Below are 283,699 nucleotides of genomic sequence, written 5' to 3'. Positions count from 1 at the left end.
TTTGTTTCTTGTCTCCTCTCCCCAGCGACTATCCACCGAGCGAGCCGGTCGTGGAGGCCCCGGCCAGACCCCCGCTTTCTGACGAAGAGGATGAAGAAGAGGATGAGGATCAGCCGGATGAAGCTCACTACGACTCCCTGGAGAAGACCTCGACTCTCGCAGAGGAAATCTGAGCCCCCCCCCCCCAGTTTGAATCAGCTGCAGGTGGCTCGCTGGTGCTCGACCGCACCGCCTCAGCTGCAAAGCTCCGAATCAACCACATCATCACTTAGTGGGATTAAATCATCAGAAACACGAGGAGCACTACAATCACCACATGCAGTAATCTGTGCATTAGGTGAGAGATCATGTAAATAACAAGTGTTTTAAACCTGATCTTCTAGCGTTGAAGCACATTGACAGTCAGAACAATATGAAGTTGATTGTTTAGTTGTTTCTGTAAAGTTCACACAGTGATGAACAGTGGAGGCGTTTCACCGTCGTCACTTTCAAATCAAGCGCTTGGTGTCAAATGAGGATTGAAAGTGTCTCACTTAGATTCCTGGATCCTTTTCAAAGCCTTGAATCTGTGACTGGACTCACAGGGTCTGTAGCTGAAGACCTGGAGACGTCTCTGTGCTTTGAGAACTCAGCTCTCGTCCCCGGCTGCAGCGCGAGGGCTTTCACGTGGGTAAGATACACGTCTCGTGAGGTTTTCACCTTTAGCCTCACGTGTTATTACTGATCTCAAACGTCCGATGCAAGAAAACAGAAGAGTCTGAACCAAGGTGGATAATCAGAAGTGAGAAGTTTCAGGAGGATGATGAATCAGAATGATGAGCACAATACTACATAGAACAGTATCTTCACTTAATTGTATACTTATACTCAATCTTGTACTCTGACATGTTAGATATAAGCAGCACTGAAGGTGTTTGTACCTTGAATAATATTATAATGTTCTTGTTCTCAGATTTCATTGATTAATGTTGATCTATATTGTTCTTAGACTAATGCTTTGTTAAATCTGCTGAAAGCAACGTTTCCAACTGAAATATTCACTGATTCAATCAGAGAAACGTTGTGATCTCATTTTGTTCTTTTATCGTGTTTCAAATTACTGTGGTGAGAGAAAAACTGAGTTACACCAATAAGTCCAAATTAGACTGAGCTGATATTTATCTTTCATAAAAATGAAATGATTGTTCTATGCAAACAGTTTTTAAAACGTAATCTTTCCTTGTTTTGAGATTTGTTTTCTTTCTAAAACCCAGAACAATGTGTTTACAGACACAGTGACCAGCTGCTCTGGATAATCCAGTTTTCAGCAATGACTTTAAAAACTGGTGTCAGTGGATTTAATTATCTTCAGTGTATTGTTTAAGCTATGATGACTATTAAAATGAATTGAGTATTTCAAATCAAGATGTAACGTAGATTCTCAAACAGGGTTCTGCAGAGAAACCGAACTGTCCCAGAATCTGCATCGAACACTAAATGTTTTGTATCTATGTCACGAGATGAACGCGCTCGGTCACATACAGATGTTGAGTGAAGTCAGAGGTTCAACAGACTTTAAACCTTCTACTCGTGAAGTTCAGAGCGTTTCCTCCTCTTTAATAAAACCAGATGTCTGCTCACACTGATCAAACCTACATCGGTGTAACTCTGATGAACGAAGACTAACTGAATCGTCTTTGTATCGTGATAGTAAACAAAGTGTTTTTCAATTTAATTCTGAGAATAAAAGGATCAAGTATTTACCCCCAGTGTGCTGTGTATGTTGTGTATAAATACTGCAGTGCTGGGATCACACTACACAATATATGTGTCTTTTAGAGGTTTCACTTATGTGATCATAGGGTCACAGATTCTTTCAGAGACTTTGGAAATTGGACCGGATCTTAGATTTCGGTCTGTGACAACTTGTGCTGTGCCTGAAGATGATCAGAGTTCAGTGTCTTCTCATCATGATTCATGAATTATTCTCTGAGAAATCAACGAGAAGGTTGAAAAATCTCCTTCATCCAACCTGTAGTTTTTTCTTGATCCTGCTAAATAACAGACAGAAGATAAAAACCTAATGAAGATAATGTAAGATGTGTAAAACAGACTTTATTTATATTTGATAGAAGGTACAGAAGGTAATGATGTGTCCAGGTCAGTGGGGGGGGACACATTACTGACCATGTTCCAAACCAAAACGTCTCCTGCACGATTATTTTTTAAAGATCAGTTCAATCTTCCTCGTCTGTCACCACCACACAAACTGGTCTCGCCCCTGAACCACAACACAGCTTCTCTTTGGCAAAAATAAACAGACATTGTTTCATACTTCCCCTCCTTCACAGGTACAGTACATCAATACTCTCCAAAGTATTCGTGGAAATACAAAAATATTACAGATAGTCGAGATGGTTCTATGCTGCTAACGTACAGAATATTAAAGAGGCAAACAAACACTCGGTCACAGGGCGTTGAACTTCGTGCTCCAGGCTCCAGAGCCTCGGAGAGGAATGAGACGACCACACGCTCCCTCCTCACATTTACACAGAAAGCAGGATCGTGACCTCGGCTCCGTCCTTCAATCAGCTGATCAGACACATTGAACATTGATCCGTCACTTGAAAACAGCTTTTTTAATATTTCATCCTATGACTCTCTTTGTTTCAGTGTGGCGCTCGCACTTGTCCTTTTTTAAATTAAATAAACCAAATTATTATTATTCAGAGGAAGCCATCGAAAAGCAGAATCATACAAAACTGCTCCGAACAAGCTCATCTCGGGCAAAATACAGCATCTGTGTCAGTAACAGTGAAGTCGGGTGTTTCCATTCAAAACAGATAAAAAGGTAGAAATGGGCTGAAGCTGTCAAATATCAGAATTTAATGTTCTGATTTACATATGAAAAATCCTGTTTGTTCAGACTAACACAGAGAAAAATAGACTTGTTGTAATACTGTTGGGCAGGTTTGAGTTTTGATATCGTGGCTTTTTGAGCCGAGGGAGATTATGAATCATACATTTGTCATCAATGTAATTCCAGTGTTTGTGGATATTGCTGCAAATCGCTGCTTTTCGGACCATGTTGGATTTACAGGATTTTTGCATCAATGTGATGAAGTTCTTTGTTTTGTCTGGTATTTAACTGGATTAACACAAACAGACATTTATATATTTAATACTTTAATAATATCAACACCCAATCATCTGCGTCTCCTAACACTATTGGCCTGGGTCGTTATTAGTTGCAGTCCAGATACTGAAGATCTCCTTTTGGAGCTGCGACATGAGAAAGGATTTCAGTGACCATGTGTCTTTGTCTCAATTCCAAATGCGAAAAATACTTCTAATGTTTCCTAGCTACTTGAAACCATGCATTGCTATATTTGAAAACTATTCCCTTCACTTCTTGTTGCCATGGCGACACTGTGCCTGATTTAAAACAGGTTGGTTGTGAAGGTGCTGCTGAGAGAGACTGAGCCACATAATCATGTAAAACAGCACTGTAGTGATTTCTATTATAAAAAATAAGAAGAGAAAATATCAGGTTGTCCACGTTCGCTCGTCTGTTTCCACAAAATAACATTCGAACAGGAGCCGTTCAGATTCCTGCGTGTGACCTTCGACTCTGCATGAATCCAAATATTAACATTATATTACTTGTGATACCTCAGAGATTCTCGTCCACGTTCATTAAGACAAGTGAAGCACTTTCTGATAAAAGTCAGTGGAGCTGTACAGTCTTGTTCAAAATGCTGATCCTTCGTCAAAAAGCCCCAAACTCTGTGACAGATGGACACGTCTCCTCCAGGGGGCGCCGCGCTCTCAGCATTACTCCCTGTTACAAATTAAGAAGTGAACCAGGTGGTGAACGTGATTTATTTCCAAACGCCGTCCATTTGTCTTTTTAATCAGAAAAAATTCAACAAACAAATGTCCCCTGCTTTCAAAGATTCTTTACATCCAGTATATATTAATATTCTGTAAAAGTTTTATATATTAATGATAATCTTTAAGTGTAGGTCAGTCCTACACGGTGGTAAGACTTTTCCAAAGTGTCCACAGGGTGAGAGGCACTGTCTTGTTTCTGAAACCTGACGTTATGAAATAATTCAGAAGTCATGCTAGAGGCCAAACTGTCGTCAAAGAGAGGCGGTAAAAATCCACAGCTCGTTACTCTTTGTCTCCGTCCTCGCTGCTTCCTGCAAAACACAGAACAGATCCATGTGTACAAGGGATTCTTACAGAAATCAGACTTCTACGTGTTTTATCTCATTTTGCTCTAATTCTTAGGCAAAATGTTGAAGCCAGAAACGGCTCCGTTAGAGTGGCCGGTTTCCCAGATTGGAATTAGTCTCATACACGATTAAAGTATTTTATTAAAACCAAACAAACCAAAACATGTTCAAACACGATTAAGAATAGATTTAGATTAGAGCCTCTTAATTACTAAAGGCTTAAAATCTGAGAGGAGCCAAGTTTGGATTCATGTTTGAAAGCTGAACACTTCTCACATGTCCAGAGAAATAAACATTCTGTAATTTCAAGAATAAAGTCATAATATTATGAGAACAAAGTCGTAGAATTACAAGAATAAAGTTGTAAATTTATTAATGTGTAATATTTAGAGAAAGAAGTTTGAACTCTTTGAGAGTAACGTTGTGAGTTCATGAGAAACACGTTGGTCCGGAGGAGACTCACCTCCTGCTGAGTCCATATCAGAGTCAGTGATGTGAGTGATGGAGAAGCGGGAGATGCTGGAGGGGGAGACGGTGAAGCGGGAGAACTGAGCGGCCGGTTTGGCGTCCGGGGCTTTGGGGACGGAGCGGGGGGGAGGAGAGTCGGATGCTCCTGAGGACGTTGGGAGAGGCAGGAGGGGGAAGTCGTCCTCCCACTCGTACCCTGCACCTGAGGAGACGGTAAGAATCGTCACGTCTTTATTCACGTCCACAGTATTTTATAAAAACCTCCGTGCTTGTACTCACTCTCTTCTGAGATGTTCCCATCAGAGGAGTCGTCGGAGGCGGTGACTCTCTCTTTGGATTTGCTGTGTGACCTCTGACCCTCGGCTCCCACAGGGAAGCTCTGCTCACTCAGCTCTTTAGTCGGACTTTCCTGGAGACAGTGAAGAAGAAAACTGTGAAGCTCGTGTTATATAAACTCAACATCACATCTGTGGATGCAGGAATTCTTTTTCACTTTTCCCCCCCAAAAAAATCCATATTGATTTGTTGATTTCTCAGATTGTGTGGGAATCTTTAGGGGGTTGATATTTCTTGTAGATCCAAATAAAAATCTGGATCTAGTGAATTTAAATGTGGTTTCATACGGCTGAAGGGTTTTGTTCAGTCTGTATTGAGCTAGAAACCTGTAACTTTATGTAGAAACCTAATGTGGCCTGTGGTGGAAATCTGAACTTGAGATCATAAAGTGTAAAGTCGTCTTTAAGAGTTTTATCTAAACACACCATGCAGGCGTCAGTGAGAAAGAAGTGCTCGTGTTGTGTGTGGGCAGGAGTTTGATCTGCTCAAGGGCGAACAGAGAGAAGAAAGGAGAAGATACGATCTCACTACAACCTGTTTCTATGCAAACAGACAAGAAGCAGAAGCATTCAGTGATTAACAGAGTTTGAAAAGACCGACAGGTTTGAACAAAGTAAGAAGGACAATTCTATCTCAGGCCTTTGTTATGAGGCTGGTTTCAAGTTCTCTTTGATCCTTTTCACAAAGAATGATTCTTTCATTTTGTAGAAACTTGATTAAATACAACTTGTATTTTCTCTCTTTCCTACTCACTTGATCGAACAGGTAGACGGTGACATCGTCAAAGAAGGACACCGTCTTCTTCGTGCGCTCCAGCTCCTCCTGCAGGTTCTCCTCTGTGAGCAGCGTTGGCATCTTGAGGAGGCTGCGCAGTTTGTGGGCCTCGCTGTCGTCGCTCACCACAATGGGCACCGGGTGGCACTCCTCCTCGCTCTCCTCCCCGCAGCTCTGCTCCTGCATGCTGTAGGATCGCAGCTCCTCATCGGACTCATCGCTGTCGTCTGTGTCGCCGTCCTCCTCATCCGCCTCTTCCCCATCGGCTGGAGACCCCCGGCCGTCTGTTGCAGGGAGCGGAGGTGGAGGGGTTGACGGGGGTGGAGGAGAGGAAGTGGAGAACCGTCGGGTGTTAGCCGTGTGCTGCAGGGCCACCTCGTCTTTGGGTAAAGAGTGCAGGGTTTCACCGGATGTCCTGGTCTGAAGGGTCTTGATCACTGGCTCTTCTGTTGGTTCTGAGTCTTCCAAGACTTCTGCTTCGTCACTTTCTACCTTAACGTTGTGTGAACTGTTTCCATTCAGGGCCCCAAGCGCCTCTTCCATGGCCCCCACCACCTCTGCTGCCCAGTCCCCGAGAGATGAGCTCTCGTCCTGGGACGGCCATTCGTCCAGTCCTCCCTCTATAGACACAGAGGGCTCCAGAGGAAGCCCCAACTCCTCATCTCGACAATCCTCTCTCAAGTATTCCTCCATCTCTGGTGGACAAGAGAATTCTGTTCCTTCTGTTGATATGTGCTTCACTTCAACTTTGATGTCTTTGTTTGCTGCAGCGTCTTCAAGTTCTTCCTCATCCTCACTCTTCCTTTTCTCTCCCTTCTTTTCTTCCATTCTTTGTTCATCTCTTCCTGTCGATGATGATGATTCTTCTCCTTCATCCCTGGACTGCTTCTCACTCTCGTAGTCTGAGAAGTACGCTGAGTCTCTGTACGGGGTTTCATCACTTAGTGGTGAAAAGATGTGGTCGCCCGTCTGAGAGGCTCCTGAGGCCACATCTTCACCCAGTGATGGTTCCCCCTCCTTGGCCTCCTCCAGCTCCTCGTCCTCCTCCAGGCTTGTATCTAGGGTAGGCTTTGCCAGAGGTTGTTCTCTGGGTTCATGAGGCTCTTTGGGTACAAACTCTGGGCTCTCGTTGTTTTCTGTGTCGTAGCCACTGTCCATAGCTTTAGGGGAGCTGGAGGAGGCGGGGCTGAAGCCTTCACAGGACCCAGCTGCAGATGGTAGATCCATGGAATCCATGGAATCGGGAGTTCCTACCTGCTTCTGCAGAGACTTGAAGGCAGGAGAAGCGCTCAGCTCACTGGACTCGTCAGCGAAGATGCCTGAGGTGACGTCGGTGATATCCTCAGTGATGTCATCCTCCTCCTCGTCATCATCGCTGCAGTCGAGGATGTCAGCGAGACAAGCACTGGAGCTGCCTCGGTCAACGCCGCTGTCTCCAGTGGGACTCAAGTCTGACTCCGGGTCTGTGAGGGCCACCATCACGTGCATGTTGTCATCAGGAGGCGGAGGGATCGTCATTGTCAGCGTCACCTCTTCTATTTTAGGTTCTGTGGGGTTTTGCATGATTAGGTTTTCCTTGATTACATCCTCCCTCTTCTCTTTGAGTGGGGAACCATTAGTTGTCAGGTCAATATACTGCTCTCCACGCTCCTCAGTCTTTATCAAGGTGGGTTTGGCCACAATGGGACCCCCTGGAGCGGGGGATAGATTGATCATCTCCTCGTTGCATGGGGGGTCAACGATCTTATCTCGGACGTAGTTGCTGTGACTGTAGCTGTTGTTTCTGACGAGCAAACCGGTGAGTGGGTCAACAAAGTGGGAGTGGCAGCACTCTCCAGACGCTGGTGCCGGAGTGTCGCCCTCGTGGCACAGGTAGATGTAGGTGTTGCAGTTGTCTGAAGGCACCATCGCGTGGTGTTTGCTCAGACTGAGGCAGGCACTGTTGTCTTTGGCCTGTTGCGGCTCAAGGTAGTCGATAGGTTTGGGTAGAGAGTGGAAGGCCAGGCTGTTCTCCTCTGGCCAGGAGTCCTCAATGTCTGTGCTTGGCATGGTGTAGTGGAAATCTACATAAGCGTCCTGTCTACAGCTCGCCCGTCTGTGGTGACCCGCGCTGCTGTGGCGGTGTTTTGAAGGCCACGTGTTGCAGGTGTGTCTCTCAACAAATATATCTTCCTCTTCTTCTTCTTCTGAATCGCTGTCTCTGTGCCCGATAAAGAGCGCCCCCTCTGTCTCCATGTTGATACTGACCGAGTGGCTGTTGTGCCTTGTGTGGCTGGGCATAGTCTTCCTGAGCGAGCCCATCATGTCGTAGTAACCCCCAGTCACGTTCTTTCCGATGATGGAGGTCTGACTTGTGTCCAGGTATGGATCTCTGTAGGCCTGTTGAGGTGGACTGGTCACAGTGCGGGTGACACCCAGCGGGTTCTCCAACTCACCCAGGGCCTGACGTAAGCTCCTCGACCCCCAGCTTTCCTGATGGTGCTCACTGGAGTGGTCACTTCCAATCAGATAGTGGTCGATTCCCAAAGGTGGCGAGTGCTCATAGTAGTAACCTCCGTCTCTGTCTTTATAGGACACATAGTGACTGGACTCCCAGGGTCGTAGGGGGCTGTTGTGCGACACTTGTCCTAAAAGCGGCTCCATTGTCAGGGAGATGGCCGGACTCGAGTCATTGGAGTCAAACACATCTGACTTATGGATGTCTGCTGCCCAATAGGGAGCCATGCCCATGTTCTTAGCTTGTGATGGACAGGCCATGCACTCGCCTGAGTCTGCGCTCCCAGTAAGGAAGCTCCCACTGCTGCCCTGATACTCTGGGCTGTAGGAGCACATGGTATAGTCCAGATCGATGTTACAATCCACTGGCTCTTCAATGCGGATGTAGTATTCATTGCTTACTGAGGGGCTATGGGCACTGAGGACGGGGAGAACACCAGGAGCATGGAGATGTTTTGATTGGTAGTATGAAGGAGTAACTGCGTGGCTGAGGCTCTCCATAGGGCAGCCACCAACAATGCCCCCTGGTGGATAAAATGCTTCCTGGCAATGATGGTTGACCTGACCCAGGGTACTGGAGGAGTCCTGGGCTCTATAGGACTGGTCTGCCCTGGCCTGCTCCCACTTGTACTCAAAGTTCAGGCCATGGCTGGTTTCTGTGACTGTTAGTATGTCGTCCCCAGACTCCGAGTGGTAGCCATCGCCTGCCGAAAACTGCTCGAGGAGAGGGAAGGAGGAGGAGGTGGACGAGGGGTGGTCTTGTGACATTGCAGAGGCACCGTGGTGGCTGTTGAATCCAGGACACAGCGAGTTCCAGCGCCTATCAAAGTCCTCCTCTGCCTCGCTGGCCCCCTTGGCACACAGGTAGCTGAGCAGCAAGTGGACTTCCTCTGCATTGGGTCTCTGATCCGGCTGGAGCCAGCAGAACTGCATCACTTCAAACCTGAGGGTCACGGAGATATGACAACATGTGAGAATATAGATCAAACTTGAAATGTAGTTTACAAAAACCTTAAAACTCAATTAATTTGTTGACTAAATTGTAATAACGGGTCTGAAAAGAGGAGACAATCATTTCCCAGCCGAGGGAAACGAAACCAGCAGGATTAGCATATTAATTAGAATCTGCTGAAGAAATGAGAATCCATTGAAGCTGGAAGGGATTTTAATTGTGTTGTTTGTTCTTCTCCTGAGGGGCCGTTCAATTTAAGGAAATAATTATATTATTTATTGCGCTGTCATGTTTCAACACAGTGGAGAACATCTATCTGTTGTTAGTGCTGCAGCATCACTTCCTTTGACTCTCGACAAAGGAAGTGACTCCTCTGAAAAACAAGCGAGTGAGTCAGAGTTTAGCTTCACTGGATAATTCACGAATACCTGGTCCTTAAAGATGTAGTTAGTTCAAACTACTCAGTCCAGGGTTTTCTCTATAACACTGTAAAGTCTTGACCTTACTTTGTAAAGTACCTGGAGATAATGTAAAGTATTTCAGAAGGAGCACCTCTGATTATGTTACACTGCTTTCTCTGTACAATAAAACCAAGGCTCTCTATTCAGTATGAGTAAAGTTCTTTATTATAATTATATAATATAAAGATGTGTTTGTGTGTGTGCGTCTCACCAGCGCTCAGCCAGCGGCACTGGGAGCAGTGGTTTGGGAAGTCGCAGCTGCTGCTCCCTCACAGCGTAGGTGAGCACCTGTCGGTCAGAGTAGTGTCTGTAGGGCTGGTTCCCCAACTCCAGCAGCTCCCAGATGGTCACGCCCAGAGACCTGAGACACAGGAGAACACGTCCTGCTGATTCAACGTCATCAATCACTCCACATCGGTACACATACCTATAAATATACCTTTAAACTATTCAGCATGCAACTGTTTCTGTGGGACAACTGATCCAATGTGTGTGTCTGTGTGTGTGTGTGTTACCAGATGTTGCTCTGCTGGGTGTTGTCTGCCACCAGCAGGTTTCCGTGCACCTCGTCCACGAGCTCTGGAGCGATCCAGCGCAGCGGCACGAACATCTGATCTGACGTCAGGTAGTAATCATCCTGAGAGGAGACAAAATATCAACAGCTTTAAATCTTCAGGGTCACTTTTCCAAATTTTCAGATTCATCCAAAAACTCTGAATAAACATAACAAAACAGTTTATCTTTGCTGATGTTGCCGTCTGCGTGTTTCTCTGATGAACGGACCTTGTACTTGTTGTGGGACAGGCCATAGTCTCCGATCTTCACTGAGACATCAGCAGTTAACAAGCAGTTCCTCAGTGCCAGGTCACTGGAGACAGAGGGGTTGATGGGAAGGGACGAAGAAGGAGGAGGAGTTAAACAACACACAGGCTAAACAAGAGATTGGAGGAGGCTCGTATTTCATGAGGCAGAAACATATTTAGAAGACCTGAGTGCAGACTGAGAGCAAACAGAAAGAATCCAGGTGGGTCGAGTGGTTCTGGAGACGAGGGGTCACCGCCTGCAACAAAATCACTGATGCTGGAGTCTGTCAGAGCACTCAGGCAGCACCAGGATATTGTTTCAGGAAGCAACCGACAAGCAAAAGGCAGATTTGACCAAACACAGCTTGATTCCAGTTTATAAATTCTAAAATGTGTGATATTTAAAAGCAGAAACATGTCGATACCTGTGAGCGTAGTTGTGTTTGTGCAGATGCAGGAGTCCTGAGGCGATGTCACAGGCCATCCGCTGAAGGATCAAGGGCTCCGGGGTCATGGTCTCTGCAGTCCTGCAGCTGCGGAGGTAACTCTTCACATCCCCCTGGAGGAGGCAGAAAACATCCGTATGTTACAACCTCTGACCACTGGAAGGCAGTCTTGTCATTGTGGTTAATGGGAGTCGGGTTGTGTAACGTCTTTGTGTTAGAACCTGTGGAAACTCAACCAACACACTTGGTTTTCTAAGTTACTGATTCTTTTTAGATTTTCTGGGATGAATTACCTTCACGTCAGTTACCTGCAGCTCTACAGACTTTATAATTCACACTGTCACAGTAATCACCCTGAATACAGAGGTTAAGTGCTGCCTGACAACGTTGAATGAAAAATCTGAAATTGAATTTCAACCATAAACAATATATTTGATCAGCAGCCAGTAAATCCAAAGCTCTGACTTGGCAGATTAACTGTTCTTTAAAAACGTTAACATCACCACAAACGTCAGAGTTAAATTTACTGAACAAATGAATCCTGAGGAGCGGATGTTGGATGTTCTGCTGCAGTTTGAGTCACATTATTGTAAAATGACTTAGTGGCGACTTTGGGCTCCGATGACAAAAGTTTACAGCAGCTGCCAAGAATGTTTTGTTGTTAGAAGTAATTAATTAAAAAATCCCATAAACTATATTTATAACGTAGGTCTGAAGCTGGATTTCCGTTCAAAGCAAAGGACCAGTTCTTTTATAAACTACATGTTTAATATGTTAGTGTTTGAATGAACAGATTTCCAAAACGGGAACACACACAACAAACACAACACAGTTTGTGTCGCTGCTCGTCTCAGATTAACCCATTCAAAGTACAAGAGCTGATATCTGTGCATTCACCTCAGAGGTTCAATGTGAATTCATATTGTTTTTGAACACACTCACTCACCAGTGGACAGAACTCCATCACCAGCAGGTAGGGCGTGACCTCGGTGCACTGGGCCAGACACTGCAGCAGAGCAGGGTGCTGCAGGAGGCTGCAGAGCAGAGGACCAGTTAACACACAGTCGGGTTCTGTGACCACACAAACATGACTACACACAGACACACAAACTGTACAAACAAGCTGTATAATCAGAATATTTTATAAATTAGCTCATTATTATAGACTGGAAAAATAATGAGGGATTGTGACTATATGAAAAGTTATAATTATAATTCACAATGACTGATTTACAATAAATGAAACTTCTACTTAACAAGAATCAATAAGAGAAAGCTCTTTCTTATGTGTCATGAAAATGAAAATCTCCAAACTGGAGATAAGAACAAGTCAAACTCTTCGTTTGGATCTGAAGTGAAGTTGTTTTTTCATTATTCCTGAGGAGCTGATACTGTTTTACCACAGTAATATTTTTTATCTGCTGCATTGAAAACAAAACCACGTCAACATGTACCGAAAAGGCTGCGCCTCCTCCAGGAAGTGCATCTGGTCCTGCACACTGGCACTGGACTTGAGTTCCTTCACTACCACCTCAGTGGTGCTCAGGCCTGAGTTCACCTCCCCCAGCAGAACCTGAAACAGCCCAGACGGAGACAGATACGCACAGGGAAGACGCACAGATGGACATTTACACACAAGCCAGCCGATGAAGCGAGGACGGGGGGGCACAAAGAAAGAGGTGAAGCAGCCATGCAGGAGTTCAAGGAGAGAGAGAGAGACAAACAGACACAGAATGAAAAGGAGGAGAAACAGAGAAAGAGACAGAGAAGAAGAGAGAGTGACACCAACATGTTATCTGGTTGTAAGAACAGGACACGTCATGGTTTCACCTGCAGGGGGCGACTACTCTGAAACATCACCAGCGTAAAGATGAACTGACAAGAGGTGGAGATACACACACACACACACACACACACACACACACACACACACACACACACACACACACACACACACACACACACACACACACACACACACACACACACACACACACACACACACACACACACTCTCTCTCTCTCTCTCTCTCTCTCTCTAACACAGCGTGTCAGACATCTTTAAAGACTCCACTCAACCACCTGCAGGTGGATTTGTCTTCTGAGACTCACCTTCCCAAACCAGCCATTCCCGATCTCTTTCAGGTAGAGGAGACTGTGGCGGCTCAGGTCTGTGGACTTCAGGAGATGGACTGATGAAAAGAGAAGAAGAGGAGGATGAGGAGGAGGATGAGGAGGAGGAGGAGGAGGAGGAGGTGTTAGTGATAAACATCCACCAGCAGCCTGTGGTTACGTGTCTTCAACCCAAATAACATTATGTCACATTAAAGCCAAATATGATTTGTCTGGTTTGTCTCACCACAACTTTGTTTCCATTAAATTCAATATGAAACATAATTACAATTATAATTATAAAAACTAAAAACAAATTTAGTTTGAGACCTGAAACTTATTTGATTTGATCCCACTGGACATCAAACACTGAAATTTGATCAAACTTTAAATTATACTTTAAACTTTAAAATGTCAACGTAACATGATGAAGATTTAACTATTTAAGATGTACTATGTCAGTTATTATTTGTAAAATATGAATGTGTCACTAACATGTAGGATAAACTTCACACTACATGTATGTGTAATGTGAAATGTAAAATACAGTAAAATGGGTGAATTTATGTTATGATGTCAAGTTAATAAGAAAACAAAGTATAGTTTGTAATATCTTAAAGATGATACAACATAGAGGTCACTCAGTTACATGGAAGAGAATCATAAACCTTGTTAATAAAGATGATTGACTTTAAAGGCCTTTAACTCAACGCACCACATCCAGCTGTTTAAGTGGCCGCAGTAGAATCCGTCCTCTGTCCGGTGGATTGGTAGAAACCTTCTTTATAATGAAACTTCCTGCTGTGGCAGTGGACATTGTTCATTCTCCACAAGTTGAGGAACCAGACTCGAGTCTTCGGTCTTATTCTGTCCTGAACCTCGTCCGGCACCGATCTGTCCGACTGTCCTCTGCCTCCCTGATGCATCTCTGACAGCTTCCCCGAGTCTCTGCTGCTCTGCTGAACTCGCCCGGCCGTCCTGCCCCAGCTCCGCCAAATGAAACGAGAGTGACGGCTCTGTCCCACCATCTCCCACCCTTCTCCATCTATTCTTTCTTTCTCTCTTTCTTTCTTTCTTTCTTTCTCTCTTTCTTTCTTTCTGTATCTCCCACGATGACACTTAGATTGTGGGTGCAGAGGCAGACAGACACATCTTTGTGATGCTGCGTTCCCCCTCCAGACTCAAACACAGCCTCGTCCCTGTGCTGAGGCCATATTGGACGCCCCCATCTCCTTCCCCCAGACTGGTCATTCCTGACACCCACTCACGCTCTCTCCGTCCCAAAGCAGAATACCCACCATTGTCTGGCTGCTTGGGGCAGCATGGCACCAGTTAGGACCAGTTAGTGCTCACACACTGGGGCTATTATCCACCAGCGTCTTGACATAAGAATGAACTGAGAGTTGTTGATAACAGCGACATACCTTCACCACCACGTTCACCTCAGACATTCACGACACAGATTGTACAGTGAGGGGAAGAGGAGGAGAATCAGCCATTTGATTGTCTCATATCTTTGTCTTTGCAAAACATCTAAAAATATTTCTATCAAATTTCCTGGGATTATTATTTAAGATATTTGAGGAAAATGTTTACTCTGCTTTCTAATTCTTATTTCCCTTGTGTTTATTTCCCTAAGACCCACTGAGACGAGCTGAAAATACCTCGACTACCCTGCTAAGTTCTCAGACGTCTTTACAGCCAATCCACTCACTCAATTTCCATTGTCACGGCCGTCTGGCCTTTTCTCGGCATCTCTCTGAAGAACGCTCCTGTAGCAGGAAGTCTTTAGTCAGATGCACAGCAGCTAAATCACTCAGAGACAAATGGAATTCCCATTACCCTCTCTCACTCCGGTGCATCCTGCTGCACTCTCTGCTGAGGTGCCGAGCTGCAGCTCCGGCCTTGGACCAGCATTTAAATTCACTTTCTGACATCTGCCCATTGTTTGTCTAACCCACTTAGAGGGGGGGGGGGACGCAGGTGATTGTTGTTGTTGTGCAGATTTAAAACTGTTTGTTAGGACGATGCACGTGAAACTTGTTTCTGCTCTAAGTGGATTGAAAGTGGAACTGGACTTGTTTCTGCAGCGCCGTGTTTTCACCAGTGTTCCCATGTCTCCTGTGGGGGTGTGAGCTCCATCGGTCTTTGCAGAGCAGCCTGCAGAAACAGAACAGCTGCATCAGGGCGGATCTTGGGGACTGGGCCCTGGACCGAGTTAAGCACTTACAGTACTGGTGTCTCAGTGGGAACTCCACCTATCCACATAGTCCTTCCACAGCCCCAGTGCTCGGCCGGATGACAGGAGATGGGAACATTGGCAGAAAGTAACCAGTCTTACTCAAAGCTGTTAAGTACTTTGTCTACCTCAGCTCTCAGGAATCAGCAGGAATTACAAATGCATGAAAAGCAAACTAAAGACCTTTTCATTACGGTATTTTTCTCATCATAATTACTGAAATCCCCTGATTTCACTCCCTTTGTCTCTTTACGTTTTAGTGCCTGAGCTACAAAATCCAAATAAAACACAGAACCTGGCACCAAGCAAAGATGGGGTCGATTAGTTCTGAGTAAAGAAAGACGGATTCTCAATGAAAAACAAAACATTATAATGATGTCAGTGGGTGAGGCTCCCTGAAGGTGCAGTAATAAATCCCTGACCTCTTCTCCAACACTTCTATTATTTACAGATGACAGAGCATGAGTTACCAGGCCGGTTCAGCCATATCACAGATAACAGTGAGACGTCGTGCAGATGGTTTAAGTTTTATTAGCTGTGGTTTTATCCGAAGATGTTTAACTATCATTGGGTTTTTCATTGAGCTGGAAATCCCCAGTGAAATTCCATTAACCTTCGTTAACTTTATCTCAAAGCTCCTGCAGATAAAACCCAAACTCTCCTCATGTGTGGATACAACGAGGAGTAACCAGCTCTTATCTTTTAGTCCTGGACTATCTGACGAATGCAAGTTGAACCAAATGGATGTAAAGTTTAACGACAAACAAGTTCAGTGCGTGGGCGTGATGCTGAAGCCTCACCACTCTTCAGTGACAGATTTATCAGGCAGCATCAGCCCATTCACACACAACGAGAACCATTGTGACCCAGCGGCAGAGGGAGAGAAACAAGGCGACCGAGGGAACCAGGGATCTTCTCACTGGGGTTTTGTGCTCTTGCATGCCTGACATACCAACATGCAGCAGTGTAGGCTGGCTGCCTGCACCACATTACGCAACAGGCAGATGTCTGTGGGAGAGAGTGAAAGTTGAAGAGCACAGAGTTCGTTCTGCAGGGACCTGCAGCGAGGGATTGTGGGATAGGTGGAGGCCCAGCTGGCCGAGGCCAGTGTCAGGGCGGTGCTCACTCCAGGGACACACTTTGACAAATGCCAGATACACGGCCCTCCTCACGGTTACATCACTCTCTTCAAATGCACATGCACGTGTGTCTCGTGCACTCTTACACAGCTTGTGCACGGTTTGCATTGGTTTCCACCAAAGGACTCGAAACACAAGTTACAAGAGCACTGACAAAACCATCAGGATGAAATCACGCTGTGATATTTGATCCTTCTTGATGGAGGAGAAAACGTGTGAATAAATGTGTTGTGAAAGATTTAGTGAGTGAGAAGATTGGTAACAGCAGTGGAACGACCCCGTTAAACGTTTTAACAATGTTCACTTCTCCGTGTGTGAGAGAGTTTTCATGATTGCATCACTGGAAATATCCTGGCGGTTGAGTTGTTTTCTTCATAATTCCCCAAAGAGTTTATTTAACTATAATTTCTTATGGTTTTTTTATTAGAGTTTTTATTTTAACCTGTTCTGAGCTGCACACAACATGAGTGTGTTCACAGGAGTCAGCGCCACGCGAGGATCCGTCTGACCCGACTCACCTGACCGAGCAGGTTGCTTGGCGACCGGCAGCGACACCTCGGTGAGGGGCAGGATGTAGACGTCGGGGCTGCCCAGGGAGGCCGGCGAGGCCAAGGTGGACATGTCTGCGTGGTAGTCCTCCCCGTCCACATTCTTGAATTCCTGGAAAACACAGGCACAAAAAAAAAACAAGCCCAGGAGGTCAAAGGTCATGCACAAGAACAGGTTGCTTTGATTAGACCGACGGCTGTTGGGCGACTGACTTCACCTGTAAGATCACAGACCTGGAGGGAAGAAGATGGAAGGAAACAAAACGCATATATACCATCATATGTGCATCGGCGTGATTTAGGAAGCAAAAGAAAAGGACGCACTCATAATTGGACGAGTTGATTTTGGCTCGACAAGTGAAGCAGAACTGAGATGAAGTGAAACAAGCTGTTCTGGCTCGTCCGGTGTTTCTCTGAGCTGTTTGTCCGACTGTTGGAACATCCCAGTGTAAACAGAGTCTGATTCACCCGCAGATTATTTACACTACGATTACAAATATCTAAATCCTTGACTTCACAATTAAGCCTGAAGATTGAAGTGTTGAGATACTTTCTGAAAACAAACCGGACGGATGAGTTTCAGAAAGTGACCGAGCAGAAAAGCAGGTTTAACTTCCTGTCCTCACACAGCTGCTTTTGGAGATAAAGATAACAGGAATAAAGAATTTATAAACAAACAAACTTTAAATATGAAACTATATTGATCTATAACAGGATTTAAAACACAAACTAACTACTAAACTCTTTATACTACGTGAAAAATTACAACTATTTTATGAAAAGGAGAGTTGCATCACTCTTTAAAAGCTGAAAACTTAATTCATGATTGTTTCAAGCAACTTCAGTTAAACTCGATTTGTTTCAGACTAACTTTTGTTGCGTCTGTTTTTAAATCACTGCGTGTTTCACTGAGGCCTGAGCTGGAGAATCAGTGAGGAGCCCTGAAAGAGTCTGTGTCTGCTGATCTGATCGTAGAGACACATCACAGGAGAAGAGGAGGAAGAGGAGGAGGAGGAGGAGGAGGAGGAGGAGGAGGGAGCTGGCTGCCTCCTCAGACCGGATGTCAGAATAAAAGTCTCTTAGTTTGGAGCTGGAGAGCAGCAGGGTCGCAATGCTGCGAAAAATGTGACCTGCTGCAGCCCTCTGCAACACCCACACAAACACACACACACACACACACACACACACACACACACACACACACACACACACACACACAGACACACAGACACACAAACACCTCCATCTCTCACTTCATCCTGTCCCCTTGAACGCTGCACCTCCTCCCACAGCCTCACATCCAAATCTTCACACGGCCCTGCTCGCCCTCTCTTCAACATGTGGTTTCACTCTTCACATCGACACACACACACACACACACACACACACACACACACACACACACACACACACACACACACGGGACAGAACAGATATCCATCACTTACATCCTGCTGCAGTCAAATCCAAACTAATGCAGCAAATGGAGACTTTTTCTTCTCGATAATATTCCCAAAAGTTTTTTATAAAAATCTGAACAAATGCAAATCTTCAAATCACAGGTTTTAGTGGAAAATCTAACATTTTGTGATCAACTCCCATTTTTTCAGGGCTGAGTAAAACTATTTTTTTTCAAAGTTTTCAAACTTCTCGAAACTTGCTGTGTACTTTGGATCTTATCTCATTATATAAAAAGAACCTCTGGTCCTGGTGAAGCCCAAAGTGTCTCTGCTTGCTTACCTTCCCCCAGAGTCCATCGTTGAGGATGTTACAGCATCTCAGTCGTTCTGCCTTCCTCACACACACACACACACACTTACAGTCACACACTCACACACACACACGTTGGGGTGGGGGGTGCAGGGCAGCAGGAGGGTGGTGGTGCCAGCGGCTGCAGAGAACGGCATCATCCCTCTGCAGAGACAGTCTCATTGTCCACAGAGCAGCAGGGAGAAGAGGCTTTGTAGCTGACCACTGACTCTCCCTCTCTGCCGCGGATGGAGGGATGGAGGGAGAGAAAATGAAAAGGAGGATGGGTGGGGGGAGTTGAAGGAGGAGCACAGATCTCCCAGTTCACAGGCGATAGAGAACCTGTGGTCGTGTCATGAGGGAGCGGAGAGAAACTGAGCCCCTGCAAAAAATGTGAGGGGGTGAGTGGGGGTGAGTGGGGTTCACATACTATACATGTGACATCACTCTCTCTCTTCCTCTTTCTCTCTCTCTCTCTCTCTCTCTCTCCCAGAAGCCAAAGAACATCTGCAGGGCAGTCCCCTTCCCCACAAGAACACACACACACACACACACACACACACACACACACACACACACACACACACACACAACACACACACTTATTCTTTCACACTGTACTTGTGAGGACCGTCCACTTTCCTCTCCCTCTCCGAGCTGGACCTCTAAACTCAACCTGACTTGGGTCTAATCCCTTTAATTCAATCTGTATCTGTTCAGTCTGGTTTCTTAGGAAACAGATTAATTGGTTTTAAAGCAACTTGAAACGTTCACACTCAAACTAAAGGGAACGAGTGAGAACAACCCATTGTTCTACATGTTGCTTTGTGCCTCAGTTAAATCTGGTTACGTGTTTTAACAACATGATTCTAGTTTATTTTACTCCATCGTCCATGAATCTTGCGGATTAAAGAAACTTGAGGCCTTGAAGTCAGACGGGTGTGACTGGGTTATTAAGAGAACTGGGGAAGTTGGATTCTACTGGTGATCCCAGTTAAAATCCCCAAACATGAAAGTGTTGTTTAAAGAAACAAGCTTCTGAACCAGAACTGATTTTCACAGACAAAGAACTGGTTTAAATGATACAGAACTACAGCAGCTTCTCTCACAGTCCTCAGTCTGAACCACGTCCAGCAGCGAGAACAGGAAGTTCCTCATCTTTCTGTTACTGTTTGAAAAACAGAGTTTTTCTCTGTCGACTCCTCTTTAACTTTTCTGCCCCCTGTTAGAAATTCCCTCTTCCTGCTCTGGGAGAGGCTGTGTCTAATTCCAGATGGGGCCCCGAGGCCGGATGCACTGTGGGCTCATGGGTATGCCCTTCCTCACGCCCTCTCCCCCCCCCCCACCCTGGCCCCTTCCTCGGACACACCCTGACAGGTCCGATCCGGGTGGTCCGATCTGCCGTGGACTCAAACCAGACCTGGGGCTCATCGTACAGTTTACATCCAACAGATGCCAGTTCACAGCCTGACAACAAGATCCTGACGACGCACATTCAGAAACACAGAGGACAGGATGTTGTGTCACGCGGCTGCAGACTCTCCTGTCATCACTGTGATTCATTAGAAATGGGGAGGAAATGAAAATGAAGAATAAAAGCTCAGGTTGTAAAGAGACTGAAGAGAAGAGAGAGAGTCATTATTAAATCAATCTTATCTTTACTCACAAAAGGTTTCATCTTTAAACGTTTCTACGGCTCCCTCCAAAGAGACTTGAACTATGTTAATAGATTTCAAGGTGAGAGTCAGTTTGGAGGAAGATGAATTATAGTGTTGAGAAGAAAAGCAAAGCGTTTAATGTTTTTTAATTTACCTCCACGAAGGATCGCTCAAAAACAAGTGGACGAACTTGTGATGAAACTTGGTGGAAGGATGTGGACTCAAAAGGAATCTTTAAATTCTGCTGTGGATCTGGATCCAGGTGATTGTCATGATTTACAGTAAAGAAAATGTGGAAATCATCACATTGGATGGATTTGCATTCATGATCCCCAGAGGATGAACTGTAATAACCTCAGTGATGCATTCATATTTTTTAATTGGTCCCATCGTGAAGCCTCACAGAGTCACGACTGTTCAAAAGACGACGGAGGTAAAAATAACTATGTTTACTCCATAAGGTGATGAGTTTAAAGTGAGTGAATCTCATTCACTTCCTCACACACACGCAGCAGCAGCAGCACCTTCACTCTCACATTCGAGTCCTAACATCCGGTCAGTGCACAAACACAATCTTCCTTGTTCGCTGCTCTATTATCTCCAGTCAGTGGCGTGACCCATTTCAACATGATGCTCGGAGAGGAGACCCAGCGACACACGCTGGTCCTGGAGGGCTGCAGGGCTGCAGGGCTGCGACCGCTCCACCAACACGGCCTGCGCCACCTTTGTCTGCGACTCTGTTTACTTCCCATCAACGATTTCTAAATATAAATGGAGGCAGAGCTTCCGTGCAGAATATAATGGACGTCTAACGAGAGGAGAGGGTAATGTTCTGTGTTTGGGCCATTTGGAAAAACGCTCACGGGTAAAGAGCGTTAAAGTGTGTGTCTCTATGCAAGAATCCATAAAGAGTGTGTGTGAGGGTGCACAGGTACGTGAGCACAGGGGCATTTACCTTAAAGCCGGCCTTGCCCTTCTTGCAGCAGAGGCAGGCCAGCATGAGGAAGACGAAGGTGAAGAGGCCCAACAAGGAGACGGCCACCACAGCCAGGGACGACGACCAGGACAGCCCACTCAGCGGGGCGCCATCTGCAAGACACAGAGACGGACACACACGGATATAAGCTGAGGAGCAAGAATCTGGTTGAATCATGTGAGCAGATGCACATTCAAGCACCAATGAGAAAGCAAATAGAGCAACGTGTTCTATAGAATCAGTTCTTATGCAACATGCAGTAGCTCATAATCTTTTCTCAGGAGGGTTTATATTTAATTTTACATGATGTGAAATATTCAAGCCCAGAACACAACACATCAACAGTTCTCTAATAAAACCACGTTTACATCAACTACATCCAGATTTTAAGATTCTATTTAAATCAAGATTCATGAATTATTCCACTCCTCCACAGAATTTCATGGAAATCAGTTCGGTTTAGTTTTTGTGAAATCTGCAAACCAAACAAACAACAACAGACCAAACAACGACCCATGGAAAGAAAAGATCTGTTGCACAATGTTCATATCCTGCAAAACAGTGACGGTGATTTGACGTTTTCTGTGAAACAATAAACTTGATTGTTTGATTAAAAGAAAGACGTTATGAGAGTTACGCCTCTCGGATGTTTCTTCTTCCCCTGAGCCTCAGTTTAACGTCAGCGAAGACAATTTTCTGACTCTGATGGTTTGAATTATCACCGATGTTCCATGTGCAGCCGTCCGACCTGCTAAATAATATCTTGTTCCCAATTCTGGGGGCATATTTGAGCAGAGGGTGATTTTTCTTTCTCACTCTGCTCCGATGCTCTGAAATGTAACGGTTACCATGGAGACACACTTGGACGGACAGCATGCGGGACTGCCCCAGCGGTACACACACGCGCACACACACACACACACACACACACACACACACACACACACACACACACACAGTGCAGCCAGTTAGTGCTGATCCTCTGAAAGCTGCAGTGCACATGGCTCTCAGTGAGCATCAGCCTCTTATTATAAATTGACAGAGAGTGAACACTGGTGTTTGGGGAGCAGCCAAAGTAGGAAGAGCAGAGAATATTCAAAAATGAAAACAACAACGTGCAAATTGACCAGTTAAAAGCAGGATTCTGGGCTCAGCAGAGTCGTCATCTGAATTTTACAGAATCTTTCCCTAATCTCATGTGAATAAAACCAGAACAATGACAACATGATGCCACCGGCGGCAGAGAGGGAGGACGAGGTGGAAAACGCCAACTTGCTAAATCGGTCAATAACCATTTAGTGTTCTGATGGGCTGGACAAGAACTTCAGGTTTAATTACTCTGTACTTGTCAAGAGGGTGATCACAGAGAGCAGAGACGTAGCCGCTCTGTGGTGGTTTATTTAAAGCTCCTGCCCCTGCAGCAGAGACGAGAGGCTGCAGCTCGTCATTAATATTTCAGAAACACGCTACACTTCACACGCAGGCAAACACAAAACACAGCAGTCAACACAACTACTACACTAGTACGTTATTATTGTTATAATCAATTGTATGACTGTGACATCAGAGAATCTACAATGATAACATCCTTGATCCGCCCCCTGATCACATCCTGGCACCAAGTTTCATGAAAATCCCTTCAGAGGTTTTTTAAATGTTATGAAATAACAAACACACAAACAAACATGGACATGAGGTAACTATGGTGATTTTCTATATTTATTCATATTGTCAACAATGATGCTTCCTCACATGTGCTGTTTGAATCCAAACACTTATACAGCTGTTTGAGAATCACTAGAAAATGTAAAGTGTGCATCAGAGACACATTTCTGAAGATTGTGAGAAACACTTCTGGTTTGACTTTCTACTGAAACACACACAATCTGTGAAACCTGTTGATTAATTTGATCCAATAACAGGAGCAAGGAAACACAACATTAATTTAGTTTTAATAACATAGTAAATCAAAGTGCTTTGTGCAGAATCCTCTAAGTTTCAAATCAAATCCTCTGGAAGCGATTGTCGGTAAACAGGAGAAATGTGGAGGAGAAAGAAAGAATTCACATCACATCTCACACCCGAGTGTTAGCGAGTGCAGCAGGTAGCGGAGGACAGGGAACATATCGGCGCAGACACTTTACAACGTTAAACGTTCTGACATCGTCTCTTTGCATCCAGCGGAAAGGAGCAGATACCTTGTTGTTGTGTTTCCTTCACTGTGTGTTTGTGTAAAATCAATATCATTGACTGCTGAGCTCCATGAAATATAGAGGCTTCACCCTCTCGCTGTAATGAGTCTGAATCCAAAGAGACAAATGAGTTCTGCTAAAAGGTCGTTGAGCTCAGGAAGGACAAGTCGCTCAGAGAAGATTCGACCCTGTGGCTGCTGCCTTCTCCTCCGGGCTCGACCTGATGCTTTCTGCTGCATACTGCTCTTCTCTGAGGGGGGGGGGCATCTTCAGAGAAGCACATCCTGATGACTAAATGATGAAAAGGGAGCGAGCATGAGAAGACGGGAGCAGAAGAAGAAAGGATGAAGAGAGAGGAGGCTGAGGAGCTGTGTGCTCTGCAGCTCCGCCCCTGGAGAGTCTCTCCTCAGCACTCAGAGACTCGTGGAGATGAAGAGCAGCGAGTCGGAGGCTGAGCTGACGGAGGCAGAATCTGACAAGCTCACGTGTTTGTTCTGCACAGAGAGAGAAGTCTCAGGATGTTTTTGCAGCTTGATGCTCAAACTGTCTGCACCTCAGCCGCTGAGCCGTCAGAGCAGCAGCTCAGCTCCCGGTCACTCATTAGCTCCGTTCGTGTGGAGGCCAGATCGACATTCGAGCAAATACACTTGATTAGGAGTTAAATGAGCAGATTGACACAGCCGCCACGTCTCTGAGCCAAAGACGGAGCGAGAACAAGACGCTGAGCTCGGCCAAGGCTCGGCTGGTTGCCTGGCAACCTCAAAGGGAGTTTTCACCGGATCAAGAAAAACCTACTTTACTATTTTTGTCTGAAATATAGACTGTAAATAAAACTTAAACACATGACAGCTTCCGTAAGGTGGAGCCAAACCATCTCAATCGCCCCCTGGTGGCAGGCTGCAGCACTAAACACACCTCCTCCATGTTAGCAGATGGGACATGGGACAAACTAAGAGGCCTTCTGTCATTTTAAGTATTTTTGTATAATCATCAAATTAAAATGATCTAAAAGTCAAAAAAAGCTAAACACAATTATACCTTACATTACAAAAGCTTGGTAAACAAATACCAAACCATAACAACAGTTTCTTTCCCTGCATCAGTAATTTAAAATATATTAATTCATAAATACACATATATAAAAAGATTTATGTATTTATATCTATTCACGTCATTTTAAAGAGCAGTTCCCACTCTTATTTCTTTCTTTTCTACCTTTATTGTTGAACCTTCTCTTGTACAATGAACAATGTCAACAAAGACTTTCTCTTCTACTAAAGCACCCTGAGTATCCATGTCATAAACCTTCAGTCCCATGAATATTAAATATTACGTCTACAATGTGAGATTAAAGGGATTATACTCATTAAAACGATTTGTTTCATGCACATTATACCTAATTCCTGGTTCCTCTACCAGTAGAAGCGCAGTAGAGTGCCAGCCGCGCCCTGCAGATGGTTGGGATTTGGGTCAGGAGTTTAGGAAACGCTGGAGTCACTGGGAGCTTTTTACAGTGAGATACACACATGAGCCAAACGGTGACAAAGACAAAGCTTCTCCCCTCGCAGCCGACGGTGCAGCTGCATCAGAAACGCTGGCAATGGTGAAATTAATCATCGCTCCCCCTCTGCCACACTTCTGCTGACACCGCACTTTTATCAGAGAGAGATACGGGGACTGGATGACAACAGGAGGACTCATCAGTTAAAAATAAAACAACAGAGGCGGAGCAGAAGATGACGGGGGCAGAAAACAGACGGGCGGAGGGGGGGGGGGCTGGGGACGGTTAAACAAATCCATATGGGCCGAACACATGTGAACTGCATGAAGCTGCTGATCTGCTCAGGAACAATCTGCTGCCAAAAAACAGACCCGGTCTGGTGTCCAGCTGCCGGTGCACAGAGGAGGAGGAGAGATCGTCCTTCTGGTCACTTGAGATAAAAGACGGACGTCTAAACACACGTGTAGACGACCACTGTGACTCATGTGGTTCGTCATCAGCTGTCTGAGCGTAACCACGACCAAATGTGAGCGAACAGCCGTCAGGGTTTGTGACTCCAGAGCAGGCTGCAAAGACACATAGAAAGAAAATCAGCTGGTTTCCATGGTGACTGCTTCATCCAAGTCCGGATTCACATCGTCCTCACAGACGCTGCGCCAAGAAAAAACACTTGTCCCTGAGAGGAAATCAACCTTTCTACCAACTGTCTCTGAAAGTAAAGTTTTTACACTCGTGGTTGTTAACGCTGCAAATAGTTCGATCTGTTGTTCCAACTCCTGAAGCTGAACTCACACAGAATCTCCTTCACTGACAAACACAGCCGGCGCTGAGGAATCTGGGTTTAACATGAGGCTGCAGATGCCACGTGTCGACGTCCAGGCTGCGGCTGCGGCTGCGGCTGCGGCTGCGGCGGCTGATGCTGTATTTGCTGGAAAATGTTTTCCCGGCTGTCAGTTGTGAAATGATGTGATCACGTCAAGATGCAGCAGAAAAACCTCAAAGCAAAGTTTTCCACATCTTGTGGAATCAACGGCACAAAGAGCAGAAGCGCGTCCGAGAGCAAAGAGAGGAACCTCCACGTCTTATTAGTGTTCCTAATAAAGTGCTGACTCAGTGTTTTCACACACACGAGGCCTTTGACATGAAGACACGGTTATATAACAACTCTCGATATGTCACCGTCAACAAACTCCCCCAGAGACACTTCTCCCTTCAAAGAGTCAAACGTCATCACTTCCTGTGTTGGAACCTGACGCCTTCCATCGTGTCTGTCTTCCTGTCTCTCACGGCGCCGTCTCTCAGGAACGATGCGAGATTCTTATAAAACATCATATTTCACAAAGGATTGGGAGGATTGTTTATTCATATCACGAGTGAGTCGGCTCTTCCTCCCATCAGCTGCTGTTACCCAGTTACACAGGAAGCTGGAGTTCAGAGGCAGGAGCCACGAAACTCTTTGTGTTCAACAGCCGTGAACCAATCAGAGAACAGGTCTGCAGATCCCCGGTGTCTCAGTGTCTCCTCCACCTGAGGCTCGTCTCCCTCCTCACAAGCAGCTCAGCCTCGTCAGGTTCATTCAGCATGGAGTCCCCGGGGGCCCACATCAGCAGGACGTCCCGCAGCGACACAGATTTAAATATATTTACTCAAGTAATGGAATCCAGTCCAGTTTGAGTTTGTATTCATTACTCGATTATTTCACTTTGAGAGACTCTGGTCGCTGGAGTTTAAAACTGAGATCATTATTTACTCTCTTTCTCCTGCTTTCCTTCCCTCTTTCCTTTTTATCTTCTTCTCCTTCTTTATTTCCATTACTCTCTTTTCCTTCTTTCACTCCTTCTCCTTTCTTTACTTCTGTCTGTTTGACATCTTCTTTTCTGTCTTCCTTCCTTCATTTCTTTTGATGCCATGCTTCCCCTTCTCTCCCTCTTTTTTATTGGTTCCTTCTGTCTTTCCCTCTCTCTCCTGTTTACATTCATTATTACCTTCTACCTTTTTTTTTTTACCCTGAATAGTTTTTCTTTTCTTAATTTATTTAATGTTTGCTGAGTATTTCTGAATTATTATGCTGCCTCAGTTCAGCTAAAAGATTTCAGCTCCTCTTCCTCCACCAGGGACATTAACTCCTGAGGCCTCACTGACGCTGACTGTGTCTGTTCAACACCTCAGTTTGAATTAAAATCATTTTTTAAATTTAAAACACATTATTTACACTCATTCATCAGCTGTGACATCCAGTTAAATCTGTGTGTGTGTGTGTGTGTGTGTGTGTGTGTGTGTGTGTGTGTGTGTGTGTGTGTGTGTGTGTGTGTGTGTGTGTGTGTGTGTGTGTGTGTGTGTGTGTGTGTGTGTGTGTGTGATATCTGTTAAAGGTCACAACACAGAGAACTGGTGCTTCCTCATCCCTCTGCAACATGAACATCTCTTCTTTGTTTCCCTCATCTCGACTTGCTCTTTTCTCTCCATCAACACTGTCCCTGGGGATGATGGGATTTCACTGTGTGTGTGTGTGTGTGTGTGTGTGTGTGTGTGTGTGTGTGTGTGTGTGTGTGTGTGTGTGTGTGTGTGTGTGTGAGAAACAGCTAAAGCTTGGTACTTATATATATTATAAACAGCACTTTTTTTGCTCTCTGCAGTTTCATTATGGAGAATATCACTGTGACGCTTTCACTTGTATTTATTTCTTCCTCCACTCCTCAGTCCACTTCCTCTTCCTCTTCCTCTTCCTCTTCCTCTTCCTCTTCCTCCTCCTCCTCCTCTTCCTCTTGCTCTTCCTCTTCCTCTTCCTCCTCCTCTTCCTCTTCCTCTTCCTCTTCCTCATCTCTCTCCCTAACTTCTCTCCCCACAGCACTTTCTTCCACTTCCCAAAAGCTGCAACCCTGTTTGCTGTTTGGACACTCGTTCATTCTCAGACTTGTTTTATCTGCTCCTGCATCTCTTCCTCCTCCTCTTCCTCTCCTCCCTTCCTCTTCCTCCTCCTCTTCCTCTTTCTGTCTCTCTGTTCTTCAGTCTGATGAATGTTGAGAGGCCACTGGAGCAGAACGTCGCTCCCTGTCCGACGTCCCCACCGGCCCCGACTGCCCATGCTCAGATGTGACATCACATCACAGATGCCATGCAGGGGCTATTATTACATAACACACACACAGACACACACACACACCTCATTACTACACACAGAGGTAACACATTCATGCTCGACACACTCAGGCAGAAAGCAGCATTACATGTTCGTGCACGTGAACCAGAAAAGCCCAGAGGACACGACTGAAACCTGAGAACATGATGCAACACAAGGTTTTTATGTAGAACTCCTGTTTTCAATGAGCTAATTATTATTATTTACCTGACGATGTTGAATTGTGTGTTATTTCCCAGGATTGTTGTGAGTCAGTTGTGTTAAAGGTTGTTGATGAAGTCTGGCGTGTTGTGTTGCAGCTTTGTGTTTTCATAAGAGAACTTTGTGAATTATTATTCAGGTTTTCTTGTAGTAAACAATATAAACATTGAAAGTTTAAACATTGAAGAAAACAAAAACAATATAAATGAGTTTCTATCAGTGTTTCACCATCAAAATAAGAAGAAAGCTAAAGTGACACCACACGTCACAAAGGAAAGTGAATATCACAAAGTTAATATCACTGGATAAAGTCAATTTATATAAATTTAAACTTATAAAGATGATTATTACACAGACTTTTAATCTGGAGGCATTTTCCTTGTTTTTACTGCATAAAAGAAGCTTTTAACTGTGTGTGTGTGTGTGTGTGTGTGTGTGTGTGTGTGTGTGTGTGTGTGTGTGCAGCATCTCTTCACAGACCTGACTGTCTTTTTAAGTATTAATGAGAGATGCTGGCCAAGCGTTCTCTTTTTGATGTGCGTCTGCCATGATTATGCGTGATCACAGGGTGGCGAGCCGACCCGCTCCAAAGTGCCCCCCTGTTGCGCGGCGGTTTCTAAGCATGGTTGCCATGGAAACACTTTTAGTATATCGTGCCGCCTCGTTTCAATGAGCGGATGCATCTGAAACGGTCGTGAACATTACGTGTTTCAAGTGCTGTCTGGAGGAGATGGTGCCCAAATATAGTTCCGCCTGTTCAGAGCCGGAGGAAGAGTTTGCTTCTAATATCATGAGGAAACATTATAAACATGAATTAGGATTTAATAACTGAGTCGATGTGGAATGTATTCTGAGGAAGAGGAGCATTGTGAATAACATTGAATAACAACTTTTATGGAGCGTATGGATGTAAAAGTACAAACAGAATAAATGTATAAAACACAGGATGATTTCCTTTTTTGTTCACTGTTCATTTGCCTCGTTGGTTTATTACATAACCACTTTGTATAACCAGTGTGATACTGGGCCAGTGTTCACGACCACAGAGACACGACTGATACTGATACTGATATTGAGCATCACTATAAAGAAGATAAATACTTTAAAACTGCACTAATCTGTGTATATATATATATATATTATTATCAATGTGAATGTGAAATCTTTCAGGAAGAAGGAATTAAGTTTTTTCTGGAGACGGACAAAGTTTGAAATCCCCATAACCGAAGCATCAGGGAGACACAAAGTTAAACTGGTATCAGCCGTCCCAGTGGCCACAGACCATCAGTCAGTCGAGATATTATGATCCGTCCTCCAGTTGTTATCTCTCCAGTTTCTTAACTCAACCTTGGCTCGTATGAATTATGCACAAATCTGTGCTGGAGAATCTTCCTCTGACTTTACAATCGTACAAAGTGACAAAGATCAAAACTTCATTAACAAATTAGACCATCAAATTACCACCAGGCTCCAATTTATAATCTCTGAGCTCTCGACCTGCACCTTTATAATTTGCTTCAGTTTCTGCTCTGATCATCAAAGTGTTCAGTGAAACACGAACACACTGATGATGACCGTTTCATTTGTTTGCTCCTCTTTCTGTTATGTTTCCTCTCTATATGCTTTGGTGTTATATTTTCTTGTGTCGCCAACAACAACAAAGTGGAAAGTGTGAACTGAGTGTGTGTATCTGGAGGATTGTTCCTGTCCAGCGCCGGTCCTGTGGGACTCGGCTGGTCCAGGTCGGGGTGACTGATGTTTTTAAGATTGGATGAGCTCATCTGTGAACGAGGAGCGGCCGAGGAAACGGACCCGAACCAGGAACTGGAGCAGATGCTCTCACACAATGTGCAACCACTCACACGTCCACCCACACACACACACACACTCCACAGACGCTCGCTCTCTTCTCCCGCTCTACATGGACCAACATATCAAATCCAGGGAAGTCTAACTCACACAATGCACGTTTTAAAATGTGCAGTGAGCACACGAGGAAACAAACTGCACCTCTGAGCTATGAGCATCTCCTCACTGTCGCTGCCCATCACAACATGAACCGAGCTCCTGCAGCAGCTTCACGTGCACGCTCGCTCACGTGCAAATTATTAAGTGGCTCATTTAGACAGAGACAGAGACAGAGACAGACGGACAGTCAGAGAGACACTGGTCTTATTCACATGCTCAAACCTTGATGTGTCCAAAGACTCTGAACTAAAGTGTGATGAATGATGCAGTGAGATGCGTTGCCATGGAGACGGTCTGTGGAAGTATCTGCTGTGTTATAGCTACTGACTCATACGGCAGCTCCTCAGGACGGGTGGGGGGGTCAGTGACCTCACAGGTCGACCTCCGAGCTGAACCAACGTGTTTCACAGTGGAAATGTAATTGTGTCCTTATTGTGAACGGTTGAACTCGCCTGTCATCGGAGAGATGTGTGTGGGTGTGGTTTATATTTTTAAAAATTTTCAATTATGTGAAAATTTCACAATAAAGCTCAGCATCCCTCAGGAGAAACATTCTAGCTAAGATTTATTAATATGACAAACTGTGTAAATATTAAAAACCATGGTGAGTCAGTTTTATCATTTGGATTTTGTGCTTCCTGTTCATCTGGAGACGAGCGTCCTCTGCATCACGTCATCTGAGAGTAAATAGAAAAGCATCCACACTGATTCAATATGTGTAAACAAGCTGCAACAAAGATATCAGCAGGTTCATTAAGTCAAAGGATCCAGTTTAAACACGAGGCTGGTTTCAGGTTCCAGTGGATCTGTGCCCAACGTGACTCACGGAGCCAGATGTGAGTGAGTGGACGTGTGATTGGTGCTCAGGTGGATCAGCTGATCTGCGTCATGGATCCAGGAGCTTCACATCTGACCAGCTCTTTTATCATAAAGAGATTTTCCTCTCACTCTCATTCCTGCACCAACATCATTTCTTCTCCTTTCTTCCTCCTCTCTCTCTCTCTCTCTCTCTCTCTCTCTCTCTCTCTCTCTCTCTCTCTCTCTCTCTCTCTCTCTCTCTCTCTCGTTCTGAACCTCTGAACCAATCACCCCATTTCTCAGCCATAAGCACGGCCAACAAAGAATCCCTCTAAATCACAGCTTAACAGCCTGCTGTAATACTGCAGGGACTGGGAGGGCCTCCATCACACAGCCACAGAGAGATGGAGATGGAATTACATGATGACACAGACACAGAGGAGGAACAACACAAGAGGAAAGTCTGAATCTACAGAGGGAAACAACAGGATCTAAATAAATCAACAGCCTGGCTGAAGTGATTGATTCTGCAAATGTTCTCCGATCGGAGCGGAGCTCATTCATCTGTTGACTGTGTCCTCGAGTCGAGTGATGAGCGTCTCTCGTGCAAACACACTGAACAAAGCAAGGATGATAACTGGATGTGTCTCTGACTGTGTTTCACTCCAAAGAAAATCAATTCATCATCAATGGCGCAGCTGAGAGGCCAAAAACAAACCAGGAAATCAAATCTCTCCTGTAGAACGATCGTAATTACATGAAAATGTGGAGGTGATAAATAAATAATGATTTCATCCAGAGAACAGGTTGTTTTTTAGGCTGTTTCATGTAAAAGGATCCTGGCGTGTGCGGGGGGGGCATTACCACTGAAGATAGAGTTTTGAAATGGCCGACATGACGTCTGGAGACGACAGAGAGATGAATGTGATAAAGATGTCCTGCTCTCAGGGAGCAGCAGGTGATGACACGACGATATTAATATTCTCTTATGGGACATTTTCAGCTTCAATGGGATCATTATGAATTTTGAAATAAACAAACAGTTAATAGACTAAATATCTATTGACACATTGTGTGTTGGAATATTCCATGAAATACAGGCACAAGTCTCCAGCTTTAGGAAAACATACAGTACATACAGTACATGCAGTACACACAGTACATACAGTACACACAGTACATACAGTGCATACACATGCAGGCAGGTTACACAACACACATTCCTGCCCACGGTTTTAAACTATTCTGCAGATTGACAGTTGCCAAGAAATGCTGCGACCCAGCAGCTCGAGAGAGGGAAGGTGAAGCTGCAGCAGCTGGTGAACATGGATAAAGAGCAGGGGAAGCACTTAACCCTTTTTTCTATAGAATACAATATGCTCTTTGTTTAAAATTATTAAAGAAAGAAACTCCACAGGGTCCTTGAGGTAAATCGCCACTTTCCTGCACATCCCATAATGCCATCAATCAGCCCTGCTCATTCATTTGAAATACTGTCCTCAGTGGCCGATACATGAAACTCTATTCATCATCACGTCACCAGACTCAGCCTGAAGAATTCACAAGATGAATAACATAAGATAAAGGTTGAATCTGAGCACATACACTGTAAAGAAATGGTTAAAACATCACAGCTCATTCTGCCCTGTTAGTCTTCACTATGAGAACTGTCCATGGTGCTGAAACACCAACACAGACGCTACATGATAGAAAACTACTCTCATTCTACTATTCACGATCTCAGCTGACTCACAGGATGAAGCAGCCATTAGCCCTGATGTGTATTCTGTCAACAACAGCTCTCTAAACAAGCTTGACTTTCCCTGTGACCGGGAGCTGCTAAGAGGGAGGCCAGAGCGTCGGGACGGAGGAGATGTGAACAGGTGACTGGTGTCACACTCCATCATCCAACCCATTAGTCAGGCCTGAACCAGAGCAACTGGAGCTGGCGATGCTAAAGCTGGCTGAAGGGCACTACTGCAGAAACCCTGCATCAGACAGCACAGCAGCAGAGAGGCTGGAAGTCTCTGCCTGGGCCGGACGATCAACAGAGACCATCACTGTGTGGATTCAGAACAAACAACTGCAACAATTAAAACTAAAGACTTTAAATGGAAAAGTCTCTCAGTGAAGATCTGAAGCAGAACATCATGATCTGTCAAGTCCAGGGATAACGTGTTGAAGTCAGAAAACCCTTTTTCCAGCTTGTTCCAACTCTCAAAGGATGAAGGAGGATAAACAACACATTTACAATCTCAAACTCCAATGAAACGTTTTATAGCATCAGCATAAAAACTAAACTTTAACTTGAATGTCCACATGAAAGACACTAAAACATTGACAAATGTCTAACTGATGTTTACTGGGACCTGCTTCTCATTACGACACTGTTTAACCTCCAGTCTGCAGTATAACAAACGGGCGTCTGTGTTTATTATTTACACCAGAACTTTGAATTAACTGAGTTCCAGTATAAATCTACGTGTTACAGTTACAAACAAAAGGATCACGTTGAATCGTCCCGGCCCACATAGTGACTCACTCTGCGTAGAGCTACGTTTCTGCGTGGCAACAAAGGGATGAAGTGAGTAGGCAGCGTGTCCTTCAACAGGGAGATAAAGTGCCTTTAAGAAACTGATCCCCAGATCCTGCAGGGCTGCAGGGTTTTAACGGCTCGTCCGACCTGCAGCGAGACTCAAGAAGAAGAAAAGACTTTCCCTCAAGGATCAATAAAGAATTAAACATCATTATTATTTCATTAAGATACCTTTGTATCTCCACACGGATTTAAAATAATAGTTTCTACAGTTTATATGCTTTTCTAAATCCACAGGGATGAATTTACGAGTGAGGAGAAGCTGAATTAATCACAGTGACGATCATGTACTGTCGTCTGATTGGTCAGTTTACAGTCACATGAGGTAAGTTAAGCTAAATAATTCACGAGAGACTTCTGATCAGTTATGCATTTATTCTTCAGTTAGTTGATTTAAGGTGAGATCTTTATCTTTATCTTATCTTTTTTATCTTCACGTCCAATTAGCCATCAATAAACAAACTTGTCTGAGAACTGGCAGTCCTGTAATTTGGACCAAATGAAATGATTGGCTGCTGTACCTGTCCGTCACAACCGACCTGCCTGCGCTCGATGCAGCTAAAGACGAGGCCGTTGTCAGAAGTTAGCGAAGTTAGCGAGTTAGCGAGCAAAGTCGTCTTCTCACAGTTGTTAGTGCACGTTCATGTGATTTGGGGGCGGAGCTTTGATGAGAGGGAAGATGGGGGTGACCTGCTTTTGCTTTTCCAGGATTAACAACATGAGCTTTAAGAGATTATTTTTTAGAAACAGTCATCGAGTTATTTAGTAAATATTAAGACGTCAGCGTTGCTTCTGTCAAACTGTGATTGAGTAAAAACAAAAGAGACTTTAGTATTTTTGTTGCAGCTCTTTTTCTAATCTTGCAGCATATCGCAGGTTATTTACTGTGTTTCAATGCAGATGTTCAACGAAACTATTTGAATCAATTGTAACATGCGAATGTTTTTGCTTCTTCATCCACAGGAACTCTCCTTCGTCACAACTGTTTGGAATTCATTTTAAAAGAGGTGGAGACAGATGAGTGAGAGTGTGTTGATCATAAATACACTTCTATGCAATCAGAGGCTTTTATATCCCATGATTCTTACAGACTACACACACACACACACACACACACACACACACACACACACACACACACACACACACACACACACACACACACACACACACACACACACTTAACAGAGAGTGCAGAAGCTATTAGCAATCAGAGACATCAGCCTCCCTCAAGACACTCTGGGCCTTTCAATACAGGAACGATTGTGTTTTGTAAAAGCTGCTCTGCTCAAACTGAAAACACTGCAGAGAAAACTCCAGAAAAACAACTTCTGCTAAACGAAGACCACCTCGGTCTCCTCAGATCCGAGTGAGCTGCCTCCGAGGTGAAGATCAGAGGAGGGAGCTTTTTAAAAGCTTGTTCAACTTCTGTAAATGGCAACAATTACATGTATGGCTTTGCTTGCCAAGGGAACGCACGTTATCCTGCATGCTTCCCTCCTCCATCTAGTGAACTAACATAAACAACATAGGATGCATCCACTCAATCTGCTTCCTCTCTTCCTCCCTCTCTCTAATTCCACTGCAGTTTCTGTCTCTGTATGAAGGGTCCAGCTGACACCTTGTACTTGATGAAAAGCAGCAAACTGACGCTCTCCTCCTGGTTTACCTGCTCCTGCGGCTCCGGGGCCTGGTGGTTCAGTGGAATCCTCTAGGAACGAAGGAGCCGAGCTTCCAAACACGTCCCCGTCGCCGTCGTCCGTCTGTTTTGTGCCCGGATAATTAGAGTGTGCTGCTGGATGAGCAGCCAGGAACCCACTGAGAAATTTGAAATGGATAATCTGCCCTGGGAATCCAGCCAGCTCTTCCAGTAAAATCCCTCCACCACCACCACCACCACCACCACTGATACCAAGCCCTGCCTTTCCTGGCCTGTGATGTCATCCTCTCCCCGCCCTCCACACAGCGGTCACCACAGGATTCAAGTCAGGACAAGTCTCTTCCTCCACCTCTCTCTCTCTTCCTCCACCTCTGTCTCTTCCTCCACCTCTGTCTCTTCCTCCACCTCTCTCTCTTCCTCCACCTCTCTCTCTTCCTCCACCTCTCTCTCTCTTTCCATCTCATGTCTTATTTTATGTGTATTGACTTTCCTGTTCCCTCTTCTCATTCTCAGCCTTTACATCCACATCTCATTATTGAAAATACCAGAATGCTCATTCAACAGAGTCACAAACTGTATCTCCCATTACTCTTCACCAGTCGATCAGCTGTTCAAACCAACAGAGCGAACATCAGGGAACACGGAGACCACAAAGTGTCCAAGGAAACCAGACACAGTGTGTGAGGCTGGATTTTGGGGAGATGTTTGCAAAGTGATGACGAAACATTTAAAACCTTTCTGCTTGATTTGAGGAGCAACACACGTTTTACTTTGAATATTTCGGTCCGTAAAAATATCAAAGCTTCAATGAAGACGATTAAAACCGGCCACTAAGTTTCCCTGGAAGTCGATCACCGTGCTGCTGCATCGGTTCCTCCAGGAGCCGACTCTCTACATTATACCCAGTCGAGCTCAGAGACAGTTAAAGCGGCTGATATAAAACTGAACAGCTGTGGACAGCTCGCTGCCAGAAATACTGTCGGCTATATCCTGCGTTTCCTCTTTCCATCTTTGCACCACAGATGGAAAAGTGCTACACAGTTAATTTTCAGTTAAAAATGTAAAACTGGAATGGAGGATTTTTGATGAAAGCAAATGTTGCCTGGTTAAATAAATGTGATTTGAATTCAGTGTCTGGATTTGAACATTTCAGTGAAAACGTACAGAGGTCCTGGTTCCTGTGATTCTCTGTAGCAGCAGAGAGACGAGAGAGAGGAAGAGCTTTGTTTTTTCATCTGGTCCGAGCCGACGGCTGCAGAGACTGAAAAACGCTGCAGCGGGAGATTTGTGGAATTCGATGAATGTGTTTTGAAAAGGGCAGGAGGGCGTTAGAGGAGCGTCGAGGAGCAGAGCAGCAGAGACGCAGTCAAGTGCCTCAGGATGAGGGGAAGTGGACGACATGTGAGGTTTCTGTTGACCACAATCATAAAGAAACTCGTCAGTGTCCTCACTTCAAGTGTCCACTCTCTCATTCTTATGGATGGAAACAAGATGCAAAGCCACCCGAGTGCCGCACCTTTTGGTTGCCATAGAAACCAACTGAAGCACAAGCCAGTAGCTGCTTATGCCGAATGATAATAATAACAATAATAATAATAATAATAATAATGGAGAAAACCAGCTATTTGCAGTGATCTCCACCATGTGAGAAACAATCTGCCTCCATCCATCATCTCCCACAATCCTCTTCTCCTCCAGCTGGAGAAATCTGCTCCCTTTTCTCACCTTTCACTTTTACACGTACTGCTCCTTTAACACAGTCCAAGCAAGCCACACAACACACACACACACACACACACACACACACACACACACACACACACACACACACCTCTCGTTCTCTTTCTTACCTTATATATTATATATCAGAACGCTCGTCCAACACATACAGACATAAAGTGTGAACCTGCAGCTTCCATCATGTGAACATCATGAACTCCAACATCACCTCTTCCTCCTCAGTGAATCACTTGTTCTGTAACTTGTGGTTATTGACTGAGACGTATTCAAACAGACAATGTGTCTGATATTGTCTGATTGATATTCGTAGGTTCAGATAAGACGTTAAATTTCATATCACTGATGCTGAGGAAAAACCACACATCTGCTTTTAAGGTTTTCTTTCCCATAGAATGAAGATTCATGGCTTTTAAACATTATCGCCACAGAATGCTGCACCTTCCGGTTGCCATAGAAACCACCTGAGTGACAGGCCAGTCGATGCTTATGCTGCATCATAATAATGAGCTTATTCCAAACAATGAGGAAGCCTCTGCTCCTCTATTCCCACAATCCCCCTGTTCCCCACCTTCCCTTCCACCTTTATACGTACTGCACCTTTAAACTGCTCAGCTGACCCGAGGAACAGAAATCACAGCTGAACTTTACATAAAGAAAAATACCAACACATTTAAATCACGATCATTTCCCCCTGTGTTGCTGTCATTCAAAATCAAACACACACCTAGGAGCTGCAGGTGCAGGGAGGGGGGTCAAATCATGTGTAGAAGTAGATGAACAGTGACATTATGTCCATCAGCCACCAAAAGCGTTTACATGAGACCAAAACCAGATGTCAGCGGATTATTGTGGGATGTTCGCGGCGGAACGTGTCCTCACCTGAGCTGAAGTGGGAGCTGAGGGCAGATCCGGGGCTGAGAGCGACTGAACCCATCACCAGCAGCAGCAACATCTTCACAGCGACAGAAAACCCGCAGGACGAGGAGGACGACGGTCTAAGCGACACTAGATCTGGAGCACGGCTTCATTCCTCCTCCGGGACTCAACGTGCACCTTCATCCCTCTGTATCCCGCTGAGGTTCGGCTCACGCGCACACGCATCCTCCGGTGTCCGGTCACTGCGGGGCCTTATTTATATTCTACTCCTCTGGATGTGGAGATTGTGGCTGCAGGAGAAGAAGATGAGGAGGAGGAAGAGGAGGAGGAGGAGGAGGCTGGAGCTGATCCAGAACCTCACGGCGCACGGCGCACGGCTTTACGCACACACCTGGAGACGCGGTCACATCATCCCGGGAGCTGAGACCCGCCGGCATCGGACGTGTGACACCTCCGGCACGTGAGTGGACCCGAATCAAGCGCTCCCTTCTGCGCGGGGAGCTGTCCGAGGTGCTGACAGCAACAGCGCCATCTTGCTCGCTAACGAGTCCAAACAGAAATGTGTGGAGCTCAGTCTGCAGGAGGAGGAGGAGGAGGAGGAGGAGGAGGAGGAGGCTCCGGATAGGCTGAGCTCAGCTGACTGAAATATACAGGCTGGAGCTGGAGAAGCAAGAATCTATTTCTGCAGCCGAACAGAAAAGACAAATCTATTTCTAATATGAAGATGAAACTGGCTGAGGGAAGATCTCAGTGCGTGTGAACCTGCAGCTTCATCTTCATCCTCAGATGAGAAGAGACGTGTGAAACATCCTCCCACACACACTGTGATGTAACACCGGGGAAACACACAGTGACTTAGCGACTATCCTCTCTAATCCTACTGTTCATACATGTACGGTGAGGCCCCCTCCCCCACCCGGCAACATTCATCCTCTCCCTCCTCCTCCCTTCATTCCTCCCTCCTCCTCTCCTCCCATCACACTGGATTCCTGGCGGCAGAGGGAGTCAACTTTTCCTTGTGGATCTACTATGATTGTAATTCTTCACCCACGCAGAGACGAAAATGTCACAGACCGAGCTGCCAGGAAAGAACAAAAGATCTGTCCAAGCACAAATCCTCCCTTCTCCCCGTGCACCCTGCCCTGCGAGGCACGAGGAGTTATGTAATGAGTCGTTTATTATTAACCGTCGTGAAGTCGCAGGGATTTGATAAAGTCTCCATTCTGACAGCGTGGCTTAAAGTGGCTGCACACGGAGAGCTGTGGTTCAAAGACACAATGAGACCGAAGCTCATAAAGAAATGTTCCGGCTGAAACATCACGACAGAGATGAATCTTTACAAACAAACAGAAATGCTCTTTTATATTCATGTGTTCACTTCCCTGTTTGTCAGGTCAACAGTTGACAGTGAATTCCTTCATGAATCCAACAGTCTCCTTATGAAACCACATTTAAATTCAGATCTGGATTCTTGTTCTGATCTGCACCAAATTACACACACTCAACTTTTTAAACATTTCCTTTTCAGCCAACTTCCAGGTTTGTTCTTCAGTGGTGAAGTGACGTGATGACCCTCCTCCATCCCTCCTCCTCCAGAGTGGATCAGAGCCGCTCCCGCTGTCCTCAGCTTGTATCAGTGACTCCATCAACAGCCGTTCTTCTACACAGGATCACAAGGGACTGGATCCTTTAAGTTCACAGTGAGCGAGGGGAGACTTACTTTCTTTGGGTTTGCCCCAAAGAAAGTTTTAAACAAAGTCTAAGGTTCACAAATCAAGAGCTTCATTTGTCCACTGAGACACTTAATGTTGCTTCAGTCTTTGTCGATGATTCTCTGAAACCTGGGACCTTTCTAACCGTTAGAGATGGAGGAACAGAGAAACCATCACAGTCAGATCTGAAACTTCATCACCTCCTTTGTTCACCATTAAATCTGTGGAGACGTGAGGAGAGAGGAAGGTTCTTCACAGTCAGAAGAAGAACTGAGAGGAGGAAGATGGTGGAAGCACGGTTACATACAAGTGTCTATTTTTGCACATCTGATGTCTCTGACAGGAATATTCCTCCTAAATATTTTCCCTCCTCCTCCTCCTCCTCCTCCTCCTCCTCCTCCTCTTGTTTCTCCGTCTCATCACAACATATCCTGCTCTCTGATACACTGTGTTGCATGTCGGCCGTTTCCCTGGAAACAGAAGGGAGGAGGTAAGAAGGTTTCTGGAGCGAAACGCCTGTCGAGGGAATCGTTGTCCAGTCGCTTCTCACACCAGACGTGATGAGCTTTAGATTAAATACAGTTTATTAATGTGCTTTTATATCTGTAACCTGCTGATTAAACCTGCAAAGATCAGATCAGGATGAAGGTTTTTCTCCATTTTGTGGTGAAGGAAGCAGAGATCTGTCTCACAGCCATCAGACCTGACTCCATCTCCGTTCTTATCCCATAATTCAGAGCGGTCCTCAGGGGCCCAGAGCTTCAGGCCCGACTCCATCAGCTCCTCCTCTCGAGTCCGGGTCACTCTGCACCCGAGCAGCTGCACCCGCTGACGTCTCTGCTTTCACTTGGAGGCTTGAGAAAAACTAACTCCGCCTTCTTCAGGACTCAAACAGAATCATTTATTTATACAGAGTTTGAGTCGTCTCAAGGAAAAAAGCAAAGATATGAAAAGCAAGAAAAATCATTGACATGGAGTTAATAACTTGATTGATACTAATGGATTTAATACTAATAGATTTAATAAAAGCTGCAGATCATCATGTCACCTGCTGCTCTGGCTCTGTTTCCTCCTCTGGACTGTGCAGGAGTCAAAGTGGAGGTTGTTTATGATTCAACATCGTTTCACACAAAACACAGTGGTGTTACACACACACACACACACACACACACACACACACACACACACACACACACACACACACACACACACACACACACACACACACACACACACACTGACAGGACGCTGCTGGGCATGTTCACACACCATTAGAAAGAGGCTGTGTTATTACACCACGCTGATGTGCGTCTGTTAGATGTGACGCCTCAGCTGAGCATGGAGTCAGTTTCAATTAGGCTCGTTGGATGAGACATCAGCAGCCAATCAGGGATCCTGATGAGCTTCATCAGCCTGTCGTCATTACAAAGATCTTTTAGAAGCAGAGGGACCGACAGGAAACAGATTAATAAAAGAAAAGTGTGTGACAGAGTCTTTTCACTTTTCATGGCTGAAAATATGTGGACGTCAAATCCAAGCCCGTGAGCAGCGTGGGCCGGACACAGGAAGCAGACTGGAGCCTGATCTCACACTCTGAATCAAACCCTGCACATGGTCCGACAGGCTTCAACTGGCCTGCACACATTTGTTCCTCTATAAATACAAAATCTCAGAGGAAAACATTTGCACACAAACTGCAAATATCAACCTGAGCTTCCAGGGTTGAGCTCAGTGAGGTTCACTGTCTGCTCGGCTGTGATCACTGATCCAAACACAATCGCCCAGAAGTGCTCATACGTTATTTAACGCACATGTTTGCACACACAGCTCAGTTATATAACTGTTTAGCTCAAGAGCCTCATTTCTATCAGCCGGCCCTCGGCCCTGTCGCACTTACATGTGAGTGTGAAGTGGACACATGTGATCACCTGCCTGTGACGCTGGCGTCTCTTCAAAGTGGTGATGACATGTGGGGAACAGAGCGGCAGCTGAGGGTCTCGGCCTCCTCTTCCTCAGACCCCAGGGACGGTCGGATGAACGGGTTGTGCATCTTGGAACATGCTCAGTATATATATATATATGTTTACTGATATATTTGCTGATTAGCAGTAAAATAAATGTACAGCTCAGGCTGATGGGGAAGTTTGTAGTTTTTTGATATTTGATCGTAAACTAAAGTTAAGTTTGTTATCATTACATAACATTTTCATCCTGAGAAACATAAATATGAACTGAACAGAAGGAAAAGTCAGAGTCATTAGATTCATCCTCTGGGGAACATGACTGATGCAAATGATATTCTGGACTGACCTATAAACTGAGAGGCTGATGTTACTGTCCATAGAGTCGTGCTGCTGGATTAACTCTACGATTACCATTAAATATATACAGTGTAAAAACATATATACACATAAATATACAGAGGACGATGGATTAGAAAAGTCTGAGTGTTTTATTGTGTCTCAGACTCTCAGGAGAATCTCCTGAGGATTTGCTGTCTCTCTGGTTCAGGCTGGTTCTTGTTCTCCTGTCAAACTTTTATTTGAAAGTTAACCTCGAGAGACGAAGCTAAAAGTCCTTTAGTGAGATGATGGAACTTGACGAGATGAAGGACGAACTGAAAGTGGCTTTGATATCTGCACGGTCTTGTGTTATTTATGAAATCTTGCAGCACTGATGTGTTCAGGAACGACTTGTATAACTTGGACTCTGCAGAAGTATCCCAGACGCACTGAACACTGTGAGTAACACTCCAGCGCCGTGCCAGGACTTCATGGCCTCTGCTTCACCCCCGCACTCGGGCGTCTGTCCTCCACTTCAACCTCATCCCTGATTGTCCTGGAGCATCAGGGGAGACGGGTGGTGTCTGCTGCAGCACGAGCCAGGACTTCAGTGGAGAAGGGCTCCGTTGGGGAGAGGGAGACAGGTGCAAGGCCACTGGTGGGTCCTTCCTTCCTGTATATAAGAGACAGACAGGGGGTCAGTCGCTGCAGGAGACCTTGGATCTGGTGAGTAGCACTCGGGATGTGTTGGACGTGAAGAGAAGGATCTGCTCGTCTGTACAGTCAATAAATATCTGCTAATGATTTCCAGTGTTTTCAGAATTGCTTTAAATAATCTTCAAATCATTTTCTATTTTGTTTTCTTGATGCTAATTTGTCCAACGAGCTGTGGAGTCGCTTCAGAACCTGGAGGAGCTCAGAGCTCAGCGGTTTGTTTGATGTGAGGCGTCTGTCTGACCTCTGGCCTGCGAACAAAGCTCCGCTTGATAAGAGACGTCTTGAAGTGCAAATGATGGAGTGAAATGTGTGAGCGTGAAGTGAAAGAGGAGAAGAAGAATGATGAAAGAGCCGAGCAACGCGCTGCTTCATGCACCTTCACAGACTGTTTACACCCTCTGCTGCGCTGGTTACACAACTGATCCGCTGATCCACTGCACACGTCGACTCACAACAACACACACGCCCAGACGCTGCGTGCTGACTCCTGACATGACGAGTCCTCTGAGGCTGACAGACATCATGAAGGTGGAGACCCAGAATATCCATGACCCACCTCAGCATGAGTAACTCTGCACTGACTGATCCCTGAAACATCCCAGTACATTTCACACCTTCTGATGCCATATGTGCACTTTTCATTTACATTTGTGCCTTCGACCTCGTAACTTGATGTTTTAGTCTGCACGAGTCTGTTTGACACCATCTATCCTTCCACCCTCGATTCAGATGAGGAGAAGGGGAGAAATAAGAAATATGAGAAATGATGGATAAAGGAAAGAAAAAGACAGAAGAGGAAAAGACTGAAGCACAGAAAGAATAAAGTAAAACAAGGAAACCAGAAAGGAAGGACGGCAAAAGTGAAACAAGGAAAATTAAAGAAATAGTTCAACGTCTTAGTAAATGCTCATATCATTTTCTGTTATGGTTTATCTCCTGATTGAAATCTTATTATAGAAACATCAGCTTGTAGGTAAACCTCATGAAGTAACAACAAGTCACCTTATTGAGATATAAGGTTGTTAACAGGTGGTTTCCCTCCTCTCCTCTCAGCTCAGGCCTCGACATGGAGGACGACTTTCGGCCGCAGGTGAAGAAGGTGGCTGTGGCCATGGGCGCTTCCCTCACAGAGCAGGATATCAGCCGCATGCCACAGGAGATGAGAACACAGGGTGACACTGTGTGTGTGTGTGTGTGTGTGATGCTGTCACACATTATAAAGTGACCTCAGGTGTGAGTCATGGTGACGGTTTCATGGCCTGACGACATCTTTCGTGATTCAGCAGGAACCTTCAACTACAGCAGCTTTCTGGATTACATGAGACGGTTCAAGACGTCGGAGCAGCGGGAGGAGGCCGTCAGAAAGGCCTTCGCCAAGCTCGACCAGGACGGCAGCGGATACATCGAGTGGAACGAGATCAAGTAGGAACCTTCACTGATTCTAACATATTTCTTTATCGTCAACAAATCCAATAAAAAGGTCGAAATCAACATGTTTTTTTACTTTAATGACGACTGATGATTCTGATCTTTATTCACATGTCACACGTTTAGTTTGATTTTCAAAAGCTGCTCCTACATTTCAGTGTTTTCATCCAAAGTTGTTGCTCTATCATCAGCTACAGCAGCAGGATGAGGACAGTGTGTGTGGGGTTTTTTTGAGAACCAGAAATATATGGATTTATGTCCACGTCCTCGTTAATCGCTTGTTTAAACCAAATGAATAAATACTTTGTTGCCATGACTCCTAGACTCTGGATTGATGCAGAGATATTTTACAGTTCTGCTCTAGAAGTAGTGGGAGTAAGAAATACTTCATATTTCTAAATAGGATTGTTCTTTCCGCAGGTACATCCTGTCCACTGTCCCGAGCGCAGCCCCGTCAGCTCCTCTGTCTGATGAGGAGGCCGAGGCCTTGATCCAGGCTTCAGACGCTGATGGAGACGGACGCATCGACTTCACAGGTGAAGGTTTGATCTTCAGACTCTGATGCACCGACCTGGAGTCACCACTGAGTGTCAGCAGCTGGACACTCGTCCTGGCTGAGGGGAAATGTTGAGATTCAAACTGTAGGACTGATTCAGGACATGAATAATAGCACACGCTTGTTTTACAGAGTTCTCAGACATGGTGACGATGGAGAAGAAACCCAGGAAATAGACGTCACAGAGTTTACTTGCTCTCCACCAGAGGAGAGGAAGACGCCCTGAGACCTGATGAACACCTGAAACAAGCTCCTCCACCTGAGCACCAGGGACTGAGGCAGCGAGAGGAGATGTGATATCAGAGCAGATTTCTACAAAGAGAAGAGAGTGAAAGTGAAAGTCTTGTCATTGAACCGGTCACTGGCTGTTTCCTGAGTTTGTGAGAACAGATTCTATATTATTACCAAAACACAGAAATGATTAAATCACATTGTTCTGGGTTTTATAGGGTCTGAAATGTTGATGCCATATTTAACAGGTACTTCATTTTCTAATAAAGACCTTCGGTGCTTTCTGGGGAGACTCTGGTTAAAGATTATTACTGTTCATATCATCACATCAGCACCTTGTGTTAGTGGAGGTGAATTTCACAATAACAAGAAGAATATTGTGCCAAAACTTTGTGGTGCTTGGATGGAGGCTGAAGACGCAGACCAAGCTGCACCGACCTCGTCTCACCACTAAGTGTCAGCAGCTAGTTACTCTTACTCTGATTTCTCTGCTGATGCAAATGTACTGTAAGAACTATAAATACACTATAATCACAATGAGAGCACTGGAACATGATGAACCGATGTTTATCATCAACCTGTGGCCACAGCCACAGATAACACATGAATAAATCTATAGATATATTTAATATGGAACATTACACGACAGTTTCCACACCTTCAGCATCATCCTGGAAAAACTGTTCCGCCCTGATGGGAAACTTTGTGCTGAAACTTTTCCACAACATGCAAAGCGATGATCTGACCCTGTCCCATCATGCATCTGTTCATATTCCAGTCGGGAACAGGCCTGGTCTCTCAGGCCGGTGGCTCCACGTTACCAACCAACTGCAGAGGGTAATTGTAACGTGCTGCTGCCAGACATGTTGGCATCGCTGCAAACCCTGACTCATGACTTGGTGAATGCAGCCCCCTCCCAGACCACATCCGGCTCTCTGCGCCTCCCTCGCCGCCTCGTACGGCTTCTCAGACGAGCTGAGGACGAGGAGAGGACGAGGAGGTCATGTGGTTCATGTGTGTTCCTGTGTGTTCTTACAGAGAGAGAGAGAGAGAGGCCCTGCATACCACACCTCCCTGAAATGACTCTTCATCAGTTTGTTAAAGACAAAAGGAAACATGTGTGACCTTCACGTGTCCAAAACTAAACATCTGAGTGCGTTTATCTAAAAGAATAGTTTTTAAAGTTTCTGCACACAGCTGCAATCGGACTTCTTGTGTTGTTGTGTTTGTCAGAAAGCAGGATTACACAGAAACTACTGGACGGGTTTCCACTAAACTTGTTGAAAGGGTTAGTGCAGACCACTTCCTCTAACACTACAGAACTGGGTGGCAGAGGTTTCATCTAGTTTTAAGAGAAGCACAAACATAACGTCAGCAGCTTCACCCTCTTACTGCGTCTCTGCTCCTGATTGGATCTTGTGACCAAAACGTCTTTTTGTGACAAATTATTCTCTCGCAAGAAACTTTGTGTAACTGTTTCTGTTGCTTATTGACAAATTATACATCTTGCATGTTAAGCTTTAATCTACTGTGAAGTCATTGAAAGTTACACAAGCAGTTAATTGGACCAGGAAGTGTATCATTAGTTTCTGTGTACTTCAATTAGATCTGTGTTAAATATTAACATTCTCCTTAGAGTTTTAAAGTACATGTCAGTTAATCAGGTCATGTAAAATCAAACAATGTTTTTAAAATCAAGAAATTAAAAAACACAAACCCATTGAGATAAAATCACAGTTTACTTTTATACAGATTTTTAAAAAAGGTAAAAATAAAAAACAGAAATTGCACAACAGAGCTTTTCCCTTCATCCCGCGACACGTCGTAAAAACACGGTTCATATAAAGTACATTTCAAATCAGATCCCCTGATTAACAGTGAGTCTTTGGTTTCTTCCCTCAGTTCTACAGTTTGTCGTCAATGCTCGGAACATCGTGAAAACATCTATTTAATGATAGAGTTCATAAATCTCACTGAACTGGGACCTTCATCGTCACGGCTCAGAGCGGAGTCCAGGTGAGGCAGCGTGAACGAGCACGTTCCTCCAGGCGAGTCCTTGGCGACGGCCTCGAAATCCAAACACACAGAAAAGGCCACGGACGTCGTCGTGGAAACGTCCTGAATCACCACCTCAGTTACTGGTTCACATTAAGAAGGCACAGAAGCGTGGGTCATCCCATCGAGGCACCTCGTACAAAAACGTGCTCAAAAGAGGAAAAACCAGAGAAAAATAAGTTAAGTCCCTTAAACAAACCCGCAGGTCCCAGAAAGCTTCCCGATCACAGAGGTTTGATTAGTGTTCCCATCCACCATCGTACAGTAAACACACGCAGAGAGAAGTGGGCACATGTCCGACCTCGGCCGGTCACTGCCAGCAGCGCTCCAACCGGCTATTTAGGGCCAGGAGATATTTTGAGCAAGTGGCCGACTGAGTTGCAGACTCGTCGCTCGTCAACACGCTGCACCACGGCAACAAGAAACTGAAAGACTGATCGTCAGTTAACTCCTGAACACGAGTTTGGTGATTTGTGAAGGAAGAAGCCTGATTTGTAAAAACAGATTAAAGCCCAAACATTGTTTGTTTTAGACTCTTGGCACTGGTTAGAGTCTGAATAGAAATAAATAGGTTATAAACAATTATTAAATATGACACAAGCCAAGCTGATGTAGCTGAGAGCACGTTGACACTTGTTTCCTGTTTTAATTACAGCCTCAGGGATAAAAACTGAAGTGAAAGGACAATTATGGAAACTGGTTTTAACAACAGACATCAAACCCAATAAATGTTTCTGTCGTTCCAGGTGGTTCTTACCACCCTGAGGTTTGTTAAGTGCTTCTGGTACGTTTGGATTTAACTAGTTACCTGATGATATAAAGACGTCTTGATGCAAGATGGCAGGGTTCCAATAGGATGGATACTTTATTGATCCTGAGGGAAATTTAGGAAGTAGAGACATGTCGTCCATCTTTCTTTGAAGTCTATGATCTGGCATCTGTGGGGATATCGCAATATAAATATATAGCAAAATAAAAAAAGTGACCTGAAGATGGCGCTCCATGAGAAATCAGTGGGTTTATCCTCTGGGGATCTTGAATATATGTTTGTTTATCCAGTTTGACTCTTCCTACAAATCACCAAACCCACGCTCTCTGGGATAATGTCATTAAAACGTTTCAGACACGTCTTTGATAAATTAAACTAAATCAAACAATCACAGCAGCTGACATTTAAAAAACTGACGTTTCCTTCATGAAAAGAAAACTTCTGCTACTTCGCTCAGTTCAGAGAATCATGAACCGACTTCCTGCCTCCTCGTGCTCGTAGCTTGACCAGAGACCCGGCGACGTCATTTCCTGTCGACCTGAATTCACTTGTGCATGTAGAGTCGCATGAGGCCGGCCTGGTGCAGCTGCTGCCACAGAGTCATTTCCATGCGCATGTCGTGGTTGACGTAGAAGCCCACCGGGTGGTAGTTTCTGTCGTAGTAGTGGTCAGAGTAGTTCTTATAGTCCGGGGTCATGAAGCCGTAGGCGCTCACCTGCATCAACAGAGGAAACGACAGTGAAGCAGGAATCTGAGGCAGATCAGTTTGTTTCATGTTTGGACTCGAGCTTATCAGCCTGAATCTCTGTCTCTCCCACAGCTGACGGCAGGAAAAGCCAGTTTTTACAGATGTTAAGATCTTACAAATTCTGTGGTAAATTACAGTTGAATCTGTGCTTGTAATCGAGGCTTCGCGATGTCAGACAGACAGAACGTGCCTCGACAAGGCCGCAACCGCAAACTGTCAAAACATTCTCACGCTCTCAGGCGGGCGCAGCCTTGTCCTGCGGGAAATAAAAGACAATGTACAGGGATGTACAGACTGACAGGAGAGAGGAGCGCTACCTGGTCGCAGGAGTGCAGCGCAGCCAACAGCATCACAGCGCCGGTCGTTGGGCGATAAATGCTCTTATATTTGGTTTTCAGAGTACCGGATCGAAGGAATCTGAAACAAACAGAAATCTGTCACGTCAGGACAAAGTGAAGAAAGATGAACTGAAACCATCGTCCTCTGTGTTGAAACTTTCCTCCCACACAGCCGCTGAAATGCAAGCCGAGCTTTTAACTACCTGCAGACGATTGGCTCACCTGTTCCTGAGGTAACGGGTGAAGTCGGGATGATACATCTTCAGCTTCTCTGCTGTCACGTCCTCTCCGAAGTACTTGGTGGGACTGTGGAGGAAACACAACGTCACTCAAAGATCACAGAATCCCCCGACACTAAGAAAACAGAACATGGATGCTGTGGTTTGCTCGGTGACGTTTCCCTCGACAGCAGCGAGCGGTGAGACACTGCACAAAGTGTGGATGTGGAAGTGAAACCAGTTTCTCAGTCTGTTAAATAATCAGATCCAACACTTGAGTAAAAGAGGAAACACAGAAGTGTGATAACATTACGCTGCACTTCTTCACATCACTCACACACTGTCGACATGCAACTCCACACAGAAAGACCCGGGCAGAGCTGGGATTCAAACCAGGAACCTTCCTGCTGTGAATGATATAAGTGTAGAATGTTTTCATGCTCTGATGTTCAGAAAGCACACGACTCTCCTGCAGCTCCTCTTTTCAGCCTCTGTCTCAAACACCTGGTTTTAGCTCCCTAACTTCTATACTCACAGAAACACGCTAGGCAAGAGAAAGACTGAATGAAAGTCACGTGTGTCCGGTGATCGATGCTCACTCTTTGGCTCGCTCACGCCCTCTCTCCACCGCGGTGTGCGTGGCTGCAGCCTTCACCAGCAGGTAGTCGCGGTCGTGTTCGGGCAGGAAGACGTATCGGGTTTCCTGTTGGAGAGCGGCAGACACGTCTTTTAAGTCATGATCTCACCACTGGGAGAGACTTCCTGTGTTGTGGTCCTGACCTGAGACAGCGGCGGTCCCGTGAAGCCGAGTCCTGCGTAGCTCCCCATCGAGTTCATCAACGTGTTGGTGGAGAAGGTGTAGTGGGTGGTCCGGGACCCCACATCCTGCTCAAAGCCCTTAATGACTGCCCCGTTGGTCCTGAACATCACAAACACAAACACACACAAACACACACAGGGATGAAAACAGGTTTCTGTGAAGTCTCCTTCAGTCAGAACAGCAAACACACAACAGTCCGACTGAATCAGATCGTTGTGGATCCACTTTTATTGCTTTTCAAACCAACTCCAGACCAGACTCCATGAATTTCATCAATTGACGATTATTTGGTTTATTTTATTTAGTGTTTCCACCCACATACAGAACATTTGGTGATTTCATGCAGGATCAGGTTGGAGAGTGAGAGTTGTACCTGAAGACGTAGTGATGACTGTCGATCTCCTGTCCTTTCCCTGACTCCTTCAGGATCCCCCCGTTCCCCACCACAGCGCAGCGGGTGCACTCCGATCCGTTGCTGCGGCTGCTCCAGTCGTCCAGCATCTGCCTGTTAGCGGAGGAGTTGAGGACGGAGAGAGCTTCCACCAGCGCTGCTCGCACAGAAAAACAGAATTCATCTTCATGTCAGGTCTTTGAATAATCAGGAAGAGATTTACTCTGCTGAACAAGAGATTTTTTAATTTATTTAGTTATTTCTTGTGTCTGTGTAATTCCGTCCGCCCTCAGATTCAGTTATTTGAAACTGGTCTGAAAGAAAGAAAAACCCTGCAGCTGCGCGTGGGCGCACACACACACACACACACACACACACACACACACACACACACACACACACACACACACACACACACACACACACACACACACACACACACACACACACACACACACACACACACACACACACACACACACACACACACGAAACTGCAACTGTCTCACCACAATGTGATGAGACCCACGTTTCCTGTGACATTTACCCACAACCCTCTCCATGTGTATGAATATCTATAACGATAATTTTAGAAAACACATCATGAAGGAACAGTGTCGGCTTTGGAGAACCTTCACTGTCTGTACAAGAATTTTGATATGATTGTATCATATCCTTAATGAACACACTGTAAAATCACCTCCATCGACATTAACACAACGTCTTACATACCGGTGGATACCTTTTGTATTTTCTGTGAAATTCTACATTTATTTCTCTTAGAATTTAGACCAAGGACCCAGGTGGAGAACACAAAGTCTTAACCAACAGAAATGAAAGATCCAGTGGAAAATAAAGAAACCAAACTCACTGTTGTAGTCGACCCCCTCCCAGCCATGAGCTCCCGGGTACTGAGTCAGACGCAGGTACTGGTCTCGGCTCACGTGATTGGCCCACTGCAGGACCGGAATATGCCTCAGAAACCGTCCCCCAAATTCTGTCTGAGCGACTCGGCTCCTAACACCGTCAGTGCAGTTCTGAGGAAGAGATAACGCCACCATGTTGTTATCAAAGCACCAACACACGTCTTATCTCCAGCCTGCAGGACTTCAGTTAGTGCACGTCCCACATGATCTGTGCACACGCAGCACCGTTAGCTCCACTGAGGAGGTCGAGCTACCTCAGTGTCAAACCTCCAGACTCACTGGAGGAATATTATCCAGTAATTACACGTCTGAGAAAGAACACGGCTGACGACAGGATGGAAACGGCTGATTGTATCCAGAGAGAGAAGGAATCTGAGCATTTATAGATTTGTGTGGAAACACTTTGCTGATGAATGAAAGATAAAACCGCCAGCAGGGGGACAGAGAGTGAAACTTGGAAAGTTTGATTGGGTTCATCTGCGCCTGGAGAATCAATTATTAATTTTCTCCTCAATGAACAGCTCAAAACCTTAAACTACACAAGATAACATTATACCAGCAAATGTAAACCTGTGAGAACTCTGGCCCTGCACAAAACAAAGTGTAGGATATTAAAAAGTATTAAAAAAAAAGTCATAAACTGCAGCTAAACTGAGTTGATCCATTAAGATCTGGTTCAAACAGAAGCTCAGCGTGAGCACGATGAAGAATCCACATGATGTGGCTCATCTGTGTGACTCATCGTTTCATTAACTTCTCTCTCAGGAGACTTTCACAGACTGTTTTCATTTCACCTCCTGTGTTTTATCGTCCTGTAATTTCCCACCCGACGATGCAACGTGTGTGGATGACGCAGGTTTAGGCAGCGCGGAGGTGACGGAGAAACAGCGTCAGCCTCAAGGAGCCATGACTCCATGTTCTGTGAAACATTAACGGAGGAGCAGACCCACCCAGTGGACGGAGGCAGCCGCCCTCTGACAGCAGCTCTGATGGAAACCAGGTGGTCAGCAGCTGCAGCCTCCTACGCCCATGATGCAGCCTTCGTGTTTATATACAAGAAAAGACTTCCTACCAGAATTCACAGATTTCATTACCTCCACCAAGGTTTGTTTGTCTGTCTGTAAGCAAGATGACAGAAAATCTACTGAACAGATTTCCATGAAAGCTGCGATATGAGTCGGTGGAACTCCTTCAGTGTCGGTGTGGACACAGGAGTGTTTTTCACCTTCTTTAAACTTGGGAGACAAAACGATTTCACTGTTGTTTTTTAAAAATAATTTCTGGATCTTGATGAAAAGAATCCGGCACATTAAGGGAACTGATATCCCGGAGTATGTGATTGAATGTAAGGGGACTGTTGGGCCTTGGTGGAGGTTCGAACATTAGGAGAACTCACCGTCTGTGCAGGGACGTCTTCACTCATGTAGGCGTCTCCGATGAAGGGAGGCTCAGTGGACCGTTGAGGCTTCAGTGTGGGGCCTCTGGTGCTGCCCCGGGTTCCCCCCACAGCTGCAGACCTGGACGTGGACCTAGCGGGTGCCTGCGGCTCAGCGGCTGTTTGAGTCTCTGAGGTTGGAGCCGGAGTGTGTGCACTCGTGTTTCCCTGCAGAGCGGTTGCAGAGGGGAGCTGTGGGTGAAGGGTGGAGGCAGGTGATGGACGGCTCCACCGCTCACTGCTGTTCTTTCTGTCCAGAGGCTCCTCAGAGTCTCGTGAGCTGCTGTGGGAGACAGAGCAACATGTGGCGTGAGCCCGGGAGGTCGATGCTGGAAACAACGCTCAACGTGCTGCACGCCCTTTAAGGAATTTATCAAATCAACTTATTTGGTTCCATGACGAAAGTTAAATGAGAAGAAACCAATCTCATTCTGTATGATAAACATAACTTAGGTTAGCAGAAAGCCTTAAAACAGAGGGAACTTTGTTAATCCTAATAATTAACAGGTTTTATCGTATGTGTTTAATCTCATGTAAATGATTAACGGGCTGCAGGTATAGGGATGTTTCCCGGTCTTAACACTAAACTGTGTGTTTACTCTGGATGAGTCACAGGGTGTCACCAGTTTCAGATGAAATATGATGACGACGATGATTAAAACCACTATCGGGAGGAGGAAATACTTGATTTGTTATTTTGGTGAACCAACTTTTAAATTAAGTTCATAACTTTCCACAAAATATAACAATAATAACATATGAGCCAATGGGAGGATCTGAAGAGAAGGAAGTTTGATTCATGGCTCAGTTTCTGCTGCTGAACTGATAATTGTCTTAAATACGAGGGTGGAGGCTGAGCTACGACTTCACGTCCGTCCTCTGTCCCCGTTTCTCTACCACATATCTGCAACTGCATAAACAACGAGTGTTTAAAAGATGTGAACTCAAGGTCCAATCACCTGTTTTCTCTGGAGCTTTCAGAGCTGAGGAGGAAAAGGTGGTTGAAAGCTCTACCAGCAGCCATTGAGTGGTGATGTACCTTATGATCTGGTAAAAACAAGGTCACGTTTGTGCTTCATCACTGAAACTAATTTCTGCCTTTTTTCTTCTTTGTTGACTTTGCTCTTTTGTCTTTTGTGGTCACTTTGTGTCTTTTTGTGGTCTCTTTGTCTCTCTTTGTGGTCGTTTTCTGTCTCTTTGTGGTCACTTTTGTTGTCTCTTTGTGGTCACTTTGTGTCTGTTTTTGTGTCTCTTCGTGGTCACTTTGTGTCTCTTCGTGGTCACTTTGTGTCTCTTCGTGGTCACTTTGTGTTGCTGGTCTCTTTGTGGTCGTTTTCTGTCTCTTTGTGGTCACTTTGTGTCTCTTTGTGGTCACTTTGTGTCTGTTTGTGTCTCTTTGTGGTCACTTTGTGTCTCTTTGTGGTCGTTTTCTGTCTCTTTGTGGTCACTTTGTGTCTGTGTCTCTTCGTGGTCGTTTTCTCTGTGCTCTTTGTGGTCGTTTGTGTCTCTTTGTGGTCACTTTGTGTCTCTTCGGGTGTGTCTGTTTGTGTCTCTTTGTGGTCGTTTTGTGTCTCTTTGTGGTCACTTTGTGTCTCTTCGTGGTCACTTTGTGTCTCTTTGTGGTCGTTTTGTGTCTCTTTGTGGTCGCTTTGTGTCTCTTCGTGGTCACTTTGTGTCTCTTTGTGGTCGTTTTGTGTCTCTTTGTGGTCACTTTGTGTCTCTTCGTGGTCACTTTGTGTCTCTTTGCTCTTTATGTCTTTCTGGTTTCTCTGTGTCTTGTATCTGAGCTCGTTGCCGCTCAAACAACCAACTGTCTCTTCATGCAGAGGCTCACGTCCACGTGACGTCTGACACAGTTTATTATCGGACAAAAGGGAAGCTGTAGTGTCAGGTGACCACAACGCTCAGCTTCGCTGTGATTGGCTCTTTATTATTAGACGAAGCAGATGTTGCTCTCTGCTCAGAGTGAATCCTCAGAGTCTGGTACCGAGACACAAAGTGGAACTAGAACTTGTTAACGTGTGAAGAGTTAGTGATGGATTTAATAATCAGAATTAAACTCCATTAATTAAACAACCATATGTTCAGTGTTCTCTGCACCTCATCACATCCTTTTGGACTTTGTTGTATATATTATAATTGATATTAGTTATAAATGTTGCACACCAGACATTTGAGTAGAATGTACATGAATCTATGGTCACACACTTTGACAAACTGTGTTAATGAGGTCGAGTTTCAATGTGAAAATGTTCATTAGACTTAAACAGGAAAAAAACATATTTTCTAAATGCAAAAGTCTCCAAAGTCCATTTCACACGAGGTTTACTGCCTCAGATGAGAGGACGACTCGGATTAAAGAGGAGCTGTTTAATGTGAAGACCTTTGAGCTCCCTGCACACAAACTCTCCATTTACTGTCTGAAACAGACCTTTGAGCAGCAGCGCCCCCCCCACCCCCACCTAATGCATCTTATGGACCTGCAGGCTTGTAAACCTGGAGCGCTCCCAGGTAATGATAAAGCTTAGATCCTGTTCTGGATAAAACTGCCTCATCAGCTGTCGACCAATGAGAGAACCGTAAAACATTTCATTTCAAAAGAACTCCTCAGTTTTACGTTGAGGGTGTTTTTGTCTACATCAGATGAACAAAGGAGGAAGTGCAGCCGGGTTTTCAGACTAAAGCTGAAGACAGACAGATGAAGTAAGAGGGAAAAGTGAACAGATGAAAAGCATCACTTCGACAGTTTCACAAACCAAAGCCAATGAGCGGCTCGGTGAGTCGTCACTAAGTCGTCTCTGGACAAACAACTCTCCTCATAAAAAATTACAGCAATGTCCTGTTCCTGTCATTAATGTAAATCCGGTTCCTGTGTGTGACTCCTCAGAAAACTGCAACTTGGTGCTAAATAGGACAGACGTTCGTGGAAAAGCAAACAACCCTGGTGTCTGTTATCAGCCAGTTTGTCACTCAAGGTCATCAAACCTACTTTCACTCATGTACTTCAACACTATAAACACGTTTCAAACTAATAGAGCCAACGCAGGTCAGTTTGCTCGTCAGGTTTAGTTTGTGAATTCAGTTGTTTAATGTTGTTGAATGAAGATAACCCTGATGATGTTCAGGTTCATCTCTGCAGACGACACATCTTCAACAGAAAGTTACAAACTGGGATGATGGAATTTCTTCTAAAGGAAACTATAATGTGAAATACGCAGGATCAGTGTTTTGGGGACTAAACGTCAGGATCTCTGTGGCTCTGCTGCCTCAATTTGACCTTTTTGCCTCAAGTTGTGTAAACTTGTCACCCACCTGTTCGGCTCCTGGCTGAAGCCATGGAAATGTCTCAGAGGCTCTATGGACCAGGACAGGGGCCCCTCCAGCTTCACACACAGGATGTAGACAAGCAGGGAGCCGGCGGTAAACCCGGCAAGGACCAGCTTGCTGTTGAACGCCATCCCCGTCAGCGAGACTATGACCCCGGCCGGCAGGCTGCGTGCCCTGCCCTCCGCTCCACCTGAAGGAACATGTGGAGGCAGAGGACGGAGGCAGAGGACGGAGACAAAGGAGACCGGCGAAGATGCTGTTTGCTCTGGTCGACCGGAGGAGCCAGGCGGGGCGTCAGTGACTGTGGGGGATCAGTCCCACAACAGGATCCGGGCTCCACTCTGGGCTTCTCTCAACACAGCTACAGTGGGAGGGAGAAGGAGAGAAAGAGTTGGAACGAGGGCAGAGACTCCGGGGGAAACTTTATCTCTCAGTGTCAACACAGTTTCAAATAATCCCTTTTTAATGAAGCAAAGTGAAAGCAAAGTGCTGGGTCACCGTCTTCACATCCTTTTACATCCTTTTCTTATTTCTCTCCTTTCTGCTCTCACTGTTCTTTCCTGACACTCAAGAGAAAAAAACACAAACTAGACTCAACTGAATGTAAAGTAGTCACACTGAAAACTCAAAGTCATCTGTAGCTGGTGCTCGACAACAAACGCAGGAAGCCACTCAGGCTATCTTACAGGAAACCGCCTTTTCCACCTCCCTGTGGAGGTCGAGCAGAAGTTCGGAGCCCCGGAGAACATTAACATACACTCTGAGCACCCCCCCTCTCCACGTCTCACCTCTTTGTAAGTAGTGTAATAAACAGAGCCTGAGGCCGGGAGCTGAAATCTGCTCTCTGAACTTCTCTTAACTCAAGTCTGGAGCTTCCATCAACCCCGTCGGTCCTCGGGAGGAATCACTGAATGAAACTGCGTGAACTAAAAACATGATCAGTGTGAGGGATCAGTTTCCTGGGGCTTTGTGAGAGTTGGTTCTTCTTGGAGAGAAGGAGTGGAAAAAATGTCTTGTTGCAGAGATCCAGTGATAAACTCAGCCGTCTCCGACAAGACACATGACAAAGACAACACAAATTTATACAGGGGTGATTAAATATCCTGGAACAAGACCCACAGCTAAATGTGAGTGTGTGGAGAGAAAACTCACAAGCATCAGGCGGCGGTGACAAACCACGACTCAATCCCCTCCTGTAGTCTGAACACTTTCTCGAGCCTCTGCCCCTGACCTCATGTAACAGGAGTAAACCTGTCCTCACAAACCACACGAGAACACAAAAGAATTCAAACAACTCAGTGTCCCCTCACCAGAAGAGGATCCTCGGTGGCCTCGCTCGTCCCTTCGTGATGGACTGCTATTCCTGTGAAGTTCAGGAGAAGCCTGCTGCTGCTGCTCTTCCAGAGTGGAGTGACTGCCCTGCCTCAGTACTGTATAGGAGGGACTATTGAGAAATGAGCAACAGCTGCTGGCAATTGGTCAACCCCCTCGACTCCAGAGCATGGGGGGGGAGACAGAGAGACACAGAGACAGAGGGAGGGAGAGAGAGAGACACACAGACAGAGGGAGGGAGAGAGAGAGAGAGACACACACCCCCCACACACACGTACAGAGAGAGAGAAAGAAAGAGAGCCACTCCAGGCGGCAGTAAAATTAGACATGAGCAGGCAGCTCTCCGGATCTCTGCTATGCTCACAATGTGCGGAGACCCTGAATCACTATAATGACAGACAGGAGAAACACGCACCGACTGTCGGGCGGCGAGCACCGACACGCAGCCTGGACTTCACGCCAAGAGGAGCCATCCATCCATCCGTCCGTCCATCCATCCCCCAGAGCCAAGTCACTAGTCTGTGTTTCCTCTCCGGCTTCCTCTGTGAAAGCGAAAGGAAACCCGCTGAAAGGGGAGACCCGTTTTAGTACGCACCACCAGTTACTCCAGGGTCCAGAGGAAGGGAGCTCGCTGCAGGGCGAGGGGGAGAAGTGGGTCAGCTCCGGACATTATTCCAGATGTTTGAGCTGAACCCTCCCCGAGGTGGAGTTACCTCGTCTCCATGACGGCAGCTGGTTTACAGGGAGCACTTCAGATCAGTCACAGATTAAACTCATTTCAACAGTTGAGTAAATCAGCTCCAAAGCAACACTTAGGCTCATGACTTCAACTCCTCAGTGATTCAGGACACCCTCTCATCGGCCCCCTCGTCTCGGACCCGTGAGTTACGACGTGAGGGAGCGAGGGGTGATGAGGGGGGGGGCGGACACAAGTAAACAATTGTCTGTTTTGTCCACAGCGAACAGAAAGAGGAACAAGTCTTCAAAACAAGCTTTGCTCTTTATTCTCTATTCAGTCAGCGTCATCTTCACAGGTTTCGAGCCGTCACCAGAGAAAACAATAAAAACTGGACTAAACAAAAACAGGGGGGGCACGTGACGAGAGAACAGAAAACAGCCCAGACGATGGAATGGTTCGAATACAAAATGTACAAATGACAAGACAAAAAACACAAAACTGTAAAAGATGCAGGAACTTTGTTCATGTGTGTATCCGAAAAAACAAGGTTCATCTCAGGTCAACAAAAGGGGGGGGAATGGTGGCACACGCACACACGCACACGCACACGCACCCTTACTGGCACTAGGACGGCATGCGTGAGGAATGCCAACTCTCCTCGCCGCCCTCTCGGCTCCGAGGCCCGTCCGCGGTGCCAGCAGCAGCAGCTTCAGGGCCTCGAACCCTCCGAACCGAGGGGCCCATGACTCCCAGTGGATCTCAGAGAAGAGGCCCCCCACAGAGACGTGCGACATGGAGCGACCACATCTGTCTTCTGAAATATTTGGTATAGTGTCCCCTGCGTTACCCATGTTGCTGCATCACATTATTACACTTCATATGAACCTTTACATTGTGGCTCGGACAACTTGTCCTGTCAGAAAAAACCCAACGTACTATAATTAAACCATCTAAAAAAAATGGCGTACTTATAAAGTCTCACTGTGACAGTTTATCAGCTCTGCCAAGAAACTAAAACATTTGAATCCTCGACCTTTCTCTGCGAAGGTCGTGTCAGAGGTCGTGTCCTCAGTAAAGAAATGCAAACAGTTCTTTATCTCGAGAGCTGTGAATGTACAAACACGTCATCGGCGCTTCATGACAACTGACTGGGACATTTGATGGAATCAGCCCATCACAGTAACAATAAACACAGTGAGTCTCAGGGAGTTGCACAAGAAGAACAAAGGCTCAGTAGAGAATCACAGGTGACGTGTATACACTGAGTTCAGTAACTAACCCAGAGTTCAAATTAACTACACTTTCATACAAATAATGAACATGGTGCAGCTTTCATCTTTTAGGTTCATGTTCATCCTAAAAGGGACAAATGTAAAACCACAACGAGGGGATAGAATGATGCTGAATCACTGACGTGTGTTGGAGGACTCTGTTGGAAATAAACATGCTCACAGGAAAATGAGGGGGAAATAAATAGAGACAAGAGGATAAATAGATTATGATACCAGGTGTTACCTAAAGGCTTTTAGAGTCACATCAGAACAAGGTCCTTCACATCGTGTTGCACCTCAATACCAGGCTTTACTTCCAGGTTGAGAGGTTCTCTGGTTTCAGCCCTCACTCACTTGCTTTGGACCTTTTGGAACTGAAATCTTATCCACAAAGACTTTGTGTGTCTGTGAGAGGAGCTTCACAAATCTTCATTCAGTGTCCAGGTGAGGAAACAGGAAAGAGCTGCATGTTCAGGGACGTGTCAGCTCCTGAGAGGATTACAGCTACTTTCTATATGTGTGTGAGTCTCCGTGTTGAGTTGGATGTGTTCTGTCGCAGGCCTCTGAATCTGCGCTCCCTTCACTGGTTACCAGTGGCTGCCCGCATCCGTTTCAAAACATTAGTACTTGCGTACCGTGCTGTGAACGGATCGGGTCCAGTCTACATCCAGGACATGGTCAAACGTTACACCCCAGCCCGTTCACTCTGCTCTGCTTCGGCCAATCGGCTCGTTGCTCCCTCACTGCGAGGGACAGCTGTCACTCATCAACATCACGACTGTTTCCTGTCCTGGCTCCTAAACGGTGGAACGAGCTCCCCATGGACATCAGGACAGAAAGTCCACACATCTTCCGCCGCAAACTAAAAACACACCTCTTCCGACTACACCTTGAATAAAAGTTTAAACTAACAATTCAGTAGCACTTACATGTCACTTCCTCATAGCACTTTGTAGTTTGGCTTTTTTGAGGAAATTGTACTTTCTGGATTCTTGTTGTTCTGGTTTTGTTCCCTCATGGCTGAATGCACTTATTGTGAGTCGCTTTGGATAAAAGCGTCAGCTTCTGACACAGCTCTGGTCACATGCCTGCTGCCCCCTCGAACCCTCCTACCACCCGCTCTGTCCCAGCTCTGCTTTCCTAATCCTATAAACATTTTCTATTCGCATTCCTTCTTCCCTCCTCTCCTCCTCTTTCTTTCTAACATTCAGAAACTTTCTCAGCCACTCTGTAATCATCTGCCTCCGACCTCAAACATGCCATCACATCTCTCTTCACTTGTTTGCCCTTTAAGGTTCCTACACATCCTATCGCTCTTTCTAGACACTGCCTACCAGCGCTCCACTTTCCGCCTGGCGTTGGTTCGTAACCTCCGACCTCTTAGTTACATGAAGGCGGGGGCTTGACTTGTTCCAGGCATTAGTTCATAGTGTAGCTGTGATGCTGACACTATGTGAGTCCATGGTCCCCTCAGCCGAGCGACCCCCCCCCCCCACACCGGTGCAGGCCTGGGCTGGTTTCAGAAACATCTGGAACTGTTCTCCGTGGCAGCTCTGTGGGGAACATGGAGGCGTTCCTGCTCCCACCGACCGCAGCCAGAGGGGGTGGGGGGGGAGTTCAGTCAGTAAGAAAATGCAGCAGTCAGGGAAGAAGAAGAAGAATGAGGAGGCCATCCATCTGCAGTGTTTTTGTTTGGTTCCACCTGGGCTATGGAATTCGAATTCCATAGCCCAGGGGGGGAGGGGGCCTGTACAGTGAGGCCCAGAGCATTTCCCCGTTTTGTAGTTTTCACATGAGGTAGGACAAGGTTCAGTCACTTGTTCAACCCTCTGAAGTTCCACAGGTTCAGTCTTGCAGGCAAAAACAAAAAAACATCAGGCAGGGGCGACACAGTGGTTGGAGCAGAGAGCGGAGGGGAGACGACCACACGGGTAAAAGCCTGGTCCGCCTGTCAGTCACTTCTCCAGCAGCTGCTTCCTCTGCTGTTCCCACAGGGCCTCCAGGTGATCCGCCCTCTTCAGAGCAGCCTATCAGAGGAGTGGGTGATATTTATAGAAGCTGTCAATCATCACTCCGTCGCTGTGTTTTCGTATCAGAGATCTTGTGACAGAAAGAATTCAGCCTCTCACCTCGTGCTGCTTCCGAAGATTACTGACCGTGTCTTCCTTCCGCAAGATGGCCGACTTCACTCTGGAAAATCATGAGAAAAGGCGTTAATTATGTTATAGGCCGTTTTCAGACATGACCTGTGGGTGAAGTCCGTAGATTGGCTACGGCGTTTACCCACAGGTAAAATCGGCCACAGACCAGCGGTGATACTGTCAGTAACGGTTCCACCTCGTTGTCGCTCCAAGAAGAGAAATCCTTTATTTCACATGATGCTGCTCCTCCTCCTTTTTGCCACGTACAACACAAGCTTTTAGAGCCACATTTAATTCCGTGTAGATATAAATCAGGTCCTTTTCAGGATTCCTCCAAAGCTCCATTCAACTCATTCTCTTAGAAAGTGGCAGAGAGCGGAGAGCTTAAGTTTCCACCTGTTATTCATGTTGAACTGTGTCTTTAAATTGGGTGCCAACATTCCTGTTCACACCTCAGACAGAAGACTGTAAGGAGCCAGTTGACCAACAATACGTCTGAAAAGTGTGGGGACGTCTTTTCTTCCTCACACAGAAGACTTCACATTGTCTGCCGATGCTGATTCACTGATTACTCAGTTATTAGTGGTTTAAAACTTTAAATAAACCCTATTTTTAGTGTCATGATCTTCTCGCCCTTCATCTTACCGTTGATGGACTTCAGCCAGCTCCTCCTCCTTCTCCCTGGTCACCCTCTCCACCTCCAGCCGCTGCCTGGCCCTGACCTCTGACACCTCAACTTTCATCCGGCGGTTCTCCTCCTCCGTCATCACCAGCCTGTCAGCAAACTCCTGCCTTATCACCTCTGCCAGGCTGCGGCGCTCGTCTGACAGCTTGTCCCTGGTCTGGAGAGACGAGTCAGATAAATTCCAAGTCTGAATCTGTTTTGTATTTAAATGTTTCCATTTACAAATGACAGGGATTTTCTCTTTACCTGTGTGATGTCCTCCATCTCCTGTTCTTTCTGTCCGAGCATGGCCTGAAGTCTGATCAGCTCTTCCTCCGTGACTATCTGCTGCCTCCTCAGCTCTTGTTGTTTCTCCACAGCCGTCCTCTCCGAGCGCGCCAGCTCCCTGAGCTCAGCCTCGTATTTCTCCCTCAAACGCTTCACCCTGAGAACACAGAGCAAAGAGCCTTTATTCACACACAGCCAGGACTTGCAAACAGAAAAAGAAGCATGGGACATCGGGAATTGACAGAGTACGTGGAAAGTATTCTTTATACACACTCGCCTGTTGTCAGCTGCCCTCTCACACTCCTCCTTGTCCTTGGTCGTTTCGTCCTCCAGCGTGCAGATGGCGAGTTCAATCTCTTTGTCGCGTTCTGCGCAGCGCGTCTTTGAGCTCGCGCTCACGGCTCAGAAGCCACGCCTCCTATAGACACACAAATACACTTGACGGCGGTTCTGGAGGAAGATTTAATTCTTTACTTATCAACCAACATCTGTGCAGTAGAAGTGACTCCGTTCTTCCTCAGTGGATCTGATCTACACCATCACAGTTTCCATCATTCAAGTGGAGAGTTGCAGGACACAAGTCGCTCTCACTCCACAAAGCTGGAAATGTACTGAAGTCCCAACAAGAAATGGAAAAAGACCATTTTTGTCAGCAAAGCTCAGCTCCGTTGTTTTTACTCTGCCAATTTCACCGCTTGTATTTGAAACCTCTCCCCTGACACAAGAATGAATAAACCAGCCAGATGCCTACAGGGCCCTATGAGCGCACTACTTCACATTTCCATGGTTGGACTCACGTGACTGTGAACACAAGAGGAGCCACTGAGTTGCATCAGAAGAGGTTTGGACAGGCTGCACAGACTCATGCCAGTGCATCAACAAACCTCTTTTCTCTTGTAGTTTCCTTCCCAGGTTTGCCTCTCGATGCCCAGTCGTTCTTGTAATGCCTTCATCTCCACCTGTTCACACAAACACTCCGTTAATGTGCTGCAGACCTGATAACTGCCTGAAGTTCATGTTACTCTGCTCAGTCCACACTCATCACCTGGTGCCTCCTCTCCTGCTCCTGTCTGGTTTTTTCCAGCTCTTCTCTGAGCGCCCGTGCAGCCAGAGAACTGTTCTCCTCCAGCTGCCGCTTCAGATCCTCCAGCTCCACTCGCTGCCTGCGAGACAAACACAAAGAAGAGCCTTGAAAATTGAGAACCACAACACTTATCAACATACTGTAACTCATCTGTAAAATACAGCTGATTCACTCAGGACTCTTTGGAACGTGAAAACATCCAGAAACAGGATATATTCAGTCCACTGTTATTTACTAAGTTTTGCAGACTGAGACAGGCAGTCACAATCAGCAAGTTTCACAGGGAAACATTATTAAATACTGCATTTATGGTTCTGAATATATACATAAAATGTATATATTCCAATGTTTTACCTTCAGTTAACACTGGCTCATTATGATTTTTTTTACTTTAAAAATTAAAAAGTGTTTGTTATATTTCCTGCAGGATTGCAGGGGAGACATTCAATATTTAAAAAGATCAGTTCTGAGGAGAATTCATAATAAACCAGTTTCTGTGAGATCTTGTTTGCTTTGTTTCTTCAGGTTCTCATTACAGACAGACAGACAGACAGAGAGACAGAGAGAGACAGACACAGAGAGACAGAGAGAGACAGACAGAGAGAGAGAGAGAGACACAGGAGAGAGAGAGAGAGAGACACAGAGAGAGAGAGAGACAGAGAGAGAGAGAGAGAGAGACGGATGACCTTTGACCTCACCGAGCAGACAGCTGGGCCAACCTCTCTTTCTCGTCGGACACCTCCTTGTAGAGACGCCTCCTCTGCTGCTGGAGGGACAGCTCCTCCTCCTGAAGCTGCTTCTCATACCTGACACAAACAAGGGACTCATTAACGAATACCCGCTAACAGCCTTTCATGTGCTGGACTCATTAACTCTGCTGGACCGTGTTTCTCCTCATGTGACCTGAAATGAAAAGTCTCTCTCTGGTTGTTTCTGCGTCTGTCTCAGTCTTTCTCTTTCCTGATTTCATTGCTTGAAGAAGAATGTTGAATCAACAGAAGATTGAAGACCATGTCACTCAGGTCTTAAAACATTAAGCTCAACAAAGGCTGCTTTGTCTATGGGATGTTTCATTTTGAATCGACTCTCCAGCTTCCTGTGTTTCATGCAGCTTCAGACCGACAGTCAGAATGTGTGGTTGGATGTGATGAAGGTTTTATTCATACAGCCGGTTATAAGCTGCCATCTCCAGTAGCCATCTCCCACCTCTGCTTGGCGAGCTCCCTCTCTCTCTGACACTGCTCCTCCTTCTCCTTCTCCAGCTGTACGCGGAGCTCTTCACACTGGTGGACGTAGCGCTGGGCCACCCGGTCGTCCGCCTGCAGCAGCTCCGCCTCGTGGAGCGCCCGCAGCTTCTTCAGCTCCTGTTTGTGTTTGGAGATCAGCTTCTGGATCTCCGGCTCCAGACCTGTGAGCAGAGGAGAGGAGAAGTGTTTACAGCTCACAGGATAAAACCTAATCCAAAAAGTAGTTTTTTTTTTAAATGATAAATTTGTATTTTCATGAGTCAGATTCCTGTAAGGCAGTTTTTATTTTTGGTCCACATATTGGTGAGAACGAGAGTAAATACAGCTCAGCGATGACTCAGTAAAGAAATACAAACATTTCTGACATGTCTTCTGAAATATTTGGTATAGTGTCCCCTGCGTTACCCATGTTGCTGCATCACATTATTACACTTCATATGAACCTTTACATTGTGGCTCGGACAACTTTTCATGTCAGAAAAAACCCAACGTACTATAATTAAACCATCTAAAAAAATGGCGTACTTATAAAGTCTCACTGTGACAGTTTATCAGCTCTGCCAAGAAACTAAAACATTTGAATCTGCGAAGGTCGTGTCAGAGGTCGTGTCCTCAGTAAAGAAATGAAAACAGTTCTTTATCTCGAGAGCTGTGAATGTACAAACACGTCATCGGCGCTTCATGACAACTGACTGGGACATTTGATGGAATCAGCCCATCACAGTAACAATAAACACAGTGAGTCTCAGGGAGTTGCACAAGAAGAACAAAGGCTCAGTAGAGAATCACAGGTGACGTGTATACACTGAGTTCAGTAACTAACCCAGAGTTCAAATTAACTACACTTTCATACAAATAATGAACATGGTGCAGCTTTCATCTTTTAGGTTCATGTTCATCCTAAAAGGGACAAATGTAAAACCACAACGAGGGGATAGAATGATGCTGAATCACTGACGTGTGTTGGAGGACTCTGTTGGAAATAAACATGCTCACAGGAAAATGAGGGGGAAATAAATAGAGACAAGAGAATAAATAGATTGTGATACCAGGTGTTACCTAAAGGCTTTTAGAGTCACATCAGAACAAGGTCCTTCACATCGTGTTGCACCTCAATACCAGGCTTTACTTCCAGGTTTAGAGGTTCTCTGGTTTCAGATTCAACTTTATTGTCATTGCACAGAGTACAAGTACTGAGACAACGAAATGCAGTTTAGCATCTAACAAGGAGTGCAAAAAAAAAAAAAGCAGTAAAAGTGCAGAGTATGTGCATATGAAAAGTGGAATATGTAAATAAATAAGATATGTACAGTAAGAAATAGATATGGAATATGAACAGTATAGATACAAGACTATGTTCTGTCACAGGCCTCTGAATCTGCCCAGCCTCAACCCATCTGGCTTCTGACACAGCTCTGGTCACATGCCTGCTGCCCCCTCGAACCCTCCTACCACCCGCTCTGTCCCAGCTCTGCTTTCCTAATCCTATAAACATTTTCTATTCGCATTCCTTCTTCCCTCCTCTCCTCCTCTTTCTTTCTAACATTCAGAAACTTTCTAAGCCACTCTGTAATCATCTGCCTCCGACCTCAAACATGCCATCACATCTCTCTTCACTTGTTTGCCCTTTAAGGTTCCTACACATCCTATCGCTCTTTCTAGACACTGCCTACCAGCGCTCCACTTTCCGCCTGGCGTTGGTTCGTAACCTCCGACCGCTTAGTTACATCTAAACTTTGGTTTAAGACAAACACACCCTGGAGCTGGTCACAGAGCTGTAGAGAAATACAATCAATTCTTTATCTCGAGAGCTGTGACAGTACGCAAATGTCATCAGCGCTTCCTGACAACCGAACTGGGACATTTGATGGTATCAGGTCATCACAGTAACAATAAACGCATTGAGTTTCAGGGAGTGGTTTTCAGAAAACTGTTCCACAATGAGGGGATAGAATGATGCTGAGTCACTGACGTATGTTGGAGGATTCTGTTGGAAATAAAAGTGCTCACAGGAAAATGCCCTTAAAAAAGATTTTAACCTTTTTGGATTTTTAAAAACAAAGATGTTTACATCCCAGATTTCCACGCGGAGGCTTCACTACCTTTCACAGTGATCTCTTTAATCTTCCTGGTTTTCTCGTCGATCCATTTCTCCCGCCGTATTTTCTCCGTGGCGCTCATTAGGTCCTTTAACTTCTTGATCTCCTGTAGAGGGAGGAAGGGTGGGGGGGGGGGGAGGGTAAGTTATAGTGGTGGGGTGGTGTCACAGTGAAGTGAAGTCATGAGGAGAACTAATACACCAGCATTTATATCATTTAAAGCAAGAGAGGTGGTTTGTAGATCTCAGATTAAATGTTTACATCATAACACAAACCACATCCACACTAACACAGCTGGAAACACATAGCATGTGACCTTTCATGCACACAGGTCGTGTGGTACAAACAGGAAGTAGTACATCTACTCTGCAGTTGGTTTCTAAGTTACAGAAAATAGAGGAACAGTGATGGTGAAAAGTAGGAGCAGAGATTTATTTACATAGATCGGATGTCGTCCCAGATTCAGCTTTCACATCATAACAATGACAAATTCAAGGGTAAGTTGAGTTTGTTAGAAGGTCAAATTGAGAAACACCACAAAGGAAACAAGAGGAAGACAAGACAATTTACAGAATAAGATAAAACACTGAAAGCTGTATATCTAGACCTAGAGATGAGAAAAGACTGGAGGGGACTCACATGCAGACACACTGTCCGAGAGATGTTGTGTGGGATAAATGAAATGAAGAAAGGAGTGGTGGAATGAGAGAGATGATCAAGTCAATGGGTGAACGGGTTAGAGGAAAATAAAACAAAGTTACCTCGCACAAGGGACCCAGAATTTGCCAAACCTAAAGCCAGGAAAATACAGACAAACCGACGGGGACAGAGGAAGACAGCGAAGAAGAGGAAGAGAAAAACAGAGAATAGACAGTTAAACAAAAGGCAACACGGCAAGAAAGCAAGACACACAAAGCAAAGCAGAGGCGGAGCGGCAGGAGCTGTTTGCAGTGGGAGATAAAAAGATGTTGATTCCTGAGTCTTCAGGGAAACATTAAATCACTGGTGTCATCCTCCATCTCACCATCTCATGCTGCTCCTGCATCTGTGCGATCTGCTTGGTGTATTTCTGATCCACCAGCTTCAGCTCTCCCACCACTCCCTCACAGCGCTCACTCAGGGACTTCTTATCGTTGATCAGCTGACGAGCAGATTACAAACCACAGTCAGAGGAAGATGAAGCGAGAGTCAGGAGACAGGTTACAGCTGAGATTCCACTGTACGCACCTGATCAATGAAAGTGAGGTGTCTCTGGATGGTGGACTCAGATTGTTCCTTCTGGAGATGGAGGTTCCTGTTCAGCTCCTTCTCTGTCTCATTCACATGTCTCAGCGTCAGCTCCCTCTGCTGGGCCTGACGCACACAACACAGAGACGATAAACAAACCTCCACTCAAAGGGTCGTCACTTACAGGAAAATACCGGGATCAAGAATCACTCTCTCGGTTTAAATTCAGTGCGAGGTGTGTGTAGCTCCTCACCAGCGCGGCCTGCAGCATGTTCACGGTGCGTTTCTTCTCCTCCAGCTCCAGCTTGATTCTCATCATGGAGCCGGTGACTTCGGCGGCGGTGGCCGACGCCTGCTCGACGCCGACCAGCTCCTCCTCAGACAACACAGCCTGAGAACACACAGATGGAGTCAGCACGTTTTTTATTGATGGGTTATTTTAATTTATATATGGCAAATATATGTCACTGGGATGGGGTCCCACTGATAAACCAAAGGAATGAAGAGTCGCTGTGTTGCTGCAGACCCTGACCTCTCTGTGTGATCCTGAGGTGACCGAGCGAGGTCTCTCCTGCTCAGACTTCTCCATCTCGTCGAGGAAGCTCATGATGCTCTGCAGCTTGGCCTCAGAGAGCAGGGCGCCCCCGTCTGGCAGTGCGGGGTGGTGGCTCAGCTGCCTGTGGCGCTCCAGGTTGTCAGTGGTCAGAGAGTTGGAGTCTCCGTCCTTTAGATGAGAGACAGTAAGAGTGCAGGTTTGTTTATTGCTGATTTATTAGATGAAAACCTTCAGACTGAAGACAAGCTCTTCATACCTAAGAACATTGACTGACCTCATCTATCCAGGCGTACTTCTCCTTGCGGTAGCACTTGGGCTCGGACAGCCTCTCTGGCTCGTCCTCCAGCAGCTTCAGAGTGTCCAGCAGCTCGTTGAGCGTAGTTTTAGACTGAGCTCTGCTGGACAAAGCTCCCTGACGCTGCTCCTCCACACTCACAGACCTCTGCAGAGCCTCCTAGAGTAACGACATCACACATACGTTTAACATAGGACCAAAAGGAAAAACTGATTTAATTAGTGGTGAGTAACTTTGATCATATCAGTTTAAAATAACGTACCTGGGAACACTGAGAACCTCTGCGATTGGAGAACGATGGGGAAATGGCTCTGAAGCTGAGCTCCGCTATGTCAGTCCCCACATTCAAATTGGTGTCTATGGAAACATTTGACCAGAACGTTTATTACAGGATTCTCTCACATTTTTTTTAAGTAACTTTAACTGCACATGAAGATGTTTTGGGCGTTTAGCTCACGGCGTTCCGACCTGTGTTCTTGGTTTTGATGTCTGTTGGTGACATCGGGCTGTTGTTGTTGCTCGGCGAGGCTGGACTTCTGTTGGTCTGGATAATCTTTTGTGGCTTCCTGCGTCCAACCACACCAACCGGCTTCATGCTTTCCACTTCAGCTGCGTGAGGCACCTCTGCCACTCGCTGGGTTCTTTTCTGTGGCAGCTCCTGCACCACACCACCAGAGGGAGACATTACAACACATCACAAAAGTGTTGTGAACCAAACTCAGTGAGATGTGATTGATTTACTTTAGAAACAATCATTGAACCCTGAGTTAGAGTTTACTGCAAAGTACGTACATCAGCCGTGATCACCTGCACGGCAGCGAGACGGGCCAGACGAGCTTTCTCTTTACGGATCAGTTTCCTGTCGTTCTCCTGGTGCGGCTGCTCCAGACAAATATCCTCCTCTGCTCTGTCCTCCTGCTCCTACAAGAGAAAAGAGGACTTTTTAATATCAGGAGGATGATACAGATTGTGATGTGAAGCATTAGGATTAAAGAGTTGTTTACCTGGGAACACTGAGAGCCTCTGGGATTGGACAGAGCAGGAGAAATGGCTCTGAAGCTCAGTTCACCTACGTCGGCCACAATGTTCAAATTGGAGTCTGTGGAAACATAACCATCAGGAGACCCGTCAGAAACAACAGATTTTTTAATAATTTAAAGATGTAATAACATGATGATGGATATTTAAACACAGGTGATACTGTACAGTGTGAAGTCCAAAGCACCCAGAGAAGAACACACCTGTATTTTTGGCTTTGGCAACTGTGGGCGACACGGGGCTGTTGTTGCTCGGCGAGGCCGCTGGACTTTTATTGGTCAGAGTAATCTTGGGTGGTTTCTTCCTCCCAACCCCACTGGTCGGCCTCTGGTTTTCAAGCTCCAGCTCGGCCGCATGCTGCACCTCTGTGACCCGCTGGGCCCGTTTCTGCTGCAGTTCCTGTACCACACCACCAGGGAGAGACAGGGGACAGTGTTATAGACCATAAAGTACATCCAAACAGTTCCACATGTATTTGATTACCACTGGAGAATCAGCACTTGGACTAGAATCTTTTATCTAACATGACAATTTCAGAGATGTTATTCAACCAATAAGGGTCGAACAAAAACCTCCTGAGCTGCATTATGGGAAGTGTGCCGCCCGTTGTTTTGGGGCTTGACACAGACTGAGGACTAAAAACTGTGGCCATCTCGTCTCTATTGCATCAGTTTTGAAAATATGTCTTCAGTAAATCAGAGGTGGGCACCTGGATGGCAGCGAGACGGGCCAGACGAGCTTTCTCTTCACGAATCCGTTTCCTGTCTTCGTCCCGTTTCTGCGGCTGCTCCAGGCGACTGTCGTCCTCCGTTCTCTCCTCCCACTCCTACGAGGAGAACAAACAGGTCTTGTTAATACTGAGATAAACCCAGTTGAGACTGTGCGGAATGAAAGGTAAGGAGTGCAGCAGCCTGAGGACAGATGGATACCTTTCTTTTACCAGCAAGGATGCGTTTGAGCGCTGCCTGGTTTGTGTGTCGTCTCTTGGCTCTGTACCAGCGCTGGATGGTGACTGCTGCCTGGTTCACCTGCTGAATAAACCTTCAAATACACAGAGGACGGCTGTGAGTCACAGAACAATAAAACAAAGAACATAAACAGTGACAACTCATTAATGGTTCCAACCTTTCAGCCTCCTCCTCGGTGACCTCCTTCCTCCGCAGCAGGACGGGGCTGCCGTGGAGGGCCAACACCGGAGATCTGTTGTTGGAACTTAAAGATGTTGAGGAGAAATTCTTCTGGGACTTGGTGAGGGAGCCGTTCTCCAGTGACACTTCATCATTTGCTGTGGCTTTCAGGATGTTACTGAGAGAAAACATACAAAATCAGATGAGATAAATAACCAACTGATCGTAAGCAGAAGAACCTTCTCATGAATGCAGCAGCAGAGTTTTTTTTTCGTGATGGCCAACATCGTACATTTGGCTTGGCCCTATTAATAAAAAAATCTCTAAAACCACGACAGGCATCCGATTATGCTGAGTGCACAACATACTTAAAGGACGGCTTCTGGTTGGAGCTCTTTGGCGTGAGTGGTTTCTCAGAATAGTTGTTGTGCAAGATGGTGGTGACAGAATTCCCCACAGCTCCCTTGTTGCTCCTGGGAAAAACAGAAAGGCACAATGACACCCTGCAGGAGACGATTTACAAACTCATGGAAGTCCCTCATGTGCTGGTATCACTTTTAAGTATTGAGAATGCCACTGCCATCTTCTCTCACCTCACCCCCCTCAAGGCATTACAGTAACCGACACTGTACGTGCTGTGACACAAGTTCTTATCATATTACAAAGTCAGCACACACGGTTTTCTGACATTTACGTGAAAAAAATATCCCAGTGTGTGGGTGGAATTCCTGAAGGCGGTATCAGCTGCCGTGATCCACAGGTATGAAACACGAGAAGCAGGCAGAAGTCCAGAATGCAGCAGTGCGGGTAGTTACTGTGCTGGTTTTGGACTTGTCCCTCTTGTGTCAAAGACGCTGCCCACCTGTTGTTGGCGGTGAAGGTGGCGGCCAGAGCAATGCCAGGCTCTCTCTTCTTCAGGCTGATGGGAGAGTCCACGCTGCCGGTGCTACGAGGACTCAAGTGCACAGGAAAAGCTCTGGGCTGGTCGTCCTTTAAGATATGAAACGTAGAGTTAATGCACAATGAGGCTTCAGGAGGTCGGCGGTTCGATTCGATTTTTTAAAGCAAAAATACAAAATGAAGGCTGGTCGCAGCTTCTCGGACGTGAGGATTTTGATTTCTATGTCAAAACATTTGAAAACAAATGTTGTCGGACAATAGAAGTGAAAGAAAACTGCAGATTAACTGATAATTGAATTAAAGAAATAATTGTGTCTGTTATCTTCCTCTTATCTTATCCACACAGTTTAATATGACAGCCAGCATATATATATATAAATGACAAAATAAGAAATGTAGTTGATTCAAGTACCAGGATGTTCCATGTGGTTCTGTCTGGAGACGCCTTGCTGAGGCTGGACAGTTTCTTGCGTCCATCCGAGCGGCTGTCAAACAGGGCCAAGTAGTCCCCGCTCTGTTCCTGACTGAGGAGCAAACAAGCCAACCACAGGTTAGGACCCTGTTATACTGAACTACGCTGTTTACTAGTAAATCAAATGATCACTGGTGGAAACAGAAATCTCCGAACCATTGATACAAGAGGAGGGTGAAATCTGAAAAAAAAAAATGTGGTATATGTGGGCTAAGAAAATAATTTCCAATGTGTCCTTATAAGGGGGGAGCAGCATGTTCAGGGCTCAGTTTCACACAACAAGGGCTTAGCAGAGCACGACACACAATTAAACATCTCAACACAAAGCAGGGACCTCGAGTCGAAGTGGTTAGTTGCAGCTTTTGTGATTAAATGTTGTAATGACAGCTGCAGAAACCGGTCTCATCTCCCCCCAGGCACTGGAATTCACTACAGCAGCTGACTGGTCTGTCAGGGAGAACTCTGCTGTGGATTCCATGTGAATGCGTGCACCCATATGTTGATCTCGATGGCCTGTCATTCATCTTTCCAACAGCCTGACACTCCAGCGCCTCCATCACGAGGCACAGATGTAGGGTGACCTCCTGCCTGGACTCTGTTGCTATCTGTGCTGCAGCCTCCTGCGCTGTGCAGGGTGTTTCTGTCTGGGTATTGTGGGTGAGTATATGTGTGTGAGTATTCGGGGGGGGGATCAAGCCAGCTGGCCCAATGAAAAGCAATCTGACAACACTATTCAGGCAGCACATTCCTCTACTTATGCTTTGGAAGAGAGAGATGCACGGGGAGGGGAGGAGGCAGTGGTGAGTGACCCCCAACGCCAGCCCTAAAGTCTCTGAGACTGGGGACGGGGACGGGGGGGGGATTGGGGGTATTCAGAATGTCTTTAAATTTAAAACCCCTCTGCACTGCTTCCTGAGAGGCAGAGAGGGCGGGGGGGGTAATGGCGGCAGCTGCCGGACAATAGAACCAGAGCGTGCACACTTCTCCTTTCACTGGCTCCTGGTGGAGGGGGGGGTAATCTGACCCAGAGGTCCTGGGCCCTCCCCCTCTAACCTGGGACAAAGCAAGTGCCTGCACCCCACGACCCTAGCAACAGGCGCCCAGCTTCCCTCACTCTTTATCAAGCAGAAGCTGGCGCGCCACAACTCTCATTGTCTGACCTGCTGCAGCTTCAGGGCTGCCAGCTGTTGCTCACTGACGAGCAGCAGCCTGGTTTAAAAGGCTCCGTTTACAACAAAGGTTTGTCCTGGTAACACGAGCACTGCCTCGGACTGTCTGACACAGATTACCTAAGATGCGCACATTCTTTTCTGTCATTTCCAAAAACATGACCTTCATATTTCAGAGACACGCATGCTGCTGTAAAGGTCATCTGGTGATTTAACTGAAGCTTAGGAGCAGGGTTTGGCTGGGACTGAAGATGTGGTGTCAATGTCAGTGATAAGGAACGAGGAAAAGGGTTTGACCCAAAGAAATAAGAGGAGATATTGATTGTCAATACAACCCTTGTGGTGAGCTGGTTACTGTGTTACGTGTTCATACCTGAGACTGATATTGGCCTGCTGATTGACCTGCGTGGTGCTGTTGGAGCGCCTCAGGTTCTTGATGGAGCGGGAGCTACCGAAGCTGACATCACTCTGTGGATTTAAAAAGCTTGTTAAAAGATTTTTACTCTTCCTATCAGGGAAAAACTAAGACTGAGAAGACAGTGCTGATTTCTCTCATTCCTGCATCTTGAATGGATTATCTAAACACTCAGAGACGCTCTGCAGCCAGCACAGGAGCACACATGTGGCAGTGCACGCTGACTCACCAGGGTGTTGCGTTTTCCTCTGCGTTCACCAGCCACAGAGACCGACACAGAGCGAGAGAAGCACTTCCCAGGCGACGCACTGCTGGGTCTCTTGGACACTGAGAGCTGGGAGCCCGACAAGCTGAGGTCCAAAGCATCTCTGGAGACACCTGTCGGGATGGATGAGGGGCTGCGTGTTTTATGCATCCTTTGAAAACCTGGAGTAGAGGACAATAGGATGGATGTCAGACAAAATGGAGATTCAGAGGGTTCAACCACAGCAACAGAGGGAATAACGGCCACTTTCTCCAGACTGACAGTTTCATGTGAACCACTCACTAATATATAATGATAAACAGATTTCAATAGAGGTGTTTTTATTTAATGAAAATCTCACTTGAACATAATATTAGTAGTCATGACATCATTTGACCGGTATTATAGTATGCCTGTTGTGTCTCGAGGCAGCTTGTGCACCCCTAGGGAATCCCTGATGTAGCTTAATACAAGTGACCACAAGGCAATGAGTGTTTTTCAGAATGATCACACATTTGTGACTGTGCAAATTTGTAGGAGATGCACTTGACAATTCTGACAGCGATCAGGCCTCATCCACTGAAAATGACCGTGAGACCGTCGTTGAAGAGATGAAGCAGCAGGTACCAGGCCAAGACTCTGATTCAGATGGAGCAGACAATACCTCAAACACTCCCGTTGATGTTGTTGAAGATGCCAAGCAGACACATCCACACCATGATCTGATAATGATGATGGCATAAGCGATCCAGACTACACCCCACCCTGTGATGAGTACTTTGAAGGTGTGATCAAAGACCATCCAGGACTCAAGATCAAAGTGTGGAGCGACGGTTGCGTTTATCAGAACCGCAATGCACGTGTGGCGAATGCATTCTCTGAGCTTGCAAGGAAATATGGGGGTACTAATAACACAGAAATACCTAGTTTAGCAGTGAAGGTCCATTTCAAGCTGTCCTTCTCGGAGGACTCTGCGTGGGAAGCACTGCCACAGAGGGTTCAGGTGCCAAACGAGCCGATAGCGTGGATAACAACGTTTCCATGTGCTCTGCCAATCAAGGAGAGAAGGTTCCAGGACCTCCAGTCAATGAAACACGTCATGCCCGTCGAGTGTCATCACTTCTTTGACAATTTGCCACATTAATAGGCATCAGTCAAGAACCCAGCCAAGAAGAGCTGGAGGGAGAAGTGAGGAGATGCACAGGCCTCCTCAGCATTATGTCTAGTTAGTTTGTTAGTTATGCTTTATTGTTGACAGAGTTGAAGGTTTAAAATTGCTGAAGTCACAAAGGCATGTTCAAAAATTTGCCTAAGTCATTTATTCCTCTTGTGTTGCATACTTGACAGACATTTTTATTAGTATGTCAATAGTCATATCCTTTTTGAGTGAAATTATCAATAAATATCATATATTCAATATTTGGTTAATTTTTTTCTTTTCTGAAAAACCTGAAAAAATGACTTGGTCCATTAGTTTAAGAGGGTGACGATATACAACACTGTTCCACGGAGTATTGTGTATATTGTATTGTGTAGTTACTTGTGTTTATATTGTAGTTTTCAACTGGTTTATAACCTCTACTGAGTTTGTATTTTAATATTTCCTCTTGAAAGCTGTAACAGTGTATTTGCACACAGGAGGACTAATAAAGGATCTAATATCTCATCTGGCATCACTTACACTTCCCTGTGCTTTACCAGCTGACTGGTAACCATGTGAGTCACTGGTGAAGCTGCTGAGCCTGGTGAGTGTTGCTGAGGCTGTGAGGTAACCAACCACAGCTCAGTCGCTGTTGCTAAGGTGTAAAAACACAAACACAAGGTTCACAGCTCCTGGAAACAACCATCTACCACTACTGTTAGCCCTGCTAGCCCTGCTAGCCCTGCTAGCTAACCCCACAGCACAGTGAACAAGCCTGTGAATGGCCACAGGTGAAGTAAATACCGTTACCTGCAGGAGAAGCAGTGGAAACACACACAGCTCTGATGAGCTACGCTAGCATGCAACACCTGCTAGCTAGCTAGCTGTGTGTACCGCGGACAGCACGGCAGCTAACACGGTCACTACACTGCAGCTGAATGTAAACACACGTTCATTCAGACACACGAGTCTCAAACACGACTCCTGACGTAACACGCGACTGGGACTCCGTCCCGATGAGGGGTCGAATCCCGGCCCCGGCTCAGCCCCGGAACTCCGCTGGGGGTCCCGGGACTAACGCGAGCTGCTGTTAGAGACACGTCCAGGTCCTCAAATGAATCAAGTCCAGTTTGTCCGGTAAACAACACAACAGCTGATGGGACGAACAGAACTCACTTCAGAAGCCGCGCGGCAGCATCGCGGATCAGCTCGTCTCCTCTGAGGCGTCACCTCCAGCCCCCGGGTGCTGCCCGCTGCTTCCGCTGCTTCAGTTAGTTCAACTAGTCCGGGTTGGTCCGGGTTAGTTCTCTGACTCTGCTCGGTTCTGTCGCTGGACTCAAACTGACGATCCGTGATAACGCGGATCATCATGTGGCGAAAACACACTCGGCCCCGCCCCCCGTCGCCTGCCATTGGCGGAGGGAAGAAGTCCGTCCTTGCGTTCCTGCTTCCGATTGGTCGAGATGATCTGCCTCACAGGGGGCGTGGCTCATTGAACCGTTTGGTTGACTTTACAAAAAGATGCTTTGATTTAAAATCACTTTTCACTTAATTAGAAACAGTAAAAAAAGTTCCAGCTCGTTTATAGATGATTTATTAAATGTTCCCTCAAACCTCAGTCACACAATGAACCTGATAAAACACGAAGAACACTTTAACAAAAAGAAACAAGGCCTCACATCTCCAACACTTTGAATATCTACATCAGAAAAATAGCAATTATTCAGAATGTGTCCCCATATATAGAATGATTAATGCATTATAAAAACACAGACTGGTTAACGGCCCCTGACTTATGTGGCTCTACAACTTAATATAAGACTATTGTGTCTCTCTGCATGTTTATTATTATTATTATATTTGTGATTTTATCTCTGTGGTCAGTGTTGCCTTGAATGCCTGTTTTGGTCGTTCTTCCAATGTATGAATTTATGATCTTATTTGAATTTAGATATTCTCTTATCTCACAGTTACAACAAACAATCAGAAATAACTCAGATCTCTGTAAAAATCAGCATCTATCTTCTTTTAAACTCCACAGCCGCCCTCCACACGTCAGCCCCCTGTGCCAGAGTGATCTCCTTCGGTAGAGACTCGAGCTCCAGCAGAGGTGGAAGGTGCTTCTCCTCCAAATGGCTCTCCATGGTGGACCTGATGCTGGAAACAGCAGGGAGGGAGAAGTGTTAGCACCGAGACCATTGTTTTCACCCCAAGCATTCCTATTCACTCCTCTGTCCAGCTGCCGCCCCCATAGGAGTGACCTGCGGCAGAGGGGATACAACTTAAGCTCCTTTCCCCTGACAGATGGCTGCCTGGAGGGTCACGCTCTCATCCTGGAAGTCAAAAGGCTCCACATCCCAGGGGAGCGCCCGGGTGAGACCTCCACACTTTACTCTGATTAAAACTGTCTGGAATCAATGGATTCCTTTGGACCAGGGTGGTAATCTCTGACGTGACAAGAGGCACACTCCTTTCACCCATGATCTCTGTGTTTTTACAAACACCCTTTGGAGAAATTTGTGTCAATACTGCAAACGTTTTAGGAATGTTTTACCATTTGGTGCATTTCCTCCAACAGAAACTAAACTGACAAAAGGTAAATGAGGTTTCCCTACAGATGGGTGAATACAAAAGGCTTGTGCTTACTCCCAGTTTGGCTGGTAACCCTGGTCAGTTACGGCATCGCTCGTCTTCAGCAGCAGAATCTCATGAAGCTCCAAAGAAAACGTGTCAACGTCTGTGACAGCGAGGAAAACCTTCAGCCCTTTCTTCTGGTCCTCGGACAGCTTCTGCTGGAAGCTTGGGGGCAGTTTCTGAAACGGGTCCTGAAAGAGAATCACGAATTTACGTTTAATCAATGTTTAATTCACTTCCACGACTGTGTGCATCATTGCAGAAACTGCCGCGAACACAGAATTCCTCAAACTCAGTTTTCATTGGGGTCAATCTGTGGGCGCCTGCCGTGTCAGTTGGCACACTTCCAACGGATTACAGCCCAGAAGCTTTAACTCTCTGTGGCGTTCGGGGTCCGTCTCTGGCAGCCAGCAGGGGTCAGGAGTGATTATGTGGTCACCGCGGATCGAGTTTCTCTCATGGATTTAACAGTTTCAGTCTGTGAAGGGGTTTGGTTTAAATATTTTCTCCATCCACATCCAATAACTTTATTTTTATTGATACTCACTTGTTTTCTGTTCAGCATGAGCTCGGATTTCCAACAAGTCAGGAGCTGCCAGGTGAATATGCTGTGTTCCAGTTTGCATTCTCCAAGACCCTAAAATAAAAAGTTTTTAAAAGGTCACAGCAAACCATCGCTGCTTTTTGTGCAGGTTTTATCTCCTAAACTGATCTTTTTTGAAAGCAACATATCTCTACAGCAGGAACCAGCTTCCATTCATTTCTCTGTGACTCTGGAACCTGAACAATCTGCACTTTCAGATACGTTCTCGTGGCAAGATGATGCAGAATTTAGAGTTTACACATTGGCTCAACTATACTAGTAAATTTTACTTTTCCACTGAGGTGGGTTAAATCAGCCATGCAACGTTCAGGAGCTGGACTTTCTACATTTTATGTAATATAGCAACAGAGAAGATCAGAGTCAGGTATAAACTGTTAAATTTGATTATTTAATATCTTATGTATAAGTGAAATTTCTGTTGTATTAAATATTCTATAAATGGGACTTTCATTGAGAGAAAGACAACAAGAGAGGGTTGTTTTAACTGTGCATTTTTTACAAGATGAGATCGAATCCCTTTCTTTGCATCGTGGTGTTGCAGTGGAAATAGCTGTGGGTCTGGAGGCTTCTACCTTGGCTACAGTGCTGGAAATCTGTCGGCGCATCTGCAAAGAATCAGTGAGGTAGGATGAAAGTTGACACTGAGGATCAACGACCATCTTGCCAAGGAAGCGAAGGCCGATCTCCACCACGCACGGCGTCACAAACATCTGTGTGCGGCGCAGCACCGTCCTCATGGTGCTGCACACAGAACCCTTCAGCGGTTCCTGCAGGACGGACAGGAAACAGTCAGCAGGGCCAAGGGAAGGAATTTGACCTCTAACAAAGTGGCCTCACACACTCGTACAGGGGAGACTCCTGTGAACATTCTTCAGCTGGCACCACTAGGTTCCAGATCACGACTGGTACTGTAACTAATGTTCTGAGGTGAGCGAAATGCTTTTACCTGACAAACCTTTCCTCTGACCTCGGATAGAACCACAGAGAAATCCTGGAGGTGTCTGTTCAGGTACCTCGACGTGTCCTGGTTTTAATCAAAGTGGAAAACAGTGCTGGTGAGAGGAATGTTTGGTTTTACCTGAGACGGACACACGGACACTGGTTATATTTAGATTTTACCGCTTTGATAAGAGGTTTTCCAGCCAGGAAGCGGCGGGCGAGCTGCGTTTGGATCCCCATCAGATCGTAGCTTCTGTCCGTCTCCGGCCTTTCTTCAAGGTGTAGTGACAGTGAGCTAAGACCAGAGGCAGCAGCTCTCTCTGGGTTGCACAGAGTCAGCTGGGTCTCGGAAATCCTCTCCAACATAACAATGTACTCACTGAGAAAAAACACGGTTAAATTAAAAACAGTTTTACTTGATGAACCCTGCGTTCGTACTCGTCTCATCACGTGACGGCTGCACTGACCTGTCCTCTTGGCGGCTCGCTCTCCTGGCCTCTCTCACCAGGCTGTTGTGAGTCTCCGACAGGAAGTCCACAAGCGTCCGGAGACACGACCCCGGTCCGTGTCGGGACGGCGTCAGAAACTCCACGGAGCTCTTGGTTGTCACCTCTATCTCACACAACTTCACGTCCACACCCAAGTCTGCTGCTACACACACACACACACACACACACACACACACACACACACACACACACACACACACACACACACACACACACACACACACACACACACACAGGAGAAAGTAAATGAATATGGGTAGGAATAGGTGTCACATTAAGAATAACAACAAATTACATAAAGTTTTTTTTACTGTTATTTTCTATTTAATTCTTAGGTGTCACATAATTCATCCAAATATATTGAATATTATATCATATTGTATAGAAGTTTTTAATTTTAAACAGAGGTTCGATGTTTGTGATTCTCATCGTGTTTGAACTGATCGTGACAGAAGTCACAGATTATTTCCTTTCACAGATCCACCTCCACAACATGAACCCGTGAGAGTTCACAGTTCTGGTGCTTACAGCTGTTTGCCACCTCCGCCCGGAGGCAGTTCCACACTTTGATGAACGTCGTCACTCTCTCCTGCAGCTTCCTCTTCTGGTATCCTGAGGACGACAACGACAGAGGCTCAGGTTGTGTGAGTGTGTGTCTGTACATGTGTGATGTTAGTGGTGGGATCACATGTATTCTTTCATTGATGTTGGTGCTTTAGTTTGTTAGTTGTTAATTCAGACACGTGTGAGGATGTGGTAGAGACCTGTGATAAGTTTATATGAAAACAAAAAGACACATTCAAATATAATGATAAATGTTCAGTGATAAATGAGACGTTGATTTACCTGCTGGCATCTGCTGGAACATCTGATCAATAGTCTGAGCTGCAGACGTCAGAGGAAACACCCGCAGCAGGTCTGACTGTAACACAACCAGCTCAGGGAGGTGGTGCAACTGTCTCACACAGTTTATCTGGGACACACACAGACACACACAGACAGACAGACAGACACAGACACAGACACACACACACAGACACACACAGACCACAACATATTCAATGAGAAAAACAACACAAGAGTTGAGTTTGAGGAAAACAAAACCTGTGGAATGGGATTATCGGTACCTTGTTGAGGAACTCGAGCAGCAGAGGTAAAGAGCTGCGTTCCTTCGCCCCCCCCACCAACTGAGAGAATCTCTCCACTGTCATGATCTCAGGAAGAGTCCAGAAGGACGAGCGATGTGTCGGGCAGTCGGAGGGGAGCGACAACATGTTGCCAGGATCCCCGAAGACCAGCTTCATCAGGGAGCTTCCAGCAAGTCCATCGTCATCACCGATTCTGTCCTGAGCTTCAGACAGACTCTTCTGCAAATCCTGGAGGAGAAAAGATTTGATCACCACGCCAAACCAAATGTAGTCACAGCATTTTAAGCAACAACAGAACATTTCTTACTTGAAGCACTGGGTTGATGGCAGCGTCACGGACGAGCTTCTCCCACCGCTGCCGTTCTTGTTTGGAGGACAGACCAGGCGTCGGACCGCGGGAACCTGAGATAACATTCAGCAGAGTCAGCGTTTCTTTACATGAGCAGAAGCACTGAAAGTGGTTAGAGACTCAGATTCACCTGAAAGGACCTCTGTGCAGACGCTGAGAACCAGATGAACTGTCACCGCTGTGTCGTCCAAGTTCAGATCCAGACTGCGACCCAGCACGCTCATGTCCTTCAGAAGGTGCTGCCACAGGAAGCTGAAAACATCCGTCGGCCTGGGCTGGATCATGTCCTCGACTCCCTGCAGCACAAAGAACAGCACAGCAGGAGGTTTACGTGACGCCAATCATAATACACTTGATGTGTAATCCTCACATCAGTTTGAGAGCAGGGATTATTGGTTACAGGTTCAGATTTTGTGATGCTTTCACTCTAAAGCCTCAAACTCAAACAGACCCTGCTTGTGCTCAGATTGCCAGCTCTCATATTCCTCTGCTCTTGGAGTTTTTAAAATACCTCGACCAATAGAATGTCAGGTGTAGTGTTGACAATGGAAATTGCCCCTCGCTTTTGGATGCATTAGCTTTATGTACTTCCATGCAGAAAATCTGAGTGCAAGCAGTTTGAGCAAATCCAAGCACAGGCAGATTCTTTTTGAGTGTGAGCGCAGGATTTTGAGTGAAAGAAAATAGTATTCAATAATAAAAATAGAGTGTGGTGCAGATTGAAGTGACGTCTCACTCTCTGGTTTCTTGTGGCTCCTTGAAGCATGGCGAGGTGCGTGAGCAGCCGCAGGATGCAGGACTGAGCGGACGTCATCTGTCTCTCAGGGGCTTCAGACCTGCGAGCAGCTTCTCCTAACACGTGTCCCGTCCGAGTCTGATCTCTTCATGCCACCGAGGAGAAACTCAAATGAAATCAACCGAAACACAAACATTTGGCGCCACACTGGTTAGTTTAACGTGTCATTACCTCCCATTTGCCTGTTGAGTGAAGCCGTGGACTGGGACATGTTTTTCTCCACCGATGGGAAGTCCACAGTCGGGGCATTTGGATAAAACCACCGGTCGACCACACTGGGTGAAAACACAGAAGCATATAGTGTATTCAGTTTTTAGAGACGATCTCATTCTCAATGCTTGATGCAAGGACAGGACAGAAAAAAGCTCTCACCTCTCCCACGAAGCAAACGTGTCCGTTGTCACAGGCTGAAAAGAAGGAGAGAGACATGAGAAGCTGACGAGAGAAGCAACGAGCAGCTTCACACTGTGAAACACTTACTGTACGACAGCAGCTTCTCTCCTGCCAGCCACTGTCGGGCTTCAGACGAGCGATCGTCAGGCATCGTCGGCAGAAAATAGTTCTAGAAGGAAAAAGTTGAATTATACAGAAATGAGATAGGAAGTTGTATTTGCTGCCGGCTGCCTATTATATATTCTTCTTTCAAGATGTCCTCCAGTGTCTACGCTGATATTATTTGTGAAAGTGATGTCATTTCCTATAGAATCTTCAAATGCTTCATGTCTCTAAAATCTGTACAACCTCAGCTAAATGTATGTAAATCAATAAACCAGAATAAATGATAAAATGGGTGAAATTGTGCTATGAATTAAAATAATACTGTTTTTAGTTGACGTCATTAAGAGCTGAAAGACAGAGGCCTTAACTTCCTGCTGCAAAAAGAATGAATCTTCTAACTATTATGGTTTATTCTAAAGACCATCTCCCCTCGGCAGTTAAGGGAAATCCTGTGGCGCCACCACCTGGTGACAACACATTTTACACTGTACTGCACGTAACGCAGTGATGTCATCATGGACGTACAACATGATGAAGTGAGAGACAGAGGCCTCGACTTTCCACTGCAAAGAGAAGGACTGAAATAAACTCAAATAACACTAATGACATAATAAGCATGAGATTGAATTGTCTTCATTCTTTTCAAGCCTTGAGCCAAGATGTGTATAATGAGACTGAACTCTGAGGACTAAACTGATCCTCACGTGTAAAACCCTACGAGGCAGCGTGAAGCAAAGTGTACGTGACGGCGCAGGACAAGTGGCGTCTTACTGTCGCGTTCTGCGGCTGGAAGGCGATCTGGTAGAGAGGAGCCAGTAACTTATTTCCACTGAGCAGCACAGAGGACAGATGCACCAGCAGCTCCAGGACGGTCCGTGTCTGAGGAGAGAGATTGTCGCTGATGCAGAGACGTGAGCCCGGTCCACCGATCTGATTCTGCAGCAGTGACGAGCAGAACAACCTGAACTCCATCGACTGGATGTTTATGAGGAGCGGCGCTAGTCTCTCCTTCTCCTGTACGTTCACATGGGGCCAAAACACAGTGAGTCAAAAAGAGACTGATGGCAAACACTTCACAGTGGTTCTACAGACATTTCCCAGTTTCCCAGTGAGACATTACAGAACAGCACAGAAAGTTCCAGTATCTGGCTAATATGACAAAAGGCCTTGAGACGTGTGCAGCGACCTGTGCTGAGGGCTGTGAGCTGACGTCAGATGATCTGTAGCGGGAGGTGACGTTTCTGAACAAGGCGAGAGCCACGAGTCTGATCTGAGAACCTCTCAGCTTCTACACAGGAAGAGGAGAACAGAGAAGAGAACCAGGAATAATTCAACTCATGAAAGAACGACAAGAGAAGTGAAACTCAGAATTTAGAAACAGGTCTAGAAAAAACATTCATTATTTTTTAAATCAACCTTTTTGTCTCTTTCATTTTGTCTCTTTCAAGATCATTTAAGTTTGAATATAATGGTAAACAACCATAAATATATAATTAATGACAATATAATATAGCACAGCTGTAGTTATATAATGTATAGATGCTTACAGCTACATCATAAAATGTTGGAATGTGTTTTATTAATCAAATGTATTACCACTACACAACATGTCATTAATAAACTGGTGTGTTTTCAGTCATGGCCTCTGTGCCCTCCAGTGGTCACTGTGACACATGACAGTGTGAACTGAGAGTTAACGATCGATGACCTCTGACCTTTAGTCGTTTCAGGAAGATGTCGGCTTTGTTTTGCAGCAGAACCTGAGTCACGGCGTCTCTCGCTTCTCGGTAAGACGTCCCACAGCACAGGAACAGGTCCATGGTGATCACCACCTGAGTGAAACAAACATTTTAGTGTTTGAGTTGTGTTGTTACGATGTGACAGGTAAGTAGTTCATGGTGGTTCATGGTAGTTCATGGTGGTTCATGGTGGTTCATGGTGGTTCATGGTAGATAATAGGTTTCTAAGTTTCTACCACGTAAATGTAAATGTCTGGGACCTGTACCTGCTGCCGAGGGAGCTCTGCGGGGAACAACCATCCCCAGGTGGGTCTGTTCATCAGGGACAGGATGCAGTCGATCCCAGAGCGTCGGTGCAGCGCTCGCAGCAGGTAAACCCTGAACCAGTCATTGGCACAGTACTCACACACCGCTCTCACCTGCTGCAGGTACTGATCCTCCACCTTTTCAACTGCACCGAAAGAAACACACATCACACCCTCATTTGTTTCCACAGAACAAATCAAATCAATCAAACCTTCATCATGAAGTTCAGTCAGCTCCACTCACCCTGAACTGGGATCTTCTCCAGGAGCTGTGCAGCCGAGCTCAGACATATTCTCAGTCTGGCCATGTCCAGCAGGAACTCTGCCGGCTCTGCTTCTCTGGCTGCAGCCTGTTTCCTGGCCAACCGGCTCAGGAATCGGATTTCTGCTCGCATCTGTCGTTCTCCGCTCTCGTCGACTTCTCTCGCCTCCGAGCACAACAGAGAGTCCTGAGAAAGATTGTAAAAACATGACACTTCAATTCTGGTTGAATATTAGGAGGTGTTGTTTTTATTACAGGCTATTCTATGGATGGATGGAAGGATAGATGGAAGGATGGAAGGATGGAAGGATAGATGGAAGGATGGAAGGATGGAAGGATAGATGGATGGATGGAAGGATGGATGGAAGGATGGAAGGATAGATGGATGGATGGAAGGATGGATGGATGGAAGGATGGATGGAAGGATGGAAGGATAGATGGATGGATGGATGGATGGATGGAAGGATATGAGCACCAGGGCTTTCTACCTGGAAACAGTTGACAAACAGCAGGTAGAGTTCTGTGCGGTCTTCTCTGTCTAGAAGTTTCTCCTCCAGATTCTTCAGGTAGAGTTCGATGTGAGTCTTTACCTGATCAAAGCTGACAGATGCACAACAGTGAACCAACATCAGCTGCTTACTTTATTCTGACCGTGTACATTTTAATTTCCATTTATTAATTCATATTTTGTACATTTCTAAGTACCAGGTGCATGTTTCAGTACTTGAATTGAAATTAAAGGCAAATTCTGAACTTTCTAATGTTGCTGGTTTTGTTTCTAAATGAGCAGAAGGTTGGAGCTCTAACTCCACCCGTGCTCGTTGGATTCATGTCCCCACCTGTACTGCAGCAGCAGCTTGGGGAGAACGGATCGAACCACCGGAGAGTTGTCCACACGCTCCAGGAAGGGACTGAGCTCTCTGGTCCTGTACACGTCTCCTGCATCACACAAAATAATGAACAATCTGAATGAACAATCACCAAATCAAAGCATCACACAGTTCAAACCCTGCGCTGCTTTCTTTTCACCGACCATTAGCAGAAACCACTAAGGAGAAGAGGAGCTCCACCACCCCGTCTCCAGGCTGCTGCCCCTCTGACAGACAGAACCTGGACACCACCTCCAGGAAGAAGGAGTTACAGCAGTTCCTGATCGCTGCTGAGTGCTGCTGGAGAGCGGCTCTGAGACACAAAGACATATTATTATTCTTTTTATTTTCATTATGAAGACTCAGTTTACAGTCTCAGTAAATAATGCTCTGAAAATTCTGCTTTAATATAAAAAATGATGTTTTGTGACTATCTACATAACTAAATACATATAATCTTTAGGACGCAGTTTCCAATGATGTATTGTGAATCACCACATTTCTACAAATACTGTTTATCTCTAACTCACTTGATGGTGTCAGAAACAGTCGGCTTGAAGTCGGGGGGAACGTCTGCTCTGCATTTAGGGCACGAACGTCTGTCCGGCTTAATCCAGCGCTGGAGACACGGCAGGCAGATGACGTGCAGGCAGGGCAGAGCTGACGGCTCGCTGAGCTCCAGCAAGCAAACTGGGCAGGAAATGCCAAACCTGTACATCACAAGGTAAACACTTGTTAAATCTTATATTGTAAAATCATTGAGTTGCTTAAAAGAGAAAAAGTGAGGTTATTTGCTGCGGTGCTTTTGGAATGAGATCAGATGCTCCTGTGAGTATATTGAAGTTTTGAAGAGAAACGTTTAAAAGCAGCGTCTGACCTCAGATCTCTGCTGATGCACTCGTTGCGGAAGGAGTTGAGGATCCGGATCAGCTTCTGCAACGTGTCCACGCTCCTCATGTCAGGTGACTCCTGCATCAGCTGTGACAGAGCCAGAAGAACAAAATCTGAAAACATGTCTGGACGACTATGTTTCCTGCCCTTAGCAAGAAAACTCCACTAAAGCTCACTTGAAATAAAGAGTGCATCAGCTAAAATAATATAAAACTAGGGCTACGTTGTAGCACTAACGGGCCCGAGCACACGCACGTTGAAGCCTGTTGCGGTCGGTGGAGAGAGCGATCAATGACCAAGCGCACGTCTCCGTGTTGCACGCGTTTTGCGCACTGCGGCAAGGACAAACGCTTCACTTCCTGCGTCCGTCACGCGATGTCGATCCTTGCCTGCTAATTGCTCATTACGGTCCACGCTATCAAATAGCACATCACACTGTGAACATTTTATGTAAATTGAATGATAGTTGTAAAACAAAGCTTGTTTCCTGTTGCCAGTAGGTGGCGCTATCAGTATTATTACATACAGACTAATAGATCTGTTCAAGTAGGGGCTCTGATGTAGCATTAGCAATTTTGTTTCAATTGGATAATGTTACAACAACTTAATTTTCACACTGATCAGTAGGTGGCGCTATGACCCTGAACTAATATTAATATATGGAGCTGTTCAGGTCAGGATTGTGATCATAGGTCAGTAGTTCGGAGCCGGTTGGATAATGCAGAGTGGATTTACAAAGTACTTCCTGTTTCATGGCGAATCAGTAGGTGGCGCTATGACACTGAGGAAATATTGACACATAGAGCTGTTCAGGCTTGGACTATAATCAAGTGACAGAAGTTTGGTGGTGATAGGACAATGCACACTGGAGTTATGACAACATCGTGTCCTTTGGCGAAGGATGATCCTTCGCCGCACCTCAATGTTTACACGGTTTGAGGAAATGTCACAATTCTGACCATGGTCCAATGACTTGACTGAGCTCTTTTGAGCTGTATATTGTAAAGCAGCCAGGAGCAGTGCATCAAAGTATAAAACATGTCACTTCCTGACGCCAGCAGCTGGCGCTGTGATATGAGTCAATATTGACACATGGATCTGATCAGGGCGGGACTGTGAATGTGTGAATGAGGTTTGAGGCTGATAGAACAATGCACAGAGGAGTTATAGTAAATCCCTCTTTTTTGGCGAATCATCAAAATTCTACGCCACGCCACGGTCACACCGTGTGATGAAATCAAATATACCGAGGTAGTTCATATCTCCATCTTGTTGAGATGACATTCACAGAAATTGAAGTTGATCTGATGAAAGCCCTGGTACAAGTTCATCAGAGTAAAATTGTAGAAAATGGCCGAAATGGCCACCAAAGCCAAAATGGTGGGCTTCCTGTTTGGTGTAGCATATCTATCCAAGAGACTTTTTTGTTTGTCATGAAAAGACACATGTCCCTATCGATTTTTGTACATGTCGGCCAATCGTAGTGCTGGGGCTGCACTTTAGGGGGCGCTAGTCAGTTGTTTTGCCACACTCATTCCTTAAAACCATCTGAATGTCTGCAGGGGGGGGGCTGTTGATACACACATGTAGTTTGAGTGAGATGGAACCATGAACACTGAAGTTACAGCAAATTCGTGTGTCACGGCGAGTTGATGAACTTTAACGCCACGCCACTGATATGGCGTTTGACGAAAAGTCACAGTAATCTTATGCCTTCATTATCAATGTCTTGAGACCCTTTTGACACAGGTTGACATGGTTGCGGTCAGTGGCTGAGGAGGAATACTTCCAAGTGTAAGACGTTCCAAAAACAAGACATTTTCTGTTTCCACCAGGGGGCGCTGTGATTTTAAGTCATGATTTCTGTGTAGATGTCATCAGGCCGGGACTCTTGTTTTATAATAATATAAGGAAATAATAGGAAAACTAATAAAAATTCTAACAATTTCAATAGGGCCGACCACCGTTCGGTGCTCGGGCCCTAATAACAATTTATGAAATGTTCATATCAATTTAAGAACATGTCAGACATAAAATACCTTCAGGGAAAAACTGCAGAGAAGCTTCTTCATGCAGCGAATGTACATAAATTAAAATGCTACATAAATGGATCAGGAGACTCCCTCTGGTTGGGAATAAACACAAAAAGACTAAAAGCATTTGACGTACGTTCAGGTGAAGGTTGCAGTGTTTGAGAGCCAGTGCTTTCAGTCGAAAGTCTTCCTGCTCTACTTCAAAAACGACGTGTTGGATGAAAGATGCAACAACCAGCATCCCATGCCACAGCAACCTGAGGACAGATTATAAATAAGCCTCAGAAACACAGGACATTGGTTTTATTCTCTCACTGCAGGTGTCCAGATTCACCTGATGGAGTCCAGATGTTGCAGACAGCCAGGGCTGCAGAGGGAGCTGTACGTCCGACCAAACGCTCGGTCGAGACAAGGCTGCAGGAACTCCACTCTGCTCACAAAGGACTCGCACTCTTGCAGCGAAGTCACAGTCAGAAGTTTCATCTGCTCAACACAGACGCCAAGAGCCAAAATGTCCTCCACCTGTCAGAGGCAACGCACACAAACTAACTAAACTGCCAAGAGGACATGTGGCCTGTTGGAGATGACGAGGAGGAGGAAGAGGTTGAACATGAAGCCAAAACCTTTCTCTCACCATTTCTTGGGGCTCCTTCTTTGACCCCTGCTGAGAGACATCGGCAGCTAGGTGTGGCTGCAGCAGGAATATGTGGCAGAGTGTGTCCAGTCTGGAGCCAAAATGTTTGGCAGCCGCCATTATCCAGGCAGGAGAGAGGTCAGGGATGGAGCCCGTGGACGTCTGAAGCTTGGACACGCAACCCAACATGGCTCTGGTCAACACCTGCGTGACACGTGGAGGGTTTGGACTATGACCGTTTCCCAAAATGTTTAACGGAAACATGTGACAGGTGATGTTCGTACCCTCCGCTCCTTCTTGGTCTTGATCTTCAAAGACAGCAGCAGGATGTCCTGCAGGTAGCGACGGTGAAACTCCAGCCGCTCCTCGTCTGAGAGCTTCTGTAAGTGAGCGCCGAGCCTGCTGTTGTTGAACGAGCTCACAAACTGGAGAACCCTCTCTGTGCCGCCCTCTTTGGTTACTAAGGAACAGATTTAAGAGACAGAGAAATGTATACTTCAACTTAACTTATATACTTAATTCAACGGAGTATTGGGGCCATAATCCCACGAGATAAAATATTATAATATTAAGAGAATAAAGTCGCAATTTAACAGGACAAAAGTCATGATCTTATGAGAATAAGTGGAACAAGATGCTCCACATTCCTCATTAGGACACAGGAGACAGACTCATCTCCTCATACTCCCCCTGTGAAATGACACCCAGCATAAAATGATGACTTTATTCTCTAAATCTCTGATATTCTTTCCCCTTCAAGTGGATTCAAGTGGCTCTAACTATAACTTCAGGATCTATTCCTGAGTTTTGGGTCCAAACCTGGAAGGAATTCAGATTCTCCCCACAGACTCTCCAGATGCATGGTGATGAGCCAGCTGAACGGAGCAGAGCAGGGCTGTTCTTCACCATCCACCATGAAGTAGTGCTGCACCAGCACCTCCTGGTCGGACTCACTGTAGAATATAACAATCAACACACAGAGCTGATTAGTTTAACATTTGAATTAATGGAATTATACAGAAATATGAACCCACCATACCTTGTTTTTTGAGGAGGTGTTAGGTCTAAGATCTGGGAATCGTCCAGGATGTCCAACCACAGTGTGGTCAGGCCGGGGTCGAGTGTTGGGTCAGAGAGCAGGTCCAGATTTGAATATCTGTCCATCGCCTCTAACATACTGGCCAGGATGGGAATCACAGTGGACTGAAGACAGCGCCACAGCGTGTGTCTGCCAGGTAGAGACAGTGAGAGTCAGTGAGTTCTGATGAAGGTTGACTGCTTCCAGATATTGGATATAAATCAGTCACTGATTAATTATCAGATAAATCGATCACAAAGGTTTCACTGTTGTTCAGGGAAATCTCTGCTGACACCTTCCACTCTTTGTGGCTCAGGGTGTAGAGCGGGTCGTCCTCTAACCTGAAGGTCAGTGATTCGATAGAAAAACTCCTGCCCACACAACATATATTTCTATACTACTACATTTATTATCGTTTATTTATGAATCTCCATGTGATAACACAAGATAGGACATTTTGATTGACTCCCTTAGAGCCACAACATAACTCTACCAATGCTGTACAACCCTCCGACTTATTGTTCTATATTTTAATATTACATGTTTTTCCCTGGGTGCTAGTTTGGATTAAAACAAAGCACAACACAGTGAAACCTTTCCAAATGGCTCTTTCCCCATAGTGTTAGACATTCTTTATAAATTCAGTTGTTCCTATATTGATGATTCTTTCCACACGTTGTCATTAAAAACCATTAAAGATCTTTTTAAAGACAACAACCTATGAACATGAATAAAGAGTTTGTGCCACATGAAGAGTTTTACCTCAGAGTTCCTCCCTCCTGCAGAGCCTGTCGTTTCTTGGCTTCTATGCTCACCCACTCCTTAGGAGCAGGCATCCGTTCCTCTCTTCTGGCCAAGGCCTCAGCCAGTCGCCTCAACAGCACCCTCTGAAAGTGAGCTTTAAGTAAAGATGGAGGTTTAATCACCAGAGACAGATGCTGACGGACGGTGTGAGTGGTATATATAAATTCAAATGAATAGTAGATATTTACCTCCTATGTGCCCTTGAGCACTTCCCAGTAGAGACAGAAGGAGGTGCACCCGCTTCATACTTCGTGATTCCACACCATCAGGGTCCCTCAGCAAACCCACAGCTTTCTGAATACATGATTTCACTAAGGCCAGACTGTGGAGCTGGGCTCTGTCCGCCTGCACGCAAAGACAATCACATTTCAATCAAGCAACAATAGGAATGAAGATGTGTTTAATTAAAAGTGAATTCCAGTTACATTTACCTGGGAGTCTTCTGTATTCCTCCCAGTTTCTTCCTCTTCATGGTCTGATAACGATCAATAACACAGTTTATTTTGAATTAGAAATTGTTGGAATGACAATAAACTGCGTTGTTTCCGTGTTGTGATACAGAAAGTACTTTAATTTACAGGAGGAGGGACAGTTACTACCTGACAGTGCAGGTTTGAGCAGGTTGCTGATGAGAGTTCCACAGAAAACCATCAGGTTCAGGCTCATGTCCTGTGAATCCCTCAGGTCGTCAATATGCACCGACTGCCACACTCCTTAGAGACAAAAGGACAAAACATGGCTGTGATCTTATCAAACCTTATGGAGGATTCAGTCGGTAAATAATCGTATCACAGAAATGATCAGAATCCTCTTAGTACTCACCTCCTTGGAAACCGATGTACTGAGACTGACTTGTGATCCTCGAAACCTTTACAATAAAAATCACCAAACCAGTCTGATCTTCCAGTGACATCAAGTAATTCATGGAGCAGTATCTGTAGGTAGAGTGAATCATAAACATGTTTGAAATCTCTGGAATTTGAACATATATATAATCAGATCTGCTCAGGATATCGACACTGAGCCCTACTTTGCTGATGCTATGAGCTCGTCACTGCAGTGGGATTCCTCCAGGTCCATCTGAATCAACAGGAGGTAAGGAGAGTGGCCGGCATCTTGCAGGAAGCCCCTGGCACGGACAGAGAAAGATAAATAACTGAAATAACTGAAATACAAAGCTGTGCTGCTGTTATGTGAGCGGTCGGTACCGTATCGTGTTGCAGAAGGAGACTTCGGTGTCAAACTGGTGGAGCGAGAGCAGGAGGATCTTCTCCATTTGCAGTCCGAGGGACCTGGCTACCACCTTGACATCTGATCTGGTTAATAAGCTGGAGAACGTAGTTACCTACACAAAGCAACAAAGTTGTTAGTGATGTCAACGGTTTGTAAAGATTGTAGAGAAAATGATGAAAACAAAACCGGAGCAGTGACCTGTGGCCTACCTCTAGAAACCTGGTGGATCGCTGGGTCCGGCTCAGGCAACCTTTCAGGAAGTCTCGGAGTGAGTGGTGATGTTGTTGCTGGAAGTACATCCTCTGGAGTTTCTCCCTCTCGTGCTTTGCTAAATCAGAATACTTGAGCCTCACCACAGCATCAGGGGTGGCGCAGTTCAACAAGAGGGATTTGGCTAAATCGAAGAGTTCCTCTTCATCATCAGCAGCAGACCCAACACTGTTTTCTGACTCCATCATTTCTTCCTCCTTAGACATCTCTTTGGTCTCATCTTGGCACATCTCAGTGGATTCATCATCATTCTGTTCCACGAACTCAGCTTCTTGCTCTTTCCCAGTAGCTTCAGTGTCCATTGCCTCAGTTGCATCATCGGCTGCCTCTATCAGTCCATTAGGACTTGACTCAATGGTTTCCTTTAGCTCGTCTTCTTCCAATGAGTCTCTGTTTTCATCCCGTCTTCCTGGACTGTCTCCTACTTTGTGTGCTCTCCGTTCAAGTGCCTGCAAGAGAGCGCTGGCACAGGCGTCGCCGTGGAAGCCAACAAAAATGTCAGACAGCATGAAATCCTCTGTGGCCTCACCTGAGAATGCCTTCACCCATTCCTTCAGTTTGTGAAGAGCCCTGTGTTGCCATGGTTCCAGATCAGTACTCCGATCCAGCCTGTGTTTTTCCAGTCTGTTGATGAGCGGCACAGGAAAGAACTCGTAGACCTTCTTCTGGTCCTCCACAACCACCAGTCTGAAGTTTGTGTGGACACGACATTTAACTCTGTGGGAACCAAGACCTAGATCGACGTATCGCTGTTTACTGAGGTAAACATAGTACTGATTCAGAGCATCGTACAGACTTTCATAGAGATTTTGCATGTTGAGCAGGATGACAGTGCGACCAGTCTCCATGCATATTTTCACTTGGTTCACATTACGGCAGATTTGGGCATATTCCTGGTCCTTTGGAAATCCTGAGCCAAAGATGATTTCAGGCTGTGTAGAGTTTCCTTTGGCAAATACTTGTTGCTGGAGGATGTGGAGAGCTGCGTTGTTGGTGGTCAGCAGAAGAAGGTAACGGCTCTCCAGGTCGGTGTCATGATCAAGATTCTTTCTCACCATTTGCAAGGTGCTTGGTCTGGGGATTTCTGTGGGGTTTTGGAGAACCTCTTGGAAAAATACCACAGGGTCAAAACCCTCTGGCTGCCCACTGAAGTTACACAAGATGGCCTCCACCAACTGTCCACCATCCGGCTCCTGTTGTGTGGATTTGACTGTGGCAAAGAGCATCTTGACGAGGCTGTAATAGTCCCTGAGACCAAAGAACTGATTCTTTGAGGTCTCTTTGCAGATGCTCAGGAATGCCTTCGCCAGAGGTTGGAAGAGGTGTGTGATTTTCAGAAGAATTGGAGTGGAGGATGAACAGATTCCTTTGGCAGTTTCCACAAGTTCATCCTCACTTGGATCCCATCTGGACACAAATATTCCTCTGTTCATCTTTGCTGGGTCGAGAGCCCAGTTGGAGATGCCAACAAAGCCAACCTTCATGTGTGGATCTGGTTTGTCATTGTCAATGCATCCATCCTCCAAAAGAGGATGAAGGGTCTTCAGGGGCATCTGAGGGGAATCTTCTGCAAGTCCAATCTCATCCAGCACCACCACTGATACATACTCCTCCATGTTTTTGTCCTTCTGAAAGCGGGCACAGTTCCTGAATGTCCCGATGATGCCCTCTGGACTCGAGTGAGGACTGCATTGGAAGGAGACCATGTGAACTTGCTTGAGCTTCTTGAATAGGTCACTGTGGGAGTTCTGGCCCTGCATGGCATCAGCAACCACTGTCTTTGCGAGCGACTTAGAGCTGCCTGGCTTACCAACCAGAAAGAGTGGGATCCTGAGTTCAATGCAAACCACCATGAGAAACACATTCTCTTTGAGTGCAATGTTTTTGGCGATGGTCTCCCTTGTCTTTATGTTCTGCAGGAAGAAGTTTTGACAGGATGAAATCTCCTCCTGCAACATTGTTGAGGAGCAGAGAGGTTCTGGAAAGTACCGACATATGACATCAAGGTAATTCTCTTTGGCCACCAGAGACGGGTAATAGCAAACACCAACTGCAAGAATCAGGCACTTCAGGGTTTTCTCAATTTCACTGAGATGAGAGCGGTTGTTGGACAGGAGCTCACTATGCTGGTAAAACCAAACTAGCACTTTCATTGACCTCTCCACATCCCTGAGGCTCACAAAACTGCACTCGTTTTTCCTGCTTCTCATGTATTTCTGGGAGACGGCCAGCACCTTTGAAATTACTTTATTGCAGGTCGCTGGCAAAGAATGGTCAGCAACTTTCTTCTGGACAATCTGTCTGATGTAGGAAAGTTCAGTTGAGTCACTCAGCTGACCAAAGTCCCACACCAAAGAAGCCATGCTTGGTGGCAGAGGATGAACCCTGTACACCAGCTGCCTCAGGGGGACTTTGCCAAGGCGGTCTTCTGTTTCATCCGCCTTCACCCTGTACCCTAACCCTGCCCGTTCCAAGCGCTCCACCATTTCAGGCGAGTGCTTCCTGTAGGGATTGCAAGCAGCTATTATCTTTAAGCCACTGCCTGCTCTCAGAGGGTTCCCTTTCACCGATTGGTCACACAGGATTTCCTTGATGGCAAAAATGGCCTCTGTGGTGTTCGCTTCATCGAAGAACAAAATGGTGTCCAGGTGGTGAATTTTGTGGTTCTGCTCAGCAAGTTTCTCTGCCTCCCTCACCTTTCTGTAGATCATCTCTGCTGTGGTGCCACCGTGTACCTTGACAAGTACCATGTTCTCCATCGGCCTTCCCTCTCTCTGCAGAGCACAGAGGAATCGAACTAATCTGGTTTTTCCACAGCCAGTCTCTCCCATGATGACAACTGGAATTCCACATCGGAATCTCATGTTTATGGCCAACATCTTCATCACATTGTCAGCAGTGAGCTCGTATGTTGGATCTGGATCAAATCTGGGGTCTGTCATTCCTTTCTTTGCACCAACAACACATGAGATCCTCTGGATTTTGTTTTGTCGGGGCAACCGATCAAAGTCCTCAGTGAGAGAGATCTGTTGCCGCTCTAAACCCTCAAAAAGTTTTTGTGACATCACATCTTGTATCAGGACCTTGTTGCTGTGAGGATCAACTGCACAGAGTGTGTTTTGCCACTTCTTCACATTAAAGCCCAGGAAAGACATCGAGAATCTGTCTGCATTAAAGAAAATGTATGGATGAGACTCATTTTCCCACCTTCTTGTCAGACGGACAAGAAGGTCGTCGCCGGAGCTGCTTTCAACGTGCAGCCTAGGGCTTTGATCAGATGTGTTCAGAGAAGGTGAGGCAAAATCTCTGGCCATTAGAATCATGAACTTCACAATGAAGCCCTTGAAACCAGGCAGCTGGTCAGCAAGGAAGTCTGGATCACAGAAAATGGATTTCTCACAGTCTTTTAGCTGCACGTTGAGGAACCAGGAGAAGCTCTTCAGCTCAGCCCAAGAAGGATCTTTCATTCCACAGTGGAGCAGGAAGTGTTTGAGACAATCAAGCGGATTCCCCAGTCTGGATCCTTCCTGGTAGGTAACACGATCCATGTTCTGATGGTTGTTGTAAAGTTTTAAGTATTGATAAGGTCTTTGAATCCCCTCACTGAGAAACTCCTGCTCATCCATGAGTGGATCAAGTGTTTGCTTTGTTAAAACACTTTGTTTTGCCAGCAGCTGCTTCACCTCTCTTGGAGGCCGACAATGGATGGTTGGCAGAACGTCCAGAAGTCCAAGGCTCATCTGTATGAACAAAATCAACACACATAATATTCAAATATATCACATATGAAATAATTTGGATTCTGAGTTGTTTTTTTAAAAATTGCTTGAAATTTATAAAGAACCATAACCCCATAAATTCACATTATAAAAGTTCTCACAGACCAAACTGTGATGATTTAAACTCAAACTTAAATGCTTTAAAATGGATTCAGAGATCTTTGAGCCAATATAAGCAGGTCAGTATAAATCAGTTTTTACCACCACATGGTCACTAATGCATTCTGCTCTCATGACAAAATTCATCCACTTATATTCTGGATGGAGTTTTGAAATAAAATAATATTCAGTTATTGAAAGCTGTGTTTTCACAAAGTTAAAAAGTTTAAAATGTCTAGTTTAATGTCTAAAGACACTTAAGAACAAAATGACATTAAAAAACACTATTCCTGACACGCATACTGAAAGGGAGATAGGATCTGGAAACGACATTGCTACCTCTTTAGTCTGGCTTTGCGTTGACGTCTTCAGGACCTCAACCATGATCAGGTGAGTTACATTCCTTCTCCACAGCATCCCATGAGTTCCACTCAAACAGCCCAGAACCAGCAGATGGAAAAGCAGCTCCTCCAGGCCTGAGCGAACCTGACAGGTATCGAACACAGACTCTTTAGCACAACCGCCAGAACCAGCTATCGGCAGAGATAAAGGAGTGAATACTTACTCCAGCGGTGTCGATGTGCAGAAGGACGGGGTCCTGCTCTCTCAGCGAGGCCAGTTTCTCTGATAGACTCTTAATCAACAGGTCGATATCGACACACGGCTCAATCAGTCGGATCCTGATGTGTTTGGTTTGAGAAGATTTCTGCTGGAACTTCTCAGCAAGCGGGGTCACATACAGGGATTTACCTAATGGCTTGAATGACAGACACAGTGCATTCTGTCAGAAACAAATCTTTGATAACATTGACACGTTTGTAGAAAAATGTAACCGCCTCAGTAAACATGACATTTTGCCATTGTGGATCGGATACAGGTTTAAGGTCTTTGCCCACCAAGTCACGTTTATTTATTTTTAAATGACCACGTTCACACAGCAACTCTCGAAACGTTTCTGTCACAGGTTCGATTTGCTCCATTATTCTCATCTGTCAAAGTCTCGAACTGAACCACTGACGTCCTGAAACAGACTTGGAAGCGACGGGAATGATTTCACAGCTTGATTAGAAGATGAAATTCTCCTCCTTCCTGATGGTTTCTCAGGATTCGATCAGCCCAAGTTCAAGAAACTGATAGAATCATAAAACACTTCGGACTATTTCAAGGTTTTTATTGGATGATAGATTAAAAATACCTTTACGAAAAATATGGACTTGGTGTGACAAGACCTTAAAGGTTGCAAATTCTATTCTCTAAGCGTTTTCATGATGGTTTACCAATTAGGGTTATCCTTACCAACTGCAGGGCGCAGAGATGACACCATCCAGACCGACAGCTGATCTGGAGAAACCTGTGCGACAGGGTTTTGTGGGAGTGCGTTTTGTGTGAAGTGGTGATGCAGATATTTCCTGGTATTATGTGACGTTGGACTCACAGCAGCCTGTACTTTGTCATTACTGAAGAAAGACGGCACGTATCTGTGTTGGTGCACAACAGGACTGACGATTACCAAACGATAACGTGGGCTGGCACTTCTCTCCAGGGCGTCAAAGAGCTCCCCCAACGCCACACTCACATCATATCCCAGCAGCCCTGGATTGGCAAGACAATATATCTTCTGACAGCCTTGTTTGGAGCCTTGGCCGAGCACCCGGCGGAGGAAGATCTCCACCTCCTCCTCTGTGGTCTCCTCTCTGCAGACCAGAACCTCGTCAGCAGACGGCAGAGGCTGCTCTGGACTCTCCATGTAGAACGACAGGACAGTGGTAAGAACTTCTGCGCTAGGACAAAGCAAGAGATTGGGCTTTCCCTCCTGGAGAATCGGTGGTAGGTTCCTGATCACGTGTTGCTGGTTCATCTCAGAGAGGCATGAGAGGAAGTGGGCCAGAGTGGAGATGTCCAAGTACTCACTGAGATACTGAGAGTTGTCTTTCTTGAATAGTCTCCAGAGGTTTTCCAGACTGTCCTTGTCGTGGTCATCATCACATTTCATCACACAGTCATCTTCATCCTCCGAGGAAAACTCCATCAAATTACGAGTCTCTTCTTCGTCCTCTTCAGTGTGTCCTGGTGAATCTGGTGTTAAGTCTGAAAGTTCTTGGTATTGATCTTCATCATCAGACCCAGATTCTTCTGATTCATCATATTCTGACATCAAACCTACTGCCTTTCTGTGAGCGCTTCTCACATCAGTTAGAGTGCACTGGGGCTTTATGGGGAAAAGTAAATTCCACAGTTGTTGAGGAACTGCCGCCCGCTGCTGACACACTTTGTGTATCCAGTAGCACAGGTACACCATCTGCTCTGACGTGTAGTGGTTCAGCAAGCTGAACTTTGAGCGCCTGTCGCAGATGAAGGAACGCCATTCTTTTTGACAGCTGTCCATAGAGTGAGCCAGTGTCTGTAGCTGCTCCGTCAGCTCCCCAGAGTACACTATCTCTTTACTGCTCAGGGACAAGAAGGTGACAGTGATGCACGGCTGCTGTTGTGGACAGCACTGGACCTCAGCACGCCATTCTCTGAAGAGCATGTTGCCAGATGTTTGCATCTGGAGAAGGATGGTGCCGAGTCTCTGAACGCCTTCAAAAACCTACAGGACATGTGGACAGAAGTGCAGGAGTTCATAAAGCACATGTTAACATGACCCTCAAAGGGTAAGGGGTATAGATGATGGATGGAAACGCCACTGACCTCTGTGAACCGGTTGACCTGTTCTCTGCCGTGCTCTCCTTTAGACGACATGAGCATCAGTTTGTTCTGCAGCTCCAGCAGCTCCTCCAGCTTGTAGCTCTTCTCCTCTCTGTCGCTGGTCACTTTGACCTGCACCATGTTTTGAAGACATCTCTGCAAACCAGTAGAAGGCGGAGAAAGTAAAGCTCTGTATCTCGGTCTCTTTGACTCATCTTTTAATGGTGGATTTCTCACTAACCCTCTCTGTGTTTCCATCAGACCAGCCGATGTGATAGACCCCATGTGCATTAACAGAAGAAGCCAGGGAGAGAGAGGACTGCTCCACAGAGCCGTGGGTCTCCTTCAAGTCTTGTAACCAGCTCAGCAATCGAGTAGATTCTCTCTGAAAAACCAACACTGTCACGACGCCACAGCAAAAGGAATTTATGTGCAACCACCTATAATGGAGAAATAAATACCAATTTGTCCGGTAGCTTCTCATCTCTACTCTGGGTGTCCCACACCAGCTGAGCACGCTTCATGAACTCGTCAAAACCGGCCTGAGGAGAGAGGTAGAAGAGCAGAGGTGCGTAGCCCATCACTGCATCGTGGAAACAGGCCACCTGGTCGATCTCGGTGTCGTTCTCTCCAGCAGATATGGAGGCCAACTCCACGTAAACCTTCACATCGCTCATATCTATCGAGAGGACAGAAATATAAACATCTCCTGCAAGATCCCAGGACAGTTTGTGTTTCTGTATCAATGTGGAGACTTTTCTTTTACTTTTGAGGTTTGTTTGGACCCAGGTGACCAGCGTCTGGCTCGCAGAAACTCCTCCAGACCAGATGTTCTGCTTGGTGACTGTGGCGAGCTGCTGTTTGGCACGAAACAGGTCGTCAGTAAGAGATGCCAGAGGCCTGTGCTTAAAGGCGTCTTCTTTCTGTTAAATAATCGAACATAAAGCTTCAGAGACAGAGTGAAAATCATAAAAACTTGAAATCAAATTTAGCACAAGATAATAAGACAGTTACCAGCTGGCTGAGGGTGTAAATTTGTGCAAAGTTTCCAGAAAGCTTCATTTTTTCAGCAATTTTCAGCATCGCACTGGCTGCGACCGCTGCCTCGTGGAGCTGGGAATACTCCCGGATCTGAGCGAGCCTCATCTCCACCCAGTTCTCTGCAGGTTGGAACTGTCTGAGTTCACAAAACATCTCTGACATCAGACTCAGCTCCTTCTTCATTAGCCTCCCGTCTCCCTGGTCGCCAGACTCCACCAAAACCTGATCAAGCTGCTTGAGCGTGACGTTAGCACGCGCTATGCTGACGCCAAGCTGCAGGAACTCGGTCAGCAGCGGATTCCAGATGTGTTCACAGACCTGTGTCAGGGAAACTACAACAGGAGCTGAGGAGGGTCGCCTCTCCGAAGCTAAGGACGCAGCCCCCTTCACCCAGGAGGAGAGGATCAGGTTGCTCTGATGCAGTTTGTGCATCTCGTCGCTCATTTTCAACACATTCAGACTGATGTGGTACCAGAGGACCTGGGGAGGACCCGTCTTCTTCACAGTCCCTTCAGCATCAAGAGACTGAACCAGCACCAGTTTGTTCAGGCTGATATTCTGAAGATCTGCGCCGTGCTGCTCCTCAAGAGTCGACATCTCAGGAACTGGTGGAATAAGAAACTCGTTACTCAGCAAAACCAAAACCAAACCAAAAGACACTTTGGAAAAATATCTAATCTAGAGTAATTCTAATTAAACTCACCTGTGATGCTTTCTTTAACCTTTGCTATCATCTTTATCAGTGTGTCCATCTGCTGTTTCCGCTGCATGAAAGAGTTCAAATCCTTCTCTCTCTGAGCCAAGACAGCACCTGCATCGACAGGAACGCTTCCAGCTGTGGTATTTTTCTTGTCTGTGGGAAGATATTAATGTTAGATATTAAATATAGTTAACATAGTAATCCAGGAAGGCTGTTTGAAGCTGATGAAGGTTCATACACTGCAGGTAGAGTTTCTTAAACTGCTCTTTATTTTTCAGGCAGGTCTGCAGGTGTCCCAGCGCCACGTGTCCTTGAAGCACAGACTCCACCAGAGATCGAACTGCAACCACACAGCTGTGGACGACCTGCCCTGCGGAGTCATCCACCCGGATCTGCTTCCAATCCCCTGGGCCAAGACAACAACACTGGTCTTTACACAAGCTTGAGAAGATAGGAAACAAGTTAGAACAATGAAATATGGACTGAAGTACCGTTTAAAAGCAGGTGGCTCATGGCCGACTGTGAATCCAGCAGCTGGAGCACAGGGTTGTCTCTGAATCGAGCTGCGGACTCGACCACGACAGCAGACAGGATGACAATCGGAATGTCCTTCACCTTGGGGCTGAGACTGAGCATCAGGTCTCCGGCATGGCCTCGCTAAAAACAAAAATGTGGTCTTAATTAGTCAAAGCAAGGGTTTTGAATGACATTGAAAATCTGAATGTAAAATGAATAAGCTCTCAAATTAAAATGTTCTTGGAAGAAGAGAGGAAGAGAAACCCTCTGAGGAGGAGGTCCAATCTGAACGGTACCTGGCAGATTGTCTTGATCGCAGACTGACACAGCTCATCGAAACACGTCTGTACATCAGTGTGGCTGCTCCTCACAGCTGACGCCGTTGGCTCAACGCAGCACAGCAGAACTTTAGCATCATCATTTGCCTGTTAAGATACTCAGCTCAGATGTGTTGTACAATAAACCAATGATGTTTAACTCTGACCTCAGATAATGACATCGACTTTACACTGAACAACACAGACCCACTGACCATGGAAATCCTTTTCCTCAGCTCTTTCTCAGGCTCTGAGTCCATCGGGAGGAAACCTCTTCAATAGAGCATTCCACTTTGAAGAGTGTGTCCCACAGCTGGTGATACAACACAGTCACTGTTATATTCAGTCAGTTTATGTTAAAACTGCTTCACCTGCATGGTTACATTGGTTCATTGTAAACTGAATCCATCATCGTTTTCTTGCAGCAAGAAACAAAACGTAATTAAATCCAGGTGAAGAGAGTTTAAACTCATATATTTCTTTAGTAAACTCTGGTAAAAACAGGTTGAATGATGACGAGCCTCCATAAACTACTGACAGTAATTCTGATTCACCGTGTACCTCAATTTCCTTCGGGTAGCTGAGAGCTTTAGTCGGCCCCACTAGGCCTTTTTGCAGCAGCTCCTCTCGCCACTCATTGATTTGCTGCTGCGCGGCACATAGCTTCTCCGAGAGCTGCAGCTTTTCGGTCGCCAACGTCTCATCTTCGGACTGAGAGACACAAAACGTTGAGTTACACTGAAGTATTGAAGAAGTGACGGATTATAAAAAAGAGATCGTTACCTTATTTCTCTGTGCAGTGTCCAAAACCTCGGCCAGTTTCAGGACGAGCTGGTAGGACAGGACCGCCGCCCGGTACAACGGGACCAGTTGCACAATCATGCACGTGCTCTTCGCCACACTGATGCTGCTCATGAAGGCCGCGTCGACGTTTCCAGATTCAATCAATCTACAGACGAAGAGAAAAAGTTGCAGGGAACGAAACCAGGTTGCATCGGTCTGAAAGAACGTTTCACCTGTTCTTACCTGTCCTTCTCTTTGTCGACCATTAGCAGAATATGATTCAAAGTTTTTGGAGTGTTCTGCACGTAGAAAAGACAAAGATCATCACAAAGGGTAATTTCAAAGAGAAGACAATGTTATTTAAAATGTTATTCGTAGGTTTTTTCACCTTCACAGTCTCCTGTAGTCTGTTGTTATCCCTCGTCTCTTCACATTTTCGGAGTCTGTACAGCAGACTCTGGATCAGGTGCTCTGCATGTATCCCTGTCAGGTCCGAGAATTCAGGAAGATCCCCCAATGCGAACAGTGACAGCCAGCCAATCAGGAGCAGAGGCGTCTCTTTGGCCAATGATAAGCACGACTGTGTCAAAGCCATCATCCTCCTGAGGGAAACAAATCCTATGAAGACTCACTTCATTCACCCATGAAGAAGGAAAGCTGAGGTGAAGATAGAGTCACCTTCTTCTGTCGGGGTAGGACTGGATTTTCTCTCTGAACTGCTTGAAACCGACGCCCTCCAGTCCCGACCAGTGCTCTTCCTCGACGGTTGGACCCACTTTGGATGCGGCAGCTCCCGACTGTCTGAGCCTGAAGAGCAGAGGAATGAGCAGGACGAGCTCCGACATCAGGAGCTGAGAGCAGTGGTTTATCAGACCCAACACGGTACTGAGGGGGAGAAACAGAGTGAAGACAAGGTCGTATCATCAGTGCCCCAGATCAACATGTTAACATTCCACAGCGTCAGGCAGGTTGCTCCCCGGAGAGGTCACCTGTCCATCACAGGGCCGGCATCCAGACAAACAACCATCCAGGCTCACATTCTCACCGACATGCAAACTAACCTGTGTTTAGAGTGTAGGAGGAAAAACCCACACAGACGTGGAGAGGACATGCAAACTCAAAACATAGATTCAATAAAGATGGACTCCACGACTCCACTTCCTCCCACTATTGAGAAATGAAGCCAAAATATCTCGGAGACGAAAGCCGCCATCTTGAGTCTGCACAGTTGTGTTCAGGGGATGGAGTCGCAGTACCAAGGTCCAACTGATTCACTCGACCAATCATGAGTCAGTCTCAGCTGTCATGGCGTACATCTCTAAATATAGTCTTCATTTTGAACCCAGAACACATTCTCCTCAGTTTGTGGTTGATGCTTTTAACAACTTGTAATGGAAAATTCCACTGAAGAATGCCTCTTTCTGTAACAGTGATGCCAGACAGCAGACGTTTCCTGTCTGCTTTCTGTTTTGTTTCCTGTTTATCACATTGTATAAAAACCTTCCTTTTTAACTTCTCGTGGTTGCACTCTGAGCCATGTTGCTGACTGTGTAACCCTCTGCAGAGCTAAAAAGTTAACCTCTAAGACAACTCCGGTCTGAGAAACTCATTATTTCAAATCTCATGATAAATTTCCACGACAAACTTGGCGTCACGAACAGGATCCCTTGAAAGATTGTCTGGACCCTAGAAGTCTTCGGTGGTTGGCCACCCGGGAGAGAAAAATCTTCTGCCTCTACCTCTGATATTTAAGAGACGAGAGGACCGAAGTGACTGGGGTTCCGGACCTTCTTCACAGGGATCCAAAGACCTCTCTTTGGTCATCTTATATCTGGTGAGATGTTGAAATTCAGATTTTTCATGACTGCTTAGAGGATTTCTCAAATAGAAAATCAAACAGACATAGGAAATAAAACGTTTATGGTTGTATTTGGAATGGGTGTATTAGTCATTGTCTCTTGATTATTGTTGTTAATGGTGTTTATCTGACCCATCCTCATGGCAATCATCCTAGTTGAAGGCATTTTTCCTGTTTTGCCGGAGAAAGAAACAAGAATTCGTGGAGACGTCCACGTCTTAAATTGAGTGTTCAAGGGAAATTGTAGATGTGCACGATTTCATACACTTAATTGATAAGGATGGGTAACAAGGGAAGTCAGGGACTTCAAAGCCCAGAAAGTCCAAATGGTGGGCTTTATGGTTGCAAGAGTGAGGACTGGAAAGTGTGACATTTCTTCCAATATGGTCCAGAGACTTTGCTTTTCCTCATAATGGATCATTCAGTGTCGACAAAATTAAACTCTTAAGAGAAAAAACAATAAAAAGGCCAAAATGTGGAAAGACAGAAGATAATAAGAAATGTCTTGAAATGTGGGGAAAAGAAATAGAATGTAGGGACAGAAAACCAACGTTTAAAAAAAAAAAAGAAGGAGATTAAAGGAACTGAGAAAGTTGAAAAGAAATTACATAGATCTCTGTATCCTCCATTTACAGGGTGTGGCGGTCCTCTTCTCAACACCTGCTTTCCTCCTCCCCAACAACAAAACCCTCCTCAATATGATGCAGTGACAAGATCAGACTCCACCAACCAACGAAGAGTCAGTCGCTGACTATCTGACTCGTCTGACTCGTCTGACTGTCCTGTTTGACCAGCACAGCGGCACCGCAACTGGGTGACCAACCGGGTGCTTATGAAACACATCTGAAACAGGCCTTCCTGAATGGTCTGCTTCCTCCACTATGGGTTATGCTTGAGGATGCTCGCTTCACAGAAGTCAGGCGCCATGATGAACATGAACATGAAAGACAAAGCTCAGCCAAAGAAAGAAGATCAACAGCTCCAGAAAGCACAGCTAACCATGATGCAGGCTGTGTCAGCACTGGTGGGGCCCCGTTCAAGATGGCAGCGAAAGCAGAGCCAACTTCACTGTACCAGGAAGAGAGGAGCGCGGATGGGACGTGGCCATGGGCGAGGCTTCCCTCGATGCCTCCCACTGGGCTGAGACGAGTTTTTCGTCTGCAGACAAAAAGGACATTGGGCAAAGGACTGCCCCCAGCAGCGAGAGGATGGGGTTCGGCAAGAACTTTCACTGCTGACTGAAATACAGGAAGTGAGGGGGGAGCGGGCGGAGACCTTCCGTGTTTTTTTGTTTCTTTTTATATGCTTTTATATGCTTTCTGTTCTGTTTCCCATTTATCAAATTGTATAAAAACCTTCCTTTTTAACTTCTCGTTGTTGCACTCTGAGCCATGTTGCTGACTGTGTAACCCTCTGCAGAGCAAAAAATGAAACCTCTAAGACAACTCCGGTCTGAGAAACTCTGAAAACTTTATCTCATGATAAATTTCCGCGACAAACTTTAAAAACATTTAGGAAAATAAAATCTACAGAATCTATCATTTATCAGCTGTGGTGAATAACCTGCTTAATGCAACTTACTGCAGTAGGTTTGGGAAAGATGCGAGCAGCCCGTCCAGGTTTGTCTTCGCCATCGCCGGTTCTGAAGACACCAGGACACACAGCTCCTCCCAACATTTCACTCCGAGATCGATACGACAGCTTCTGGTCACAGTGAAAACCGACAGGCCCAGAACCAGAGGACTGGTGCCGCCGCAGCTTCCTGGCAACTCCTCTCCTTTCAAGATCTGAACCAACATCTCTGAAATCATCTCTGAGGTCTGGAAACAAAGAAAGAGTTTTGTTATAGGTGGAACAATGGAGGTCAAACTTAGGGAATGTCTTAACTCTTCTTGCTGCACCCACCTGGATCATGGTGGGTTGTGAACTGTCGCTGAATTTCACTCTAAAATTGGCAGAACCGAGACTCGTCGTAAAATGCTTCAAGTGGTCACACAGGCTGTTGGTGCTCAGTCTGTCTGATGGAGACCAGTTCTGGAAGATTCTGCTCAGCAGCAGCTTGGCGGAGGCCAGCCAGGCGTCTGAAACCTCCTCACTTTTCGATCTCCTCAAGCCGACCATGTTAAGGCCAGATTTCCAAAAGCCTTGCCCCTCACGAAGACTAATTAGGCCTTCGTAAAGGTGCAGCTCTGGATGAAACGCAGACCGGTACACCATCAGGTCATATGAGACTGAAACCAGCAGTGAAATGCTGAAGATAAATGCTTCTTGTCTTACCTTTAATGTTGGAGTCTCGAGGAATAAAAACTTCTCTTATGGGGTCTTCCTTTATCTCTTTTTGTCTTTGCAGGACACCATATGCATAGTCCAGGAAGATTCCTCTCTGCAGACCGCTCTCCTCAACCGAAACAATCGCTTCGACCAGAAAGCATTCCTGTCCTACTCCACTAAACATAACAAGTTGAACATGTTAATCAGGACAGTGGGATGGAATTTGTGGGTTTGTCTGTGAAAACAGGTTAAAATATTAAAGGAGACACATTCTGATCATCTTAAGGTTTTAACAGTGTTTTCATGCTGTAATGTTCAGAAAACATTTCCCTCAGACTGTCCATCGCTGCAGCTCCTCTTCTCAGCCTCTGGCTCAAACACTTGGTTTTAGCTCCTGTCTCTTTAAGACTAAAGGTTAAAGGACCAACCCATTCTTTAGATGTTTCACCGCTACATTGCAAACGTGCCAACGTCAGGACGAAAGGAAATACGTGATGTTACATCGTTTGAAACGTATGTGTCTGTGTATGTAAAGGACGAATAAATCAACCTTTACCTGGTTTACGATGGGGGAGTATCAGTTGGTGCAGATTGCAGAAGTTTTATATTTGTAAAAAGAACAACATATAGTAAACATCACGAATACTTACACAAAGTGCGTCACTGTGAGAGGTAAATATCCTGAAGAGTGAAACAGAACCAGCTTGTCTAGCTCTTGGTTGAATCTAAACCTTTTGTTCAGCACAGCATAGACATGAAAGGTGAACATGGAGACTGCAGGTGGCGCTCTCACTGGGCTGGAATCACTGCGCAGAGAGAGAAATACACATTTACAATCAGGTTCAACCACTTGAGTCACAAACATCAGTGTCACACTCACCGTGAGCTCTGGGACCTTCTGGAGGTTTTATCTGTGGTTTTGTCAGCAGCCGAATTGGATGGTTTCTCCCTCTCCCCGGCTCCGGCGTACGATGTCGGTCTTGTTGGAGGTTGTGAGTGTGTTTCTTGGCTGGAGACTCCTGCAGAAGGACTCTCCTCCTTCGCAGGGTTTTGATCCTTTGCTGAATTGGACGCTGCTGAGGCTTTGTTGTCTGGATTTTCACGTTTCGTTGACGGAGTCTGAGCAGCGTCGTTGTCCAGCACCATTGGTTCAGGTGAGTTTTCGTCTCGTCTTGTCTCTGCAGCGTCAGACCTTGGTCCTTGTTCCTGGAACACACAGTAACGTACAGTAAAATCCAACTGACGACCACAAGACTGGTTTTAATTTCCTTCAGGGTTTTTAAACACATTAGAAAGTTGTTGTTTGAAACTCTTGTACCTTATTTCTTCCCTGGGATCTTTTGGTTGCATCACCCTCCCTCTCCTTGGCTTCCCGCTGGGATCCAGGGGCCCTTCCTGCTGCCTCCTCCATCTGTAGACTCTTTCTTTAGGGGCGTCTCTGCTCCATGTTTCCTGTGTCTGGATGTAAAAGTCAGTCACATCCACCATGTCTGCAAATCTCTGTGACACTGTTCAGACAAGTTCCTCTTCCTGAGGGACTTTGACAAGTCGTAAATAACCATAAAACCACTATGGCTGTAGATACCTGTTTTATTATCATCAATTACTCGTATGATTTTGATTAATTTAGACAATTTTATCATTTTAGACGCCGACACAGATTTTAGGAGTTAAAAATTCAGATTTGAATATAACTAACTTGTCACTATAAAGCTAAACGATTCTCCCTCTTTGTTTGAGTTTAATCTCCTGATGTATTTTACGCCAAGCTTATCAGGAACATGAACACTTGAACAAACATTGACAAACATTTATCTCACATCTACTTTTCTATTTTGGTCCCATCTGCTAACGTGGAGAACGCAGGGTTTATGACGTGTACTGCAGCCAGCCACCAGGGGGCGATGGAGATGCTTTGAGTTCACTTTGAGGGAATCATCATGTCATCCATCTTTAATCACTATGTCTATGGAAACTAATATATTTGTGATGATCAATAGATCACAGACCAAAAACCAAAGATATTCAATTTGGAGTAAAATAAAACAGAGGAAGCAGCAAATGATCACATTTTAACAAGTGGAGCCAGTAAAGCTTCAGAATCTTTTCTTAATAAATGACTTGAACAATAAATTATCAATAATCCATCAATCGCATTTTATTTAAATGGCCCATATTCACAAGTTGTCTCAGGACTTAACATCCTCTGTTCTAAACCCTAAAAAATAAGACGATTAAAAACTGAATAAAAAGTGAAAGTCACTGATTAGATATGTGACATAAAAACAGAGAAACTAATAACTAATAACTCTTATTTGCTTCTATGAACATCTGAGCTGATTTCAGACGATGAGACAAAGTTGATTTACTGAGTTTTGATCTGTTAATGACGCAGCTCAGTTTGAACCAGGATCAGAACTTCACATACAGAGTTTCACTGTGTACTCTGCACAGTGTAGTAGTACATTTACAGTATAAACAGATATTCACTCACCTTCTGGTTCTCAGCTGCAGATGAAATGAGCAGGAAACGTTTATAAGACCTGAGCCGTGAAACTGTAAGAGGACGTCAACAAATTAATCCACTAAAGTGAAACTTTCCAAATAAATCAGTTTTCTCTAGAATTTTACCGGTTAAATTACAACATTTGATTTTAAGTAAAAATTAACCGGTTCAGGTCTTTAAATCTTCAGTTAAATTCACTAAGTAAGAGATTTCTTCACTTTGATTTAGTGAGTAATTTATTGACGGTCCCTGAACTGAGTTTCAGTTTCATTTCTCCTAGAAACTCAACAAACATGAAACTTACGCAAACTCAGAGCTGCCCATTGTTTTCATGACTCAGCAGTTCTGTGCTTTTTAGTTTTGCATTTAACACATTAAGTGTATTTTCTTGATATGAAATCATTCCTACAGTTCTGACGTGTGATACATTTACTCAAGTGCAAATATGAGGAACTTATACATTTAGGCCTATTTGATTATTTTATTTCAAAACTACACATATTGTACTTTTCACGTTTGTGTGAGCGCTGACGTTACTGATGATGGTTTTTAAGTCAAAGTAAAAACTTTCAGTCTTAATGAAAACACAAAAACATGTGATGAGCTTGTGAAACATGCATCTAAAGAGATTTAACTATACGTTTGTTAAACCAGCTACAACAGTAAAAAGTGATCTACAAACAAATGCATCAGTTACAATAATCTTTAATAACAATAAAGATAGTGTTAAATCAAGATAAGATATGTACATGACCTCCCTACACTGAAACCATGGAGGTGGTGATAAAACAGAAAAATAAAATCTCTATGTAATGGGGTCAATCCTTAATAAAAAGCTTTAGCTAAAACAGGATAGTTTTAGCAGTGTTACTTTCCCAGTTATGCTTACATGTCATTGTAGATATAAAATCCCAGCTCTAATTAACCTGACAGGACGGCGATGCCTATAGGATGAGGGGAGTTGGCGAAGTTTATTTAGGACACCGTAGTCGCTCCCCCCCTCTCCCCTCCTGTGAGGACGTGTAGCGTGGGGCAGCAGGTGAGGACGTGTAGCGTGGGGCAGCAGGTGTGGACGTGTAGCGTGGGGCAGCAGGTGAGGACGTGTAGCGTGGGGCAGCAGGTGAGGACGTGTAGCGTGGGGCAGCAGGTGAGGACGTGTAGCGTGGGGCAGCAGGTGAGGACGTGTAGCGTGGGGCAGCAGGTGTGGACGTGTAGCGTGGGGCAGCAGGTGAGGACGTGTAGCGTGGGGCAGCAGGTGAGGACGTGTAGCGTGGGGCAGCAGGTGTGGACGTGTAGCGTGGGGCAGGGTGTGGACGAGGGGGCAGGTGAGCGTGGCAGGTGAGGACTGTAGCGGGGCGCAGGTGAGGACGGGGGCGCAGTGAGCGTGGGGCAGCAGGTGTGGACGTGTAGCGTGGGGCAGCAGGTGAGGACGTGTAGCGTGGGGCAGCAGGTGAGGACGTGTAGCGTGGGGCAGCAGGTGTGGACGTGTAGCGTGGGGCAGCAGGTGGACGTGTAGCGTGGGGCAGCAGGGAGGCCGGGGGCTAGCGTGGGGCAGCAGGTGAGGACGTGTACGTGGGGCAGCAGGTGAGGACGTGCGTGGGGCAGCAGGTGAGGACGGTGCGTGGGGCAGCAGGTGAGGGGGTAGCGTGGGGCGCAGGTGAGCGGGGGGCAGCAGGTGAGGAGGGCAGGGAGTTGGGGCAGCAGGTGAGGACGTGTAGCGGGGCGCAGGTGATGCAGGTGAGTGCGGGCAGCAGGTGAGGACGTGTAGCGTGGGGCAGCAGGTGAGGACGTGTAGCGTGGGGCAGCAGGTGAGGACGTAGCGTGGGGCAGCAGGTGTGGACGTGTAGCGTGGGGCAGCAGGTGAGGACGTGTAGCGTGGGGCAGCAGGTGTGGACGTGTAGCGTGGGGCAGCAGGTGAGGACGCCAATTGTTTGTTGCGGTAAGCTTCATTAACTGAAAGTCACTTTAAAGTAAATGAAGATCACGCAGAAAACGTTCGTAAACATTAAGCGCATTTCTGTCCATAGATCCCAGCGTACAGCTGTGCGCGTGTGTGTGTGTGTGTGTGAGTGAGTGAGTCCATACAGGCACGCTGTAATAATCTCAGCGTGTACACACAAACTAATGGGAACGATACTTGTAAGTAATGCGCCGGAACATTTATCCAGAGTCAACACTATTGTGTCTGTGACATTAAGTGTAATTGTCCTTTCCTGTTTTAGTACTTGTCGTCAAGACTTGTCAAAGGACGGCGTGGGTCTCTGCTTTATTTAAATTAATTGAAGGTATGGCATAACGATGTGTTTTATGTTTGTAAATGTTTTTAAGCATTTTGATAAACTTGTTTAATAATTGTGTGACCTAATATGACATGTTCGTTTCATAGGGCTGCCTTCAGGCAGAATATTTACGGTCACTGTTTTTTCCCACATTTAGATTTCATTTAGATTATTTGGCCTTGTTTAGATTTAGTTTCTTTCTGATTAATTGGTTTGATTTCTGGTTTCTTTGTTATATTTTATTTTCTTCTTTGTTCTATGGGTAATGTGCAATATGGTTGACGGGTACTGTGCAATCCTGGTGTAATGGGTTGAATATTGGTGAGTTATTGGCTCCGTAAACTAGAGACCCTCTTCTGTTATTTCATTGTATAATATCGCTTGTTGCAATCACACCAGTGTTGGGATTCTTAAAGTATGCTGTGCTTGTTTTATGCATGATATTTTAGCTTTGTTAAATTGGGTCTGGAGCCTTTAACTTCTCTCTTTTTAATCTGTTATTTATATCAAGGCCAGTACTCCATACTTTGCACATGATCCTGTGCTGTTTGATCAGCCTTTTTAAATCCTTTGTACGAATTGAATAAATTGTCTATTTCTGGAATCATCAGCCTCCCGTCCCGTTTATTCTGGATATATGTGGTGAACCCGATTGGCATTCAACTGTCACCCTAAACTTTTGATCACTACATCTATATAAAACATTGCAGCAAACAGGATTCTGATGCTTCATCATCGGTTTCCTCCTCAGTCCTGAGAAGCTGCAGGTTTCTGGATTTTCCGAACCACCACCCTGGTCCTCCTCCCCAGAGGTCGACTCCCAGCAGCCACCACGTCTCCCAGCAGGGCCCCCGGGGGTCTGGGTTCAGCTCGGGGCGCTGCAGGGTTCCTTCCCGACCGCACGCCGTCCACGAAGTCCTCCACCCCGTCAAACCTGACTGTGAGGTCGGCCAGACGCTCCTTCAGGGCGTTGAACTCCTTGTAGAGATCTCCGAGGGCGTCTGACAGGTGCTGGATCCTGAGGGAAACTCAAATGAGTGAGTGAATGAAAAAGTCATCCTCACTGACAGTCACAGAAAGTTCCCGGAGGAGAATCACCTCCCGTAGTCGGGCAGCACAGTGCTGTGGTCGTGCAGGAGCAGATCTTTGACCTGCGTCATGATGGCGTATTTCCAGTTGCATTAGGATTAAAGAGTTGTTTACCTGGGAACACTGGGAGCCTCTGGGATTGGACAGAGCAGGAGAAATGGCTCTGAAGCTGGTTTAGTTGAACTAGTTTAGTTGAACTAGTCCAGGTTAGTTCTCTGACTCTGCTCGGTTCTGTCGCTGGACTCAAACTGACGATCTGTGATAACTCAGAACATCACGTGGCGAAAACACACTCGGCCCCGCCCCCCGTCGCCTGCCATTGGCGGAGGGAAGAAGTCCGTCCCTGCGTTCCTGCTTCCGATTGGTCGAGATGATCTGCCTCACAGGGGGCGTGGCTCATTGAACCGTTTGGTTGACTTTACAAAAAGATGCTTTGATTTAAAATCACTTTTCACTTAAAAAGTAAAAAAAAGTTCCAGCTCGTTTATAGATGATTTATTAAATGTTCCCTCAAACCTCAGTCACACAATGAACCTGATAAAACACGAAGAACACTTTAACAAAAAGAAACAAGGCCTCACATCTCCAACACTTTGAATATCTACGTCAGACAAATAACAATTATTCAGAATGTGTCCCCATATATAGAATGATTAATGCATTATAAAAACACAGACTGGTTAACGGCCCCTGACTTATGTGGCTCTACAACTTAATATAAGACTATTGTGTCTCTCTGCATGTTTATTATTATTATATTTGTGTCTTTATCTCTGTGGTCAGTGTTGCCTTGAATGCCTGTTTTGGTCGTTCTTCCAATGTATGAATTTATGATCTTATTTGAATTTAGATATTCTCTTATCTCACAGTTACAACAAACAATCAGAAATAACTCAGATCTCTGTAAAAATCAGCATCTATCTTCTTTTAAACTCCACAGCCGCCCTCCACACGTCAGCCCCCTGTGCCAGAGTGATCTCCTCCGGTAGAGACTCGAGCTCCAGCAGAGGTGGAAGGTGCTTCTCCTCCAAATGGCTCTCCATGGTGGACCTGATGCTGGAAACAGCAGGGAGGGAGAAGTGTTAGCACCGAGACCATTGTTTTCACCCCAAGCATTCCTATTCACTCCTCTGTCCAGCTGCCGCCCCCATAGGAGTGACCTGCGGCAGAGGGGATACAACTTAAGCTCCTTTCCCCTGACAGATGGCTGCCTGGAGGGTCACGCTCTCATCCTGGAAGTCAAAAGGCTCCACATCCCAGGGGAGCGCCCGGGTGAGACCTCCACACTTTACTCTGATTAAAACTGTCTGGAATCAATGGATTCCTTTGGACCAGGGTGGTAATCTCTGACGTGACAAGAGGCACACTCCTTTCACCCATGATCTCTGTGTTTTTACAAACACCCTTTGGAGAAATTTGTGTCAATACTGCAAATGTTTTAGGAATGTTTTACCATTTGGTGCATTTCCTCCAACAGAAACTAAACTGACAAAAGGTAAATGAGGTTTCCCTACAGATGGGTGAATACAAAAGGCTTGTGCTTACTCCCAGTTTGGCTGGTAACCCTGGTCAGTTACGGCATCGCTCGTCTTCAGCAGCAGAATCTCATGAAGCTCCAAAGAAAACGTGTCGACGTCTGTGACAGCGAGGAAAACCTTCAGCCCTTTCCTCTCGTCCTCGGACAGCTTCTGCTGGAACTTTGGGGGCAGTTTCTGAAACGGGTCCTGAAAGAGAATCACAAATTTACATTTAATCAACGTTTAATTCACTTCCACGACTGTGTGCATCATTGCAGAAACCGCCGCGAACACAGAATTCCTCAAACTCAGTTTTCATTGGGGTCAATCTGTGGGCGCCTGCCGTGTCAGTTGGCACACTTCCAACGGATTACAGCCCAGAAGCTTTAACTCTCTGTGGTGTTTGGGTCCGTCTCTGGCAGCCAGCAGGGGTCAGGAGTGATTATGTGGTCACCGCGGATCGAGTTTCTCTCATGGATTTAACAGTTTCAGTCTGTGAAGGGGTTTGGTTTAAATATTTTCTTCATCCACATCCAATAACTTAATTTTTATTGATACTCACTTGTTTTCTGTTCAGCATGAGCTCGGATTTCCAACAAGTCAGGAGCTGCCAGGTGAATATGCTGTGTTCCAGTTTGCATTCTCCAAGACCCTAAAATAAAAAGTTTTTAAAAGGTCACAGCAAACCATCGCTGCTTTTTGTGCAGGTTTTATCTCCTAAACTGATCTTTTTTGAAAGCAACATATCTCTACAGCAGGAACCAGCTTCCATTCATTTCTCTGTGACTCTGGAACCTGAACAATCTGCACTTTCAGATACGTTCTCGTGGCAAGATGATGCAGAATTTAGAGTTTACACATTGGCTCAACTATACTAGTAAATTTAACTTTTCCACTGAGGCGGGTTAAATCAGCCATGCAAATTTCTAGCAGCTGCTGATTTTCACATTTAATAGAAATCAATGGAAGTAGAAGACAAAATACACGTTTTAAATTTGTCTATTTAATATTTTATGTATAAGTGACATTTCTGTTGTATTAAATATTCTATAAATGGGACTTTCATTGAGAGAAAGACAACAAGAGAGGGTTGTTTTAACTGTGCATTTTTTACAAGATGAGATCGAATCCCTTTCTTTGCATCGTGGTGTTGCAGTGGAAATAGCTGTGGGTCTGGAGGCTTCTACCTTGGCTACAGTGCTGGAAATCTGTCGGCGCATCTGCAAAGAATCAGTGAGGTAGGATGAAAGTTGACACTGAGGATCAACGACCATCTTGCCAAGGAAGCGAAGGCCGATCTCCACCACGTACACGGCGTCACAAACATCTGTGTACGAGCGCAGCACCGTCCTCATGGTGCTGCACACAGAACCCTTCAGCGGTTCCTGCAGGACGGACAGGGAAACAGTCAGCAGGGCCAAGGGAAGGAATTTGACCTCTAACAAAGTGGCCTCACACACTCGTACAGGGGAGACTCCTGTGAACATTCTTCAGCTGGCACCACTAGGTTCCAGATCACGACTGGTACTGTAACTAATGTTCTGAGGTGAGCGAAATGCTTTTACCTGACAAACCTTTCCTCTGACCTCGGATAGAACCACAGAGAAATCCTGCAGGTGTCTGTTCAGGTACCTCGACGTGTCCTGGTTTTAATCAAAGTGGAAAACAGTGCTGGTGAGAGGAATGTTTGGTTTTACCTGAGACGGACACACGGACACATGGTTATATTTAGATTTTACCGCTTTGATAAGAGGTTTTCCAGCCAGGAAGCGGCGGGCGAGCTGCGTTTGGATCCCCATCAGATCGTAGCTTCTGTCCGTCTCCCGGCCTTTCTTCAAGGTGTAGTGACAGTGAGCTAAGACCAGAGGCAGCAGCTCTCTCTCTGGGTTGCACAGAGTCAGCTGGGTCTCGGAAATCCTCTCCAACATAACAATGTACTCACTGAGGAAATGAAACACGGTTAAATTAAAAACAGTTTTACTTGATGAACCCTGCGTTCGTACTCGTCTCATCACGTGACGGCTGCACTGACCTGTCCTCTTGGCGGCTCGCTCTCCTGGCCTCTCTCACCAGGCTGTTGTGAGTCTCCGACAGGAAGTCCACAAGCGTCCGGAGACACGACCCCGGTCCGTGTCGGGACGGCGTCAGAAACTCCCCGGAGCTCTTGGTTGTCACCTCTCTCTCACACAACTTCACGTCCACACCCAAGTCTGCTGCTACACACACACACACACACAGGAGAAAGTAAATGAATATGGGTAGGAATAGGTGTCACATTAAGAATAACAACAAATTACATAATTTTTTTTTTTACTGTTGTTGGGATCGAGCCCAGGACAAAGGAGAGGCCTACAACACATTTGAGAAGCCTGACTAGAGTTCGTCTCTAACATGAGGCCAAAACCCCCAGAATGCTTTTGGGGCCTCCATGTTTTTTTTAACCGCCGCTGGAGTTCAAACTCGGGCCTTCCATTGGCTGAGAACCAACAGACCCCACGGCCCCACCTGGAGGGAGGCCGGACATTTCTCAGGTAATAAATACAGAGAACCACCTCAATTCATTGATTTTTCCCTTGCACCGAAGATAGGACCAGAACCTCTCCCGGTTCCTCCAGATGATCCAGACACTTAAGGGAGCAACCACCAAACGTTTGTATTTTTATTTTTAACTTAAGTTCATTCCCCTTTTATTTTTGTTAACTTCCCTTCTTTTTTTTTTAAACCTGAGCTTTATTTTGAAGAGACCGCGGCAAAATCGTTTCACTCGCGGGCCGAGTTCCACAGATTTTCTCCGGATCCACAACTACAGCTGCTCCTCAGCTGTTCAGACCTGCAGAAGGGCACGTCAATTCGCCACCAGGGCAAGACCATTCGCACGAAGGGCAGGACACATTCGCCAGAAGGGCAGGACACATTCGCCCGGGAGAACGAGACGAATTCTCTATCCGGCCCAGCTCGTTTCCCGCTGCCACCGCGCGAATCAGCTGTTCTAGAGGCCACGCACACAATTCACTTGTCTTCCCGGAACGCGCCGCTCGCGGACCAGCAACAAGTAAGAGGCTTATGTCTGGGCAGAGACTGGTTTAAACATTAGCGTGTTATTATTTGAGTGTATACTTGTGTTGGACCACCGAGTCCCTTTGTTTTGTGCCAGCGTGTCGTGACGAATCTGCGTTTCCGGCCACATCGCGGCACTGTTTACCGTTAGACCTATTTTGCGGAGATTTTAACCCACTAAAAGATCGGTACACAGCTGGACGGGTCTTAGTTAGCTTGGTTACCGAGATCTCCTCTGATCACTCTTTGCATGTCTCTCTCTCTCTTTTCTCCTAAACCCGCCTGCACACACGTTCCGACCTGCATCCACATAATTCACGTGTTACACCCGTCTGGGGACTTAGAGAGTGCGATCGCATCTCGACGCCATTCGGCACTTTGAACCACGAGATAGACAAAAGCCTTCCTTTGTTCTCCATTAACTGTTGGTCAAACAACGCGGTTAGACCGCCATCTTGAATTCGATCCTACGTCAAATCAAGTGGTTAGACCGCCATCTTAAATTCAGTAACACCGCCATCTAAATTCAGTAACACGACACCAAGCGGTTAGACCGCCATCTTAAATTCAGTAATACGACGTCATCCCCCGTGACTTCGTACGCCATCTTGACTCCCCCTTCTCTCTCGCACGCACGCGCGCGCGCGCACACACACACGTAGGTATTACGTGTGTTATAAATCGTGTTAAGTGCTAGTGTTGTGATCTTTGATATAGTGGATTCTTTTTAGGATAATAGTCATTAATTAACATTGATATTATCTTTAATAAATTCTATTGTATTTAAAGTACCGGTATTTTGTGATTATTTGTACATATGTAGGTGAATACAGCTGGAACATGATAGCCAGTGCTTGAACTTTAACCTTCACTGTTCATTTTACAATCATTAATAGTAAATATTGAGATTTTATGAGACTGATCTTTACAGATTGATTGTTGGTCCCTGATACCAGGGTGGTGCCCCGTCTTTGATAAATGTAGGGAGACTTCCAGTGCCTTGTTACGACACAAAACCCAGGAAGCTCAATCGAGTCACTCAAGCATGACGTTTCTGACTTAGAGGAACCATAACACGCGCGAGTGTTTTTTTCCCAGAGTTTTTGTGTTGGTAGACATGAGCCAGATACCCACATTAACCTGTAGAAGCACTAACAAAGTGGAATTTGCATGCTATGTCCCCTTTAATAATCATATTTTATGATTATTAATAATTAGCCAAAATCAAGTCTACCTACTATTGCACAACACTGTTATTTTCTATTTAATTCTTAGGTGTCACATAATTCATCAAAATATATTGAATATTATATCATATATTGTATAGAAGTTTTTAATTTTAAACAGAGGTTCGATGTTTGTGATTCTCATCGTGTTTGAACTGATCGTGACAGAAGTCACAGATTATTTCCTTTCACAGATCCACCTCCACAACATGAACCCGTGAGAGTTCACAGTTCTGGTGCTTACAGCTGTTTGCCACCTCCGCCCGGAGGCAGTTCCACACTTTGATGAATGTCGTCACTCTCTCCTGCAGCTTCCTCTTCTGGTATCCTGAGGACGACAACGACAGAGGCTCAGGTTGTGTGAGTGTGTGTCTGTACATGTGTGATGTTAGTGGTGGGATCACATGTATTCTTTCATTGATGTTGGTGCTTTAGTTTGTTAGTTGTTAATTCAGACACGTGTGAGGATGTGGTAGAGACCTGTGATAAGTTTACATGAAAACAAAAAGACACATTCAAATATAATGATAAATGTTCAGTGATAAATGAGACGTTGATTTACCTGCTGGCATCTGCTGGAACATCTGATCAATAGTCTGAGCTGCAGACGTCAGAGGAAACACCCGCAGCAGGTCTGACTGTAACACAACCAGCTCAGGGAGGTGGTGCAACTGTCTCACACAGTTTATCTGGGACACACACAGACAGACACACACAGACCACAACATATTCAATGAGAAAAACAACACAAGGGTTGAGTTTGAGGAAAACAAAACCTGTGGAATGGGATTATCGGTACCTTGTTGAGGAACTCGAGCAGCAGAGGTAAAGAGCTGCGTTCCTTCGCCTCCCCCACCAACTGAGAGAATCTCTCCACTGTCATGATCTCAGGAAGAGTCCAGAAGGACGAGCGATGTGTCGGGCAGTCGGAGGGGAGCGACAACATGTTGCCAGGATCCCCGAAGACCAGCTTCATCAGGGAGCTTCCAGCAAGTCCATCGTCATCACCGATTCTGTCCTGAGCTTCAGACAGACTCTTCTGCAAATCCTGGAGGAGAAAAGATTTGATCACCACGCCAAACCAAATGTAGTCACAGCATTTTAAGCAACAACAGAACATTTCTTACTTGAAGCACTGGGTTGATGGCAGCGTCACGGACAACCTTCTCCCACCGCTGCCGTTCTTGTTTGGAGGACAGATCAGGCGTCGGACCGCGGGAACCTGTGATGACATTCAGCAGAGTCAGCGTTTCTTTACATGAGCAGAAGCACTGAAAGTGGTTAGAGACTCAGATTCACCTGAAAGGACCTCTGTGCAGACGCTGAGAACCAGATGAACTGTCACCGCTGTGTCGTCCAAGTTCAGATCCAGACTGCGACCCAGCACGCTCATGTCCTTCAGAAGGTGCTGCCACAGGAAGCTGAAAACATCCGTCGGCCTGGGCTGGATCATGTCCTCGACTCCCTGCAGCACAAAGAACAGCACAGCAGGAGGTTTACGTGACGCCAATCATAATACACTTGATGTGTAATCCTCACATCAGTTTGAGAGCAGGGATTATTGATTACAGGTTCAGATTTTGTGATGCTTTCACTCTAAAGCCTCAAACTCAAACAGACCCTGCTTGTGCTCAGATTGCCAGCTCTCATATTCCTCTGCTCTTGGAGTTTTTAAAATACCTCGACCAATAGAATGTCAGGTGTAGTGTTGACAATGGAAATTGCCCCGCCCTCGTTTTGGGTGCATTAGCTTTATGTACTTCCATGCAGAAAATCTGAGTGCAAGCAGTTTGAGCAAATCCAAGCACAGGCAGATTCTTTTTGAGTGTGAGCGCAGGATTTTGAGTGAAAGAAAAATAGTATTCAATAATAAAAATAGAGTGTGGTGCAGATTGAAGTGACGTCTCACTCTCTGGTTTCTTGTGGCTCCTTGAAGCATGGCGAGGTGCGTGAGCAGCCGCAGGATGCAGGACTGAGCGGACGTCATCTGTCTCTCAGGGGCTTCAGACCTGCGAGCAGCTTCTCCTAACACGTGTCCCGTCCGAGTCTGATCTCTTCATGCCACCGAGGAGAAACTCAAATGAAATCAACCGAAACACAAACATTTGGCGCCACACTGGTTAGTTTAATGTGTCATTACCTCCCATTTGCCTGTTGCGTGAAGCCTTCGACTGGGACATGTCTTTCTCCACCGATGGGAAGTCCACAGTCGGGGCATTTGGATAAAACCACCGGTTTCCCGCACTGGGTGAAAGCACAGAAGCATATAGTGTATTCACTTTTTAAAGACGATCTCATTCTCAATGCTTGATGCAAGGACAGGACAGAAAAAAGCTCTCACCCCTGCCACGAAGCAAACGTGTCCGTTGGCACAGGCTGAAAAGAAGGAGAGAGACATGAGAAGCTGACGAGAGAAGCAACGAGCAGCTTCACACTGTGAAACACTTACTGTACAACAGCAGCTTCTCTCCTGCCAGCCACTGTCGGGCTTCAGACGAGCGATCGTCAGGCATCGTCGGCAGAAAATAGTTCTAGAAGGAAAAAGTTGAATTATACAGAAATGAGATTGGTGTAAAACCCTACGAGGCAGCGTGAAGCAAAGTGTACGTGATGGCGCAGGACAAGTGGCGTTTTACTGTCGCGTTCTGCGGCTGGAAGGCGATCTGGTGGAGAGGAGCCAGTAACTTATTTCCACTGAGCAGCACAGAGGACAGATGCACCAGCAGCTCCAGGACGGTCTGTCTCTGAGGAGAGAGATTGTCGCTGACGCGGAGACGTGAGCCCGGTCCCCCGATCTGATTCTGCAGCAGTGACGAGCAGAACAACCTGAACTCCATCGACTGGATGTTTATGAGGAGCGGCGCTAGTCTCTCCTGTACGTTCACATGGGGCCAAAACACAGTGAGTCAAAAAGAGACTGATGGCAAACACTTCACAGTGGTTCTACAGACATTTCCCAGTTTCCCAGTGAGACATTACAGAACAGCACAGAAAGTTCCAGTATCTGGCTAATATGACAAAAGGCCTTGAGACGTGTGCAGCGACCTGTGCTGAGGGCTGTGAGCTGACGTCAGATGATCTGTAGCGGGAGGTGACGTTTCTGAACAAGGCGAGAGCCACGAGTCTGATCTGAGAACCTCTCAGCTTCTACACAGGAAGAGGAGAACAGAGAAGAGAACCAGGAATAATTCAACTCATGAAAGAACGACAAGAGAAGTGGAAACTCAGAATTTAGAAACAGGTCTAGAAAAAACATTCATTATTTTTCACATCAACCTTTTTGTCTCTTTTTGCACTTACAAGTATAATTAATGACAATATAATGTATAGATGCTTACAGCTACATCATAAAATGTTGGAATGTGTTTTATTAATCAAATGTATTACCACTACACAACATGTCATTAATAAACTGGTGTGTTTTCAGTCATGGCCTCTGTGCCCTCCAGTGGTCACTGTGACACATGACAGTGTGAACTGAGAGTTAACGATCGATGACCTCTGACCTTTAGTTGTGTCAGGAAGTTGTCGGCTTTGTTTTGCAGCAGAACCTGAGTCACGGCGTCTCTCAACGCTCTGTAAGACGTCGCACAGCACAGGAAGGGGTCCACGGTGGTCACCACCTGAGTGAAACAAACATTTTAGTGTTTGAGTTGTGTTGTTACGATGTGACAGGTAAGTAGTTCATGGTGGTTCATGGTAGATAATAGGTTTCTAAGTTTCTACCACATAAATGTAAATGTCTGGGACCTGTACCTGCTGCAGAGGGAACTCTGCGGGGAACAACCATCCCCAGGTGGGTCTGTTCATCAGGGACAGGATGCAGTCGATCCCAGAGAGTCGGTGCAGCGCTCGCAGCAGGTAAACCCTGAACCAGTCATTGGCACAGTACTCACACACCGCTCTCACCTGCTGCAGGTACTGATCCTCCACCTTTTCAACTGCACCGAAAGAAACACACATCACACCCTCATTTGTTTCCACAGAACAAATCAAATCAATCAAACCTTCATCATGAAGTTCATTCAGCTCCACTCACCCTGAACTGGGATCTTCTCCAGGAGCTGTGCAGCCGAGCTCAGACATATTCTCAGTCTGGCCATGTCCAGCAGGAACTCTGCCGGCTGTGCTTCTCTGGCTGCAGCCTGTTTCCTGGCCAACCGGCTCAGGAATCGGATTTCTGCTCGCATCTGTCGTTCTCCGCTCTCGTCTACTTCTCTCGCCTCCGAGCACAACAGAGAGTCCTGAGAAAGATTGTAAAAACATGACACTTCAATTCTGGTTGAATATTAGGAGGTGTTGTTTTTATTACAGGCTATTCTATGGATGGATGGAAGGATAGATAGATGGAAGGATGGATGGATGGAAGGATGGAAGGATAGATGGATATGAGCACCAGGGCTTTCTACCTGGAAACAGTTGACAAACAGCAGGTAGAGTTCTGTGCGGTCTTCTCTGTCCAGAAGTTTCTCCTCCAGATTCTTCAGGTAGAGTTCGATGTGAGTCTTTACCTGATCAAAGCTGACAGATGCACAACAGTGAACCAACATCAGCTGCTTACTTTATTCTGACCGTGTACATTTTCATTTCCATTTATTAATTCATATTTTGTACATTTCTAAGTACCAGGTGCATGTTTCAGTACTTGAATTGAAATTAAAGACAAATTCTGAACTTTCTAATGTTGCTGGTTTTGTTTCTAAATGAGCAGAAGGTTGGAGCTCTAACTCCACCCGTGCTCGTTGGATTCATGTCCCCACCTGTACTGCAGCAGCAGCTTGGGGAGAACGGATCGAACCACCGGAGAGTTGTCCACACACTCCAGGAAGGGACTGAGCTCTCTGGTCCTGTACACGTCTCCTGCATCACACAAAATAATGAACAATCTGAATGAACAATCACCAAATCAAAGCATCACACAGTTCAAACCCTGCGCTGCTTTCTTTTCACCGACCATTAGCAGAAACCACTAAGGAGAAGAGGAGCTCCACCACCCCGTCTCCAGGCTGCTGCCCCTCTGACAGACAGAACCTGGACACCACCTCCAGGAAGAAGGAGTTACAGCAGTTCCTGATCGTTCTGTGCTGCTGGAGAGCGGCTCTGAGACACAAAGACATATTATTATTCTTGTTATTTTCATTATGAAGACTCAGTTTACAGTCCCAGTAAATAATGCTCTGAAAATTCTGCTTTAATATAAAAAATAGATCGTAGATGATGTTTTGTGACTATCTACATAAATAAATACATATAATCTTTAGGACGCAGTTTCCAATGATGTATTGTGAATCACCACATTTCTTCAAATACTGTTTATCTCTAACTCACTTGATGGTGTCAGAAACAGTCGGCTTGAAGTCGGGGGGAACGTCTGCTCTGCATTTAGGGCACGAACGTCTGTCCGGCTTAATCCAGCGCTGGAGACACGGCAGGCAGAGGACGTGCAGGCAGGGCAGAGCTGACGGCTCGCTGAGCTCCAGCAAGCAAACTGGGCAGGAAATGCCAAACCTGTACATCACAAGTTAAACACTTGTTAAATCTTATATTGTAAAATCATTGAGTTGCTTAAAAGAGAAAAAGTGAGATTATTTGCTGCGGTGCTTTTGGAATGAGATCAGATGCTCCTGTGAGTATATTCAAGTTTTGAAGAGAAACGTTTAAAAGCAGCGTCTGACCTCAGATCTCTGCTGATGCACTCGTTGTGGAAGGAGTTGAGGATCCGGATCAGCTTCTGCAACGTGTCCACGCTCCTCATGTCAGGTGACTCCTGCATCAGCTGTGACAGAGCCAGAAGAACAAAATCTGAAAACATGTCTGGACGACTATGTCTTACGAACATGTAAGACAAAATACCGCTCAGGAAAAACTACAGAAGAAAACGCTTCATACGGCGAATGTACATAGGTAAATGCTACATAAATGGATCAGGAGACTCCCTCTGGTTGGGAATAAACACAAAAAGACTAAAAGCATTTGACGTACGTTCAGGTGAAGGTTGCAGTGTTTGAGAGCCAGTGCTTTCAGTCGAAAGTCTTCCTGCTCTACTTCAAAAACGACGTGTTGGATGAAAGATGCAACAACCAGCATCCCATGCCACAGCAACCTGAGGACAGATTATAAATAAGCCTCAGAAACACAGGACATTGGTTTTATTCTCTCTGCAGTTATCCCGAATTCACCACAATCCAGGTCAGATGTTGCAGGTGGCCAGGGCTGCAGAGAGGAGCTGTGCGTCCGACCAAGCGCTCGAGGTCGAGACAAAGGCTGCAGGAACTCCACTCCTCTGCTCACAAAGGACTACGCACTCTTGCAGCGAAGTCACAGTCAGAGTTCATCTACTACTCAACACACAGGCATGGAGGCAAATGTCCTCCACACCTGTCAGAGGCAACGCACACAAACTAACTAAACTGCCAAGAGGACATGTGGCCTGTTGGAGATGACGAGGAGGAGGAAGAGGTTGAACATGAAGCCAAAACCTTTCTCTCACCATTTCTTGGGGCTCCTTCTTTGACCCCTGCTGAGAAGACATCGGCAGCTAGGTGTGGCTGCAGCAGGAATATGTGGCAGAGTGTGTCCAGTCTGGAGGCAAAATGTTTGGCAGCCGCCATTATCCAGGCAGGAGAGGTCAGGGGATGGGGCCCGTGGGCGTCTGAAGCTTGGACACGCAACCCAACGTAGCTCTGAGCCAACACCTGGTGACCCGTGGAGGGTTTGGACTAGCCAGGCACCCAAATGTTTAGAGCATGTGACAGGTGATGTTAAATACTCAAACTCTTCTTGATCTTGATCTTCAAGACAGCAGCAGGATGTCCTGCAGGTGGCAACAGTGAAACTCCAGCCCATCCTCGTCTGAGAGAGCTTCTGTAAGTGGCGCCGAGGAGCCTGCTGTTGTTGAGCAGGCTCTGAAACTGGAGAACCCTCTCTGTACCGCCCTCTTTGGTTACTAAGGAACAGATTTAAAGTGAAATGTGCTTTTAACCAACTTATATGTAATTCAGCGAATTATTGGGGCCATAATCCACAAGAGATAAAATGACCTAATATTAAAAGAGAATAAAGTCGCAGTTTAACAGGACAAAGTCATGATCTTGAGAATAAGTGGAACAGATGCTCCACATTCCTCATTAGGACACAGGAGACAGACTCATCTCCTCATACTCCCCTGTGAAATGACACCCAGCATAAATAGTGACTTTATTCTCTAAAATCTGTCCTTCTTGCCCTTCAAAGTGGATTCAAATCAACTCTAACTACCAACTTTAGGATATTCCTGGTTTGGAGTCAAACCTGGAAGGAATTCAGATTCTCCCCACAGACTCAGATGCATGGTGATGAAGCCAGCTGAGCCGGAGCAGAGCAGGGCTATTCTTCACCATCCACCATGAAGTAGTGCTGCACCAGCACCTCTGGTGAGACTCACCTTGGGAATATAACAATCAATAGCACACCAGAGCTGATTAGTTTGTATTTGAATTAATGGAATTATGCAGAAATATGAACCCACCATACCTTGTTTTTTAGGAGGTGTTAGGTCTAAGATCTGAAGCTGCGTCAGGATGTCCAACCACAGTGTGGTCAGGCGGGAGGTCGAGTGTTGGGTCAGAGAGCAGGTGCAGATTGAATATCTGTCCTTCGCCTCTAACATATGGCCAGGATGGGAATCACAGTGGACCCAGAAGACAGCGCCACAGGGTGTGTCTGCCCAGGTAGAGACAGTGAGAGTCAGTGAGTTCTGATGAGGTTGACTGCTTCAGATATTGGATATAAATCAATCATGATTAATTATCAAGATAAATGATCACAAAGGTTTCACTGTTGTTCAGGAAATCTCTGCTGACACATACTCTTTGTAGCTCAGGGTGTAGAGCGGGTAGATCCTCTAACCTGAAGGTCAGTGGTTGATAGAAAAACTCCTGCCCACACAACATATATTTCTATACTACTACATTTATTATAGTTTATTTATGAATCTCCATGTGATAACACAAGATGGGACATTTGTTTGATTATGACTCCCTTAGAGCCACAACATAACTCTACCAATGCTGTACAACCCTCCGACTTATTGTTCTATATTTTAATATTACATGTTTTCCCTGGGTGCTATTTGGATTAAGGCAAAGCCTGGCAGTGAAACCTTTCCACACGTGGCTCTTTCCCCATAGTGTTAGACATTCTTTATATAATTCAGTTGTTCCTGTTGATGGTTCTTTCCTGCGTTGTCCATTTAAAAACCATTGAATACTTTAAAGACAACAACCTATGAACATGAATAAGAGTTTGTGCCACATGAAAAGAAGTTTACCTCAAGTTCCTCCCTCTCAGAGCCCTGTCGTTCTTGGCTTCTATGCTCACCCCTCCTTAAGACACCATCCATTCCTCTCTTCTGGCCAGGCCTCAGCCAGTCGCACAACAGCACCCTCTGAAAGTGAGCTTTAAGTAAAGATGGAGGTTTAATCACAGAGACAGATCTTGACGGGCCCAGTGTAGTGGTATCCTCTCAATTCAAATGAATATTGATATTTACCTCCTATGTACTTGTAGGCACTTCCCAGTAGAGACAGAGAATTTTTCCAACTTCATACTTCGTGATTCACACCATCAGGGTCCCTCAGCAAACCCACAGCTTTCCTGAATACATGGTTCCTAAGGCCAGACTACTGAGGCTAGGCTCTGTCCGCCCTGCCATAGAACAATCACATTTCAATCCAAGCGACAATACGAATGAAGATGTGTTTAATTAAAAGTGGTCCAGTTACATTTGCCTAGGAGTCTTCTGTATTCCCTCAGTTTCTTCCTCTGCATGGTCTGATAGTGATCATTAACACAGTTTATTTGAATTAGAATTGTTGAGATGACAATAAAGCTGGAAGTTGTTTTCCAGTGGTATGATACAGAAGATACTTTAATTTACTGGGAGGAGGGACAGTTACTACCTGACAGTACAGAGTTTGGCTTAGGTTGCTGATGAGAGTTCCACAGAAAACCAAAATCAGGTTCAGGCTCATGTCCTGTGAATCCCTCAGTCATCAATAACACACCCGACTACCACACTCATAGAGACAAGGACAAAACATGGCTGGTCTTGTAGGCACTTATGGAGGGTTCAGTGGGTAAATAATCGTATCACAGAAATGATCAGAATCCTCTTAGTACTCTACCTCCTTGGAAACGATGTACTGAGACTGACTTGTGATCCTCGAAACCTTTACAATAAAAATCACCAAACCAGTCTGATCTTCAGTGACATCAAGTAATTCATGGTGCAGTATCTGAGGTAGAGTGAATCACTAAACATGTTGAAATCTCTGGAATTTGAACATATATATATAATCAGATCTGCTCAGGATATCGACACACAGGCCCTACTTTGCTGATGCTATGAGCTGCGTCACTGCAGTGGGATTCCTCCAGGTCCATCTGAATCAGCAAGTGGGGAAGTGGCGGCATCTTAAGGAAGCCCCTAGTACAGGACAGAGAAGATAAATAACTGAAATAACTGAAATACAAAGCTGTGCCTGTTATGTGGCGGGTGACCACGTATCGTGTTGCAGAAGGAGACCCGATTGTCAAACTGGTGGGCCCGGAGGCAGGAGATCTTCCCTCCATTGCAGTCGAGACCTGGCTACCACCTTGACATCACAGTCTGGTTATCAGCTGAAACCGTGAATTACCTACACAAAACTGCTCGGGGTGTGCGTAATAAGTATCACGGTTTGTAAAGATTGTAGAAAATAGTGGCTCAAACAGACAGTGACCTGTGGCCTACCTCTAGAAACCTGGTGGATCGCTGGGTCGGCTCAGGCAACCTTTCAGGAAGTCTCGGGTGAGTGATGATGTTGTTTGCTGGAAGTACATCCTCTGGAGTTTCTCCCTCTGGAAGTGCTTTGCTAAGTCGGGAATGCCCAGGCCTCACCACAGCATCAGGAGTGGCGCAGTTCAACAAGAGGAGGTGCTAAATACGAAAGTTTCTCTTCATCATCAACCTTAGACTAGCACTGTTTTCTGACTCCATCATTTCTTCCTCCTTAGACATCTCTTTGGTCTCATCTTGGCACATCTCAGTGGATTCATCATCATTCTGTTCCACGAACTCAGCTTCTTGCTCTTTCCCAGTAGCTTCAGTGTCCATTGCCTCAGTTGCATCATCGGCTGCCTCTATCAGTCCATTAGGACTTGACTCAATGGTTTCCTTTAGCTCGTCTTCTTCCAATGAGTCTCTGTTTTCATCAAATCTTCCTGGACTGTCTCTACTGTGTGCTCTCGTTCAAGTGCCTGCAAAGAGCGTTTGGCTTTGTCGCCATGAAGCCAACAAAAATGTCAGACAGCATGAAATCCTCTGTGGCTCACGAAGATACCTTCACCCATTCCTTCCAGTTGTGAAGCCCTGTGTTGCCATGGTTCAGATCCAGTACTCCGATCCTTTGTATTTTCCAGTCTGTTGATGAGCGCACAGGAAAGAACTTCGTGGGCTTCTTCTGGTCCTCCACAGCCACCAGTCTGAAGTTTGTGTGGACCCGACATTTTAACTCTGTAGGAACCAAGACCTGGATAAAGCGTGTAGCTGTTTACTGAGAGTAAACCTCAGTACTGATTCAGACATCGTGCAGGCCTGCCTTAGGAATTTGCATGTTAGTGGATGACAGTGCGGCCAGTCATGCATATTTTCACTTGGTTCACATTACAGCCAGATTTGGGCATATTCTGGTCCATAAATCTACACAGGCAAGATGATTTCAGGCTGTGTAGGTTTCCTTTGGCAAAGACTTGCTGGAGGATGTGAGCTGCGTTGTTGGTGGTCAGCAGAAGAGAGAGTGCATCTCCCAGTCGGTGTCATGATCAAGATTCTTTCTCACCATTTGCAAGGTGCTTGAGGTCACAAGGGATTTCTGGGGTTTTGGAAGGCCTCTTGGAAAAATACCACAGGTCAAACCCTCTAGCTGCCCACTGAAGTTACACCAAGATGGCCTCCACCAACTGTCACCATCCGGCTCCTGTTGTGTGGGTTGGCTGGCAAGAGCATGCTGACCAGGAACATAATAGTCTAGGACAAAGAACTGATTCTTTGAGGTCTCTTTGCAGATGCTCAAGGAATGCACATGTGAAGGGATTTGGAAGGTGTGTGATTTTCAGAAGAATTGGAGTGGAGGATGAACAGATTCCTTTGGTTCCACCGTTCATCCCTCATGGATCCCATCTGGACACAAATATTCCTCTGTTCATCTTTGCTGGTCGAGAAACCCAGTTGGAGATACCAACAAACCAACAACTTCATGTGTGGATCTAGTTTGTGGTGTCGTCATCCATCCTCCAAAAGAGGATAGAGAGGTCTTCAGGAGCATCTAGGGAATCTTCTGCAAGTCCAATCTCATCCAGCACACCACTGGTATACTCCTCCATGTTTTTGTCCTTCTGGCGGGCACAGTTCTGATATCGATGATGCCTCTGGACTCAGTCGGGGACTGCATTGGAAGGAGACCATGTGAACTTGCTTGAAGCTTCTTGAATGAGTCACTGTGGGAGTTCTGGCCTGTGTCAGCAGCACTGTCTTTCAAAGTGGCACAGAACACCTGGCCTGGCGAAGGAGAGTGAGATCTGGTTCATTAACTCCTGCCAGAAGCTTATTCTCTTTGAAGTTGCTGCAATATTTTTGCTGAAGTGGTCTCCCTTAATACCCCTCTTCTGGAAGTTGACCTGGGGAGTCAGAGGAGTATCTACTGTGTTTGTTAGAGACAGAAGGGTTGAAATTGCGATGTATGTGTGTCAGGAGTAAATTCTCTTTGCCACCAGAGGCAGGGTAATAGCAAACACCAGCTGCAAGAATCAGGCAGCTGGGAGTTTCTCAATTTCACTGAGATGCAGAGCTGTTGTTGGACAGGAAGGCTCACTACTTCTGCTGGTAAAATCAAACTTTTTCATTGACCTCTCCACATCCCTAGGCTCACAAAGCTACTCGTTTTCCCACTAACCTCATGTATTTCTGGAGGCAATGTACATTTGAAATTACATCCTGGCAGGTTGCTGGCAAGAATGGTCAACAACTTTCTTCTGAACCAATCTGTCTGATGTAGGAAAGTTCAGTTGAGTCACTCAGCCCAGTAGTCCACCAAAGCCATGTGGTGGCAGAAGGATGAGCCTGCCACCACCAGCTGCCTCAGGGGACTTTGCCAAGGCGGTCTTCTGTTTCATCACTTACCTGCCTGCCCAACCCTGCTGCCCCGTTCCAAGCTCCCACCATTTCAGTGAGTCACTTCCTATAGGGATTACAAGCAGCCTGTATCTTTCGCCCACTGCCTGCTCTCAGAAGTTCCTTTCACGTTAGATCACACAGGATTTCCCTTGATGGCAAAATGGCCTCTGTGGTGTCAGCCGCTGAAGGTACAAAATGGTGTCAGGTGGTGAATTTTGGCGTTATCAGCAGTTCTCCTCCCTCACCTTTCCTGTAGATCATCTCTGCTGTGAATTTTAGTGTGCCTTGACAAGTACCATGTTCTCCATGTTCTCTAGGCTGGAGGAATCGAACTAATCTAAGTTTTTCCCAGCCAGTCTCTCATGGTGACAGCAAATTCCTTGAATCTGTATTTTATGGCCAACATCTTTCATGCATTGTCAGCAGTGAGCTGGTATGTTGGATCTGGATCAAATCTGGTCTGTCATTCCTTTCTTTGCACCAACATGTGTAGGGTCCTCTGGTTTGTTTTGTGGGCAGCGATCAAAGTCCTCAGTGAGAGAGATCTGTTGCCGCTCTAAACCCTCAAAAAGTTTTTGTGACATCACATCTTGTATCAGGACCTTGTTGCTGTGAGGATCAACTGCACAGAGTGTGTTTTGCCACTTCTTCACATTAAAGCCCAGGAAAGACATCGAGAATCTGTCTGCATTAAAGAAAATGTATGGATGAGACTCATTTTCCCACCTTCTTGTCAGACGGACAAGAAGGTCGTGCAGACTGCTTTCAGCGGTATTGCAGCTGGGCTTTGATCAGATGTGTTCAGAAGGTACGATAAAATCTCTGGCCATTAGAATCATGAACTTCACAATGAAGCCCTTGAAACCAGGCAGCGTGTAGGAAGTCCCTGGATCTGAAAATGGATTCTCACAGTCTTTTAGCTATGATTGAGGAACGGAGAAGCTCTTAGCTCAGCCCAGAAGGATCTTTCATTCACAGTGGGCGGGAAGTGTTGAGACAATCAGCGGATTCCCAGTCTGGATCCTTCCTGCGTGATCTTACGATCCATGTTCTGATGGTTGTTGTAAAGTTTTAATCATTGATAAGGTCTTTGAATCCCCTCACTGAGAAACTCCTGTTTCATCCATGAGTGGATCAAGTGTTTCACTTTAACATTAAAACACTGTTTTGCCAGCAGCTGCGTCACCTCTCTTGGAGGCCGACAATGGATGGTTGGCAGAACGTCCAGAAGTCCAAGGCTCATCTGTATGAACAAAATCAACACACATAATATTCAAATAAATCACATTTGGATTCAGGGTTGGTTTTTAAAAAATAGCTTGAAATTTATCAAGAGGCATAACACCATAAATTCACATTATAAAAGTTCTACTTATATTCTGGATGGAGTTTTGAAATAAAATAATATTCAGTTATTGAAAGCTGTGTTTTCACAAAGTTAAAAAGTTTAAAATGTCTAGTTTAATGTCTAAAGACACTTAAGAACAAAATGACATTAAAAAACACTATTCCTGACACGCATACTGAAAGGGAGATAGGATCTGGAAAGCGACATTTTCTACCTCTTTAGTCTGGCTTTGCGTTGGCGTCTTCAGGGCCCTCAACCATGATCAGGTGAGTTACATTCCTTCTCCACAGCATCCCATGAAGTTCCCACTCAAACAACCCAGAACCAGCAGATAGAAGCAGCTCCTCAGGCCTGAGGCGAACCTGGCCAGGTATGAACACGGACTCTTTAGCACAACCATGAAGCAGCTATCGGCAGAGATAAAGGAGTGAATACTTACTCCAGCGGTGTCGATGTGCAGAAGGACGGGGTCCTGCTCTCTCAGCGAGGCCAGTTTCTCTGATAGACTCTTAATCAACAGGTCGATATCGACACACGGCTCAATCAGTCGGATCCTGATGTGTTTGGTTTGAGAAGATTTCTGCTGGAACTTCTCAAACAAGCGATTCACATACAGGGATTTACCTAATGACAGACACACAGATGCATTCTGTCAAGAAATGAAATAACATTAACATCGACACGTTTGTAGAAAAATTAAACCGCCTCAGTAAACATGACATTTTTGCCATTGTGGATCGGATACAGGTTTAAGGTCTTTGCCCACCAAGTCACGTTTATTTATTTTTAAATGACCACGTTCACACAGCAACTCTCGAAACGTTTCTGTCACAGGTTCGATTTGCTCCATTATTCTCATCTGTCAAAGTCTCGAACTGAACCACTGACGTCCTGAAACAGACTTGGAAGCGACGGGAATGATTTCACAGCTTGATTAGAAGATGAAATTCTCCTTCTTCCTGATGGTTTCTCAGGATTCGATCAGCCCAAGTTCAAGAAACTGATATAAAACACTTCGGACTATTTCAAGGTTACATTGGATGATGGATTAAAAGCCTACTTTGAAAATATGGACTTGGTGTGACAAGACCTTAAAGGTTGCAAATTCTATTCTCTAAGCGTTTTCATGATGGTTTACCAATTAGGGTTATCCTTACCAACTGCAGGGCGCAGAGATGACACCATCCAGACCGACAGCTGATCTGGAGAAACCTGTGCGACAGGGTTTTGTGGGAGTGCGTTTTGTGTGAAGTGGTGATGCAGATATTTCCTGGTATTATGTGACGTTGGACTCACAGCAGCCTGTACTTTGTCATTACTGAAGAAAGACGGCACGTATCTGTGTTGGTGCACAACAGGACTGACGATTACCAAACGATAACGTGGGCTGGCACTTCTCTCCAGGGCGTCAAAGAGCTCCCCCAACGCCACACTCACATCATATCCCAGCAGCCCTGGATTGGCAAGACAATATATCTTCTGACAGCCTTGTTTGGAGCCTTGGCCGAGCACCCGGCGGAGGAAGATCTCCACCTCCTCCTCTGTGGTCTCCTCTCTGCAGACCAGAACCTCGTCAGCAGGCAGCGGCGAGAACACTCTGGACTCTCATGTAGAGCGACAGGACGATGGTAAGAACTTCTGCGGCTGGGACAAAGCAAGAGATTGGGCTTTCCCTCCTGGAGAATCGGTGGTAGGTTCCTGATCACGTGTTGCTGGTTCATCTCAGAGAGGCATGAGAGGAAGTGGGCCAGAGTGGAGATGTCCAAGTACTCACTGAGATACTGAGAGTTGTCTTTCTTGAATAGTCTCCAGAGGTTTTCCAGACTGTCCTTGTCGTGGTCATCATCACATTTCATCACACAGTCATCTTCATCCTCCGAGGAAAACTCCATCAAATTACGAGTCTCTTCTTCGTCCTCTTCAGTGTGTCCTGGTGAATCTGGTGTTAAGTCTGAAAGTTCTTGGTATTGATCTTCATCATCAGACCCAGATTCTTCTGATTCATCATATTCTGACATCAAACCTACTGCCTTTCTGTGAGCGCTTCTCACATCAGTTAGAGTGCACTGGGGCTTTATGGGGAAAAGTAAATTCCACAGTTGTTGAGGAACTGCCGCCCGCTGCTGACACACTTTGTGTATCCAGTAGCACAGGTACACCATCTGCTCTGACGTGTAGTGGTTCAGCAAGCTGAACTTTGAGCGCCTGTCGCCCAGATTAAAGGAGCATGCATTCTTTTTGACAGCTGTCCATAGAGTGAGCCAGTGTCTGTGGCTGCTCACGTCTCGGCTCTTCCAGGTTTATATTTTGCAATAAGGGCAAGGAAGGTGACAGTGATGCCTGGCTGCTGCTGTGGACAGCACTGGACCTCAGCACGCCATTCTCTGAAGAGCATGAGCCCTTACAGATGTTTGCATCTGGAGAGGATGGTGCCGGTCTCTGAGCAGCCTTCAAAAACCTACAGGACATGTGGACAGAAGTGCAGGAGTTCATAAAGCACATGTTAACATGACCCTCAAAGGGTAAGGGGTATAGATGATGGATGGAACGCCACTGACCTCTGTGAACGGTTGACCTGTTCTCTGCCCGTGCTCTCAACACAAACGACACTTGAGCATCAGTTTGTTCTGCAGCTCCAGCAGCTCCTCCAGCTTGTAGCTCTTCTCCTCTCTGTCGCTGGTAGCGGCCTACCATGTTTGAAGAACATCTCTGCAAACCAGTAGAGCGGAGAAAATAAAGCTCTGTATCTCGGTCTCTTTGACTCATCTTTCAATGGTGGATTTTCTCACTAACCCTCTCTGTGTTTCCCATCAGGTGCTTGATGTGATAGACCCATGTGCATTAACAGAAGCCCAGGGAGAGAGGACTGCTCCACAGAGCCGGCAGATCCTTCAAAGTCTTATGCTCCAGCTCAGCAATCGAGTAGATTCTCTCTGAAAAACCAACACTGTCATGGCCTTACAGCAAAAATTTATGTACAGCCACCTATAATGGAGAAATAAATACCAATTTGTCCGGTAGCTTCTCATCTCTACTCTGGGTGTCCCACACCAGCTGAGCACGCTTCATGAACTCGTCAAAACCGGCCTGAGAGGTAGAAGAGCAGAGGTGCGTAGCCCATCACTGCATCGTGGAAACAGGCCACCTGGTCGATCTCGGTGTCGTTCTCTCCAGCAGATATGGAAGCCAACTCCACGTAAACCTTCACATCGCTCATATCTATCGAGAGGACAGAAATATAAACATCTCCTGCAAGATCCCAGGACAGTTTGTGTTTCTGTATCAATGTGGAGACTTTTCTTTTACTTTTGAGGTTTGTTTGGACCCAGGTGACCAGCGTCTGGCTCGCAAGAAACTCCTCCAGACAGAGAGTGTTCTGCTTGGTGACTGTGGCGAGCTGCTGTTTGGCACGAAACAGGTCGTCAGTAAGAGATGCCAGAGGCCTCTGCTTAAAGGCGTCTTCTTCCTGTTAAATAATCGAACATAAAGCTTCAGAGACAGAGTGAAAATCGTAAATACTTGAAATCAAATTTAGCACAAGATAATAAGACAGTTACCAGCTGGCTGAGGGTGTGAATTTGTGCAAAGTTTCCAGAAAGCTTCATTTTTTCAGCAATTTTCAGCATCGCACTGGCTGCGACCGCTGCCTCGTGGAGCTGGGAATACTCCCGGATCTGAGCGAGCCTCATCTCCACCCAGTTCTCTGCAGGTTGGAACTGTCTGAGTTCACACAACATCTCTGACATCAGACTCAGCTCCTTCTTCATTAGCCTCCCGTCTCCCTGGTCGCCAGACTCCACCAAAACCTGATCAAGCTGCTTGAGCGTGACGTTAGCACGCACTATGCTGACGCCAAGCTGCAGGAACTCGGTCAGCAGCGGATTCCAGATGTGTTCACAGACCTGTGTGGGAAGGCTGCTTAGAATGAGGAGGGTGGCCTCTCCAAGCTAAGGGCGCAGCCATGCAGGAGGAGGATCAGGTTGCTCTGATGCAGTTTGTGCATCTCGTGGCTCATTTTCAACACATTCAGACTGATGTGAACAGAGGACCTGGGGAGGACCCGTCTTCTTCACAGTCCTTCAGCATCAAGAGGCACAAAGATGGCGCAGTTTGTTCCGGTGTTTCGGTCGTGCTGCTCCCTCCGTCGACATCTCGAACTGGTGGAATAAGAAACACGTTACTCAGGAAAACAAAAACCAAACCAAAACACTTTGGAAAATGTCTAATCTAGAGTAATTCTAATTAAACTCACCTGCATGATGCTTTCTTTAACCTTTGCTATCATACTTTATCAGTGTGTCCATCTGCTGTTTCATGCATGAAAGAGTTCAAATCCTTCTCTCTCTGAGCTGGGACATTTCCTGCATCAAACCAGAGCAGCTTCCAGCTGTGTTATTTTCTTGTCTGTGGAAGATATTCATGTTAGATATTAAATATATGCTGTATTAATCAGAAGGAGCTGTTTGCAGAGGCCCCAGTGAAGGGATTTCATACACTGCAGGTAGAGTTTCTTAAACTGCCTCTGACACACTGCGACTTGAGTCTGCAGGTGTCCCAGCCATCCACATGTCCTTGAAGCAGCAGACTCCACCAGAGATCGAACTGCAACCACACAGCTGTGGGACGACCTGCCCTCACGGAGTCATCCACCGAATCTTCCAATCCCCTGGGCCAAGACAACAACACTGGTCTTTACAAGCTTGAGAAAGATAGAAACAGAAGTTAGAACGTGATATGGACTGAGGCAGCAAAAGCAGGTGGCTCATGGCGACTGTGATCCAGCATTGGAGCACAGGGTTGTCTCTGAATGTCCGGGCTACGGACTGTTTCCGACAGCAAGACAGGATGACAATCGGAATGTCCTTCACCTTGGAACTGAGACTACGCATCAGGTCTCCGGCATGGCCTCGCTAAAAACAAAAATGTGGTCTTAATTAGTCAAAGCAAGGGTTTTGAATGACATTGAAAATCTGAATGTAAAATGAATAAGCTCTCAAATTAAAATGTTCTTGGAAGAAGAGAGGAAGAGAAACCCTCTGAGGAGGAGGTCCAATCTGAACGGTACCTGGCAGATTGTCTTGATCGCAGACTGACACAGCTCATCGCTCACCATTCTGTGCATCCCAATGTGGCTGCTCCTCACAGCTGACGCCGTTGGCTCAACGCAGCACAGCAGAACTTTAGCATCATCACTTGCCTGTTAAGATACTCAGCTCAGATGTGTTGTACAATAAACCAATGATGTTTAACTCTGACCTCAGATAATGACATCGACTTTACACTGAACAACACAGACCCACTGACCATGGAAATCCTTTTCCTCAGCTCTTTTCTCAGGCTCTGAGTCCATCGGGAGGAAACCTCTTCAATAGAGCATTCCACTTTGAAGAGTGTGTCCCACAGCTGGTGATACAACACAGTCACTGTTATATTCAGTCAGTTTATGTTAAAACTGCTTCACCTGCATGGTTACATTGGTTCATTGTAAACTGAATCCATCATCGTTTTCTTGCAGCAAGAAACAAAACGTAATTAAATCCAGGTGAAGAGAGTTTAAACTCATATACTGTACAGTAAACTCTGGTAAAATGAGTTGAATGATGGCGGCCTCCGCAAGCTACTGACAGTAATTCTGATTCACCGTGTACCTCAATTTCCTTCGGGTAGCTGAGAGCTTTAGTCGGCCCCACTAGGCCTTTTTGCAGCAGCTCCTCTCGCCACTCATTGATTTGCTGCTGCGCGGCTAGCTTCTCCGAGAGCTGCAGCTTTCCCCGAGGTGTCGCGTCTCATCTTCGGACTGAGAGACACTGAAGCGTTGAGTTACTGAAATGTGTTGAAGAGATTCTACGGATTATAAAAAAGAAAATCGTTACCTTATTTCTCTGTGCAGTGTCAAAACCTGTTGATTTCGAGGACAGGCTGGTAGGACAGGACCTTGTCCCGGTTAGCAGGATGATTTTTGTCCATGCACGTGCTCTTCGCCACACTGATGCTCTGCCTCATGAAGGCGGCGTCGGCGTTCCAGTTCGTCAATCTACGGGCAGAGAAAAAGCTGCAGGGAAGCGAAGCCGAGGGTGCATCGGTCTGAAAGGCGTTTCACCTGTTCTTACCTGTCGCTTCTCTTTGTCGACCATTAGCAGAATATGATTTAATTTTGGAGTGTTCTGCGCGTAGAAAGAACAAGATCATACAAGGGTAATTTCAAGAGACGTGTTATTTTATAAATGTTTTATTAGTTTTCACCTTCACAGTCTCCTGTAATCCTGTTTTGGCCTCCTAGTCTCTTCATTTTGGAGTCCTGCTGTGACTCTGGATCAGGTAACTCTGCATGTATCCCTGTCAGGTCAAGGAATTCAGGAAGATCCCCAATGCGACAGTGACAACCAACCATTCAGGGAGGCAGTGGCATCTGTATTGGCAATATGAGCTGTGTCAAAGCCATCATCCTCCCTGGGGAAACAAATCCTGACTCACTTCATTCACTCATGAAGAAGGCTGAGGTGAAGATAGAGATTTACCTTCTTTTGTCCCGGTGGACTGGACACCTCTCCAGTTTCTGCACTTGAAACCCAGCCCTCAGTCCCGACTGGTACTCTTCCTCGGCTGGTTGGACCACTTTGAATCACGGCAGCTCCGACTGTCTGAGCCTGAAGGCAGAGGAATGGCAGGAGACGAGCTCCGACCTGCCAGGAGCTGAGAGCAGTGATTTTATCAGATTTAACAGAACTGGGGAGAAACAGAGGTAGAAGACAAGGTGGCGTGTCATCGATCTTTGAATCAGGCCGGTTACTCCCCGTCATGGCGTACATCTTTAAATATAGTCTTCATTTTTAACCCAGAACACATTCTCCTCAGTTTGTGGTTGATGTGTTTAACAACTTTAAAAACATTTAGGAAAATTAAATTTACAGAAACTATTTTTAACAGCTGTGGTGAATAACCTGCTTAATGCAACTTACTGCAGTAGGTTTGGGAAAGATGCGAGCAGCCCGTCCAGGTTTGTCTTCTCCATCGCCGGTTCTGAAGACACTAGGACACACAGCTCCTCCCAACATTTCACTCCGAGTTCGATACGACAGCTTCTGGTCACAGTGAAAACCGACAGGCCCAGAACCAGAGGACTGGTGCCGCCGCAGCTTCCTGGCAACTCCTCTCTTTTCAAGATCTGAACCAACATCTCTGAAATCATCTCTGAGGTCTGGAAACAAAGAAAGAGTTTTGTTATAGGTGGAACAATGGAGGTCAAACTTAGCGAATGTCTTAACTCTTCTTGCTGCACCCACCTGGATCATGGTGGGTTGTGAACTGTCGCTGAATTTCACTCTAGAATTGGCATAACCGAGACTCGTCGTAAAATGCTTCAAGTGGTCACACAGGCTGTTGGTGCTCAGTCTGTCTGACGGAGACCAGTTCTGGAAGATTCTGTTCAGCAGCAGTTTGGCGGAGGCCAGCCAGGCGTCTGAAACCTCCTCACTTTTCGATCTCCTGAAGATGTTCCAAAAGCCTTGCCCCTCACGAAGACTAATTAGGCCTTCGTAAAGGTGCAGCTCTGGATGAAACGCAGACCGGTACACCATCAGGTCATATGAGACTGAAACCAGCAGTGAAATGCTGAAGATAAATGCTTCTTGTCTTACCTTTAATGTTGGAGTCTCGAGGAATAAAAACTTCTCTTATGGCGTCTTCCATTATCTCTTTTTGTCTTTGCAGGACACCATATGCATACCACAGGAAGATTCCTCTCTGCAGAATGCTCTCCTCAACCGAAAGAGTCGCTTCGACCAGATAGCCTCCCTGTCTTACTCCACTAAACATAACAAGTTGAACATGTTAATCAGGACAGTGGGATGGAATTTGTGGTTTTGTCTGAGAACTTCAGGGATAAAGCAGGTTAAAATATTAAAGGAGACACATTCTGATCATCTTCAGGTTTTATCAGTGTTTTCATGCTGTAATGTTCAGAAAACACTTTCCTCAGACTGTCCATCGCTGCAGCTCCTCTTCTCAGCCTCTGGCTCATACACTTGGTTCTAGCTCCTGTCTCTTTAAGACCCCTCCCCCCTCCTGATAGAGCCCAGTCTGCTCTGATTGGTCGGCTGGTCATTTAACAACAAGAGGAACATTATCAAAACTTTATCTACCTACGACTCTGCACTGCCCTGTAGTGGATGAATAGTGGACCCTGTCCGGAGGTTGATTACCCCGACAGGAAGCTAATCTTTAAGTTTGGTTAGCATGGCACGTGATGAGGCGGGGAAAGCAGATACTGGGTTACTGGGATATTAAAGGGACATTGTGTAAAAAGGGGTTAAAGGACCAAGATGTTTCACCGCTACAATACAAACGTGCCAACATCAGGACGAAAGGAAATACGTGATGTTTAAATAAACCTGTATCTGGTTTACGATGGGGGAGTATCAGTTGGTGCAGATTGCAGAAGTTTTAAATTTGTAAAAAGAACAACATCACGTAAACATCACGAATACTTACACAAAGTGCGTCACTGTGAGAGGATAATATCCTGAAGACTGAAACAGAACCAGCTTGTCTAGCTCTTGGTTGAATCTAAACTTTTTGTCCAGCACAGCATAGACATGAAAGGTGAACATGGAGACTCCAGGTGGCGCTCTCACTGGGCTGGAATCACTGCGCAGAGAGAGAAATACACATTTACAATCAGGTTCAACCACTTGAGTCACAAACATCAGTGTCACACTCACCGTGAGCTCTGGGACCTTCTGGAGGTTTTATCTGTGGTTTTGTCAGCAGCCGATTTGGATGGTTTCTCCCTCTTCCCGTCTCCAGACACAGCTCCGGCGTACGATGTCGGTCTTGTTGGAGGTTGTGAGTGTGTTTCTTGGCTGGAGACTCCTGCAGAAGGACTCTCCTCCTTCGCAGGGTTTTGTTCCTTTGCTGAATCGGACGCTGCTGAGGCTTTGTTGTCTGGATTTTCACGTTTCGTTAACGAATCTCGACGAGTCTGAGCAGCGTCGTTGTCCGGCACCGTCGGTTCAGGTGAGTTTTTGTCTCGTCTTGTCTCTGCACCGTCAGACCCAGGTCGAGTCTTTGCATTGATTGTGTCGTCTTGTTCGGGAGCAGCTGAGTCTGTCTGTGTTTCCTTGTCCATCTGAACAACAACCGGAGTCTGCGTGACCTTGTCTGAACCTTTTGGTGTCATTGTTTGAGTCTCAACTGGCACCGTCCTCACTTCTTTGCTCCTCGGTTGATTCTCTGGTTTCTGCTCGTCCTCTTCAGCTGGAGGATCCACGTGAAGCGTTTCTCCAGGAACATCCTCTGGAGTCTGGCTGCTTGTCGTCGTCACAGCCTCCATCTTGTCTTCTTCTTCTGCGTTTTCACTCCTGGCAGCTGCTCCTGCGTTTGAGTTGTGCTTTCTCTTTCTTGGATTTCTCTTTTTCTTCTTCTCTTTGTCCTGAACTCTCCGGCTCGGTCCTTGTTCCTGGAACACACAGTAACGTACAGTAAACTCCAACTGACGACCACAAGACTGGTTTTAATTTCCTTCAGGGTTTTTAAACACATTAGAAAGTTGTTGTTTGAAACTCTTGTACCTTATTTCTTCTCCGGGATCTTTTGGTTGCATCACCCTCCCTCTCCTTGGCTTCCCGCTGGGATCCAGGAGCCCTTCCTGCTGCCTCCTCCATCTGTAGACTCTTTCTTTAGGGGCGTCTCTGCTCCATGTTTCCTGTGTCTGGATGTAAAAGTCAGTCACATCCACCATGTCTGCAAATCTCTGTGACACTGTTCAGACAAGTTCCTCTTCCTGAGGGACTTTGACAAGTCGTAAATAACCATAAAAACCACTATGGCTGTAGATACCTGTTTTATTGTCATCAATTACTCGTATGATTTTGATTAATTTAGACAATTTTATCATTTTAGACGCCGACACAGATTTTAGGGAGTTAAAAATTCAGATTTGAATATAACTAACTTGTCACTATAAAGCTAAAACGTTCTCCCCCTTTGTTTGAGTTTAATCTCCTGATGTATTTTATCTTTTTTTCTAAATCACACCAAGCATCTTTTGGCTGTGGACTGAAAATAAAGATGAATGAATGAAGCCCAAATATCTGGGATATGAACGATGCCATCTTCCACTGATGAGGTCATTTGGAACCAGAGTTTGCTCTGGAGTGATCAGGGAGTGAAGCCACAGTATTGATCCACCTCTTAACACGGGCTTGACCAATCAGGAGTGAGTCTCAGCTGTCAATCATGACGTCTCAGCTGTCAATCATGACGTCTCAGCCCATCTTTATACGATCAAATCACCAATTCAAACCAAACTTATCAGGAACATGAACACTTGAACAAACATTGACAAACATTTATCTCACATCTACTTTTCTATTTTGGTCCCATCTGCTAACGTGGAGAACGCAGGGTTTATGACGTGTACTGCAGCCAGCCACCAGTATTTGCTTCTATGAACATCTGAGCTGATTTCAGACGATGAGACAAAGTTGATTTACTGAGTTTTGATCTGTTAATGACGCAGCTCAGTTTGAACCAGGATCAGAACTTCACATACAGAGTTTCACTGTGTACTCTGCACAGTGTAGTAGTACATTTACAGTATAAACAGATATTCACTCACCTTCTGGATATCAGCTGCAGATGAAATGATCAGGAAACGTTTATAAGACCTGAGCAGTGAAACTGTAAGAGGACGTCAACAAATTAATCCACTAAAGTGAAACTTTCCAAATAAATCAGTTTTCTCTAGAATTTTACCGGTTAAATTACAACATTTGATTTTAATTACAAAATAATTGGTTCAGGTCTTTAAATCTTCAGTTAAATTCACTAAGTAAGAGATTTCTTCACTTTGATTTAGTGAGTAATTTATTGACGGTCCCTGAACTGAGTTTCAGTTTCATTTCTCCTAGAAACGCAACAAACATGAAACTTACGCAAGGGGCGTAACTGAAATCTCGCAACGTACGTAAACTCAGGACGTTTGTGTTGAAAGTCATAAAACTGAGTTACAGTTAATATATTTTTATTTTAAATGAATGTAGACTGTTGCTTCTTTAGTTTAAACTTTGTTGTACTTTACAGATGTGATGTCTAAATATATTATATTATATATTATCATGTTTCTCTCAGAAACAGAAACTTTTACCTGAATGTCTGTTTGTTCAATGAATTAAAATAACAAATAAAAATCTTATCAGGCAAATTTCAACTTTCTGTGGCTCAAAGCATCTTTATGACTTTTCTGTATTCAGACTTTTTGTATGAACACATACAGTTCTTTATTAAAAATCGATTGTGTTGTGTGGAAGATTCACTTCTACCTCATCACTGTGGTGAATGAAAACTCAGAGCTGCCCATTGTTTTCATGACTCAGCAGTTCTGTGCTTTTTAGTTTTGCATTTAACACATTAAGTGTATTTTCTTGATATGAAATCATTCCTACAGTTCTGACGTGTGATACATTTACTCAAGTGCAAATATGAGGAACTTATACATTTAGGCCTATTGGATTATTTTATTTCAAAACTACACATATTGTACTTTTCACGTTTGTGTGAGCGCTGACGTTACTGATGATGGTTTTTAAGTCAAAGTAAAAACTTCCCCCCCGTCTGATTCAGGATCAGTCTTAATGAAAACACAAAAACATGTGATGAGCTTGTGAAACATGCATCTAAAGAGATTTAACTATACATTTGTTAAACCAGCTACAACAGTAAAAAGTGATCTACAAACAAATGCATCAGTTACAATAATCTTTAATAATAATAAAGATAGTGTTAAATCCAGATAAGATATGTACATGACCTCCTCACACTGAAACCATGGAGGTGGTGATAAAACAGAAAAATAAAATCTCTATATAAAACATTCCAGCAAACAGGATTCTGATGCTTCATCATCGGTTTCCTCCTCAGTCCTGAGAAGCTGCAGGTTTCTGGATTCTCCGAACCACCACCCTGGTCCTCCTCCCCAGAGGTCGACTCCCAGCAGCCACCACGTCTCCCAGCAGGGCCCCCGGGGGTCTGGGTTCAGCTCGGGGCGCTGCAGGGTTCCTTCCCGACCGCACGCCGTCCACGAAGTCCTCCACCCCGTCAAACCTGACTGTGAGGTCGGCCAGACGCTCCTTCAGGGCGTTGAACTCCTTGTAGAGATCTCCGAGGGCGTCTGACAGGTGCTGGATCCTGAGGGAAACTCAAATGAGTGAGTGAATGAAAAAGTCATCCTCACTGACAGTCACAGAAAGTTCCCGGAGGAGAATCACCTCCCGTAGTCGGGCAGCACAGTGCTGTGGTCGTGCAGGAGCAGATCTTTGACCTGCGTCATGATGGCGTATTTCCAGTTGTCTAAGACCAGCGTGAGGTTGGCACAGGCTCTGGTGTTCGTCCTCTCTGCTTCAGGTGAGAAGGAACCAGAGGGAAACACAGAATCACTGCAGAGGCTGAAGAGCGTCTCCATCAAAACCATCAACACGAGGATCCAACCATTAAACCAGGATTCAAACCACAAACAGATGAATCATCAGGGAAGAAACTGATTTTAATCAGAAACAGATCAATGAGAAATGATAGCAAAGGTTCAGAATTCAGACCTAGAAGTAAAATATTATCAATAAAATCTACTGAAATATGAATAAATACTTGTTTGGTGTGGTTCAGGTTAAACTGACATGGACATCAAGAGCATTTGAACTGCAACATATATCAAATGTTTATTAAAAACCTGTTCACAGGAGGCTTTTTAAAAGTTAAAATAAAAAACACAACACGTGAAGATAATGTTAAAATACTGTTTGTGTTTGAAGCTCTAGTTTATGTGTCGACATTAATACACTGTTACGTAATATATTATATTATAACCGTAACAACTTTATTTTAATTTGACATTGAAATGTTCTAAAAATAACTTTTACAATATAGGTAAGAAGTTTGAAGTCTTCAAGACAGAAATCACAGAGACTGAGAAATGAGATGCAGGAGGAAGATGATATGAGGAGAGTTAAAGATGATCTTTTTCTCCACTCACCTTCGTTCCTGAGATCCACGTCTGCTTTGGGAGTTGTTTTCTGTCTCCGAGCTGCAGACAGAGTCACCACCAAGATGAAGAGGAGTCCAGCAGCCTTCATCCTTCAATCTGCGTCTGCACACACAAAAACACATTTTACTGGGAACTGCTTCCACGAAGTGAACGTAAACTGCTGAGTGACACCATGAAGAGTTACATCTTCAGTGAATATAAGAAGTACCTGCAGTGAAGTCAGAGAATCCTGTGTGGACGGAGCAGAGTCTTGTTATCAGATTATTATCTGAGGAGGGGGGGAAGGTCTCCAGAAGCCCCTCCCACATGAGGTCGGTTATCAGGATTTTACTTCAAGTTCAAACTTCGACAAAAGACAAAGACGTTCATCTTGATCTGAACTCAGTTTTCAGCACTGACACACGACTGTGTAGTTCTCTCTAAACGACATTAAGCAGCAGTAACAGATGAACAGGCAGAGGACGTGTTCACAGACCAGGGATCAGTTCTGAAGGAGCTCCAGCCGACGTGTTTGATGTTTCACATTCCTGCTCCTCATCTGTTTCCCATCCAGAGGGGACTGACCCGGGAGGAGACTCAGGTCCACTCGACTCCACCTGCTCTCGTCACTCACGTTTAAACATCTGTCGTATGGAGGCAAAACACCGACAGAGGTGGAGATCAGCAAAATCTATTAAATATATAAAGAATAAATCACTGGAGCTCAGCTGATGTGGATTATTGGAGGTGGAGGTCGATACTGATATTTGTGGGTAAAACATGCGATAGTCTGATATATATATTTATTTTAAAAAAGGTCAATGATTTATAACCCTTACGACAAACAATCGTAACTGAGGTTTGATATTTTTAAGTTTAACCATAAATTTTATTATTAATGACCATAAATAGAAAAGCAGCCAAATAGATAGAATTTAAATTAGAAAAAATGTATATAATCTTTCAGTAAAATAAGTGTTTGTATCACACACATGCTGATGTGATGGGATCATAGTGACTGTTTTCATTCGGCCAACAGATAAACCGGTCGAACTCTAAAAATCAAGGGTTGTTTAAAGTCTTTGTGTGGAAAACTGTTTGTGTTAAAAGTCTAAATAAAAATTACCCACTTCTCATAAACCAGTCGATTATTTGTATGAAGACGTGAAAGTGACGGTGAAAACCCAGAAAGGCTGAAGTCAGTAATCGGACACGACAGCTTCACGTGTGATTGTTGAACACGTTTCCCACTCACAGCATTAATCAGCTGTTCTAACAGGCTCCGCCCTCTGGTTCCATCAGAACACCACTGAATCTAAAATGCATCAAAAACACAACAGAGACATTTTGTGCAAAAGGAATTTTTGATGTTTATTTCATTTTTTTTTTAATTCTATTTTGTTTCAAATCCGGGTGAACAGCACACGACTCAGCGTCCTTTAACTCAGCGGAGCGCGAGGACCTGCGGTAGCTCCAGGAGCGAGCTCGCTCAGCAAACGGGTCCCGGACCAGTACAAAAGGAAAAGGTCGCTGCCGTCCGTTACCATGACATCGGAGAAGATGCTCTCACATTATTCACACAGGGGCCAAAAACAATCCAAGCATTTTCAATCTACAATTAAAATATATTCTCACTTCATCCATGGAATTACTGTCAAGCTCTGACGAAGAAGCACACGTCTCATAAATATCTAAATGTGCAGCCCATGACCCGCCCACTTTACTGAAGAGGCCCGTTTCCCCGGAGACGACGGCCCCGGGTCAACTGGACAGGTTCTAGAGATTCACTCGGTTTTCCTTCTGGAGGTTCAGTTAAGAAAAGAGCCACAGTGCAGAGTTACGTGATGTGTTGATATGTTTGAGTCGAATTCAGTCGACGGCAGTCAGCAGCGAACGTATCGAGGTCGTGGATTCACATGATTCCAGATCAGTCAAATGATGCAAATATGGGAAACTGCCATTTGTTGTTTACTTTTAGAATCTGTGTCATTTGCTATTTAAGAATAAAAAAAAAAACACCAAATTGGTTTATTTGTGATTCCCTCATATTAAATGAGAAGTAAAGTCATTTTGGTCACATTCCTCAAATGCTATTCATCTTTAAAACTACACACTTTAATGCAACACTATGTAACTTTGACTGAGCAACAGCGCCCCCTGCAGACACACACGGGCTCCGTGTAGGAGCGATGACGAGGTTCTATCAGTCTATCAATGTGTTTGAGATGTTTCTGATCATTTTGGACGAAGTGGAGACAAAGGAAACATTTTGCTGCCACGTGTTAATGATGTTAAACCAGAACTGAACCTAAACGATTCAAACGTTGAAGTTTTGGTCCCAATATTCAAAACCCAGAGGAAACTAAGAAGTTAAAGAAGAAGCTGTAACTGAAGATCCTGATACGCTCTCCACTGACTGGAACATGTTAAAGGGAAAGTTTCTGTAAAGTATTTTTAATGGAATATGAAGATCGTCTTGTTTTATCTGTCGTGAGCTTTAGAGAAGTTTCGTTCTGACATTTCTGCTCATGAAACTGTTAAAAGCAGAGAAACTGAACTTTGTAAATGTCGTGAGCGTCACATATTAAATATCCTTCACCTCCATTGTTCTAGATAAAGACAATGTGCATATATCTCAGGGTTTAATCTGCTTCTCACACTGTTTTCAGACTGAGCTGCAACAAAGACACTGACAACAGTAAATCTGTAAATCATTCAAGCCTCCTCTGCTGCCGGAGGAAGCTCAGCTCTCTGGGTGAAAGTCGACGGAGTAATTACACTTCTCATCGTCATCCTGCTGACAGACGAGACATCAGAAGAGACAGGCGATATCGAAAGTGTCTCTTTCTCCCCACATTGACCCACGACCTCTTTCTGTCTGAGCAGGAACATCTTTTGAAGGCTGAACGACGGAAAGTCCCAGAGGGGCTCGTCAGCGGAGAAAGGCTGGTTCGGATCCGACGGCGAGAAAAAGGAAAGATGAGAACCAGGTGCGGGGACGTGACAGAGAGGGACGTGGCGAGCACCAGTTGTTTCTATAAGCGCGTCGGGATGTCGACAACGATGGATGGTGATAAAATAAGCTTCGTCTTTCTGCCAAGTTCAAACCATCAAAACTAAAAACTACAATTCCAACAAACCAGTGAAAGATCTTTAGGAACCACTTCAAGTTAGAGGGACGTCAGTCACAAAGGCCGCAGCACAAGCTGCACTCAGCGGAGGATCTCATCTACCGTCTCCAACCCAGGACTTTTCTTTCCAAACATTTTTAAAGATATTTAATACTGAAAATAAAGTCTCTACTTGAACGGAGCCACTCGGGAGCTCGTGACGCTTTCGTTTGGCCGATGATTGTACTTTAAGGGGCTCGTCACCGAGACCTGTAAAAACCTGACGGAGCAGAGTCCACGCTGAAGATTCAAAATTTTAAGGTATCGCTACAATCAGATAAAAAAAAGAAAAAGAAGACGCTTAATTAAATAACAGTTTCATTCCTCAAATGTATTTATACACAGCAAAATTCTCCAGAAGACGAAGTGAGCGGGGCACTGATGTGAGCGAACGTCCAAACACTCGAGTCTTTGCTGTCGTCCTGAGTCACAGCAGGATTTATCTGAGCCACGGGAGGGGGGTTATTTCAGGGGAAAGGGCCTCAGCCAAAAGTGCTCAACTGTAAAGAACCGGCCACTCACCAGAGCCGCTGTGAGGAGGGACACACAAAGGAAAGTCTGATTGAACTTTATTCATTGAACGAACTGGATGTAAACGGGTGCATCCCTCCGCTGTCACAGCAGCCTGCTCCGGGCGCAGCGGCGTCATCGGCGAGTTAAGAGGGCGGCTGGGCGGGGCTGTGTGAGATCACGGACGCAGGGGGAGGGGGTGAAGGGTGGCGGGTGTTTAACTGTGGGGCAGGCTGCACATTTCACAGTGCTCTGTGCCGGGCTGGTTCATGAAGGTGCAGTGGAGGCAGGACCACATGGCTGAGGAGGAGGCCGGGACTGAGGGGCCCCCCATGGCCCCGAATCCCACAGAGCTGGAGGGTTGCCCCCCCACCGTACCTGAAACACAGGAGACGGATTACAGGACGGGGAAAAAAACACAAATTATCTGTTCAAGAGAAATTCAGCATATTTCCATATACATGTATGTTTTTTTAAACGTATGAATCAGAGGCAGAATGTGTGTGTATTCAACGAGCTGCTGCTGGTCGCTGGTGTATGTTCGGTCTGTGTGGTTCTGCAGTGACTCACTGCACAGCTGCTCGATGGTGGCCCACTGCTCAGACTTCTTCCAGGTCTGTGCCAGATCCTCGTTAGAAGTCTTCACTGCCTCGAGTAGCAACCCGATGCTGTCCTGCAACAAACAGAAAACTCAAAATCATCAACCCGCTCCACAAGGACAAGTTCAGGAAACTGGAAACAAAACAAGTTGCAGGGTTTTTGTTTCGTGAGCCTCGGTGTTACAGACTATTTGTGAACATCTGATCAGGCAGCTCGGCACAGAAAAATGATTTCTCTTTTCTTTATTTCTCAAATCAAACGCACTTGTGGTCGTAACAAGCGGCCACTCTGAAAATCTAACGAACAAAGGGTCTGAGTGAAAACGTCCTCACACCACTGACCACTTCCAGATGTGGTCGTCTACGTGTTACGACTGAAAGCAGAGGAGGCTCTGAAGGGTTGACTTACTCTCAGAGGCATGACTTCATTGGTGACGAGGAAGAGGAGCAGATGGAAGTCGGACACGATGTCCAAGAAAGCCGTGGAGGTGCCCTGGGACAGGTACGTGGCTAAACTGTGGAAGTCCTGCACAAACACACACAACACAAGACGTGTAACTTCCTCTGAGCTGTAAACATGAAGCTGTAACTGGTGCTTCACGTTGAAATACAGAGATGAAGGCAAAAGTGGACAGAAGAAAAAACTTTGGATCGTGGCTGCAGCAACTATGAGGCTGCTCAGTAATTACCCTCAGTTATACAAAACATGTGATGATTATTAGAAATGGTTACAGCCTTCAGGTCGTGTGTGTGTGTGTGTGTGTGTGTGTGTGTGTGTGTGTGTGTGTGTGTGTGTGTGTGTGTGTGTGTGTGTCCCTCTTACTTGAGTCTCTCCGAGTATATCACGGTTCTCGATGGGGAAGGGTTGTTTGGAGCAGAAGGTGAACTGAGGATCCTTTGGAAACGTGGTGGTGATCTTCAAAGGGTTAAAAAGGGAAATGAGACTAAATGCTGCCTGAATACACGTGTGTGCTTAGTATGTTAAACACCAAATGTTACTCACATCTATAATGAGATACTCCACAGGAAGAGGCCGAGCGAGAAACGTGACATCATTTCCAAACTTGTCTGTGTCCTGTTGGATTCAAACTCAAACCTCAACATCTGAATACAAACATCTGGATAAACTGAGTCATGACACATGGCCCAAAGAATCTGGAAGATATTCTCCAGCTCAGACAAAGAGCAGTTATTTTTATAATGATCAGCACAATCTTCACATGTATGAGCTCGTACCTTGAAGAAGACGTCTGGGACGTACTGCTCAGAGCTGGACTCTTTAGCGTAGCCCAGCTCGGGGGCGTCTTTGCAGGGCAGCAGACACTCGTCTCTCACCAGGGCCATGCACTGATTGGACACCTGGTATCCCTCAAAGTGCACCTGGTTGTCTGGACTTCCTGCAGACAGCAGAGACACAGGCTGATGCAGTCGTCTGCTGGAGGACCAACAAACTCACTGGGGATTTTACTGTCGAGTCTAAAACCAGTTTGATTGGACGTCAATCTCACTGGTCTAACAGATGAACAGTTCAAAAACTGTTTGAATGAAGGAAGGTATTATCATCACCAGCAACACAAACAAAGTCAGTGTGAGAATAAAAACCCGGAAAAAAAAAATCTATGAAAAAACTAAGAGGTTTAACACATGACATCATTAAACAGTTATGTTGTCCGTGTCAGAGTATTCAAATCTTCTGCCTCACACATGCAGCTCATTTGCAAACGCGCTACGTCTTCACACAAGGGAAAGTAAAACAGATGGACTCTGGCCCCGGCTGGAATCACATGTGTATCATGACATCAGCTTTGGCTGCAGAGCCTCATTAATACATGAGGTCACCACAACGCTGTGTGCTTTAGTGCACTTGTGGAGCAAATAGAAGAGATTTTGTGCGTTAAGAGCAGAAGAGTAAACACTTGGTGTTGATTCCACAGAGATTTGTTTTCAGAGAGCATGTGACTTGAATTACAGCGTTTCTCTGGCCTCTAAATTACAACGCACACAGAGTAGATACTCAGGAGGAATGAAAATAAAAAACGACAGCCACCTGACAAGCCTGGGCTGCGTTAAAACATCTGTAAAGAACAAATAGGTGAAGCTACAATAACATACAGTGTTTCTGCAGGTTTCAATGAGTTCATTCTAAGACTTTTTAAGATCTTAATGAATGAATAACACAGCTCAGCCCCTAATGTCGCGCTGTTGGAAGAGAACGAGTTTCCTACTTCATATGAAGCATTACGATATTTTACTGTAAAATCACAAGCAGCTGGAGATTCTTTGTGAAATAAAACAAAATAACGATCCAAGTAACACATGTGACCTTGACGAAAAGTGATAAATTATTTTCAGTTTTCACTTCAGCCTCAGAGGGAACGAAAACGTACCGGTCGCCAGCGCCGTCACGAATTTGGATCCGAAATGTCCGTCTCGAGAGAGTTTGCAGGGGTTTGAGTGTAGATTCTGGAAGTACCCTGCTGTGATGCACTCCTCTGCGCTCAGGTAGTGCGAGTCCTAACAAGAGAGAGAGAGCAATGATAAGTCATGGAGGAGGAGGTCAGGACGTCAGTCTGAGGAACAGGCTTCATCCTCACCTTGTTTCTTGTGTAGCGGACAGTGCCTATCCTCGTATCCTCAGAGAGCAGGTCTGTGAAGATCCAGCCCACCTGGAAACCAGAGGAAGATCAGATTCAATCCATCACAAGTGTCTGATCCACGGTCACATCACAGAGTAATGGAGTCTGACATCATGACCAGAGCAGAGATTTTCCAGGATTTGATGTCGAAGCAAAAAGCAGAAGTGCCTTATTGTCAGTATTTCAGATTTAACCTAATATTTTAAAGAGGAACTAAGTTAATTAATCTATCGATAAACATTATCTGATGAAATCTACATGAACACCTTCACGTGCAGTGTGTGAGTGAAGTGTTTAATGTCTCAACCAGTGAAAAGAAAAATCCTGCCAGTTAAATACAAAGTGGAAGACAGTAGAGCCAGGTTTAGATTTGCCCATCCGACCTTAACATTTCACGTATTCAAGCACTACAGACCCATAAAAAACTGTTTGATCCACTTTAAGTCCTCTGGTTGAACGTGTTCAAGCATTTTCTGAATAATAAATCAATTTCTAGTCAGAGGCTTCGATACTGGGCCGTGAAAATCATAAATCTGCTTTATAACTCCTGCCAGCACAGTGTGGAAACACACAGTGTGGAAACACAATATGAAAAGCCCAGCTTGTCTGAAGCCAATGAGAGACGGTGTCAAACGGAGCCGCTGAAGAAAAGAAAGCCGACCTTGCACAGGCCCAGTTTGGCAGCAATTTCATCCACAGCTGCAGCTTTGGGATCCTCCAACATTTCCAGGCTGTTCTGAGTGGCATTCTGTAACAGGGAAGAAGAACAAAGGTTGCTTACATGAACAAATAGGATACTGGACAGTTAATAATTACTATGATACTGAATGATATTTGATGAGAATCTCTCACCTGTGGAGGTTCGTAGATGGCAGCCACCTCAGCCCTGATGCCCAGCGGGATGTCTTTGTGCTCAGTGTACTTGCCGTACAAGTATCCCATCCTCTGGCTGCCCGTCTTCCTCCAGAAGTCCAGGAAGCGGTTGGCAATGGTGTGGTTCTCAAACATGATGTTATCCACGTGTCTGTATTTCTGGAAGAAGAACACAATTCAGGACATGTTGAGCCATGGCTCCAAACATTAGATGAGGTTTGTATCTCTGTGGCAATTCACTCTCCAGCTCCTTCAGGTTTGAGCTGCCATTCGTCGGGCCAGCATCTTACATCTTAGCCCACTGTCACAGGAATGTTATCTTAACAACAAGAAGACTGCCACTCCCTTCCGTAAAGGAATGTCGTCTGGCGTCGCCATCCTCACACGAGAGACCATCACAGTCCAGACTTCTTGTTTTTGTTTCCTTGATGTAGAATGAGCTGCCAGATGCTGTCAGAGCAGGAGCGTCCCTCTCTATCTTCAAGGACCCAATACGCTTAGTTTAAAATGATCTCCGTCCACGTGTCTTAGCTGCGCATCAGTAATTATCCCTGTCCATACAAACACACCTGAACACTGAGAGCTTCATTGTCACAGACACACAGGTACAGTTACATACTTGTCTGTTCAGTGTGATCGCACTGGGCTGGCACTTAGTGCAGATCCCCTCTGGCCAGGGAGGGTGGCCCTCACAGCCCGACTTGATCTTACAGCTGATGTTCTCCAGAGCTGCAAACTTCCCTCTGCAGGATGTGAAAACAGACTTAGAGCCTGGAAACGAGATGGAAGCATTTCTATTGGAAGAATAAAAACAACTTCTCACTTATCAGCTCCTCCGGTCAGCTTGCGAAGGTATGCGTGGAATGACATGTGCTTCACTGGTGGGTCGAGGTGATTCAGGTAGTCTTCGTCAAAAGGCTGAAAAGGAAAAGAGGCAGATACTCAGCAGGTTGAAACTGTCCCACAGAAACGGTGTTAGCTCTACATCTTTCTGACTGTTCTTACCTCTAACGGTACACAGTGCACACATTTTCCAAGGGCACCATGGCGACATCTGTAACAAGATGAGGAGTGTTAGAGATCTGAGAGAAACTCTTCACTGTACATACAACACGAGGACGTCCCCTCCTTACAATTGAGGATCTTTGTTCCTGTAGATCTTGCCGTCTTGCTTGGTCAGATACTGATCAATTTCATCCTCCTGGACCAGGGGTGATGAGAAGGACCGAGGGATCATGTTGGACGATGAGGAAGATGACAAGATGGACGGTAGCGATGAAGATGTGTGCGGGGTGGCCGTGTCCATCACCTCCCCGGAGGAGGTGGAGGAGCCTGAAGGGTACAGATACAACATGTCGCCATGCCTGAAGGAAATAAAGAGAAATAAGATGATTCACCAAAGATTATGGAAAAACATAATAATAATGGCAAAGAAATTCAATTGATAAATAAGTTCACATACATTAATCAACATGAAATAACCATTAAGTATTTGTATTACTTTTTGGCTAATAGCACATTGTATCAAGGACCCACAGAACTGAATTTGACAATAAGACTTTTAAAAACATCCTCAATCTGACCGACTGCTGGAGAAGAGTCAGGGAATCTACTCTGTCATAATTCTAAAAACTCATTTGCTTTTACTCACTTGATCTTAAGCAAGCCGAGGGATACGTTCTGGGAAAGAATCTCGTCGGTCTTGTTGCGGTTCAGGTAAATAGAAAACCCATTGGAGATGAACCCAAACTCTGTGGCCACCTGAGGGAGACGTGGATGGAGTTTCCTGATTAGAATGAGCAACAACACACTCTCATATCTCATACCACTGCACTGACTTTGTAAACCACCATCAAGTCTTAAATAAGTCCTGGCTTATGATTAGCATTATGTCTCTTGCTCTTCTTCAGATACATCACAGGAAACACTCTTGGCACGAGAGAACCTCAGCTGGTAAGAACACCTCTTACAGGCATGAGGTGTTTTTGAGTCAAACTAAGCTATTAAGAGCAGGACGTGTTTGCATCCAAACATCACGTCATATGATCAGACAGCCTGATGCTTCGCCTGCTCTTCATCACTTTAGATTCACTGAATTAATCAGCCAATAGTGAACTCAGAGAGCAGAACTGTTTACATCGGAACAGGACAATTATCTTGGCATTAAAACTAATCCATCATGGACAATCCACCAATGACTGTGTGGGAACTTTCAAAGTAAATCCTGTTCGTCATTGTAAATGTGTATTTTTAACTTGATTAGTAAAACTGAGCAGGGAACAGTCTTTGAGAATTAAATCATTATTTTTCCTCAAGCCACACAAAGAACAGTGTGAGCTGCGATGGCTGTGTGCTGGTGAAACTGGATCCTGTGTGTTTCACAGAGCATCGAGCTCCTTTCATTCCGTCTCAGCAGCAGAAATTTAACCTGCAGGGCTCAGGCCGCCTCTGGCCTCTCTGCTTCATACCCGTGGTTTCCCATTCCAGCCGTCGCTGGCTGCACTTCAGCAGGGACTGAAACTACTCCTCCCATTGATCTGCAGGCTGAACCGTCCTGCCTTAACTCAGACACATGCATTTTTAATGGGATGATACTGGAATTCTCCACTGTGACCGTTCTGCTGAATTCTGCTTCTATTCTAGGTTTTTCAAAACCCAAGATGTGATTGTTCTTGAAAACATGTCCACATTAACGAACTACATATGTATAAATCCTGTGTGTTTATTATCCTGTGTAATACTCGTGTGGAGGAGTGATGTCGTGGCTGTAAACCACAAACTGTCGTGCAGATGTGATGATAAGAGTGAATCCAGTATATTGACACTGATTTTAATATCAAACATCTATTTTAGGGCAGCATGGGGGTGCAGTGATCGTCACCTCACAGTGAGAAGGTTTATGGTTTGAATCCCCCTGCGACCCTCAAAGGATAATGAAGGAAAATCAATTAAATCTAATAGTTAAATGTTTCCTATTCTTGTTGAGCTTTGTTGGCCTTCTGAAAAAACATGTGTGCACTTCTTTGTGTGTGCACGGTAAAGTGACACTAGTTGTTATCAATGACCTTGGGGATGTATCACAGTTACTGGGATGTATCACTGTTACTGGGATCTATCACAGTTACTGGGATCTATCACAGTTACTGGGATCTATCACTGTTACTGGGATCTATCACTGTTACTGGGATCTATCACTGTTACTGGGATTTATCACATTTACTGGGATCTATCACTGTTACTGGGATTTATCACTGTTACTGGGATTTATCACTGTTACTGGGATCTATCACTGTTACTGGGATTTATCACTGTTACTGGGATTTATCACAGTTACTGGGATCTATCACTGTTACTGGGATCTATCACTGTTACTGGGATCTATCACAGTTACTGGGATCTATCACTGTTACTGGGATCTATCACAGTTACTGGGATCTATCACTGTTACTGGGATCTATCACAGTTACTGGGATCTATCACTGTTACTGGGATCTATCACTGTTACTGGGATCTATCACTGTTACTGGGATTTATCACTGTTACTGGGATTTATCACTGTTACTGGGATCTATCACTGTTACTGGGATTTATCACTGTTACTGGGATCTATCACAGTTACTGGGATCTATCACTGTTACTGGGATTTATCACTGTACCTTTTCAAAAAACGCATCAGCGGTCTCCGTCTTGGTCGCAGGGATCTTCTTCATCCCGCTGGGGGACTGTACCCTGATGATCTGATGGGACAAAGACAGAAAGGACAACATGACCAGCTGGTTCTCTGTGGTCTGCACAGACCATGAATAGCATGATCCTATACCCCCCACACCCCCCTCCACCACTAACAGCTGCCAGTCAAAACAAGGGAGCCCCCCCCCTCCCCTGTACAGTCAGGACATTATGACAACGATGACAGGGCAGAAACGTCCTGTTGATACTGATCGCCCCCCCACACCGAGCAGCTCCAGCCCGGTGACACGAAGCTGATTCAACTTCACACCAGTAACTGGAACTGTCCCAGCGGCGCCATTAAAACACTTTCACTGAGTTCCCCCCCAACACTCCCAGTAAAACCTTCCAGCACATTCCAGCTATTCGTGGACTACCGAGCTAAACAAGCCAGCGAGCCCCACGGGCGGGTTCATCCCGGGCACCGAGGCGGTTATTCGGCCTCAACGTTTGCAAACAAAGCCTCTTTCCACTCGGATGTCGTCAGCTAACCACAGAGCTAGCGTTAGCCGGCTAGCTAAACAGGCCCCAGTCACTCTGCGCTAACGGTGCTAGCCTGCTAGCCTGTTAGCAGCCGAGCTAATTCTGCTGCCTCATCACTCCGGGCTCCGGGCGAAGCCAAGCGGGTCCGCGGGAGGAGACGCTGCCGCGGCACTCACCATGTTCTCCGCCATGTCGCGCCGGTCACTTCTCCCGGTAGATCTCACGGTGTGAACGGACACACGCAGCGAACACAAGAGTCACGTAGCGTCAGAGGCTGACAGTCAACGAAACTCCATCACACACCGGGTGCAGCAGACATTGGTGGCCGACTGTCCGCCACCGGTCCCACACTGAAACGACCCCGGCCGAAACAAGCGTGACTTTACCTGAAAACACACGTTCCGCTTGTTCTCTTCTGATCTGCAGTGGAGTTCATATGATGTGAAACTGTGATAAATTATATTTTAGAACAAAGGGAGAAGTAAATAGAAAAATGTGTGGTTTCAGTTTTGTATTTTATTGTATTTGACTTTGTATTGCTTGCTTTCATTTTTATTTGATTGCACTGCTGAGCTGAGCGGTTTAAAAATAAAACTTGAAACTTGAAACTTGAAGAATATGTTACCAGAAAGTGAAGAATAGATATTAGAAAAAAATTGAAATATATATATTGTCACAGTCTGAATAAGACCAATGGGCGACCATTTGTGTTGGAGATGGATATAAGGAGCTTTATAGTAAATGTTATAACACAAAATATAATTAATATATAATATAGTTATGTTATTCAACAATATTCAATATTGTACATTACATTTTAAAAACTTATAATTAGAACATTATATATATTCATTATAACAAGATATGACAAAATGTGAAATAATATTACTATGGTGGTTTCAATACAGCACAGATAGATCGACTTTCACACCGACTCATTCTCCGTTTGATAAATGAATAAATCACCGTTTCTATTTTCCTCTTTTTATGTTTTATTTTTTAATACGTAGAGAGGACAAAGCTCCATCACACATCTCCTCAGACCTGTGCGATCTCAAACATCCCAACCAAACACGGTGGTGAGCAAGACGACTGTGGAGATTAAACAATGAAATAAAAAGCCAATAATAAGTGACAATGAATAAAGGATGAAAGACGAAGGAAATAAAAAGTATAATCTTCCACTGTACGAGATAACGACAAATGAGAGCGACAACAATGAGCTAAAAAACACAAACATAAACACACAGGTTGAAATTATGAGCAATAAACATGTAATAAACATAAAATACTCATTTTCAAACAGTAATATTATACAAAGGAGATGGAAGAGATATGAAACTTTTTGTAGAAAATATTATGAATATAATGATTTCTTTCCTTTTAAATCACACATTCTGTTTTTTTGTGGTTTAAAGTGGTTTCTTTCTTAAAATTTTCATTAAAAATAAGGTCGCAGGTCATGTTTTTAAAGCCTTTTTCATACTAACTCACATGTATCCAATACTAATAGATATTTATTAAGTATATTAGTAGAAACTTTAGAGTGAATAAAGGTGAAGAACACGTATGTATCCAGGTGACGATGGTTCAGTTAAACTTTGGTCAGAAGCAAAAGAGGGAAATCTGATGATGAGTGATTAACGTTATCCCACTGAAAGGTCTCACGCTGAGCTGCCGTCCGCTCTCTACAGAATATACAGGCTTTATGTTTAATATGTCGATGGAGAAAGAACCTCTGAGCTGGCGAAAGAGGCGCCGAAGCACATGAAGTGGGAACCCACCCACGTTCACGGGTTTGTCACTTAAACTCAATCTGAGGCTGCCTTGCTTGTGTAAGTTTCATGTTTTGTCCATGAGAAGAAGAAGACAGGAGGAAAAAGAAGGACAGCAAGAGGAGAGAGAGAGAGAGAGAGAGAGAGAGAGAGAGAGAGAGAGAGAGAGAGAGAAGGACGCAACTGTGCAGAACTAGAGAAGTCACGAGAATCAGAAGGAAAGATCCTAAACATGAGCAGATAAAGTGTGAACTGCAGAATCAGAAAAAGAATCCAGGACAGAAAGTGAATGTGTTTTTGTAGAAGGTTTTTTTTCTTTTTCCATTTTTTGTGTCTGTTACAGTTCGTTGTGGACGTTTGTGTGGAACAGTTCCATTTGAAGCCGTGAGACGGAGCCTGAGGCAAATGGTTTGAGGCCTGTAATCCGTGGGGGATTGCAGGAAGGTGCACGAAGGCTCAGATGATGCCGTACTGGGCCAGCTCATGCAGCTCCAGGTGATTGAAGGCCTCCCAGGGGCAGATGACGGTGATGTCTGCAACAGAAGACGGAGAGATGTGAGCTCGCTGAGGTGAATCACATCAGAAAACAATATGAGATGCTTTTTATTATCCGAAGAGAACTCACCTGTGCCTAAGCCCTCCATTCCAGGGATGTCGTCACCAAAGCTGGAAAGAAAAAAGTATTACACACCCAAATTTGCTGTTATTCATGGACCTCAAAAGAAAAGATATTCCATGCATACCCCTGGATGCCCTTCTTTGGAGGCTTGCTCTTGAACTGACGAGTCTGCCTCTGCTTGAACTTGGGGGGGCCCTTGCGTGGAGTGGCGGGGCCTCCGCTGACTCGGGTGGCCGACTTGATTTCAGCCTTGGGCGCCTCGAGATTCATTTTGAGCTGTTAGGGTTCCTGTGTGCAGGACGTTGGCTTCGATGCGTCTCTCTGAAGTGTAGACGTCCCGATGATGATCTTTTCATTTAGAGAACAAAAACAATGTGTCAAGAAATGGAAGTAAAGGACCATTTCCAACTATTTATTCTCCACGTTTGTGTGCAACAACATTTCCCCTCATGTAGAAGTTCTGACACAGTCTCTGTCACCTCTGTCTGACATTAGGCTTCAATCCTCTCACTGATCTGACAAACACCTGCTGGGATTTACGCTCATATTTCCTGCTAATTGAATGTCTGAGATGGGCCGCACCTTTCAGCGTGTTCTGGGAGGATGACCCAATTTCCCATAATCCCTGGCTCAAGTTAATAAGAAGTCCCCCTCTCTGTTTCAAGCCGGCCGTCCACACGTAATCTCATTAGAGCAAGGACGACAGCGTGTTTGTGCTGAACATGCACTGAGGGTCTAAATGATCAATCCTCTCATCGTGTCCCGGAGACAACGACAGACCTGAACACGTCTAAACCGTCACTGACATAACAGAATAAATATCTTTAATATAACCACCATCACAGCCTATTAAAGATACTGTACAGTAGAGTTTGTCTTTATGTCCAAATATGAATGTGAAAGCAAACATTTCTAGAAGTGAACAGTTTGGCTACTTTGGAAGTAGAATGTGTTTCCTTTTCATGTCAAATCAAACTTGATTTATATATCTCATATTTACGAATTATAGATTTCCTCATAGGGTTCAACAATCTGTACAAGGTGCGACATCATCTAGCAAACAAACCCTTTTAACAGGGGGAAGTTTTACATCTTCATTTTACCCATCAGCAGACATGATGCTGCAATTTGAAATATCTCAAAAACACACATTAAGAATCTTTATTTAAAAAAAGGTTGAATCCGTGATCAGTCAGCACAAACAAACTCTTTACCAGGAGAAAATCTGGTTGTAGAAAATAAGAAAATAAGAAACTATAAGCGATGTTGAACGCCTCTCAGATTCATCTCCACTTATTCTTTACTCTGATTGTTCCTGGTTTCAAACTATTTTACTCAGACATGTTTCTGACTTTGGTTTCACAGAAAAACATGATTTCTCAAAGTGAACGATGAGAGGTTGTATTTTCATGTCAGTTCAGAAACTTGGAGCTAAACTAATATAAAACATTTCCAACAATCCTCAACTGATGATTAATCAAACATTCAAAAATGGTTCTAAGGCTTTATCGTCCTTTTTAAATACATTTTTCTTGAACCTTCACTCGATCAAAATAATCTCTTGAGATTATTAAATTTCTTTTTCAAAAGTTGTGTCAAATGACAGCAACAAAAGTTGTTATCCTTAAAATTGATCATTTTCACCACATCATTTTCCTCGTATGGCTCCTGAGTGTTAACGACGGTTACCACCACTACCACATCAATCCAAACATCTCAGTAACATCCCTGTTAGTCGTCATGGTTACTCACCGGCTGTTGGGTGGAGGACAGCCACTCGAGTGGGTGTGAGCAGATGAGTGGAGTTCTACACTAGGCTCGCTGTGAGGGCCGGTCGGGGCTCGGGGCCCCTCTTATATTCTGAGCCCTGCAGAGGATTACGTGCACGCCGCCTCCCGGCTCTTCACATGTTCCAAATAAACAAACGTCACTGTTTTACAAGGATGTGATCATCACACGTTCATTTACAGGATCATTCCAGATGTATGGATTTTTCAGGTTGATTGTTTGCTGTGGATTCTAAGATTTGTGATTTTAAAAGTGTATCAATACAAATAATTTACTTGAAATGACTCAAAACAGTATTTGTGATGAAACTAAGGATTTAAACTGTTCATTCTGTTCACTGTGTTGAGGATACAACCCTGAGCGATGCTACTCAGATCTCTGAAGTGAGAACAACATGAGATGAAACGACCTGGAATCTGTGGATATAGATTATAGATGCAGCTGGAAGCTTCCTGAGAGGAAGACTCGCTCCCTCTTCGTTATGCAACCATCTCACCATCTGCTTCAGGCCAAACCCGAGAGTCCTCCCGCCTGCAAACGTCTCAATAAACCATCTCCCCATCAAGACGAATCAAGGGATCTTCATAAGAAAGCATTAGATAATTAATTTATAATAAAACACAAGACATTTTTAAATCTAAATAATGGATTATTACACTTCGATTTGCAAGTGCATTGAAGGGACATGATTTAATTTAGCAATTCCTAAAGTTCGAGGACTGTAGCAAAAAATGAGATATTCTTTGTTTGGGTCAAAATCCTTTAATCTCGACATCCTCCATAATATGTGATCACATCTTCTTTACTGGTAAATATCAGCTGATGTCAACACGTCAATATCAACTTTAACTCGTAAGAAATAACATATTAAGAGATTAAAATGTTTTTACAGGCGCTTTAAGTATAAAAGTGTCGGACCATTCCTTTAAAGGGCAAATCCACCTCGACAGAGTTTCTACTGCTGCGTTCAAGAGATGTTTCTGAACACTTTAAAAATCAAACTGCATTAAAACTGTTTCACTGTTTGAGATTCTCAGTGCTGAGCGAAGCATCACATTCATCTGCTGCTTCTTCATAAACAATAACATAACATTAGATCGATAATCAGTTGAATAGTTGTTTTATTATAAACTTCACTGAATCAGCTCAATGTGACAGAATAGCACTGATTATCTTTACTGGGGGATGTGTGATCAGATGCTGGGAGGATATTAAGACTCGTTAATATCAGAGAGATGACACGTTGGCACTAATCTGTGTTTTCCATCACGTCAGAGTGGCTGGGGACACGCTTCTGTACATGATCCGTGTGTAATCCTCTGTATAACCCAGATCAAAAGAATAACTGCCCATCGTCTCCTGTGTAATCAGGACTTACACAGAACCACTGTTACCAGACGAGTGCTGAGTCAGGGAGAGATCAGGGTCACAAGCAGAGCGGCTCGTTCACCTGCCGACACTCAGCTGACTGAAAGACGTCATTCTCACTGGACGGAACTTTTCTGACATGATCCACCAGCTCATTCTGTGTGGTCAGCAAGAAGAGTCCTTTAGATCCCAGTTACACCAAATGGAAATCATTGTTTTATACGTTTCAACAGGAGAGATTCATATTTAGAGAGTCAGCTGCTGGAGAACAATTCAGAAGCAGCTTGTTGAATCAGCATGATGATGAAATAAGATAAAGTCAAAATCTTTTCACTTAACGAGAGCAGGTAGTTTTATGTGTATCTAGCTCCCTCTAGTGGCCTGTTCTTGTGTAGAAGTGACAAGGAAAACACATTTTATAAATAACTTTTAATAAAAAAAAGCATAAAATAAACTTCAAACATATAATTTAAATAAAATAAAACTAATGATCTATATACATAAGATGCATATAAATATACTTTTAACACTTCAGTTCAAACATCAAAAATCAATAAATCCTGTGCTTCACGACCAAAGGAACATGACAGTGAATTATACAGATTCATGAATCAGAGAGAAATGAACAGGATTTTCTTATAGAGAACACACACTCTACCAATCTCTCACTTTCACTAACGAGAACGACTCTGCTACGACAGGTTGTTTGTTCTCAAGCTGAAACTTAAGGAATTAGGTCAAATTCCATTTTAAAACATCCGACATTAGATTAAGTTTTTCGTCATTATTCAATTATTCAGCTGTGAGTGTAACATAAGTGATAAGGTGATATGTTATGATCTGAACTGTAACAAAAACCTTCCTGCTACATTATTGTCTAGAGCTGGAGTGGGAGTCGAAAGCTTTCTCCACCTGTCGCCAGCAGAGGTGGTGACTCGGGTCTGAAATGTTCTGCAGATGTGACCGAAAGGATTTGAAAGTGAACATGTGGAGGTAAAATAAGAGACTGGGGTGTGTCTGTCAACACTGGCAGTAAAAACATCAGTCACGTCTTCTTCAGGAGCCTAATCTCCATCTTCAAGTAGGTTTTAAGGTTCTCGTCCAGGACGTTCTCCTCGATGGCGGCGAGCGCCTGGTCGCCTCCGTCGTGGTAGTACGCCAGCAGCTGCTCGGCGTGTTCGATCCACACGCAGTTATGACAGCCGCTCATGCAGCAGTGTGTGGGAGGGGGGGGCGGACCCTGGTCAGGAGTCCAAGCAGAGGGACTGTGGCTGGGTCCTGGTTCAGAGGAGCACTCGGGGGGGTCAGGAAGTGAGGGAGGAGGAGGAGGAGGAGGAGAAGGTCCAGCAGAGAGGCAGCGAACCGTCCTGCTCCACGTCTGCTGAGGGTGCTGAGAGCAGGGAGGCCTCATGGAGAGGAGGCACAGCTGAGAGACATGAGGACATGAGGACAGGATGTTTACATGTATTTAGTTCTGCCCCCTGTTTGTATGCTTCTTTTAATTATGGAAACTAGAGAGGACAGAAAACTAAGAACTTCATTTTTCTGTCCTCTCGACCATGAAGCTTGAATCTAATGTGTTTCTACTCGTGGGATCTGAAAGGAGGAGCTACAGAGACGTGAAGAAGAGCAGGTTAGTGGACGGGACAGTTCTGATGGTCTGAGGTTTGACCTTCATCAGTAGGAAGGAATCTCTCAGTGAGATTACAGATCTGTACAAACTTTAATAACACGACAGAAATGTCAGTTATTCAGGTCATTGTAAATTAGGTAAATTAGAGGAAGATCTTTATGACCCTGAAGTTTGGCCTGAATCTTGTTATCCATCATCTATCTATTCATCTATCTATCTATCATCTATTTATCATCTATCTATCATCTATCATCTATCTATTCATCTATCAAGAAGCATCCATCTATCTGACAGAGTCGCTTTAAACAAATACAGGACAAGAAGAGCATTTCAGAAATATGAAGGTAAAGTTATAATCATTACAAATGTTTATTATTAATAATATATAAGAACATAATAAACTAGGAACCAGAACCAGACACACAGTGTTTTAATGGAGTCAACACGTTAGCATCAGTTAAACCAACAGAAGCTCGTTTCTGTCTCATCGTCGTGATTAAACTTCTTCTTCTGTTAAAGTAGAAGAAACAACACGATGTGTTTCCGGTTGTTTTACCGACAGAATGAAACAAACACAAAGTTACAGCTCAAAGTCAAAGTGTCACCTGACGAACTAGCTGGGGAGCATGTAAGCTAGTTAGCTTAGTTAGCTTAGTTAGCTTAGTTAGCTCGTGTTAGCTTAGTTAGCTCACCTTGTGAACAGACACCGTCCTCACCGTGTTCAGCATCGCCGCAGGAAACAGGAAGTCAGGTTATAGATCTGTGTCATTCACATGTTATAAGATATTAAACATCTCCAGATGTTAGCACCGCAGCTGCAAGCGAACAAATACGTCATGTCCACATTCCCCTGAACTATGACCTCTGCGTGAGCCGTCAACAAACGAGCTGATTGGCCGGTAGGAAAGTAAACTACCAATCACATGTCGCCCTTCCAACATTTAAACCAATAGAAAGAGTAGAACGGTTTGTGGGCGTTTTACGAGCGACTGGTTGTGTTTACGACGTTTGTCCAGCAGGGGGCAGTGTTTCATCTGAATTAGCAGAAGGAAGAAATAAACTTTTATTTTTAAAATAAACTGAAACCACATGTTTATATATAGTTAGATAATAATGCATATAATGTATAGGGTCTATTATATTACATCTAGTTATAATTTGTTTGTTTCAACAAAACATGTAACATGTGTTTATATGAAATAATATATCAATATATATCTTTTAATAAATAATGTGTTGCCTTATTTGATTGTGAGTTTTGTTCTAGTCAGAGAAAGTGACAGTAACTCAGGTTTATTTTGTATAATTTGCTACATATAAATATAATATAATATATGTTTTTGTTATTGTTTGTTACCTGAACATGAGATGAACTAAGACTTTGAATCTGATGATGAAGTCGACTTCACAGAATCTCAAACTGACCTAAACGCCGCTGGCCTTCCTCCCTTGGAACGCCGTGATGTCACCGGGGAGTTTCACCGGCCTCTTCCTACACGATGTGACCTCCTCGCTGATCCCTGTGTTTGTGTTCAGCAGAATATGTGGGAGACATCGAGTGTGACTCTGACGTCCCCACAGACCTCGGTGTTTGCACTCCTCCTCCATGGAAACGTGGCGTGGAAACACCGCAGCTGCTCGGCCCGGCAGCAGATACCAGGTGTGTGGTGGCGCATGTTATCTCGCCAGAGGCCCCAGAGACCCAGAGCAGCGTACAGGCTGCTGATGTGAAAGACGCAGAGTAAATGTTCTGAGATGAAAAGACTGTAGCTGTTTACACAGGAAGTAGAATTAACTCGTGAGTCTGAATAACCTCAGTGATTCAGTGTTAGTTTTATGATCCTGGTTTTATTATTAAATTCATCATGACAGATGAGGTCTGTGTGATCAGAGGGTGAGGTTGAAGATTGATGGATGGATGTTGGGTTTCTGCTCAGAGTCTCTTAGTCATGTCAGGTATGTGAACATGGAGGAGGCGGAGATCTCTGTTTTCTCCACCCACCCCCCCACCCCCTACCCTCCACCCACATCCCTGCTGCTGGATTACATTTCTCTCAACACCCTTTCCCTTGAAAATCCTGGGGGCCCCTGCTTTACCTCCGGCAGGCATTTCCTGAGGGGCCCTTTACTTGCAGATTGTGGGGGGGGGGAAGTCAGATTAAAGCAAGCACGTGATAAATACTTGAAAAAAAAGAAGCTCAGGGGAGCGAGACTATTTTTGATGGAGTTGGAAACATTTCACATGACCCAGTGGTTCTCAAAGTGAGGTCTGGGGACTCGCTGGGGCCCTCAGGGGACGTCTGGAGGCCTCGTGACGATGAGTCCAATGTCCCAACACTATTTAGTTCCATGGACGTGAGCACGAAAGTAATGCTTCATGGATAAGGATGGAAATATTTCTACCAGGCTGAACAGCTCTGTATATGATGTCAGACGCTTCAGAGAGTGTGAATCTTCAAAAACTAAAACTTTGCAGATGAATTCTCTTGATCTGGAAACTTTCAACCCGACACAAACGAGCTCCAGCTTCATGTGGCTGCAGGCGACCTGCAGGAGCGGAGGAGATTAGCTTCCTCACTGATAATCCTGCTGAAACCCAGCGTGGCAGCTTTTCCAACAACCTGTTGCACATTCTTCAACACTGCATTGTCCCACTGTGAGCGGAGGAACTTCTTCCAGGAATTCAACCCAAACAAAGATCATAAAGTAGAAGAATTTTAGAAATGCATGGACATAAAATAACAGTGGAATGTGCTGATGGTCAGATCTCTAGTTTATGACCTCAAATCAGACATTTTTATTGTGAATCTGAGGATGAGCTCAGAATGTGACAGTCTGGGGTAAGAAGGTAGCAGGGAGGTGTTTCGGGGCTCAGGTGTCCTTCCTCCAGGTTCTGCAGCCTGACTCACAGCGCCAGCTTTGTCCCGAGCGCACAAAGACCGCACTGTTCCGTTACTGCAGAGTGTGCCACTGCCCTGAGACGACAAGTCAACAGCTCCGATGGCGACTTGTCAGAATTGGCAGAGACGTGTTTGTGTACATGTCAGGAGGCTGCAACAGGAGAGAGGACGGAGTTCACACGTAAAAGTCAAATTGGAATTTGCTTAGAATCAATTTACCTGTGTTTGATTGACGTGTGTACACGCGTCACAACTCCTAAAACACGACGGTGATGCAGATAATGCGTCATCGTAGTTTCACACATTATGAATCAGTATCAAAGACATAATGGCTCTGAAAACATGTGAATGTTTAATCAGGTATAAAAAGATCTTATTTAAACCAGATTAATATTTTTTATTTGTATATAGTTTATATTTATATCCTCACAGTCTTGGTGTTGGATCATTCTCATGAGTTCATTGAGTTTCATTAGAATACAAAGGATTTCCCCTTAGAACAAGACAAACAAAGGAGTCATCAGACGAAGCGTTTAAATAAATACACACAGGAAAAGTACACAAGCTGTTGAGTACTTTTCAACCGTGACGGTAAAGATCCGGTTCCTGGAGGACGTGTCAGAGGGTTAAGAGATAAAATGACCGCTGATGTTTGTTGACACTGTTGAGTAGTCATGTTTTTGAGGAGGAGCACATTAGCTATGACGTGCTACCTATCTGAGCTCTGTGGTGATGTCATCATGTTTTCAGGTTAATATGAACGTTTCTGCTCCTCTGACCCGTGGATCCCTGCTCGGCGAGTGGACCCTGAACGCAGCTCAGCTCCAGCTGCTGGTTAATCATTCCTCACCTGAAGGTCTGAGCTCAGTAGCTGAAGGGACCTGAATGCAGCGTGTGTTCCTCTGACCGACCAGTGGGTGTTCACACCTCTAACGAGAAGCCGTTAATGAACAACTGCAATCACAGAGTGGTTTGAACTCAAATGTGCATTTTAACATGAGAGGCAGAACTCGACGGCTGGTGGGGGGTGGGAGGGGGGTGTAGTTATGGACAGAGGAGCCTTCACTCAGGCGGTGAAATCCCAGAGCTCCAGGCTCAGAGTGAATTTATCAGAGTTTCACTGGAGTAGAAAACAGCCAAGAACATGTACAAGGTTTTTCTTTTAGGTCTCAGTGAAAAAAACATATTCCTGTTACTTTTCATTCCTTAGTATTACTTCTGTTGTTGTTGTTGTGCAGCCCTTAGTACTTTGTACGTTGTTTTGTGCTCTATAAATAAAGTTATTAATATCCCTCTTTCATTATCATGTGCTGTATGTGCTCTATATGTCCTCTGTCTCTGTACATGTCCTCTATACATGTCCTCTGTTTCTGGTCCTGTCCTCTGCGGTCATTGACATATCAAACGCTCTGCAGCAGCTTCATGTGGTTGTCTTTAGTTCACTGCAGTTCATTGTGAAGCTGGATCGAACACAGTGTTTGTGTTGGTGTGTTTGTGTGCTTCTGACTGATTGGACAAATCGCTCAGCGTCTCAGATCCGGTGCGATCAGCAGGAAACAGGTCCGGGCACCAATTAGCTCACAGTCAGACGTCTCTCACACTCCTGACGCTGCCGTTCCAGGAAGCTGTGGTTCCTCCGTGTTCCCCTGAACACACAGCAGCATCCTGCACAAACACACCCTGCGGCTCAGAGACACAAAGAGGAACAGGGCTGATTATCACCGGCACTACAACACAAGACTAATCAGCAGGAGGGTGATTGTCACAATGTGGGTTTTATTTTCATGGTTTGGGCTAAAAGACCCTGTGAGTTATCTGTGAGAGTTTCATCCTGGGGACCTGGTTGTGTCATAGAAATCCAAACACAACATCCTCAGGGTCAGTGGCCCATCGTACATTATCGGGCTGTTACTGCTGCAATAGATCCAGGTCACAGAAGTAGTCCGAGGCTATTTGACAATACAAAGCTTATTGTTCCATTTACCTTCACAAGTGTCTTATCTGGTCCGCAGCAGAGTCATTTGACTGCTTCATGTGAGCATCAGTGATAAAACACATGTGGCAGAAATAGATGTGACCTGTCGCCTGGTTCCACCTCCTCAGGAAACCTGCAGGTTATCAGGCCACAGCAGGAAGCTGCAGTAAAGACAAGAGATGTGTGTGTGTGTGTGTGTGTGTGTGTGTGTGTGTGGTCAGAGGATTACAACAGAACCTCATGGTGAAACTGTAATGACCGATAATATCAGTGTTTCACTTATCAAAGGAAGAGTTTGAGATTTTGGCTGATAAACTTTCTGAGATCTAAAGCTTAACAAACTGTGAAAATGTTCAGCTTTGTTATTTTAAAGGGAGTTATGGTACTTTGTTTTGTAGATTTTGAAGATTCCAGATATGATCTATCGTGTGTGTGTGTGTGTATATATATATATATATATATACACACATATATAAACTTTCATTGATTCCTAAGATGTTGTTATCAAACCCTTGTGGGACAGAAATGTAATTAAGTTTAGATATTTTACAGTTTAACCATAAACGTTAAGTAAACAGAAGGTAAATCAGTGCTGCAGGAGAGAAGAGAGAAGGGACTCGAACACATGAGGCTGCAGCTGCGGCAGTTTTCCTCTCCAGCAGAGATATTGAAGATCTGATAACTGAAACCAAGATCAATTGTTTCCTCTGATGACCTTGATGAATTCAGTGGAGCTGCATCGATCCGACAGTTTGCACGATTGAATTTGTTTCTCTCACATAACACAGAAGTTTCAGCTCTGAACCAAACGGCAGCAGATCCTGGAGTTAATGAATTAATGTGTAAAATTATATATGATATACATTCTTGACCATTTGTAAATATGCCTAAGTTACTGATAGTGAAATGTTGATTTATGTTACTGTTGTGACTGTTTCTATTTACATGATTATATTTGTCTGTATTTTTACAAACTGATCTTTGAATCTTGAATCTAAAATACTAATAACTTTACGTTGGTGTGGTGAATATTAAAGTTCTAATCAGAGTGAGTCTCCAGACTCTCTCCTCCTCCAGTCTTCACCTCACATGGACTTTAGAGCATTTTTATCAGAAAAACACACACTTCATAACATCACAACTTAACTTTTATTTTCTGTATCATTTAAAAACAAAGTGCCTGTGTCGGGCAGATCTCATCATCTCGGTACATTAAGTTATGACAGACGGCTCAAGTCCCACAGAGAATTCAGTTTGGACTTTTAAAATTCTGCGATCGTGGCAACAAGAGGAAACTGAGTAAGTGGAACAAATCTCCTGAGACGTTTACAACCAAGTATCGATAGATTGTTGGGATGTCAGCTTTCTGTCCTCTGGGTTATCATTAAAAATTATATAAAATAATTAAATAGCACCCGTAGTGCTATAAATATCATTAAATATAAATATTCATACAATTCTTCCATGCACAATCACAACTTATTTACATGAATTCCAAAGCAGCGGCTACATTTTACACATGAACCTTGTGGTTATCAACAATAGTGTGTGTGTGTGTGTGTGTGTGTGTGTGTGTGTGTGTGTACAGGAAAGAGGTTTTGCACTTGTGTGTACTTGCTAAGCGGAACACCCCCCCCAGCACGAAGCTATTCTCCTCCCTCGTGTTTTGCGTCGTCAGCACCGTGGCTCTCCGTCTGTGTGAGCGGCTCCAGCTCACGGTGAATGACAACCTTTGTAAAAAGTCTTTGTTCTGTGTTAAAGCCGCGGCTGCGTCCCCTCGCTTCCACTTCCAAACGAAGCTCTGCACTGTCTGACAGCGGCAGCACACGAGGGAATCAGTCAATAGAAGGTTTAGCTGTTTTCCATCATCCTGGTGTTCACCTCCACATGTCGGGGCTGAGGGTTCCTCTTAGAACCAGCTCAGGGAACCACAGATAACAGCAAGCGTACAGTCAGCAGGTGCAGATGAAAAAGACGTGAAGTGAAATTCATTTGACGGGGGGGGGGGGTTGGAGGCCAGACGTGTGTTCACCACTGGGACGTCCTGTGCAGACCGTTCCCCTGCAGAAGGAGAGAGACATACATGATGATCCTTGATGATGGAGCACAAACCGTTCAGAGTGTTTGAAAGATGATAAATGAAAACAAGACGACTACATCTAAACATCAAAATGAGATCAATCATTTCTTATATTATGAAAAGAGGAAAGTGTGAAGAAGACCAGCGTGCACCCGCTCGCTCACTGCAAGACGCATATAGAGCAAAGTGAAAGACACAAGGTCTGGAGAGCGAGCTCCACAAGGGAAGAAAAACAGATCCAGACAAAGAGGCGATTCATCATCAACCTGTAGAAGAAGTTGCTATGGAAACAGCAGGCGGAACAGAGAAGCATCTGCAGGTGAAGTGATCAGCAGGAATGTGGGGGAGAAGGAGTGTGAGCAGGCGTTGGGGGTGCGGAGGTGCGACCTACACTATTTCCATTTGTCTGAGCCAGCGCAGCGTTCCCGCTCTTGGCGAGTGAGGAGGCGGAGCTGCTCCCGCTGTCGGCTGCGGAGGTGGTGGAAGCTCTGGGGATGACCATGTCCTGGGACGGGTCCGGACGGTGCTGCGTGGAGTCACAACACGGGACAAGTCAAACACAGAGGGAGAGGGGGGCATGGGGAATCACGATCATGATAGAATCAATACGCTTCCAGTTGATATACGGACGCAGAGCAGCGAGGACACGAGGCGTCACAACTGACCAGGCGCCATGTTTATCATGCAGGGCCAATCAAAACCTCTGTTGTGTGTCTACTTTACCTTTTTAGTTTGGTCCATGTCCCATCTGCTGACATGGAGGAGGCGGGGCTTATGACCCATACTGTGTGTGTGCATCATGTTATGTTCAAACACACAAACGTCACGGGCGTGTACTCACATTTCCTATTGCTTTGGAGATGAGAGCGAGCTCGGTGGGCTGGTAGACGGAGCTACGCAGCTGCCCGGTGTACCCGCTGTACGGCGACACGTGTTTGATCCCTGTGATGGACAGAGACGTCATAGATGTTGTTATTGTGTCAACTACAAACTCACACACCAGTAAATCCCCATATCAGGACCAAGGGACGCTTCCTGTCCCCTGACCGGTTTGTGTCTGACCAATGGGAGGAGATGACGCCGTCGCACTTTGAGCCTCACAACATCAAACACCTTCCCACTGGATGAAAGCGTTCGCCGCACCTCCGTCGCCACGGAGACAGAGCAAACACAAGGTGTGATGTGTGTCCGTCGGGAGCGGTGCAGCGGGAGCGTTTCCTCCGTGATGCAGCGACTAACGATGCATTTGGATTCTGATTAACAGGAGTGACTCAGAGGAGTTTACAGGGGAGAGAAAAGTGAGCAGACGGGTAGTGAACGTGTGTGTTTGTAATGTTTCTCTTATTATATTATATTAAATAGTAAACGTGTTTGTTATGTTCTCTTGTGTTGATACTTCAGAATTCTTCCTCCTCATTAGTGAGTCGTCCTCAAACTCTTCTACAATCTACTCTCACTTTTATTGTTTGTGTGCAGAACTTTTTATAAACAGTCTACGATGCAGAGGGAAGTTAGAAAACCTTGTGTTCATCCTACCTGGTTCGTCTGCACTGAAGATTTTACCATCAATGTTTTTCATCAAACTGAATTTGTCTTACTACCGTTGTTATTTCTTCATATATAACATTTCGGCTGCGTCAGTCCACAGGAAGTGATTCTATGTTGTTGCCATGACGCACTGGCTACACCCACGACTGTCTGTGTCCCATATGGTGAAACAAAATAGAAAATATCAAAGTGATCTTTCAGCAACGTGGACCTGAGGTTTGACCCAGATGTCGATCACGGCTGCAGTTTGTCTGTCAAGAACAATGTTTCAGAAAGAGACAGAACCTGGATCTGCAGCGACATGTGTGAGTTGATCTGAAAGGAGAACAGACGTAACTCTGCAGGATGTGATCAACACTCCGTCTGTGACTGAAGAACAACATCGTGAGGACATTCACTTTTCTGTATTTGGTCTGTTCAGGTTGTCTCTGTGGGATTCAAACTTTAACAAGGTCACTGAGGACAATGAGGTCAGTGGAGACACAGTGTTCAGTGTTGACAAAAAGCACACGATGCAAGTCCCACTAGATTTTCACTTGAACAAACTCCCAGTTTGACTGTGACACGTCGTCACGAAGGTTAATGAGAGTTTAGCTTCGTTATTACCAAACAAACAAATGCTCACAAACAGGGAAACATCTGATTTGAATAGAGCAGCAGGAAAACGTCCCATGAAGCGACGACGTGAAGAACAGGACGTCTTGTTCAGACAACTTCTAAACTAAATGTAGAATGAAAACATTAAGTTAGGGATGTTCCTGCAGATTCACTTTGAACTCTCAGAGTCTCCACGTCGGCCTCAAGCTGGTGAGAGTTAAAACACTGAAATGTTGCGTTTCTCTTTTAACTGTGAAGCTGCAGTAACCAACCAACGACACGTGAAGCTCAGACTGTAAATACCTTGGTTGGGCTCGTCCATGGAGAACGCCTTGTTCTCCATGAACATGTTCTGAGCGCTCTGCTCCTTCAGGATGTTCTCGTAGCCGACTCCTTGGTTCGGGTACAGGTCGTCTCCGGGGCCCGGCTGCGTCTCGTCGTCGCTGGTCAAACAGCAGACTTCTGGGATGGTGTAGATGATGAGGAACACCCAGGCGTTGGCCACCAAGGCGATGGCCAAGGTGGGGTCGTCCCACGTGGGCCCCCCGTGCCTGTCGTTGCCGTAGACGTACATAACGATCCACGCCACCCAGATTCCCACAGAGAACAGGCCGCTCACAAGGACGCAGGCGCCTTCCCTCTTCCACTGGTTGTGTTTGCCCGCCATGACGGCCAGACTCGCCACCACCACCGCCAGGATCAGGGTCATCACGTAGATCAGCGCCATGACAAAGTCCTGGTTGGCGATGTTGCAGGGCGTGGCTGTGGCTCTGCTGCTTTCAGCCGTGACGTTGAGCGGCAGCTGCGGGTAGCGCACCACCGTGATGATCAGCCACTCCGTGTTGATGACCACCTCCACCAGCCACAGCCCCATCGCCCCCAGACACAAAACCCAAGCCGGGGGCCCTCTGTCCCGCCTGGCGAGGAAGTTCAGCCTCACGCTCTGCATCAGGAGGCAGGCGAAGCAGCCGCCGAACAGCACGCCGAACAGGAACCTCCGGGAGGCGCAGGTGGAGAAGTCCTTCCCCACGATGAAGGCGAAGGTGAGGCAGAAGAGCCCGCCGGTGAAGACCAGGAAGCCGGCGTGCAGAGCCACCGAGCTCTTGCGGCTCTTGTCCTTGATGAAGGGCAAGCTGGCCAGCAGCGAGATGAAGAGCACGAAGGAGAAGACGACGCCGGCCGCCGCCAAGGCCTCCAGCACGATCCCCCACACGGCACTGTGGTCACACAGGTTGTAATAGAGCGAGTCCACGTCAGGGCCGCAGCCCCGAGGCGTGTTGTTGGCCGCCATCAGGAGACGTCTCTCTGGAACAGAACCTGAAGAGACGGACAAACAGAGACTAATGACAGATCTCAAGTTTAAATGCGTCACCGACGAAGGATCAAGACGTCGTCTCCACCCAATCGAGCAAACATCAGGCTCTGATGAGTCAGAAACCCTTCACACAGCAGATGTGAAATAAATGTGAAGTCACTCAGAAACGGTGGGAAATCACAGGAATGTCAAACTCTGGACTCCGACGTTAATCATTAACACGATCTGACGACAAATATTGATCCTGTATATTTCACGTGAATCACTGAGGTGAAAGTGCATCGACCCTGAGGGACAGAACATTCCCAGGGTGAAGAATGTCTGCTATCTTTTCAAAGTCAGAGTTTCCTTTGTGTCTCTTTGTTACATCTGGTGAAGTTCATCTGCGTCCAATCGATTTCAGACGTTCAGTCCTTCAAAGTCCTCACTCACAACCAGGATCTTTCTGAAGAGCAGGTATTAGTTATGATCGTGAACTGGAGGCTTGTTTGCTTCGGGACCTTCAGTAAACTGATACTCACTGATGTTCTTATTTCAGGTGATGGAGGCGCTTCAGTTTCCCGTCTGAGACTCAGGCCTGTGTTAACGCAGATTCACAGTCCCAGTGTGAAACAGAGAAAATTAAGAAAATAAAATAGGCACAAGGCAAAAGTTTGACTTTTCAAATCTGTCACGAATGAGACGCGGCAGCAGATTCATGAAAACAACCTGAAGATGGAGGTTAGACCGAGGAGCTGGAGACTCAACATGTGAAACTGAGATTAATCATCTACAGATTAATAAACATAACCTCGACGTGCAGCACGAATGTTGACTGACTGCTCCGGACGTTTTAATAAATCAGAATAAAACCCGTTGTAAATCCGTGTGGTTTCCCTTCTTGATCAGTATTTAAATGCGAGTGGATGGAGTCTCCATAGCAACACATCTCATCACCAGTTTAATTATCACGTAATAAAAATAGTCTATAAAGTTTTTTATTGTAGTTACTGAAACACACACAGGTGCAGGAGCTACTGTGTCTGCAGGGAATCGGTGACTAGAATTCAAAGTGTGAGGAGAATTCAAATTTAACAACAAAACACCGCGTTCAGATCAATAAACTCAGATTAAGTTACTTTATTTATTCTTTGTTTAAGAGTGAAGCAGCTGATCTGTTCTCACTTCTACAGATGAGGTAAGAACATATTAACTGATCTGAGTCATCACGTCTCCAAATACACAGAAACACGTTTAACTACATGAACTCACGCATGATGTCATTAACTGAACCGAACTTTAATCTTTAATCTTATTGATAAATAGAATATGAATATGATGTGTTCACGAACCTGATTCTCTGCTTCACCTCTGACTTCTGTTCTTCACCTGCTGAAAACACGAGGACAAATCACCGAGGGAGGAAAACAGGAAACAGGCGAAAGTTTCTTCTCTCGACAGAAAATCTGAAAAGTCTGATGATGTCAAATCATCTGGAGAGAAAAATAAAATGTTTATGAGGATAAAGAATCACTTGACGAACGTTTCCTCGCGATGTGAATCTGACTGTGATGCTCGATCTCTCTCTCTCCCCCTCTCTCTCTCTCTCTCTCCCCCTCTCTCTCTCTCTCTGTCTCTCTCTCTCTCTCTCTCTCTCTCTCTCTGTCTCTCTCTCTCTCTCTCCCTCTCTCTCTCTCTCTGTCTCTCTCTCTGTCTCTCTCTCTCTCTCTCTCTCTCTCTCTCTCTCTCTCTGTCTCTCTCTCTCTCTCTCTCTCTCTCTCTGTCTCTCTCTCTCCCTCTCTCTCTCTCTCTTCTCTCTCTGTCTCTCTCTCTCTCACACACACACACAACTCCTCTTTCTTTCTGACGCTGTTTGCTCAGTTTGATCTTCTTCTTCTTCTTCTTCTTCTTCTTCTTCTTCTTCTTCTTCTTCTTCTTCTTCTTCTTAGTATTATTATTATTATTATTGATAAAAACTTAAAAACAAAACTAAACTCAGGATCACGTGCAGTCTGTGGGTGTGTGGCGACACCTGGTGGTGAAGAGGTGGCAGCAAAATCATAGAAACGTGGATTTTCTAAATTCGGAACATTTACACAATATTTTCATTTTCGAAAATGTTTTACATCATAAATTGTGTCTCATAGAAGTTGCTCTGTTTTTACACGTTTATATCAAAAGTTGATTAAAAACAGAAATAGTGTCACAAATTATAACATTTTTAAATTAAATACTGGACATGAACTAATTTTAACCCAACTTTGTTTTATTGTTTTACAACAATATTTACCTAATATCAAGACTGCAGCTTCAAATATTTCCTGTTTTCTGTTGTATTCTATCTTACAGTTGATTTTATATTTTATATTTTATTGTGAGTTTAATTTCTTATGACTCACGTTAAACTCTTGTGATGTCAGGTTTGGCCTTTGTTAATTTGTTATTCAGAAATGATATTTTAAAGCAGCAGTTTAGTTGTTACGCTCCAGTCTGGCGCTGTCGTTCTCCCTCCAGCCACTAGAGCCCCCTCACCTTCTCATGTCTCTGTCACCTGACCCCCCCACTCACCCTGTGTGTGTGTGTGTGTGTGTGTGTGTGTGTGTGTGTGTCTCTCTCATGTTCCTTCTGTTTGTTTTGCAGGTTTTTTCTTCCTCTTCTCAAAGTGACTTTTAAACATGAAAGTTAATGTCGTTTTAAGTTTTTATTCAGTTTCAGAAGTAAAACTAAAAACACTTTTCAAATTTCACCGTTGTGTCTTCATCTGCATTTGACTGTCACTCACTTCTGTTGTGGCTGTTTTTCTGTCGTGTGGCTTTTATATAAATTAAGATAAATTAAAAAGCGGATTCACACGTTTTACCTGCGGCCAACCACAGCTGCTCAAACGTGATTGGTCAGCCTCCAAACGATGTCACCAGGGCAAGATGGCGGCGCCCGAGATGTTTTAGCTCCATCTTTGTTCGAAGGGAGGAAGTGGATACGTGTCGTGCATCTTTATATAAAGTCTATCGCTACCTTTATTTATAGCTGGACACAATGAGCTTCCTGTGTTTAGACAAGTCCCATCTGATAGGACTCACTTGTCACTCGCCCCGGTGTTTGATTCCCTGTGACACCTGCTCAGCAGCAGCTCAGGCTGAATAGGAAGCCAGTGTTTGAACAGAGGACAGATGGCGAGCAGAGGGGAGGACGAGTGTCCAGCAGGGTTTACCTGCTCTTTAATGTCCTCAGCCGTCTCGTCTCAGCTCTGTGGACGTGCGAGGCTCCATTACACTTTAATCAAAACCTGCTCCGGCTTCTTAACATCATATCATCGTCCTCACTGTTTGTACAGTCGCTGTCCTCTCTGTCCTCTCTGTTGTTGTCCGGCAGCGGGAGACGTCTTCAAAGAAACGCTTCATATCTACATCTGCCTCCAGACTCTCAGATCTCAGCGAGGGACGAGCGAGGGCCACAAGAGCAGAGCGACACGGGGGCCACGCGGGGCGACCGACCCCGATGTCTCACACTGTTACAGGAAACACAGCGAGGACGGAGGAGCAGGCAGGTGGCTCGCTGTGGAAACCTTAACCCTGAACGTGTGGTCAGATACAGAGCAGATTATACTGGACTGGAGACAGAAAAACATCAGACTGAGAGATAGGAGAGTTAAACACTGTTTTAAAGCTTCATTCATTTCTACCACTTTGAGACAAACGGGACAAAGTTCTACAAATCACTGTTCACTGACGAGAAGCTTTGGACATGGTGGTAATTCGGAGCCGTGTTTGTGTTTCCAGAAAACCCTGAAAACCTGCAGCTGTTTCATGTCTTCACCTGCGTTTGGGTGCAAAGCAAATCTGAGCAGAAAGAGGGAAACTGTCCCGGAGCTGCAGAGTTAGGAGCAGATACGTTCTCGTAATATCAAAGTTGGCCAAAGACCCAACTGTCTTTTCGGTTCCTGTGCTTCAAAGGGCCTCATCTTACACTGGATTCAAATCTGGATTCAAATCTGAATCTGAAAACTGTTTACAAAACATTTTACAACTTTGAAATTCTGGCAGTGAAATGTTTCCAATCCAAAAATGTATTCAGAGCATTAAAAGAAAACAAATCTGTTACTGGATTGAATTATTAATATTAGGATGTAGTTTAAAATTGAATGAGGTTGAAGTTTACATGTGACAAATGTCCACATTATGTAAAACTGAAATATAGTTTTCTTTTAAGCAGTTTAAATGTTTTGAATGTGTCTGAAATCAGGACAGAACCAGATCAGAGCTGCAGAAACAGTCAGACGACATCATCACTCCGGTTTCCCACGTGCATTCATTAAAAAACACAAATACATCAACAACAGGTTGTTCAATCAATACTCACAATCATATCCGCAAATGAACAGTTACAGGTTTTATGAGCAGATCTCCACAGTTACACTGACACAACGTCAATTCAGTTCATGTCCTGTTGGAGGGAATGGAAATGTACCTGGTGACTTTAGAGTGTGTGTGTGTGTGTGTGTGTGTGTGTGTGTGTGTGTGTGTGTGTGTGTGTGTGTGTGTGTGTGTGTGTGTGTGTGTTTAGTGGAGCTGTGGCTCTGCTGGTCGGTGGTGTAGTCGTCCGTCTGTTTGAAGAGCAGCGTCCTCGCTCCTGCTTCCTTTCTCGCTCCGTCCAGTTGCATCTCACGAGGATTTTTGTATCTGGAGCCGAGTTCAGTACCTTCACACAACTGCAGCAGCTCAAATACAACTCTGATTCCTCCTTACAGAGAGACGGAGTATTTAAAACCCACTAAATGACACTAACCACTGATTCACTCACAGAGAAACCAAACTGTTTTTCTTTTTTTCCTCATAACTCTATAAAACACATTCTGTCACATTTCTACCGTCTACGGGAACGAGAAAAAAAAACAAATTCTTCAGGAGAAAAATAAATAACTTGTCATCTTATCTGGTTTATCTGGACGAACATCAGCTGCTGACACTTCATCATGATACAAGACACATACTTCCTCTGAGCTGAGGTCACGTCGGGGCCCCGGGGCCGACTGGCTGAGGGCCACGGCCGTAGCTGGAGCGTCCCTGGGGCCCGGCGTGCTCGGGGTCCCTGGGATGACGGGTGTTTTGGATTAAGAGGACGGAGCAAAGGGTCACGAGGGTTTCGTGGCCCTGCGAGGTGACAAGGGGGTGGACTCCCGCTGCCAGCGCTTGTGGTTCCCACTGTACAGGGAGGAGATGGAGGCGTGGTTGGGGGCCTGGTGCTGCGGCAGAGCGCGGCGGGGATACAGCGGCCCCCCCCTGAGCAGCACCACGTCCCGCACGGCGCCGCGGAAAGGCTTACTGACGAAGCAGTAGAGGAAGAAGTTGACGGCCGTGTTGAGCATGGCCAGCATGTTGGACAGGTCGTAGGCCAAGTGGACGCGCCAGTCTCTGTGGACCGAGGACACGTACAGGTGGTAGATGACCACGACCGTCCTGGGGGCCCACAGCACAGAGAACACGGAGGTGATGGCCAGCAGCATGGCCGTGGTTTTCCCAAGTCGCCCTGGAGGCGCCGACTTCGGCCCACATTCCTCGTGGCAGCGCTGCTGCCTCTGCCTCACCATCAGCGTCCGGATTATCAACGAGTTCAGCACCAAGAAGATGCTGCAGGGCAGGAAGTAGATGATGGTCACGTGTGTCCATATGAGGACGGTGTCCCGCGCCGTGGGCGCGTGGCTGTTCCTCCACATGTCTGACCACCAGAAGAAGGGCACGCCGGACACGAGCGATAACGCCAGGACCACGGCGATGATCTTCCTGGCTCGGGCCGGGTAGCTGATCTGGCGGTGGAGGAGGGGGTGGCACAGCGCCACATAGCGGTCCACGGTGAGGGGCACGGTGGACCAGATGGAGGCGTGATTGGCAGCGAACTCTGCGGCGCTGACGGAGTGCAGCAGGAGTGAAGGGACATCGCGGTGAAAGACCGCCGTCTCCAGCAGGAAGCCGACGAAGATGATGAAGAGTTGGGAGAGAATGTCTGAGCCCGTCACTGCCAGGAGGTAATAATACAGAGCTTTCTTGGTGCGGGACGCCAGACGAGCCAAGGCCACCGCCGTGAGGACGTTCACTGAAAGAGACAAACATCACGTCAGGTCTGAGCAGGAAGAAGAAAACCAGTTAAATCTGTGGTGACGCTGAACTCTGACCTCAGATCATCTCTGGGTAATGTCAGAGGAAACTGTTCCTCCAACTTTCTTCTTCTTCTGAGCTAACTGATGAAGGTTATAATCAGGGGACTAGATGTGTCTCATTAATCAGTACACACAGCGTCTCTGTGGATTTGACAGGATGTGTTTGTGTTCTCTTGTCGACAGCAGAATATTTATGTTGCCTGTGGCCTCCGACCTTTTACCTTTATGTCCCTGTGAGTATAATGAGGACACCCAGAGGTCACGTGGACGCTCGTCCACTCGTCCTCTTGTTGTGATCGCCGCTCTTCCCCTGATCCCTGCTCGATCAATATTCATCGACTTGTAGACGAAGCTCAGTAATGAGAACAACGCTGGTGTAAACACCTTCCATCAAACTGGCAGTTATTTCCACTTCCTGGATTATTGAGGCCATAAATTTTGCTGTGGCGAGATTCCAAGGACGGATGGAAATGAGCTCATAAACCCAAACGTATTGATGGTTAGATCATTGGATTATTGCCGCCTGTGAAAAGAGCCGTCAGAGGCTAAGATGCTGCAACACTATATTATCTGAATGGGCCATTAGCGCTGCAGTAAAGTACCTGAGCATTGATTTCTCCTCTCGGGGGCAGTTCCCACTTTTGTTCTGAAAAGACGTCGAAGCAGAGATTCAACGGGTTCTCGTTTTACACATCGACTGTGGCTCAGTGCAGAAGCAGCTGATTAAAAGACGTTTAAAGGGTCGGTCCTGTGGAAAGAAAGGTTGAGCTCAGTTAAACGTCTGGTACCTGGGACTCCCACACACAGCAGGACGCTGTAGTAGATGACCGGGATGAAGCCCAACACACACTTGGACTTCTGCAGCTCCTCGGGTTTCAGGCCCAGCTCCCGGGGGCCGGACGCCGTCACATTGGGCCAGTCGATCATGACCTTGGTGCTTCCCCTGGAGAACGAGGCAGAGACAGAGCAACGGTTCAAAGTCTGAACGCAGAAAGTCCAGAAAAACTAATAACTTTGTCCGACTGTGGATTTAAAGGATGAATCTGATGTTCTATACTTTTCTTACTGTAAACAGAGACAGAGTCGCGTTGTGGGAAAGTCCAGAGAGTCGGATTTAAAGGATTTAAAGGATTTAAAGGATTTAAACTGCTGCGTAATACTGAAACAGATTTACTGTAAAGTTAAGGTCGGGTTTAACAAATGCAGGCTTTAAGAATTAGTCAATGTTTTTGTGCTTTTTATTCTGCACGTTAATTAGATATATAAATACATTAAATATATATAATGTTTTTAATGTTTTATCAGTTTTTTATCCAAATTGCAACTGAAACGAAAAAGGAATAACTGAAAATCAAAAGTTGTTGATTTAGTTTCTCAAGTGGACTAAGTATTTAATAAAGATCTAGTTTCATGATCGAGGGGATGAACTTATTCAACAGCAGGTAAATTGAGGAAATCTGTATTTAAACTAGGTTTCATTTGCAAAAATTCTTATTTTGTAAATCAATAATTACTTTATTAAATCCTTTGGTTTACTGAGGTCAGGGAGGAACCTGTGATATTATAGATATTAATATAACGAGTCTCACATGATGACGTCACATGCAGATGCTTCATCAGCTAACTGATGTTCGCTGAGTCAAACAGATTCAAACAGTGAAAACGCAGCGTTTGGACTCAGTCGATTAAACGTCAGCTCGTCAACAACAGATGGGCCGAACGCCACGACCCCGTCGCCCTCCACCCGCCCCGCCGTCATTACCGTCTCCCTGTCTGACCTTTTCACCTGGTGTCGTCCATCCTGTTTTCCTCCGTCTCTCTCGTCCTAATTTGCTCCGCTCATGCATGAGGCCATATTTGAACTGTGTTATCTCTGCAGCCTTCACTCACAAACCATTTGTAGAAGCTCAACCAACGTAAACACCATCACCGCTGAAACTGGCCCCACGACTGAGGGTGAATCACCAACTCTTTGGTTTCTGTTGTCGTAAAAGCAGCTGTTTCTGTGCCAGAACCCTGGATGGGCACATAAAATAAATGTGCATCGAACATCTCAACGCGCGGCTGCTCGGATTCACCCCCCCCACGTTAAGAAGAGGTCTGAAATAGATTCATGGAGATCGATGGTGTAACTCAGTCTGTGGCACAGGGAGCTGGTGCATTGTGGGACGGAGTCGGTGAGAGACTTGATTCACGTCACGAGTCAAAGTGACCGACGGGCTTTTTTTATCCTCGTTACCTGGTAGAAGACGTGAAAAGTCTGAATCATTTACTTAAATTATTCTATCTGATATTTATGTCACTGTATTAAACATTAAAAAAATATTATTTAAAAAAAAGAGTACGTCCAATCGTATTGTTTGATAATAGCTGAGTTTTCCTGAGTTGTTAATAATAATAATAATAATAATACATTTTATTTTACAACACCTTTCTCTACACCTAAGAATACCTATAACAATTTAATAAATAATTAAAGTAAAACCAAGCATTGAATTCAGGCCATAAAAACATGGGTCAACTCCATCAATAGAAATCTACACAACAGAAAAACAATAGATATTTTTAAAGATGTTTTTATCATCTGTTGTTTCCAATGTGAAAAAAAACAAGAGAGAATTAGCATCTGGGTGAAATGGAGGCTGTTAAATGTGTTGTCATTAATTTACTATAGACGAATGTTCCTCTGTTTCCTCTGTTACATCTGAAGTCCTCCTCCGTCTGTGATGTTGTGAGACGACGTCTTCACGCTCCAGCGTTTTGACACTAAGTCTTAAATCCAGACCATAAATTAGGAGATTGTCGTCTTTGTTTATGGATGAAAACATTCTCAGATTTCACTCTTTGTCACGTAACCGGCTCCACGTGCTGAGTCGTCTTATTCAGTATTAATAAGGACTCAGCTCCCTCAGGAGAAGCAGATAAACTGTACATTCATCTGCAGTGTGTGACCCCCTCTCTGTTCTCTACTGAACTTATATATGAAATGTGTGTTTACCACATAAGAAAACATACTAGACATAATAAAAAAACATTTAAAATCTCTTATCTCTTTGATATCACAGCTGCATCAGATAAAGAAAACGCACAACAACAGTTTGATGTGTTGTTAAATCCCCAGTTTTCACAGCCTCAAAGGTTAAACGGTTTAGATAAGGAATATGAATATTTTATTGATTCTTAAATCTGTTCCTGTTTGATTAGATTTTGTGGAACCTGTTGCATCATCAGCTACATTTCCTGATCTCTGTCTCCGGATGAGACTGATGTAACGACTCGACTGAAGCTCCCGCGCTGCAGGAACCTGCACAGGAAACAACATTCCTCCTGCTTGAGCACTTTTCCTTTCTGCTCTAACACCTGATGTGTTTGCTCTGAGCCTCGTCTCAGGACCACGAGGACCATTGGACGATGGAGAAGGTTGTGAGGTTGCCGGCTAAACGCCACGAGGGACCAGTAATTAAACTGGTCAGTCAATATCCCAGCAGCCACTTCTCCTCCACCGGCCGAGCTCCTCTTTAATGATGAAGGCAGCAAATGAGAGCGTGAGGAGTTCTGCGTCTCCTCGTCTTCATCACACTTCACTCTCCCTCTCGTTTCCTGAGCTGACAAATCGTCGTGTCCGTTCCCTCGGGTGCTGCAGACCCTGGATCTGGATATGGAGGCGTTTGCACCTCCGTGGTGTTTCATTAAACTCACTCTCAGACAGTTACAGACTTTCTACTCAGGGGAAATGAAAGGAATCGACATGGCAGCAGAAGACCTCGATCATATTCTGCTTCTGCTTCATTCCTCTGAATCAACCTCACAGCTGAGCGACTGCAGATCAGAGGCCGAGGGCTGGTTCTGATTCAGACTCGTCTTCCCAGGGTTGAGATGCAGCTGGAGGCTCCAGGCTGCGGCTCTGCAGGAGGCCTCCGTGCCCAGGAAGCTGATCTGAACTCTGCCCGTGCTCCGCTGGGTCCTTTTAATTATTCATCAAGAGACACAGCACCTGAAACAACAGCGCTGCCAGATAAAGGGAGCCGCCGGCCTCACTGTACAGCAAACATATCGTTTTCCATGGGAGCCAGGACGATGCATTTTGAAATGTGAAGCAACTGCTATGGGAAATCAATGGCTGCTGTCCTCATCGTGCAGAACTGTGCTGCTGCAAAGTTCATGCACGAGGAAAATACCCTGACCTGTGGTCCGCGCTGTTAGCAAGACACCGTCCAGAAGTGCAGTTTGGCAGAAATTACAGCGAATATAAAGATAAATGTGTCTTTCTCAGAAGATCTCAGGGGAGAAACCACAAGAAAACTATACGAGTAACCTCAATTAACGTGACCGCTCAGAGTTCAGTACAGTGTCAGTTATGAGACGATGCAGAGACTCTCCCTGCTTCTTTAAATAACTTTTATAATAAGACTTCACCTTGAATCAACATCTGTTGCTGCTCCGATTGCAGAAGAAACACTTGAACACAAGTGATCACGGAGCTTTTCTCTGACTTGTGTGTTTAATCTCAGCGTCTGCAGTCTTACCTTCTACATCCAGTTCTCACAGGGACTCTCCACCTGAGCTGCAGCCGCTCCTCTGCTCTGTCGTCCCCCCGAGGCTCCTACAGAGTCCCATCGCTGACGGACACAGGCTGAGGAGGTGAGGAGGAGGAGGAGGAGGAGGAGGAGGAGGAGGAGGAGAAGGAGGAGGAGAAGGAGGAGAAGTGGAGTCCAGGCAGCTGGTACATCACTGCGACGAGTGACAAGAGGGAGACGGGAGAAATGAGGCAGAGGGGGAGTGAAAATGTGGGAAGGGTAAGACAGGAGGGAGAGGGAGAGAGAGGGAGGGACTGATGTGAGGATGGAAAGAGGTAAATGACACAGAGAGAGAGATGAAGAGCAGAGCACAGCAGAGAGGGATAGAGGGGAAACCAGTGGAAAACCACAGGGAATGAAGTGTGCTGGTGTCTGGTCGGCGGCGTTCCAGCTGCATATTGCAGAGGCTTCACACAGGGATTTAGGTCTGAAGTGTGTTCACGCTGGAAAAGAGCACACAAAGTTGTGAGTGTGCAGAAAGAGGCTGAATCCAAACTCCAGCCGGGAACAAACTGTGACCGTGTCGTTGCAGATTCACAGTAAAACCGTCAGAGTCTCACTTTGATTAACGTCCAGCGCAACTTTCCGGTCTAAAAACTTCACAAAGTTGTTTGTGCAAAATGTTTTAATGATAAAACTGATTCATAAATCCAACTCGGAACAGTAAAGCAGCTTTTTGTTGAAAGACTCAAAAGAGAAAACAAACCTGAGTCTGCGTCGTGCTAAAGACCTCGTGAGGCTAAATGCTAACTTCAGCTCCTTCAGGGATAAACGCACAACACATGTTTCATCTTTGTTTAGTGTGTTGCTAGTTGTGCGTGATTGTGAGTCTCAACCTCTCCATGTAAAGTGATTATCTTGTGATTAGTCCAATATATTTATAATATATGATGTTTTATGTAAACTACCTTTCTATAGTTATTATAGTTAATGAAGATACGTGATGTTTTTTATTTTACATAAATACATAACTAAGTATTTAGCATGGAATGAGGACACAGTGCTGCAGGAGGTTCAGTGTCGTCTCCGAGAAGTTAACACACACACACACACACACACACACACACACACACAGACAGACAGACACACACGCACAGCGTTGTCTTTAACCTCACGCAGTGAAAACCAACCTTTTGTCCCAATGAGCATCTTTTTATTGTGACATTTATGAGCCTACGACTTTATTAGCACACGTCCACACACGAGACGACGCTCAGCAGGAGACGCTTCTTAATCACATGTATGAATTCGTAGCAGCATTTGGATCTAACTCACTTGCGAGGGAGGAAATCAGTGAGATCAGTGGACGTGGAGCCGATTTGTTGTTTAGTATGAGACGGACGAGTCCTTAATTCAGCTAAATCCTCGGAGAACTCTCGTCTCACGACTGCAAATTGTTGGTAATAGCAAAGCTCCAAAGAAAACAGTGCATGAAACGAGCGAAGCACGAATTCATCCATCAGCTTAGTCTGTTGACGGATCGTTTACGAACCTGAGGCCGACGGGAGCTCTGACACAGTTTGGTGTCCGTCATCCTGCAGCTGCGAATCATTTTATGTGTTTATTCGACTTACAGTGACAAACCTCTGACCTCAGGCTGCAGCAGGGGGCAGTCGAGCAAATAATGAAGCTTGGCAGGCGGCGATCAGAGGCCGACATGAGTCGTTATTGATCGGAGCTGTTGGATCTGAGGGTGAAGACGCAGAGGGAGGATCAGGGAGGAAGTGAGAGGTTAAACTTAATGTCTTCTTCTCGATGCCGAGGTGGATATGTGTCTCCACAGTCAACAGAATGAAGTGACTTTAGAAAACCCAGAACAGATCACTGAGGCAGAACCAACACGGTATAACGTCTGTTCCTTCTGGTCTATCACGGTACCTCTGCTAGATTCATCCCATAAACCACAGACTGTTCATCAAAATGTTCGTAGACTCCAGGTCCGGAAAGAGAAGCCAACGTAGAAGTGCCTGAAACGTGTATTCTCTCAAATGACCAGCAGGGGGCGACTCCACTGGTTGTTTCTATAGAAGTCAATGAGAAAATGACTTCTCACTTGATTTATAACGTCAGTAAACATTTCTCTAAGGAGTTTACGTCTCAGTTTGAGTCTGTAACGCATCGTCTGCTTTAAGGCGTGGATACGGCCGCAGGTGTAGGTGGGCGTGTCCTTGATCTCTCAGTCAGGCTCCACCCACTGCTCCTCCTAATATGGTTACTTCTGGTTTCAAAAATCAAAGATGGCGCTGGACAATTTGCCAAAATTGAGGCTTCACATCCTTTAAATGATCTGTATTATTTACACGTTACGAGGGTTGTAATTTAAATTTCTTTATAATTCTTTTGCCTGAGAACTTCTTTAAATTCTGAATTCAGAATCTTTGAGTCATCAGATGATAAAAGAAGACAAACTCTCCCGAAATGGAAAAAGTTCTGTCTCAAGAATGTTCTGGACGTGAGTCGAGGAACTTCCTGTCTCTGATTACATGAGTGTGGATTGAGAGAAGAAGGTCGTATTTAAATAAACTGTTTAATGATCATTTCGGTGCAGAACGTTTAAATCTCTAACGGCAGCAGAGGTTTATGTTGGAGCTCCACCTGCCAACGCTCCCGCAAACAAGCGCCTCCTCTTCCTCTGGGGCCCGGTGGCAGTCTGAAGGAGGCGGGTGGAGGTTAATGGAGCCACTGCAGAGAGATAAAGTGATGCTGGGGCCGAGCTCCTCCTCTCACAGGTCACCTCCCTCCGGACGCCGGCCACGACCTCGGCTCGCCAAACTGTCAGTCTGTGCAGCTTTCAGGCAAAAAGACTGAAACACGAGCGGCTCTCCAGACAAACACTGTCACCTGATCTCTGCTCTGACTCTGAGACGCTGCAGCAGGAAGATGGTCACCCCCACCCGGGAGGGGATGGTTTACTCTGCGTCTGTTAACAGGATTCACACCAAAACTACTGCAGAGAAGAAGCCATTCAAGTTTGGTGCAGATCTGGATCCAGGGATTATTTATATCATATTCTTGTTGATTTCCTGTGGAATAATTCATGGATCACGATGAAAAGTTGCAGCTTGATTTAAAACTGTCTTTATCCCCGTTTGTTTTTAAAGTTGAAATGCTGCACACTTGTGAAACAGGGATTTTTGTACTTTGTGGTGTAAACAAAGGTTGAAACTGATTTATTTCTCTGCTTCATTGCACAGAATTTACTGTCAACACAACGTGACAATAAACCTGTAGAAGTTGAGCAACATTTATGGATCAGTAGCTTAGACCAGCTCCAGCTCTCCTGGTGTAGCTGCAGCACAATCACTGCACGTCTCTAACTGACGTTTCATTATTAGTCCAAAACATACCGAAGCTGTGACGCTCGAACAAACAAGCTCAATCTGCTGCAGCTGCAGAAAACACGTCTTCAGTGATTAGAGATCATCAGTCACACTCAGGAACAAGAGTCAAACGATCAGAGAAGAGCAGAAGAAGAAAAACCTCTGAAGATAATTCACTTTAGAGAATAAACTGTTGGATTATTTCACTTTTCCTTTCATTCTTTTACATTTTGTTCACATTCTGAGATTCTTCTGTTTTGTGTCGTACTGTTTTTGTAAAAAATCATCATTTAATGTTTCATCAGTTGAGTTATTATGATTTTTACAGATTGAAAAACTCAGTAGTTTCACATGTTTGTATCTGAAATGAAGCTGCTGATCAGATGCAGCTGTTCTGCCCTCTAGTGGACATGAGCTGTAATTACAAGTAGTTTCATCTTCACACACACGCACACACACACACACACACACACACACACACACACACACACACACACACACACACACACACACACACACACACACACTGGGACTTCTTTTAATTCTAGTGGAGTCGCCCCCTGTTGGTCATTGCTCTACTTCCATCTCATCACACAGAAAACTTTGGTTTCATTTTAATATTTTGTGATACACATGAATATTTCTTTCCTCTGTCAAATGTTGTTCCTCTGAAAATGAGTCAAATTAAAATGTCAGGTTTTTCATGGGTTGCAAGAATATTTACTCTGAATTTAAACCTTTTTCACATTTCTGAAAATGTAATTTTACTGCTGTGAGAAGCACAAATCAAAATGGCCTCAGTTCATTGTCGGTAAAGAAGCTACGAGATGTAAACAGATGATTTCTGGACCAACTCTTAAAAACCAGAAACATTCTCATGACATTTGCTGCCAAAATAAAATAAATGTGAACTAAATATTTTGAGTTTTATCAAGAAAACCTTAAAGTCGCGTTCACAGAAAAACAAAACTGAACCAACCATGCTTTCCCTCTTCAGGTCACTGGTTTGTCTGAGCTGCTCCAGTCAGAGTCAGACTGGGACAGAGGAACTCATCCTGTGTCAACATCGATTCTGGTGCACGTGATCCGTGCACACGCCAACAACACTGACCAGACACCATGAAACTCATCGTACCTTCACGTGTGTCACCGCCGCAGCTCTGAACGTCTGGTTCTCTCCTGAACAGACTCTGGTTTGTGATTTTTCGTCTTTTCAAAGAAACAATCGGGACTTTTGTCAGAATCGTGAACATAGAAATATTGATTGTGTAACTGAGTCCCCCCCCCCGATGAATCGTGCTTTGGCCCGAGGCCGTGAATAAATTGCTTGTGTTGCTGTGTCACGCACATGTGTTGAACTGGGTGAACACACTGACACACATAACGACGTGTGGGGACCGAACTGCTGCTGAACTCTCAACACCGGGAGAATCTCTGGAAGTGAAACCTGTGGTAACGTCTGTCTCACCTGCAGATGCCAGGACAACTCCAGATGTTTCCCTCTCACATCTGTCCGAGGCCCCGTGCGGCCTCCTCGCCGAGTCGATGCAGCGTTGATACCCAAGGATAGGAAAGTCAGAATCAAAGTGGTAGTCATGGAAACAAGCCAGGCCTGTTTCCACCCACCGATCGATGAAGTTCTGTGTGTGACCCCCCCCGTCCCACATTCAGACACACACCACAGACCCCCACACACCTCCTCCCTCCTGGTCCTCCACAGCCGAGCGGACAGGAGCAGAAGCCAGACGAGGACGGACACAAGACGAAGAAGACAGAGAGAAGATGGTGAAACTACTGGTTCAGCTGTTACTGACTCTGAGTCTGCAGGAGGCAGCTGCTGCAGGTGAGTTGGAGACGACTCCACTGAGCTGGGGTCAGATCATCTGTGGAAATCTGATCTGAGGAGAGAATCACTTTGAATCTTTTAGTTTGGATGATGCTAAACAGTAGAAGAGCCTTTGATGGATTTCTCCTCATAGAACTAAATGTGTCACTGTTTGTGTTTCTAAAAGTTTGTTTCAGCCAAATTACCAAAAAATATGAACATTGAACAAACAGTGAACATGTTTGTAGGATCAAGGTTCATTTTTTAAAACATTGCACATATCTCATTCAAGTTTTAAACTAATTAAACTATCTGATAATCATTTTCTATCTGTGCAATTTTTATCTCACTTATGTGCAGCACTAATACTTTGTGTTCTGTTTACATTGTACTTTTTACTTCTTATCTCAAAACACAGCAGCTGCAGGTTGATGAAATCAAATCAGGTTTTCAAATGTCCACGTGTCATAGTTTCAAAGAAAGTATATAGACAGAAGAAAATGTCAGATTAAAAAAGAGTTGTGAAATATTCACTTCATCTTTCACATTTCAGGAATCAGGATATTTATGTTGTAGTAAAATAGTTTGGTTAAAATAATAAAATTACTTTTTCTTTCTTCTCAATTTTACAAGTTTTATTCTCTAATTTTCCGATCTTTGTATTTTATTAGAATTCAATCAAATCAAAATCTTCTTCTTCTCTCTTTTCTAACATGGATCATTTTTCTGATTTGTCTGAACTGATTCTTTAACACGTTCTTTTCATTAGAATCTAGACTTTGATAAAAACCCTCTCACAGCCGACCTGCACTGAATCCTGCAGATGAAGGATCGTTTTGCAGGAAGTTGTTTGTCCTGCTGCTGTTTTTCTTTGCCTGACACATGAGTTTCTTTTTCCTTCGTCCACAACATTTACACCAACGTGAAACAAACACGTCTCCACAGCAACGAGAAGGTTCAATCATCAACACAACCAGGAAACAGGAAGTTTCAAATATTCATCAAGAATCAGAAAGAGGAACAAAACTTTGGTGAATCAAGAAACAACTACTCTACTGTGTGTGTGTGTGTGTGTGTGTGTGTGTGTGTGTCTGTTTGTGTGCGTGTGTGTGCGCTACAACCACTTTAATTAAACGTGACCCACAATCCCTCATTAACCAGACGCACCAGAGCATCTGGACGGATCAATGACTCGTATAGATCTGAACGACACTGACCCACAATCTGCCCTAAAAAAAGAACTGTCCCTTCTGCTCGTTCCTACGAGAAACTAAACCTTTGATTTGAAAGTGTCTGATCCAAACTCTTATTTGTAGAACGTCTTATTTAGAGTAACACACGTGCTCCTCCATCCTCTGTCTCCCACCAGGGATGCTGAAGGTGGACGGGGCCCAGGACGGAGGCGCGGGCGGCGGGGACACCATCAGCCACTCCCTGACCCTGGTGCAGCGCCTGGAGGCCCTGCTGCTCCAGGGGAACGGCAGTGACGTGTCCCTGCGGGTGGAGACGCCGAGTGGAGACGAGGTGAAGATGATCCAGGCTCACTCTCTGGTGCTCTCCCTGCAGAGCCCCATGTTCGAGGAGCTGCTGCTGAGCCGCAACAGCAGCACGCTGGTCCTGAAGGAGAACGCCGACTGTGCCGCGGTGTTCGACAAGTTCATCAGGTGAGAGGTCACATCCACCCCCTGCTTCACGCTGAGGTATCACGCCCTCCGGTGGGATCGGCTCGAACTGCAGAGCTGCAAACGATCAATGATGAGCACATGCAGCGAGCAGAGCGGTCGATGAAGCTCCTGTGGCGCAGCACCGAGACGTCCAGGAGCCTGAGCACAGATCGATGGCTAAATCCATTTGATCCTCAACGCTGACGAGGTTGATCTGAATCTGAATTCAAAATAAAAGAGCAGCTGTGAAGAGCTGCAGGGAAACGACTTGTTAAAGCTGCACCAAATAAAACTTTGTGTGAGAAATGAATCCGATGACGAAGGAAGTGATTTCGCCTCTTTCAGCTCATTGTTTTGGTTTCATGGACGAGCGCTAGTTGAGTATTTAGCAGCTAATGAGCCAGATGACGATTTTCAGAGCACGATAGAGATAAAGAACTGATTCATATTCTCTCCAGTGGGGTTTTAATGTCGTCCTGTGTCGGCCATAATCATTTTGATTTGATAATGTTTATTATAGGGTTTTGTTTTCCGGCTTGTCGTTGGATTATACTGCCCCCAAGTGGGCAAAAAACAAACTGCAGCAGCTTTAAATAAGGCCAAAAAACCGCCAAGGCACAAAAGTCACGAAACCACTTTGAAATCTGTCCTGACCTGAGAAATCAATGATACTTTGTCCGGATCCACCAAAAGATTCAATGAGCTCTTCATTGGCCCCTGTCTGATCCCAGGCATCAGAACGAGGTGAAAACATAACCTCCATCTGTATTTCCTGCGTGTTTCCATGTGACAGGAAGTGAGTCTGATTGGTGGCGACATGTGCTGCTTCTCTCTCCGTGCAGGTATCTGTACTGTGGAGACCTGTCTCTGCGTCTGGACCAGGCCACGCCGCTCCACAAGCTGGCCTCTAAGTACCAGGTGCTGAGTCTCCAACAGGGCGTCACCCAGTACATGACCCAGAATCTGGCCCGGGACTCGCCCTCAGGCCACGTGGCGGGCTGGTACGAGTACGCCGTGCTGGCCGGGGACGTGACCCTGCGGGACAGCTGCCTCCAGTATCTGGCCTGGAACCTGTCGTCGGTGCTGCAGAGCGGCGAGTGGGTGACCATCAGCAGCCAGCTGCTCATGTCGCTGCTGCAGCGCTCCGACCTCATCCTGCAGAGCGAGATGGAGCTCTTTGCCGCTCTGGAGGCCTGGATCATCCAGAACCAGCCGGACGGCCTGACGGCGGAGAACGCCCTGAGGGCCGTGCGTTACGCCATGATGCCTCCCAAAGAGCTGTTCCGCCTGCAGACCCAGTCCCCGGTCCTGGCCCGCTACCAGGAGTCAGTGCGTGACCTCCTCTACATGTCCTACCAGTTCCACTCGGCCTCGCCGCTGCACATGGCCAAATACTTTGACGTGAACTGCAGCCTCTTCGTGCCCAGGAACTACCTGTCCTCAGTGTGGGGGTCGCCCTGGATCATCAACAACCCCACGCGAGACGACCGCAGCACCAGCTTCCAGACCCAGCTGGGGCCCAGCGGCCACGACACCAGCAAGCGGGTGACGTGGAACGCCTTGTTCTCCCCCCGCTGGCTGCCCCTCAGCTTGAGGCCAATGTACACGGACACGGGCGCCATGCAGCCGACACGCGTGGAGGGGGGTCGCCCTCGCATCATCATCACCCCTGCCACGTCCAGCGCTGACTTCGCCGGGGTGAACTTCCAGAAGACGGTGCTGGTGATGGCTCGGCAGCAGGGGAAGGTGATGGTGAGGCACGTCTACAACTTCCACCAGAGCACCGAGGAGAACGGCGACTTCTTAGCGGAGGCCGACCTTTACCGCCGGACGTCTGAATACCTCATCGACAGCTCGCTCTCCCTCCACATTGTGGTGAAGCCACTTTACCAAACCCTCATAACCATCAAGAACTGAGCCTCTTCCTCCCTCCTCTTCCTCCCTCCTCTTCCTCCCTCCTCTTCCTCCCCTGTGACCTCCTGACCTCACCCCTCGGGAACCCCAGCTCAGCTGATGTTGGTCTCATACAGAGATTCCTGATCTGAGAGCATCTGTAAATCACGACGTGTCTCTGTAAAGATGAGGCCGGTGTATTGTGGATTCATCCACCGCTGAAAATAGTCCCTCACAAATATGTGATTTCCTCCGGTTTGAGTCACTTCCTCCAGAAGCTGCAGCGTTCGGCTGCTTGAGGAAACTACTGAGCTGTTTTTAACAGAAACGTTGGTTTCGGTCTCTTCCTGTGATTCGTTGACCTCAGCCTTGTCCTTGATACTTGAGTTTCTGTTCCTGTCACTTGTTCTTTGTATCCAGTTTGATTTGTAGGTTTTTTATATGTATTGGTGCTATGACGCCCCATTTACAACGAAGGGGTCCCAGTGAGTCAGAGCCCAGGAACCAGTGATTCAGTGGTTTCAGAGGAGTTTGTTTCATATAATCTTTATTTCAACAGCAGTTTATCAACATCAACTTATTATTGCTGCTGCATCACTGAAATATACCAAACTCATCTCAGTAGGAACCGACAGGTTTAAACTTCGATCTGTAAATCACAACATCATTTGTTTCTGGGCATGTTTTTACTTTTTTGTTTAATCATAATTAATTCTTATAACCACAGTAGATGTTAGAAAGACTTTGTCATGAGTTCATTATTGTGTTTGATATTTAGATTCACTGTTGCATTAATCAATGTAAACTGATAATAAAGATTTTTACTAAAGTTTTGAAACTAAACTGAACTTCTGGGTGATTTCATGAATTCAGAGTCTGTGAGGAACTCGGATCTTCAATCCAACGATTCGGGGAAAATGAGAAAAAACCTCAGACGGAGAAACAAAAGTGAAACTTCCACGGAACAGATGACATAATAATAAAATCTGATTATAATAAAATGTAGAATAATACAGAATGATTCCTCCCAGTGTGTTGAAGTGTTATTTGTGTACAACTGGATAATTGATCAGCTTCATTCACAGATTTTTATTTACATTTTCGAACATGTAAATAAAAAAAGAGAAGTGAAACACTTAATGATTTAATCTACATATTCGAAAATGAGAGAAGAAGAAGTACAAACCTATTTAAACATCATTATTAATTATCTTATGCTTTACCAGCTTCCTACATATCTATAAATATATAGTTTACCTGTTTATAATCTACCAAATATATATATATCTGTATACACATATACAAACTCATACACCTATAAACCCTAAAATCAAACACAAACACATTTGTATTGTTATTAATTCGACGGTGTCACAACAGTCAGGTCGAAAACAACAGAGAGGAGCAGGACTGCGTTTCCCAGCATGCTTTGCGCCGGCAGCAGGAAGCGCTGGGTCTCGCAGGGACTCGCACTGATCCAAGTTAGGAGCTTTGAGCCGCAGGTCCGGGCCCATCATGTAACCGCTGCGGAACATTTGCACATTTACGCCTTTTCGCGACGCCTGCGGAGCGCGTGCACTCGTACCCTCGCCCCGTGCACGGACACGCACGCTCCGGACGCACGAAGGCTCCAGGTGCATGAAGATCGAGGCTCGATTTCTGCATCTTTGTTGCACAACGAGCCGCTGAAGCTCCAGAGCGATGGAGGGAGGGAGCGAGAAGGAAGGCAAAGTCTTTTGTGCCTCCCCTCCCCCTCATCAAAGCAGAGGGGAAATGTCTCAGCCGAAGGGAGGTAAGAATATGACACGGATCCGTGCACACGCACACACACACAATCACGGCTGCACGGGCTGCAACGTGCACGGCTGCAGCTCGTGCTCGGCCGGTGCATGTTGAAGTTACACGGTTTTCAAGGGTCAGCTGCATTTCCTGTTTCAGATCTTCCCCTTTGCACAGTTCCTGGTGAGGCGATGCTGCGTGTGCGTGCACACGCACCGCCGCTGCACACACGCATGGTGCCTCCACCAGTCACAAGGTTGACGTGCACGCTCTTTACGATCAACTCTGCACGAGTTGATGCACGGCGCGTGCACGGCTGCAGATATGCGTGGTTCTGGTGCAGGGGGTCGACGTGTTGAGTTGTGTTGTGTTGAGTTGTGATGGGTTGTGATGTGTTGTGTTGTGTTGTGATGTGTTGTGTTGTGATGTGTTGTGTTGTGTTGTGTTGTGACGTGTTGACCTGCAGCTGTCAGCGCTCAGGTCTGTTTGCTTCATGGGACACAAACTGAAAATCTAATTATAGACCGAGCTGAGAGCTTTAAGGTGCTGAGTTCAGGGGCAGGGGCTTCTCTGGGATTTCACACAACAAGTCTCCACTCTGTGCAGGGACCTGGATCACAATCAGGTTGACACATACAAGATGTTTGCTGTGGTGTGTTTGTGCATAGATATACAAAAAATAGTAATATAAAATCGAAGAAACACTAGAAAAGGGATTGTGCGATATAAACATGATGTATTACTGTATGTGCAGTTTGTACGGAGGCCGAGAGAAAGTAAAGAAGAAGAAAACACATGCAAATAGAAACAACTTCATCAATCTGTCAACACACAAAAGTCACAACACATGCAAATACAGAAACCCGCTGCAAACAGTGAAAAGGACAACGGAGACGTTTCCAGGGGACACGAAGAAGTGAAGAACCTCCTGTAGCTCAATGCTTTGTGAAGTACAAGGACCACAGCAGGTGCATCACTTGTTTGTGTCCCCTGGAAACGTCCCAGTTCGATATTTGCGGCGTGTTTGTGTATTTGCATGTGTTGCGACTTGTGGTGTGATGTTTTGGTCCTGGCGGCTCGCAGCCTCCTGCCAGAGGGAAGTGAGAGTTCACGTGCAGGTTTGAGGAGTCTCAGAGTCTGATGCAGCGGAGGAGGTGAGGATGGACTCGATGGAGGAGGTGTTGACCCTCATGGGCTGTGGCAGGTTGAACTTCTGATGCTGCTGCAGGAGGTGCTTCCTCTGCTGGCTTCTCTGGTGAACGTGTGTGTGTCAAACCCACTGATGTGCAGCTACAGGGAAGCTCGTGTGAACTTCATCTACGTGCACCACAACAGGAGCCGAGAGGAAACATCCCTGCAGCCTCAGATCCTCGGCGAAGGCAGGCGGGAGAGAAAACTGCTGTAATATCGATTCAATTGATCGATTCAGGCAAAGATTTCAAGCGTTTGCTGCTCAAAGCTTCAAACGTGATGATGTAATGATTCTCTTGGTCGTATCTGGCGCTGGATCAAACTTGAATATTTTGGGATTTGGAGTTTTGGCCAAAATAACACGAGCAACTTGAATTCATCATCACGGACTGGAGGAAATGATCGGCAGCACTTTTTTAATTATTTTCTGGTTCATGAAAATGAGAAACAAGCTGGAGTGTGGAGCTGTGACGCTGAGGTCAGGTGGTCAGTGACGTGCTGGTTGTTTTCGAGTCGTTTTAGACCAAAGGTGTCGCTGTGGAGAGAAATATGACGTTCTGCTCCGACCCATGACCTCGACACTTCCCCACACAACCATCACGTGTCTCTGTTTGCAGAGCACGACAAAGATTTATTTATTTAAATGAAGCCAAACTAACCAGAGCTACGATCGGTCAATCAACAGAAAATCAATCAGCAGCGACGGTTCTAATCGATTCATCGTTTCCTTTGCTGCTTCAAGCTTGAGATTGAAACGCAGCTCGTGCACGGGGAAGCTCGTGTGTCACACTTTGACCTGAACTACAACAACAGGATCGAGGAGGAAACGTCGCTGCAGCCTCCGAGTCTCAGATCATCTGTGAAGGCAGGAGGAAAAAAAACAGCTGCAGCCGAGTGAGAGCAGCTCGGGCGTTATTCCTCCCTCCTCGGTGTTTTCCAAGAAGTCCAAAGTGAGAGTGGTTCATTGCACAACATGCAAAACACACACACGTGTACATGCACACTGTGTACAGGACATGAACAGGTAGAGAGAGAGAGAGAGAGAGAGATGGTCAGATCCTGTTTATGTGGAACAGTCGTCCTCCACAGAGAAGCTGGGTCATATCCACCAGCTCATGTTGTTGTGATTAACACTCACACGGTTTTTATTTCTTCTGCTGTAAATGATTGAGTCTGTTTGATTCATTGAAGCTGCAGAAAACCTTCGATTCATCGACTCGTCACTTTATCAAGTTCCTGCAAATCAGAACAAAACGGACCCGGCAGCAAAACCTGTCACATTTAGGTCAAATAAATAAGAGCGTGAATCCTTAATGAGAGAAAAACAACAATTAGTCGATTAATCGATAAAACTTTAAAATCAGGTCCAGCTTGTGATTTGTGAGAGTTTGCAGATTTGTTTTTGTCTTATGTGTAAATTGTTGTGTAGCGTCGGTCGAACAACACAGATCATTTGATGACACATCTTTGTGAAAGTTTGAGAAAGTGCGACAAGACATTTTCGACCAGCTGATGAACAGATGTTTCAGATATTTCCTCTGAGGTGTTGGTGGAGACCATAACAGAGCAAAAAGGAGAAGGAGAGCTTATATTCACAGAGTGGAAACATGTTCCTCTGTGTCGGCTGGATGTGTGTAGATTATTGTTCCCTGTCCCCGGGTTAGAAATAATTCAGTCAATGCAAGTTAGAAATATTAAAGAATTTCTGAGGCCCTGGAGAAGCTACATTTCTTAAATGTTCAATGTTGTTTTTTGTCTGAAACTTAAAAAAGAGGAAATGAGGAAGAATTTGATTAAACACGATTTGAAACCCGACTGGACGGTGGATGGAGTTCTGCTCCCTGACAGTTTGTGAAACGTTGCGTAACAGACTCACTTGTGATTGGAATAAGCTACCGAGGTTTGACTCGCAGCTCGGCCCAGATCCTGCAGCACAGAGTTGTTGTATAACTTCTAAGTGCTGAGGGAAATGAGTACAAATCTGCAAAAGCTAAAGAAAGCATCACGTCCTTGTGCTTTATGAAAACCATGCCAGGCTGCGCTCAGTCACTTCATCCTGCAGCCGGTTTCCTTCTATTTTCATATCGCTTGGCACAGAAGTGAAGTCCTGCGTCGCTTCTCCAGCGCTGCCCGTGTGGCCCCGGACTCTTTCTGCCCTCGCCATTGTTCACCGGGCCCGAGCCGAGGGCTGTGGCGTGCCGGGCTGGACGATGGCAGCGTGACAGCGGCCCTCCGAGCCCGTGTCCCCCTGCAGCCTCGTCCGGCCCTCGCTCCCCTGCACAAATGTCCCGTTTGTCATGCAAATGGCGGGCTGCGTTTTCAGCTGCACTGATGCTGGATCTGCTGTTTCCACGAGCTGATTGTTGGTCCGCTTCCAGACCCACCGTGGAAGGTTTTTGCTGCAATAACAGTAGAATTGTTCAGAGCTTTGTTCAGATGATCCACCAACTGTACTTCTCTTTTCAGGGGGCTGGGGCGAGGGGGGGGTGACTGAGTGAGCATGCAGCTACTTCTCTGGTGGCAAGAACCATGAAATAACTGTTTATCCCAGCTTTGTTGCAGACGTGTACGCACCCGTGTTTAATGCAGATTTTTGGCACTGAAGCTATAAAATGAGACGCACATAAATCCAGGCCTCGTGTCGACCTGGAGTGACCTCTCAGGGGGGGGTGCACGGCCTCAAATCAATTTACTGCAGGTGTAGCTTGTTCCTTCATCCTGGAGGGAAATTAACTTAAGTCTCATGGACACGATATTCATTTTCCTGCAAAGATAGATAGATAGATAGATAGACGAGATAGACAGATGGATAGAGAATGAGTTCCCAGTCACAGCAGAGGTGAGCGTGTTCTATCTAATGAGACGTTCTGTGTCTGATGTTTTGATTGTGTTTCAGCAAAGTGACGACACTTTTAAACCTGATGAAACCACATGGAGCCGTGTGATCAGGTGACCTGTCCATGTTTTACCTGGAGGGTGTCTCCCCCTGCCAACGTGTCATTGAGCAAGACGCTGAACCCCAAATTGCCCCTGGTGGCTGTGCAGGCAGTGTTTAGATGATGTATGACAGAGAAACGACTGCACATAGATGCACTGTATGAATGTGTGAAACTGAACTGTACAGTGCTATAAATAAACAGGATGTTGAAACTTATAAAGTCGTTTAAAGAAATCTGACCTGCAGCTATGGCACAACCATCACACGATCTTCACATGCCTCTGTTTGCAGAGCATGAGGAATATTTCATCTCCTGCAGAGAATCTGTTATCAGTTTATTTGGGCCTGTGTGCACGCGTCGTGCACGTGTCGTGCACGCGTCGTGCTCGTGTCGTGCACGCGTCGTGCTCGTGTTGTGCATGTCCGTGCAGTCGAGGCCTCTGCTGTTTGTCCTGGACTCGGTGGAAGCAGCGTTCTCGCTCCTGAAGTTGACACCCCGGCGCTCTCCTCTTTCTGCGAGGATCACTTAAGTTGAGCGAGTGCACAGGAAGTGAAGTGCGAGCTGCTGACGACACCATTTCCAAAAGAGTCCAACAGCTGTAACCTAAAGGAGCTGCCATCTTTGGAAGTGTAGAGTATCTCACAGACTGCCAGAGCGGTCGGAGGGCGGCAAAGAGCCCAGGGTTATTTTCAAATGCCACCAGCCAGCCAACCCCCTCCTGTGTGCGGCTCAATGTCTCTTCCTGTTCCTCCTCGCTGCTGTTCACCACCTCCCTCGCTCTGTGATTGATCTGTCTTCCTCTGACGCTGTGGAATTCCATTGAGGAACATTTGGGATTGTTTGAATTCCAGTGGGAGTGCATGTGTGGGTTAACGTCAGGAGCACCGTGTGTCCCCGTCACCCAGGGCTCATGATCACGCCTCGCACGCCGGGGGTCTGTGCATGTGCTCTGTGCATGTTTCTGCAAACCTCCCCGTCCTGTCAGCAGAACGTCTGCTCGCTGCTGACATGCTCACATCGGGCGTGGCGGAAACCGGGAGCATCAGCTGTTCTCTTCTCAGTCACTTCTGGAGAAAATGATTAATCCAGCAGAGCCAATCACTGTCCTTGTTGTGGCAGGTTTCAGTGAGAACAAGGAGTGTCCCGGCACAGACGCCCTTCTCCTCTGGCGTTTCACTGCATTCTTCTGCTCACGTGCTGCGGAACACTGGGAATGATATGTGCTGCTGCTGGTAATGAAGCCGCAGCGAGCAGCTCCATGCTGAGCTCAGCAAGAAGAAAGGAGACGATTGTGTGTTTTGAGTTATGCAACAAAATCTGGAGAAAGTCTGAGAAGGGATATTTTTATATCACTCCTGATATGAGACAACACGATGAGTTGTTCCTTCACTTCCAGTCGTGTTCTGACTGTAAATAAAGATGGACGACACGTCGCCACTTCCTCCCATTGTACAAAAACAAGGCCCAAATACCCTGTCTACAGGGGGCGCTGTCCTGCACCTTCCATGTCTTTAAATCTGGAGCCACATTGAACATTTGATCTGCAACAAATTACACAAACTCATAAATATTTTTATGATCAAGATCCATAAGTTATTCTCTGACGAATAATGGAAAATGTTTCACAATGTTAAGTTTGGATCCACACAAGAATTTAGTTTGTATAAAAAGTTCTTCCCTGACCCATATCACATCCTTCCAAGTTTCATTGGGATCCATTCAGTAGTTTTTACGTAATCGCGCTCACAGACAAACGCAACCTGGACGGACGGAGAATATATCTGAAAAGCCCAAAACCCAAAGATGTTGAAGTTTCTACAACGAAGGAAAACTTCACATCTGAGAAGCTGAAACCAGCGACTGAGAACTAATATCTACTTTTAATTTAACGATCTGAATATTTCAGTCTCATGATAAAAGCAGAGAACGAGCTTCATCCTGCAGCCACAGAAGTTACATAATCACCGTCTCCTCTGACACCATCACCTCCACCTCCTCCTTCTTCCTCCTCTGTTTGCTCTTCTTCTTTTCTGCTCGGTGAGAAGCTGCAGGTTCAGATCCCTGCAGCTTCTCAGATGTCGTTACCACAACCACAGAGGTTTGTATTTCACCTCTTTTTGGTTTGTATGCTTCTTTGTTAGCAGGATTACACAAAGACTACTAAACCGATCTCCTTCAAACCTGCTGCAGGGATCTGGTCCGGGCCAACAATAATGCTGCACCATATTTATCATGATACTGTTATTATCATGGAAGATATCGTGTTTACAAAGAGCCAAAGGAAGCATAAAAGAGAGAAAATGTGAAGTTGATCAGAAAACGATTCCTCATCATATCACGTCTTCCTTCTCATTTCCTCCCTGTTACCAGTGGTTTGATTAGTTTAATAAAGTTGTGTCTGGTATATAGAGCGTGTGCAGTGTGTGAAGTCACAGGTCCTCTGCTGTTCTCAGGTCAGTGATGTAGGAACAAGCAGAACGTAGCTTCAGGCTCGGAGCTGAACACAAACACTGAATTCCTTCAGTCTGAAATCTGCATGTTCTCATGTTGGAGAAGAACCAGGTCTCCTCTGAGGAACCAGGTTTCAGTCCAGACTCCAGCGACTCGCTGCAGGTGTTTTGTCTCCCAAGTCTCAGTGTGAGTGTCGGTCGTGAAGCTGTTCACCAGGCGCTGGTTTAAGGTTACTATTGTTGCGTGTGTGTGTGTGTGTGTGTGTGTGCGTGTGCGTGTCTGTGTGTAGGAGGTGCTCAAAGTGACATTTAACTGCAACAAAGCCTTTTAGAAAAGTGTCGACCAGGAGCCAAGAGGCCGCCAGCGGAGGGACCGATAACACAGCAGAGTCACACCCTGCACTGTTTGAACAAACCAGGACACACTGGAGGAGAGAGAGAGAGAGAGTGTGTGTGTGTGTGTGTGTTGTGTGTGTGTGTGTGTGTGTGTGTGTGTGTGTGTGTGTGCGTTCAGGACAGCTTTTTGAATGACAGATCCTTGTCATGAGTTTGTATTTTCTCTCATGACGTGAGAAATTCCAGTTCTGCAGCCGCACCTTTACTTTTACTTTAAATGGCGTGTTATGACCTCAGCGGGCGGTACACACACACACACACACACACACACACACACACACACACACACACACACACACACACACACTGGTGACTTTACATATTACCTTAAAGTGCATCAGCTGATCAGAGCGCCACATGTTTCTGTGCATTCAAAGAGGAAACGACCTGGTCCAGCTGCTGCAGGGTTCAACCGGTTGGGGGCGTTTGAGCCCGATGCTGTCGGCTGGCACGGCAACACACACACACACACACACACACACACACACACACACACACACACACACACACACACACACACACACACACACACACACACACACCCTCAGGAACACTGTGATGCCCCTCCAACAAGACATTGAACCCACAGTGCTGCACCTACACATGGAGCGAGCACACCTGGGCTGCCAGACCTCCTCCTCTTCCTCCTCTTCCTCCTCATCTCCTTCGTCCTCTCCTTCTCCTTCCTCGTCTTCGTCTTCTTCTTCTTCTTCTTCTACCGACTCCCTGCGGCTGCTTCTCTCAGTCAGGATCTGGAGTCACTTGCTGCATCCCACCGTGAGTGTTGCTGATGAGAGGAAGCTGCGGTTGCTATATCAACAGGAAGCGTGCGGACGCAGACTGGATGGAGCTCAGCGTCCGAGCGACGGCTGCAGGACGTTTGACTCATTCTGCTTCAGTGGGAGTTTTTCATCCTCTGGTTGTAAATCTCTCTGCAGTGTAGAGTCTCAGTTTGTAGCTGCTGTGTTCAGATGGATTCAGGGGATCAGGTTTACAGAAGCTGCTGCTGCTGGAGAGAAGCAGGTCGGACAGGACGATCAGCTGATCATCTGTGGTCTCTCATCCTGAGATATGTGAAGAGTTGAAGTATCAGCATCAGTCGACTTTCACTTTCCTCACGTCTGCACAGATTCAGATTCACAGGCTCCAGTTTGGATTAAACCGGAGCTGAAGTGATGCATTGATGAGTTGATTGACTTGAAATGTCTGTATTCAAGTTGTCAGCAATATGAAGATATGACTTGAGCTCTGGTATCTATTTTATAAACTAAAGGAATCAGTGATTATGAAAATATATTGATATTTTATAACGAAAATAGCTGCAGTCAGAGAATATCTTTAAAGTCAAATAACCAGAGACACATTAAAGTGACACAACAGACACATTGGTTTATTTTCTGATGGTTCATGTCGTCACAGTTTTCTGTCGTCACAGTTTTCTGTCGTCACAGTTTTCTGTCGTCACAGTTTTCTAACGATGTGTGTTTGTGTTTTCCAGGAAAGAGGAAGCCGGTGCTCAAGCTCTCTAAGGAGGCGTTTGAGCAAACTACTCCTGCCGCAGCGTGAGTCTCACGTTTACTCTTCATCACGTCACAGATTACTCCTCTTATTTCTCCTCTATTCATCCTGTTGGCTCATAGAGTTGAATTAAACATCATATTAACGTGACATAAGAAAATAAACATTTTTTTTGGTGTAAAACGTAAAACAAAATGCACATCTTTTATTCTGTAAAATAAAATCAGCGCTGATACTGATGTGCCTTTTGTCTTGGAAGATCTCAAATCTGTCATTTTCATTAACAAACTCGTCTGATGTGATTTCAATGAATGTTAATGATTTAATTGTGTGTTTTCAGACCTCCCAGAGATTTGGATTCCAAAGCTTGTGTGACCATCGGAGAAAAGGTACATGTTCATCTCAGCTTTACTTTCTCTGACCTTGTTGCACAACTCCTCAGTGTTTCTTTCCTCGCTGTATATGTTTGGTTGGGTAACGTCCGTCAGTCTCGGTCGTTGCTCGTCGGCGTCGTGACGGATCTGTCGGCTGTAAAAATCGCCTCAGTGAACATTACAGCTGAAGTGAAGACTTGTGATTGTGGGGAGGCTGGAATGTCTTTTATTGGCCGACGGGCAGTAAAAATATTGACTTTAAACTCATCAAATAAGTGGAATTTTCCATTGGCAGAGCTGCCGCAGTTTTCTCTGCTCCAGTTGGACTGAAGTCAAGTTCCTTTCTCTCTTTGCCTGAATCATGTAGGAACATTAGATTTTAGGTTTGATACTGATCACAGGAAACCACAGATCACAGCGAGTTCTGATATCCTCTGTGTGTTGTTGTGTCTGGAGCAGAACTTCGAGGTGAAGGCAGATGACCTGGAGCAGATCTGCGAGCTCGGCCGAGGAGCGTACGGCGTGGTGTACAAGATGAGGCACGTGCCCAGCGGCCTGATCATGGCGGTCAAGGTGAGAGGAGGAATCGTCCTCTTCCTGTTGGGCTCAGTTTGTTGAGGCTGGTGTGAAATCAACCAACCGTGTGAGAGGAGACGTGTGATTGTAGCCTGAAGTCGAAAACTAAAATGAAATACAATTCATCTTCTGCTCACGCAAAGAACGGGACTCTGGTTCCTCCAGATGTTGCACAGTTGTGATGACGACTAAGCTGGAACTGCATTAATCACTTTCTACAGCTTCTCGCTTCATTTTCTGATTCCTTATGTCTAACGAGCGAATTAAAGAGTTTTACTGAACGTCCTGAACGTCTGTGTCCTGTCGCCGTCTCTCAGAGGATTCGTGCCACAGTGAACACTCAGGAGCAGAAGAGGCTGCTGATGGACCTGGACATCTCCATGAGGACGGTGGACTGTTACTACACCGTCACCTTCTACGGAGCCTTATTCAGAGAGGTAGCAACACGTTAACAACGTTCACATGTCACATGTCACATGCGTGTAAGAGCTGCAGCCACGAGTCAAATCATTGGTTCACCTGAAAGAATGAAAATGGAAATTATAAATGTGACAACTTCAGGTTTTAAAAAGTGAAACTTTGCTGCTTCTCTTGATTTGATCATATTTGAATGTACATGATGTCATAATGTTAATATACTGTATATTAAATATATAAAAATCGTCTTTTAAAATATTTTTGTTTCGCAGTAGCTGCTGTAATTTCTAATTCTTCATCCTTTGTTGACGTGTATGAAAACTTCCTCACTGCGACTAAAACACTTCCTGTCTGAACTTTTCATAACGTCCATCCCATCACTGTTGCCAGGGCGACGTGTGGATCTGCATGGAGCTGATGGACACGTCCCTCGACAAGTTCTACAAGCAGGTGATCGAGAAGGGAATGAACATCCCCGAGGACATCCTGGGAAAGATCGCCGTCTCTGTGGGTTCACGCTAAAACACACAATATCAAAACACACACTCTTTGTCTCCCGGTTGCTTAGTGACGGAGATTCGTTGTTTTACTTATTAATGTGATTTGTTGTTGCAGATAGTAAAAGCTCTGGAGCATCTGCACAGTAACCTGCAGGTCATACACAGAGGTGAGAGCCTTTCTCTGTCTTTCTGTCTTTCTTTCTCTCGTTGCATCAAATCTCCGTGTGGCCGTTTAGAGAAATGACACGTGGCTCAAATAAAGTCACACACTCGGTTTTTACCAGCGACCGCAGCCACTGCTTTACAACCACGATGTGAACAGTGTCAGTTCTCAAGCTGAAGGTCACCACACTCCTCCCTCTCTCTGTAGACGTGAAGCCGTCCAACGTGCTGATCAACACTCAGGGTCAAGTGAAGATGTGCGACTTCGGCATCAGCGGCTACCTGGTCGACTCCGTGGCCAAAACCATGGACGCCGGCTGCAAGCCCTACATGGCGGTAAGAGCTTCAACCAACACAGGGTGGGATCTATTTATTTTCAATTGTTCATTTCATTCAGAAAAACAACATTTATAAGAGGTGGCAGCAGCTGAACCTTTAAAAAATGAACAATCTTACAGTGAGTCAAAGATTAAATCACAGTTTGATTCAGAGTCTTTTCTCTGACTCGTCAGTGGATTGAACAGATTCTCCTCTGGTCTCTCGTCAGTTTCCAAACATTTAACGAGCTCGGTTACATTTTAACTCCGTCTGCTCGGCTGCTGATTGGCTGACTGGGTTTTAGGGCCAGGTTAGTGTGTGTGTGTAGGGGAGAGGATGGCAGGAGAGAGTGTGATCGCCCCTGACAACTGCTGATGTGCTCTGACTCTGTGTCCTGCAGCCGGAGAGGATCAACCCCGAGACCAACCAGAAGGGATACAACGTCAAATCTGACATCTGGAGTTTAGGAATCACAATGGTAAATAATCTTGACTCTTTATTATTTTTCATATGAAGATTCAGTTTCCCATCGTCTTCATAACTGCAGATAAATACAATAAAGTGTCATCATGATCTGTAAAGTGCTGTCGAGACCATTTATCATGAGCTGCTGAATATTTAGTCTCTCTCTCTCTCTCTCTCTCTCTCCCCTCTCTCCCCACCCTCTCTCTCTCTCTCTCTCTCTCTCTCTCTCCCCCTCTCCCTCCTCTCTCTCTCTCTCTCTCTCTCTCTCTCTCTCTCCTCTCTCTCTCTCTCTCTCTCTCTCTCTCTCTCTCTCTCTCCCTCTCTCTCTCTCTCTCTCTCTCTCTCTCTCTCTCTCTCCCCCTCTCCCTCCCTCTCTCTCTCTCTCTCTCTCTCCCTCTCTCTCTCTCTCTCTCTCTCTCTCTTCTCTCTCTCTCTCTCTCTCCCCCCCTCTCCACCCTCTCTCTCTCTCTCTCTCTCTCTCTCTCTCTCTCTCTCTCTCTCTCTCTCTCTCTCTCTCCCTCTCCCCCTCTCTCTCTCTCTCTCTCTCTCTCTCTCTCTCTCTCTCTCTCTCTCTCTCTCTCTCTCTCTCTCTCTCTCCCCCCCTCTCTCTCCTCTCTCTCTCTCTCTCGCTCTGGTTCAGATCGAGCTCGCCATCCTGCGCTTCCCGTACGACTCGTGGGGCACGCCCTTCCAGCAGCTGAAGCAGGTGGTGGAAGAACCTTCGCCCCAGCTTCCTGTCGACCAGTTCTCCCCAGAGTTTGTGGACTTCACCTCTCAGTGGTACGTCTCGTTCTGTCGCTGCGTCCTTCCACAGATCTGCAGTGAATCAGATTCCAGCTCAGGAGGCTTCAGTGACAAAAATAACGCAGACACGTCCCAGTTCCTCCCATCGCTGGTCAACGCTGCTTCCACAAAACACATGAACGTGCACTGATGACTCACTCACTGACTTTTACTATCGTCTGTGCTTCAGGGTTTATGACCGACAGGAAGCCCAGTCGTGTTTATTACAGTCGTGCGAGGCTTTGCTTCCTTCTTGTTTCCAGATAAGTTTATTGATCGATGGGTTTCAGGGCTTGAAGAGGATTTCAACAAGATAAAAAGATGACCAGCCCTTCCTTTAAAACATAGTGTCTGGTTTTCATAGAAATAAAAACTGAGCTTTTAGGATTGAAGTTCAGTTTCAGACATTAAATGTTTTTCTTCTTGCAGCTTAAAGAAAGTTTCGAAAGAGAGGCCGACGTACACAGAACTCATGGTGAGTGTCCTCCTCCTCCTCTTCCTCTTCCTCTTCCTCTTCCTCCTCTTCCTCCTCCTCCTCCTCCTCCTCAGATCAGACTCCTGCTTTCCCTGCATGCATCTCGTTACTCAGACACTGGGGGGCGCTCTAAGACAAGTATCTGTACATGGCTGAGGAGCTGAAACTGCTAATCAGATTAAATCTCATCAGACTAACGTGATGTGGTTCTCCTCCTCAGCAACATCCCTTCTTCACCTCCCACGAGGCCAAAGAAACCGACGTGGCTTCCTTTGTCAAAGTCATCCTGGGGGACTGAGTCGGCTTCGAGCTCCGGAGCGGAGGGAGGATCTGTTCTTAAAAGAAGCACCAATCGCAGCCCCTGTTACCTGCAGGACCCCGCCCACCTCACACCTCACACCTTACACCTCGCCATTCTCTCCCCCCCCCACCACCCCCCCTCCCTCCACTGACACACGGACAGATGCTGACGAAGCAGAACGAGGAGATTGTCTCCGACCCTCCGCCTCCACATCCTGACATGGGTGGGTGGGGGTGCAGGGTCTCTCACATATAATCTGGAATCATTTAAAATGTCTGTATGCAAACGCTCCCTCTGTGGTTAGATTAGCTCCGCCTCTGTGCGCCGCCTATTACCCGTCAGCAGGTCGACTGTGATTCGTCAAACTAACGCGTTGGTGAAGGGAGGAGCAGATTATATAAAAAAAAGATGAATGATATAATCTATCTATGTATAATCTAAATGTTTGTATACTCAAAGCAAGTGTTGCATCGGTTTATTAATTGACTGCATGTACAGAATTTATCTCCAGATGTTCCCGAGAGGAACAGCTGTATCAGGGCCCTCCTGGTGGCCACACATAGGTACTGCACGTCCACTGCTTTCTCTTGATTACAGCAGAGGTCGACAAAACGTCCTGGGGCTCTGGCTGCCTGTGAGTGTGTGTCTGTGAGTGTGTGTGTGTGTGTGTGTGTGTAGAGCTGCATCATTCTGGATAAAAGTAAAGTCGGATTATTTGGGGAACAGGTTTAATCAGCTCTGTATAATTTCTAGCAGCAAAATCTCGGACTGAAATTTTTGGACAAAACCGGAGGATTTTGGAGCAAATACAATTTGTGCATCACTTTAACAACTTTTGTGAAATCCACATGTTTCTTCAACGAGCACCTGACGACACCGGAGCAGCTGCTGCTCGGGGTGCGACTGGAGGACGAATCAGACGCTCGTACTTTTATCGGCTGCTGTTACAAATCCAGTCTGATTCTCACCTGATGATGAGATTCTGCAGACAAACAGGAAACAACTTGATCTTAGACCCAGTTTGTCGTGCAGCTCTATGTGAAACACACATGTTAGATTGAGCTTTGTGTGTGTGTGTGTGTGTGTGTGTGTGTGTGTGTGTGTGTGTGTGTGTGTGTGTGTGTGTGTGTGTGTGTGTGTGTGTGTGTGTGTGTGTGTGTGTGTGTGTGTGTGTGTGTGTGTGTTGACATTGTGGTCAGTTGTGGGAGAAGAATTGTCTCCTCGTCGTCTGTACTGAGCCAATCACAACCATCTCCACTCCTTGTTCAACATGAAAAGAACTGGATATTATTACTATTATTATTATTAATATTATATTAATTATTGTCGATGTTATTATTTAGGTCCAGGTTTCCCCCTCACATATTCACTGCAGTTTCTCTTATTTTTTACAACTGCTGTTTCCCCTCTGAAGACTTGACGGATCCATTAGAGACGTTTCTCGTGTGTTTGTTTTAGTTTTGTCGTGTTCTTCTCGGCTCAAACACGTAAACGCTTTGAAACTGTAACTTGCAAGCCTTCTATGTGCCTCTCTATAGAAAACGATGTTGTACCAGGATGATGCAGGGACGTCTGCCTGTCATATCACCCCCCCCCCGCGCACGCTGCATGGTTCCACTTCCTGTTTGTGCTGATTGCGACGTGTTTCTCGAGATCGTCCGTATTTCTCTTCTACATGTTCGTGCTACTCTCTGTTGCTTGATGTCAGTTTGCGGCGGCAGAAAGCGGCGACGAGCTCTTGGTTGTTATGCATGAACGACTCGAATGACAAAATGGGAAACTTGGAGCTCGTGGCTGGACGACAGTCAGGGTCTTGTTGTCACCGTTAGAGTTTCTACTTTATCTTCTCGCCTGTTCATATTTTGTTGCTGGGATTGCGATGTTTCTGCATCTGTGTCCGTCCTCGCTGAGTTCTCGTCCCTTTAGCTGTTGTGCGATTGTAGCTTAAATGTACAATCTGTGATGTAGAAGACAAAGAGAAGGATCCTGCTGTGGTCTGAACTCTGACGGTCTGTGAGAACCAGTTACAGCTGAAACCTCATTTACCCTAAATACAAGGTGGCAGTCTAATATTGTAGAAAACGTCATTTTCAAAACCATCACACAGATTAAATTACCTTAATAATTATAATAAAATAGTGTAAACTGTTTTAAATTTAGCAGTTTTAAATTTAGAAGGGTGTTAGGCAAAATTTAAAGGTGTATTGTTCCATTTGTTTGGCCACATGGGGGCAGCAGAACCAATCGTAAACACAACGTCACCCTACACATCACACTTTTCTGCAATATAAAATATATTACAAGATTTTTAAAGACATGAAGTCCCAAAAAGTACAAATAGATTTATTTATTTCTGACAGTTCAGACCACTCCGTCATGTAAAAACATCCGAGGACCGTTTAGCTTCACTCATTCTGAACCTGTCGCCCTCCAATCCGGCTGAATGACGCGTGACACAGGTTTTATTCTCCGCTTCACGCTGCTTATTTCACCACCGTCCCGTCTCTGGTGGCGAAGCTGCGTCAGAGGTTCGATTTCTGCCTCTCAGAACACCAGGGCTCCGTCATTAGAACGTCACCGTGCCAAAGATGGCAGCCTACTCCTCAGAAGCTCCAAACGCCTTTAGTGTCATGTCATGATGAAATTAGCCCAATTCAAGTCTTATTTTTAGATTCAGCGTGGCCTGGTACACGAGGTCTGTCCTGTCATCTTGCTTTCTAACCCTCGGAGCCCTGGTGAGTCGCCGTGGGCTCCATGATGAGCGCTGTGCCAGAGTCCTCCGTGTTCGTCACACAGTCAATGTGACCAAAGAGCAGCAGCAGAGCGTCGAGGGCTCACATGGCCCCGGGCCTAGGGGACGGGGGGGTCTTTGAGGAGGGGGACAGTGTGTGCGGACCTCCCGCTGCTGCATGAGAGACTCTGACCTCCCACCTGTAGAAGATAACAAGCTGCTCCCTCTCTTTCATCCATGTGCATGGTTTGGTCGCAGTGATTCGGGCGTGTGTAGTTTCTGTAGGTGTTAAAGTGCCTGATGATGCTTTTCATGTGAACATTTAAACTCTTCTCCGTCGTCGTGATTGATGCTTGAACACTGTTTTTGTCCCGTGGCTCCTCTCTGGGACTCACTGCATGTTGCTGTGATGTTTTGCACTGTGCCCAGGAGCCGTATCGCACAGCGGCAGGTTACGAGTGTGTCGCTGTGAGGAAACGCTCATTTAACTCTGAAGGTTTGCAGCCTACGTGGATGTTGTTTCACTTTTAGACATTTTAGTGGCTTTTCTGAGAGTTGTAAAGTTCTGACCTTTTTTAGAAATGAAGCTGTGATTCTGTAAATTCTCAAACAGCAGCAGCGGTTTCTTCTCTCACAGGCTTTTCTTTAAAACTCTATTTATTTTTCTACATCTGCTCCTGTTTGCTGAGTCGGTTTGTTGTTGCTGCTCCTGCAAAATGTTCTAAACTCTTCAGAGGTTTAGGGTCGGTCTCTGTTAACGTCCCATAAACATAACGTTTTATTTAAATATTTCAAATCATGTGTTGTTTACGTGCAGCTCTGTCACGTGCATACACCTGCTTGCAGAAATGCTGCTCAGTAGCACCTCTGGTGGTCAAAAGGTCAAGGACACCAACAGTGACGCAGGAGCCACTCAGAGAAAATATGCTGATGTTTATCACATCTTCAGATTTAACAGACAAAATTAAATTTTATTTTCTGTTTCCAAAGTTTAAAGTTGAATTTCTGATCAATATCTGTCAGTTGTAAATGGTTTTTTACAACAATAGTAATCATTTTATTATATAAATTGTATTCAAACCTTTTTGTTTTCTTTCATTTTAAAATTTCTACATCAAATGTTTAGTTTAACGGGACAAACGAGATGTTGGAGCTTCTGCTACTGTGAGAAAAACTAACGTGTGATGATGAGGCAACAAAGAAATAAAAGATAAACTGGAGGAAACCATGTGAGCAATTACTTTCTCCCACGCTTCATTTGGTTGTTTGAGAATTTACAGCGTCCACGCGTCGCATCATAATATTAAGTGATGAAGATGTTTTGTTTTTTTAAGGTAGAAATGTTCATGTGTTTAAATTCCTTCACTGATTCAGATTTTATCAGCTGTAAATGTCCGAGCTGCTCTCAGAACCTCGTCTCTCAATAACTCGCTTGGTTTGGTCCATCTTCAACAGGCGGTACTGAGAAAAGAGTTGAGTCCAATCACGCGTCACATGGTATGGTCCTGTGTGTGTGTGTGTGTGTGTGTGTGTGTGTGGGTGTGTGTGTGTGCTTGCATGTGGGCATTCCCGTCCACCGCCCTTTTTGTGGCTTGCTCTCACACCTGCTGAGTAAACCTGGGTCAGTGGGGGCAGGACGTCCGAGTGGAAACGATCATTGTCACATCCCATCAGTTAGTCTGAGCGTCCAGCAGCCGGCACGTATCTGTGCACGACGCCTGCAGCAGGCGAGCGGCTCTGACTGGAACAAGCCGCCTCTTTCTAGAAGCGACGTGCGGCTCGGAGAGAATCAGAGGAAACTTTGCTCACCTTCCTTATCCTCAGATTTGGGGAAGTAGATGACTCAAAAATCCGAGTGAGAGGAAAACGTCCAGACCCTTTACAGATGAAGCTCTGGAGTGTAAATCTGTCGTTCGTGTGTGAACCGTGCTGAGGTTTCCTTTTGTTTTTTTTATTGCACATGTGATTCATGGAGCTTTGTGTTTCTGGTCCACTCAGCTGTATGTGACCTCTGACCTTCTGCGGTGTTGTGTTCTTTTGAATTCGGGGTGGGGAAGTGTCCGGGCCGGTTCTTCAGAGTGAGACGTTTCTAGAGAAGCTACTGTACGTGGATGAGGGTCTTTCTTTGCTGTCGAGTGGGCGTGTGGGGGGGGTTGTCCCGGCTACAGCTCCTCGCCCCGTGGGAAGTGAAGTTCTCAGTATATTTACACGTCTCTAAAGCCTCTGCTATAAAGACTGATGACTGTTCATTTAGAATTTCTATAAATATTTTAGATTGCTCAAACTGATTGTGTGCAATTGTAATGATGGAAATTCAATAAAAAAGAGGTATTTTTACACAATAAGCTCCTGGTCTGATCTGTGGTGTCTGTTGTTTTCAGTTCAACTCCACAGACTAAGAACTTTCTCTTTCTGCTGCGTTCAGACGTGAAAAGTGACACAATAATTGGTGGAAAATTGTTACCAGGACTTGAGAGAAGACGTGAAACCGTGCACACATGATGTAGTTTAACTGGACCAGGACACTTAGATCCACGATTACAACGACAGGTCCAGACCTACGTATCTGTTCCTGAGGTGCTCATATTCAAAGTCATGAAATAATCAGAGAATTAAATATCTGAAAACTTTGTTAACATTGCAGCTGCAGGTTGAATTTAAAACCAAACATCTACAGACACATAGAAGCTGAAGTTTATAACATGAAGATTTTTATTCATGTCTGAACACACGTATGACAAAGATGTTTATCATGTTTTATCGCAGGTTGTCCTTCCCGTGTTTATCATCTTGCAGGAGAGATAAAACGTCTTCTTTAATATTAGTGAATGACATTATTTGTCACATTATTTGTAGATTATTTTTATTAAAGACTTTCGATGTCTCATTCATTTCTCTCTCACTGTCCTGATTAAATCGATGTTAACCATGTTCAGCATGTAGATGGAACAGTAACAGAATAACAGCTGAGACCAGTGGGGATGTCGTCAGTGTTAAAGCAAAGAATTAGACAAACTGAAATTTAACAGTAGAATACAAATAAAGATATAAATGAATATGTGCAGATCCATCAAACAGCAGCCAGATAAGAGAAAACGTTGATCAGAGGGTCGTGAAAGTGTCACAACAACACATCCAACAGGTAGAAGATAATTCAGCCTGGACCAGAGAGACTGAAGTGATCAGCTGACGGATAAAAATACATCATATCATGAAAGTTCATATGATACATGTGACCAGGAGATGTTTGAAAAACTTATTTATGGGACCAAACTCTTTATCTGATATATTTTACCGAAACATTTGCTCAGGTTCAGTTTCCCTCGACTCCGCTGCCTCATGTGTCGCGTGTTGTTGTGATGTGTTGTGATGTGTTGTGTGTTGTTGTGGTGAACTCAGATGCTGGGAACTGGACTCATTGAACTTCCACCTCACATACAGTACGGGGGTGTGAGGATGTGAGGATGTGTCGTGCAGTAAAACAAGAAAGAAAATAAAAACACAAAATCCCCCCACCCGACAATCAAAAGCAAGATGACAGAGAGGGAGCGGCTGAGAAAAGCATAAACAGTCTGCAGAGAGCTGATTGGACTACCTGTGACTCCTCGTTTCTCACACACCACCTGCTCGTGTTTTGACGCACATCCCCCCCCCCCCCGAAGTAAGTTCTTAGACACAGACTTTAAAGTCGTTGATATTTTTAACTCTTCCTTCCTTTGGCCACCGTCCCTCAGACATCAGGGAGCAGAGTTCACTTCACAGTTTGGAAAATGTCCATCCTGCTTTCATAGAAGGAGAAATGAGAACGTGACATGTCGACACACGTCCGTCGATTCAGACGAGTGTGTGAACGAGAACAACTACCAGGGCTGAAGTCACGGTCTGGAAGATGGCCGACAATATCTGCTGGTTATTAATGACATCACTACACCTTATTTGATCCTCACACGTCACTTCATGCAGCAGAAGATTCACATTACTGTCAGCAGGAGCAGGGTGTGTTTACCATACAAAATAATATGATACAAAATACTAAATGATACAATACGATACAATACGATACAATAAGACACAATAAGATACAATACAATACAATACGCTACAATAAGATACAATACAATACAATACAATAAGATACAATAAGATACAAGACAATACAATACGCTACAATACAATACAATAAGACACAATAAGATACAATACAATAAGATACAATAAGATACAATACAATACAATACAATACAATAAGACACAATAAGATACAATACAATAAGATACAATACAATACATTACGATAAGATAAACCTTGAGATGTGCTCGTGAATCGTGTTAAACTTTACGGGTGAATTTATTGTGAGTTTCATTTCTTATTATTACATTTTCAAAAATAAAAAATAACGTCACATTCAGCTGTTTGATCACGACCTCTCGGTCCTTCAGGGTAGCGGAGCAGCAGAGTTCACGTTGCAGGTTTTGTGCCACCGCTCACGTGCACTGGGCCCAGCGGGAGGCTCCTCGCCCGCCATGCTGCTGCTGCTGCTGCTGCTGCTGCTGCTGCTGCCCTGGTTTGAATTTCTGAATATAAGCGACTGGCTTCCCATACTGACAGCTGATGATGTCATGGAAACTCTTCTGAGCCGCGCACTTAAAAACTGGAGAATGATTTATAATGAAACGCAGCCCCTGAGTTTTTAAGAGTGGGGGGGAGGTTGGGCGCTGGACTCGGGGCACAACTGGGGAGTTTTTATGTTCATTAAACCTTTTGACATGTAAGCTTCATATTAACCAAAAGCTGCCATTACATCCTGTCATGTCATGGGTGAGGATTTCTTTTATGTTGCCATGCCTGCAGACACGAGGGGCCTTAATGCACAGTTCACCTCCGGAGCCCAACAGCCTCCAACTATCATTCAACAGAACCTCGCTCCATCCTGTTCTTTCTTCTCGCAGAGTGCAGCAGACAAAAGGCCTCTGGAGCGTAAGAGCCGGCCACTCAGGCTGTGACGTGAGCGCCAAGTGGATATTTTTGCTCCCGTTAAGAGGAAAATAAGTCTTACATAAGACAGAAAAATCCCTCTGTCTCTTTAATCTCCTCGGGCAGATAATAGATCAGAGATGCCAAAAGATCCAAACAACAGAGGGAGGCTTTGTGAGGAGCGGAGCAGCCACCAGAGAGCGAGAGGGGAGGAAGAGCGGCTCTTATTTGGGTGAGGAGAGAGGGCCGTGGTGGTGGGGGCTCGTACACCTGCATGATCACAGCTCCTTGGGAAAAGGGGAGAAAACAGGATCTTGAACTCAAACAACATCCTGTCACCCCCCCTCCTCCCGTCCCACAAGTGTTTATACTGTTTTTCCTGCTCGTCTGTGTAGAAAGTGGGAAAGAGATGAATCAGTGAGACTGGCCTTCTGGACAAGGGAGGAAGAGGGTGAGGAGGGGGAGGGGGTTACTTCCTTCTCTCCGGCCTCAGCTCATCAACACACAAGTCATCTCCTCCAGATTTCCCCACTCATTCATCTTTTTTATTCAAATGGCCGCTCTGCTGAACGTGACTGAGGTCGGTGTCATCCTCTCGTGGAGTGAAACTGTGGCCTGCTGGGAAGTTTTGATGGAGAGGGAAAACCACACTGCTAAAAATAATCTGAATAATGTCGTTTTGGGAATCACGTACAGCCGCTCACACACTTCCTGATGCTGATTTCTTTATGAGCTATTTCTGTGCACGTGAGTGAGAGAAGAAAAGGTAAAAACTATGAGTGGACACACAAAGGACATTTAAAAATAAGCTAATTCAATGACAAGGATCCAGACGAATCGCGGAGCTGCAACAAGTCAGTTTGTGACACGAGCAAATAAACACAAAGAAATACAAAATACTGTAAATACAACAAAAATCTCAGAAAATGACAAAAGGGGGAATATTTAACATTTATTCTCCAAATTAAATTAAATACTGAGTCTAATCTTAATGGAAATTCCATATCTCTGTCATTAGGGACTCAAAGAAATGACTCAAACTGTCCCTGACCTTGCTTTTTATACATCCATTCAATATTTTTACAGTAAATCCTGCAAGGACAGGAGGAAATAAAATATGAATCAGACCAAAAAGAGAAAATACAAAACTCCCGTACCCCAGTCATACAGTCCTTAGATCATTGGTTTGTCTTGGATCAATTATAAAGTCAATGTAAGCACCTGGTGGCGATAGAGATTCATTAAGATCGGATTTTTAACCTGCAATAGAAACACAACCCAGGTTTGTCAACACACAACTTGCGTGTCCCTGGGGAGACGCAGCTTGCATAAGATAGAGCTACTACAGTATACTGAGCTCTGACCACACACACAGAGCGAGCGTCTGCTGACCACAGAGGAAGTGACTGCCAGGGAGGAAGTGGACATGTCCGCAGCCAAGGGGAAGAAGAAGTGTTAAAGTTATTAGCCGAGTGGGAGCGGTGCGTTGAGGGGGCATCCTGTGCACAACAAATGCTTCCTGCTCCTTCGTCCCAACGCCACAAAACAACCACAGAGGGGGGTGGGGAGGGCAGTGCGAGGCACGGGGGGGGGGAACCTGCCCTCAACCAAACACAGGTGGAAACTATACGGTGCCCTCAGGAAAACACAGTCACTCCCCTGCAGCCTGTCCCTCTCTGTCCATACTGTGAGTTCCTATAGAGGTCCTCACGCTCCACTATGGAAAATTGATGTTTTTCATTTGAGCACATTCCTGCACACGACGGGCCCCTCCGCAAAAACAGCTCATTACACTCAGGAGACGCAACGTTACTCCACATTATGAGATGAATTATTTAACATGCAACTACTGTGGGTGAGTAACTAGTTACATGCAGAGACAAAAGATGTAATCTATTACGTTAATTGAGTATGTATGTTGGTTTTGGCTTTGAAGCAGCATAGGCTCAATGTTTGAGACCCTTCTTGATTGGTTTATATGCATATACTGTATATATACTGTAAGCATGCATATATTCATAAGCATATGTATGTTCTCAACATTCGGCCGCTGCATTGGTTCTTTCATTTTGAAGAACCCATTAAGGAGGTTTGACAATGACTGGTTATGTTTTTTCCAACTTTCCAGCTTCATTCCTCAAATCAATATATCAGCGAGTAAAGTAGATGAAAGGGAATCCAATGTAATAACTTTCATTTTGTTAATGGAGAAATTAAAGTGGTTAGATTATCCGCACTTTTCAAAAGTTTTGCCTGGAAAACCTGCAACTCAAAAGTTTACCTCCCAACTGCAAATACAAGATTCATGACGTGTCTCCACTTTCGAATCTCGGATATTTAAATTTCATTTGTGTATCCGAGATTCGGGCGCTGCCATCTTACGCTTTAGACTTGATCATTCGCAGCGGTGATTGTGTCGCGGAGTGCTGGTGTAGACGTCTAACCAACACACGCTCGACCAATCACGAGTCGCCCTCGACTGCAACTCTAATCCCTAATTCTACAGGTGGAAGTCAAATAAAGTCCTGGCTCAGCTCTGATGCCACAGTGATTTATTTCCTGCAGCCTCGTCTATTCCTGAGTGTGCAGGCTCGTCTGTCCCGACCAAAGTGGGCATAGGTGCTGTTGTGCCTACGTGATGTTGACCGGTGCCAAACGTGTCCATTCTCTGCCTCGTCTGAAACACCTCTCCGGCTTTTATTTGGTCGACTGGCAGAGACAGGTTCAGCTGTCGTTACCCATCGAGTGGCAGTCTCACCTCTGGCACCAGCCACCTCTCCGGCCCTGAAGAGAGTGCAGGACTCACACCTCTCCCTCTTCCATCAATCATGTGTTCACGCACGGGGAGCAACAGTAGGTGTGGAGCTGGATGCTGCAGCTGTCTCACATCGCACAGGGGGCAACAGGAACTCTGGGTCCATGAGGGCACTTTACTTTCCTCTCACTGGTTACCACCGACAACAGGATCCATATTAGGGACCATAATAGTATAAATTTATATAGAGTATGTTGGCGGGCTGAGAATAGAGATCACTCTGCAGACAGGAGCTCTTCTAGAGACAAACGTTCCACAATCACCTGAACATATGAACAGTCGATGATTCTGACACATCTCAGTGGGTCAGACCATGTGAGATTCAGAAAAGAAATATACGTAAAAAAGCTGGAATATTACGTGAATAAAGTCTGAGGTAAGAAGAAAGTCATAATATTATGAGAATATTATCAAGGATTTTAAGTTTAAAACTTTATTCTTGTATTAAAACTTAATTCAGTAATTTCTCTCCTCCATCTTATTTCTCTCTACCTGGTTCATGACGTCAATAGAGTAAATCGAACGCACATGTTTTTTAATGGCGGGCTTTTTAAACGCTTGTGCCCCCGCCCACTCGTTGGGTTCATTTGTTTGTGCTGTGGAGCAGCTGAGGAACAAGCTAACGGCTACTAGCTAAAACAATAGCTAGCTAAAACAGTAGCATACAGTAAACAGTAAACACTCTGATGGGTGGAGATTCACCAGCTCGTGGTCGTTTCACCTGCCGGCATCAGTGGTTTGGAGTGTACCTGTCGGGGAGGTGGACGAATAGAAGCTAGGCTACTACACCTCCATGCTAACAACAAGCTTCAACTAGGTAAGATAACTTTAGACTCTTAGCTAACTTTAGCCTCTAAGCTAACTTGAGTCTCTAAGCTAACTTCTGTCTCTATGCTAACTTTAGCTTCTAAGCTAACTTGAGTCTCTAAGCTAACTTCTGTCTCTATGCTAACATCAGTCTCTAAGATAACTTTAGCCTCTAAGCTAACTTTAGCCTCTAAGCTAACTTCAGTCTCTAAGCTAACTTTAGCCTCTAAGCTAACTTCTGTCTGTAAGCTAACTTCTGTCTCTAAGCTAACTTTAGCCTCTAAGCTAACTTCTGTCTCTAAGCTAACTTGAGTCTCTAAGCTAACTTCTGTCTCTAAGCTAACTTCAGTCTCTAAGCTAACTTTAGCCTCTAAGCTAACTTCAGTCTCTAAGCTAACTTTAGCCTCTAAGCTAACTTCTGTCTCTAAGCTAACTTCTGTCTCTAAGCTAACTTCTGTCTCTAAGCTAACTTCTGTCTCTAAGCTAACTTCTGTCTCTAAGCTAACTTTAGCCTCTAAGCTAACTTCAGCCTCTAAGCTAACTTTAGCCTCTAAGCTATCCTCACAACCCGTCTCTTTAATACTAAGTGGTCCTCTGAGTTAGTCGTCGTGTTAATAACAGTATTGTAGGTTAATAGCTGCTATCTACGGAAGCGTATTGCATTCACTTGAAAAAAAAAAAAGTTCTGTTTTTCTGAGATAACTAACTCGGAAATTCCGAGATAAGTTCTGTTTTTCTGAATAATAAAAAAAAACAGGAAAAAAAATGAATTAGAAAAACAGAGCTTATCTCGGAATTTCCGAGTTCGTTATCTCAGAAAAACAGAACTTTTTTTTTTTTCAAGTGAATGCAATACGCTTCCGTAGCTATCAGATCAGTTTGTGGTTTTTCTCCCTGTTGTCCTCAACCACAGTGAAGTTGGTTTTATTTTGGATAATCATCCACGATCATTGTTTGATTCATTGATATTGTGACAATATATTTATTATGATATTTTGCCACAATGATCGTAGCACGATAAATCAACATCATAATTTAACTCCAGCACGTCCTTTACAGGGAGTTTAGCCAAAGCCTGTTCGTGAGATATCAGCTCTGCTTCTATTTAATGCTAATCCTGCTATAATACTGTTCAGTTGGTGAACAGACTCCATCAGTTCGACCTTCACACAGACAACTCACAGAGCGCCGAGTGTGACCCACCCGATACCGTCCACTAAGCTCGGCTGACAGGCAGAGAAGCCGTCCAGATTCATTAGCTCTCGAAACCGTTGTCCCCGAGGTTTTAAAGGTTCAGGGCCTCCGGTGTTGGACGTGAGGATCAACTCCCCTGTTAAACTATTCATCACAATGCTGCTGCGCTATGTCCCGAATAAGAAACTCTAGCCGGTAACAACAAAGCATCTCCGTGCTCGACAAGGCGGTGTGGAGGTGACACCACGTGACCTGTCGGTGTCTCCGTGCACAACAACGCTGCATGAAGTGGGTCAACGGCCTCATAAAGCTCCTCTGGCCTTAAAGTGTAAACACACTTAAAGAGCCGTCGCGTGCCCAAATGCCCTAAAGGGGGTGTCCTATATAGGCAGCTTCTCGATATAGAAGCGCGACGCCATGGGACGCCTGACCCAAATCAAGGGGGGCTAACCTCTAATGTTTGTGTTTTGAGTTTTGCGTCAAACGTTGGAACTAAGCTGCAGTGTTCCCTTCTTTTTGTTGGTACTCTTCTTTGTTTCCTTTCAACTTACTGCTTCCGTCAATTCAGAAAACTATGCCAAAAAATCTACGCGTGTGCATTCCCGTGTTTAAGTGCATGTAGTGTTCAAACCAAATGGGGAAAGATACACTGTCATGCCGGCAGCTGGTGAACATGGTGTGTGTTCATCTAGTTGTTGAGTTTATTCCCCGTCTTCTTCCCTTTAGCATTACATGGACAGCTAGTTTTAATGGTCGCACAAAAGATGGACCAAGGTGTTGTTTGTCCAGACAGGGAAACTGTCTTTGTTGTTGTTTTCATGACAATTGCACTAGTCCCCAGTGTCACTGCCTTGCATGAGAACAGCGTAGTTTTAATTGCAGCGCTGCCATTACACTGCCAACATATTTTGACGCTTCTGTGCAAACTGTTTCTGTGCAGTAAAATTATGTGGAAGATAGATTTACATTCAGACATTTAAAAAAAAATATAAGATGTATATTTTTTTTTAAATGTCTTGGTCTGTTTATTGTTTTCTCTTAAGTCAGTATTCCCCCGTGAGCTGTAATGGAAACCACTTTCTGTTCTTATTTAAAAAGCATCGATGCAGGCGGTGCAAACTGCACAGAGGAACGTTGTGAGTGAATGAGTGAGGAGGGGAAAGCAGCAGAGACGCTGGCAGCCTCTCACAGTTTCTCCCCTCGTGGTTCCATTGTATCGTATGTCTCCTGCCCTTCTTTCTTTCCACTCGCTCTTCCCCTGTGTAATTCAAGACCACACAACACAATTGGCTGTAGCTCTGGGTAGAATTGAAAGATCAAAGGGAAGTTGCTGAATGGATAAAAACAGACTAGAGATCAGGATTTTTCTTTTCCCCCTTATGCTACTTTGACTCGTCACGTTTTTTCCATCCAAAAAGCCGGAGCCGATCATGTTCCTTGATTGCAGTTTGTTTCCCCTTGTTAAAGGGAAAATGGCAGCATAGGGGTTAAATTTAGATTTACTGAATATCTACTTGGAAACCGTGGTCTTCTGCATCTGCTGGGGTCGGTGCATCTGTCTTACTGTCTTTATTTGGGTCCCTACAAATAACAGCGATGAGCGACGGCTTGATCTTGATTGATGGTTTTAAACCACCATTAAAACCAGTGGTTACAACCGTGGTATCAGTGTTTAATTAAAATCTTCCAAATAACTGGAAGCATAAATAGAAGATTAAAGGGGCAGCAGTCATTAAGCACTAAGCTGGACCCTTGTGGTTGTTGGTCTGTTTTTAAAAAGGTGAAAGGTTCTGCTTGACATTTTATGTAAAATATTTGATGGCTGATATCCACCTCAATCAATAGCAATTTGAATAGTTGATTATTATTTGATTGATTGATTTCAATTAGTTATTAAGGAAGCAAAGACGCCAAATATCCTGATTGTCTTTCTTTAATTCAAGTTTAAATTGAATATCTTTGCGTTTTGGACCAAAGGCATCATGTTAGCTTGTCCTTCAGAACCTGTGCTCAACGTTTTAACTATAGCTTTGACTAAAAATTGATAAAAGAAAATACTGAGCAGATTAGTTGATAGTCCGATATGATTCCTCCTCAGCCGCAGTGCGACTCCTTTTTAATCCTCCTGGTTTTACTGACACAGCAGTGACTCAGCGTCCTTTGTTTGAGCCTGGATACAGAAACACAGTTTAAGCTCCTGCTCATAATCACGTCTGTGCGATTGACATGACATTCGTTTACTACCCGGAGACAAACCTGACCTTTCCCTAAATATTAACCAGTGACAGATTGAGATGTCGGAAAAATATGATGCTGTCCTCTCTGATTCTCCGTCCACGTGCTCATTACTACAGACGTGGAAAACATTTCATTATTCCCGTCCGAGACTCTTAACGGGCATCAGTGGTGAACACAAAATGGGGAAATCCAATCTGGGTCGTCTCCAGCTCCCGCTGTTTACTTGTAGGACCGTGTATAAGAAACTATTTTTGAGTCGACCCTTTGGGAGGAAGGTGAAAGGCAATATTTACATGTCTTGAAACGTGGACAGCTGCCTGTCTACAAACTGTCCACAAACGCTTACAAGCTGAGGTCAGGAGGACAGCACGGAATCATGGGAGTTGTTTCTTCAGAAGCTGCAGAGATATGTTGTTTGTTCTTCTGCTGTCAAAATCTAGTTTAATTTGGTTAAACGGAAAATTACTAGAGGAAGTTTATTCACGAGTTCTGAAGAGATCACAACAGAGAGACCGTTTTTATCCATTTACACAATAAACATACATATAAACTTTATATAGAAACTTATCCTTTTTCTTAGATTGTTATAATAATTGAGATAAGTTTGTAAAATTACCATAGAATGCAGCTTTATAGTAATGATGCTTTTCAGCTTTGACATTTCTTTTCTGCAAGTTCTTGTCACTTATCGGACATATTTAACAATACCCCTAAATCTGCAATTAGCAAATATCTTCTAATAATAACCAGCTCTAACTGTCATCACAATGAGAATCAATCCAACAAGTTGGAGTAGAACTAACCAAATTATTTTTATGCAATAAAAATGTTTAATTAATGTCAGAACACACTGATAACCATAATCAGCATCCTTGAGGAAATCAATACTTGTTGATCCACGTTTCTTTCTTGATAACATATATGAATTTTAGGATTCTAGTATCAGTTACTGTCTTTCAGTCACAGCTTCAGGCAGATTAAGTCTTCATGACCTCAACAACCCGTCAACCCCCCGAGAGAAATTCTTCCAATACCCTCCTCTCAGTAAGGAACATCATTTTAAATCGTATACCTCATCAGAAAGCAGCTGAGACTAGAGGTGGCAGTATCAGAGGAGAACAAGTCTGATTAAACATATTTATTATAAGCATATTCTAGCTTTTAATATTCAAACATTAAAGGGGATTTTGAGGTATTAAAGTTCTTTGTCTTGGTCGTTGTACAGTAAAGATGAAAAAATGACCTCAGGCTGCAGAGTTCAAACAAACTCTGTGAACTTCCATCCTGGAGTTTCAGGCCTGAATCTGCGGAATGTGCGCAGCTCTAGTATCAATCAAACAGACGCTGTAGATGAACTTGATTGTGATCAGAGAGTCATAAGAAAACCTTGCAGCAGTGGAGACCTTGTGATGAAGGCTGACCTTTCCCTGCGAGCTGGTGTACACACCACAGGCCTGCAGCGCTGCAGGGCCGTGCTGTGATAAACTGTGGGAGAGCTGACGTAGGCCTGCGTCCGGCCTGAGCCGAGCGCCCGGCTGCCTGTAAACAGCTCCTCCACTGTTGTCACACCGACTCCCGCAGCAGCTGGTTCCGCCTATTGTTCCCCGCTCCGGGAGCAAGCGTCACAAGCCACACAGCGACACCTCTCAAGGGTGTCCCCAGAGCGACCCAGTGCACCTCTTTCACACAATTCATCTCAATCCGTCAGGAAAATGGGCCCCAAGTGCATAATGGGGAAATCAAAGAAGTGTTAGATTTGAAGCAGTGATAAATTTAGTCCAAAATAAGAAGATGGTAAACTCACAAGCTCTTATTAATACTAGAGCCTGATGCTGATATATTAGCTGATTTTCAAATTGGCAATGACTCTTAAGATGTCAAAGAAATGTAATTGGCTTGATATTTTATTTTCAACCATAAACTTTTACATAAAATATCTCTTGCTCATTATTGCTTTATTGTTTATTCTGGAAAATCAAATTTTTACGTTGCCAAACATAAACTCTGATAATGATACCGTAAAAAGTTATCGGCTGATTTTATTTATTTATTTATTTTGATTGCCTTAATTGTTAAATCGGTCGAGCAATAACCTTTAACGACACTGAGTGGATTTTCTCTTTAAAACTTTAACTATAACTGTCTTGAACCTCTGCACAGTCGTGTCTCAGGTCAGCGTCGCTGCTGCTGATTTCTTCTCTGCGAGCTGCGACTCAGAGGAGATGCATATTTGCGAAGCTGTCGTTTGTCAACTGTTTGAGCAGGAATGTCCGACAGGTGCTTGAGGCCTCTACAACAGCTCCGCCTGTCGCACAGGCCTGCTGACCACGGCAGGGCAAGACGGGGGGGCATCACCAGTGAGACTGAAGGCGAAGACATAATTCAAAATAAAACTAAATGAGCAGCCTCTGACCTGTTCGACCTCGACCTCTGCACACTACCACCGTGTTTACTGTGTGTTTTTCTTTAGTCGCCGAGGGACGTTGTTACAGGAAATTTTCGGGAGGATCTGAATCCGGACCTTCCTTCTATCTTTTTCCTGAAGTTAGGAAGTCCCTTTGTATATTTAGATCACAGCTGTCCACCATGGAAATATCCAAGGCCCCCGAACGCCTCATGGAAGGTGACAGCGACCGAACTTAAACATCAACTCACCCCAGAGCCAGATTCTGAGGGATGTGTTGACCAATGCAATCAACTTATTTAATGTATTATTTCATTTGTATCATAATAATCTATTAATTCAGCAAGAAAAAAATCTAAATATTGGAACTAAGCTTCCTTTTTTCCATTTAATTATTCTAATGTTATTAGTCTATATGAATTATTGTTAAACTTGGTGCAGAACAACCTGTTGGCATATCAAAGTGTTTTATAAATTAATGAAATGTAGGACAAAACATTTTTGGCTCAATAAATTACAAAAAACTTTGATTATCAAAATCATTGATTTATTCACAGTGAGTGAATAAATTTGTTTTTAAACACATGAATGTTTGGAGTATGTTTGCTGGTTTATTAATAATGATTAACTTGAATTCAGTTATTGAGCTTTTTTAAATACAAACACAACAGAGTCTGAAAAAGACCGTGAATGACTTTTAAACAGAAAAAATTACTCAGAAACTGTGGTGAAAATACACAGCATCATTTTAGAGAAATAGAAACAGAAAGTGAACGGCCAATAAACATGTTGTAGCAGTTGACTGATACATTTCACTATCAGTCGCTCCACACTTCCAGAGCCTCCTGTCCTGGGACTTCCCACAGTTCAGCGTGTTTCCTCGCCACCCTGACCTCGGCAACGTGCACGGTTCCCGCAACCAGCTGTCATGTTCCCCATGTGAAACAGCTGTGTGAGGAGGGAGGGGAAAAAGGGTGTGACAGACGGGAGACAATCACTGTTGGAGGGCCGACGTCCGTTTTTAGCCTAGCTGACCCGTTTCCAGTGTCATCCAAAGATTCCAGAGAAGGGTTTCGAACGCCGCTGCCGCAGGAAGGGCCGGACAACTGCACTGCAACTAGACACTCCATCAAAGAGCCTCTGAAAATAAAGTTTTCATCCTCTCATAAAAGAGGTGTTTTTAATGTAGAGGTTAGTGAGGCTGCGTGCCCCCGTCTTCCTGTAATTGTCCCAGTCATGATCCCTTTTCCATGACTGAGCAGAAATCCAGAAACAAAGTGTGAGATTAATATACCACTGGCCGAGGTGGACCACATGGACCAGACACAAAGATCCCTGCACAGCCTATAGAATCAAAGACTAAAATGAGTTTTGTTTGTGTAAATGTCTCTTAAAACGTATGTTTGGAGCCAAATCTAAATCTAATGTGACTTGGCCTCAAGAACATTAATGTAAATAAATGTAAGAATCATATTTCTGCACAGCGTCCGATCACCTGCCCCTCACCAAACATCTGCGACTCTCAGGTTTTACCTAAGGACATCTCTTCATCATGTGGGATGTGAAAAAGAGAAAGTAAAAGTTGTTCAAACAGCTTCATTAATGAGTGAATTAGAGGAACTTTGTCTCCTCTTTATCTCAGGAAGCATCTCAGGCCTCTCCCGATAACTTCCATCTAGATCAGATGCAGCTGTGCCATCCTTCCTCCTTTTAATTTCATCATCTGGATTGATCGTCAGGAAGTTAAATTAGTTTTTAATTTATTAGATTAATGTTCAGACTAAAACAATCAAATGTATTTTAAGAAAGTTGAGGCAGAAAATTGGGGCATTAAACAGGAGTGAATCTGCAACCAATTTACTACATGAATGATTTTTAGCCGAGCTTGCTGCTGAGTGTTAGGAACAATCATGTCCGTTGCTGGGAGTTTCTCCCACTTCTGTCCGAAGTTCGCTGAACTATGTCTTTGCTAGTAGTGGTAATTATCTTGTGTCCCGTCATCACCTTGAAGTTTCCAGGCAACTTTAAAGCTGCTTTCAGACGAATTCAATTTCTGGAAAATGCAGAAATTGAACTTTGTACAGATCGAGGGAAGCAGTTTCCCATCGTTTACAGTCTCTGTGCTAAGCTACTGTAATAGGCTGTTAGCTTTCATTCATATACAACCTACAGATTGATATCTAATCTTCAGACATGAGTATAGAATCGGGCGTCTCTAACTTTTGGGAAGAGAGCCAATAAATGTACAACATTTTTGCGGGTGGGGTGGGGCTTTTATCCTTTATTGACAGCAGATGTAAGAGATGAGAATTATGGGTAGGTGACTTGGGGACAAAGTTACCGGAGGGAAACTGAATTAGGGATTTTGCCATTATGTGATATTCATCTTTACATCCAGGCCACCAGAATGTTGAGCGTCTGATGATTTTCAGCTGAAGGTTTTTAATGTTGAGCCTGAGGTGTCCTCAAAGGGACGCCACGCAAACCAGGCCTAGTGTTCTGCTAGAGACTGATCAGATCTTAAAGTGTGCGATTATAAATATATACCTATTTAAAAAAGAAGAAGAAAAAGTTTTTCCCCCACATTAACAAAAAAATAGCTAACAAGACAACTTTCATTCGCACAAAAAACTTTTTCAACGAAACCCAGTGGAATGATGGGACATGAGCCAAGAAAGAACTTGTACAAATTTGGGGGGCGGATCCAGGAATATTTTATCGATATCTATCTAAAGTCGTATCATCCATAAATACAGTGATCGGCCTGTTTTGTAGTTTATTTTGCTGCAGAAGTTAGGATTTGAATTTAGTGACTCTATCTCCTGTGAATTGACCTTTAATCAATAATCTTCATTGATTTGGAGCATTTACATACCCAACAAGTTGCCTTGGGATAAAATTTGATTTAGCTCATGACAATATTCTATTAAAAAGTGGAAATCTCACAATGACTCACAAAATTGCTGTAACTGGTGCGATTCTATGTCAACATTACTTTTTTTATTCAAGTCATATAACAGAGCATCAATCACTCTGGAAAAAGAATGTGATTAAAACATAATGTGGTTAAAATCGAACCATCAGTAAATGACCTTAACGTCGCACTTGAAAATGTCTAAGATGTGTTTACCTGACACCACACACCCCTCGGTTGCTATGGGGAGGCGAGAGCTGCAAAACGACGAGCCGGTGACTAAGGACCCATGCAGTGGCAACAGCAGAGGCATCAGGCCAGCTGACGAGGGCAAACACACACATGCACACACTTACACACACACACGGCACCATTAACATCCATAAAAAGCCAGGGCCTGTCAGCATTAATCACCCCCGGCCTGTTATTGTCAACTCTTTAGCGGAGATGCACATGGACATTTAACAGCAGGTTTTTTCGCATCATCATGTGTGGAGAGCCCATGTGACCTGGGACAGCGGGGGGGGGGGTCTGAAGTTTGCCCTGTTCTCCACCAGGACATTGTCAAGAGGTGCAAAAATACAGTTTGTTGAAATTAAACCGCATGTGGCTGTAAAAAACCTCAAGCACCACTCAGCATTTGATTTCCTCTGGTTGGGTCAGGTTTAATCTCTGGTCATGAGCTCATAGCCACTGTAGCCTTGATGCAATAGTATGCATACAGCTACAATCTGCCAGTATAGACACAGGACGACACAATGACAAGTCATTTGCTGTTATCAGCATATTGTTATTGGAATCTCTCTCCCAATTACGACACAGTACCGTCAAATATTCATCCGAGGTTGGTCTTTTCCAGAGTCGTCCACTTCTGCATCGCGATGCATCTAAGAATGGAGAAATGTCCCCACCTCTAACTCCTGCACACTATGGCTATTAATACAACTATTGAAGATACTTTGCCCCACAACAGCCGACAGCTGCCTCCTGTATAAATGAGCAGTTCTCTGGTGCGTCACATAAGAACTGGGCAGCTGGATTAGTTCATTAAAACTAAACACCTGAACACCTCATCAAATTATAGACTTTTAGTTTGATCACAATGGCTCAAAAGATCAATCAGGCTGAATTCAAGTAAAATCCTCTGGAATAGTTGATTAATTGGACTTTCTTTTTTGACTAGTGCCTTACAAGATTAATCAATTACCAAAACAATATTGTCAGCTTTTCAATTCCCTAAGCAGGTATTTAAAAAAACTAAAATCAACTCATTTTCATATTGAAATGTTCCTTTTTTAAATTCACCAATAGTCAAAGTAGGGACGATAGGAAATGGATATCGATAAAGTTTATCAGCAGGAATTAGTTGGTTTTCGGGTTAATTGCGATGACAAAATCTGCTTTTCCTCTCAAGACTTTTGACTTTAACTTATCACCTTCTCTTCTGGACTTTTGATCAAAACCAATCATTTCATATGATTCTCCAGATTGCGACTAAGAGAATCATACAAACTATTTTCCCCTCTTGGCAGCTACAGGTAAAGTATGCAGTGTTCACCAAGCATCGAGCCAAACTGCAGACAGGCCAAGCAGCCACATGTCTTTGTACTAACCAATTACATGATGCTTATATCACAATCCAGGGTATTTTGGGCATTTTTTTGTTCTGTTCTCTGTTCTCCTGTACGTGTTTGCTACCTGTTCTTGAACTATGTCTCTCTGTGGACTCGGAGATGACGTGGTTGGTTGTTAGCGTCCTCTCACTCCAGGCTGTGTGCCCATAGCAACGATGGGGTGTTACATCTCTGGTGTATCCAGAGAGGAAGAACAAACTGCACTGTTACTCTGTGCAGACAAGGTTGTGCTACAGGATTCGTTTATGAGAACTTATCAAAACATGTCACATTTTGTGCTTTTTAACTCGGGTTTAAGCAGGTGGCTGCAAACCAGGCCTCCTCCATGTTAGCAGATGGGACAGGTAGTTCTCGTCACACTGATGTGTGTTCATGTTTCTGTTGGTTTTAATTGGTTATTAGATGATATGTAAACAGGCTGAGCCTTCAAGATTGGCAGCTGAGACTGATTTGCAATTAGTGGAGCGCATGTATCGCTGGGACCCGGCGTTCGCTGATCGCTCCGGCACAGACTCTAACTCCAAATGACCTCATTAGACCAAGATTCATATTTCTGGATAATGGGAGGAAATGGAGACCTGTCGTGCTTGTGTTGATAGTCTTTGATTTCTACCCTCTGGATTATTATTATTTCTTTAAGACCGAGACACTGTTAAATGTCAGCCCTGTCAGGACTCGGTTTAACAAACTCTAAATGAGGATACGATGTGAAGCATTAAGGTGTGTTTTCATAGTTCAGTTAAACTGAGCCTCTAAAGCTCTATTTCAACACTGGATAGTTTGTACTAACTGTCATGTTTCGAGGTCGGGCAGAAGTTTGAGTTACGTGTCCAGGATGCGGCTGCTCTCAGAAAAGGTGAGAGAAGTTTAGTGCTTGCCAGACTTCTGCCAGTGAACGGCTTGCTCTCTAAAACAATCCCATCCTGTCCACAGCTGTTGTTTTCTCTCCTCTGCCCCAGTCCCCTGATTAACCACACTGACCAGCAAATAACCCCCCTGCTCCCCTTTCACTCCTCCCTCACTCTAAATAGTTAATCCCTCTCTCTGTTTGTCTGTAGATATCTGGCACACACAGCAATGCAGCCTTATCCCGAGCTTCTGTGGTGTCCATTTAATCATTGACAATGTCTTTGTGTATCTTAAATCCTGTGCGATAAAATCACCATGCTAACAAAGCCACGAGCCCTCCTGACAAAATGAAAATGAATGGCACTGTACACGCAGCTCTGGAGTTACCACTTTCAATGCTCACTGTTGACTGTGTGCCCACTGCTGCAGTGAATGTCCTCCACACGCGTCATGCATCATGTGGTGTTACAGTAGAGCTTGTTTCAGGGGCCCGGACATTTCCACATCAACGGATGATCTGCAGCAGCTACTGTACTTGATTTCAGACCAATCGAAAGTTAAAATATTCTGTTGAATATTCTGTTGAATGTAAATAAAATAAAAAGGGAAATGTCATCACAACCAGATGCCAACATGATGTCCAACTGACAGTATGAATCCCAAATTATAACAGTATTTTATATTTTATCTATTTAAAATTAAAGCTATTATTAGAATTGTTTTTTCTCTCTCTTTATCTCAATCAACACTTTATGATTCATCCAAACGGTTCCGTAGATTAACCAAACAATTCAGCACTGGTCTGCACTTCAGTCTGATGCTGCACCTCTTTCTGTTTTTGACCTGAAAGCTGTAATAGATATTTCATAATTCTTTTGTTCTGGAAAGAAAAAGGCAGAGCCCTGATTTACTGTGACTGAACGGCCCTCAGTAGAGCGTGAACCTCCACCAAGGCCCAACGGTCCTAAATTCAATCAAGCTGCACCAAATTGCTCTCTCTCAAAGATATCAGTCCTTTAACTTTACCTGAAGAAATCCACAATGCAAGAGTTCACGTGCAGTTGAACTCTTATTGGTCCATATCGCACCTTCTCACCAAGTTTAATTCAAATCAGTTGCGTTTTTTTGTGTCGTCCTGCTAACAAACACATATACATATATAGTTGCTAGAGGTCAATATGTAGAAACATTATGGTCACAACAAAACTATGGTGTATACCTAGTGAATAAACCCTGCAGTATTATCAACAGTCCCCCGTAACGTCAAAGATGATCACTCCAGGCTTTCTGCGAGACATTCAACAACTTTTCAATCAACAGGAGCTCTCCTCGGAGCACGAAGCACTTCTGTTCCCATAATAGCATTTTAAATCACAGACGACAACAAAGGAAGTGAGCAAAACCGACCTTTCAGGGTTAAACCCGTAAGAGCCTGGTGAGCTCACCCTACAATTCTGCATCATCATCATAACCCAGATCTTGAGATATGTATTTTTAGCTCAGCAAAGGACTGAAAATATGTCCTTGTGATGTTAATTAGACACGAGGTCCTTCCAGTAAAGAGTCTGGTCGAAGTGAAACCTCCCGCCCTGCACTTGACAGCCCAGAGAAGGACGAGTCACACACCAGCTGCTACAAGTGACTCGATTAAATGAGGATATCACAGTAATCCTTATAATTAGTGAATCTGTAAAACATGAGACGCGATGAGACAGGTCACAGGCAGTGGGCAGCAGGATGGCATGTGACAGCCCAGCACCACTGTCACATCTCATGGAAACTCTGACAGGTCACCGTCAGCCCTCTTGTCAGAATGCAGCTGAGTCAATGGGCAAGTTGATGATGTTTCTAACACAATGGATGCAAAACGGGGAAAAATCTAATATCTCTGGTTGAAGTTAAGGACATTTTCCGCTTGTTGTCTGACACAAACCATTTCTTGCTGGGTTCCTCACAAGTGAAAGACCCAGGATGTCGGGCGCTGGTGGTGCTGCTGCTCCTCTTGACGTCACGTTACAGCGTGTACCACAGGCAGTACGCTTATGATGGGCTGCGTCTGTGCCAGGGCCTCTTCTGTCTCCGCTCTTCAGTAAATCTCCAGCCATCAAACGGTTACACAATGTGATTTAGTTCCCCTGCAGCCGCCACACAGGATACAGACTCTGTCCACATTAAGGAGGAGCAACGAAATGATGAGTCTTTGACATGCGAGCCCTTAACGTGCATCAGCTTAGATATTCATGTTGGCATCTTCCATTTAGAAATCCTATTAAATGCCTAATTTAGAATTAATCCTTCTGATTTCACTGCATGGATTTAGTCACACAGACGGTTACCGTGGTAACAGCAAATGTAAATCCCTTTTTAAATTGACTTTATTGTTGTCTCTCTTTGATTTGCAACCAAAGTCATTTACTGAACAAGTCACGTGACAACTGAACACAGTGAAAAGTTATTCTCTGAATCACCTGCTGCTCTTTGTGGCTTATCCCACTTGTTGCAATGAACTGGTCTCAGTCAGTGGCGATAAATTTAATTTCCTGTATTTGTGTCACGATAAAAAAGTGACTTTATATTTGTCAGTTAAACAATTTGAATGTGAAGCAGCAGATAGTGTAGAAAAAACATACACACAAAGGTATCTCTATATCAAGCGTGATACACACACACACACACACACACACACACACACACACACACACACACACACACACACACACACACACACACACACACACACACACACACACACACAGGAAAAGTCTGTTCTCTGATTCGATCTGTTGAATGGCTGCTGGTGTCTGAGTCATGTTCTATAAAAAGAACAAGTGAGGCCAGATCGAATTAACCAAACTATGCTGTCTTGTAATGATGATGGTGATGATGGGAACGTTTCCTAATTGGCCGTTACAGTGTGTGTGTGTGTGTGTGTGTGTTATCAGTGGGATGAGGCAGCAGAGATCTCTGGAGGCTACTGGGCAGAGTTGTCACCCTCTCTGAAGCATTGTCACCCCGTTGTGGTCGGCTACAAAAGAGCAAATGACCCCAACGTTACGCTGCTACATCACACTGCCTCTCACATTACTCACATTCTTTGGCTTTTTTGCCAACCTGACATTCTAGTGGACGTTTGATAGGCGGATAATGGGAGGATCAGAAGTGGAATTTGTTAAACAAACTGCCTCAGAAACCTTTGTGGGTGCACAGGGTCTGTTATGCTGCATTCCAGGTGAAATAAATGGACAATGGTTTTTTTTTTTTTTAAATGTGGCATGAAGTCATTACAAAAGGTACGGAAAGGAAGATTATGTCAAGAACAATCTATTCATTAGGATTATAAACTGTGTTGTGTATAAATTACATGACAGAACTATTACATCTTCTGTGGAAGGGTCCTGAAATGTTTAGGATTGTCACAATTTAAATGTCTTGAATATCCTTAGATGAGGTTAAATTGAAATAATTGAAATATTTAAATATTTCAAGAAAGAAATCTAAATCAAAACAAGTCGTACACCACTCCCCCAAACTCTGAGCTTACTGCTCTAGTTTTGTCACTTGAGAAAGTTGCACATCCTTGTTTGGTCCAGTAATGAGGTTAAAATGATTCAACGTGCTGCAGATACCAGCCTTTTAGTTGTATTCAGATTAATAAGGTCACCGGAGTGGACTTGGTGCACATGCAGACTTCTTGTCATGTTGAGTCGGGACGATCTCAGATTTCCTGTGGTTGACTTTAGCCTCATTAGACTCACACACATCTCCCTCCTGCCTGTCGTCTTGTGGGAGTCATCACAAATCACAGCTCTGGCAGCTTTGTGTCCCAGTTTGCTCTTTTATATTCTCCTCGTCTGTCAGCATGTGGGAAGATGCTAATCTCTGCTGCACAAGGCTCGCAGCTAAATATGAGGACAGACCCATCTGTCACAAAGTAAAGCCCTCCTGTCAGGCTCAGGTTGCAGCTAACGTGACCCCCCCCTCTCACCACTACCACCACTGCACACATCCCTCCCCAGTGTTCTGCTAACCTTGAATCCCTCTGCTACAGCAAAGGTCAAGGTTAGGCTGCATGTGCCAGGTTAACAGTTGGACTAATCCTGTCACCGTTTGCAAAACAGACACAACCTTCAGGAGACTGCAGCTAAAGAAAAATATCACCGAACTATACCTGGCATGTATTCATTTTTATATGTGATATTATGTTTATAATGCTTGAAAAAAATGACTGAAATCGTTAATAATGAAATAATAATAAAAATGGTTCCTAGGTTATTTTCATCCAGGAGGACACATTTAATTTTACTGATTACTCCCTCAAGCAAGTGGGTTACGCTTCCTGTTAGGCTTCATACTCCAATCAAAAATAAAATACGTTGCACGACATATTGAAATCAGTCCAGAATTAGGACTTGTGAAAACAGCTGATTGCAGCATGTGTGATAAGATGCAGTGTTATATCTTTCAGTAGGTTACACACAAGCTGATTGAACAACATGTTGCTATTATATCACATCCTGAATAATTCATGGGCTGTGCTGAAACTTTTCTTCGTCCTCTTTGAAGGGAGAATTAGATTTCACTGTGCCGCTGACCAGATGAATCACCCCCCCGAAAGAGGTGTCTCCATTTCCTGCCTCTGCTCACTGGCAGCTACTCCACATACGAGCAGACAGACGTGAGTAACATTCAACGTTCACAAAGAGAAAAACTAAAAGGGTTCAAAGATCTGCACAGTTTGTGAGTGGTCTTAAAATACCCTGAAACAACCTGAAACACTGCTCCTGTAAATGCTTGTTTGCATGTGTGTACCCAGAGCTTCCTGTGACTGGGACCTGTTTGTTTGATACACAAATCAGCGATGTAACAAAGCACTGAACTGTCAACCCCAGACCTCTGGATTCTACCAATCCACCAATGCAGGAAGTGCTCCGCAGTATTCCAGTATTCAGGACTAGAACTTCAGCTAATTTCAATGACGAAAATACACTTTCCAATGAATGTCAGAGAGGTCCCGGTTCAGGAGAAATGATGATGTGCCGCCTGATGACCGTGGTTTTGTCCCTGACGATGACTGTTGTGGCTTCACATCAAAGTCGGGTCAACTGCAGCTGGCAGAGCTTCAAAGTGAACAGGCAGCAAAGTGTATGTGATGTCCACTGGATGGTCCGCTTGGAAAATTCCACTGTCTCTGCTGGTCCGCATTGCTGGGATTTACCCAAACCTACTGTAGCAGCATCAGAGTGATAACTATAACGACTATAACAACAGCAAGTATAGCTGGATCAGACAGGAAATCCTGTATCACATAGTTGTGGAAATGCAATTTATTGGAAATTATGAGACATTTTCAGTTTATGGACGACCACGTAGAATTGATTGTGTCGTTTGAATGCGGATTCTGAAGTTGACTTCTGTAGTTTGTCCTTCCCCCCCCCCCTGTCCCCTTGGTGCTCGTGTGCTGGTTCTTCAAAAACTTCGTTAGAATACTAGTGTTGACAACATTAGTGAAGTCTTGCATGTGGAACACTTTGCAGTTCGTGCTCGTGGAACTTGTGGGACTTAAAGCGAGCTACTAGAAGTCACTTCTTCTTTGTTGCTCTAACAACAGGACTCACAAGCGACAACAGAGGTTTTATCTGGGTGAAGCTAATAAACTTTAAAGATGTGGTGTCACATCGGTGCGTAGATTCGCATGGTGATTCATGAACTGGCATTTTCGGCGACGTTGCTGATGCTGGTGCTGGTGATGGAAAGTTTCTATTCAATTAGGGTAAAAGATCATAATTAACAGCTGAGACTGACTCGTGATTGGCTGAGTGGGTATCAGCGGGACCTTGATACTGCTCCACTTCACAATCACTGCTGCACAGACTCTGGGTCCACGGGACGTCAAAGCTGAAGATGGAAGCGTTTGTATCCGAGATACTTTGGTCTGGTTTTGTACGACGGGAGGAAGTGGAGACGTGTCGTCCATCTTTATTTGAGCTTGCCCTCATGTGCTCTCTTTGATCCTGGATTACACCTGTTTGCAATACAAGCTTCAGAGCTCACGCACATTTTAATGGATAGAATGTGATTTATTCTTCATGTTGACTGTGTGAAGGAGTCACTGGAAATGTCGTCATGAGAACAGGAAATCAGAATTTCCTCTTGGCACAGTTGGGCAATAATGTGTAAAGTGGAAAGAGCCAGTCTTCTTCATTTCTAAATTTCATGGAAGCATCAGAGTGGCTTTGACCCGGTGTCCCTCTGGGGCGATGGTTGTGTCTGGCCCAGCAGGGGTCCGTGTGAAGCAGGGAAACTTTGCCTCGGCTGAAGACAAAACACACGGAGGATCACAGGTTTGGGCGAGAGCTGAGTCCGTTGGAACGTCAGGTTCCCAGAAGCCTGAGGTTCCGGTTATAGTTCGGTAGCTCAGATTATGTTTGTGTTGCAGGTCCAAGCTTTTTACTGCTTCATTGTTGTTTTCAGGTTGCATTCGTAGCTCTGAGCTCAATCAGATGTGGAGCATGATGTATAAAACACAAATAAATAGTGATAAAAAGTAAACACTTTCGATACTTGATATCTCAGTGGTTTACACAGAAATGATGGGAGTTGGCCTAACATTTAGCTTTGGATGTTTACACCACTGATATACAGTGTTATTGTTTTCATAAACAGGGAGTGAGCGGAGCTGCACAATAGAAACACACACGTTCACCTACAGCAGTAAGTTGCTCTGCACGCTGCTCAACAATGTCTCCCTATTCTTCCTTTCGGACAGGAAGTCACCTCAATGTGCCTTTCCTGTTCACAACTTTAAATTAATAATTCAATAAATAAATGTAATATTAAATGGTGTGACCGGAAAGTCACTCCTTACTTTCCCACACGCGTTGCCCCGTAGGGACAAACTGGTGCCACCCTCAGCGCTTTTGTTTACATGACAGAAATAAGGTGATTTATTTTATATTCTCTGTATATTTTCTGCTCGGCCCTGTGCTGTCTGCAGTGGTCCAGAGCATAAAATGTGATTTTAAATTATGTCTCATGGAGGAAATATGAAGCACAGATCCTGATTATAATAATCAACTGAAAGAAGTCTGACTCACCCTCTGAATGATGAATCAGCTACTGTAACTGCTTTATGTCAGATGAATGAAACGCACGCTCAGAAGCATCACGCTCGAAGCTCAGAGCCTGAATGGAGTTCTGACTCCACAAGTTGACATTAGTGTCAGTCTCCCTTAATGGTAAACCAAGGAATTTTCCACTGAGTTGGGTCGACGTCCAGCTTTCTGTTCTTTTTCTATTTTTTCAGTCTGTGCAGTCGAGCAGAGGCAGAAGCAGCACGAAGAAAAAACACTCTCCTCTTTGCTCCGCTTTCAAAGAACCGATCGTTGAACACAAACAACAATGAAACTCTGCTGTTTATCGTTCATGTTGAATCCACTTCTTCTGAAGTCGATCAGAACATGTCTTGGTGAGGGAGTATTACAGCTGTGGTTTCCAACCTCCGCAGTATGTGACCTTGTGAAGAAATGATCTGTCTGTGTGTGACCACTGATCACATGGTGCGTCAGCTTCAGACTGGTTCAACCAAGAAGTGATTGTGCTGCTTCGGATCAATTTGAGTCATTTCAGGGATATTTTGAGAAGCTGCATTTTCAGGAAAAATGTATCATGGTAGAGTCTGAGAAAACCTTCACCTTTCTGCAGCTTCAATGACTTGTTTCATTCCCCATTGTGTCATTTCCATTGTATTAAACAAGTCATTCTTCACATCCTAACGTGTGACAGATGTCAGTTTACTTTATATATCTGATTTGTACATTCGGGAGTTTATGTCACGAATTATTGTTGATACCTGGTCGACATCTTTCTATCTAAAATTTAGATAACGTCTAAAACGCCTTTTTAGAAGTTACTTGAAAGTTGTACAATTCAAGACTTCTGTGTTTCCCTTACCGTCCTTAATGTCCTTCATTCTTTCTCTAACTGATTTACAAGTGTAAGTGAGGAAGCTCCAATGTTGCACAATTGAATTTCAACACTTGTCAGTACATTTAGCTGCTAATCCTTGTAACACGCTTTTTCTGTTATTTCTCAGTTAAATGGTTGATATGGAACAAGGATAAGTCCTTGATATACTTATCCTTTTGCAAAAACTAAATAAAAGTATTAATAACTCACAAAAGTCCTGCTGCAACATGTTTTTCATATAGAAGTATTGAAATATTTGAAGGAAAATGCAGGGGAAGTATCAAAAGTACTTATCAGGCAGCATAATAGCTTTTGGTTGATATAGTCTATTGATGGTTTATTAACATTTAAGAAGCATTTTAATGTTATAGCTTGACAAGGTGCAGTTTAATCTGTAATGATGCATTGATTTTATTTGGGGGTTACACCTTTTGTATGTAAGATCATGATGTTTTGAAGTAACTAAAGCTGTTAAATGTAGTGGAGTCAAAAGTGCAATAGAAGTAGAAGTATAAAGTAGATTTAAATGATATTAGGCCAGTAAAATACCTCAGTGTGGCACACAAACTACAGTAATTGGTTAATTTTTCAATATTACAATGTTAAAGTGAAATACTTTTTGGTTTTGCTTCTCATTTTCTTGCAGTACGCTGGTTTTGTAGAGTTAATAAATAAAACTGACCTCATCTTATCAAACATTTAATTCATCCTTTTTAAAATTGAGAAAATGTTTCATCTGCTTCTCAACGACAAGCGACACGTGATGATTCTGATTGTCCATTGACATTTTATTGAAAAAAGAACAATATAATATCATGTACAACAATAATAATAATAATAATATTAATACAAAAATCTGTACATTCCATGGTTTTGCAGTACATTTGGAAGACTGATACAAAATAACTGCAACAGGGAGGGAGGTATTTACACATGTAGGATCTACGGAGCCTAGTGGCTTCTGTCGCTGTGTTTAAAAAAAAATGTGCAGGATATAATTTTGAAATGAACTCTTGTGCAGTACGTCTTCTTCTGCAGGGGGGGTGGAGGGGGGGTTACAGTACATTTGGTTTTGAACTACTCTTTTTCAAATGTTAGATTCTCAAGTAAAACAAAACAACAGAATGAAAAGTGGCGTTGATATTGAAGGTCGATCTGAAGTCTGCGTACAGCGAAAAGGGGAAAGTGGCTTCGAGAGGGTTCTACTGGTTTCAGTCTCCAGTCATAACACTGATCAGATTCAGACATTAGAGAGGAGATGAAGAAGTATTTAGCAAAGAGGTTTTTTCATCACATACAAAAATCATATTTTAAGTTTTATAAAAGTAAATAAACATTTTGGTTCAAGCTAAAAAAAAAAAACTCCTTCAAACGTCAGTCGGCCATTTTCCAAATTCTCAGATTAAGGCTTGATGAAGTGGCTCAAGATAAAAAAATATGATGATGAACATATTTTTAGATTTTATTTTTTTTAAAACTGTACACACGTTCCTTGAAAAACAAACCTTTAATAAAACTGTCTAAAACATTCTACTTCTCTGTACCAAATCTAATCAGGTGTTTTATGAAACGCATTAACTATGATAATAATACTCTTTGGCATTTTTTTATCAACCGCGAGGAAAATAATAATAAAAGAAGCAACATCGTAGCAGCACTTTTAAGAACATTCTCGTATCACCCCTGTCTCAGTTTAAATTAATGATCTCGGTCAGTTTGATGCTGTTAATACTACCCTGCTCTGTCTTCACCTGAGCAGGCATGTTTCTGTCTGTCTGACCAGCAATGAACACGTTTCTCGGATCAACGACTGCACAGGATAAAGCAGAGGATCAGAAATCCAGTGCTGCCAAGCCAGAGGACTTTAAAGTTTGACCTTTCTTGCATACAAAAAGTTTGTTTTCCATTCGGATGTCTGTGATGTCCAATGTGAGACCAGCTCATGAACAAATACTCTACTTGTACCTCCAGACAACCTCATTTCGTGTGCTCTTCAGTTCTTTAATTTTCTGAAGTAGCTTGAAGGCTTTTTGTCATATTTTCTAGCAGCACTTGTGAGAATATTCTATAAAAAATAAAAATCCACTTTTCTGAAAGCATCATGTTCTTGCTGGACAGAGAAACAGAGACATTCCTGCAATTTTTCCACCCTCTGTTGTCTCGCAGTCACCAGACACTGAACACACATTCACGGGGACTTCGTGGAGAATTCATCCTGCAATATGCACACGGGTCATAGTGCTGTGTCTTGTCATACTGTATGTAGTCAATGTTCAGACTCACAAAGTCCTAAACCTTTGCCGCCTCCCACAGCAGTACCGTTCGGCTTGTCCTCTACGCAAAGCCCAGCTCGGCTCTTTGTGCCTTTTGGAGCAGAGAGGTGATTTAAAAAAATAAAAAGAAGAAGAAAATCTCAAGTGAGGTTTGAGGTGTTAACAGTCATATTTCTGACTCCCGTCTCAGAGGCCGCGGTTCAAGCGGCACAGTGGCTTGGCTGTGCTCGGTCTCTGAGATGTTGTCTGTCTGGGTCCCGTCAGGCCCCACGCTGCCCCCGTTTCCCTCGTCTGTGTCCTCTTTGTTCTCCAGCGCAATCTCGTTTTCATAGCAGAAAGAGTTGGAGTTTGAGAGAATGAACTTTTTCTCTGCATGGTCTCTGGCGCTGCACAGAGGGGTGCTCGGCACCTCGTAAGTCTTATGGAAGCGGGAGTAGTCTACCTTGTAGTAGTTCTTCTCCTCGAAGAGCACGGGCTCGAACCGGTGGCCCCAGAGGATCTCACTGGAAACGTAGGAGCTGCGGCACTGCGTGGTCATGGCCGTCGCCTCGACCATGCCCTCCAGGATGACCACAATTTCAAACTCTGAGTTCTCTAGGTCCTGTTTGCTCATGTTGTAGAAGGGGCTGTGCTCGTCAATCTCGTGGACGATGGTGATTGGCGAGACCAGGAAGATACGGTCGACTCCGCTGTCAAAGCCCACGTCTATGTCCATCTGGTCAAGGGGGATGTACTCCCCCTCTGCTGTTGTGCGGGATTTTAGAAGCTGCGCCCGCACATGCGCCTCGACCAGGTGGCTCTTCCTTAAATTGCCAACACGCCACATCAGGCAGAGCTTGTTGTCCCTCATGGCCACTGTGGCGTTATGGCTGAAAACCAACGTTTCATTCCTCTTCTTGGGCTTTGCCATTTTTGCCATAACGGCGCCAATAATAAAAGCATCAATAATGCAGCCCACAATGCTTTGGAAAACCACCATGAACACAGCAACAGGGCACTCGTCTGTCACGTATCTGTAGCCGTAACCAATAGTTGTTTGAGTCTCAATGGAGAACAAGAAGGCAGCGGTGAAGCTGCTCACATTGGAGACACACTTCTTGGCGTTATTTTCTAAGTCCCCGTGGAAGATGGCAACTAGCCAGAAGATGCAGCCGAAGAACAGCCATGACAGCAGAAAGGCGAGGCAGAAGATGATGAACATCCATCTCCAGCGGATGTCCACGCACGTCGTGAAGATGTCGGCCAAGTACCGCTGACCTTTCTCGCTCACGTTGATGAATTGCACGTTGCAGTGACCGTCTTTCTTTACAAATCTGCTCTGCGGCTGGTGCCTCGTGTGCACCTTGCTCTTGCTGTAGCCGTTGGGCACTGCCATAGTGGCAAGCTTCATGCCGTCCTCCTCTGATGACACAATGCTGTAGCGGCTGGCTCGCACGCTTCCCATCACCTCAGTCTGGGAGGGCTGTGCAGCTTCTGCTTTAGAGAACAGTCTAAGCTTCTGGAAGAAGCGTTGGAGAAACAGTTTTGAAACACGTTTGGGGACCAACTCAGACGAAATGGTGGCAGAATGAGGCGGGCTGAAGGATTCCTCTTCAGCCTCACTGGTCCTGAGATAAAGTGCAGCAAGAGGAGGATGAAGTGGTCACTCCTCTTTCATCGTCTTACTCGACCTCATCAAGTTGATCTGTTACAGGAAAACAGAAATGGAGGACGTCTGTTAGAGAAACCGGTTCCAGATAAATCAGATAAATCAAATCATGTTGTGGGCTATTAATGACAACATCATCAAAAAGAGTGGTGCAGCATTTGTGCAGTCACAACCGATAACTGATAACGTCATCATTGTTGAGTCAGACGTGTGTGCAGCCTGAGAAAAACCATCAAACAGCTCTGCTCCCTGTGCCAAGCACATTTCATCTAGTTACAACAACAGTGATATTTAACCCTGATCTAACATTTCAACTCTCTCTGACAGAGGCCACTCTGCAATTGGCTCAGGTCTCATCGCTGGTCATTTACAAAGTTGACTTGTTTCTCTTGGCTGCTCTGCACTGACCCAATCATTTCTCAGTAGATTGTGGGTTGAAGCATTTCTGAGGAATCCCATGAACTGATGGGTTTGAACTTTACCAACAGGATCCAGATAAAACCTTACAGCTGAGAAGGTTTTATATGAAGACTTTTTTTCTCACTGTTTGAAACGATACACTGCAGAAACAGAATATGCTCCATGCGTTTCAGGAGTTGAGCCAAAGCAACATCCTGTCAGGATTTCAAACTATTATTCAAATTATTAATGCACATTTTCACATTTAATAACTAATAATTTAGAGACCATGTGCAAATTAATTTTCTAGTAAAAGATCAAATACAACTTTGCTGTTTAGCAAGTTTTACAGTATAAAGTATAAAGATGCAGGTTGTAAACAACATCACGTCACTAACATTCAAGTTCATGGGTTATTTTAAAGGAGCTTGTGTGAGCCTCGTCTTTGCAGGAGATGCTCAGCTTGTTGACTCTCACTGAGCCCTTTGGGATTTCTCCTCTCTGCTGCAATAATGGCCGTCCCGTGAGGATTCTCCCAGCACAACTGAAACACCACTCATTAGTTTTGGCTGTCCTAGCAACAGAGTCTAAATCTACCTGCTGACAACGTTCCCTCGCTTATTTGTATTGCCTTGTTATGAAGAGTTTCTCTCTGACACATGAGAAAGAAGCCGGGGGTGAAAACTATACATTTCTTCAGGGGGAGAAACTCATTCAGATGCAAACGCACTGATTGAGAGTGGAAATGTAGATGATGTGACCACAGCTGCGGATCAATGAGTCAGACTCTACTTTCACACTTGCTAACAGCAACATCAGCTGATGCAATTTGTAATTCTTTTGGGTAAATACCACATAAAACAGGCCACATTTGTTTTTAGGTCCAAAATAATGAACAGCATCCAGTGAACATGGCTGTAACTAATTAGAGGAGGCTGTATTGCAAAGGCATGTGTGACCTCTCTTCACATGATGCCTGATATGTAAACATCTCAATGGGTTGTCATCTCTTTCTCTTAAATCAACAACATGAAACCAAAAGTTCAGTTTTAAAACGAGCAGATCTCACAGATTCTGGGACGTGCAAGAGGGCACAAAATGTCCTTAATTAATAACCTCGCTATTAATAAGTGTTACGTGTTGTGTTTTAATCAGTATTATGAATCTGTATGTGCGTGAGAGGTCACAGACTGGGCTGCTCTCAGAATGCAACAAATGCCAGCGACAAATGTTAACAGGTGCGGAGGGAAAGAGAACTGACTTCTAATGCACACACACACACACACACACACACACACACACACACACACACACACACACACACACGAACACACGCACACACACACACGCACACACTCACACGTTTTTCCCCCAGCTCGGTGCATCAGCAAAGAGAATAATATAAAATATGCAGCGAGATGAAAGAAGTCAACACATCTGGCACAAGTGATGCGTAAAAGTCAGGAGGTCTGCGCGTCATGGAGAAAGAAGTTCAGCCAGAAGAGCAGCGCTGCACGCAGCACTGTGTTGTTACAGTTATTACTACTGGAGTGCAAGAGGACGTGTAAAAGGCTGAAAGTCATGTTTCCTGTACCTGCTGCTCATGTGTAGACCGGTGAAATATAATCCAGACGTGTCTTGGCCACCGCTATCCTCCGCGTCGTTTCCGCGCGCTCCTTATTTACTTTGGCCGAACGAGATGAAGTGTGAAACTCCCCTCATGTCTCTGGAGGACCGGTCTCGATATTGTGCTTCTCACCGAGTTCCCCCAAAGCGTTTTTAAACGGCACGCACCGGCACGGCCCGCCCCCGGCCCCGCGCCGGGCCAATGGAAACGAGAAGGGAGGGGAGGGGGTGCGCGCACAGAGAAACAGGCGCAGACTCACCGCTTCTTTTTCTGTTATTTGTGTGTGTGTGTGTGTGTGTGTGTGTGATTTTGTGTTTGACCGATGCGACTGGTGTGTGAACACAACACAAGTAGTAAAGTAGCGGACATCAATTTGACTCTAATTGGCCGATGACACTTTAAATCCCAGTGAGGGGGGGAATAAACACTGAGGAGGACAGTCAAACAGAAACAAACAGTAAAACATGTAAAAATCATTAGCACAGGATTCTCTCCTTCCTCTGGACCATATTCACTGTATTTATTAGACTGTTGATGCAGCCACAGATGTAAAATGCTCTGCAAGAAAGTTAAAATTACACAGACCGAGCAGCTTTAACTTCCAACACCTGTGACAGTTACTTTATGAATATAATATAATAATTGTGCTTCATCTTTTCACTGCAGAGGCTTTAATATCTTATCCCACCTGCTGCTGTTGATTGTGCAACCAAACTGCCCATCAGCCTCATTTCTGTGATACCCGTTGTTTTTATAGATCTCGTGATTTTAATGTGGGTATGGAAAATGTGTTCTGTTGGAAAGAATGACTCACTCAATAAAGGCCTACATGCCTGTATTATGATATGACTGTCTTTCTCCACTGAGCTATCAAGTTGCTTCGGATGTTTAGACTATGCATCTGTTGCCCTATAATTTTAGGTCAGGCCGAAGCCGTGTTGTCTTAGCACCACGGACTAAATCATTCTTCTTGCTTACTAATTCATGATAAACATTAACCCAGAGTTGCATGATTTTCAAAAAGCCTTTTGAACTCCTGCGTTTCCCCCCCTTGAGTCTTATTTTTAGTTCTGGTTATTTATAGCAGCACATATATTTAGCCCAGACCACCTGTGTCAGTGATCTGTGCACATTGTGTGAGTTCGAGAGAGAGCGTGTGTATGTGTGTGTGTGTGTGTTTGCTTTCCATGCCCAATTTCCAGCAATAAGGAGAGCGATGCATGCAGTAGCCCAGTGCTGCGTGTGGACCACAAGGTGGAGAACTGGAGGCTGGAATTAACCAGTGACTCTCCAACACGGAGGAGGAGGAGGAGGAGGAGGAGGAGGAGGAGGGATCTTCTCATGCAGCTCGTGTCACTGCAGCGACAGCGTCTGAAGGTGTCGGATGAAAAACTGCAGCACACGATAGAGAACTGACGAAAATAACAATTAAGATGTTGATATTTTTTTACGATTTAGTACAAATTACATTATTATTGTTATCAATTATACTATTATCACAAAGCTGTTTATATTTCTTGATTTCAAAACATTTAAAATTGAAGATATATCGTAGGACATCTGGAATTTTCAGTGGTGGAAAGTTCCCCTGATCTTTTGCTGAAGTGAAAGTGGTAATAACACGGTGCAGAAATCCTATTTTCCTAATTTATTCCTAATTTAAGTACAAACGGATCAACATGAGGTTATTTTTATGTGTAAAAGAACTCAATGTGCAGATCAACCCCTCATTATATTATTGGCTTGTAATTATTACTTTCAACACTAGGCTGTTGCTTTTTAATGTGGAAATTTACCAGTCATAAAATATAGTGCAGTAAAAAAAGTGAAATACTTTCCTCCGCTGTCTCGAACCTTAACGACCAGATATGTTTGTCATTGACAAACTTTTGCAGCAGTAGTGGACAGAAGCAAATTGATGCCACTGACTTCAGCCCTTTATAGTGGCTGCAGGTTCGATTTCCGGCTTGTGGCCCTTTGCTGTGCGTCATCCCTCTCTCTCTCTCTCCCTTTCATGCTTCAGCTATCAAATTAAGATATTTTAACAATCATTCTAAGTCAGCATGTGTTCCTTCTTCTTCCTGCTGGAGTTTGAGTTTCTGCTTGAGTTTTGTTTCTGGCCCCTTCAAAGATTCACTTCCTTGACTGCAGGACAGGATTTGCTGATATTTATTTGAATCCGTTCCTTCCCCTGTTGATGCAGCGTTTCCTGTGTGAGTGGCTGCCACTCAACCTCAGAGCAGAATTATCCACCCACTGGGGAACAGTCGGCAAAGAGGTGGCTTCCCTGATAGATGTTTATCTGCAGGTGAAAGCCGAGGTCCCGGTGGCCACCCGACTGGAATCAGCATTCTGAGTGCGCAGGGTGAGCTGCTGCTGTCGTCGTTACGGAACCTGAGTGAGTTTAACACCGAAGCCGCTGAGGTACTTGACGGACAGATTTAAAAAATCACAATAAATCAACAGTGTCACGATCTCGTGTCCGACCGGAGCCTGAATAACATCACGACTGATCTGCTGCGGATAGATGGTAGAAAAAAACAGGTTTTAATAGGATTACATAGTGAAGCAGAGGAAAGCAACACAGCAGTTTGTTACGAAGCAGCATCTGGTTACTTTTGCCTGTCTGGTTACTTGACATCAAAGTGACCTTCCTAATCAGAGCTTTTGTTCTCCGACAAGAACCATGATCCACCTCAGACAGATGCACGATTATCAGAGGAAGTGAAAACGCAAACCAGATATTTAAACATCACTGACACTGGCATCGTCTTATACACAATATTGTTTTAATATTTTATATAACCTGCTTAATGATACTATATAACAACTAAATCAGAAACACATTTGGTCTGATCCTTCCCACACTTGTGTCCATAAAGTATTCATAAAGTATTTGAGGATATAAAATAGTATTTACTAAAGTCCAAGACAATAAACATTACAGATAAATTAAATTACGTATGTGTGAGGTGGTTTGATGAACTGGTTTTTGAGCTGCTTGACTTTTTGATAATTATTAAATAAATGTATTTCCACTGCCACAGATGTAAAAGAAAATGTTCCATGTGTTTTATATAAAATTTATGCATAAGGGACATGTCTGTCTCCACTGTGAAGTCTGGTTATTTTAGTATCAGCAGAGACCAGAAATCTGATCAAAGTCATGAGGGTATAACGCAGACCTTTTTAAATAAGTCACACACACACACACACACACACACACACACACACACACACACACACACACACACACACACACACCACACAAACTTTTAAAAAGTCACACACACACACACACACACACACACACACACACACACACACACACACACACACACACACACACACACACACACACACACACACAGTTTTGGTTTCTCATTGTAATTTAGGGACTAAAGAATTCTGTCTGACACACGTACGTCCTGTCGTCATCGCCTACGTGGGCGGAGTCTACCTGTACTCGACCCTGATTGGTTTGTAGACGGTGTCTGAAGTTGCCGTTTCACAGTTGGGGGAGTAGTTTTTCTGTTTATTTAGTTGCCAAGGTAACATCATGATGGTATTACTACCAGAGCCAAATGATGGTTCAAACATTATATGTGAATGAACGTTTGTCCAATGGTCTGGACCATGGCCTGAGGGTTAGGGGTTAGAGTTAAAGCTTCTCTTTTTCACACTTAATTAAGAATATAAAAACTGTTCATATAAAACGATCTCAGCGCAGCTTTGTCTCTTCTCTTGATTGTTGGCTGGAATAATCAAATCCCAACACAAAGGTCCATTTACTAAGTGTTCTTGGGGTTTTTATTGTATCACATGATCTTCTGCAGCAATTGTCATGAAATCAGACACATTCAAATATTCAATATTCTTACCTAATATCTCTATTCTATGTATGAAATCCTCGTCTTCTACAGACTTGAAGGGCAGCTGTCACTAGTTACGCTGTTCGATCAGATTCTGTGACCTGCAGTTGAGCAACAACCATTTCAGGTGACATTGACATGAGTGAGCTCCGTCTTTCAAGACTAAAAGCTGAGTCAAACTAATTTTATGCTAAAAAAAAACACAGACGCTAGAACATTTATTGTTCTTAATGAGTAGTGTTCTGAATATTTCTTTAAAGAAACACAAAATATGATGCCTCTGCTTTATACTTCATTAGTTGTGAGGTCATTTGGCAAAGTCAGAGTGTCGTGGTGTTTAGTCTCTGCTTGAGAAGGCGAAGTGGTTGGTTCGGGGCGGCTGTCGCTCACAAGTTCCACCGTCACTGTCGGAGGTTTCAACTGTTTTTCCTGCGGGTTTTTCCGTGGTGACCTTGGAGACGGCCTTGGGGAAGCTCTGGGTGAATGTCGCGGTGAATGCCGAGGAGAGGGACGCAGCTGCTTCTTAAGTTCGTACTCTTCAGCGCTGACCTCAGGCACCAGCACCTTAGCAGTGTGATTGAACAGGATGTAATCCACTCTGTAGAACCTCCTACTGACCCTGATCATCTCCTGGAAGAGGTGACCCCAGAGGATTTCAGGTGGCGTGTACGAGGTGCGGCTCTGGTGCAGCATACCCGTGGAGTCGTCTGTGTAGGTAAAAGAAACCACCAACTCAAAGTCAGCTTTACGCAGATCGACCAAGCTCATCTTGTACAGCGGGCTGCCGGGTGCGATCTTGTGGAAGATGGTGGTGGGCGTGACCAGGACAATGGCGCTCTGCTGGATGACCAGGTCTTCGTAGGTCACGTCCACTTTCCCTGTGGCGTGCACCGTGGCGCGGACTATCTGCGCACAAGCCGTCCCCTCCACCAGGTGGTTCCTGCGGAAGTCCCCGACTCTCCAGGAAAGACACAGGTAACCGTTGTGAAGGTTGATGACTGCGCGGTTGCTGAAGCCCACCGTCTGTGCTCTCTTTCTGGCCGACGCCATTTTGGCAACGACAATTCCGATGATAAAGGTGTCGATGAAGCAGCTGATGACATCTTGTATAGTGACGATTATAATGGCAATCATGCAATTATCGGACATTCCCCTGAAGCCGTAGCCGATGGTGGTTTGAGTTTCGAGCGAGAAGAGGAACGCGGCTGTGAAGCTACGCACTTCGTACACACACGGCTGATTTCCTAAATCTCTGATGTCTCCGTGAGCGAGAGCAATGACCCAGTAGATGATGCCAAAGAAGAGCCAGGACAGGATGTAAGAGAGAGCAAAGATCAGAAACATCACCCTCCATCTGATCTCAATCAAGGTGGTGAAGATGTCTGTCACGAACAGCATCCACTCCTCGGGAACATGGCGGAACACAACGTTACAGTGTCCCTCTTTACGTACGTAGCGGTATTTCTTATGTTGAGGTCCGTTTTTAGTTTTCGCACCGACATCGTCATTGGGGCTCACGGATATATATTTCTGCATATTCCAGAGTCTGTAGGAAAGATGGTGGACAAGTTTTAGCAATTGTGTTTATCAGAATATCAAGATAAATATACGACATTATCATTACATTGGTGAAAACACAAATACAACCAATAGAAATTGATTAAGAAAGTACATCATTTTTTTCATATCGGTGCAGATCCTCAAACATTAACACTGAAACCAATATGACTGTGAAAGGCTCATAACAGCCAATATCTCAGATTAACTGCTCTACTTTCTGCCCCAACTGCCAAATGGAATTTTAAAATTCTACACATAATGGGTTTGAAATAACCAAAGCAGACCAGTAAATACTCGCACATTGCTTAGTTAACGGAACTTTGATTTCAGAGATTTAGTTTTGATAAGTTCGAATGAGGCATGAGAATAATTAAAAATATCGTCTCTGTTCTGGGTAAATATCCCCGACTAGGTCCCAGATATCTGTGTGGGTGTCACAGACCAACGAGGCCCGAATCAACAGCCGTCTAACATGTGTCAATTTGGACTGAGAGCTTTGCAGTGTGTTGTGTTGTGGATCAACTGACCCAGAACCTCTCCTGAGAGAAGGTCATCAGAGTGAAGCAGGTAACGGCCACAGCAGCAGACACACGACTCTGCCTCCCTGAAACCTGTCTGAGCTCTGACCCACATGAGAAAGCACGAGTCTACTTCTCCAACACAGATCTGACAGACATCTCCAGATGATGAGGTTTATTGTAGGAATAATAGATTTTTACTTTATTTTGCTTCATAAACCTGAAGACTTAGATTGCAGATGTGCGTTTATATGCAAAGACACAAATATCCACCTATCAAAATTCAAACACAAAACAAAATGGACATTTGTGGCCCACCCAAAATATCAGAATTCATACAAATCCTTGTATATGAAAAAAAGAAATGCACAGTGATGTTTTGATATTGTACCAGATCACTCTGGGATTTCTCTGTTGCTCTGATTATTATTAAAGAAAACAATTAACATTAGCCTTCCACGTCTATGAGTCGTCCACTTAGTTTTCTGACCGTGCTGTGATTGCTCTGTCTATTTTTACAATAACAATCTGGGAATGTTTACCATGTATGATTCTCTTTTTCCTGTCGCTTTGCACTGTGTCAATACATTTACTCATAATGGGTCAGTGGCCCCGAGATACAAAACCCTTTGTAACGCTTCTCACTTGAGCTGCCGTTTGTTTTTTTCTGCCAGTGATGTACCGCTTAATTTACTTTAGAGAATATAATAATATATTTTATCTAATGCAGAGGCTGTAGCAGAGAAAGCACAAGAATAATAAATCTGTTTTCTACTTTATTGGTGCAGGAAACTGCTGAAATTCTGTAATTAGAGGTCTTAAATTCTGCCTCATATCAGTGTAGTGACAGGCGGGCCGGTGCTGGGCAGTGAGACATCTTCTGCCCCTGTAACGTTACACTCTCAGTAAACAGTCGTGTTTCCATCCAAAGGTTTGCTGCTGTCCAAAGCAATGGCCCAAGTGATTTTTTTCTGGGTGGAGGTCAAAGAACTGTCAGAGGGCCAATAAAGGAAGCGCCACAGAACTGAACTGGTCTAAGTTAGCAGGGGAAAATTGAATGTGGAAACTGGAATAGTGTCATGGTGCGATCACGGGCAGAGGAAGGATCAATCACAGCCAAACCACTGAGAGCATCCTCTACGCCCAAAACAAATGGGGTTTGAATCACCGCTATCTGACTGAGTGAACTGGGCTCCAGTCACAGACTCTACTTTCTCCTGGCAACAGCAAACATCCGCACTGCCAGAGCATGGAACTCACTCCATGAGGTCATAGAAATAATGTCCTATTGGCTTCCCATAGTCCCTCCCTAAATACCCCGATATGGACGAAGGGAGAAGAAACGCAGAGTCCTGCTGGAAAACCAGGAGTCGCTGAGTTACTGTAACATTCACAGGTTATCAGTCTAAAGTCAAACCTGCCACCAACTTTTCATTTACTCTGAGGATGAAAAGTCACCTGTGTCTCCTCAGCAGCAATATCCCGGAGTCCCAAACAGCTGATTTCTGATTTAATTCATTTCTGCTTTTCTCTGCTGTACTTCTGATGAATGCGTACATTTTAGTCTGTTTTCTAAGAACTAGACCTGAAAGATTTACTCAAATAACAAACAATGAGTTGCTGACTAGCTTCATAGTCACTCAGCTGTTTTATTAACCATGTTACCTGCGTGGAAACGTTGGATTGGTGATTCGGACTCTTTTTTTCCATCAAGATCTGGGATCTATTCATTGTGATGTTTCTATATTTTTATTTTAAAGAAATTCCTGAATTCTCCCTTTTGTCTGGATCTAAGCTACAAAGGTCTGACTGTCTGTGTGGACGGTAACAACTTTATGGACGATAGCGCAAGCTAGCACGCAGCACACGACACTCAGATGGTTCCCTGACAGTTCCCTGTGTTTTGCCTACCCACTAGGTCGAGCTGTTTTCTCTACGTTCCCTCTGCTCGTGTGTGGAACCTGAAACAAGCAGCTCTGTGTACAAAACAAGACCCCTTACCGAGGAAGCAAACCAAATAGAACCAAAACACACACACTGACCTTTGCTGTAAAGTTTCCACTGTATTCTCTACGAACAAAGCTGTGATACCTTTACATTTAGAGGTTTAGCATTAACAGTAAGTTACACTGAAGCTCCGTCATCCGCAGGAACAGCAGCAATCGAGGGATGAACTCTGGAAATAACCTCGGCAATTGGCATGTTTCCTCTGCTGCTCAGGGCACTTACAACTCCATTACATGCTCACTTACTGCAAATTACATTGTGCCACCCATCTGTGGGTGGCTAATCGTTGCCCTGCCCCGAGGCGTTCTGCCACCTCTAATGACCTTCAAAGCCTCAGTGAACTGCAGGAACATTTCCATCCTAACAACTTGCTTAGCTTCACACTTGCTCCTCAAATAAACCTGGAAACAAGTGTCAATCTGCTGATCTGTGCTGGAACTTCTCCTGATGCCCGGTGGAGCAGAGTTCTTCAAGTGCACCTCAGCGTGGAGACGTCCAGTATCACGTTAGGACGCTGTGTCTTATGTTTTAGCAGCGTGTTCCTGAAGGTTAATGTTTAATCCAAGCTTCAAAGTACCAAGTGAACCAGAGCACATGGTTTTGTTTTACTCCCTCTGAAATCGCTTAATGTTGCTTTTTGTAGAGGTAAGCACCTGAAACCAGAGCCTGGATTGAACCTCTCTGATGGACATGTCTCCTCCTGTGTCAGTGTCTCTGTTCGGGGCCTTCGGTTTGATTTTAGACTCGTGAGGCTGAATTTAAATGAGTCTGTAACTCATTAACAACAGCAGGTCACTTTTTGATTCTTCCTTTGTGGCTTCCACATTTAGTTTCTTGACGGCCAGTCGTGACCTTCAGAACCTCCAGTCGTGCATGATTCGCTGTTTAAAAGATCAATAGATGCATATTTATGAAACAGAGTCTGCTCTGTTGTGTCAGCAGTGAAGCAGTGAAGCACTTTCCCCTGTGCAACACTCCTCCTGAAGTTAAACTTATCGTTTCTCAAACCCACCGAGACATTGTTCACATTACAATAAATCAAGAGTAAGCTTATCTTCGTCATGGCTGTGAATTTGTTCGGATGTCATTCTGAAACCTGACCGCAGTCATTACTTATCACCCTGACCACGTTTTGTTTTGTTTAGGAGTTGTGTTGTGCTCTTCATACTGTAGATCAGATTACTGATTGTTCTGCTGTCCAGCAGCTTTACTCGTCTATTATCTTCATTGTTTTTTTCAGTGCAATGGGACACTTTCAAACAAGCAGCAATTTTAGATTTTGTAAAAGATTTGATAGGTGCTTAATATAATAATCAGCAAATGCAGTTTTTAAAAAAATATTTTTTTTGAGGAACACACAGTTAATGTTTTCAAGAGAAGTTAGGATTCGTAGGAGTGTAAATATCTTGCAATTCCAAATATGCAGAAAACTTCAGATCCTATATCTAAGTACAGAACTCCAGATTCAATTATCTTGAAATTAGCAGCAGCATATAAGCAACAAAAAGACATTTCCCAGCTCAGTTCCTACCTTTTTATAAAAATAAACGCTGAATCTGCTGCAGGGACGTCTGAGCCTGGGCTGAACGTCTTCAAGCGGCCGAACAGTAGCACAACAACAACCTGCTGGTCTGAGCCGTGTCACTTGTGAAGTGCAGAAGCTGAAGATTAACACCTCCCTTCAGCATCACATGGCGTCACACACACACAGATGAGTGTCTGCACTGTGTGTTGTGGGTATGCACTCGGTGCATGCAGGTGTTTATTGGGCTTTGTCGTCAGTATTAATGCACCATTCAGCTGCGTAGGACTTGAGTATAAGTTCGCTGAATGTTGATTCATTATAACTGACAGCTTTAACCACCTCATTTTCCCGTCGCCCTTTTCTTGATCTAAATACTACGAGTCCTGGTTAGAGAAATATGCTCAGCATCTTGAATCACTGATCGTTAACTTCACATGGATTCTTTTACCTGTGAAGACTCTGAATGTCAGGACCGGTTCACACACTTGTTTTAACTGCATATGGGCTGAAATGCTGCTGAGAAGTAGAGCAGCTCAATGACACAGCAGAGGTCAGTGAGCAAAGGAGCATTGGTAAAAACAAACCTGATCCACTTTAATGTTTAGGTGATAATAAAAAACTCCAAGAAAAAGTGACCATTCTTAATTTATGCACCTTTCAGAGTCTTTGATGCATCTATTGTGTTTTTCGCTTCTGAAAAGAATAAAGACAATTTATTTATGTATTTATTTTTTAGCAGAAATGGAATCTATGAAATTCAAACGATACTTTGCCCTGATGCTGATCCATTAAAGAACCTGGGTCAATCCTGGCCCCAGTCCTTGGAGGTGACTCAGGACCAGGAGGCAAACAGGCAAACTTTATTCTGTAAATGAACTAAACCATGGTTCAGTGTGATGCGGACCCAGAGCGCCTCCTTTGTGAGGACCACACTTTGGGTCCCAGGCACCGTTCACACCTAAAGAGTCTGAATATCCAGACCAAACAAAGAAGGCTTGAGAAAAAACGGGTCTGGATTAATAAGTTTAAAGATGGGTGACATCGTTTGACTTCACCTCCTCTTCATCAAAGTGTCACTGTAACAAAACCCTGTCCTTTACTTCTGCATGACAACAAATTAACTCAAGTTAAAATATCTTCTACGTTATAAAATGTGATATCCTGTAGACAGCTTCAGCTCATTCACACCAGCAGATTAGAAATTAGCGAACCCTCTTCCTCCATTGTTCCTGTCTTTGTGAGACTTGTCTGAAAATCCCTTGTTCCCAGCCTGAAACTCCGCAGAGGCCTAAACCCAGATGTCTCTGCCCCTCTCTCTTCATAACTGCTTTGCAACCAAACTCTATTCACTGAGCTTAACTCAGGTTTCAAGCACTGAAACCTATTGACCATCGGCCTGTACTGAAAAGAGGCTCACAGGTCGTACATATTGTGATAATACTGGTCTTATCAGTACTGGTCTACCAACAGATCTGGGACGATGGAAACGGGAGCCTGCGGTCAGGACAACCAGACTTTTTCATGTTTATTGTGTAAATATTGTGCGGAAGACGGAGCCAAAGGCTACTGGGCAGTGTCGCTTGTACTATGTGTGTGTACTTACTGTAGAAGGGTTCGCATTCACAGGCTAAATGACACATTGTGCAGCTACAGATGCAAATGTCTGATAGAAGAAGTTGATGGTGTAGCAAGATTAAAAGTCAGATTTCAAGGGGTTAAAGGAAATGAGGCAACAAAAGTCATAGATTCATCAAAGTCATTAGGATTCATCTTTGGGGATCTTCAACAAAACTCAATGAAAACACATTTAAAAGCTGCAGAGACTATTTAGTTTGCATCAGTTTGCACCAGGATCCTGATCGTGGTGGCGGCTGATCATGGACTATGATAACAATTATTAATTAATGCTAACATTAGAACACGAACATGTTAATGCTTTGAGTGGATTATCTGCCTGGTAGGTGAAGCTAGATTAGTTGGGATCTTAACACTGGAGTAATTAAGGTTCAATCTCTGAGGCCCAAACATCAAGTTTGACAGCTTTAGTAAATTAGTAATCACGGCATTCACCAAAGTCAGAGTCTCTAACAGTCACGGTGCTTCTGTTAAAACCATCGATACACTTTGACTGTGTCACAGCAAAAACCCTTCGCTGGCCTCGGCTGCAGGAAAACAAAGCAACGCGAGCGATTTGACACCTTTTGTAAAATCTGCAGACAAAGAGGGCAAAGCATATGAAATTATTCTGTGGTTGTATTTCTTTCTTGCTGTAGCACAGCGGGGCGTCCTCACAGTAAATTCTTCTGGTTGTCTAAGCGTGTCTATGAAAGAACGCCAGCTTTTATATTTATAAACTCGACTGCATTTTTTAAACGAGAACAAATTTCAGTGTCCATGTGTCCATGCAAACTGTAGAAAGTCGGTGGGTTAAAGGGGGTCTCGGCAAAATGTGGACCCATAACAAATCACCTCCGTTCCAGGAAAAACAAATAATTTGTTCCCAATAAAAACGATCCACAAAAGTACACAAGCACAGAGTTGTGCACGGAGCCCTGATCAAACGTCCGAGCACATCGCCAAGGCACAAAATTAAAGAGGCCAGAAAGATTTCAGGGTGTGAAGTGCAGACACCGCAGAGCTTCTTCCAAAATTTCAAGAAAAAAGGAAGACGTTTTAAAAAAAACAAATGTGGGGCCAGAATTTGTGGTTTTTAACAGACTGACAAAGCTGAATCCCAGAAAAGGTGAACTGAGGTAGCCTCCATTTTCTGCCCCAGTGTTTGGTTCGTGAATCTTTATTTTGCTAATGAGGCTCAGCTTGTTGACAAACTAAATGAACATCGGGCCTGAATCTTGCATTTACTGTCAATGTACGTCAATATTTATGTGTTGGGATATTGTATTATTTAAGTTATAAGATTTAGGGAGTCGGTTTCTAGTGATATTTGTTGTTATTGACTCAAATTCATGTGTTGACATTTGGGATGTAAAGATTCTGTGAATCCACAGTTCCGTCCAGGCCTCGTTTTTTGAGCCACAGTTCGGTTCAGTTTCACTCGAGGGTGAAGTGATCAAAGGTCACTGTGAACTGTCTCTTTTTGCCATAGCTCAAGAATTCATATTCCTATTATTACAAAAGTTGCAGTACTTAGGCGATGTTTCAATTTATGGGCAGCATCACTCAGAGGCTGCATATGAAGAGAGATTTGGTCACTGCCCCAGGAAGGCTCCTTCAGATGTGTCCTTCCATCCCTGAGAAGCAAAGGACCCGACAGGTGCGTCCTTCTTGGGCCAACCTATCCAAGGACTCATAGAACAGGTGATGAAGCTAATGAGCGAGCTATGCAGATGGCTGAGCGGACACCTTATTGAAATCCTTCAAAGACGTCTCATATTGGTCCAGCCTCTGAACTCTATGACTGGAAAAGGCCGCCTCCTTTGTTGGCCTCCGAATGAGGTGACCCCTGAATTGAGACGAGATGATTAGATGAGCTTACTTGAGTCTGGACAGACATGGATGTAAATGGCTTCTTGATTTGTTGGTGGAGGCAGTAATTCTTCTATTGGCCCTGTGGCCCTGTTTCACACCGGGCTCCTGGGTGTCCTCTCAGGAAGTCCTGGTGCTAAATCCATCCCAATCATTTGTTTTGTATGTGTTCGTGAGCATGTCTGCGTTTGCATGTGTCCATCTCCTGGACATCTGTGCAGCGTGTGTGTGTGTGTGTGTGTGTGTGTGAGTGCATACTGTTGCATGGATTGCGTGTGCATGCCTGCATTGGAGAGTTTGTGTTGTTGGCATGAAATGACTCAGTGTGTCTTCTCCTGAAAGGCAGAACAAGCAAACAAGCAGCTCTGCAGTAGGAAGCCCGTCGGCTGTCAAGCAGCTGCTGAGGCTCGGCTCACTGCAGTTCAGCTGCTGATGACTCTTAACAGGGCAGCGAACACTACTGTAAACCAGGCCCCTGCTTTCACCTTCTATAGACTGTGCTGACTTCCATGTTCACAGGAAGCAGACTGTCCACAAAGGTGGGAAACAACCAGCGTGTCACACGGAAACCTATACCAGCAGGAAGCAGCTGAGATTGGTTGTTATATGCCTCCAATTAGAGAGACGACAGCAGGGACGGACAAGAATAGACGAGGTGGTGAACTGGGGAAACTGAACCTACAACTTGAATTTATCCTATGAAGCTAAGCTCAAATTTAACTTCTGCATCCTTGAATCCATTTTACTAGCACATGTTTTGAATATAAGGCTTGTAATCCTCTTTATTTACACTGTAATTCTTATGGAGCAACTTAACACCATCACGGCGTTGGCTCCGTGTTTCTATGGGAAAACACAAAGCTCTGCACATGCCATCAACACCAGTCATCAGCTGAAAGTGTGTTTGACTGGTAATATTCATCTACATCTTCCTTCATGAGATATTTCTCACAATCTAATGTGTCTTGGCGTCTTTACATCAGAGCGTGACAACCCGACCTGAACCCGATGGGAACCAAACGGGTTTGGACAGAAAAACCTAAACATCTGTTGGGCTCGGTCACTTTCCTGTCAGGTTTGGGTCGGACAGATATTTAGAAATTATTTTGGGGTTTGTTTTAAAATACTATTCAGGATGGGCTCGCTAACTTGACAAGGTTCTTTAACGTTCTGCCAATAATGGATTTGATTTGTTTCACTTTTTATCAACGTCCTGATTTGTCTTTTGTTCCCCAACATTTAGCAAGGCAGTACAAATGAGCACATTCGTGTAGACACAAGATTTAGGTTAGCCCTTGTAACTCGACCAACACGCTAACATCCGAAGGGAGTTGGACTGGCCCGCGGATCCGCCAGATTCCAGTAATTTCCCTGCGTCTCGTGTTTCATTCAGGAGCAACTGTTAATGTGCGAGCTTCATAAGCATTCTCATGTCACAGCTCGTGAGGCTGTGACGTGACGCTAATCCAGCTCAGCACCACCAGGGGACACGGCTACTTTACGCTGGCTCTCAGACGCACCGCTGGACGGTTTGGCAACGCTGTGCGTGTTTTCCATCTTCACCTGTTATTCTTTTCTCTTTCAGCTCCTTCTCATCTTTGATTTATTTCATTTTCAGTACATTACACCGAAGCGGTCGTTTTGTCAGGGTTTGAAAAGAGAGGAATCGATTTGTGGATCTGATCATTTACAGATGAATCTAATATAAACCATTCTGGTGTTTGATTTGTCACTGGATTCTCTTAGTTAACATGAAGTTTAATGAATGTCAAGTCTCGTATCTTATAAATATAATTTTTGTAACGGCTCAGCAGAATTGTTTATGAGCCAGTTTGACGACCACACAGACAATGTTGGCTTGAACACTCTAATCATCCTAGAACATGCAGCTGAAGCCTCCTAATGCTTCTACTGTTTCTTTTAGACATTAATTTGATCAAACAGACTCGTAAAAGATTAAAATCTCTTGTAACCTGTATTGTTTTAATCACAGATTACGCGGTTTGTAAACCCTGGTTTATGGTGCCATGGAGCTTATGGTGCTCGGAGCCTGGATCTATAAAATTAAAGCGTCTGAAACCGACAAATAAACCAATTTCCTTCATCTATTTGTGCTGTTTACTGGCTCTTCTACAGGCAGTGTAAACAGCCTCTTAGGTACCTCAATAAAACAGGCCTGTTCTTTCTCAGCTCTATACTGTCAAGGCCGACTGCAGCTGGAAGCAGCAGCTACTGCTATATTGTGTTTTGTCTTCACTGCTGACTTTGTTCTGACAGGTTGGGTTTTTCTGTGCGGTATCTGTTACCTTTCTTGCACAATCATGTCATTTCTTTTTAAGTTCAAGACCCACAATCAGTGATTTAACGTCTTTCATCTGCCAAATTTTGTGCCTCTGTCTTTTCTGGACAAAATGATTCAGCCTCTCAGAATCTCTTGGACATATTTTCTCTTTTCTTTTTAAAACAATCTCGTCCCAGCTGCACTAAAAATATCATCGGCTTCGAGCGTTGCCTGCGGTCTTTGGCTGCACGAGTTCGGTTTATACATCAACTCCAAAGTTTCCAATTAGATTGACAGCATTCTGCAGGGCGAATGTTCAGATCCTAGCATGAGGTCCAGATTCAGTTATTTGACTACAGCTTGGTTATTTAGTCGCTAATTCAACCACAATCTCCATCAAGAAAGTCTTGGCTCCATTTTGCATTATGCCCAAAGCCAAAAAGTTTACAGTCAGGAAAACAGCGCAGTTTAGCAAAGCTTAACGAGACCTGAAGCTCATTCACTGACTGATTTTTAAGTTGATGCTCAGAAAGAGAAACGATGAACCACAAATGTTGTCTTATAAAGATAAGGATTTACATCTCGTTGTTACACAATAATGTTTGATAGACATTCACTTTTTCTTTGTGTGGTGTTGAATTCTGAAACCTGAGAAAATGGACAAAGAGACTTTCTGTTCCTTTGGTTCTTCAAAGTTCTTCTTCAGATTTTACTGCAAAATCCAAACCCCAAAAATTAAATCCTACCAAAAGCATTGTTCCTCATTCGGGAATTCACGGTGTCTTCGAGTGTTGTTTCCAAAAACATAGAGTATGACCCTGGATTCTCATTATACATTAAACACCACCTCAGAAATCACTGACCCGATGGCATGTCAGGGACAAAGTCCCTGCTGACCACAGAGCTCTCAACTATAATAATTAGTTCTGGAAATGTTGCTTATGAAAACACACATTTTGCAAACCTGAACTTCATCTGTCAGTAAAAAATTCTACCAGAAGATATCTGATTGTGATTTTATGACCAAAGTATTCAGCTACTGTTTCCCATCCTGCATCCGTCAATTGTGTCTCGAAGAAAGGAACAAGTTAGGCAATGATAAGTATCAGAAACCTCACAGAAGCTCATTTAACAAAAATAACAAAAGAATAGAGCATAACCAACTTCCCCCTGTTCTCTTTTCAGCCCCCCGTTCATTGATATTATGCAATGACTGGAGGTAAGATTTTCCTAATGGCGAGGACATTATATATTTTTTCTCTGTGACCACATGTGCCTTGCATCACTGCCACGGTTCACAGAACTTGTCCAGCACCTATGCAGCGATAAGTCTTTGGTGAAATCCCAGTAGCGATTGTACCATTATATATATATATATATTTAAATGAAGATAATGTAGCATGAGAACGACAGATTAAATGTCACTTTTTCTTTCCCCCAATCTCCTTCATTTTAACTTCTACACAGCTTTGGAAAATTCTCTGGACTTTATTTGTAGATTGAAACAGTGGAGGAGAACGGCTTGTAAGTGTTTCCAGCCATTTGGGTTTTTCCACCGTTTCCACTCACTTTCTGGTCTGGACATATACCTTTCTGGTTGTCAGTTGCAGATATGCTCTGTATTCATCGCTCTCATGCAGGCCTTTCATTATCATATTGTGAAATTGCAAATAACGTCCGCTATAACTAATTGTTTCCTCTCTTGGATTGCCACAGCGATGACAAATAGGAGGATAAGAAACAGATAATGGTTATTTGTTCTGGAGAATGAGCAGCGCAGCATCAAAGACAGGGTTTGAGAATCAGGTCAGAGAAGATCTGACAAGAAGCACAGTAAGATGAGAGGCATTGTGGGATTCGAGGAATTAGGCAGCTGGATAACAAGCAAGAGAAACTCCGTGAACCCAGATACATGAGAGCCCCAGTCAAGTTAAAACAAATAATACATCTTCACGTTCTGGAACACTGAAGTGGGTGTTGAGTCATTTGACCGAAGAGAGGATGAGGATATGTCAAGAAACTGGGCCTGTGTGAATACACGTCTGTCGAGGAAAGAGTAATGAAGACTTTGCTGAAAGGCCTCAAGATTTATGAGTCTTGGACAAGAGATGGGCAGCGAGACACTCAGCTGTAGGAAAGAGAACGAGAGGTGGAAACTAGCTGGTAGAAGCCACCGTCCCAGGGGAGGAAACCACTGCAGTTCTGTCCCCTGCCAGTGTGTGGTGGTCTGGAAAGAGACGGCAGGGCTCGACCTGAGGGCAAACCACTAACTGCCACCAGAGAGGGTCACAGTGGGAGAAGCAGGGCAGCTGTCAGGCCAGAACACAACCCCACAGTAAAGACGAGCTGTTTTACAGTCACTTCCCTCTTATGTCATTCTTGAACTCTGCTTCTTGGCAGTTTCCGTTTTTCATCATTTCCTTTCCCTTTCTGTTCTACAGCTTCAGTCTGCTGCACCAGGCGGCAGCAGGAGGGAACTGTGTTGACCTGCTTGGATTCTGGAGATTATTAACTTGGCTCTGATGACTTTAGTTTTCTGTCATCAGGGCTGCAACTAATATTTAATGGCTTTATCAATGAATCCATGCTAGCAGCATAGCTCTAGGGCTATAGGGCCGGTGGCCTTTTGGTTGGTCACGGTCCCAAGAGGATGAATTGTGATAACTGCTTGAAATGATTTTCATCATCCAGGGTTCATCATCCAAAAATGTCTATTTATTAAGTTAAATATCTATCAAAACAAACATCCATTGGCCCATGAAGATGAAGTCTTGTCTCCGTCTGCTGTTTTTAAATGCACATATTTAATGTGCGCAGGCTAACAACACATGCTAAAGATCCACATGCTAGCATAGTGGGATATTAAAGTCACTGTGACTTTAATAAAGAGCAGCATATTCTCTCATTTAACTGGAACTAGCTAATATCTGGCATTTTCCCTTGATAAATTACTTAAATTACACAAACCAATGTCCAGTTTTCCAATAATAATAAAAACCTGTGAGACCTAATCACTCATCTCCACTCTGCGGCCATTTTAGACTGTTTTTAATATTATATTCTACCATAATATTGGACAACACATTAGAGAGACATATATTAAAAAGATGTGCATGTTTACCTGATAACTCAGCCACTCAGAGTGTTGACAGTGAAGCTGTTGTAACGAGGAGTTGGTGTGTTTTTGTGCAGCAGCTGAAAAGTGAAGAAACAAGTTCTTTTAAAAACAGTTGAAGCTGAGTCCTTTTTCCACTGAGGAGTCACTGTTGTGAAGTCACATGTAAACATGTCCAGTTGATCATGGAGAGTTCCCCGAGGCATGGCGAGGATGGGGCTTCATTCTAAACACTGCTGGTTCCTCCAGCTGGGCCTACAACCTCTACAGCATCACACACTCTGCCCCACCTGCGACAATAAACAGCTTCATTACCTCCTCCCGTCCACTGACGCCATTTAGTGCTTTCACTGGGATCATCCTGGGGACAGATCCAGCCAGAGACGATTTATTCTCCCGTTCGCACTCAACCCCCTCAAGTTGACCTGGAACTCCGTTGTACAGTTTTGCTGATTTGTGATCAAACTGCGACTGTGACCATGTTGTCTCTGTTTTTATCTTCACTAGCTCCAGTGACTCAGGTTTTTTAATGAGATCCATACATTTTTTCGCAATAGGAACATTTCCTGGGACTTTCCGGCGAGGGGTGGAGCCTGTGAAGAGCGTGGAGGAGGGGTTCGGGCTCGCTGGGAATGTTCAGGTCACTCTCCTGCTGTATTCTCACATGGACTCAGGCATTTCACCGACATTTTACTGATTTCAGTAAACGCCTGAAAGCATCCGTCCATGTTCTGATTGAGTTAAAACTGGCACATCCCTAATATCTTACCATATTAGCTCAGGGCTTTTTTTCAATCTTTGTTAAGATACAGAGAGGATGTACTTTATACATCTGGTCCTCCACACTCACACTCACACACATGGTGGAAGCCTCAGTAGCTCAGACCTGCATCTATATTTTAGGTTCATTGAGAAGTACATGAACGGTCAGACGGATTAATTGATTTCAGATGTGTGAATGGTTCCAGCCCTGGTGAGAAAATTGTTAACGTTCTTTTTTCTCTTTCTTTTACTACCTCTGGCTTATTTCTGCATTTATATATCTGGTGTGTGTTTTTTCTTTCTGCGACCATTCTGTGCCCAGTCCTCATAACTCCTTCAAGTCACAGACTCATTAAATTGATTGATTGGATGCTCAGGGCTCTTTCCTTTTTCCATCAGTTTATTTACCTGTTTTGGAGCGAGTTTGCACCAGCGTTATGGTAACATGAGCTTATTTTTCCATTGAACAACCTACACTGCATACATCACCATGTAGTGTAGCTGGAGTTAAACGCTCTGGTTGCCCACCGGCTCTTTTCCGGGGCAGTATAAAAGACGGCTCTGTAGGTTAAGGAGTGTTAAAGAGCCACACACATGGTTTTCCTAAGCTGTAAATTTTATGGATCATTTCTGATGTGGTTACAGATTTATACCCCCCCCAACTAAGCACAGCAGCTGCAGGTAATTACTCACTCAGCCGCCTCACTGTACCTCCACTGGTTCACTCTGTGTCTCTTCGTCTTTCTTCCTGACTCCGTTCACTGTGGCCTGGAATTTATTCAGATGCGCAGACATCATTGTCAATGCACCTTTTTACTTTAATTTAGCATAATCTAAAGTAATTCAGGAACTCGGGAATACATCTTAATGTCATTTTTGCTCAATTATTTTGATCGCCTGAATGTTCCAGAGATGTTCCGGCTGTTGTGATCGAGTCTGACCCGGAGAATCTCCTGCTGCTGCTTCATATGTGAAAAGCAAACCACGGAAAACGTCTGGAGCGATTTCAGAGTTGAAGTTTGAAAACTGACTTGACTTTGACTTGAAGTGAAAGGTGTGAATCTCCTGAGAGAGATCAGAGCATGGCGTCCGTTGTGTCCCCCCCCCGTCTCATCAGTCAACACTCGCAGGTCGATATATCCGTCAGTAAAGGACCTTGGCAGTCCCTGGTATTAGGTGCACTCAGTACACTCTCCCAGGCTGCACTGGGGTGAGGTCCCACCATGCGCTCATGCCCATAACTCAACTGCAGCCAAACCAACTCATTAGTGAAACAATCCTCGCTACGCACTGATGTGTGTACGTGTGTGTGTGTGTGTGTGTGTGTGTGTGTGTGTGTGTGTGTGTGTGTGTGTGTGTGTGTGTGTGTGTGTGTGTGTGTGTGTGTGTGTGTGTGTGTGAATGAGCAAATGAGAGAGTAAGGGGTGAGATTTCATGTTGTTCTGGAGGATTTGTCATCACAAGCTCAGAATGCATTATATTGTTACAATATCTCTTGTATTCCAACTACCTGTAACATTTTCCGATTTACTAATATTTTCCATGATTTTTTTCCCACATTTGCTCAATCACTCCCAACACATTATCCGCACATTAACCAGTCTTTGCTTGCAAAATATTTATTCATGTTACACACTATTCCAAATGAGTGCCCCTATTTAATGTGCTTATTAACCTTTATGAAAACAGACAGGTTATGAACTCAAAACTGACTGTGAGGACTTTTATGAGGAAAGTTAACAGTTCAGTGAGCGCAACAAACTCAAAGTTATCCTCATGTGCTTACTTTGCCTCTCTGTCAGACGTAGAAGTGAAATCATTAAAACCTGTTGATGATGTGACTAACGCCCTGGGACAAAGTGCTCATTAGCATCCACCAGCCACAAGGTCCCATGAGCAAAGCCATTAGCACAGGGTTCACAGAAACAGATGTCCGATCTGCCTTCGCCCCAACCTCCGGCAAACAGCCTTTTCAATCTGATTATCGTCTTCCAAACCATTAACTAATCAACTACAATATTGTGACGTGGAAAATAACGAATTGGTGTAAATGGGAAACTCAACAGACTGGTACTGGAGAGTTCTGCAGAAACTGGGACAGACTGGCACCTGTGCAGCTCTTTCCTTTGGATTAATATTTGGTCCATTGGCCTGAAACATGGTCTGAGGCCCCTTCACAGTCCGGAGCAAACAAGGTGTGAACGTGTTACATCCTGATGCTTTACCTGACCATCAGGTAGAGTGATGACATAACTCTACTTAAAAGGATAACAGTTAAAAGTACTTTTCATTAATAGTTAAACTTCCAGATGTTCTTTCCCATGATTATTGGTCTTATCATTAGATGCCAGTGTCCAACAAAACTCATCATCTGTAATCTCTTCTGTTGACTTTATGTCAGGACTTCATTCTGGGCGGTTTCCAGTTCTTCTCTTATTAATCTGCAGTGGAAAATCAAGTCATAACAAATGTACAGTTCACTTCCCCTGTCCTGTCCACTCTGAGAATTTACTGCATTGACTTTGAACTAACAACCAAATAGTAAATCTAACCCACTCGAACAAAGCGAAGGAACGCTGCAGGCGAGTGTTCATCTCATTACAAAGAGCTTATTAGGTTGTGTTTCTTGTTAGGCCACAGACACATTACTGTGTGAAGTAATTCATGCTGCATTTTATTTGAATCATTGCCTTCTGTTGTAGCTTAATAGCGACTATTCAATGATTATAGACATTTAAGTGTATAAATCAATTCTTCCTTCTCGCTCGCACTCACACATTCAGGGCTGGACTCAATTATTTGGCCCAGTTGGGTTGATTTTGATTGTTCAACAAGCAAATGAGACATGACATGGAAAAACATACACCTTTTTATATGAGCCCCGACCTGCTTGAGGTGTGAGCCGTATCCTTTGGGTCAGAGGTTATTAATACAACCTATTTACTCCTTTAAAAGTCGTTTGAGCACCCCACCACTTTAGTCATCATTCTTGGCAAAAACAAAGCTGAACAGCGAATACCTTGTTGATTTAATCATCCCACTAGTGAAAGCACGAAACAGAGTGATGAAATACTTTGAAAAGGCGAGTTTCAACCATCTACTGGATTCTGAGTCACTTAGCATTAGCAGGGCTAAGACTTCATGCAAGTCATGGGATGGACAGTAGCACAGAGATTCCCCTGTTTGCGGGGGTTATGGTTCACATATCACTGAAATGATTGACTGTTGATCAGAGCGGTGAGATCAGCTGTTGGTTCTGTGGAGGCAGCGAGAGCTCGACGTTTCCAAAATGAAATTAGGGTATGGAAACAATAGTCGAAGCCGTTGCCTACGGTCAGGCCAGTTTCCTGTCCAACCCAACGTTCTGCAAGTCACTACCTCCTGTTTCCAGTATCTTTGACTTAACCAGGTCGATCTGTAACTGGGTGGGTTGCGTGAACCTGGACTTTACGTTACATCTTCAGGATCTGACCCAGTGACAGTAGATCCTGGACTAGTATAATGCACAGCTCTGTTCTCTTCTCTATTCGGGCCACGGCTTCTTGGCAAGTGTTGCTGGGAAACTCATAATGTGATGGAAACGTGCCAGTATCCTGACATGGAGAAAAATAGAGCAATAAGTAAATGCCTTGGTTTTCTTTTTACTCACCCACTAAACCTCATGGTGTCCTCCTCCTGGCTCTAGTTAGTGGGACATATTGTGAATGATGGAGTCAAATGATTGATATCCTCTAATTTATGACTTTAAATTCAGTCCCGCTCTCTCCATTCTTCTCTTAATATATCCGTTCGTCCCCGAGGTGAAGACCCTGGTGAGCAGACTGAAGCAGCCTGGGTTCTGTCCAGGCTGAACAAAACTTGTGGTTTTCTATTTGCATGAAGTGGAGCTGCTCCACATTCTGGTGGGTAAAAGTAATGAGAGGCTGACCGGGACAGAGTGTGCGGTGAAGATGCTGAGGTGAGGAAGGGAGGGGAGCAAGGGAAGCAGTGAAGGAGACAGGGAGCATTGGAAAGGGAGTGGCAGAGCGAGGACACAGGGTGATCGATGGGCCACACACCCGCCGTGATGTAAAGAGGGAGAGGTGTCGAGAAGTGGTGTCATGTAAGGAAATCTACTGTTCAGGGTCAGATGCTTTAAATTGCTTTTCGACTTTGACTTTGTTACCGTCAGTTTTTTAACTTTATCGAACTATTGGCCTGGAGTTCAGTGAGAAAGTCGTACTCAGTTGTCGCTTGACCAAACACAACAACATGAATCTCTCTCTCTCTCTCTCTGCTGTGAGTCTGTATCCATCCACCTCTCGTGTTGGTTTAACAGTTAAATCAGTCAGGTTGGAAATTTGGACAAATAAATCTAAATACTACAAAAAATATTTACGCTAGAGCGAAGTGGAGAAGTTGGTGCATTGATTTTAAAGCCAACTGGGACAAAGTGCAATGGAAACAGACTTAAGGAAAAACTCCTGATGCACACGAAGCATCGGACTGTGAAGAAGAAGAATCGTCTGCAGTTAGCAGGTTGGAGGTTTAGCGCCCCCAGCTGTTTATCTGTACCATACACCACATGGAAGCCCAGTAAAAGTGAGGCTGAATCATCTTGATCGCCCCCTGGCTGCAGTTTAGGTCATTGACCCTCCTCCTCGTTAGCAGATGGGACATGGACCAAACACAAAATCAAAGTGGGTGTGAAATAATTTTCGGACAATTAGTTTCTGATGAGTTTGTTTTTATTTAGTTATTTGATCATATAAAAACCAATGATATTATTTGAACTGTGATGAAGCAGCTCTTATTGCGTCTCGTCACTCTTCTGAAGAGACGTCTCTGCTGTCTGGGTCGAGGAGATGGGCGGGTCATGGGTTGTAGTACAACAGGAATCATAAATAAATGTCCCGGATAGGAAGTGCAGCTGAGTGCATCTGGACGCCTGAAGCCAGAACTAACGTGTTGGCCTCGACCTCATCCTGCCTGGTCCGGCTCCTCTGATTCCTCTGATGTAGGAACGTATCCTACCCCATCACTGTGCCACGAGCTAACAGCCCTGCTCCCCCGCAGAGGGAGGCTGGACTCTGCATAGTTTCCACTCACTTGTTCACTTACACTTACAAAAATAATTAAAGGGCATGTTTTTAAGGGTCTCTGGAGTGGTCCTGATGTCTTCTTGCTGCAGCCTGCTGTCTGATCTCAGCTGGGTTCTAATCAGAGGGACCACCGAGTCAGGTCACTAACTGTTAAAAGAACAAACAGTGCTCACTCTGTTGCCATAGAGGCCACCAGTTTGGACCGGACCCCTTCGAGGTAAAGGGCATTAAATTCCAAGAGATTATGAGCAGGAAAAGTTTGGGAAAGTAATTTTCGTTGTTTTAATTCAGAATTTATTTAGTAACTGTGATCACAGCACCGCATGTTTACAAACTGCTGTTCTGTCCCCGCTGTACAACGTGCAGATGTCACAGCAGAGGGAGGATCTGTATCTGTACAGCATCATGGCCTAGTTTAAGAACCAATTATACTGCGGATCACTGACTCCCTCACAAATACCTGCACCCATTGGGAACACATTAGGAAGCAATGTGTTCATTCTTTCCGAACAGGGGTGATGCACTCGTCTGGTATGGGCAGTCGTGTTTGGTGGGCGGCCTCGGCCAAACCCATTCAGAGGGGAGAGAGAGAGAGAGAGAGAGAGCTCTGCTACTAGTTAGCATACATCTGCAGCTTGGGTGGACTGGAGCTGGACCTCAAAGGCCACAGCGCAGGCAGATACATGTGGAGAAATGAGATACAGCCTCCACTCACAGGAGCATACACGCAGGTCCAGGCCTCCACACGTTCATGACAGAGAGGCCGGCGAGCCAGTCGGCATTCGTTTGAGAGTGTGGTTTCTCCTGCTTTCATAAACTGGTGCGAGTGAGCCAAGGCGCGTTGCTGCCATGTGTTCTCCTTCCATGCCGCACATTGACGAATGAGATATCAGCGGCTGTGAGGTCACGCAACCGGGTCTGAGTCACAGACATGTTGAGCTTAGCTAGCCTGGCCGGTGTTCCTGCGTCTGTTTACATGTGCTCCCACTGACAGCAGCGGACTCAGTAATTGAATTGTATTCTCCAGTTCAACACATGGGAAAAGACAGCTACTTTACCCACAAACAGTTTCCCGACTCCGCCGACTGACTTGTTTTCAATTTAAGTTTGTTTTCACTCCGCTCACGTTTTCCAACAAACATCGGACTCATCGCTTCCAAACACGTTCTGTTGTTCTTCGTCACCTTGTGTTTTTCCAAGAAGACTTTTCCTTACACAAGCCCAGCTTTGATCTACTGTAGGATTCTCATATTCTCATATAACTGCACAGACGTTCTTATGTCATGTACCATGCAAACACATCAGGTTCCTCTGCTGTGCACCACCAACACTGTATGACCACACAACCAGGCAGCTCAGTGGGAGATGCTGATCAAGTCCAGATGCCCTTTCATGCTATCTTATACCGTCTCTCTCCTACACACATCTGCAATAATGAACACTATATATATAATATATATATTTCCTTTTCCAGGCATATTTATATCTCCTTAATGCAGCCAGACTGATACAACATCTCTAGGTTTGGTTTTCCATCCTTTCCAGGGTCGGCTTAGATCCTGTATTTCTTCAAAAGCCACATGTTATCAAATATTTTATCAGTCCTCTTTGGAATCTAAGTTGAGTAGCATGAGATTTTCTCAGCACGGAATATTGAAACAGCTTGATTTTGTCCACCTGTGATGTGCACTTCAAATTAGACCTCGGGACTTGCAGCTGCTCTGTTCATCGATATCGGTGCGTTATGTACTTTTATCTATTTATTTGAACATGTCGTATAAACACTGCTCAGATATAATTTTTCCTTTCTTCTCCCTGCAAGTGCTTCTTGGCCTGTGAGCTGTGAAGCCATGGAAAGTGTTTGAAATTGCCTGCTGGGAGCTACTTAGCCATAGACACTAATTACATGGCAGACATCATGTAAAAAGCCCTCAGTGCTCTTGTTAAACACACACACAGTCGAATGCTCGAACATAAAGAGCCTTCGGTCCAGCGGAGCCAAACTCCGTCTCAGCAGCTTGTCTTGTTCATCTATCCGATTACGTGAGCGGTCTGAAAAATGTAAAGGCCGACCTCGCCGCTGATGTCAGGATTCGAAATAGAGTCCTCTCTGCGATCTATTTCGGCAGCTGGCGAGCTGCGTTGTGATTGGCACGAGGATTGTTTTCCCCTTTTATTGTGAGACTTATTTTAGTGCATGAAAGTAAATTAGCCGCTAACTTTCTCAGGTTTCTTTAAATAAATTGAATTTGTGGAATAAATTGAAAAGAACAAGCAGCACCAGGGAATGTCGGGGAGGCAACAAATGCACGATTTACTTCCCTGGCTCAGAAATGGTCTGTTCATCTTCAGTGATTACACAACCAGTTCCAGATCAAGCAACCAAGGGACAGTATTTTCTTACACCAATGACGGACAAGTCCAGACAGGTCACCTGTGCTCGTCCTCTCCAGGTTGGACGTCATGGTCAGCGTCTGCAGGCGGTCAGCGCTGAAGAGGTGTTTTCACAGCTGTCTCGGGCTGCGTGCACGCTCATACACTCACACACTCTCTAAACTTCCTGCCAAGGTTTCCCAGTATACACACCAGAGAGCGGAACTCCAGAGATGAAGCAGAGAACAGTAGATTACAAACCTTAGCCAGCGGATGCAAGAGTGGAATCAAACAAAGCAATTTTCTTTTAATTGAGGGATCTCTGCATCTGAGGCCGACCACCACAACTAGCAGGATCATACTCAGTGATCCCATCACAGATCCTGCTGTGCGTCGTGTCACTTGAATGAAACATACGATATCAACAGTTTGTGTTCAATAAAGCAAATTGAAGGTGGAAGATCGGCTGAATCGATAGATCCACGTTCAGATGCCACATGTACATGAATGAGCAGTTCTATTCATTCCTGACCACGTTGGCAGACTGAGGCCTCTGCACTAACACAAACTGGATGAAATCAAGACTGGAGAGGATTTAGCAGTTTGAGATAGACAAAACAAGTGGCTCGTCCAAGGTAAGCCTCGTTTCTGTATGAAATGTGTTTCTGTGCAGATCCACATTGAAGCGATTCTTATTAATGCCAACTGTTTCTAAAGGGAAAAAGCTGCTCGAAGGTTTACCAGATGTTGCCGGATCGTGCGTTGATTTGCATGTCTGTGACATCATAACAGACGAGATATTTGAGGAAAAGCTAAATTCAGCAACTCCAACCGGCTTTATAAACAGCTATGATATTTTAAATCAGGTCTGAAAGAGTTTAAACTTGTTCTGAAGCAGCTAAAGTGACATTTCACTCCGCATTACCTCGCTGTCATTTTAAAGCCTGCATCCCGAGCGGTTATGTAATCAGAGTCTTCATCGGTGTCACGCTGAGCAAGTGAATTAGAAACAAGAACCACCTGATAGTGAAAATGAGTGAGGACAGGAGAGTCTACTCATGGTGCTAAATGTTGACGCGTTTGTGTTGAACCGTGAAGCCACATTCCAACGAGCGGCCTGGTTTAATTTTGGACATTTATAAGCAATCTGATTGAGAACAGAGCGCGAGCGGATGAGGGACATGTGTATCCTGCCATGCGAGTTGTATTTGTCACAGTGTTATTTCATGCTCCTGACTGGAATAATCTCGAAACACTCTTTGAAGTCTTGACCTTGCAATTTCACGCACTGTTACGGCTGGGTGGCCAGAGCCACTCTGCTGGGAGAGTCTCTGTGTAAACACAGCGAATTACAACCACACATTCTGTCAAAAGAAATTCACGAGCACATCCAAGCATTCGGAAAAACATTCTTTGATTTCGCTCGAAGGCGAGATAAGGGATTCCAAGTTGTGACAGTCGCAGCCTTCACTTCCGATGGAACCGATCAAATCAAGATTATTAAATCCAACGGAAAGCCCGCCGCTCGCTCGTAGGTGTGTGTTTGTGTGTGTGACTGGGTGTGTGGAATCCAGTGAGCGAGGAATTCAAGCCTCACTCAGGAATGTGGCTTCAATTATGTCCGTCTGATTTAGTCCACAGTGCCGCATGAATCAGGACTGTTGGGCCCTCTGATATCCAGCTTCCCCCCCCGAATTCTTTCCTGTGGCAAACGTGAATTTGCTCAAAAATTTGTCTCTTTCAGTTTAGACTTTTCCCAGAAGAACAGCGCTTTTCTTACTTGCAATTCAAGTGCGGCAAAGTGCATCCACGTTGAGTTCCTGTGATCCAGAGAACACTTTCCTACCAGTGGTCAACCACAAGCCTTGAGACTGCAAATTGTTCTGTGGAATTTATTCAGACTGCAAACAAGTCGTAGCACATGTCCGTTCACGGCTGGCACCTGAATGCATCTCCACCTACGTCTCTGGTGACACTTCTAGTTTGACATATCACTGTGCCAGGACTACTATACTGTGTGAAAACATACAGCTGCACTAATTATCCTCTTAGAAATGATTGAAACAGCGTATATTAATTTAACAAAGCCTCTCTGAGAATGCTTCTATTAAAAAAATCAAAAATATCTCCAAATAACAGAATCAGTGTTTTACTTTTTACAAAATAGATGTTCTTCTGCATTTTCTTTAGGAAGTGGGACCTGGAGAGAGTCTGGAAACTAAGCATCTAACTAAATTGATATAAACGGAAGAGCCCAACCGATTCATGGATTTGCTGACTGTAGATATGAGCATTTCATATCAGTATTGGCATTTATCTTTGCAGAAAATATGTGTCTTGGCCACTAAATTGATGATATCTGAGATCTTTACTCCCTAGTATTTATGTCAGATCCCCAAAATCCATTTCAGTTGGGCTCTTATAGATGGTTTTGTATCATCCTCCTATATCTTGTTATGAATTATACTTATATATATCTACGAAGTCCTGTTAATAGGTTTATTTATTTGACTGCAGTTTCCATGTAGACTTGAGAATCACTCACTACTGACTGGTTACCGGGAATCAGAGCAAAGCTTCAGTTTCATCTATCTGGTTTGTATAATATATCCCTGGTTTGATGTGTTGCTGTGCTGGATGTGGGACCAGCTGACAGGCCTGGGACGGAGGTACTCTGTTTCACCTCCATATTTCTCCTAATATTGTTTCCTATGGCAATGTGACAACCCAACCTCAGAAAGTGATATAACCAAGCAACCGACACGCGAGAGCACCGAGACACGAAGGAGAGCACGTGTGACGAGAGGAAAATGATCTAATCCACTTCCCTCTTTAACGTCTCACAAGACAATATTTACTAATTTGCAGAATCGATAACGCTGGCAGAAGATGACACAAAAAGAGGGAGAGGGAGAGGAGAGATCTTTCATCCAAAAATTACACTCCATTTACATTTTCTCCGTCCAAACATCAGCACAGCATGACGGGCCAACAGCATGACCAGCCTCTAATGGCAGCCGCCCCAGTGCGAATGCGGAGACCTCTGCGTGACCGCTTCTCCGGGTCCGTCCACATGCAACGGCCTCCATCTCTCACCTCAGCGTAATCCCACACAGCTGAATCCAGTCAGCGGGTGACCCCTGATAACACCGGCGCACCGAGCTAAAAATACTTCCTGAGGATTAAAGCCGGGCTGTGATAAAATCAAGATGAGTCTTGGACTTTGGGCAAGTCTCCGGCTGTCCATTTTTTAATCGCAGCAATCAAAACACGCCGCGGTGTGAAGCCAACTTCAAGACGTGCACTTTGTGACCCTCCATGTCTCCTTGTTTTCCATCATCCAATCTCACTTGATCAGAATAATTTCAGCACTTTTTCCTGTCTCCTGTTTGGATAACTGCTCTGCTGTGTTGACCACGACAATTACTCAAAGAGTGTTGTCGAGAAAGTATTGGAAAAGGTTCGGGAGGATGAGAGCGGGGGGTGGACGATAGCATGACGGAGGTGAATAAACGGATGATTCTGTTGTTGCCTGGGAAAATACAACAAACAAACCTGAGGAGAAAGAAGTTGTTCACTCTCACAGACCAAATCCTTCTTTAAAATCATTTCTGGTCTTTTGCTGAAAACACCGGCAGCATCAGTGACCAGAGGTGTTAAACCTTCACTTTCCCCTGGAAGGGATATTTGGAAAGTCGACATGGAAAATGGGCCGCTTTTTCCGTTCGGCTATCACACCTGATTTATTTGATATATTCCTGGAAAGTCTTGCCACTGCCGCTGTCTGTGCCTGCCCACACGAGGGCCGGACCTCGGGCTCGCCAGGCGCACCTAATCACACACCACGCAAACACTTCACAGGGATCTGCAGGAGTGTAGATCCAGATATTAACATAACCGCAAGAGGAAACAGTTATGATTAAAAATAACAATGAAATTTAAAGAATGTGTGTCTGTGTGTGTGTGTGAGTGTTAGAACCAGCTGCAACCTCAGAGGCGTAGTCCACAGCTGGATGCTGCTGAGCAGTGTGGCTGCGGAGGGGAAGTATGGTTTCATCCCTCTGATCTATAATATTTCTCAAGGACATTTGTTTTTAACTTTAAATCTTAAATCTTAAAAACTCCATTCACACATTCACTCATGACGAGTTGTGTTTATGACCATGTGATCATGGAGGGTCTAATACTGGGTTTTCCACTCGCTCTGGTTTTGTTCTCCTCCCTCTGCTGAGAAGAGGATCTGTCTCTTTCGCAGCTGATTGCTTCATCAGAGCTTGTTGCTCACTTTGTGTGGAACTGGGCAAGAACTTTACACTGGAAATAAATCACTTTTATTGTTGATTCATCTGAGATTATCTTTTGGATTCATTGTTTTGTCCGTAGACTGTAGAGATGAAATGACAGCTCTGAGTATACGTCATAAACCCCTTACTTATTATTTCCCAAAGCCCAGGATGTGTTTAAATAGACTGTATAATTTCTCCAAAAGTCTAAAACCCAAAGCTTAACGTCATGAGGATTAGATATTAGAAAATGTATTTATATTAAAGCATCCATCAGCTAACAGCTCTCACCTGTGCTGATGGATCCAATGTGTGTGCGTGTGTGTGCGTGTGTGTGTGTGTGTGTGTGTGTGTGTCTGTGTGTGTGTGCGTGTGTGTGTGTGTGTGTGTGTGTGTGTGTGTGTGTGTGTGTGTGTGTGTGTGTGTGTGTCAGGTCAGGGAGAGGTGACACACTCAGAGTCATGTCTATGATATTTACAATATTTAAAGAAGCTTTGTGAAGGCCAGAGTAACGTGTCATCCTTCAGTCTTAATCCACCTCAGGCGTTCTCAATCTGCTCAGTCACACCAGCACAGTTCAGATCAGTTGCTTTGATGAACGTCCAGATCGGACACAAGAGTTTCGTCTGTTCCTTCACCAGCTGTTTATTTTACGGATCGCACACAATTCGGAAGAAGAAAATGATTCCGTTGTTCATGTCGCCCACAAGGGGAAGAGACAAATGATGTGACTCTGGTTTGGGATTGAAAAGTAGCCTCGAGAATAAACCATGTGTCTCAGGTAATCTGATTACACATCAGATCCGTCTCAGGTTCATGAGAAGATTTTTCAGTTCATGCTAAAACTATGAAGGTGCAAGTATTTGTTAATTTGTTGTATTATCATTTGTTTTCATCTGACAAATATCTAGAGACAAACAATAAACTTCAATGCAAATACCAAAAGCAAAAAGAAACACAAATACAACCTGTTGTTGACAGATGTGTTTGTGACTTTCTAAAACTCTAGGTTCTAAAAAATATCAACTAATTAGCTCCTGGAAATCAAAGGTTCACTTTATTGGCTGTGAGATTTTCTTTGTCATCATATTTGTATAATTAGCAACACGCTTTGTTACAGCAGGAGGCAACGGTCACTCCTGGGTGTTAACTTTCCTTTGTTGGTTTCCCTTGAACACTCGCCAAGGAAGGAAGCTGTTTCATGATATCAGATGGTTTCTTATAACCTATTGATTCTTCTGGAAAGAAAATGAAACGGGCAAAAAATGGGCATTGATTCCCAGGCGGGCGACTCAGCGCTGCACCCTGGGATATTGTTCGAGGTCCATTGTCCTGAAGGTGAATCAGTTCCTGAACAACATGACCTCATTCCTGGCCTGGGGAGAGGTCCTGGGCAGACAGGCTGGGTGCTGCACTCACACCTTACTGAGCTTGATGTGTAATAACCATAATAGCATAAATTACAGTTTAACACATTCCTCAAATGGTCTTGTGACTTTTCAGATTCCCATTGCGGCGCTCGGACAGCGTGAGGGCGGTTGAGGACTGAAGGACACGCGGATGATTCTACTCCCAGCTTTGAAATCGCGTGAGGTCGGCCGTCGGTTAAAGACTGCACCCAGCCAATGGGGAATCCAGCAGGCCGGCGTGCTGCGTCACCGCGTCCAGAGCTGAGTGCAAAGTGAGGTGAGTGCAGTGTGTTCAGTCAGAACATTATCGCCTACGGCCGCGGGGAGCAGGTCATTGAACTGCTGCGCCATCTCCCCGGGGTTGAACCTGTTCAGGGTCCCTGTGACGTCCCAGAGGGCCGAGCGGCATGTGGTGCTGGCGGCAGGCGTTGGCAACGTAAACAGTCTGAACTGAACGCAGTCACATTCAAGGGTCAGTTCACCAGAGCTCTCCGTAGCTGCTGGTATCCAGACATCTGACTGTTTCTGTTTCTGCAGCTCAGGTTCTCTGGGCTCCATCGCTGTGATTCTAGACATGTTGGTGTTTTGAACATCTCTATACAAACCACTACAGTGAAAGGTGTAGATAATGTACATACTTTATTTAATTTTATATTTGTAATCTATATATTTTATATTCTCTTGTCTCCATCATTCTGTTCTGCCTGCTGCTGTAACAACTGGATTTCCACGATGTGTGTGGATCAATAAAGTTTGATCTCATCTCATCTTGAACCTCACAAGGCTGAGATCTGAACTTCTACATCTAAGTGTTAAAGATTAAAGGAAGAAGAAGAAGATATAAGCTCAGTAGTTTAAGTTGAATTCCTGAAATTTAAGCCCCTAAAATTATTATTATTATTATTATATTGTTTGTTTTTTATGTTGAGGATCTTTTTTAATTACAAGATTAAAACAATAGTTATTAATATATTAATATAAACTTTTGGCCTTTAACTTCATTGAAGGCCTGTGATCTGGGACATTGTGCGACGCGCTGCTGTCCCCTCTCACTGTTTTCAATAAGTTGAAAGAGGGAAAAGAGTTGACTTCACTGAGTTCCCTGGTATCAAAAACATGATTCATGTTGTCCGTACGCACAGTTAACGACACACAGCAGTGGCCTCGTGGAAAAAGCTGCCCTTGTTTTCCAGATAGAAATAGGAAATCAACTTACGACCTGTAACAGCGGAGGGAACGAAAATAAAGATGAGGAGGAACAACACAAATAAACAAAGCAACAACTGTAGTAACAGGGACATGAGATGGTGGCTTTTCAACGCCGATGCTCACTGGAGATTTATATTATTTAGTTTTTGTCGGTAATAGTGATAATTAGTGCAAAAGGAAAGCAGGACGAAGTGTTTTAGAAAGAGAAGAGGTTTGAAGTTGTTGTGTTGCTTGGTCATTCATTTCATCAGGTACCAAAACAGCGTTTGTTGTGTTTGCAAGGACGACGTCTTCCACACAATGGTTTTAAAATTATTTGTAAGGATATCGGTCATAATGGTCGATAGTTCATAAGGTTCTCGACCTTCCATGTAGACATTTCAAAGCCGTCCTTCCTATATCTGCATTTCCTTCATTCACACTGACGATGTGGCTATAAACTGTAGATTCCCCTGATATACGTCTGTTCTGTGAGGATCCACATGGTTTACTCCACCACTGCAGAACCCAAGGAGGCAATTCAGTGAAACCTGAACTTCGTGGTTCTGTTCTAAAAGTTTGAAAACATCAATCAAAAGCATACTGACAGATTTATAATGAGATGTGGGTTAATGAACATGATGGGATGTTCTAATAAGAATTCTCTGAGACCCAGAGTTTCCATGCGGGGCACATTAGTAGTATTGTGCCTCTGTCCTCTGAGAGGCTGTGACTGGACGAGTTGTGTGGTCATATGACTCAGCTCCATGTAGAGTCACGTGCACCGAGTACGATTCAACTGCTCTTTTACTGTTTGTTTGTGTTTCATGATTATCGATGTCTTTTTATTGATTGAATCAACTGGGAGCCTGGTCTCAAATGTAACACTGAAGCAGCTGCAGAGTAGATTCACTTATGAAATCCTGTGATAATCTTCAGTGTAACAGCAGAGGGCAAGTGCTTGGACTCTGATCAGATTTAAAAATATTTATTGGAAGAGAGCAATGACTCAGTTTTTCCCTCATGTGTGAGGGATCGACAGTATTTCCTGGTGGTCTTGTGTGTTGTGCAAACCCATTTGATCAGTTTGAAGGTTCCATGGCATCTGCCCAGACATATTTGGATTTATTCCTCTGGTTCAACATGATTATTGTTATTTAAAAGTCTGCCCTCCAGGAGCAAAGATCTTCAGACCTCAGGTGATGATCCGATTGGGTCACATGTTTGCGTCAGTTCCAGGAAGACATCCAGCGGTGACACAAGATCAAACAGTCGCCCGTGCAGCAGGTAAATAATCAATGTCCATTTGGAGAATACACTAGGATGTGGCCAGCAGGACCGAGACTGGACTCCGGAGCTCAGCTGTGAGGGCCGCGACCTCCGCAGTCTAGGAGGAGGTGAACGGGGAACAAGGTCAGTGCCATGGGCCTAATCCATTTCTCTGGCCCCTCTCTTCAGGGGCTGTTGTCAAGCCTCAGGGTAGGCAACTGTATCAACACAATCTGGGGCTCCGTGTGGTCTTGTTCACCCAGACCCCTCTGAACAGTCACCAGAGCCAACTGTGCACATCGAGCAAACACAGGGAAAAACAGCAGACATGGAATAACTCTCACCCTTGGGAGGCAGCTTTTCGGGGTTGTTCTGAATTGGCTGGAGAAGATGCATCATATGCAAAGAACTGCACACGTGCAGACTGGGCTGTATTTTGACTTTGGTGCAGGAAAGAGTCAAAGATCATTAACAGAGAATATCGAATGTTTTGACCGTATTAGAGAAGTTGTGTCAATTTAACGATTCTGTAAAGACTTTGTGCTAAAGCTGGTAACTTAGCATGAAGCCTCAAACTGATGTACGTCCAAGTATCATCAGGAATACGTCCTGATGTGTGTGCAGGCTTCCAGAAAACTACTAAAGTGTTGTTGGCCAAGATGTCATTGTTAGTATCTGAGTAATTGTCCTGTTTACATGCAGCAAATGTGGAGTAGAATCTGCCTTTCACAATAAAATACCTCGGCATTTAGCAAAACGTGACTTCGCCCCTCGTCAAATAGATTCAGATTCAAGCCTCTCTAATAACTGCGCAAATAATTCCACTGTGCCGGTAAGAAGCATTCCTCCACTGGTCGCTATGAGGGTTACCAAAATACATTTACAATGGAGGGTGAGCGGCGCTGCTCGTTGGCCTGTGTGTTGCCATAACACACGAGGTGCCTGTCATGTCAGTCTCGTGCTGTGTTTACCAGCAAAGGCCAACCAGTCACTTCTATTGTCACCGTGCTTGTCTTTTAAACATACAGAGCTACAACAGGAGGGCTTACGATAGAAACACCACCTGTGTACACTACAGACAGCAGGTAAATGAATGGGACTCGAACAAAGGACCATGCTCAGGAGGCATGTCAGCAATGTCAGGGGAGGACTTTTGTTTTCTCTGGAAACCTGCACATGGTTCAATACACATCAGCGTTTCTGAGAATCCTGGATACCAATCAAACCAGTACATCACTTCTTAATATTTTATTTTATTCTGTGTCTCATTGCTCTGAAGGTTGGATTGTACGTTACGAATGAAGATCTCCACTTCCTCCCACTATCCAGAAATTAGGCCCAAATAATCAGATACGAACTTTGCCACCTTGCACTGGTTACATAATGGGGACCAGTGAAGGTCCAGCCGATACACGTGCTTTACAAAGTCAGTCTCAGGTGAAAGGTCAAAACTCCAGTAAAGGTTTTCTTCCTGTCTACACAAGGATCACCTGATTTCTTTCATTGTTCTGGGATTTTACCAGGTCAAAACTATTTTAGCCTTCAAGTCAACAGCAGTTAACTCCAAGTTAAATCCCTGTTTCTTGCAACCTGAGTCCTGAGTGTGCAGCTCTGCCTCGCAGCCTCCGGCTCTGTGGGCTTCACTTGGCTTCCCTTGGTATGACAGTGCCACTGCGTGCTCTCTGCTTCCTACTGTTCAGACCTCAGGTCACGAATCGGCAGCCGTGATACTGTCCAGCCTCGAGGATCTGTCACCGCCACTAGCTCTGGTGTTTGAGAGGATCTCGTTCGAGCCTCAGACCTCCAGTGGATCCGGGCCCAGAGGCCTCTCGTGACCCCAGGATGTAGTGCAGGAGTTGCAGCAGAGGCTTTGGCAGAGCCTGTGGTTCCCGTGCAACTGTTTGCTAATGACCTGCACAGCTGTGAGATCAGGGGGAAATGTGTTGGATAACGTAACATGGCAGGCCAGACCTTTTCTTTCTGACCAAGCTCCAGAACATTTTCATTTTCAGTATTTTATTTCTTTATCGTCTCCTTGTCAGACCAAAGCTCCATTTTACCTCTCAGACCTGTTGCACATGTAATATATCAAATTCTGTGCTTATTTTACGACTTCCCATTGCCTGTCCTGGACATGACAGCAACCTGGAGAGGAATCAGACCTTTTTGGCAGCTCTCTGCAGACATAACATTTACATGGACTGTAATATATCCAGTATTAACTTGATTAATACACCCGGAGTAAGGAACTGTATTCTCTCATTATACTGAGCTGCGCAGTAACCTAATTAAAAGTTTGAGTATTTAAAATTTCACAGAGGTTTAGAAACGAAAACTCTCTCAATCAAACAATAACCCTCATTTAGGTTTGTGATGCTGTTCTGGATCACAGCTCACCAGATTTATCTGTTCAGGCACCTTCTGATTATGTTGTGTTAAAGAATCCCTGACTTATTAGATTTTATCAGTATTGTGTCACCAGCTGCTTCTACTCTACTTCAGGCTCCTTGGGGGACGTCTTTCATGGTGTTGCAGGTTATGAGCAGTTTAAAGACAGGAAACCAAACTGTCCAACCTGCTGTGAGTCCTCGTTGCATTCAGGCCAAACCACAGTGTTACTGCAACTTTGAGCAGAAAATAGACACAAGGGCGGACCATGGCAGCAAAGTGACAGAGAACTCTTATTTCAGCTTATCATGGTTGACCTGAACTGACTGGATTAGTTCAAACTGAGTGAATGAGCCTTAAACTTTGTGTTAGGACCTGAAGCTGGACTCTGCTCGACTTGATGCAACACTATTCAACTTTTGTACCTTAAAACAGCAGCTTGATTATAATGAGTGTGATGGTTCATTGACTGTGAACATGGAGAAAGTTTCCTCCTTCACTCCCTGGACGTCTGCTCTGTGTAACTCTGGTGAGTGGGTTCCATCTCCTGTGAGAAGACCTGACTGAGAGTCACAGCTTCAGTCACAGAGTCAGGACACAAAGAAGTGACGAAACCCCTCTGCAGCCGCTAACTGTGGAATTATCCTGATTAATATAACACGAGAAACATCAGAGAGGCAAGAAACTGAATCTGTTAAAGAGAAGATGAATGTGTGTTAGTTTCTGGGCTTTTATAACAAACAGAAATCGTTTAGGTCACATATCTCTGCTCACTGACGTGTCTTTTCTCTCTGCTGATTGCATCGTAAAGGAGGGGAAACGGCCCACCTCACTTTGAAAAGTAAAAAAAGAAATCAGGAATGGCATTCGACACAACAGGATCCGGAAAGGACAACAAGGGGTCAGGCTGAGATTAAGGGCAAAAACAGGTGTATCACTGCCCTGTTTGGTAAATAGTGCGATCCAATCTCTCGGCCTTCGCGTTCCGCTGTCTGTTTGAGGGTAAATACCACCATGTGGCCCCGCTGAATAAATAAAGAAATGACAGAATGACTCTGATGCCCGGGGAGCGGGACTACTGTAATAACAACAACCCGAAACGAGTGCTCCCACTGGGCAATATGAAATATCCCGTAGTCCTCATCATACCTCATTATGGAGAAATGCAAACAGTCCAGTACCCGA

At 44.8% G+C, this 283,699-nt stretch overlaps 16 protein-coding genes and 1 long non-coding RNA gene across 29 annotated transcripts in view; 4 read left to right on the top strand and 13 right to left on the bottom strand.

Annotated features, from left to right (window-relative positions):
* Positions 1 to 1,742, top strand: part of baiap2b (BAR/IMD domain containing adaptor protein 2b) — a 53,923-nt gene extending 52,181 nt beyond the window's left edge. For 4 of the 5 annotated variants that reach the window (XM_035146742.2, XM_035146745.2, XM_035146744.2 and 1 more), the window contains one exon: positions 26 to 1,742. In XM_035146742.2, coding sequence (XP_035002633.1) covers positions 26 to 173 — 148 coding nt within the window. In that variant the 3' untranslated portion in view covers positions 174 to 1,742. The remainder of the gene's footprint in view (positions 1 to 25) is intronic. The other variant, XM_035146747.2, reaches the window with a different exon arrangement.
* A 332-nt stretch (positions 1,743 to 2,074) lies between these two features.
* aatkb (apoptosis-associated tyrosine kinase b) lies at positions 2,075 to 38,592 on the bottom strand. 5 transcript variants are annotated; one of them, XM_035146737.2, is made up of 14 exons: positions 38,052 to 38,592; positions 21,357 to 21,490; positions 16,965 to 17,106; positions 13,069 to 13,148; positions 12,411 to 12,529; positions 11,903 to 11,990; positions 10,936 to 11,069; positions 10,491 to 10,575; positions 10,223 to 10,344; positions 9,919 to 10,068; positions 5,778 to 9,237; positions 4,968 to 5,097; positions 4,684 to 4,890; positions 2,075 to 4,184 (listed from the first exon to the last, which is right to left on the bottom strand). In XM_035146737.2, the coding sequence occupies exons 1-14, from the start codon at positions 38,122 to 38,124 to the stop codon at positions 4,156 to 4,158; spliced, it is 4,953 nt and encodes a 1,650-aa protein (XP_035002628.2). In that variant the 5' UTR covers positions 38,125 to 38,592; the 3' UTR covers positions 2,075 to 4,155. The 5 variants fall into 5 exon arrangements, with proteins under 5 accessions (XP_035002628.2, XP_035002630.2, XP_035002629.2 ...); XM_035146739.2 differs by lacking the exon at positions 38,052 to 38,592 and adding an exon at positions 35,442 to 35,578; XM_035146738.2 differs by lacking the exons at positions 21,357 to 21,490; positions 38,052 to 38,592 and adding an exon at positions 18,735 to 18,991.
* A 5,222-nt stretch (positions 38,593 to 43,814) lies between these two features.
* On the top strand, positions 43,815 to 45,277 carry LOC118100774 (parvalbumin-like EF-hand-containing protein). The gene is made up of 4 exons (XM_047338392.1): positions 43,815 to 43,931; positions 44,046 to 44,181; positions 44,608 to 44,723; positions 44,876 to 45,277. Exons 1-4 carry the CDS (start codon positions 43,826 to 43,828, stop codon positions 44,917 to 44,919), a joined length of 402 nt encoding a protein of 133 aa, XP_047194348.1. The 5' UTR covers positions 43,815 to 43,825; the 3' UTR covers positions 44,920 to 45,277.
* A 1,417-nt stretch (positions 45,278 to 46,694) lies between these two features.
* Positions 46,695 to 57,786, bottom strand: st6galnac (ST6 (alpha-N-acetyl-neuraminyl-2,3-beta-galactosyl-1,3)-N-acetylgalactosaminide alpha-2,6-sialyltransferase). 3 transcript variants are annotated; one of them, XM_035145910.2, is made up of 10 exons: positions 57,749 to 57,786; positions 55,987 to 56,362; positions 52,636 to 52,957; positions 51,185 to 51,350; positions 50,296 to 50,470; positions 49,883 to 50,021; positions 49,702 to 49,805; positions 49,107 to 49,190; positions 48,864 to 48,963; positions 46,695 to 48,513 (listed from the first exon to the last, which is right to left on the bottom strand). In XM_035145910.2, exons 2-10 carry the CDS (start codon positions 56,130 to 56,132, stop codon positions 48,343 to 48,345), a joined length of 1,407 nt encoding a protein of 468 aa, XP_035001801.1. In that variant the 5' UTR covers positions 56,133 to 56,362; positions 57,749 to 57,786; the 3' UTR covers positions 46,695 to 48,342. The 3 variants fall into 3 exon arrangements, with proteins under 3 accessions (XP_035001801.1, XP_035001800.1, XP_035001802.1); XM_035145909.2 differs by lacking the exon at positions 57,749 to 57,786 and adding an exon at positions 57,312 to 57,517; XM_035145911.2 differs by lacking the exon at positions 57,749 to 57,786 and adding an exon at positions 57,154 to 57,291.
* A 2,698-nt stretch (positions 57,787 to 60,484) lies between these two features.
* Positions 60,485 to 76,904, bottom strand: cep131 (centrosomal protein 131). Its single transcript, XM_047338463.1, is given in 31 exon segments — positions 60,485 to 61,310; positions 61,413 to 61,473; positions 62,070 to 62,266; positions 62,356 to 62,533; positions 62,654 to 62,743; positions 62,745 to 62,794; positions 63,261 to 63,335; positions 63,422 to 63,539; positions 64,159 to 64,266; positions 64,667 to 64,868; positions 66,810 to 66,912; positions 67,568 to 67,597; positions 67,831 to 67,947; positions 68,034 to 68,159; positions 68,287 to 68,424; positions 68,566 to 68,757; positions 68,864 to 69,043; positions 69,147 to 69,241; positions 69,353 to 69,542; positions 69,677 to 69,805; positions 69,889 to 69,983; positions 70,126 to 70,321; positions 70,632 to 70,748; positions 70,852 to 70,963; positions 71,048 to 71,227; positions 71,418 to 71,522; positions 71,912 to 72,039; positions 72,362 to 72,473; positions 73,964 to 74,058; positions 74,235 to 74,431; positions 76,567 to 76,904. Coding segments are annotated over 30 exon segments (3,777 nt in total). The 5' UTR covers positions 74,421 to 74,431; positions 76,567 to 76,904; the 3' UTR covers positions 60,485 to 61,238.
* A 64-nt stretch (positions 76,905 to 76,968) lies between these two features.
* rnf213b (ring finger protein 213b) lies at positions 76,969 to 108,237 on the bottom strand. Its single transcript, XM_047338464.1, is given in 66 exon segments — positions 76,969 to 77,547; positions 78,037 to 78,215; positions 78,572 to 78,661; positions 79,201 to 79,395; positions 79,575 to 79,652; positions 79,748 to 79,833; positions 79,836 to 79,888; positions 79,890 to 79,946; positions 80,035 to 80,218; positions 80,605 to 80,688; positions 80,923 to 81,049; positions 81,204 to 81,452; positions 81,532 to 81,626; positions 81,704 to 81,869; positions 82,310 to 82,454; positions 82,541 to 82,644; positions 82,742 to 82,776; positions 82,850 to 82,931; positions 83,639 to 83,881; positions 84,054 to 84,155; positions 84,583 to 84,699; positions 84,873 to 85,064; positions 85,157 to 85,360; positions 85,662 to 85,773; positions 86,013 to 86,112; positions 86,207 to 86,355; positions 86,573 to 86,752; positions 86,920 to 87,020; positions 89,103 to 89,223; positions 89,301 to 89,488; positions 89,601 to 89,804; positions 89,885 to 90,060; positions 90,420 to 90,553; positions 90,640 to 90,828; positions 91,441 to 91,576; positions 91,671 to 91,827; positions 91,914 to 91,957; positions 92,082 to 92,195; positions 92,305 to 92,417; positions 92,513 to 92,611; positions 92,691 to 92,827; positions 92,925 to 96,725; positions 97,203 to 97,349; positions 97,429 to 97,613; positions 98,160 to 99,453; positions 99,555 to 99,707; positions 99,793 to 99,936; positions 100,013 to 100,230; positions 100,318 to 100,474; positions 100,566 to 101,197; positions 101,296 to 101,445; positions 101,531 to 101,698; positions 101,784 to 101,949; positions 102,105 to 102,233; positions 102,341 to 102,369; positions 102,372 to 102,438; positions 102,687 to 102,836; positions 102,909 to 103,074; positions 103,152 to 103,207; positions 103,297 to 103,510; positions 103,587 to 103,793; positions 106,348 to 106,586; positions 106,672 to 106,955; positions 107,044 to 107,213; positions 107,688 to 107,843; positions 107,918 to 108,237. Coding segments are annotated over 66 exon segments (14,808 nt in total). The 5' UTR covers positions 108,184 to 108,237; the 3' UTR covers positions 76,969 to 77,408.
* A 5,154-nt stretch (positions 108,238 to 113,391) lies between these two features.
* Positions 113,392 to 142,920, bottom strand: LOC118100957 (E3 ubiquitin-protein ligase rnf213-beta). Its single transcript, XM_047338438.1, is given in 83 exon segments — positions 113,392 to 113,967; positions 114,457 to 114,635; positions 114,991 to 115,080; positions 115,616 to 115,813; positions 115,994 to 116,071; positions 116,168 to 116,369; positions 116,461 to 116,644; positions 118,956 to 119,039; positions 119,274 to 119,400; positions 119,511 to 119,759; positions 119,839 to 119,933; positions 120,011 to 120,176; positions 120,621 to 120,765; positions 120,852 to 120,955; positions 121,053 to 121,087; positions 121,161 to 121,242; positions 121,348 to 121,584; positions 121,757 to 121,858; positions 122,218 to 122,334; positions 122,462 to 122,638; positions 122,719 to 122,955; positions 123,121 to 123,232; positions 123,472 to 123,571; positions 123,666 to 123,811; positions 124,040 to 124,219; positions 124,387 to 124,487; positions 124,694 to 124,827; positions 125,202 to 125,430; positions 126,219 to 126,412; positions 128,494 to 128,596; positions 128,598 to 128,933; positions 128,936 to 129,021; positions 129,024 to 129,100; positions 129,102 to 129,165; positions 129,168 to 129,240; positions 129,242 to 129,285; positions 129,400 to 129,528; positions 129,531 to 129,804; positions 129,806 to 129,979; positions 129,981 to 130,048; positions 130,051 to 130,154; positions 130,156 to 130,208; positions 130,210 to 130,289; positions 130,390 to 130,408; positions 131,275 to 131,359; positions 131,361 to 131,826; positions 131,829 to 132,147; positions 132,467 to 132,502; positions 132,504 to 132,557; positions 132,560 to 132,612; positions 132,691 to 132,876; positions 133,410 to 133,845; positions 133,847 to 133,894; positions 133,896 to 134,480; positions 134,482 to 134,533; positions 134,535 to 134,710; positions 134,811 to 134,939; positions 135,046 to 135,050; positions 135,164 to 135,185; positions 135,259 to 135,343; positions 135,345 to 135,471; positions 135,559 to 135,718; positions 135,810 to 136,220; positions 136,223 to 136,295; positions 136,297 to 136,409; positions 136,505 to 136,537; positions 136,539 to 136,566; positions 136,568 to 136,620; positions 136,622 to 136,656; positions 136,747 to 136,854; positions 137,087 to 137,162; positions 137,318 to 137,449; positions 137,557 to 137,655; positions 137,901 to 138,017; positions 138,363 to 138,416; positions 138,771 to 138,978; positions 139,212 to 139,450; positions 139,536 to 139,801; positions 139,890 to 140,059; positions 140,743 to 140,898; positions 140,973 to 141,709; positions 141,822 to 141,961; positions 142,871 to 142,920. Coding segments are annotated over 82 exon segments (12,132 nt in total). The 5' UTR covers positions 141,915 to 141,961; positions 142,871 to 142,920; the 3' UTR covers positions 113,392 to 113,828.
* On the bottom strand, positions 137,384 to 137,996 carry LOC124851239. Its single transcript, XR_007032328.1, has 3 exons — positions 137,901 to 137,996; positions 137,557 to 137,655; positions 137,384 to 137,449 (listed from the first exon to the last, which is right to left on the bottom strand). It is a non-coding gene; the product is annotated as an uncharacterized LOC124851239 (long non-coding RNA).
* Positions 142,921 to 146,620: 3,700 nt separating the features above from the next.
* nploc4 (NPL4 homolog, ubiquitin recognition factor) lies at positions 146,621 to 157,632 on the bottom strand. Its single transcript, XM_035145764.2, has 17 exons — positions 157,447 to 157,632; positions 156,715 to 156,795; positions 154,710 to 154,819; positions 154,192 to 154,422; positions 154,064 to 154,112; positions 153,882 to 153,976; positions 153,678 to 153,801; positions 153,038 to 153,217; positions 152,847 to 152,933; positions 152,144 to 152,215; positions 151,937 to 152,063; positions 150,786 to 150,946; positions 150,553 to 150,624; positions 150,373 to 150,465; positions 149,959 to 150,075; positions 149,521 to 149,623; positions 146,621 to 149,328 (listed from the first exon to the last, which is right to left on the bottom strand). Exons 1-17 carry the CDS (start codon positions 157,459 to 157,461, stop codon positions 149,168 to 149,170), a joined length of 1,878 nt encoding a protein of 625 aa, XP_035001655.1. The 5' UTR covers positions 157,462 to 157,632; the 3' UTR covers positions 146,621 to 149,167.
* Positions 157,633 to 158,242: 610 nt separating this feature from the next.
* pde6gb (phosphodiesterase 6G, cGMP-specific, rod, gamma, paralog b) lies at positions 158,243 to 161,574 on the bottom strand. Its single transcript, XM_035145964.2, has 4 exons — positions 161,417 to 161,574; positions 159,789 to 160,012; positions 159,671 to 159,711; positions 158,243 to 159,578 (listed from the first exon to the last, which is right to left on the bottom strand). Exons 2-4 carry the CDS (start codon positions 159,932 to 159,934, stop codon positions 159,502 to 159,504), a joined length of 264 nt encoding a protein of 87 aa, XP_035001855.2. The 5' UTR covers positions 159,935 to 160,012; positions 161,417 to 161,574; the 3' UTR covers positions 158,243 to 159,501.
* Positions 161,575 to 162,556: 982 nt separating this feature from the next.
* oxld1 (oxidoreductase-like domain containing 1) lies at positions 162,557 to 165,328 on the bottom strand. 2 transcript variants are annotated; one of them, XM_035144829.2, is made up of 2 exons: positions 165,146 to 165,328; positions 162,557 to 164,246 (listed from the first exon to the last, which is right to left on the bottom strand). In XM_035144829.2, exons 1-2 carry the CDS (start codon positions 165,179 to 165,181, stop codon positions 163,866 to 163,868), a joined length of 417 nt encoding a protein of 138 aa, XP_035000720.2. In that variant the 5' UTR covers positions 165,182 to 165,328; the 3' UTR covers positions 162,557 to 163,865. The 2 variants fall into 2 exon arrangements, with proteins under 2 accessions (XP_035000720.2, XP_035000721.2); XM_035144830.2 differs by having other exon boundaries at positions 165,170 to 165,326.
* Positions 165,329 to 170,458: 5,130 nt separating this feature from the next.
* On the bottom strand, positions 170,459 to 176,436 carry gprc5c (G protein-coupled receptor, class C, group 5, member C). The gene is made up of 5 exons (XM_035144838.2): positions 176,200 to 176,436; positions 173,857 to 174,870; positions 172,250 to 172,350; positions 171,800 to 171,934; positions 170,459 to 171,389 (listed from the first exon to the last, which is right to left on the bottom strand). The coding sequence occupies exons 2-5, from the start codon at positions 174,842 to 174,844 to the stop codon at positions 171,357 to 171,359; spliced, it is 1,257 nt and encodes a 418-aa protein (XP_035000729.2). The 5' UTR covers positions 174,845 to 174,870; positions 176,200 to 176,436; the 3' UTR covers positions 170,459 to 171,356.
* A 1,954-nt stretch (positions 176,437 to 178,390) lies between these two features.
* Positions 178,391 to 185,653, bottom strand: gpr142 (G protein-coupled receptor 142). Its single transcript, XM_035145200.2, has 3 exons — positions 185,528 to 185,653; positions 181,790 to 181,944; positions 178,391 to 180,937 (listed from the first exon to the last, which is right to left on the bottom strand). The coding sequence occupies exons 2-3, from the start codon at positions 181,926 to 181,928 to the stop codon at positions 179,979 to 179,981; spliced, it is 1,098 nt and encodes a 365-aa protein (XP_035001091.1). The 5' UTR covers positions 181,929 to 181,944; positions 185,528 to 185,653; the 3' UTR covers positions 178,391 to 179,978.
* Positions 185,654 to 190,600: 4,947 nt separating this feature from the next.
* On the top strand, positions 190,601 to 195,123 carry btbd17a (BTB (POZ) domain containing 17a). The gene is made up of 3 exons (XM_035145197.2): positions 190,601 to 190,741; positions 192,093 to 192,387; positions 193,230 to 195,123. Exons 1-3 carry the CDS (start codon positions 190,681 to 190,683, stop codon positions 194,302 to 194,304), a joined length of 1,431 nt encoding a protein of 476 aa, XP_035001088.2. The 5' UTR covers positions 190,601 to 190,680; the 3' UTR covers positions 194,305 to 195,123.
* Positions 195,124 to 195,716: 593 nt separating this feature from the next.
* Positions 195,717 to 213,997, top strand: map2k6 (mitogen-activated protein kinase kinase 6). 2 transcript variants are annotated; one of them, XM_035145198.2, is made up of 12 exons: positions 195,717 to 196,072; positions 204,534 to 204,597; positions 204,894 to 204,942; positions 205,387 to 205,500; positions 205,821 to 205,940; positions 206,311 to 206,427; positions 206,536 to 206,587; positions 206,791 to 206,918; positions 207,301 to 207,378; positions 208,006 to 208,145; positions 208,578 to 208,623; positions 208,844 to 213,997. In XM_035145198.2, the coding sequence occupies exons 1-12, from the start codon at positions 195,982 to 195,984 to the stop codon at positions 208,919 to 208,921; spliced, it is 1,077 nt and encodes a 358-aa protein (XP_035001089.2). In that variant the 5' UTR covers positions 195,717 to 195,981; the 3' UTR covers positions 208,922 to 213,997. The 2 variants fall into 2 exon arrangements, with proteins under 2 accessions (XP_035001089.2, XP_035001090.1); XM_035145199.2 differs by lacking the exon at positions 195,717 to 196,072 and adding an exon at positions 196,543 to 196,684.
* Positions 213,998 to 240,220: 26,223 nt separating this feature from the next.
* On the bottom strand, positions 240,221 to 245,544 carry kcnj2a (potassium inwardly rectifying channel subfamily J member 2a). The gene is made up of 2 exons (XM_035146388.1): positions 245,365 to 245,544; positions 240,221 to 243,407 (listed from the first exon to the last, which is right to left on the bottom strand). Exon 2 carries the CDS (start codon positions 243,165 to 243,167, stop codon positions 241,890 to 241,892), a length of 1,278 nt encoding a protein of 425 aa, XP_035002279.1. The 5' UTR covers positions 243,168 to 243,407; positions 245,365 to 245,544; the 3' UTR covers positions 240,221 to 241,889.
* Positions 245,545 to 249,193: 3,649 nt separating this feature from the next.
* kcnj16 (potassium inwardly rectifying channel subfamily J member 16) lies at positions 249,194 to 254,991 on the bottom strand. The gene is made up of 2 exons (XM_035146026.2): positions 254,886 to 254,991; positions 249,194 to 250,815 (listed from the first exon to the last, which is right to left on the bottom strand). Exon 2 carries the CDS (start codon positions 250,803 to 250,805, stop codon positions 249,555 to 249,557), a length of 1,251 nt encoding a protein of 416 aa, XP_035001917.1. The 5' UTR covers positions 250,806 to 250,815; positions 254,886 to 254,991; the 3' UTR covers positions 249,194 to 249,554.
* Positions 254,992 to 283,699: the final 28,708 nt, after the last annotated feature.

The sequence above is a fragment of the Hippoglossus stenolepis genome, chromosome 21 (genome assembly GCF_022539355.2).
Source record: "Hippoglossus stenolepis isolate QCI-W04-F060 chromosome 21, HSTE1.2, whole genome shotgun sequence".
Taxonomy (NCBI): domain Eukaryota; kingdom Metazoa; phylum Chordata; class Actinopteri; order Pleuronectiformes; family Pleuronectidae; genus Hippoglossus; species Hippoglossus stenolepis.
Note: the sequence above shows the minus strand (reverse complement) of the source record. Positions and strands in the feature narration are given on the sequence as shown.

Excerpts from the sequence above, each read along its gene's own strand:
- oxld1 (XM_035144829.2), bottom strand. The coding sequence starts at position 165,181 with ATGCTGAACACGGTGAGGACGGTGTCTGTTCACAAG. Across the intron at positions 164,247-165,145 it reads GGACGGTGTCTGTTCACAAG|CTGTGCCTCCTCTCCATGAG; the intron begins GTGAGCTAACTA and ends CATGTCTCTCAG.
- gprc5c (XM_035144838.2), bottom strand. The coding sequence starts at position 174,844 with ATGGCGGCCAACAACACGCCTCGGGGCTGCGGCCCTGACGTGGACTCG. Across the intron at positions 172,351-173,856 it reads CATGGACGAGCCCAACCAAG|GGATCAAACACGTGTCGCCG; the intron begins GTATTTACAGTC and ends TGTCCATCACAG. Across the intron at positions 171,935-172,249 it reads TCTCCAAAGCAATAGGAAAT|CACCGTCCGGACCCGTCCCA; the intron begins GTGAGTACACGC and ends GACTCCACGCAG.
- st6galnac (XM_035145910.2), bottom strand. The coding sequence starts at position 56,132 with ATGGCGTTCAACAGCAAGCTGGTCCTTGCCGGGTTTACCGCCGGCTCC. Across the intron at positions 49,191-49,701 it reads GGGCGTGAGCGAGCCAAAGA|TCCCACCAAGTACTTCGGAG; the intron begins GTGAGCATCGAT and ends TTTCCTCCACAG. Across the intron at positions 48,964-49,106 it reads ACCCGTTACCTCAGGAACAG|ATTCCTTCGATCCGGTACTC; the intron begins GTGAGCCAATCG and ends TGTTTGTTTCAG.
- kcnj2a (XM_035146388.1), bottom strand. The coding sequence starts at position 243,167 with ATGGGAAGCGTGCGAGCCAGCCGCTACAGCATTGTGTCATCAGAGGAG.
- aatkb (XM_035146737.2), bottom strand. The coding sequence starts at position 38,124 with ATGTTGCTGCTGCTGGTGATGGGTTCAGTCGCTCTCAGCCCCGGATCT. Across the intron at positions 21,491-38,051 it reads CAGCTCCCACTTCAGCTCAG|ATGGCGCCCCGCTGAGTGGG; the intron begins GTGAGGACACGT and ends TGTGTCTTGCAG. Across the intron at positions 4,185-4,683 it reads TGATATGGACTCAGCAGGAG|GAAGCAGCGAGGACGGAGAC; the intron begins GTGAGTCTCCTC and ends TGTGTTTTGCAG.
- kcnj16 (XM_035146026.2), bottom strand. The coding sequence starts at position 250,805 with ATGCAGAAATATATATCCGTGAGCCCCAATGACGATGTCGGTGCGAAA.
- nploc4 (XM_035145764.2), bottom strand. Across the intron at positions 153,802-153,881 it reads CTGACCGGAGGAGCTGATAA|AGGGAAGTTTGCAGCTCTGG; the intron begins GTGAGAAGTTGT and ends CACATCCTGCAG. Across the intron at positions 149,329-149,520 it reads CACCATCGAGCAGCTGTGCA|GTACGGTGGGGGGGCAACCC; the intron begins GTGAGTCACTGC and ends CCTGTGTTTCAG.
- LOC118100774 (XM_047338392.1), top strand. The coding sequence starts at position 43,826 with ATGGAGGACGACTTTCGGCCGCAGGTGAAGAAGGTGGCTGTGGCCATG. Across the intron at positions 44,182-44,607 it reads ATCGAGTGGAACGAGATCAA|GTACATCCTGTCCACTGTCC; the intron begins GTAGGAACCTTC and ends TTCTTTCCGCAG. Across the intron at positions 44,724-44,875 it reads CGGACGCATCGACTTCACAG|AGTTCTCAGACATGGTGACG; the intron begins GTGAAGGTTTGA and ends CTTGTTTTACAG.
- gpr142 (XM_035145200.2), bottom strand. The coding sequence starts at position 181,928 with ATGATCGACTGGCCCAATGTGACGGCGTCCGGCCCCCGGGAGCTGGGC. Across the intron at positions 180,938-181,789 it reads GCTGTGTGTGGGAGTCCCAG|TGAACGTCCTCACGGCGGTG; the intron begins GTACCAGACGTT and ends TGTCTCTTTCAG.
- map2k6 (XM_035145198.2), top strand. The coding sequence starts at position 195,982 with ATGGAGGGAGGGAGCGAGAAGGAAGGCAAAGTCTTTTGTGCCTCCCCT. Across the intron at positions 205,501-205,820 it reads GCCTGATCATGGCGGTCAAG|AGGATTCGTGCCACAGTGAA; the intron begins GTGAGAGGAGGA and ends GCCGTCTCTCAG. Across the intron at positions 206,588-206,790 it reads CCTGCAGGTCATACACAGAG|ACGTGAAGCCGTCCAACGTG; the intron begins GTGAGAGCCTTT and ends CTCTCTCTGTAG.
- btbd17a (XM_035145197.2), top strand. The coding sequence starts at position 190,681 with ATGGTGAAACTACTGGTTCAGCTGTTACTGACTCTGAGTCTGCAGGAG. Across the intron at positions 190,742-192,092 it reads GCAGGAGGCAGCTGCTGCAG|GGATGCTGAAGGTGGACGGG; the intron begins GTGAGTTGGAGA and ends GTCTCCCACCAG. Across the intron at positions 192,388-193,229 it reads GTGTTCGACAAGTTCATCAG|GTATCTGTACTGTGGAGACC; the intron begins GTGAGAGGTCAC and ends CTCTCCGTGCAG.
- pde6gb (XM_035145964.2), bottom strand. The coding sequence starts at position 159,934 with ATGAATCTCGAGGCGCCCAAGGCTGAAATCAAGTCGGCCACCCGAGTC. Across the intron at positions 159,712-159,788 it reads CCAAAGAAGGGCATCCAGGG|CTTTGGTGACGACATCCCTG; the intron begins GTATGCATGGAA and ends TTTTCTTTCCAG. Across the intron at positions 159,579-159,670 it reads AATGGAGGGCTTAGGCACAG|ACATCACCGTCATCTGCCCC; the intron begins GTGAGTTCTCTT and ends CTTCTGTTGCAG.